This window comes from Solenopsis invicta, chromosome 1 (assembly GCF_016802725.1).
Source record: "Solenopsis invicta isolate M01_SB chromosome 1, UNIL_Sinv_3.0, whole genome shotgun sequence".
Lineage (NCBI taxonomy): Eukaryota > Metazoa > Arthropoda > Insecta > Hymenoptera > Formicidae > Solenopsis > Solenopsis invicta.
In genome coordinates this window covers 21,897,572-22,149,440 of record NC_052664.1, presented here as the reverse complement: position 1 = coordinate 22,149,440, position 251,869 = coordinate 21,897,572, and the positions used below count along the sequence as shown (strand labels likewise).

Here is a 251,869-nt window from a genome sequence, read left to right as displayed (position 1 = left end):
ATTTTGTGAAGAACTTTCCACTCTAACTTTGCTAGAGAATTTTTATAAGCTTGTTCATTTTTCTAACGAGAAGCCTGCTTTGGATCTACAGATCGCTCAATAAAGCAATGTACAAATACAGCTTTTTGTAAAACCACACGTGAAATTTATTTTGAAAAATTATTTCTCTTTTGTTATCGGATTTTGTTATTGCCACAATCTTTTATCGCTATTAATTTTATGTAATTATTAATCGAATTTGCGCAAATAAAATGACTTTGAAGTTAAAAGCACAAATATCTCGAGTAATCAAAAACAATTATTGCTAAATTGATTTACCAGAAAAATACCCGAATTAATGAACTTTAATTTTCTCTTTCACATTTGTGTTATTCTTGTTATGTAATAGATCGTAAATGTGTGCTCGAGATAAAAAGAGGATAGATGACATGTTTATAATATCACATTATATAAAATATATTGGTATACAATGTAAATGCGGAAGCCGATGACGTATAAACGGCCTAATTACTGAAGCATTAAGAGATTTTGTAATTTTGATTATATTCCCAGCAAACAAGATGACGTCAAATGATGACGTTTCAATGACGTATTCACTCTACAGACATAAAGAATATTATTAAGACGTCATTTGACGTTGCATTGTTTGCTGGGTTATTGCGCTCGTAATTCAAGCTTACTCTGACACTCGCACATTCTCGCAAGGGGAAAATAAAACGGACACTCGTAGAATTAAAGAACTCTCTTTAATGCTTAAACTGTGACAAACGTGAGTATACGGCGGAGCACGATCATACGGATTGACAGTTTGACGTTAAATCTAATGGCGACCGTTTGACAGACAAGAACATTCGTAGTCAAGGAAACTCGCTCCGTGACTACTTCAGAACGACAACTCAATTTAGCTTACTGACGGCTCAGCAATACTCAGGTCGAGCGCAACAATATATTTGGTTGATAAAACTTTAATAACTTTAGTTTATTAAAGATTCTGGTTTTTTTTTACTTTCTTGCAGTGTCGAGTTAACAAAAAAATTTAATTATTTCAAACAAAACTATTTTCTTTAATAAAAAATAAACTAATGTTTTCTCTGGCAATCAAATGACCGTATTGTTGATAGTTTTTATCCGATGGATATTAATCTAAATTAAAGTTAAACTAATAAAATAATTAACAAGAACAACTCGGTTAAAAATAAATTGCAAATGAATAGGCTATTTGATCTAATTAAATATGAGAAAAAATTAAATAAAATTAACCAAATTTTCCAACACATTTCTTGTGTATGTGACGTTTTAAAAAAAATGATTAATCGTAAACATGTATAATAATTAGATATTTATTTTATCTTTACTTTATATCACTTTTATGAAATATATAACGACGAAGTGGGTTGAAAGATAAGTGATTACAAACGAGCAGCGAAGAGGATTAAATCATGGAGGATTAAACCATGTCGATATTACGTCCATTTTTTAATTTATACAGTAAGTTTAAAAATGGGTCATAAGATATCTTAAAGATTCATTAAGATGTCTTATAACTCAATATATTGAACTTTGCGTTCTTTGAAAATATTACTGACAATATTAGATATAACAAAAACCGTGAACGTATCACTGACATCAATAATTATATCAATAATTATATTATAACTATACATAATTAACTCAATAGTTTACTTTTATTTCACTTATTTTCAAGTTCATGTTATTAAACGAGGTTATTAAATAAAACAGTTTTTGAATGATGACTCCTATTAATTTTAATTTAAATTTTCTCATTTCCGTAACTATCTTTTCTCGTAATTTTTACTAAAAATGAACGTCGGACGAAAACCGAGATTTTCAAAGTTCAAATATTTTTTTTTAATTAAAAAATTATGAAGTTTTACTTTTAATGAAATGAATTACTTTTAATTAGAATAAGTAGAAGACTCCTTAATAATTCAAGTAAAATTAAATACGAAATTCTGTATAATATAATTTATATATTCAAAAAAGCATTTAAGGCCGGTATTCATAGTCGATTCTTATTTCAAGATCGTCTTAAGTAACGTCTTAAGATACAGCTAATACGGCTCTCCGATTGGTTGATGGCATCTTAAGGTGATACTTAAGACGATCTTAAATATAAGAATCGACTATGAATACCGCCCTAAGATCGGGTTGTCAGAATTCGGAACACTGTCAGTAATTGTGTCAATTGCGGACCATTTGCGAGACGTGTTTTGGCGTGTTTCTTTTTATGAGACTTTCCTTGATTTTCTTTTACGTAGCTTAGAATAACAAATAGTCGTTTTGAGTCAAAAGATTGGCTCGTTTCAGTGGAGAATCGTAGATTTTATTTCATAATAAAGCTTTTCTCTCTCATAGGAATAATGTATAAACTCGCGGATCTCAAACGGACCCCTTTAACAAAGTTAAACCCATAGTCTTTAACCTTGTCATGTTAAAACTACTACAACTGTACGTACGTACGCTTGTACAATCACAGCTGTATTCTTATTTCCACTGAATAAATCTCACGACGACCAACAATGTACAGAGAGGGAAAAGAAAGTGAACATTTGAGAACCGTAGAGAACTTGAAACCTTCCGATTCGCTGTTTACACCGGTTACTCTTCCTTATCGAATGGTAATCGCACTTTGGAAATTTTCACGCGGTGATATATCGCTCGTGCCCGAAAGTTTAAACATCCCGCCCAGCAATAAATCCAAAGTGATTTCTCATTTCAAAAAATAAGAGCGGGGCGATAGTCTCTTGCGTAAGACGCTAGGAAAAATGCCAACAACAGGCCAGACGACACTGAACGAGTTCGCAGTAGCGTATTGATTTAAAAGCTATTGACAATTTCGAATACGCCGTTCTTGAGTACGTGTTGTTTACGACGTCCGACTGAACTTTTCTACTTTTCCCCTGTTCAATGTATATACAATCCAATTTTCACCGTCAGAAGTTGCTGCGTTTCGACGTAAATGGACTTGAAGTTTAACTTTTTAATATACAACTTCTTTTTTCTCAGGAAACTCATTAACGTAGTCAGCATCGCGTACTTAATCGGCGAAGGTTTACGGAAAATTAACATACGAATGTATGCTTTTAATCGTTTTTACATCCGTAAGTTTTAATAAGACCAGAAAGGATATTGCTTCACTCTTAATAAAGCAGCAACACTACAGAACAAGGGAACGAGAATAAACGGGAAATCTAAGGTAATAAGCCCAGCGAGACGGAGCGTGCGATGAAGTAATCAAGAATAACGAGCGATAATTTAAAGGCGATGCTTATTAATTTGCCAAAAGTGTGAAAATTCATTTTATAACTTTGCACTTATTAGTCCTATTTAAAATCGCAGGGGCAACGCGGGCTTACACCGAAAAGCCTTTCCCTTCGCGGATTAATAAATGATTTGTCGCATCGTTTTACACCACGCCGCTGCTCTGTATCTCTCGCGGCAAATCTAATTTTCGTCAACTCTTCTCCCCTCGCGGATGAATAAACCACCGCGGATAGAATAAACCGCCGTCCTATATCAATATTGCAAAGACTATCAAATTTCGGGAATAAAAGGAAGCTGAAGGCAGAGACAGTAAATCACTGATCACGCGTTGAATCGCACGGGTATCTCGGGATCTATATAGAAAGCCGACAGTCAAGCGGACAAAACGTGGGGACGTCTACCTCGCGTCCGGCGAGAACAAATAATTCACGCCCTTTGGTGCCCGGTAATATTAGGGATCCGCTGTAGGCGTGCTCGACACGCGCCGGAGACACGCGCGTGTATCTAACTTGCGACGCGCGTCCCGATAAATTTCCGCGCCGGCAATGACGCGTATCTCTATACTGTATACACGTTCGCGGAACAACGGATTTACGATGCGCAATACGCAATAACATGACAAACGAGCATTGTAGGAACGAGAGCGCCGTGTGCCTGAGAATTCTCTACCTCGTGCAAAAAAATATCCGGCTTTGCAATCTGACGAGGCTTGATAAAGAGAGAACGAAAGAGTGGGAGGGGGGGAGGGGAGATGCATTGTGCCGCTTATGCAGAAAATATTCTTTCAGCGTGCGATCACTCAACTAATTAATTTACATTAAAAGTGCTGCGCAGATTGTATGGCGTACACGTTGAAAGGAACTGAAGCGACACGTAGCCATCGTACTTTTACATATTTGATAAAATGCATTACGCGCGTCGGGCTTCGGGGAAAAGTTTTTGATTAAATTCATTCGTATTGTAATATTTATGTCCGCGTCTCTATCGATTCTTTGAACTAGAAGAAGATCAAGGATAAGTTTAAATCGAGATCAAAGTCAACCTATATCGGTGGAAATGGACATTAATCGATTAGTAGGAGTAATGTATTCAAGCCGCGAACGAATAACGCATTATAGCCGCGACCATACAAGACAATGATTGATAACGACAACTGATAATTGTTCGAGATTACAACTTCGTAAGAAGCGAGTACAAAACCGAAATAAATGAAGAAACGTGATGGACGAGCGATTAACGAGAGTGTGTCTTGACTCTAATTGCATCGGATAATGGATTAGCGACGATTTTCTAGATGTGTTCACGCGAATTCTCTGAAAGTAGTAGATAATATACGCTTCGATAAATCTCCGTCCGGTCAAGGTTCTGGATCCTTGATCTTTCATCTCATCTTCCGAAGACACCACTCTGATGTTTGTCATATAAATCACCTCGCGACTCCCGATATGTTGAGGTAGCAAATTTCTATTTCTATCATTTCACGTTCCAGTTCTGGTTCGACATCGCTCGATTTTTCATCTCTTCTTACGTAAAAAGCAAGCTACGTATATAATTGGCGGCATCTATCCGTTCGTGAAAAAAATTCAAGATCCCGTTATTCTCAGATTCTGCATTAAAAAAAAGAGATTTTAATTATTCGTTTATTAAGTCGTATACAATTTCCTGTCTGGAACACAAAACCCATTCAGTGATACTCGGATAATGCATTGTGCGAATTGCACAAGATTAAATTTTACGACATCCGTTTTAATGTTTTAAATTATATGCGCGTTTCAACGACGACAATTTTCTGCAGCCATATTTTTCGAGAAGTAAAATCACACTTTGAACTCTTTCAACTTCCTATCTTATCTCACATTTCTATTTTCGTCAATAGGTCTATTTTCTCAATTTTTTTCCTCAAGATAAAAACTTTTAAAAGGTTGAGGAGCGACATTTGATATTTTGCCGCGAGAAGAATCTAAATGAAGCCAAACGACAAAATTATACAAACATTATTACAGAAAACAAATATGTATTATAAATAAATATAGCGTGTAAATAATATTATGAAACTTCAATGATATATTAACATGCAAGCTCCAATTATATATTAAATTAATCGATCTGATGTACTGGCAATTATCACAACAATTGCTCCTTACAATTAAAACAGATTGCTAAAGCTCGAAATAATCTGGAATAACTTTTAATCACATGCGTTTGCTCCGTTTTAATTACTCGAGAAGTGCGATGGAGGCGTTATTGCAGAATAATAAAATCTTCGTGTAAATGAGAAAATCTCTCTCTGTCGAGATTATCGATTTTCTTATTTATTTCTTTAAAAGCACTATGTTTCTGTCTATGGAGAGCGAATTCAATTTCACGTTCAATTGACTCTCGGAAAAATGATGCATTTGATAACTCGTACATATATTTTTAATCTTGATTGAGAATGTATATTGTAAGTTACGTTGTTCTGTATAAATACTACAATATTGAAATCGAAATAGTCTATGAAAATGGTGTGCACCGAACAGAATAACCATTTAAATTACATTTTATAAATTTTTATTTCTCAACATACTTTGCACAATTTAATTAAAATTTAATTAAAAAAGTATTAAAATTAATTAAACCCTAAATTTATATCTTTCTTTTATTTAAAATAAAATATAACTAAATTCTTTTCTTTGTGCACAAAAATTAGTATTAAATCAACAATTATTGTTTCATTTAGAAGGAAAAATATAAAATATTCATTGAAAAAATTAATAATTTTAAGAAAACGTAACTTGTTTATCTAAAGAAATTTTGTATAGATTCATCCAGAAAAATATATTCATTTTTGTTCAAAAATAATTTTCATAGATTCAGAGAAAAAAAAGATTGGATGCAAATAACATCTTCAAACTAAGAATTAGAATTTTTTTATATTATTATTATTATTAAAACAATTATATTGTACTTTTTAGATGTGTATTATAATGAAATAAAAATATAATACTTGCTTTAATATTCTTAAAATTTTCAAAGAAGATTTTGTATTCTTTTTTTATAGATGAGGAAATGAATTTGATGCTAATTTTTCTTCTATGTGAAAATAACATATGTTTTTAGCAAGCACTTTTAAAAATAAAATAGGAAATAGGACTGTAGTTCTGGATGTGCAATTGAGTTCCTATCTCCATCAAATAATAAACGTATGTCAATATGTAGTTATAACCGATGTTCTTGTTAATTACTTTCAGTAGTATACATTCCGGCTACAAACATATATATACGTCTGCGAATTGCTGCTTCGCCACATATACTTTTTCAGTTGTGTACATTGACTCTGTAAACACATGATAGAACCCGGAAGTGCCGAATACGATTTAAAATTAGGATGGCAAAACATAGTGTTGCCGCTTTTCAACACTTGCGTAAAATAGCATCCGAATGCTGGCGGTGGAAATTCTGGAAATACCGAATGTATTCACTGTGAAATGAATTGAACTGCGCCTGTGTAATTCGTTTTACTTAATCTGTTTGATGTTATCTTCCGCATTCTACTGCAGTCAGTTTTATAAAACAAATAGAAATGCGATAAAATTCACACATTCAAAATTTCTTGTTTATAGAAGCGATTGGAAAAACGATCCGACCATATTCGCTCGAACTAAAACTCACTATAAATTCAATTAAATCGAGAAGATAATCTATTTGTTTATATGTGATACATTGTACTCAATTTTCTAACGCAGCAGCAAAAATAATTATTTTAAAAATAAAATTGGCAAAGTATAAGATAAAAAAAAAGTTTTTTTCCTGTTTTTATTGTATCGATAAACTGTAAAATAAAACAAATTTAATTATGAAAATAACAGCTTGAAGGCTGTAGTAAGCGCGCGCGGTACACAATGTGATAAAATCAATACCTACATATTAAATATATGTAACAGACGCTTTATAATTCAATGTATATAAGAATAAAGTTCTGTTTAATTTCTATCCGTTTCACTAAATCATATTTAGAGGTAGATTGCCAAACATCTGATCAAAAATTCACTAAATAAGTAATTATATAAATAACTTCTTGTTTAGCTGATGTTCTCGAGCGCGTACTTTACGAGAAATTCGTCTTCTCAACAACTTAATGATTCGTGTCATGTAGCTAGCAATTTGAGTTTGTTGAACGTGAAGACTACCGGAGCTGCATTAAATGTTAAACATTCGTCTTCCTCTGAGAAGTTGTAAAATATTGATATTTTCGAGACGCGTTTCAATCAAAGCAATATTGCCTTCATTGAAATTTATCCGTCTACTTTTTAATTTGTCGTATTAAATGATAGCAACATTATTTTAAATGATAAACTAATTGTTGTGTATTGATTTAATAATCTGGACAGATTTATTCGTATAATTAAGTTCGGTTCATGTTTGCGTATAAAATGTTTTAACATGGTTAATACATGTTTACATATCTAATTTAAATAAAATATTACTCTTTATATATGCATGAATTATTTCTTTTTATTTTATTTTTTTATTATATGTTTACGCAAACATGATGGAACATTTTGATTTTAATTATATTTTTTTTACAATAATAATGCATCTTTAAAAAAAAATTCTTTAATATACAGTAAATAACAATATTTGTTCAATGTGAATTTCAAATTATCGTTATCCACAGAGACAAAAATGTATAATATAATAGTGATATACAGCAGCAATGTTATTCCATGAATTTTCAAATTCGATGCATCCGTGAGCGCGTTTATGTTAAACCACGTGCGAGTAATCCCATTGCAGGCATTAGTTGCTGAAAGTTTAACCAATGGGAATGAGAACGCCACGTATGTTCATGGATTTTCATCAAAATTTCAGGGGAAAGGTATCGGGGCAATATTCCCTACTGGCGATAAAACTTGTCAAAACTTTCTTCCTGCTAGAGCTGGAGCATCTGATTCGATTCAAATATCTGTCTTACTCCGAGTTGTGCAAGTGTCTATGTCATACCGTGTAATAAGAGTCTCACAACTACATCCGATTCCTTCAAGGATTGGTAGTAGCTCCCTCGATGCAAATTTTTGCGTTCTCTTTTCTTTTGCTCGAATTTTTTATTTTTATTAATAAAAAATGATAAATCATGATAAATCATGATTCGTCGTTATTGGTTCGGATAAGCCGGACATAATACTGGAGTTTAGAAGAGGATGAGCGGGTGTTTGAAATTTTATGGCTGCAATTACCATATTTATTTCGTGAAGGAGACACGGGCGGATGAAGAAATTCACGGAGAATTGGAATCATTACGCTCGTACAGTGAAACTTTATGACCAGGATTAGCATACTTATACTACAGGGAATGCTTGTCCTAAAGTACGCGAGCGTGTCTATATCGTTGTTACCATGTTATCTTTATCACATATCTCTTTATTAATTTTACCAACAGCGACGAGTTGATTCGTGCAAATGTTAGAATGAAGAAACGCGTTGAAATTTTCCAATTTTATCTTTTCTTCGTATTCTTGTGGAGCTACACACAGGTGGAAACTAACAAGCAGCGAGAAGCCACTCCCACAAAGGCCAAAATACACTTCACAGTAGTGTGAAACAGAAATAGGACGACAGGATGGATAGTTCTTCTAACACGTTACTTGACCCTTATGTGAGCAAATGGTCAACTATGCCTGTAAGAAATTGTAGACGTCGCTTAGAATGAAATGGAAGTACACACGTGTACTTCCATTTTATTCTAAGCGACACGTACCTACCGCGGAAGGAGAAAGATTAGTATCTATTCTTTAATATTTGTCATCGCGCATCAACGTACGTAACTTTATAGCCGGTTTTGTCCATGTCGATAAATATAATTGTATGCTACGCGGATTTTGATTAACTTTTCAAAGGCTTAATTGAAGATTGTTGCGGTAAATAAATTGCAGTTCTCGGAAAGCATATTCGCAACTTATTTTGATTGGCTCCCCATTGATATATAATTCACCTAAATACAATTAGCTACACTTATTTGCATATAAATGAACGACGGCGTGACATTCAATGTATTTGATCGCGACTTGATCTACTCTTTGTTGATAAAATTTACGCGACGTAATTTAAGCATTATAGCACAACAAAATGGTTATAGCAATAGTCCGATACGTTTACATTTTACTGCGAATATCATACGAAATTGTATTAGATTCTACATTTGCACGAATTGCTCTCGGGCATGAAAGCGCATAGAGCTATATATAAAGGGGCGATGGTCGATGGTTTTAAAGTGCATTCCATTCGTCTGCTATTTCCGTGTTCGATGATAATAATTCTTCCACTGGCTTCTCGTCCGGCCGCGACAGTAACGTGAGATCAAATGTGAATCTGTAGCGGAGGGGGATGGTGGTGCGACGTGGAAGGAACCTGCGTTTAATCGGACGCGACAGAAGAGCTTCGGGAGCATGCGCATCCCCTTTACACCCCCATGAACCTCGATCGCTCTAGTATGGGTCGACGTCGACATCATTGTCGTGGCAGTCGTCGTGGTAGTTGCCGGCGCCGCGACGCCCACAGCTGGCCAGTGGTACGCCGCGTCTCACGCTCTCAGTACGCGTTCAACTGTCGTGACGACAGGTTTCTCCTCGCCGCCGTCTCGTTTTGTTCCCCAAGCTCAAGTTTCACGTTTCCTGCGTACGCGAGGAAACGTACGGCGCGTGTTATTTCCAGTCCCGCGGCACGTGTCCCTAGCGATTTCCGCCTGTCGCTCCATTTTCCCCCGGAAACGTTTCGGCGTTTCGGCGTTCCGTCGTCCTCATCGATGAACTGTCGTTCAAAGAGAAATGCGCCCGGCTAAATAGAACTCGAGGGAAATTATCCAAAATACCGATAGGCTGTCGTCGCGCGGATACTAAGGTAAAGAGCTGAACGATTGTGCAGTCCGCGTGCGGAGGAGAGCGTGTCTCGCGGATCTACCGCGAATCTTTTATAGAAAAATACTGCTGAACTTGAAAGAATTTGAAAAAAAAAAAAAAAAAAAACTGGAAATTGAAACTGAAAATTGGAACTGAAAGTGTACAATACTGGATTCGAATAGTTTTTCAATTATTTCCAATAGCTTTTTCCAATAGTTCAACAGTGTTCTTTCAAGGATATATAGTCTATTCAAAAATTTGATTTTTTTTTTTTTTTTACTGAAATCCCCACGATCCCTCTCGTCGCGCCGTTGAAATTTGGGTGCATTTTAAAGCAGGGATATTCTGTTTGCTTCCGAAGTGTTTTTCCGGATCAGTCGATATTACGGAATCGCTTGCCATCAAATGGATCATGCTGTCATGCAAGAAAATATGAAAAAATGCGAATACATATTTTGCTTATATCAAGACACGTGCACTGTGCGAGTAAAGCAGCAGATAATAAGTTAAAGATATTTTATTAAATTGGAAAGTTAATGTGAAAATATCATGTTAGAATAGTTGAGATTTAGCAACAATCAAAGTAATGACAAAGGTGTAATGCAAGCAAAGTCATTAATATTATTGCATTAAGCATTTAATTATTTAAAGACTTAGAACATGATCAATTAAGTGCTATCGAATTAAATAATTCAAGATAACAAAACTTTATTTTTATAACAATTTTACAGGAAAATTTGAGAAAGTTTTCTATAAAGTTTTATTATAAAAAAAAACAAATAGTAACATTATAATCACTTGCGGTCATGTGGGGTTTATGTGCGTTACTGTAGTTTGAAGAGATTATATAAATATATTCTCAAAAATATTTACTTATCTTTAAATTAAATTTTATTTTAATTTTAATGTGTCTGCACGGTTTGTTAGACGAATATTTTATTACATCCATGTTTACGTATCCATTGTTATGAAGAATATTGTGAAAAATAAAGATTAAATCTGAGCTCTGAAAATGAATATAAAAAGGTGAGAATGAATATAAACCTCTTATTTCAAGTAGGTGCGATTATCTGTGACTGTATAAATCAAATATTTCATGTAAAAATATTTCACGTAAAAATTTTATAAGATCAATACAGATCGATGCACATGAGACGGTGTTTGCGACTGAAATTACAAAAATAAAAGCTTTAAATTAATATTGACACTCAAGTATTTTTTTACATTTTATTGTATATTTTAATAAATAAAGATAAAAATATAAAAAAGTAGAGATCAGAAAGTTTAAAAATAGAAAACAAGAGTCATTATCAAAGTTGGATAAGTTAATATTTTTTAAACTAAATCAAGTTAAAGTTAATGTATTATAAAATTAATTTAGTTACGTTAAAAGTTGCGTGAATATAAAATTAGCTCAGTTAAAAGTTGTATTAAAATTAAATTACCTTAAACTAAATTAAAAGTTAATTATGAAAAGCTTTATTTATATTAAATTAGAATATTATATATATTTTTTTAATTAGATTATTCTAAAACAATATTTTTCAACCTTTTTCAATTACATATTAAATAACAAACTAAATTTATCAGCATTATTCTCTCTCTCTCTCTCGCTCTCTCTTTCTCTAACATTCCCTAATTGTCTATTATAATTATAGTTATCTTTTAGTAGATATCGCTAATATGACATTTAAAAATAGAAAGTAAAGTTTTTAATTTTATCATATATTGTAAAAATAATTTACTGATATCATTTTGGTTACAATGAGAATAAATTATTTTTACAATATATGATAAATACTTTATCATATATTGTAAAAATAATTTTACTGATATCATTTTGGTTACAATGAGAATAATCAAAATATAATTTAGATAATTTTTACAATTTTAAAATATATTTATACCTTGCACCTCATTTGCATTTTTACTTAGTTCTAAACTTTTTGCTTTTTACCGTCATTAAAATTTTCGTGACAAATTTCGAAAGTCTTTACAGCACACCATATATCTACCGCGGTATACCAGTTGAAAAATAACAAAATAATTACAATATGAATTATTAAGTAAATTTAATATTTTATATGTAAATAAAATGTATATGAAATAACGAGGAAATGTTGTTTTTTATACCATAATGCATGTTTTCTTTTATACATATATATATATAAATTATTTTTATTAATAAATGGGTTCGTACATAAAAACATTTACAAATAAATCTTTAAAACTTTTTATTTGTTTTTCTTGAGAAAGATTCGTGTAACGGAACCGGAAAAATCAAATTCTTTTTTTTGTATAATTTATTATTTTAATATTTCAAAAATGTATCCATAAGTTTTATAACAAAAGTTGAAAAATTAACGTAGCTGCAGACAGTTTTATTAACTAAGCGTCGAGCAAGTATAGAACGGCAAACGAGAGATGCGTTTCTCTTCTACTAATCCCTTAAATTAAGCCCCGAACAAAGTTATAGAATATTTCCGCCAGTATAAATTTATGTATGTCTTTATTCACGTATCTATATATTGTCGTGTCTTTGTATATAAACTCTATAGAGCTCATAGTTCGTTTGTCTTTACGTATAATAGCCGCTTGGGGAAATATATCTGCTTTTGAGGCAGATCTTGCTTCGAATCTAGACTTGCGAAAGTAATATAGCAGTGTGGTGATGCCTCCAAAAGTTAATAAAAAGACACTTTTTGCTTAAAAACTATGAAGAAAGATAATTATACCAAATAATATACAAATAATTACACAAAATTATATAGGGATAAAGAAATGTTATTTTCTACTAATTAAATTGTTGGTATTAATTACAGTGAAAAGTATTTGAATGGGATAAAACCTGCCTGTGCCAAATTCTGAGAGTAAAACACACGTGAAGACATCATCATTGTATCTTCCATCGTAAAATCACTGCGAGGCGTATCACGTAAGTAGTATGAGTTTCGATCTTTTCCTTTCTTTTTAACTGAGAAAGCAATTGTAAGAGTTTACGTGTCTTACGGGTAAGAAACGTTCAGCTTCTACTTTTACAACTAAAAGTTGAATTTTTTGATATGCCACTGGGAAATTTCATAATGGAAAATCCGAACATGGTGGGAAATGAGATTTTGTAGAGAATTGTAATTTAATCGTGTTTTACGAGAAGAAAACAATATCTTCATACAATGCAGTTTTCCCTTCAGATTTACGCGGAGTGCGAGTTACCATTTTTATTTTATATATTTTTATACGGTTTTACAAAATATTTAATAAAACATTTAATAACCGATCAAAGTGCTGCTTCACATAACGAAAGCTTTTCTGATAATGAATAATACTGAAATAACATTTTGCGTGCTCCGATATAGCTCCTTCCGTTGGAAAGCTTTCTTTGGGAGCTGCGGTCATACCTTTCTCTTCGTCGCGTTGCTTGGTTTCTCTTACAAAATGTGTATAATGCTTCATCATTGTGCATCTTTTTTTTTTCCTTCCTGCTTCTCATTTTCTGCGTCATTTGTTATTGTACTCCAAATAGTGCAACAGCGTATACGACGCCTTGTTGCACAATTTTTTTTCTTACTTCTCCCTCTTCTGTCAAAAGAAAAATCTCTCGTTGCTTTCTGGAAGTAAACTATATATTTGTTTTATAACTCAATGCGTAATGATATATTTATAAAACAATTTCTTTCTTGAACGAACATTTATTACTAATATGAATATATGGCATATATTTGTATTCTTTTATTACATAAAGAAAACACAATTTTTGAGCTATACAATATATACTAGAGAGAGATTTATTTTTATTTGCATTTGCAGTTACTTATTCAGCTGTTATTTCGTTAATTATTATTATTAAACAATGTTGAAAATTAATTAAACATGAATAATAATATTATTATTATGATTGCGTCGCGATATCGTAAATAAATGGAATGCTTTCTGCGCGTAAAGAGCTCAAGTATAAACGCAGCATCGCGTTCGAGTGTGTTTTAGTCTTAACGCTGCCTCGTATTCAATGTGAACAATTGAGGATCTTCTTTTATAGAATTCCTTAGTGTCGTTCGAGGAGAAGCAAACAGTAGTAGCACGTTCACGATGAGAGTGTGCAAGTGGAATCCGAAAGCACGATATTAAAATCTTAAATGGCATTTTATATATATATATATATATATATATATATATATATATATATATATATATATAAAATATCGTTATATATACATTTCTAATATATGTATATGCCCTACTTCTTTTTGCGGCCATTTATAACGCAGTGCTTAAAGCGCGAATGCCATTAGATCATATTTTATGCAAGAACTTCTGAAAGGATGCGCGAACAACTACAACACCCTTATGCACACAGGGAAAAGGCAAAGCAGAATTATGATAAAGGTATTTTGCAGCTTGAGCACGTATGATACTGAAGATGCTTAAAGTTGTGCACTATATCTCAGGTTATTATGCCTTATCGTTAGAAAACGCCGCGCGGAAAGAACACAAAGCGAAAATTGCATTCAAGCTCTGCGTAGCTTTTAATTTCCGGCGAGCTCACTTAAAAATTTCAGTCGTGCTTCTCAGAATTTAAAATTCATTTCGGTACTTTTTTTTCACTCTAACACTAATAACGTAGAATACTGGCAATGCTCGAAAACTGTTTAAAAACGTATTTAAAATTTGCATAAAGAACGAATTTGTATTGCAATAGTCTTACGTGGATTAAATGATAGGGCTCTTACATAACCATGCATTATGCAAAGGATTACCAGATATTCAAGAAACTTTAGAGCGGATTATTCGGGAGCGCAAAATCACTTAATATACGTACATTTGTGTGTGTTATATATTATTTTGGCAGATAATACATCGGTGTGTGCATGCGTGCGTGCGTGCGTGCGTGCGTATGTGTGTCGTTGCTCTTCAGAGAAAAGAAACATTTACTCCAACTTTCCGATGCGTAAAAACGAAATCCCTGTAGATTGAGATTTACGCGTTAAAGCTATTAAAAATGTTGCGTTGTCAGCGCATTCCGACCGGGCTCGCATATCAGAACACGAGACCCTTAATCCGCAGCAAATCCGCCGATCTCTCTCTCTCTCTCTCTCTCTTTCTCTCTCTCTTCTTTTTACGCGTTACAGTTCGACGCGCGTTAAGATTGAGAGAAGCCGACGGACTTGATAGGCGTAACATCGTCTGGCGTTCAAAGGGGCTTAGGTAAATTTGCATCAAGTTGTCTCGCACTTGTCGCGACCTGTGATCGATCGATGGTGCTCCGCATCAGCTGCAGCCCGCAGTAATGCCGTAATTATCGTCATAAATCTTGTCCGGCGTATCGCGGAAGTTAAAGCGCGAGATTCCCACGCGCTTCGTACCTATAATTCGTGCCTATAATTAGCGTGACCGTGCCGGGCTCATTTCGGCCGTGTGTTTCTCTCGCTTCCGAGAGATTCCGAGATTCCCTCTCATCGTTGCTAGGCGATGAACCTTAGCCTTATCTCGCCTCTACCTGTCCGCATTTCCACACCATCCGACGGCCATCCAAGGAATATAAACCGCGAATGTTCCCGATTATATGTCCGATCTTTTAATTTTGCTATTGCCTCTTTATAGCGGCTTTTATCGTAAACCGACTTTACAACCTGCCTTCGTTCGCAACATCGCGTCGCTGTCGTCGAGCTTCGTGATATTCGATGTCTCCGATCGCACGTAATCTCAGATCTTCGTTCTTCTGCGCGCGCGCTCGCGGTGAGATAAAGAAAGTTTTCAATTTAGAGATACGTGTGCGTTTCAAATGCTAAATAAAGTCGCGGCTGCTGATCGATCAATAGTATCTCCCGTGGCGGCTCAAATTTAAAATAGCTAATAATAAGACACGATGCAAGTATAATTCTGGTCTGTTGCTAAGATACGCGGCGACATTAGATCCGATTAACGTAGGAAGGTTGCGGGCCCGGGCATATTCCCCCGGGCGCGTTAAAAGTATATAAACACTAAGTGCGAATGGTTTGAACCTTGCGAATGGCCTTTGGTCCCAGGCTCAAGCGACGGTATTTTCATTTTATGGAAATGCGCACACGTATTTCGCCGGTCAAAAACGCTTTCCCGTGATATTGCGTACGAAAGTTTCTTTTATCGCCGTGACATTCCTTTGAAACATTGCTCGAAATAATGTTTCAGTTTTGCATGATGTTTTATAAGTGTAACTTTTGTACCTAAATAAGCCGGACGTGCTCTTTAGAGAAATAATCTTGGTCGGCAATAAGTATGACAAACTGTATAACGCTCGTGCAGAGAGGAGTCTTCCCTCACGCTGAATTTTCCAACGCGCGCGAATACGACCGAAGATTCTCTCGCACGCTTTTATATAATTTTACTCTCTATTATGCGCATTTACCTCGCACTTGTCGCATCGCGTTGAATATTTTTACGGAATTCCTTTTCACAGAATGCAAGATTCGTTCGGGAAACGAAAATAGAATGGTTCGTACGTGACTGAAATTGTGCTCCTGCGCATCCCCGTTGATATACCAGCGCTTTCCTTGTACCACCGTCTACCATCTATTCTCTTCATCCATAAAGCGTCTCTCACTCGTACATACGATAGCGCGATCCGGACATCCATCTCGGCCGCCCATCCCGTGCCATACCATTCGTAACTTTTCTCGATTACCTCCACTTACGCAAGCAAAATTCTATCGCGAGCAAAGTTCCGTCGCATTTTCAAGCTGGTAACCAAAATTTCATGTGTTTTCAAATGATATTTACGGAGAGAGAAAGAGAAAAGAACTGCCACGTCTGCGGAATTTCTTACATTTCCAATACCATTTCGCCCCTTGTTCAATGGATTGACTTTTTCTGTTATCGTTTACTCACTTTATATATTCGGCGTCCGTATCAACATGGGAAAACGCGTCATGTGGTGGATCCTCTCTGTCTTGTTAAACTTCTTTGTTGTTACTTATCATTGCTATTATTGATTTTATGCTATCTCGAACTTTTTAGGTCATAGCAAGATCCTTTTCACGACTATCTAAGTAATTTACACAAAGGTTACGTAAGATAAAAATTAAACACAATATATTTTATTAAAATTTTTGCAAATTTTTTTGTCGTATTTGAAATGCTTTTTGAAAATGCTATAATCAAATTTATAATTAGAGACGTCGAAGACCCTAATACATAGAGACAGATGAAAAAAATTTATTAATAAAGTATCCGAGCCAAAAGTTCATTTCATTTAATTTTCTTTTTTAATTCTTTTTATGAAGATATTAAAATAAACTGAAAGAATCAAATCTTTATATCAATTATTCACCAAATTAAGATACATAAAATACTTGTAATTAAACAAAAAATGTTTTAAACATTGGACCTTATTAATATACCAAAACCCGAATCAAAAATAAATTACAAATGACAATAAAACTAAACATTATTTTAAGTTAGTTTCAAAATGATTAATAAACACAAAAAGTAGAAGTGTGCGAATATTACAGATATTCGAGCCTCGAGTCGGATCGGAAATTTTTCTCAGGTCGGGACCCGAAAGTTTATAACGTTCGGGTAACATGAAACTTATGGGTACCCGAACATTACCCAAACTTTCGGGTCCCGACCCGATCCCGAGAAAAATTCCCGACCTGATCTGAACTCGAAATCTCCTGCACCTGCACCCTCCTAATATAAAAAATAAAAAAATTCTTTAGTTTATTCTATTCTTAAACATTACAATTATTTTTAATTTAGTCTTTAATTAATGTTTTAATTTTTGGAAATTTGAGTGCAATTTTAGTTTCTAAATGTTTAGCAGCATTATCCTTTGATAAACCTCATACATAACAATGATCATATAAGTGAGTCTTGTTTAATGCGTACATTTTTAGAAAAATCCAAAACTTATTCCAAAAAATTGATATACATATATATTTGTTATTTTCTGTAGTGAAAAATTTTTCTGCTATATTAAAATCTCAGAAATATCATTAAATAAAGAAGTAGAAAACTAAATCTAAAATTAATAGAATCTATTTTATTAGGAATTGTGCGCAATATTGAATCCGTCATTTTAAAATTCAAAATTTTCACAAATTAAATTTATTTCAAGGACTTTAAAAAATTTTTATATTTAAAAATTAAATTATCATCTAAATTAATACAGGAAAGTATTCTGTACATTTTGGAACTACATTAAATATTTAATCTCAATATAATCATTCATATTCTCGAAAAAATATAAGTACATATACATACGTATAATGTCGAAAATGTTGTAATACATTAAATTTATTTTATGGGGAAAAAATATTCTGGAGTTATTAGTCACAAAACTTTTTATTAAAGCTTTTTATTAATTAACCATTTTTTTATCTAATTAGCTGATAAAAATTTTTAATTAAATTTTTTATGGCCTGGAAATGTACCATATAAAAAAAACGGTAGAATATTTCATTTTGTCCCTTTCGATTTTTATACTTTTTGCAATTTTTATTTTTATTTATTTTTTAGCGGTAATGAAGAATCACGTTCAAAATATGAAAAAAATTTATAATTTACATAAAAGACGGTTTATTTATTTTATATAAAAATTTTATCTAAATTGTTTAAAATATATTTTTAAAAATACCATTTTACTATGTTAGATTTTTACAAGCAAATTTAAAAATTTCAATTTTAAATCTACGTACTCGTATCTCTTTACAGCTATTTAAAAGAATTCATTATCGCATTTCACAAAGTGCTTAAAAATTTTGTAACTTTTAAAACCGCCATTTGAAATTTATATTAAAAAATTTAAAAAATTTTATTAAAAATTAGAAATTCTTGATATATCTTTAAAAATCTCTAAAAAATCATTATCCGTTAATTTTAATATTTATGAGAAAGCGATTAATTCTATGACGTCTGTAAATGTCATTCGCATTCTAGGCCATCTATGATATCTATAGAGATCATTCACACTCAAAAATTTAAGTAAAAAGTTGATGAGATATTATTTAGGCAACGCTTTTAGCTACTGTCTTCTAAAATATTTGATTGTTCACGTGAACAAACATGTAAATAATAATACAAGGCAATCATGATGATTATCTCCGAATAATACTTTTAAATTTAAATTAAGAATTTTTACTTATGTATTTGAATATCGACCATGTAATTTAGGATAATTGATGTGCATTTAACTCTCACAGGTGCAATCGTACATATAACCTCACTTTTTTCTCTTCAATCTTTTTCTCCTCAATTTCCGCAATACTTCTTTGACATTTGAATGTACATTAAATGTACATATTAATATCATTTATATTTATAATTTGTAATTTGTTTCTGAAAATATAAACTGTTACGTTTTAATTATTGAAGCAATGTACTTTTAGTTATAAACAATTTAAAATGAAAAAAACGTAACATTTTCAAATTAATTGGATATACATAATGAAGTTGGCAGACTGTAAAAAGACCTAAAATAAGAAAGGCCTTATATTAAATTAAAAAATCATAATATGATTTTATTTTCATCAAGATGTTTTGCTTTTCATGAGATGCGAGAAAGCCGCAAGCGTTGTCCAAACTTATAGACTTTATATTTCAAATAATATTTCCTTCATCTTTATCAGTATTAATGTTATAAAAACAATAAATGTAAAGTGTTATAGAATAAATAGGTAGTAAATATAAAATTCTCGCAAGAATCAAATAAATCCATCCAGAGATTTTTTTACTTTTGTCTTTTAAATAGGTAAAAGCAAAATATTACTCAAAGCTTACAATTTTATTCCTATTATACGTCCGCAGAAAAATTATCATGTTTATACAGCAATTAGTTTGAAGATGAGTATTTACGTTTCCTGAAAATGGAACTTTTCGGACTTGTTTGGTTTTTGCAGGTCTCTTTTTTTGTAATTAAAATTAGAAAATATGTGAAAAAGACCTATTTTTATCAAGTATATTTTTGTATTATTTATCCTATTTGTACTTGATTTATTGCACTTTCAAAACGGCTTATAAAGCCGCTTACTAGACCCATAGTTTCAAAGAATCGCTAACAACTTGAGATCCGCTTAGAGAAACGCAATGAAACCTTTCAATAGGTTCCAAAATAGTCATAAGCGCTTTGCTTCAGACATCAAAGTGCGACGATACAAACTCTTAGGACAATATAATCCGAGATATTAAAATAATTACGAAAAGAATTATATCGCGTCGTAATAGCATCTCCAGTCACAAAAGTGGCATTAAAGGCCGAAGTTAAAGTAGTCATGGAAGCGCACGTAATATTCTATGAGGTCGTCTTTGGGGATTCCAAGCGTAATTAATCCGCGCATTGTCCTAATCTTACAATCGCGTGCGACGCACATAATCATAATCGTGCGATGAGATATTTTTAAATGCATGCATACTATGCGTCTGTTAATAAGCAGAATTTTTTTTAATATCTATGTAATCAAGACTGTGGAATAGTTTTTTTTTTCAAAATACTGTCACATACTTCATTTCATAAACATTGCATGCTTTTTACGCAAGTACCTATCTAAAATGTCCTATGCTAAAATATCCATTTAGTAATTGCCTTTCTAATAATACAGATATCATCCACAATATGAGAGCACGTTAGATTGCGTTCATATTTATTACACAAATGCTCATATTATTTGATTTAATCGTTTCGTCGATCGACGTACGTTCAAACAGTCATGAGTACGATTAATTAATATCTTATCTAATCCGTTTGCGTGACAGCGGGTCGACTGATGGAATTCGTTAGCGATTGAACGGACGTCAATCGTTTCATTTATCAAACATGGGGGATCCGCAATTGCGAAACTTGGCGAGGCCAATTTTGGCGTTTGAATTTTGGTGAAAGCTCGCGACGCAACGGTTCTCGATTCTAACGCGTTTACTTTCTAGTTCGCGTCCGTCGAGTTTCTGTTTGTCGAGCTTCGCGCTCGTACCTCGGACTCTCGCGCTATTGTTGTCGAGCTTCGCTCGAGGGATTCGAGGGCGGATTCGAATAATTGTATTCAACGCTCATTGACACCCGGGAAATACTCATTTCTGTGTTTATTTAAAAGGCGGATCAATACTAAGCTGCAATGGCAATAATGAACGTGAACGAACGTTTACGGGCGACATTGGTGGACGATTGTTTATTCGAAGCGCTTTTTTCCTTTGACGTGCCAAAAAGAGAGTGGAATTTTTATCGATGTAAATTCGGGGTCGTTTATACCCACAATGCCAGCCACGTACTCGCATTGAGGCGAGTATATTTGTGCTTTTCATTTGGAAGCTGCACGATCCAGCGCATAGATTTCGCATCACATAAACATCATGTGTTTCTGGATGAGAGATATCGATTTGCTTTGGGTTACCGGTATATTGTCATCTCCGCACATACAGATCGGATTATACCCGGGTGAAACTAATCGCGTTATCTCAAATGATCGCGGACCGTCAGATGGTAGACAAACTCGGCTCAATTATTACCATTCTCCGACGAACATCCGGCCGTCTCTCGTGACGCAGGAACTTGGTCGAATTAACCAGGAGAAAGAGAGAGAGTGGGAGGGGAGGGAAAGGGAGGAAGAGAAACGGCCGAGCATCCTGTGTTCGACCTATGAAGTTAGGGATAGCTCGTAAGGGTTGCTGCACTGCACGATATAGGGTGCCAGATTAGGATTCCGGTATGTTTGCACTCTGGCGATAGAGTCGATGAAACAGTCGAAGATAGACGGATAAATAAATAGATGGGCGAATGTTGTGACGCGGTTTATTGTGGACTGCATGACGCACGGGAATAATTGCGGTGCACTACGCAAACATATATCGTAAAAGATTTCGCATTAGTTCGGGCGCAATATATATACAATTACATCAATAGATTAATTAAAACGCGTATCTGTAATATTCATTGACGCAATGATAAAATGGCACTTATCGACAATCACATGCAGATACGCACGTAAAAGGTAAATTATATCAGTCCATATTAATGAGGGTTTAATTGGTAAATTAGTAAATAAAAGCTAGGAAAATTACACGAAATGCATCAGTAAAGTAATTTGTACATATTTATGAGGAAATAATAAGGATGTAGAACGGATACCTTCCCGTGTATTTAGCAAGATACACCGTACAACTTTCGAGCACCGAGGGGAGATTACGATATCGAGCGATGGAAAAGTAATAAGTAGAAAAAAAAAAGAGCGAAACTTTGCGGAAACTTCTTTATCACGAAAGTTTCCAAGGAGGGAGACGACTTTGTAACTCGAGGTAAAAGTCTCGTATAACTTTTACATACGTAGATTACTTATTAGGGACGATCATCGAGTGTCGTTCACGGTAGAGCGGAATTTTCGTCGCGAGCGCGGGAAGAGGTGGAACGGCTTCATCCAATTCGCTCGGACGAGAATGAGCGCGGGCTGGCGGCAATTAGGTGCAGCAGGAAAATACTGGATTGAATGGCAAAAGGATGGGTCCGCCCCTGTATCACGGTTTAGTCTTGGAGTTGCCACTGCCGCACCCTTGCCGGTCTGACATGCGCCATGACCCGTACATAGGTATCTATATAGGTACGTGCCGACGCTTCTCCACGCTTCTCTTACCGTACAACTGGCTCTTCGTCATGGGACCAATGCGCGTATGAATACGCACCCTGGACAGCGAGACTACCCCTTTCTCTCTCTCTCTCTCTCTCTCTCTCTCTCTCTCTCTCTTTCTTTCTCCTCATGCCGCCGTATATTTCCTCTTTACGCCGCGCGCTCGCGGACTCGTATTCAGCGCGCGAATGATGCTTTCGTCGAGCAGTCCACGTTGTGTTCCTCCTGAAAGAATTGATTCCGCCGACGTGTACGATTTCCATCGACGTGTGTACGGCACGTGTACGATTTCAAATGTGGAGATCCGAGATACGGGCATGTACTGTACACCGCGCTACGATCTCGACTCCGCGCGGTTCGCGAACTCAGTTCGGACTTGTAAATAGAATGACAATGTGGAAATCTCGATGCGCGCTATCTATCGCGCGTTGTACTCTCTGGTACTGTTTTCTGTACCACTTGTTACGCCTTTCCGTACACGAGTGCATGCACGAATAAAATAGGTCGAGTCTTAATTTGCGCTGTCACCATTGGATGCGAAAAAATTATTTCATCGGATTGTGTACTTATCGTTTACGATTGTGGGAATATATTATTCGCGTTTCTATTTCCTTCGTGTTATATTTTATAATTACACAAAAAAAAGAATGACCTTTTAATTATATTTGCGAGTCTTTAATTGTAATAATATATTTAATTTTGACGAAAAGTTTTGCGAAAAGTTTTGCGTCGGGAAAAATGACATTTTAAAAAGTTTTTAATTTAATATCGGTAATTGTGACATTTAAACTTCATCTCGTTTGTTTTTACAAAATATAAATTTTTATTTATTTGTTTGTTCTCAATATTAAAATTTTTTCCGGGACGAACGGAATTTAAACATTCCAGCATAAATAGGCGTGATTCGTTGTAATATCTATTTCAATTACGTTAAGTGCGATAGCACATTTGCGTGTATACTGCAAGCCTTTCCGTAAAAGCTTTACTTTCGTGCAATGCTGTCGAAATGCTCAAGAGAAATAACGTCGTCTGCAAATATTGGATTGTCGAGTCCTTTTAGAACAATTTGGTCGAATCCTCTCTTTGATTTTATTGCCTCTGGCCGAATCGCGATTATTATTGTATCGCTGAATCGCAATTTGAAAATAATGGAACTTTTTCTTTTATTTCCATGTGAATTTGGTTACATTAAAATGAGTATTTTTAAATTGAATTACATATCGGAAATAAAATTAGACATTTGCTTTCATAATATTCAGCTAATTGTCTACGTCCATAACCGAGAAGATACGTAAGCTATATTTATTTGTTTTTACACGTTACGTTTTTATTGTAAATTGAAATATTTTATATGCTCAATTAAAAAAGAAATAAGACAAAAAGTAATGAAAAAAAATTATTGACTAAATTTTTTAGCTCGATTAAATTTTTTCAGTTCAACTATCTATATATTTGTAAGATTTACATTACGTAACATTTAACCTAAATACATAAAATACTCGAACTACAGTTTAAACATTTATATATTTAATTTAACTACATATATATTTAATTTAATAACGTAAATGTTTGAACTAAAGAAATTCAATCAAGAATTTAAAAAAATTTTAGTCAAGTTAACAACTTTTTTCTCAGTGTACGAAACAAAACTTGGATATTGAAAAATGTCTGCAAAACGTCTTCGAAAAACGTAGCAGAATATTCATCATACCTTTATCACATGATTGGATCGTGAAATCTATTAGTGAGAATGAAATTCTGGTTAATGTTGCGCAAGACGTGCCTAAAGAATTTAGGTAGCTACAATTAACAAGCCCCTGAGCAGTTAATTTGGTTTGCTTAAATTACGTTACCAACACTGCTAACTTATCAAATGTCATATGCAAATGCGCAAACTACATATACTGGGCAATCCTCTCCAGTTTCCATAATCATGGATGAAGGCAGTGAAGCTTTAGAGCTTCAAGCCTCTGCCCTCCGTCATGACACAGAAACGCAGACTACACAGGATATGAAATTTGTTTGCGCAATGTTTACGTGTGTGGCGTTAAAGTTACCCTATCTCGGTAGCGCTGAAACAGTTTGATAGCATTACACACGAGTGATATCATTTTATACGCTTTTGCGCACGTCGCTTCTCGATTTAGTAATAAAATTTCTAAATACAAGAAAGGTGCTACGTATTTCTGTTCCTTATAGTTAAATATAATATCAAATCGAAAGCAAACGTAAGATTTAGAGCTTACAGAATTGTTCAACGACAAGTGAGCAATTTTTCAAAAATATTCTTGAAGAAATGTTCACGTTCCTTGATTATCGACTTTAAAAATCACCTAAGAACCTTTCCAATTATCTTGGTGTTGCATTTGTCCCTTTCGTTCAACTATTTTGTAACTATTACGTAACTATTTTACGTCGTGCATTGTTTTGCAGAACAATTCTTACTGACGTCAATATTACATGCTACGTAGGTATTAAAATCTACCGTTTAGCTACGATCACTCCAATCGATTAAACTATGAAGAAACGGGGCAATAAAGAGTACACTTAAACTATTTTGTAGCATTATCGATTGGAGAGTGATTACTGTAGTGCGTACGTTGCAGCCCCGCCATTGTAAAGGAGCGCAAAGAGGGATCAGCTTTATCGTATAGACGTTTCAGGTACATTTCACTATTTCGAAAATATTTGAGAATATACGGAATTGTTGCGATGAAAAGCCGTAGCCGCGATTGAACGGAAAGCGAGATGGGTGATCAGAGAGAGGCAGAAAAGTGACAATCGAGAGAGCTGGCATTTACCAAACATCTCTGCCAGACGGGGAGCACGATCGATAAAGAGTTAACGTGTATAGGCTTCGAGATAACGTCTTCCCCGCACGAGTGGCGTTCTCGCCCTTTCTTATCTCGCGATACGTTGCTTCTCATTCCTCCCCGTATCTATTAGCCGTTTCTGGTGAAGTCAGACAGACGCGTGGGCTATGTAATTCACTATGTATCATATATATTACAAGTAAGATACATGGGTGAATAAAATGATAAATACGAGCCGAAAGATACGTCCGTGCGATAAGATATTGCCCCTGATATTTTTCAATCGTCAGGGCCACGTGGTGCACATTCCCGTTTAATCTCCGTTCCGTGACCGAAAGGCACCCTTCGGTCTTCGGAATCGATTTCGCGATTGCTTTGTTAGCTCTTTCGTAACGTTAAGAGAGAATTTCTGAAATACAATTCAGTCACGTCGCCGTAAACGCGGTCTGCAGGTTTAAGGTAAAGGGCTTCACGTGGCTCAATGCCCTTCTATTACGCTCTAATAGTTTCTATTATTAAACGGATCTTTCGTGACGGCCTGAAAATGCGATTTCCGGTATATAAGGGTTCTTTCACGAATATATATGGTCGACGGAGTATCCATAATGAGGGCATTGTCTCATTTACCTAGATACAATTGTGGAGTAATTATTTGCGTTTGACGCAACATCTTGGAGACCCTTTTGCTCTTTTGTGCCTTGTTTCAGTCATATTTCTTACCGTGAGAATAAGCCAGCTGATTGTGATTAATCACGTAATATTTACACTTCGTGATACCTGGCTCTGACGAAGAACATGTTTCCCTTTGTTGAGAAAATTATCGCCATCCGTTGACACTGAGAGATTGATAACTTGTTACATCACAATAACTTACCGTAAATAAGAACGCGGTATCTTCTGCGCTGACTTTAAATCAGGTTGTACATAATGTAATACTGACATATATACGTTTAATTCCATTAAAATTCAGCTTCAACTTTCTTCCACAGGTAGTTACAAAGCTATTAAAATTCACGATGCAAGTTTAAAAAAGTGCTGCGCGTCTCAAATTTTGCTCGTATACTGCAAGTTTTTTGCCAAAATGCATTGCTGTGAATTCTGTGTGTGGCGAAATTTGTGCACTGTTGCGATGTTAACACTTTTATCTCGCGTGCTTCATTCTCTTGTGAGAGTTTAAAAACAGGATAACAACATATTTCATACAGCGGTAGTTATGAAGGATATTTAAATACTCTCTATGGGTTTACGTAACAGTAAGAATTCCTGTTACGTAATTACACCACATTATTCTTTTGGATAACAAGTAAAAAAGCAGAAAACATGTGAAATGTACATAGAAAAACTGTGTAATTACACGAAATTGTAATTACACAATGTTTTGTGTAATAATTCAAGGCCTGTATTTTAGCAAAGAATTTGGAGTTGTGTTACGATATTGCAGGCAAAAATGTAATTATTATAACAACGCGTTATTTATTGTTAGATCTGAATCGCTAAATTCGTATTATAATTAACTAATGGCATATTTTTTTAATGCGTCGACTCTAGAGAATTCAATACGTTTTGTTTACTTTATTTCATTCGTATACACAGAAAAATATCAATTCTATTGCAGTGAGAAAAGCGATTACTCACTTTACTTTTCTCTTTTTACGTAACAATTATTTTTAGCAACAAATATTTTTTTTCATAACAGTCTTAAAATATACTATAAATATCACAAATTTTATTAAAATTTATTATTATATGTACTCAAAAGAATGTATAATCTTTCAAAGATTATTGTAAAATTTTATCGAAGAAAAGTCAAAATAATAAGCCAATTAAATTTTTATTTTAATTTAATAATCTCAATTAAAGTGTCAAATTACTAGAATTTAGAATATATGTTTTGAATAAATTTGATGAACTTATGATAAATTTATGATAGTTTTGCGGATAATTGAAGTTATGAAATTTGAAATGAGTAATACGTATTTACTCGATTCAAATAATTTAAAAGAACAGTATGTATTTTTTGTACGTGTACAGTCCAGTAAAACTAGCAATAGTTATCATCAAATCGATCTGACGGTGAACCAATTGCATGGGCAAACTCGAAAAATCTGGGCAACTTAGGAAATCTGAGCGGAAGTCGTAGAGGAGTACGGGTCAGATACCACCGACTAGTCTCTCCGTTTTACAACGTGGAATGCAAAGAAAGAAAATGGCGGTCTGTAAAATGAGGGTAAAAGCTGGTGTGGAAGCTAGATGCGTAGCCAGCCAGGGGCAATTCAACCTGGATGGAAAAAAGGCAAAAAAACGGAATAAACCGTGGCAGTTTCCGTTTGCCCTCGCTGCACACGATTTTACTCTACTCCCGACCACGCATCTCCGGGTAATTCCCACGGCTGCTGTGGTCGAAAAACTATCCCGGCGAAAGGGCATCCTCTCTCGGCTTTTATCTGTCACTCTGTCTCGTATATCGCGACAATATTCCTCGCAAAGGACAGGTTAACTTCTTTTCGCACTCGAAACATATAGTACGGCTTCCTGTCAAAGTTTGATACATCTTTGTAATAAAATGTGCGCATTACGGAAGACGTGCTCTTCCCTCGCGCCGCGCTACTTGTCTTACGACGTTCTTAACCGCGTGCTGCGCGATTTGGGTTTTTTTTTCTTTTAAATTAAAAACCCTTCCGACGGGAATTTAGACCTCTGGAATCATTCCGTAGGATCTTTCTGATTTAAATGTAAATCTTGTTATTTCATTTAATCTCGTGCCGTACATCACCCAAATCTCGAATGCAATTCTCTGTAAGGTAAATAGGACACGTCTTATCGATACATTGCGTGGAGAGAGAGAGAGAGAGAGAGAGAGAGGGGTGGGAGGGGGAGGGAGAAAGATAGGAGAATAGATATCCGGAAATTATTCACGTGGCACGTCTAATCGAGATCGGTGTGCACTAACTTTCCGCTATTCGCGCGTTTCCGCTGATAGCACAACTTCGGCAGCGCGATTCTACGTCATCTCTCTCTCTCTCTCTCTTTCTCTTTCCTGGTAAAAGTTTCATCTACCCTGTACATACACCGCCGCTGCAAGAGCACGAGCTTGATACTGGCACAGATTGGTCGCACAGGCACGATATTTCAGGGCAGGTACATGCGTGCAACGCACCACCGTCAGGATATCCTTTTATTTCTTTTTTTTTTCCATTTGGAAGATTGACCAAAAATAGATCGCCGAAAGGAGATTATCGGTTAACGACCATAGTCGGGTTTCGATTTCCGCGTACGTGCACTCGTTCGATCGACCTTACGGTATTAAAACGTTTAGATTTACGATAGTCGCGAGATACTAAAGCTCTCACGAAAGCCGTAGCCAAGTAACAAAATACAGTAGACATATCTCTCATATCTCTCGCGGAACTTGAAGAGAACATATTCAATCTCATCCTTTGATACCGCACGATGAAATACCGCACGATGAATGAAAGTGGAAATATATCTTTCCTTTTGCTTTTCATACGAATGTCTCGTCTCTCTCTCTTATCGATACCTCACGTCGGTGGAATTTCACAGGTAACGTATGATAATAATGGTAATGTGGATAAAAGGAGAGATTTCTCTACGTATTTTCTATCTTGGAATTTCCACACCGCTTTCCAATCGATCGTTGTAAAATGAAAAATTTATGAGTGTAAAAAAATATTATAAATCGCAGCATCGGAGATATGTATATTTTGTCGATATACTTTGTCTGTCGTAAAATGGTCTGAAACGAACTACGTTTTAATACGTGACACGAAACTGCAACAACGATGCTCCATAAAATGATAAAACCACATATATATATGGACCCGTATAAATGTGGTTTATGTGTGTTTGCCGTAAGCACAAAGTATATATAAAACATGATTTGATATCGATGATAACTGACATTACGGGAAGAGAATAACAACGCGGATATATAAACGCCAATATTGTCGTAACTAAATTATCCGCAATTTTAGTAACGTCTAAATTTTGCCGCGCTTTCTGCAATTGTGCACCTCTACTTTTATCTTAAAACGTCTTTGCTTCCATTAATCCTCTTTTCTATCCACTTTTTTTTAGAACAATGGATTATTGAGTAATGATGCTATAAATCTTGATAATTTGGTGAACGGAGGAGCAGCAAGTGAGAGTTAATATTTCTCGCTTGACTTGTTGACAAGACTGGCTTGCACGGAGCGATTTCATCTGTTGGGGCCACGTTCTTTGGCAACAGTCCTTACCATCGCCACAGAACATTGACTTCTTGTCACGTCTGAGCGGAAAGATCGATACTTTGTGAGCTTCGAGAAAACCGGAACGCTCGTGCTTTCCTCTTTAAGCTGGTCGAAATATATTGCCGCAAGAAGCACGTTCCGTCGAGTTCCTCGGAATATTTGCAGACAATTTAAGTTTTACTGTTACCGAAGGATTTCATGACTAATCACTTCATGAAACAATAAGATCGTCGAGAGAGTTACATATTATTTTTGTTGTTTAACATTTCACAAAAAAAAAAAAACAATTCGAAACGAGCGATATCGCGTGAATCCAATTTACTCGCCTGATTAAATGTAGCTTGAATTCGTGACGTTCGTGGAAATTGCTAATCATACGTCAGGGTACATGTAACAAAAGCGAGATTCGTTAATACGAATGTGTAACAAGTGGGTTTATTATGATATTTATAATGTAACTCTGTCTACAAAATTGTGCAAGTTAATAAAATTAAATCTCTCGTGCACAATTATGATATACGGAAAGCAAGAAATAGAAACTAATATAGTTTAACAATTAACAGAATAAATTAAAACTCTGACGACACAAATCAATGAAATGTTAATACGAGCCAAACAAGTTCGTCGTATACATATATATATATAAAAAAAATAAAAAAATATTTTGTGTAATATATATATATTATATAAAATTTTTCTTTATTATTAATAATGAAGAGTGAAATGTTTCACAGATAACTTCTGTTTAGATCATCTCCAGTAACGATCGATCAAAAAGTTGTAGCAGATAATTATAGAAATATTTGATTAGTACCATTGCGATCAATCAAAATAACAAGCTTTGTCCGGTTGAGTTCGTCGTCCGATTGTCGTTCGTTAAAAACGTTAAAGCTAAGTCATTGCAGTAGAACTATATGAAGCAAAACATGTGAATAATATTCAATAGCGTATAAGAAAAAATATAAAAATCTTACATGGTTCAGGAAAGTCAGAGTTTTACATCCGCAATGTCGACGGTACAGTTTAATCAATTATAGATCACCAATTTTAGTTATTAAATTTAAAAATATTTGATTTCTAGAAATGAGATATTTTTTATGAAATACATTTGTTGTTAACGCAGTTTGTTGTATTCATCTTTGAAAGAATATATGACGAACAGCTTAAAAATTTTTTACACGTTAATTTTTCTGTGCATATACTTTGCATTTGCTGCATTATTTATAGTACATTAGGAAAATTCCGTGATATTTAACGTTAATACTGAGATAATGTATAATGGAAGTTATCTTCGTTTGCCAGACTTTAAGCTTCTAATACCTAATTTTCCGAGAGGTTGAACGCCATGTGCACATGAGCTCTTTGATGCTATTATAATTTAAGGCTGATTATAAAGTTTTACAACATAGATTATCTTATCAATGATACAAGCACTTCAACAATAGCAATTTGCAGCATATGAGAAATATTATAGGTGCTTTCAGGGGAATTTGAGTGCTTACAATCAAATAGATCGCCTAATTTATGTTTCCTCGATTAGTTATTCTCTTATTTTAATTGTTTCATTTCACAGATACAATTTTTTTTCTTCTTTATATTATTTTTCCAATATAACGCTTATTCGATATGTGAGGTAACTGTTGAAAAACGTCGACAACTGTCAACACCAATCAAGTGATGATTGGTCGAGAATGCTTGATGTATCGAGTTTGCCACAAATATTTCATGATATTACAAGAAGCTCCGAAATTGTACTCATAAATCTCTTTTCACATTAAATTGCGATTTTTCAATGTTACCTATTCCCAAAAGAGAAAGAGAGAAAGAGAGAAAGAGAGAGAAAGAGAGTTCGTGTCTTTAATTTGGAGACCTTATCTTCCTTAATTCATCTTTTAGCGTGAATATTGAAACTCAAGTTTCACAAATGATCATTTCAAATCATTTCCGCACATTGAAAAAAAGAGAGGCTTAAATGCGACCTAATTTGCAAGCTTTTAACCTAGCTTTTAACGGTCACTTTTATATAGCTTTTATTATAAAATTATTATGAATAAATGTGGTTATTAATGTCATAATAAATTTAAATGTAGACATAAAAACGTCAAAAATTATTTTTTGTCACGTCTTTCCCCATTTTTTTCTTTTCTCAAAGAGACATAACAAGAAAAATATTATATCTCTAAAAATATATACCTTGAGTATTATTAGAAGGCAGTTACGTTAAAAAATATTCATCACTTATCTAGGAGCGTAGTTACAGCAAAAATGTTGAATTAAAGTTTTGTTTGTAACAAAAAAACAAAACAAAAATCACGAACTATCGGCTATTCGGGCGAAAGACAAAAGAGAGGCAATTAAAGTGCTGAAACTTTTATGAGTAAAGGTACGTTTTTGTTTGTAATGCGGAAAATTTTGTTGTTTGTAACAAACAAACGCTTCAACGCATTTCTCATGCATTGGAAAAGCTATCTGATAACTAGTCGGTTGGTTATTGCTATCAATAATAAAGATAGAGGGGAGGAACCACACGAGCGATATCTTTCCTTCCTCCCACCGGAGCTGTTTTACTATTAATGTGGTATCAACTGTTCACAATATGATGGTGACTCGTCACGATGGTAACTGCACCTGATACTACTCTACGTTTTGTGAAGAAATATTCTCGCCCATTTTAGTAATCCCGCCCTTATTTTACTGTCTTTTAGCCCAACCATAAATCTACTTCGCCGTCTTCTCCAGGATATAGCAATTTTTCACAATAAAAAGAACGAGAACGCCATTTTATTCCTTTTGCTCATTTTTTTGTGTGCTCTCACTTCAATTTAAAATTATAACGTAGCAAAATCTACAGAAAATGTTTTGTACATTATCTGCGATTGTAATATTTTATGTGCACGCACGTACACAATCTTTAGTATGAGATCTTTAATAAAAATTATAATTGTGTCTCAGCTGTATTACTATCTAATTTTAGAAAAATTTTGAAAGGATGATTAATATGCAGAAAATAAAAGCATGAGAACTGAGTTGTAAAGAAGAAATTGTGACTTATATCTAAATTTATCTTCATAAAATATGACAAAATATAAAGCATTAATTTGCTCTTCTACAGTTGCTGCTTATTACGACGTCCTTTCAAAAAAAAAGAAGGAATATATTAAAATGCATGGCTTCGAATGAAAAAGAAATTATGTAAATAATTTTGTTAAAAAGTCTTTAAATGATTTTGTTAAAAACTTTTCATATAATTTCTTGTTCATTTGGAGTTGTGCCATATATTTTAATATATATCTCTTTTCTGGCATTAAAATTACAAAGACATTATGCGAACAACTTCGCGCTACAAGTATATTAAAACAGTAATATCTGCACATAATGATGTGCGTTACGTCGTATACGCATCGATTTTCTAACAGCGAGTTCATGTTTTGATTTTGTCAAATCCTAGAATCGTTAAATAGCAATTAGTGTAATGATGCGAATAATAGCGTTCTCGATATTGAGCGCTTTCGTGGCAGATGTATAGGTCGAACACCATAGTTGCTGATCGTGATAACGCAGAGGGTTAAAGGTGGTAACAATAACCATAAGCTCTGCGCGCGCGTGCGCGCGCGTGCTCGTAAATTAAGCTTCGGAAATTAAACCCCTTAATTCGTAACCCCTCGTGCCTTCCCGCTCGATGCCTATTCCGTCGTTTTTTTTTTTTTAACCCTATTCAATTGCTTGAAGCACTACGTGACGAGGAACAATTCGCGATGAGAAATTTCGTAGATGTAGAACGTATAATGTACCCTCAAATTCAAGATGTTTTTCATCCTCATCTATTTCTACTTCTCCACTTTCCACGATTCTCACTGTCGTTTTTTAGGTTTCTCCTTTTCTTTCCCCGACATAGCTTAAATTGAGATTCCCTGTTCCGCGAGTTAGATGATCTGGAAGCAATTTTCAGTAATGGCTGTTTAATGCTTTCCATAGTTATAAAATACAAATGAACCTCTGTGTGTCGAGAGGAGAGGAGTGTGTACGTGTGTGAAAGGCATATATTTAGAATCTTTATAAGAATCGAATTTATACTTCGAATTATAACTACAAATGTAGTTTCACAGTAATTATTAATTCTAGATATCCCGAATCAATAGAATGTAAAATGTTTGGAGAATGTGGAATTCAGATTTTTTCGCAGAGAGTCTGAAATTATTTGTCAAACATAAAGTTAGCAGGGCTGTGTGAGTCAGGTTCTTAGTGCTGAATAATAATTTTTAATTTTTACAATCTCAAATTCATTCAAACTGCGCGCCACATATTCGTCAATATTATTTTATTAGAGAGCAAATTTTTCTTTCCTCTTTTCCATTCTTTAATTAATATTCAATCGTTTTCAATGTTCATGTCTGTTCCACATCTAGAAAAGAGATGTAAAACTTTTTAGGTGCTGTGGTTATATAAATAATGTATTGTGCTGCTCAATAAAAAATTACGAATTTTAATTATCAAATAATATTCTTATAACGCGCGCGTTGTTTATTCGCAATCAGTCTCTTCAGTCAGAAAATATATGAAATTTCTACCTGGATGTTTAGTTTCTCTCTTTCTTTTTGTTATCTTTTCGTCCGTTTCTGTAGGGACTCATTAGTTAGCATAATAAATTGTATGGCTTGCCTTTATTCTTTTCTTCTGTCTCTCTTTTTTCGTATTTTTTTTGGTGTTTCTTCTCAACTGCTGCTTGTGTTACAATCCATTGAACAGAAAATAAAGTAAACAATTTATTTTCATTTGTCTCTGAGTTTTTATCCGATTGTAGGATAATTGAATAGCCGAAATTTTTGTCGTTTTAAGTTGAGCCGAATCTGATTCGAATCTAAATACTGAGAGTGTTTGAGTAATTCGATGATCGATTGTACGAAAGTGTTTGGGTTAACGCGCGCAACTTGGTGGGGACAATCAAACAATTCGGTTCAATTCAATTTCAATTTTATGAGCTACTATTTGCTAACTCCTATTTGAGAGTTCACACGTACATTGTACGTGCTGACTAAATAATTCACACGAAAACTAATTGATTAAATAACCGCATAAAATTAAATAATAAAAATAAGATAGTTTTTTAACGATATTTTTATCTTTTAAACATTTTTGAACATTTTCTTTTTATAATCCATTATAATGATAAAATAATTGATTTGAGTCCATATTAAATTAAAAGGTATTTCTTGTATGCTATTCAAGACGCACATCATTCAAGAAATAAAAAAGCCGTCTATAAATATATAACTTTGAGGTAGCGGTGAACCTTATGAGATGAACGTAGCTTGTGACCGTGCAAATATCCTCGAAGCTCACATAAATAGGACGTATCCGGCAACGCAATATTAAAACATATTTCTTTCACGTCGTGCAATATTCCTCAATTTTAAAACAGTGTTTCCTCGACGGTATTTATTAATTCACTCGACACCGAAAATGTAATAAAGATTCGAATACGAAATGTAGCTGCGATTCGAGATATTATTATAGAATATTGAAGCTTCCTATTTTATGAAACAAAAAAGTTATATATGTGGATTATGTACAATTTTTATGTGTAAGACAAGATTCTAGTCAAGTTCCTAATTGCTATATCGATAACAGCGCATAGCTCATTTTATACGACGCAACAAAGTTACACATCCCCAATGTCTTCGTAATGACTTGGCGTTACAAAGCAGTACCTCAGCAACAAGTGAGGGAAGTTTGCTGCAACAATTTGTCGCAACAAAAAGTATCTTGATTCAAGCTTGTTCACTTCAAAGACGCGCAACGCGTCCCTGTTTCGGAATAAACCAATTTTAACAATGTTATAGGTAGATAATTCTTGAAAGGCGCATTCAGGGCAATTCCTCAAAGGCCGGAAGACCAATAATAAAGGGAAAACGCTTTATGGAAAATGAAATGTCTTTGGATTTATCTTTATTCGGATAAATTCATGAGAAACAGAATATCGGAAACTCGATATAACTAATCTCGATATAATTCTTATTCATTAGTTTCAGTGCACGAAGCACATCTCCATTCGAAAATGAGTTACGAAGTTTGACAAATTGCTGATATTCGCCCTGACATTACGCCGTGGCTGTCAAAGCGACGAAAAACATGATTTTTTCATACGCTCTCCCTTCGAGATACTTTGATTTGCCACCTATTCCCCTACGTCATCTATGGGCAAAGTTTCCATATATATATATATGCTTATATATTTGTAGCGTATCAGATACAGGCACATTGAGTCAAACGTCTTTATGAGATGTATTCCAGTGATTCTGTTGAATTCAAGAGTTTACGTAATATATTTGATAGCGTGCATTTGCTTTTACGTTAGTGAAAAATCGCCTGTTTAAAGGGCAAATTTAATTTTATATCTGTTACCGTGTATTTCACGAATTTTAATATTGTAACGTTTAATGTATTGTCACTAGTACCATGTCAAAGGCACGATGAATACGTGTGTAGAAATTACAAGTTCACCTGGCGTGTGTCTGAGTGGAGTTAATAATTTTCTTGCGTGAATTTTTTATTAAAAAGTAAAATATATGTGAACATATACTTAACATTGTTGGTACTGTTGTTATTAAATACTAAAATATGAAATACTATTTCTCGGTGCAAAATTGTTACCCAGGATTCAATACTGGTTCAACGCATTCTATTCCCACTTGAATAGTATATATAATGTAGTTAATCTTAAAATAATAACGTTGATATACGTATATTGTATATATTATCATTTTTATTTGTAATTTTCACACTATGATAATAAACTTTAAATATAAATGAGACATTTAAATAGTATAGTTTGTTATTTATGTATTATAATAATCTGATTTTTTAATGTAACTTGAATATCATTTTTGAATATATAGTTGCGTTAACATTTAGCTTTGCGCAACTTTATTCAGAAGACGTGACGTCAATTTTTTCCCCTTTTCTGTTATAAGACAAATTGAAGAAAAGATCAATATGCCACACAAAAAGTTCAAAATTGAATTGCCAAGTTTCATTCCCCATAGATATTTCTCAATAATCAAATGTAATTTACTTGAAGATACTTGACCGTGCCAAACTTATTGTGAATATTCCGTTTATTAAACGAAACGATTTGCCTTTATCCGTTACATTACCGTTATCGATTATTTTATGATAGAACCCATTTCCACTCACCCGTACGAGAGAGTTCCGAACATTATAACCATGACAGGAAATGTTCGTTGCTGCAGAACGTACTTTTATTGCCATCCTGCGCGGCACAACAGCACTTCCAGATAAGAGAGTTTCAACGAGGTCGTTGTCGTCGACATAACGCGCGCGTATAGATAATATAAGAAAGTGCAGCGTTGTTTCTTTCTTGGTAATAACATCCTTAAAACAACTCGAGTCCGTTCTAGCTGTTCGCAAAGTGGCTAATGACATTCGCATAAATTGCGCTACCCTCGCAATATTGTCCGTTCCGTAGCCGTATTCTCCATAGCTAGCCGTGCTTTGCGCAGCAGCTAAAATCTGCAAATTAGAAATCCTTTATCCTCCCGTCTCTCTCAATAGAGAGATACATTTAAAACTTCAAAAGGGCGCAACGGATATTAATAATTTCTAACAGAAATAAGAAACTCGATTTGGGTTTTAAATTTTGAGAAAACTAGATAAAAATATAATTTTCTTAATTATATTTCAGAAGTAATTTGACTTGTTATCTCGTCGAATTCTCCAAATTATATATTAAATGCAATACTAGACGTAATTAACTTAATCTCTAAATGAATTGGATAATTGAGCCAGTTACGATGTAATGTAATGATCTAGCGCACGTGTTGTAAACTGTATTGGGTACCACTGCTAACAATAAGTGCTTTTCTTAAAGCCGTAAGCATATCCGATTAAAGCACAGGAAAAGGAAGCACGTTCGTAAAATGCTGTAAGAGGTCGCATCTTGCAATTCCTGCTTGTTCCCTATACGAAAGTACTACTTTGTTGTGCTATAAAATTGTATCTGTTACGCATATATAAAGTGAGTGTAAGAAATACCGAAGTCTCTTCAATGATATTCCTTTTTATTTCTCGAGATACGTTTCACGCTCTAACAATCGTTAGATTGTAGAATATATATCAGAATAACTGTATGCGGCACATATCATTTTTTTTCATATAAATTCCTTCGACTTGTACTTTTATTATTGTTTAATACTCACTTTTTTATTACAAGCGCAAATATAGTCTCTTTTAGAATCCAGCGTGTATTTGATATGTAACAATTTATTAATTTATTCCTTTTGTACTTCTGTACAATTTTTCAAATTTTGATGCACATTTAATTTCAACTGATATTCTAAATCACATAAATATTTGTGTGTGTGTGTTTGTGTGTGCGTGCTTGCGTGCGTGCGTGCGTGCGTGCGTGCGTGCGTGTGCGTGTGCGTGTGTGTGTGTGTGTGTGTGTGATAAACAGGGTTGAGAAGTAATGCGTTATTTATGAAGTAACACGTTCCCAACTCTGTCATTAATTATAATTTCATAATGTATATCTATATTAAATTTTCGTAACTAAATCTCAAATTTAATTTCCATTTAAACTTTCATAAACTCCATCTAAATTTGACTAAAGATTGTAACATAATCGAACATAATCGGCTCATTTAATTTTTAAATATCTGCTTTTCTTGTTTAATTGAAAAATCGTTGGTGTTGAAATTTCCTTAGAAGGAAACAATAAATGATAGTACATTTGAATACACAAAATTGAGCATATTTTCTAACGGTGGCATAAAAAATGTAACATTTTATAAAAAAAAAAAAAAATTAGCTTTAAAATCTCCGAAACGTCTTCATTTATAAAAAAAATGTATTCAATATGTAATGACTCCTTTGAAGTAATGCAACTTTTGTATATAACAATTCTTTGTACATCCTTATAGAAATAAATTGGCAAGTAATTTAAGTAATATATTACTTAAATATATTATTTAAATTACTTGCCAATTTATTACTATCAATATTAACATTTCTATAAGAAAACTTATAATCTGCAAGTTCTTCGAAGTTTATAAGTTAGGCCCTATATATATGTACATTATGTTTATCAGGGTTCATCTACCACGTTGACTTAATCTTGAGATTTTGATTAAGTCTATCTCTTCTCAGCCCTCTCTTGCCACGCGGCTGCGGTTTCTACTATTGCAGACGTGTTTGCGTTTACCTTACGCAATTTAGCCCCGTTGTGCCGCAGAGCCTTTGCGGTTTAACTCCTACAATAGCTAGACTTAATAACACTAATCTAGTATCTAATACGGTAAAGGAAAACGAACAAGATTTCTCGTGAAAACGCGCCGATGCAAAATGAAACGTTAACGATGAAAGACATTGATGTCATACAATTTTACATTGTTTTCGATAATAGATAAAGCAACCGCGTGATTGAATCTGTCAATTTCGCATTAGCTATTCCATTGCATATTTTAGCGAGCGGAAAACTTCACTTAAAAACTATTTTTAAATTTAAATAATTTTAAATTTATAATAAGCTCAACATATATATCCACGCGAACATGTTAGATGAAGTATATAATTAATACATCCCGAGATTGAGTTACCTAATTAATATTTCATGATAACGTTATATGATATGTAGCTGGTACTATCTCGATTTAGCTCATGAAAGACATATAGATTACTGAAATTCAACAATACGATTATAACGTTTTAATTGTTTAACTTTTATTGAATCACAAAAATAATTGCACTACTGCGCAAAGAACTTGACATGCAATATTAAGTTTCAAAAGTTTACATTGAAAATGCAATATCGCTATGCTGTCGTTTCGGAAATACTATCACTGTTATTTAACGATAAAAGTTTTCAAATTAGTAGTTCTAAAATTAATCTGAGTAAAAACTATAATTCTCTCTTTCAATTTAAGAAAAGATTTATTTTATTTACGTTGAACTGACCGCATTTGCCAGGTAAAAAAAAATTTCATGTATGTACATAGTTCATTTATTAGAAAGAAAAAAAAGAAAGAAACGCGAATAAAATAATCCGTCGACTTAAATTTCCAAGATAAAATGTGGCGAGGTTAAATCAATGAAGCGAAAAATTGTGCCGGCTTGTGTGTCATCGGTGGATAACGATTAAGGGATGCTTTCTCCACTTTCGCGCTATTCCGGGAAATAATTTCCTGTGCGCATTTGTGCAATATTCGCTCAGCCACTTACGAACGACGTAATGACATCAGGATCGAACCGCAACGCGGGACGAAGTCGTAGGTAGAATTAGCTACCGGCTAATAAAGCGAGTCTCCGCGTTAACACTTTGAAGCTGTGCTGACCGACTTTATGCCACGCTTCACATCAGTCGACGGAGCACGAGGAGTCGTCTATTAGTTTCGCTACTACGTTTCTCTCAATTTCTGTCCCGTCGTCCGGTAAATGTGCGTAACAGAAACACAAGCGCGTACAGCCCAAACATCCCTTTGAGGAATACTCATGTCAATTGTTTAAAAGCTTGCGAGTAAGGCCCTTTGAAGGCTTCATATACAGAGAAACGCTACTTCATATACAGAGAAATTGAACTTTTATTTGCATAAAGGTACTATAATCTAATTGTAGATGTTCTTTGTGATGTAAAGCTTTCTTTGATGCGATAAAAAATTTCATTATATTTTCTTTGTGTGTGGTTAAGCTTGATTGATTAAAGCCGACGTAAAATTGCCTCTGGCATTAAGGAAGTTTATAAGAAGACGTTTCTTAAGGAGTTTCTCAGCGTAATTAAAAATTTTTCAAAAAAAATTTAATGAAGAATTTAAAATAATAAACGTACATAATTCAAACATTTTCAGTCTTTTGATTTTCAGTTTTATGAAATGGACTTTTATTACGCGGAGCGTGTAATATAAAAAGTTGATATTATCTCCGATAAATTAAATTCCATATTTGATTGAATATTGATATAATTATGCAAGCTTTACATTTACAACCACAAACTGGGTTATTTCAATTTTGTGAAAATAATTTGAGGATTACTTGGAAATTGCTTTATTCATATTAGAATAATGTGTGTATCTACATTGGAATAATAAAAATTTTTTTGCAAATTAAAGGATTTTATGATGCGTACTAATGCATGCATATTTAACTGCCTTATGCATAAAAGTTAAATGTTTTAAAATTTTATTCAACAATATATTAAGTAGGCAAATATCACTCGCAGTTGTTTACACATTACACAGCTCTCATTTACGATAATATTTTGTATCAACAGCGTAAAGCTGTAACTTCGTGAATTCTATGGAGAATACCCTTTTTATTCAACGCCGTTATGTGTTACTATAGTTTAAAATATATATAACATATGAAATATACGCAGGACAATCCGACGAATGTTTTCGTTCATCGAGCAAATATTTATTCCATAACAAAACCTACTAGGATATTTTTCCATAAAAGGAGATATTTGTAAAAACTTTTATAAATACGACTTAAGTGTTCACTGCACGTGTTAAATGTCCAACTTACAACAAAGCTACTGAAATCAGTTATTAACTAACGTAATTTAAATTTCTCTCGTTGAAACTCTTTTAGAAACGCAAATACATCAATTTGCTAAAGGTTTAACTGATAATTTCTTCCACTATGCAGGGACATCGCGGAGAAATGGTGTTAATTGATTTTTAGTCACATCTTGCATCAGTAAATTTCTGCGGACTAGTTGGAAGATGTCAATCGCTTCGTTAGAGAGATGCTATAAATACAGGCAATGCAGTCTCTTTCGAGGGTCGGATCTCCAGTGATCATTGAGTGCAACTCTGGTTGCATTGTTGGATTCAGTCAGATACGCAACTCCGAACGCTACACCGCATTATTGACCCATTATACTGCTAAGCATTAGGCTAATATTTGCATATTACCCGCATTGGCTTACTGATGATGCATCAGTCTCTAATTTACCGTACAACGGTTCTACTACATCACATTGTTTTGTCAAGTAGCGCACCGTGGCAACATGTTTTGTTAATCCAAGTATGTTGTAAGTACGAATAAGTAGCTCATTCAAGCACTTTTAAGAAACAAATAACAAAATAGACGCTGCGGAAAGATAAATAGAAAGAAAATTCTAACTCACAAGACGTAAAACGCATATAATAACAACTAATATTATTAATAATAATGTTATTAATAATATATAATTGTCCAAGTGCGTTATTCGGATATATTGCAGCATGTATCATAAAAATTTTAAGAGATATGGAGTTTATAAAATGCACTTCAAATCGTTTTGATAGTAATGTGATGAACTTAGTAATGTGATGCAAACATTATTTAAAAAACGTGTAACTGTCATCATGATACTTTGGCATCGTAGTTAAAGCACATTATTAACATCATTATGCTGATTAGTAACGTCTGATCATGCACACGATTGCACGTTACTGCACGCATTGAGATAATTGGATCCTGATGTTCTGTACAATTGAAATTGCTCGTACGTAATACTCATGCAATAATGTAATTAATTGACAGAGACAGAGGAAAATCCGGAGCTGTGTGTTATAGATTTAAAAGGTGTGAGACTTTGTCATTTTGACTAGTCATTAGCAAGCACGTTTTGTCGTGGCAATAAATTATATATTTCGTTTCAATCCGATTTTGAGCGACATTTACTAAATTGTAAATGACGATTAACAAATGTTACCTAGCAACTGTATTTGTCCAAAATGATATGGAAAAAAGCGCGATATGTCAATTTTTGCTAATAAATGATAGGTTTCCGACTCGTAAATCCCTTTCATTGATATCGTTTTCAATTAGAACCACAAAGCCTTTAATACCCCATATCGATTATTGCGGAAAGTTTTCAGAAAGGTTTCAACCTTTCACGTTTCATGTGCAACAATTCTGACAGGATTCTGCAAAATGCCATATGAAATGTTACAACAGGAATGTTTACGGCAGAAGTGTATCTAAAATCTATCATATGCGGTAAATTTCAAAACATTTCCATGCAAAACAAAAAGTCATTATGATTAATCACGATTTATTTTTTATTATTTTAACGTTGTTGCGATTTGCTCTACTTGGGTACAACTTGTGATAATATCAAAGCTACAGATGGATACAATATTTAATAATGTACGTGTTTTATGTACCTGAAACTAAGGAACGGCAATAATCACATTGCTACGATTAATTATGGAAATCCATTTACCGTTGTCCCCTATACACGAAAGAAAGAACAGAAGATCAATCTCCATTATAACGCGCTGTTTTTTAAAAAAAACATGAGCAATTCCGCGCGATATTAGGAGAAGTTGTTCTAATGACTAGCGCGCTTGAAGCACTCTCAGTGTAACATAAAATACAATAAAATATGCACACAGTGTTACCCTTCTAAACAGAGTCGCTTATTTCACTCGGGAGACTTTCCGCGTGTGTGTTCGTGAACGAGAGAACAAATCCGCTGAACATGAGAATATTAACGGAGTGGGTTGTATGCATAGTAGTACGTTAAATAACAAATAGTATTTGCCGTTTTACTTCAACTTTACTTTGTTTGTAATTTAGAAAAGTTTATTTTGAGTCTTTCAAAAGAAAGTTAATGAATGTTATCCATATAAAAATTTTAAATTTTTATTTTGTGTAATAAGTAGTAAGATATAAATACTAGAACGCAAATAAAATCTCATTATCTTATACGCACATATATTACGCATTCGTTTTATTAAACTTATTTCAGAAATCATATTTACATTTATTATGTTAATCAAATTGCAAATCCTAATAAAAACGTATAATAAGTGGGATATTTAAAAGTTTTGTAAATATATGCATAGATAATGTTGAAGAGCAAAATTATTTGCATGATTTCATTGCGCCGTATTTTATATCAGCGGAGAAATTTTATTTCATTCTGACAAGGTGTTCTTTTTGGTAACAATAAGAATAAACTTTCGTTTGATATGTTTAAAAAAATGGAAAAATTAAAAAATCATACTGTCGTCAAATATCTTATAGAAAATGTATCATCGCCTATTTATATACTTATAAAAGAGAAAAGGAAGTACGGTCGTTCTTTCAAGGTAATGTGAAAAATTAAACATGGGGAAGAGCAGAATCAAATCCGGAACGTGGTATATTTTTTTGAAGCGGACGCTTCAGACACAAAACAATTATTAATCAATATGCAAAATAATAATTTCAAAGTATACTCGCATAAATAAAATTTCTCCGATGACATTGTAAGAGCTGACACAACAAAATCATGCAAAATAATTTCTTTTTCCAATTATCTACATAATCACATCCGCAAAATTTGTAAAAAGCTTTCGTAAAAACATTAAGTTTATTTTATATTTTTAACCTTTTTAAAATATTACCGAAAAGTTTTGGAAACAGCTTTTTAGCTGAAACCTTTTTGAAATATTGCTGACGTTAATCCTTCGAATGTAATAATGTTATAAATATCGTTTCTGATGTTTACTTTAAATTTATTAAAAAGTAAATTTAATTTATTTTACAAATGTTAAATTTATTATATTCGGAGGATTACCGACAGCAATATTTTAAAAAGATTTCATTCCCAAAATGCCATTTCCATAAATCTTCAATAATATTTTATAACGGTGGCAGATTTTTTTCAACCTCTCAGCAATTTTTCTATAAAATTTAAAATACAAGATTTGCAAACATTTCTTTTCCAGATCTGTCTTATAGTGAATTCGGTTTGAAGCACTAGTATGCATTGATGCGCATTAGAGTCGTCGCACACGAATCGACGTAAAGATGTGTGTTTAATATAAATATATAAACGGATTAAACCGCGAAATCCGCAATATACTTAATTATTCTGTTTGATAAAATATGTATTTTATCATTCAAAATATTTGCATTTTATTTTTCATTTAGATTAGATAAATGCACGATGGCTTTAATGTGCACCAGTGCGTACTATTGCAGTCCAATCGAATTCGCTATTAGTATTTCTCATTAAATTCATCAAATTTTACAGACAATCGACGATAATGGATCGCTGTTTCAATCTAGTTTGTAATTAATAACCCATTTGAATTACTGAAAACAGTAAAAATGAGAGCCAAAACATCTGTATATTTTATGTACATTTTATGATTTGTTATATTAATTAAAGGGATTACTGGTTTAAAAAAAACTGTGCACCAATTACAGCGACTTTTTTTTGTCTCTCTTTTGTTTTTTTTTTAATTGTCTTAAAAATGTTGCAAGCATATTACGTAACTATTATAAAATGTTTCATTTTTTATTTAAAACATTTCAGAGATATCTTAATCAATTTCAGTACTGTGTATGGGACATAACAGTAAGGAAAAATAATTCTATTCCTTCACTCTTACGCGCCATTGCCACTAAATAAACGCAACAAAGTTCTACTTTTCGTAATTAACAAACTACATGAAATAAAAGATGCAGACGAGATCTTTCACTTTTTTTAACAAAAGGATGTTCTTTTGACAAAAACCAGAGGCTTCCGTTCAATCAATGAATTTCTCAAAGTCGAGGCCCCAAGATTGAACTTCAAGATGAAAGTAAAATAAAATGAAATAGAACAGTACAATTTCGATTATTTCTAGTTAAAAATTAATTCAGGAATTTGATATTCAGATCTACAACGCATCACCTGCAACGTTATCAGAAACTTATGCCTCCCACAGTGAAATTACAGTTAATGGTTGCAACGCATGCTACCATAGCCATTCATTAAAGTATCTGCCATAGCTAATTTTTGTAACTTTTATTTATAACGTCAACAGCTAATTAAATTTAGTTACGATACTAAAGTTTTAGCTATTCATATGTTACAACTGAAATTTAGCTACTACGTACAGATTTATGCTGCTGCAACTAATCTTTTTTCCGTACATTTAATAAATAAATATATCTGGTTAGATCTGTTGTTCTTATGTTTGTTCAGCTCTAAACCAGATAAAGACACTTTGCAGATCTGGCCAGATCTAATGAACCAGATATGGTCATATCTTGGCTGATCTAATTCTTTTTCCCGGAAATATAGGCGCACCGAGTTACTTCATGTACTAAAATGCAAAGTGTGTCATGTAGCATTCACAAAGTACCGTTGGTTATAATTTCCAACACAACACGGAGGAGTGTAACGCTGCAACTTGATTAATACGTGGCATATTACCTGTCTTATATTGCGTTGGTGGAATTATAAAATATAACGCGGTGACGTATGCGTGCATCACGAGATGCCGTGAGCATAACGGAATTAAGAATAGATTGCCGCACAAATATTATTCGTCACACTGAAATCGTTTCTCTAAACGAACAGTGAAAATAACAAGGGGTAAATAATAAAGGGTGCCGTAAAGAAAATGGCCAAGTGTCACAACATTCTTTAAGCGCTTACCCCCCTTCTGTCGTACCACTCTCATGAAAATAACTATAAAGCTAGTTGATAAGCTCCTTTGAGTTTTACCAGATTTGCATTATCTCATCATGCTTTGTGCATAAAGTGGGGCATTATCGATGCTTTTTTTTCGCATCGCTGTTTCAAATCTGCATAATATAAATTTACATAATTGAAATTTGCATAAAGTGCCACCGAACTATGTACATATATAGCTCGGATTAAAACGGGTCATTTCGCGCGTATATAGATATATGCACTTCTACCATTTTCTTCATACGTCTGTGTGGGGAAGGTTAAAGAGGTCTGTAAGTATTTCATTAAACCTTAATATGTTAGCACGGATACGATAGTTGCAACTAATTTTTTTTCCTCTTTGCCCGCTTCAGGATGTAACATAATTCCTGCGAATTAAATTACAATTGGGAAGTTGTGCGAATAAAATTATAGTTTTATTTAATAGCATTTTTATAGTTTATCGAAGGGGTAATCACTCAGAAAATAGATGTACACTAGACTACGGACTTCAGTGGATTTTTATCGGAGTTCAATGGAATTCATTACGATTGCTACACTGAGAAAAAAAATTGGTTGAAAAACTAAAATATTTAGTCCGATACGCACGACTAAATATTGAGTTGATTTAATTAATTCTTAGTTAAAAAATTGGAATGATTAATATAAATAAACGATATCTTTTTTCGTGCAACTAAATAATTGTTGAATCAACCCAATTTTTAGTTGTGCGTATCGGACTAAATATTTTAGTTTTTTAACCAATTTTTTTTTTCAGTGTAAGAGACCTCCCTAAAAAAAGGTCATCAAAAATCCCTCTTTAATAACTGATTAACCGATTTCCATCAAATGTTCGTAATAAAAGCCACAAGTTCATGGTATAATACATAGAATTCATCAAATACCGGACTTCATCAGACTTCGAGAAATTCAATGGACTTCAAGGAATTTAACGGAATTCTAGCGGGTTGTGCACCGGAATTCCGGAATTCAAGAGTGGTTACCTCCTCGTAGTTTATCTGTCATTAAAAATTAAATTATTTTGAAAAATATCCGTTTTTTCTGTAAGTACTTTAAGTATTTAAGATGATTCGTGCAATTTTATTATGACTCTGAGCGTAGTTGTTTTGTAAATAAACAAATAAATTTTGTTTATTTTCAGAACCAATTTCTGCATCGCAATTAAACTTTACATAAAATATCTTAAATACTTAAAGTACTTATGCAAAAAATTCAGTTTTTCGTCATTATTTCTCAATTATATTTTCGTTAGAGCGCATTTTTCTACTTTTTATTGCAATATAAGTTTTTTTATTCAGGTAAAACATTGCCAGATTGTTTTATTACGTTCAAATGCAATGCAGAATAATCTTTTCGTGATTTTTTCGTAATTTTTTCGTTTTGAAAATATGTGCAAAACGTGCTTAAGCCAACGCGTGATAGAACGCGCATGCTCGCGCATAGTCCTCGGTAATCCGCGAAAACGGAGGCTCTTCATGTTACTTCCCCACAAAATCAACAGCTCGGATCCCTATCTAGTATATCATCCCGGAAGCGCCTCGGTAGCCGCACTGTTATCATTATACCTCGCCTCGCTGAGCGGCAAACGAGAGGCGTGAAAACAGAGTCGCATGCGTGCCAATCCGTAACCCATGTTTCCTTCCGCACTTTCGCCGATACGCACCTACACGTAGGCACATCTTTGCGAATGAATCGGGGCGAGATGTGTTCGTTCGAGCGTTGCTTTGGTACACGGGTATTCCGCGTTGCCATCGCGACGCCAACATGCATTTCCATCCCGCGAGTGTCGCGGCTCTTTAACGCCTTGGTAATCAACACTTCCAATCACGATTCGATTAACGTCGCACCAGAGCTCTCTGTGAATTCTCTCCTTCGATGGACATTACACTGTGTTTTTACTGATGACCTTTGCAAAATTAAAATGAGGAATCGCAATCCGTCAGAATATAATAATATTATACGAATGACTTCTGTCTGTTTTTCTTCTTATTAAACTTTTCCAGCAGCAGTAATATTTATAACATTAACCAGTTACCTGTCTACTACATGTTTCAAATCATTACGAAATATGAATAATATGTAGATGTATTTTTTTTCTCTACATACATACATATATGTGTGCGTGCGTACGCGTGAGTGTGTGTGTGTGTGTGTGTGTGTGTGTGTTTGTTTGTTTATTTTTGTGAGTATAAATATAAATATTTTCAAGATTTATATATCGAGACGATACGTTTAATTCGAAATAAATATAGCTTCTTTGTTCCTTTTTCATAAAAAAAATTCAATTTATGATTAACGTCGCCATGATAACGATATTTTAATTGGAATCGTTATCATTCAACGGAACCAGGACAATTCTAAAAATTGTTTCAGGTTCAGCTGTTTTTATCTCGCGATTTAAAATTGAGTCCGTCATGGTTGGATGCGATGCAGAATTAAAACATTATATTTGTAAAAGAAAAAAATATCAATTTACGCCGAAGCACATAAATGCAAAGAGAAAATAACAACGAACGCTGTCCACAATAAAGAAACGAATTTTCGATAAAAAAATTTTTTTTTTCACGGGGTGACGTTGCATACGCGCGTAGTTACCCGAGACGCGACATTTGCAGAAAATGAATGTCAATATATTTTTTTGTCCTAGTTATTTCAAGTAGAACTAAATAACAAATAATGACAAATATTCGAGTTAATAGATATTCACCGCATTCTTGTTACAAACGTATTATGATGGTAATAAACGACTACAATTAACTACAGTAATTAATACTCCGTTCTGTCTGCCCGTCGTATATCAAAATGCATTAATATGCGCCGCGTGAAAATTAGATTTACCGTAGGTATCTGATATGACTCCGTAATTATACTTACGTCGGCATTTAGCAACCTCACCCGCTAATAGCAATCGTAATTTACTTCTAATTATTTCCTAATAAATGCACTACTTGCGCATATTTATGCGTTATTAAAGATGCATTATTGGGATAGTTGTCCAATTTCCTATATATCCGTGAGAGACCTTATTCATTTTATTTTATAACAGTCTCATAAATTCTTTTTTCTTCCTTCTCTCTCTTCTTTATATAATCTGTTTTTATTATCTATAAGTGTCATATTATTCTCAGAGACTCTCTTATATCTCGCGTGACACCTGTATAAATTCCAGAGAACTATTAATGACATTTCCATTGGGAAAACAAGATGATAAATTTTGTTCATTGTTAGCGTTGGTACAACTAAAATTGGATCGCGGAGTTGTACCGTACGTTTATGAAATACCGTTATTTCATCCAGAGCAGAGACGGTCGAGAGATGAAAGCTGTTTCTCAATCTAATAAAACTTCATCGTCGCGCTTGAAACTGGCGAAAAGCCAAGCGATTTTCTCGATCGTATATTCGCTATTACCATCACACCTCTAACAGAAACTGTCCTTCCACTCTTCATACTACATACATTTTTCCAGTCTTTCTTCTTTCTTCTTTCATATAATGTCAATCACTTCCATGGCTCATTGTGTGGCGAAGTCGACACAATGTATGGGATGCGCCGGAAATTATCGCTTTCTGTGATTCTCGAGCTACACGTGTCGTGTGTATAGAAATGAAAATGACAATCTGATAAGTAGTTGAGTATAGAAATGAAAATATCAATCTAATTTACTCGATAAAATACGTAGTAATTTTAAACAGTTTATAAAATGGTAATTTAGAATATATTTTCAGAAATAAAAATATTTAATATAAATCTTAATTGGAACATATAATCTTTGCAATGAACGAAACATTTTACTTAACTTATATTTTCCATAAAATATTTAAATATTGCCTTGCGATAATTTATAATAATTAGGAAACTATGTATATACAATAGTAACTAGTGAAACTCTATATAAATATTTTTTTATTAGAATTTTTATAATAAAAATTGTGACAAGTGCAATACAGTCTTAATTTATATTTTCCATGTCATCACACCTCATAGACTTACAGCATTTTTATTTATTACCTTGTTGTTCGTTATTAGACTGTATGCAATATAATTAAAATTTTTAAAGATATAGAGAACAGAAAACAAATACATTTAAATTTGAATTCTATACCGTATACAAAAATAAACTTTCTGTAATTGGAATTATACTATGCAAGACTTTCTCTAACAAAAATATACTTTTATGTAATAAAACAAAAAAGTTATATTTTAAAATGTTAACAAATATTGCTAATATTTTTAGTCCGCATTGCTCTCTAATTATTGTTTATTATATAACATATCATCAGAGACAAAATCATCAACACAATTATTTTTGTTTGGTCTTTAATTAATTTTGTAATTATTTCAATGCAACATTAGCTTTTTAAAAGTTAGGAGCATTGAAAATCGTTATCCTGATGTGAGTCTTACACATAGAACGATGGCTATATAAATGGACAAATATATAACAATGGCTATATAAATGGACTTCATTTAATAGAGATACGTTGTTTCTAAAAAAATATTTTTATTCTAAATTAAATGGGGTTTATTTAATGGATATACGTTTTTTCTAAAAAAAATATTTTTATTTCAAACAAAGTTTATACACACACACGCACACATATGCATGTGTGTATATGTTATTATCTGTAGATAAAAAATTGAATAATATTATAATGAACCATAAAATAACATATAACTAATAACAATGCTTAACAAACTTTGGATCAAATTTCTATAAAAGCGGCTCATACTCTTACTTCTATCACAAGTTTCTGTTGCACTAATACCCAATTCCACCAATGTAGATTAACTTTGATCAAAGTTTACTCTTTATCCTTTTCCAATTCTTAGAACTAAAGAAAGATAAAGAGTAAGTTAAACTGAGATTAAAGTTAATCTGCGTTGATGAAAATAAGCACAAATAGACGCGTTACTGCTGGTTCTAATTCCTCAGCCCTTCTTTACCTACTTTCTATGACACATCTTTTAAGCACAATACTCTAGACGTAAAGCGCATTTTTAAACAATAAATTTAAAAGTGCGCCTTATTTAGTGCCTTATTGGAATTAGGTTATTTTTTTAATAACAAAAATGGCAATACGATGTCAACTATGTGGTGCATATTACAAAAAAATGTAACATTGTATGCTTCACCAGACATTGAGTCCACTGCGCTCGCGTTACAATGGTCTCATTCCAATAAAAAGCTAGAGCCAGAAGAATATACTTTTTTGCTCTATCAACTCAGTCCTCTGATTTTAGTTTTACTCACAAGGGATATCCGCATATATGTATAAGATTTATAACTTAGTAGGATTCAAATCTGGAACTTCTGAATATGAGTCTCTTGTGCCTTATACGAAGGTTATTCGGAAAGTAAGGTCCGATTTCTACATAGTTTCCATATTTACTTCCAGACCTTACTTTCCGAATAACCATCGTATGTCACGTCATGTCTTTTATTGTGTTCTTTTATTGATAAATATTACGCCGTTTATAAAATATATTTACTATAATTATTAATTATATACTAATACTACTCTTTACTATTAAATATAACTGTATATTTTAGTGAAAATATATTGTTAAATATATTTTATGTTTTACTATAATACAATATGTGTAGATATTAATAAATCAAAAAGTCACATAAAATTCTTCGAAATACTATAATGTTCTATGACTCTACATGTGTAAATTTTATGAAAAAATTCTCTTCGTAAATACGATGTGAAGGCGATTTGAAACCAAGAGTTGATGTGCCTAAGCTCTTTTTTTCGATTTATTTCTTCTAAAAGTGATCGTATTTAATATTTGCATAATATATACGCATAAAAGTCATAAAAAATTTAAATTTCACAAATATAAATTTAAATATGACATTTATACTGTGATAATTTATACGATATTTACTCAATATCAGAGTGAATTAAAAAATGCATTTTTTTACGCGGAAGCACGATGAAAGAATTAAAAGTAATAAAATATTTATGTTAAAAATGACGTGAAATGAGAAGCACTGTTTTTACGTTACGGGAATGCTGTCGAATCCGTGGTTGCCATGGACGTTACTCAATAAGTAGAAAAAAATCGATAACGCAGCTGACTTTAGTGTAACGCCCTCGAAAAAATAATCTTCTAAAAACACAAATCATTCGCGACAATGGCACTTCGAATTAATCAATTTTTCTCTGGGAAGATTAGCGCTAAAAATTTATTATACAAATTATGAATTAAACGGCACATTAATGAAGAATTCTCATCATTCGTGCTGTATTACTGTTAGTCTAATTTTATCGCATTTATACATATGTACATACATCAGATCTGCTTAATTAAGACATTTCTCTCTTTGCTCACAATTAAGATATTTTTTTTATCGGATATCAAACGCGGTTAATTTTGAACACATTAATCTGGTTGATCTTATTTTTTAACTTTTGTAATGATAAGGAAGAGTTTTTTGTCACAGAATTGATTTTATTTATACATGTTTTTTAAAAATATTTATACATGGATTTTAAAAATATTTTCTATTTTGTTTTTACAAAAGAAAATTTTTCAGTTTTTTTTTTTCAAACAAAACACCGAGACCAATTTGAAATGTCAAATCCAGTACTATGAGGATAGAATTTCCTATACATATCATACACATACAAACACTCTCTCCCTTTTCTGTTGTAAATGCATCTTCAAAGTAAATGTACTTTTGACCCTATTTTATATGCCTAATAAATCAAAATCGGGACATCTCATTTTAAACATTTAAATATAATATATAATGCATATTAAATGATTAACTGGATATTTAAATGTTAACTGGATACTTAAACATAATTTTATTATTAATCGTATCAAATGTAATTATGAATTATACTTTACATTCTTTACATTTGAACGATATTGTATAAATAGTCCTGTACTATTTACATTTCAAGACCATCATATAATTTGCATTTTGGTCATTTCTAGCCAAATGGCCATTCCTTTACGTTCATCCGCGTATTTCGACTTTAAGTTGCATTCGAAAGGATCAATCGTTCTGTACCGCAATCGGTATAAGAATTCATCTAAGGAGCGCGTCGAACAAACTGCTGAAAAGGTCATCCTAAATTGCTCTTCAACAAACACTCGCGCGGCATAGAAATGTATACTTCATCGACGCTCCCTGCGGAAAGTAATCTAGCTAGATATTTTTTTAACGAGGTTGAAGGTCTGCGCTGCTCAGAGCTCTTATTCGGAGAAAAATTCATGAATGGTTGCCTCTCTTTTTCCCTCAAAGTCGCGAAAATGTTATTGAATCGTGCGCATTAATTATGGATTGCATAGTGAGCACTATGTTCCTTTTTATTGTACAAGGGAGAGCTATACACGTAAAAGTTTTCAACATTTGCCACATATACATACGTATAGAAGGAGATAGCTAGAATTTCGTATATTAGCTGTACGATACCACGGTGCCAGCATCTGAAATATAATTTATTAAAGTTATTCACGTTTCTTTGCAACATTCTAGCTTTTTTCTTGGAATAAAAAATTGAATGGTAAAAGCGAGGTCGAGGATCGTCAAGATTTTCAATAAGAAGGCTGATTTGACTCACACGTCTTTGCTTTGTACCGAGCACGTTTTTAAAGAATTTCGATTTTTTTCTGATAGCAACAATTTGCATCTAAATACAAGCTATTGAAAATCATGTGCTCGTTCTTCAGTCAAGGATGACTATATGTTATGTAAAATTTATTATTTTTAAAATTGTCAAATTTCGAGCCGAGTAATTAAATTTAATATTATTCGCGTTTTCTTTTTAAATCTAAATGCTTATTTGTACAGTGATAAAATTTATGCAGTCATAACAGTTTGCTCTTTCCGTATTGCTTTTAATATTACTGAAAGAGTCCATGATGCATTCTTATTCGCATTTAAATATTTTATTTTGCTCATAACCTTACTGCTTTTTATAGATGCTCTAATTGCATACATTTCAGCGAGGCGAATATTTAATAATAGCAGCGGACGAGTGAATGCATGCTTTTTTTAATTAAGAGTGATCGTGAAAGTTACATCAGAAAAATATTGCAATAGTCACTTCATTATACGCCGTCATAATGGCATGATGTGTAATTTCATATTTTACATTCGTTATATTCACTAAATACTTAATCAATATCATCAATCCTTACCTACATATGTCACGATTTTTATTGCATGTGTTGTAATTGTCTATAAAAATCTATAAAATGCAAATAAATATCGAATAATCTTAATTAATTTAGTTAGGCAAACAAATATAATTCACAACATATAACTGTAGCACCTTTTGTTTTCGATCGAGCATGGGATTCATTATTCTTGTGGATTGAGAATTTTTTTAATGGAAAAAATTGATTGTATAAGATACCGAGTATAAAATTGGTATAAAATACCATTTCTAGTCAACCTATTTGTTCTTTTCAATACTAATTGAAATAGATTTTATTGTTTTCTTATTTTCAGTTATTAACGATATATCTGGATGTATGCCAGAAATACATATATTGTCGTACTTCTATTATATTTCTTATATTACTGTTCACACGTATGTTGTCGCATTTTATCGATTAGATGAAAGTTTATTGATGCGCGTTTATTTGCTCATTCTTCGTGTCTACTCTGACATGTCACTCATGGTTATCGTATTGCGTGCTTAATTAATTTTGAGCACCACCCTCTCGCATTATTCGTTAATGACTTTCGGCGCGCAGTAAAACTCTGTCAACTTCTTGTGCTCTGTCATATTTGCCATCCATTTGAAACTAAAGCGATAGCGAGGTAAGCAAACACAAACGCAAATCTCCCTGAAATTGAATTCCGACTCCTTCAGTGTCCCTTACTTGCCATGACATAAATACAGCTCCATGATCGAATGCTTACAAGTGTCTTTACTTTCTGGAAGAGATAATGCATCGCAATATTATTATACTTTTCTCAAATATTTTACATCAGCAAATATCGGGTGTATAGTTTATATATATGTATATATGCATTACCTCTTGTAACTTCGCTCTTTCATTCAATTCATATGAATTCAGACTGCTTTCAACTGTTATTTATCCATTAGAATTGTTCGTGTTGCTCAAAATTTCTACAAATTTTTGCACTTAAAATGAGATAAATGTAAGAGATAAATATTTGGACGTTAGAAAGAGAGAGAAAGAAAGCGAAAATTTTGAACGCAAAGTTGTGAGCAGCACGAACAGGCAGGCCTATTATTTATCTATTTTGCGGATGACAGTAATTTAATAAAAATTTAGGTATAATTAAACATTTACAAAGCCAAATTATTGATTGAAATATAAATTATGTTGTCAAAACACATCTATTTTTATATTTCAAATGGTACATGTAAATATTGATATTTCATTTTACGACTCTTACATTATGAATTAGGAAACATGTTTTCTTTATTAAAATATTTTGAAAGAATAGAAACGCACCCGTACACGCGTTACTGTTTCATATCATTTACATAATAATGCAATGTAATATTCATAAGTGTACATTTATAAGCTAATGCAATTTTGAATCGTAATCTTCCTGAATTAGCTTGTTATCGTTACATTTAATGTAACGTTGTACCATCCACTGTACAAAAGAAATAAATTGTGAAGAAATTGTACAGAATTCTCTAATTTATTACAGCCATATACAGCACCATATTATCCGTGCAAAAAGCAACAACAGCTTTCAAAATTTGTATAATTCTAACTTGTTTCATGTTGTACATTAACCGGCAAATGTTCGTTACTTATATTCCCCTCATAAATGTTCGATAGTGCTTCTAGCTTCTGGACAATTCTGGATAACTCGGTATCACGCGAAACGGAAAATTCTGTGGCACGTACATCAGAAACGATCATTGAGTAACTGCTGACATAGTATTATCCGTCTGCCATTCGCTTTAGTCTATGAGTTGATTAAACGATGTACACTATACTAATATTTGTAGTGGTTTGGGACGAAGGCTTATCACACAATAGTCGAGTAACAAGAGAGACGAATATTCAGTACACATTTTGTTGCAATATTTGATATATGTGTGTGTGTATGTGTGTGAACACATATAGATCAGATATATAAAATTACTGAATTTGGACGCAAATCATCATATCCGTGATATTAAATATTTATAAAAATCACGTGTTGACATAAAATCATAATAAATGAAAATATCTATATTAAATTAAATTCTAATTAAAAAGTCTAAATTTTAAGCAAAAAATATTTTTTGTATAACAAATATACAGTGACATTTTTATGCAAGTGACAAAAATTTATAATATATTATGAGATTTTAGACAAAAAAATATATCTATAACAACTGCCTCCGGTTATAGAAATAAATTCTCTTTTTTATAAAATTCTGTATATGTACAATTTTTTGTTACGTCAAAAACAAAATTTCACTGCTATCAATTAGTTTGTCGTACAAACAGTTGCGCGACCTATTACCTTATTGCAAGTATCGAAGTTTGCAATACGGTGTTGTAATAATTAAGAGACAGAATGCAATAGAGATAGATATGTTTATTCGGACAATATTGAATGTTTAATCTCTGGCGTATTTGAACAATAAAGAGCATTCTATACTCTATACTTGTAACATCTAGGTTAATTTTAGTACCTGTACACATGTTTCACGTATATTCATACAACTAACTGCGATCAAGCAACATTGTCATTACAAGAGCTTAGGTAAGCTCATGTTGTAACTAACGTTGTCGAATAGCAGGACGGGAATAGAAGGATGTTCCATTAACACATTCCTAATTGAATCCTAAAACAGGCGGCAACCCATTAATTAAAATTTCCTATTTCTTTATCTTATCGATAAAGTTTTACATTACACAACGAAAAATATAATATTATTGATCTAATCATCAAACTCATAAAACAATTAGCTATATGTAAAGTAATCTTTTGAGTGATGCGATTTTTTATTTATGTTCGATTACATCTTTCTGGTGAGTTTTAAAAAAATAATAATAATGATAATTATAAATTTATATACCAAAAGAAAAAATTCGTGAATAATATAAATAATTATTATCGAATAATATTAATAAAATATAATATTTACTTGCGGTATATAAATATTTATAAGAAAAACAAAAAAATATTTGAATTAAGTTAGTGATTCTTGTACTAAATAAATATATATTTATATTTATTAAATATTCATTAATACTATTCAAACAAATATTTATTAAAATTTAATAATTTTTCCCTCAGTGTACGGTAATACAGACAATTATACAAGTGATAAACATAAGTAAGACTAAGAATATAATATGGAATAGCGGAAATAAAAATACAACTAGCGTGCATACTAATTCAGGATAAGAATCACACAAACATAAATATACATTCGTATCACTCAAAGGATTAAAAAAACATTAATAACGTTTCTCCAGTAGAGAAGCAATATAATTTGAATCGAAGAGATAATAACGCATAAGCATAAGCGCGTTGTCTGTCTATAAAGAGAATAAGGAAAAAAATAATTAAACTAAAAAAAGAATACCAGGAAAATCCTACTTTAATCTCTTAAGAGATCAAATTTGCAGAAGCGATCTCTTCGTAACGCGAATAATGAATGTACATACATACTACTATATTCGTGGGTACGTGTAGATAATATATCCCAAGGGTGGCTGGTACACAAATCGCTTATTTATTGAACCGGCGTAATCTGATCGACAGCCACTGGCCGTAGAATAAAGGATAGCACATGAATTTGCGCAGAGAAAAGTCAGCGGCTGGACTCGTTATACAATACCGTGAGCAACGCATACAACACGATTGTTGCTACATAATAGTCGAGGGTTTGGCAATGGAGTCTAGTAATTAATTCGCGATATCGGGTAGATGAAGTTAAGCTCGACTTCTGAAACCAGATTAGTACGGCAAACAAGAGGGATTGTTAATCACTTCGTTATAATTGAGGCACTAATGAGATATTAAATCAATCGTGAAGATAGCTTGATTTGAAAAAAAATCTTTAAAATAAACGAGTTTTACATTAAATTCTCATTAAATCTCATTGTAACGGATTAACTTTTTTTTCATGTAAAATTTGAATGCAACACCATTTGTAGAATACGACGATATGAATCTATATTGGACTCTCACTACACTGCTCATCAAATTGCAATGAATGTTGTTTAAGTAATTTTGTACACATATAGGTTGTCCCAAAATTAACGGATGTCCTTATATTAAAAAGGAATTGTCTGGAATAGTCTAAGATAAAAATGTCCAATACAAAAATGTCAAGATCACAATAATTTTTAAATTATTACCAATTAAAAGTTCATGAATTGTGTAGAAGTGACATTTTCCGTGCTCAGGCATGATATTGACAAGTGGTAAAAATGATACCAAGAATCGGGCTTCTTTAATAACAGTGAGCTTTTCATGTAATGTGTGTGATATTTTTATTAAGAAATTATTTCTGCTTCTATAGGAAAACTATTTGTACGTTTCATATGCATAATTAATATCAGAATATCATAAAATATTAATAGCGAAATATCAGTAGCAAAATGTTACGATATGTATGAGCGGAATAAATATCACAAGCATGTTTATTTACCTCGTACAAAAAAAATATCAAAATTTCGAAATTTTAATAGATTTAGCAAATCTATTGAAAAAATCTGGCAAATTGTGATTTGATATGCCTGAGGCATAAATTGTATACTAAAAATTGTGTATAATATCATGTTTAATATTTGTTGGTTGTGTCTAATATCAGATTCAGCATAAACAAATAAATTCTTATAAACACTAAGTTTCATATGAATAAAAACAAAATTAAAAATTTTTACGATACATAATTGTATTAGATTTGCTATTTCAAATTTTATAGTTTTGACTTTAAATTTATAATCATTAACTTCAGAAATTCTCAAATATTGAATTTTATATGAATTTTATTATGTAGATTGAAAGAATATTTTATATTTATTATCAGAAAAAGAGAGAAAAAGAGAGAAATATTGTATGTAACGTGTAGCTTTCAAAAAGTTAAATTGTGTACAGTATCATGAATATAATGTTACAGTGAGTGTTACAGAAATTTAAGCAAAAAAAATGTATGAGTTTTTCAAAATAACAATTATTGTGCGTTTATTTATTCAATATCATGAGTCTTCATTTTTATTTAGAATAAAACGGTTAGTAAAAAATTCGCTGACTATATCGAAGTAAAGTTAAGATTGTTGAAAGGGATACGGTTATCAATAAGAGCAGCCTTAAGGGAAATAGAACACAGTATGACACGACAATTCAGTTAGGCTCATTTTATTTTCATCTATAATCGTTTTATATTTTACGAGGCTGTTCTTCATTTTTTGCGAAAAAATTACTGTCAAGTTTATTATTAAAAATTACTCATCATTATAAATAAAAATTAGGTCAATATTTAAAAAACAAAACTTTATACCATATTTATGTAAAATATTTATGACGTGTTTGTTAATAAAATTGCTTACAAAATACTAGTTTAGTACTAACTCAACATATTTCTTTTGTCAATTTCAGTACGGACATGGTACTAAAAATCTACCGGCCATATATTAGACAAGTAATACTATTTAATACTATCCACAGATTGGAGTACCATAACATTGTTATTTTTATGCTGAGCCAGTACAGTGCCAGTACTGAAATGTGAAATCCGTTTTTCGATACGAAATTGGTATCTTGCCAGGATTCAATACTGGTTTAATGTATTCTATTCCCACTTGAGAATATTCAATTTCAAGATACGGTTTTAAATTAAAAGATAAAATCTCAAGGATAATGCAAATTTTAATTTCCATCATGATTATTCTGGAGAAGTAAGTGAGATTAAATAATGGAAAATGGTTTTGTTACACAATAAGTATTTAATAGCATAAGTAACACGCGTATAGATATCAACAGTTTACCTACTAACTGTGATATTTCCTCGGATTGGAAAAACATATATGTCGTAGATTTTTTCCAATACTGAAAAAATATTGGAAAATATTGATCTAAATCAAACACGTCGTATTGTAGATAACGTAGTATTTTGCTCGTCGTTCAAATAAAACTTTTTTATAGTTATTAAAAAAAAGAAAAGAAATTACACAAGAAAAAAAAGTATATAAATAAAATGCGTAAAAAATTTACTTTTACATATATAAATCTGATATATGTGTTGAATGGAAAAACATCAAATCTGTTGCAAAATTTTATAACACACTAAAATTTCTGCATTAAATCCGTGTTGAACTCAAATGACTGACAGAAAAGGGGTAATATAATTATAACAATAAATTTAATCATGCTATTATACCAAATGAATTCCACATGTGATAAATTATAATCCATGCAGTCCATTATTTGATATTATAGTTATTTGCATTATGCGTCATTTACATTTTGAAAAAGTTACAAGTTTTTATGCTTTCATACGTATGTTTTGTACACAAAGAATACTGGGGATTACAATGTGATAGATATTTTATAAATTTATTTATATTATATTGTCATACAAATTTTTATGATCAAAATCAATTTATGCATGGAAATATTCGTCACGATATTATAAGCGGACATATATATATTTCATCATCCCCATATTGATTAATATTATTAAACCGTTAATTGTATTCATAAAACATTTTATGCGATCCAATAATTGTCACTGCTTTATTCGACAGCCGTAGATGTTTATCGATTCGGCAAACAGATCAGATAACCAAGTTATATTAACGATAGAATGACAGTAATATTATTTCTCTATTTTGGATGAGTGTCGTCTCTATCGTATAAAATTATTTATATCATACACATATGAATTGACAATAAGATACATTGCTGAATATACGCCATAATAATTATATATGCTCGCAGAAATGAAATAATTCACGATATTTAGACACAGGTACTCATTAAAAAAAAAAAAATAATAATAATAATAACTGGAGTTTAGTAGAACCTAATTTAATTAAAGAAAATATTCCAGTTGAAGTCCATAAATAAATGTGAAAAAGTCTGCAAGTGAAATAATTTTACATGGATCACTTTCCTTCAGTCAGCAGTTCCCTTTACCTTCATAATTGTAACAGATTTTTAGTTCATTTCATTAAACACACTGGAAATGTATTACGTGATACAAATTTTATAATTAAACAATTTATTTTTTTATATTGTCATATAAATTTTTATAATCAGATTCAATTTATGCATAGAAATATGCATCACACTTATTCATTGCGCTTTTGCACGTAGCACGCGATTAATACTTGAGATCGTTAATTAAATACACGCGCGCGTCGTTTCCATTGTCATCGTGTCGCCGCTTTATTTTATTGTATTTTTCTTTAGGAATATACGCACGAGCTGTTGTGCATTCGTAAATCAATTACCTACGAAGAATAGCTCGGATGCGATCTACCATATTCCCCGGCGCACGTGTGTATGCATCGATATGCTCGTAACAAAGAGGACGATACATACCGTGACAGGCACGGGCACAAACAAATGCGTAGTCGGGTAGAGTGAACCGAAGTATCGTCTCCGTTTTATTATTGTTCTCACGTGCACGCTCAGTCAAGTAATAACTTCTCGGTTATCAGTTACATCTGATGCTTTTTGACGGGGTCGCTGCTTTTCCGTTGTACCATCGCAGGAGACATTAGGGATTCGTCTCTTGGATTAGCAACTTTATGATCATATTTCCATCTCGGGTCGGAACGATCACTCCCCATAGTTTTTTTTTTCTTTCGTAATTTTATTCTCTGCCCCGTTGTTTTCCGGCAATCTTAAGACCCGCTTTTTTCGTAACGCAAAACGACGCGGCGACGTGATGCGTCGCGACGTCGAAGCGCCCTCATCATATGCTCCACCATCATCTCCTCACGCATCTTCGCCGTTGGCATTTTACGCCGCTCTTAGGGGGATAGCTTTCTTAAGTAGCACTTTTGTTGGATACTCAGCGGCAGAAGAACGCGTAAAGATTCTACGAGAGATTCTCGTTATGATAAAGGTCATAAGGCAATAATATATATTTCAGTATGTTCAAGCATCTACTGAAATATTCAAAATGCAATTAGCGAATGTCTGAACAATTTAATCGATTAAATGTAATATTCATGAAGAAGCGAATTAAAATTGTGTTTGGATTTATTCAAAATCTTATATCAATTGTATCTATTAAACTATTTTGAAGAAAAAGCAATAAAAGAGGCAACACTTGTTCTCTCTTTTTCTCTAGATTTTTGTGTTGTATCGGAAAGAGATAAAATCTCACAGCTCTGTTACGTAATCGAATAAATAAATCGCAAAATTCTAATAGCGTAATGTCGTGAATATTTTTATTCAATTAAAAAGACATTAATTGATTTTTAAACTATATCTGCGTTCTTATATAAACAAGCACATCGTCTCTCTCTCCTCATAAATTATGTAAGAAAAGTGCTTTTAATATCGGATGTCTAAGGTTTTTTTTTAAATTAGTAGAAATCAAAAGTGAACATAATTACTATTATTATTGTTTATAAATAGACATAGAAAAATTCTGTCGATACAACACTATCAACACCGTAATAAGTATAATCATAAGTAAATTTTAATTAAGACGTTATTTGATTCCGTGTTGATGCGATTTACAAGTGATAATTTTATTTGATTTTTACTTTAGTTTAAACCAATTATTACGCTTTTTGTTTTCTTTAACGTTTTCTCACTGACAGAAAGTGCTGCAGCATTATGATCGCGTCCGTTTAATCTGTGAGCCTGTAAGTCTGGTTTCCGGTTCTTTTCCTTTGGGAATATGACAAGACTGCGTGCGGACTTATTTTTCGCTCTGTAAATATAGAAGTTAAGAATGCGATCTTTTAGCGACACTCCGCGTTAGTATACTGTTAGTATTCTTCACTTTACCAAAAAAGTCTCCTGCAAAGAAACGATCAGAATTAACGTTTAATTCCGTGCATCATTTCTTGTATAATTGCCAAGTTAAGTTTCGATGCTTAAATACACTTTCGAGAAAATTTCTTTATAATAATAATAATAATAATTATTATTATTATTATTATTATTATTATAAAGAAATTTTCTCGAACATTTATCTTATATATATATATAATAATAATAATAATAATTATTATTATTATTATTATATATATAAGATAAATGTTATGTTATAGTTAATAAACGATCTTAAACAAAATGTATTTACATGTGTTTATTCTGGTAGAGATGTATTTGAAAAGTCACGAAATTGAAAATGTAGGTCAAAATTGCAAGCGCATGTTTGTAACTGCAAACATCCTTTCAATAAGTTCTTTTAATCTCTGGCGAGTTGCATTGCGTGTTTCTTTTTTTGGAACGCGAGTTTGGAAAGCAAAAAACAAAAAGAGAGAGAGAAAGAGAGAGAGAGAGAGAGAGAGAGAAATTATTTTTCTCATCTTTTTTGATCGTTTCTTTTTATACGTTGCTTGTAGTTTAACTATGGGAGAACCGATTGACATTCCTATTACGCATGAGAAATGTCTTGTATTATCGGAAGTATTCGAGCCGGGTGCCCAAACCACAGCAAATTGTTTTTTAAGAGATTCTGCCTGCATTTTCGAGATTTTCAAAGCTGTCGCGCATAAATTCCCCTGCTATAGTTGGCCGCAAGTCTTCATTTTGCGGCTTCCGTTTGATAAGGAATTTTAAATCGATCGTATTCCAGTCGTCGATGGAGGGGGCAAAATGGTAAAGCTGATGCTCTTCTCTTTCTCTCGACATGACTGTATAGGCCAGGGATAAATCGATTCCGTTGCGTTGCAGTTCCACGCAAAGTAATCCTGTATACGGAATCGTGTCGCGGAATATCGTTGCGCAATAGACTCGGACGCGTAAACAGCGGCGTGGAAAGATTTGCGTGCTAACTCATCTAGAATGGATATCGTCTATAAATCATCATTATAGGAAGCAAGAAATATGTGTTTTTTAACCCTTAAACGGGCGCGTGAGGGTCGAATTGACCTAGTCGAGCGAATAAATGAATGTTTTTCCGTCTCACTTTTGTTTGTAACTCAACTCTGCTCCGAGTATCTTTCTTTTACACCTTAGTCTTGACTTTAGCCAAATAGCGTCGATAACACTCGAATATTTTAGTCTTTTAGTCTGTGGGTCAATCCCCAGATGACAACGTACGTAACTTTCTGTGCAATTCGGCTTAAAAATTTATTTTTATTTCTCAGATCTTTTTAGTTTATTTTTACTTAAAATTTTTTTCAATTTTTTCGATATAAATATATATTTTAATAATATAATTAGTATATATTTTTCAATATAAATATATAATTTAACTAAAAAAATATTTAATTTGCTTTCGATTAACTGAAAGTAACAATTCTTATTTACATTACAGATATTATTGCGATTATATATACAAAGAAATTTTCATTATGTACTAGATATTTGTGCAATTGAAAGATATTTTCAATAAAAAGATAAAATTGTTTTCATAAAGATATTATTAAAACAAGAATGTTTTTTTTCTGTGCAATTTTACTAATTTTTCTCTTTTTTTGTTGTATGTTTCAGATTCTACCTTTAAAGCCGACAAACGCCTCAGCAGTGAAAAATTGGCATTCACCAAGTTAATGACTTTGAACCGGCCGAATAACACGTATGTTACCTCCTCGTAGCGGAACAAACTTTCGTTACATCTACATCATTATTCACCAAGATACTAAGAAGGTGCCTACAATCCCGTCTTAGTAGACTACGAGTAACCAATTAATGTTGCGGTTAATTGGATTAATAAAATTCCTGTGATATCGAGAAAATTATTCAAGACTTGTAACAGCGATTTCTATAATGGATGAAATGTATAACTTCACCAATTACAGCCTAATGTACAACGACACGTTCATGAATTGCGATACCAAGTTGCCGATTGTCGACGTCATCCATCAAATTCTTTACTCCATCGTCTTCGTCATTGGAATTCTCGGAAATTCCTTAGTTATTTATGTTGTTCTGCGCTTCTCGAATATGCAAACTGTTACGAATATGTACATTGTGAATTTGGCGATCGCGGACGAGTGCTTTTTACTCGGTATACCTTTCTTAGTGACAACTATTAGTTTGCGTAGCTGGATCTTCGGTAGGATCATGTGCAAAGCATATATGATTACGACAAGTATCAATCAGTTCACCAGCAGTATCTTCCTGCTTATTATGAGCGGCGATCGTTACGTCGCCGTGTGCCACCCGATTACATCCCCGAAGATGCGCACACCTTTAATCTCCAAGATAGTGTCGCTCACCGCCTGGACAACTAGCATTCTCCTAATGATACCGGTATTTCTTTATACGGACGCCATGGAATTTTCGGAAGGTGTCATCAGCTGCAACATTTATTGGCCTAATAATCACGGCGGCCACATAGCTTTCATCTTCTATACGTTTATCCTCAGCTTCGCTGTTCCTCTGCTATTTATAGTGATCTTCTACTGCCTGGTGATCAAAAAGTTGCGAACAGTCGGGCCGAAGAACAAATCAAATGACAAAAAACGGTCGCATCGAAAAGTCACTAGGTTAGTTTTAACAGTGATTGCTGTATATGTATTTTGTTGGTTGCCTTATTGGGTTACTCAATTGGCCTTGGTACACACCCCGCCGAAACAGTGTCAGTCTAAAATCAGTATCACAATCTTCCTCCTAGCCGGTTTCCTTAGTTACAGCAATAGTGCTATGAACCCAATTTTATATGCCTTTTTGAGTGATAATTTCAAAAAGAGTTTTATGAAGGCGTGCAATTGTGCGGTTGGCAGGGACACAAACGCGGCGAACATTGAGAACAGTGTATTTCCACGGAAGAAAGTTAACGCTGATAGACCGCATTCTAATCGGATGATCGCCTCTGAGCAGTCTAGAATGGACTTTGAAGACGAGGAGAGAGGGCTGCTTATCAGCAAGACATCCACCACTACGGTGACAATGACATCGCGATCAAACATCACAATCAGTAGTGAACCCAATCCGGTGCAAAGGGATGCAACAAAGAATGGTGCGCAATTAATCCTGTCGACGCAGGTTTAGAGCACAAAACCGTTGCAATTTCAGAGCGAAGAAAACTCTTCATCGTGAGAACGATAAGCTGAGAGAGCTGGCCTTTCAAGCTTATTCACTTGCCGGATCTTGTAATTAGACATTAGAATGACGATACCCAAATGAGCCTGTTAATAATTTCTCTGAATGTAACAATCGTTGTACCTGACTGTTATTCATTATAATGTTTATATATTATAATATTTCTCAAATATCAATACGACGAAGATCTCCGAATGAGAAAACATTGCTTTCAATTTTAATTACAACGATCGTCTGGCCAAAGTGTTTCTGCATGACAATGATGATAAACTTCAGTTCTTTGTTCAACAAACAAACGTTAATCACTGGATCGCCGAGCATAAAAGTTTGTGATAAATGACTTTCTCACTTTGATAAATATCTAAAAAATCGAGGTTACCGAAAGAGTTGGGATCAACATCCGCCTGAATATTGATTTGAATCTATGAATACATACGTGGAAAAAATATTTCTATTTGTGATTATTTATTAATATTTTTTTAAAACGATGTTGTGTACGAGTATGTGCGTGTGAGTGATAATAAAATTTGATCGTAAGTTAGGTAGTCAGAATTAAGTAAATATACTTTCCACATCGCCTTACTTTAATAACAACCCGACATTAACCTTCAAATTATATCTGAACGATCGATTTCTAATGGCCTGCGTTTAAATCCCTTTTTGTCCCGTATTCTAGCTCTTACATTCACCTAAACTTCCTATTGTTTCTTCCCATTTTATCAGAACTCTCACACGTTGACCCTCCTTGATCATTTAAGCATCACATCAAATGTAAAACTGTATACGCCTTCTTTTTTGTAAATTGCATACTCTTCGTCATATTCTTTCTGTTCTTCAGATTTCTCAGTTTCTCATCCTTTCCTTATTTGATTACATTGACACTGTCTATATATCAGCTTTAAACGCCTACTCATCGTCCATAGCGTATTCAAAGCTCGTGTTTACGCTTTGCCTATAGTATTAAAAGGATTGATCATATAACTCCACTTTTTTAGACTTTCGGCTGACTAAATATTCATCAAAGATTTATTCTGCGTTTAGTTTATAATGTTTTACAGTCTAACGCGTCTTAGGGAGACTTTGTCGCAACGGAAACAATTGCTCATTTATTTGCACGAGGCAGTTCTGTCGCGGCGTACATGCAACTGCCGACTCGTTCACACGAGACAATTCTGTCGCAATGTAAAAGTACTGACTTTGCGTTTCCGCCTCGACGAAGTCGCCCGTCTGTCTAAACCCTTATCTACGTAATTGTCTTCACTTTAATCATGAATTTCATTCCAACTTATCTACCAACACACGATTCCAATCCTTACTTTCCTTTTTCTTGCTCAACCAGGTTTCAGGCTGCGTTTTCCTATGCAATAAGACGCTTCAACTTTTTACTCGTCGATATTCGTTCCTCTTTCTCTTTCATTACATTTAAGTCTGTTGTTTCTCAATATACTGCGTTCAATTTTAAATGTTATATTTTTATCTTTCAACTTTATTTTAATTATACGTTTTTGAAACTTTTTATTTATTAGAAATGTATTTACACTTTTTCCGTTTTACTTGCAGATTCAGTTTGTGTACATCATTATAATTCGTCTTCTTTAGTGTATATCTTTTGCTTTATTATTTCCTAACGTTAAAACTTTCTGGTGTATTATTTGTGTATTATAACTTTATTGCTAATTTAGTATACCTTTTAATTGTACACTTTTTAACTTCAATGTTATTATGATATATTTTTTAGTTATTTCTGCGTATAATTTATACGTTACTTTTAAGTAATTTGTATATTAGGGTGGAGCCAAAAATTAAAAATTTTCGCTGCACATTAATTCAGAGAAGTTGCTAGAATGAATACAAATTCAGAGTAAAAAGATTTAAAATAAATATTTTTAGCTCGCGCATCGTACTCAAATTTTGTAAAATATTCATATTTATAATTTCTACTACCTTCTTTTATAAAGTAAACTAACTTTCAGTGCTTCAGTAATTTTTATTATTAAAGTTTATTTACTATATTTCTAGAGTCTGAAATACATTTTTTTTATTTACTGAACTAGATTAGACCCATTTTAACATTATTTCTCCAAGATGCAAACATAGTAATATTTTAGAGAAAATTAAGATTATATATTTCATTAAGATTATATATTTTGAAACCATCAAAGTCTCTCAAATCATTTATTTAGTAATTTTTTAAATAAAATGTTACATAGTGATATGATTCTCTATTAAATGTAAACGTACATTATCAACAGCTCGAAGCATATTTTCCATATAATTCAAACCTCTAAATATTTAAACCTCTCAAAACCTTTAACACTAATAGTTGATATCATTCAGCATAATGCTTTCTTTGTTCATTTACAAAATGTACTAAAATACATAAATGACAACACATAAGAAATTCGATAATACTGAGAATTCTTGAAATAAGAAAATTGAAATTTGCAGGTTTGAATGTACAAACCTCTTAATTTCGAAGGTACCGATTATAAATTTAATTGAATAATTCTCAGCTATATTTACAATATCGCCATTATTACAGCATATTTCGTTTCCAATTATTAAATCATTTATTCTGTCTAAAAATATACGTGGGTATATATCATGAAACTGTTAGAAATGAATTTCAATCGGGATTTAATCGTTTCTTAGATTTCTATTGTTTTCTAAGAAAAACGGAATAATTCTGATCAAAATCTATTCCGAGCAATTCTACAATACATGTCCACATTGGGAGCGTTCCATGACACGCAAACTTGAAAGTGTGTAAAATTAGTGCCAAAGGTATCAAGCATTAGTCTATCGATCTGATAGTAGAAATGGCTTTGTTAAATTTATTTTAAAATCGATATATCTAAATTTAATATAGAGTATTTTCTCTCTTATGATTAGTTAGTTGAAGAGGGTGGGTGGAACTCGCAGTACAGCTACCTTCACGTGGTGAGTTCTGAGCCGTTTTATTTAAAATAAACGGGCGAAAAGCTGTACATACATCCCGTAAGAAATAACTCGATATCGAATCGACATCGAAATCATCAAATCAACATCATTTCGATATCAATTCGATCATTTTTTTTGTTGCAACTTAATGCTGTACACTTGTTTTTTTTTTAAAATTTTGTACCTTGTTTATTTAATAAAACTTTATGGTTTTTTACACATAATACTATTTACTGTGTGATTCTTGGAGAAATAATATTAGGGTCTAGAAATATGTTACTTAAATTTTTATATGAAATATAAAACTTACTTGATGAACATTAAAGACAGTATCGAAAATTTTCAAAAATATCTCAAATATTTGAATTAAAAAGCGAAATATTTCATAAAAGTTACAAAATATGTCTGAAAAGTTCCTGAAATAGCTCTGGAATAGCGAAATGTTCGCCATTCTTGCATTTGAAATCTTGCAGTAAAGTTGCTGTGAGGTTACTAAAAGAAATCTGCAATCTTTCTGAAATATCACCAAAAAGTTACTGAAATGGCTAAAATTTTTTTGAAATATTGCTGACGTAATTCTTTGAATGTAATAAATTTAAATATCATTCTAAAATATTTTTGATCTTATTTCTTAATAAAATGTGTATGTTAAAAATTATATTTAAATTTATTATATTCAGATAACTGCAAATACTAAAAGAATGTAGTAAAAATTATATATAAAATATACTTATTGTTAGTGTTTTTAAGATTCTGATTAATATAATAAATGTGAATATAATTTCGGCAATATCTTCAATAAAAAAGAATATTATAATTTTATATTAATATATATAAAATATAATTTTATATTTATATATATATATATATATATATATATATATATATATATAATTATATATAAAATAATATTTTATATATAAAAGAATAAAAACATAATTTATAAAATTTTACATGCAATGCGCAAAAAGTATTAGCCGATTTAAAAATCTTTCTTCACCTTTGAATTCGTATTCATAAATAGCAACATTTTCACACTATTACGATGCGCAACGAGAAATTTTCCATTTTACGTCCTATTGTACATTTTATAAAGCTTATTTTGCCTTACACAGAATGTGATTTAATTCATCTATAAATTTCATAGAACGAAGAATCGAGATCAGTTAAGATGGAATTCTCGATATTAAGAAGTTCATGATGAAGAACCACAACGTGACGTGTTTCTCATATTCTGAAATATACCATATAATTTATGTCGAGTACGCGCATGATTTCACGGAACATTCAAAAGAATATTGAATGTATAAAAGTTATGGAAAACATTTTAAATAAACCGTTAATAATGTCAGAATATTTATAAAGTACATATAAACTACACTGCTGAATTTAATGATTTGATAAAATTATTAATTGATTTAGTAAAATAAATTTATGTATTCATTTCTCAATAATCTCAATATAATGTTGATTTTTTGCGTTTATTAATAAAATATATATTTTTTATTTTTTTATAATTTGAATGAATAAATTGAATTGGTTTGATCGTTTACATTTATACATTATCGCGGCTATGAAAATTTTTTTAAATTTTTGTAAATTTTTTTCCCTCATTCAGTTTTACTAATATTTTGAAGAAAATTTCACATATTTTTACTATATTCTATAAAAAAAACTAATAATTAATGAAACTTATAGATGCGTTTATTGCTTGTCGATTTTCGAATAAAATATTATCCCATGTATTAATCTTGAATTAATAAAAATAACTTTAGCGAAGATGCAATACTAAATTATTTACGCAATATAAAATAAAAAAAGTTGCATTCACACGTGACAGCTTCGGTTTATCATGACAAATAAATAAAAATATAAAAAAAGTAATTATATCAAAAACGTTATTAGGATATAGATTCTTGTATTAAATTATGTGTTTGAATGTGAACAAAAGTCATAAGAGTTCAGATTGTAGGTATATATGTGTATGTTACGTGTCTCTATGCTTACTCTTCAATCAGTAAAGCTTTTTACCTATTTTGTTTTTAAAACGTTAAAAAGTTTCATCTTTTTCAAAATTACATCCCATTCCATAGAAAATACAACAATTTTTAGTAGCGGATTTGTAGTATCATCTCAATTTAGTTACGTTCAAAACAACGTATAATTTACACATTTTGTTTATACTACATCAATAATTTTACAATATTGATATTTTGTAATATATCTAGTCAAATTAGTTGATTGAAATTGATAGCAATTAATTACTAATTAATTAATTAATTTTGAAGGTAACAGTTATTTTAATAAAATAATTTTAAAAATTGCCATAAAATATATCTTGACAAAAAATGAATCTTCCTTTTATTATTCTACTATAACAAAATGTACATTATAATGAGTTTAAATATCGATCATAACTTTTGTAGTAGTACAAGATGAAGACATATAAACTAAAACGACTTTCTCTGTCGCTCTATCAACAATTTATTTATTATTGACATTAAAGGATTGGGGGCGCTAGTATTCATTCTGCTACTGGAAAACTCGACAAAATAACTTGATAACCGAGAAAATTATCGAATCATTCTAGCTATCCATCCATCTTAGTGATTCATCGATAATCATCACTTTTCCTATCATTTTACACATTTGATAATCTTTCACGCATTTTCATCGAAACGATTTTATTCGCACTCTATTTTACACCTGCAGAAATTCTATTTCAATTTCGTTTTACAATCGTCTGACATCTCGAAAAGAAGTAGAGGACCAATGCAATTTAAATATTGAAGAATGGATACCTTTTCTCTTCTACTATTATATGTATTACAAAACAACTTAATTATTCGTGCTGTTTTAAGAAATTAAGTTAAAAAGTATTATATTTTATGTAATGTCTTTAAATGTTGCCAAAGAAATGATTTGTCGTTTGTATGTCTTAATATATACATATAAGCACAACAAAACGTATTATTATATTGTATTATAGAAATTGCTGTCAAATTTGACTTCTATTTTTAGAGAAAATAAGCATTTGCGTAAAAGCCAAAGCGTAAACAGTTTCTGAGTACACTCGCATTAGCAAATGAAAATTAATAAACTTTGAAAAATTAATTTTCATTTGCTTGTAGTGCGAGCATATTTCAGTGTACTTTGGAGGTGCGAATAGATAACAAAACTTTCTTTATTAATTAATCTTAAGCAAAGCTTACTTTAATGAGTTTAATGTGCACGAAAAGAATAATTTTTCTATGGTATTTAAAAATCTAGTTAAATACAAATTAGATACAAATTTGAAAATAATTTTATGTTAGACTATCAAAATAATTATATAAAACATTCGAGTATGTGATAATATTGCTGCAGAAATTTTTTTACATTAAGCTTGTCCAATATAATTTTTTTTAATAGTTTAATATAATTATTTTCAGATCTGTATTTCAACAAAATTGTTCTTTCCGTATAAAGTGTCAAGCTGTGAAGGTCGATACTCAACTAAATACTGTTATATAAAGTAGCTGAAAGAGTGATATTTAATTAAACTTTTGCCAAAAAAAAATAATCACCTCCAGATTTCACCGAAAAGCCAACAGTTAATAATAATGTATGAGAGCGAAATAATTTAATGTGTCAGCCATTAAGTTCAGAGATGAAATTGAGGTGAATTGAATCTGAGGTTCAGAGATGTAACCCGTGTTCTGTGTGTGATGTTGTGAGATCTTGTATGTATATGATCAACGAATATCAGAAGACTTTTAGAACATATAGAATATGTCGATCGATGTCACGTGTGCTCGTAAACTTTAAACAATAATCGAATTAGTGGTCCAGCTTTATCGTGTATGCACAAGAATTCTGTATTCCTATAAAACAATATTAAGTTTTTATTATTAGTTAATTATTAGTAAATAATTAACTATTAGAGTTAATTTCAATCATTGTTTTTGACTGAATAAAGAATCATTTTTTTGATAGCACAAATTGGGAGTATTTCTCCCTTTCTCGAACGCTGTCACCGGCAAGCCAGTCCGAACAGTCGGGAAAAGCAAATCATACCAGACTAAATGTAATATTATTAAAAATTGTTATTTTTCTAATTTACTAATATTTATTTTAAAAATGTGTACGTTTAATATATTTTAAACAGCGCCATAAAATATCGTATATAATTTTATACTTGTACTAAGACGTATAATATTATAAGCATTATTACCATTATTTTACCGCTATAAATTTTATTTTATTTTTTCATGCCAAAAATGCAAATGTAGTCCATTCTTCCGTCCACTCGACAGGCTGCGGACTGTCGGATATATTACATGAATTGTGCAAGTTAATTTAGTACCTCTTTTTCATAAAATTCCAAGTTTATTCACAAACAATCAAATGGATGTAATATTTAAAATAATTTCCATCATTTTCTCTGACTTACTTCATCTATCAAACAGCTGATGAATACTCTTGTGGAAAAAACTTGACGATTATGAGTCAATAAAATTTTCAAGGCCTTTTCGGATCTTTTCCACTTAAAATATATGTATCAAGCGATATTACTCGGTGCTGGTAGTAATCCGACGAGGCTATTTCTCGCGAAAAAAAGTCCGCGGAAACGAGAATTTCTTAGCCTAAAGCATAAATAACATCTCAGCGCAATATTCAGCTCTAACGTTTTCTTAGGGCTGAATATTGCGCTGCAAAATAAAATCTTCACTTCGAAATTTCTGATACCACTTTTGCGCATTTTATATTCATAAAATGTGTCATAAGAATCTTCATCTTGAGCAGAATAAATCATTTCCGTGGTTTCAACAACATCATTTTTTAATAAAATGTGAAAAAATGTAGTGCCTCAAATACTTTTTGAATGCTCAACGTATTCACTGCTGTTTTATGAAGTTATGCCGCCTGTTTCGTCAAGGTATATAATGTTTTAAGATTGTCGAGATCTACATATTTGTAAACAGCAAAGAAGTGGAAAAATATTTAATTTTAAAATTAGTTATAAAACCGAATGTAAAAGCACCGAATTAACTCGCACAATATTAAGTTACCATTTATAATAAAGTTTATAATACGAAGAAATTAAGAGTTGCCGTTTAAGTAAAATTAAAATTAATTGTATTTATTTGTGTGTATAACGTATGCATGTTTATTTCACCCAACTCCTCACTCACACACACATACACTTTTACTTTCTCTCTTAAAAATCGATAAATATAGCTACGCGTGCAGTTAATCGTGAAAATTTAATCGCAGGCTGATTTAATAAAATGTAATAAATGTTTTATATTTCTCCGAGCTGCTTTGGGTATTACACGAACATGAATATCTTTTTGATCTCATATGAATTTTCTGTGAATAAAGCGTATTTTTATACAAAATGTTGTTGAACCATTAATACGCATTTAAATACGCTACCTCCATGATGGTAAATTAACAGCCACTGATCTATTAAATAGTAATAACAGTAATGGAAACAGTTGGGACTATATCAATCCCTAGACGTCGTCGAGAGCTAAAGAGTTCCTCTGTGACTCCCGCTAAAACCTCTTTTTACTTAGGCTTAATACAGAGGATACTTGGTCTTTAAGCTTAGCATAGCCTCCAAGTTCTTAGGCTTACGTTTAAGCTGGACATAGTCAGTTCCAGGTTCTTAGGCTTACATAGCTCTAGTTTCTTAAGCCTCAATACAGCTTTAGTCCCTTGGGCCTGATTTATAGTTCCAAGTTTTCTTAATGTAGCCATCGAAAAATGCATGTAAGATGGTTTGGTAAAGGTACTCTCGGTGGTTCGTTATTGTTTTCCATCCGCAAGAAATGGTGATCAATTAAAGAATCTAATATGTTCTATATATTTAAGAAGATGCAATGGAATTGTGTTATTGTTACATTTTTGTTTCACATTGAAATATATATCACAGATAATTGAACATGCACAAGAACAACCTTCAAAGATAATTAAGGTACGAGCGATAATCTTTGTTACTATCTTCCTGTCACACCGAAGTTTCTCGACAAAGTTCATAAACCAACATCTTGACCGATATGTTTGCTATTGATCTCCCCCCTCACCCCTCTGTCTTTCTCTCTCTTTGGACTATATATAATATAAATAATGCAATTTTTAAATTTCTCACAAAGCTGAAATAGTTTAAAACATCCTTGTGCAACTAGTGCAACAGAATAGCATGATCACGAAAATGTCAATAAACTCTTAGACGTTTCTTTTTTAACGAGCTAATTCGTTTCTTTGCCGGATGACAAGACAACGATGTACGAAAAAAGATATTTTTGCTTTCACATTTCCATTTTCAAAGCATTAAACAATTTTTGAGCACTACAATCTTTCGCATCGATATCGATTAATTTAACTGACTGCCAATGAATATTCAATGCTTCGGAATGATTAACACAAGCCCCAAAGAAAAGTAGAACGGTACGTTAATTTTTTTTTTATGAAGTAACGCCTGCGGCATTCCTTTTTGTATAGTTTAAAAAAAGACTGCTCGGGGAAGAGAGAGATTTCAGTAAGCGATGCATGTGCGCTGTCGAATGCGATGCATGTGCTGTCGAGTGCGATGCACATACATAGAATTCAACATACCCTTGGGATACGAGCCCCAGAGTATCTTTTGAAAATTTCCTTCTCTGTCGAAAAAAAAGATAAATAAACGTTGCTACAACGATTTCATCCGATTTCCTAGAAGAACGGAGTTTATTCTCGTCTGCGTGGCTCACAATACCGGCTCGGACATGACGACGACGACGACATTAACTGATTAGAGTGTCGTAGAAATTTACACGGATGATTAGACGTTGACGCGCAATTTAATCTACTTGATGACCATCTATTGTCTTTGATAGTTGCAGTGGGAAAATATCGAGTGTGCTGAACGTTGTACAAATCATATCGATTAGCGATGCAAATAGTTCTTTTTTTTTCAATGAAGTGTATTGAACGACCGTACGACACGTCGCGAGCATAATTATAATTTTAATTAATTTACATTGTTCCTAATAATTGCGCGGCCAATTTTCCGCTAAACGTGTAAATATAAATGTAAATTTGGCGCAGTGTAATTATGCTAATGGGTTACGTACTCTTTGCAACTAACGCATTGTTAATGAGATTCAAGCGGTGTCTATATCATTTAATTAGAATTGGTATTTAATTAAGATCTTTTGCTCACAAAGACAATTTTACTGTTAACTTCTGGCGAATTTGTAATGAATTAACTGATAATGTCTCGTTATTTTAATAATCTGATAATTATTGGTTAATTATTGGTAATTGTCGCATATAATCGCATTTCACTTTATTAAATGTGAATAATTCTTATTATTTATAATTAACTAAAAAAAATTTATATAAAATAACTTTACCATCATTTTTCTCAAGCCACAAAAGTTGTAAACTTCATAAGAAAATTTTGTTTCACAATTTTTTCCTTACGTTATCAGTTTGCCCTAGGTTTATCTTCTTTCCATTGTTTTTTTGTTTCGCTCTTTGATGACCGTTGGAATTTCATTAGGTTCGACTGGTGACGAACGTCCACTGGAAATCAATCGCTTTCACGTGAATGAAACAAATGATTTACAGCACGTTTCACCGAACAGGGCTACCGAATGTCAATAGCGAATACCTAATGACCAACAGCCAATCTGGTCATAAAACTACTTTTACGATAGTTTTCTTTTCGATACGTGTTTTAAAAATAGATAAATAATTCTCTAAAAATCCTTTTCGCATCAATAACGTCTCTTTTATTTCATTCAGCATATATATTTCATATGATGATTAATTTAACTTAATCCAATATTAAGTCAACTCATATCTTGTATTTGATACACGGCCAATTTTTTGCGAAACAACGTTCCTTCTATGCTATATTCGAATTCGATATTACTTCAGCAGCAATATATGTATATTAGAAATCAATATAGATGACGACTATCGATGATAACAGAGTTAACGAGTTTGACGGAACACATAGTTTCGGATCCCAAATGTCCGATGCAATTAACAAATTAACAACTATACAATTTGAATACTGAACATCATCGTTTTGCAACTGTAATATATGATACGCTGCTGCATTCTCTGATTTTACAACCAACCGATCTGTAATTAAATTTTATATTGTAATATCGGTTAAAGTGTCGTGTGCAATATAGCGAAGATCATAAATGGAAATAATTGTCACAAACCGGAGTTGAACTTATTAATTTTATATTTTCTCTACAAATTATCAAAATGTTAGGGGACATGAAATTGAAACAAAGCTGCATTCTCAGCACAATTCGTGAAATTATGTCAAAATATAAACGAATAAATATGGACGTAAAACATAGGCATTTGTAGTTTGTTGGCTAATGCATACATTACTTTGCCCTTTAAAATATGCAACAAACAGCTTATATTTAAGCCCTTTTTAAAATCAATGAGCTTAAATTTATACATGCATTTGCATGTTTAAAACGTCCGACAGAATACATCATTGATGTAGGATACGCGTCATGCTTCTCGCTCAAATATTGCGCAATTTTCCTATACAAAGGGTTTCCACCAGTCAATGATCCGAATTGATATTGGTTTTAAGTGATTTACGGCGAAACGACAAGCTGATCAATAAGGGCGCAAACTGCGATTATGATAGTTTTGTGGCAGAGTTGTACACGTGATACTCTCTCGCTTGAGGGTAGCCGCGATCATCGACAGATCAAACGAATGGTCGTGTAGAATGAGCCTGCCGGCTGCAAGCAATCGTAGGACGTAATCGAGGCATAAATGCGCCGTCCAGCAATCAGCATGTATATTCTCCGATACTGACACGTTTAATAATTGGACGGTCTCGACATTCTCAAACCACGTAAACCGTGCGCGATAGCCGCCGTGAGTTTAATCGCTTCTGAGCAAATGTGTTCGATAAATGAGCGACATTAATAAATTGCCTATTCACAAATTATACATTATTTCAGGATTGGATAATGTATCCTTTTAACTAAATTAAGTTAATGTTAATGGCTTATCAAATTAATTTACGTTACGTTAAAAGTTTCATGAACAAAAACTAACTGTGTTAAAACTTACGTAAGATTAATCTCACTTAAGTTAAATTAAAATCAATTTTGAAAAGCTTTGTTTACATTAAAATTAGAAATCGTTATTTTGTAAAAGTAGTTTACTTTAAATAGCAAAACAATATGATTCGTTAAATATATATTTAATATTTAGTTCATTTAAATTTAAATAAATTTAAATTTATATGAAATATTATTTTTTATACAGGAATGTACTTTTACATTCAATTTTGTTTACTTAAGCAAATTTTTTATTTAGAACAAAAGGTAACAAATTAACTATAAAATTTATGTTTTAAAAATAATCGGTTAAAGTTCAAAACTAACTTATTTAAAATAAACTAGTTAAGTTAAAAATTAGACTTTTTATAACTTTATTATTTAACTTTGAACGTTTTAATTAGTTAATATCCAATCTTGAATATATTACTGTTTTTACATATAATGCTAAAAATCTCCGCAAAATTAATTTTCTAGTCAACTTTCACTTTTACATATAAGTCTATATCAATAAATTCGAGATTTATCTGAATATAGTTATACTTAAGAATTAAAAACAAAAGTGTATATAGCATTAATTAGTGAAATATAGTGCTTTTTACTACCAAAAAACTAGACGTCGAAAAAAGTAAGATTAAAAAAAAATTAATAGATTCCTCAAACACAAGATATTTTTTAATAAAACCAAAATATTTTTGAATAAAATCAGTCCAAAAAAAATTTTTTTAATTACAATAAGACGATGCAATCTCTAGAAGATGAGAGAGTACCACGAAGTTTGTTTTGTTACATGGTAGAGTCTTTCGATATAGATATGCATGAATTATAAACTTCGTTCAACTGATTTAACTGGTTCAGCTTTCATACGATTAATTAAATGTTTCACGATATGAACGGATATTAAAGTTAATTTTACTTTATCGATGGGAAAGATTATTCGTTTGTGTTGATTGAAGTTAGCTGTGTGCAATTTTAAATTAATATTTCATGAAATTAATTTTTGTTGCATACGGCTATTATAAATGGTCAGAAGTATATTTATATATTAAAAATACTTTTTCATAATATTCGCCATTCTTTCACCTCTTACATATACTATTTTTTTATTGCGGAAAGATATCATGCCGTTGATGCCACAGATAATAAATAACGTGATAGAGTCGACTGAAAAAGCAAAGATTGAGAGTTACTTAAATTTTTTCAAGTGGAAACTTCAGTGAGGACTTATAGTAAGTCATCTCAACAGGTCGTTACAACGTCGGGATCGTTTTTTAATTCCCTTGATCCAACGGTAAGCAAGTGACATTGAATTTTTCGAGTATATAATCGTGCTTTTCCGTTATATACTGCCATACACATAGAGTACATAGACCGTGCATTCAAGAAGTGGCGGAGTGAAAAACTAAAAAGAGATAACTTTGGAGCATGCCTTGGAGAAAAAAAGAGAAAACAAAAAAGACAAAAGAGAAAAAGATAAAATAGTGGTCCAAAGCGTGTTATCTCTTTTCAGTTTTTCACGCGTGAGTTCTACTCCCATTCCTCGAATGCTCGGTCTATGTACCCTATGTCTATGTATACCGCTCGTTGATCAACTACAATTCCAGTTTATACAATTCATATCGAGACTTTATTGTCATAGAAAGGTCATGCTTATTAATTATAAACGGATGTAGAATCGTTTAACTTTCATATGTGATAATTTCGCAAATAGCGCCACTCATAAATAGTCTTAAGCAGGAGCGTTGGTAGCGGGTTGACAAACGATGTTGGCAATCAGCGTACGTATTATGTGGCATTTGCGTATTTAATAATCGGGTTGATACTCACACACCGCGTTGAATAACTGGAATCGACGTCGTACGTGACGGCAATTATTAATTTTATTCGTAACGAACGAATGTACGTTGCGCGCGCGCGACCTCCTGGCAAATTTATCGTCCATTTTCGTTGTTACAACTTCAACTGTATACTGCGGAGTTACTGTCTTTTGTCTCGAAATGTACATACAATCGCAACGGGGACAAAGAAAATAAAGGATTTTCCGTTCAAATAATAAAGTTTGTAATTCTAGATCCAATGCTTAGAAAATGGGTAGGAAAAACGTATGTGAACTAATGGCGTATCGCCAAAGAAAAAGTGCTCAATAAATTCGCCCTCAAAACTAACGAAAGCAGTGCACATCGAATTCAATATTCCCTTGAGGTATGGACCCTGGTGGTCTTTGAAAGATCTTCTATCTTTTACCTCGCAAAAAATGTTCTCAAAAATTCACGCGTATGTGGTGCTTCACTTTTGTATGTATTGTTTTATTTACACGTGGCCATCGTAAAACAAAACCCCGTCACCATTTTTAATTTTTAAATGCTACACTTCCGGCACCAACCTTAAATACAGGAAGAGTCTAGGAGATCCATACAACTTTTATAAGTCGTAACTTTAGTTCCAATCAATATGTTTCAACAAATTTTTTTTTTTATGAAGTTCAACGTCTCAGAAGTGTGACTGAATAAATGGCATTATCAAAAAAACAATGTAAAATAATTGTAAAATTATTATATTAAAGAAAAACTATTAAGCAAAAATAAGAATTTGTAAAAATCCATTTTTTTTTTTTTTTTCAATTAAATCGCAACAAAAACTTTTAAAGGTTTTATAGCTAAAGCATAGAACTTTTAAGAAAAAATTATAGCATTGTCATTGATTTTAAAATTATAATTATGTAACAAAGGAAATATAACAAAAAAAAAACTTTACTTCCATGTCATTTGAATTCTACATAATTGAGCTGTCATTCAAAGTCATGATTGATAGTGAAGACTTCAAACTTTCTCTCCTCTTTAATACAAACTTCTATCTTGTTCCCTCTTCACACAGCAAGGGATCGAAACTTCATACAGGATCTCCAAGACCAAGTGCTGTGTTTAAGGGTTAAAATAATCATGTGCATATATGTTAAACTAAGAGCTGCAGGGGATCTATAAATTTACATTTCGGCAAACGACGTTTGCTGTTGAAAGCATGCAATTCCTCGATCGATAATTCGTATAACGCGCACACTCCTTGTGTCGCTTCAAAGGAGCGCTAATAATTATACGACAAAATGTTGGAGCGACCCACTACAGCTTGATTTCACGAGTTAATCAGCCTCAACGTTATCGTAATTAATACTTTCACATATAATAGCTTTTCGCGCGCATCATTTCCTTCTACATTCGTTGCGCAATGCTCTCTCAAGATTATTTTTCCGATGAATTCATATATGTAATGAGGAGAATTGGTTCTGTGCTGACAAAAAAAGCAATGAAGAACACAAAGGAAAATTTTGCAATTCTACGATTATTATCGTGAAATACGCAATGGTAGTCGATATCCAATACATTGCGAATCTAAACGAGAAATCTTCGCGACGGGAAAGGAAATATGGAAAAACAAAGTTGTTAAAAAAAGAAGGTTACATGTTTAACAATAAATAGTACTTATAAATATTATAGATATTGTATTGCCAATAATAATAATAAATGAATAGTTTTAATTAAATCATTATAAAATTCAATAAATATGAAGAATTAGTAGATATAATATATTCAGATAATGAAAGGACTCTCGATAATAAAGTTATCAAATTGCAGTTAAAAGTTTAAAATTGAAATGCATTATTGCATTATTGCATACAAAGTACCGTGTCGATATTTTCACTTGTCAATTCTAATTTTAAATTGTATATTTAAAATATAATTTATTTTTGTACGTAAAGAAAAATTATTTATTAATTACGGAATCTTGTTTTTAACATTTTATAAGCTTAAACCTTTATCTTTATTTTCAATTATTATTATTTTCAGCTATTATTATAATATTCATTTCTTGGAAAAGAAGTATAAAGTTATTCTAATAAATTTTGAGCACAATGTGTCTCGAAAGATTTCACTTGACAGAGAGAGAGAGAGAGAGGGAAGAGAAGTAGCAGTATTGTAGAAATTATCAGTTCATCCACCTTAGTTATTTCCAGAGTGCTTTCGTAATGTCTCCTGCATTTGCCCCAAAAAGATTATGGATCACGTGCGACGACGAGATTTATATCTCACGTTAGTACCAGTACGCTTCCGGTAATGCGTGAATCTGGTCATCCAGCGCATTAAAAGTGATGTAAATGTCGTCTGAAGAATATTACGTTCCGATTTTATTATCAGCGCGTTTCATCATTCGCGTCGTGAAAATAAACGGATTTTGTTGTCAGTGTCTTAAAAGGTTAATTTTGTGCACCGAGAAAAAAAGGATTTGTGACTATAACTGCAGAGTAAAATAATGGTTAAGAGCTCCAGTTTTATAGTTATTACTGCTATTATAATATTAACATAAATAATAACCTTATGTTTACTTCTAGTAACTATAACAAAATTTTACTATAAATTATGATAATTTTTAATATTATTATAATACAGCAAAATATCAAAATATAGTTAGTAAACATAAAATAAACATTTCTACGCAATCACAATTATCATAAATATAACTATTTTTTAACATTTATTTATTATTCACGTACTTCTAAATATCGTAAAGTGAAATATCACTCTAAAAAATTGAAAATCGAGCCTGTGCAATTTTTCGAGTATAATTTTTCACTCTCACGAAATTTAGAAAGTAGTAACAATAGCTAATAGCTATAATTTGCATAGTTCAAACAACTATAAATACAGTTAACACCGAAAATGACTATCAATTACAGTTAAATTATTATAATTATAACTTTCTTCTCTCAGTGTATAATGGAAAATATATTGTATAAAAAATATATTCTGAAACATATTCGTGAAACAACGATTTTCCTTCCCTCCCTCTCTCCCCCCCTCCCTCTTTCTCTGACTCTGCAATCAACTTTTTACATTAAAAACTGTTATTAACATTATATAGCACAAAAATATCAAAGCGTATTACTGATACTGACACTTCATTTAAAATAATATTTATAAACATTTGGATTGACTCGCAGGCAATTATTTTTGTAATACTTCCGGCATTATATAATAACCGAAGAAACTTGCTTGTTATTTAAAGTCGGCGTAAAGGTGGACTCGTTCTATTTTTAAATTATATTCCACCGTTTCTGAAAAAGATATGAAAGGAGTGGTCGTTAAGATATACACGAAGGAGGGAATCATGATGATGATGAGGAGGGAAACGTGGTTGTCAAGGGAAACGGACCAGGGGATGCGGAAATCGCCCACCTATGTTCCAATCCGTTAGCTGTCATTACCTGCGCGAAGCAATACCGTATCCAGAATTAACCGATTTGTCAATCTAGCGTGTCAACGATAGCTCTAAATCATGACGTAAATGCGAGCATTGCGGTGAATTTATAGCACATTAATCTTTATCAGTGCTTTTAGGAGAAATTGTTTTGTAAGTCGTAAACTTTCTTAACCATCTGTCCATCCCCTTTCCTTCATTTTTTCCCCTTCATCGTTTTTGTACAACTTTGGTACAAAGACACATTTTTGTTACGTAAAGTAAGGAAGAATCCCTTTGGGCGCGGTAAGGTTTACGGCTCACTCGGCAAGTTTAAGAAAGTCAATGTAGCAGCCGCAGAGAGGATTGATCCGCACAATCCTTCGGACCTAGCGAATATACAGACTCGAGCTACATTGCGGACTTACAGTTCCACATTACAAACACACACAAGCACACAATTTGTCCACAATATTGTCCTTGTATTTCATTTTACCTCTTTGTCATTTGCCATCGGGAAGAAGGATTGGCAAATGAAAATTTTGATACTGGCTAGGATCAACTGAGGTATTCCGAGACAGGATCAGTAAGAAAAAGAAGAAGTTAATTTTCTTCTTTTTCTTTTATTATACACACGAAAGTTCACAGCGCGATGCCAAGATAAAACGCAAGTTGTCCCGCAGATTGAGACTGAGATGCCGCTGTCGTACCGAGAAGTTTTACGCGAAGAATACCGAATTTATACGCTCGAACGCACTTGCTTCTCGCTCGAATTTTTATGTTTCGATTCCGCAATCCGGTTTTTCGTAACGACAAAGTTTCTCGTCCAATCAAAACAATGTCTGTTTAGTAACTGTAAAATCGCATGTGAGAAGAAGTCGATCAATTTTACTCACGGGCAATCTCATAAATATTGCAAGACGCATTTATACGTTAAAGTTCGTAAATATACGAGCACATATATAATGTCACATATTTATATTTTATATACATATGTATATAAAATTGATATTGCAATAAAATATTTAATGGTTAAGAAGATATCTCTGCGTAGATAAAATTTTTTTTCATAACTCAATTTTTACACGTAGCATTCGTCATTGCAGATATTTGTAATTTATAATATTTATAACGTTTAGTTATATTTAAATTAAAAAATTATTTATTACGCGTTGCGTATATTTATGTAAAATACGTAATGCATTTTCGGTATTTTCTGATTTATATGTAGAGTTCAATCAGCATTATTTCGTCTTAAAGAATCGAATCGCTTTCATAATAACACTAGAGGTTCTCAAAATTCATTGAAATGTGCTCATCTTCCGCAAAGTGCACTTGTTAAATTTTACAAACATATTTTAAAACATATTTTAATATTTTAAGAATTACTTAATTTTCTTAAAAGGCAATAGATTTGTGAAAGATATCATAATTATGACATTCTTATTTTCAATATAAATTTTTCATGTTTTGAATACGTAATAATCACAAAAATTTTATTTTATTAGTAATAATCGTAAAAGACTGTTACACATATGTAATATGATTTTTTTCACAAATTCATGACCTCTAAAAATTAAAATTACTTAAGACTCACCAGTCCGATGCGCAGCAGCGGAGTTATACTATAATATTGATCTGTAAAAATATAAATATATTCAAACATTAAAAGCATATTTCAAAAAATACTTTTTAAAAATACGGCAAAAACTTTATTTATTTTTAAAAAGGCATGTAAGCGTAATCTTAAAATATACAATATAACTCTGATATTGGGGCTTGGGCATACGAGTTACGCGGCAGATTTTGCAGGAACAGTAGGTTCAGTAGGTAATGACGGAATACAATTATACAGGTATTTTACCAATTATAAATCGGTAAAAATGCGCACGATTAATTCGACCAATCGATAACGTTACGTCGTTATTATCCATTGAGTCGCGCCTGCCCTCGTAAAATTCGCCGCTCAACCCGTTGTACTGCTACCAGTCATATTAATATGCATCCTGTACGGATAACTAACGCCAATATCCAAGCAAATAATGATTTTTCGCTCCACTTGAGGCATCTGCGAATCTGAGCGAAAGTCACACCGGTGATCTAACCCTCGACCTAACACTCACCTACGGTTGCTCCGCCGTTGTCCGACGCTGTAATCCCCGGACTTCAACCTCCTCTCAGTCCTCTCACGCTCCAGCGAGGGCGGCGGATTGCTCCTGATCACTCCTGATTCCTCACAAAATGCACTGACACACACACACAGACACACCCACACACATACACGACGGCAGGGTTAGTCGCTATCACTCATCAGACTATAGCTGCGGTCCATTTGATGCTACAAATACTTCGAAGCGTTTGATTAACCAATCGGGACAAAGAATTTTACAAATGGACCAATCAAAGAATGCTTCGAAACATTTGTAGCTTCATAGCCTTGTAATCACTCGCGGCACTCCATACGACACTGCATCTCGGCGACGTTGATCGTGCACGACCACTACGATCGCGATCGACAAACAGCTCTCGTCGAACCGCGGAAGACGGAAAGCTCGCTCGCATAAACGTAAACAACCGCACGACACTCCGCGGCCAGTAGCAACTAGCAACGTAACGGATAAACTCGCTGCCAACTTCGCGGCGATGCCGCACCTCTTGCTCCTGTCTTTTTCCCGCGTACTCACATCCTCGTCGTCCTGTGTACTCCGATTAATTGTCGTTGGCGGAACGCGTGATCGAGACGATATCAAGGGCACAAGCGAATGCGCGAGCTCGAACTAGAGGTCATACTTACTTCAATCGAAACGTATGCTAAACAATCAAGAAAATTCGCGAGATACGACGACGTAAGACGGCGTCCGTGCTCCCTCCTCCCCCCCTATTGCCCCACCATACATCGTCGTACGTTGCGAATTTTCGCGATGTTCTAGCATACGCTTTGATTTTCCCGTAAACACGACTCCTAGTTTGAGCTCGCGAATTCGCTTCGGTCTTTAATCTCGTTTCGATCTTGCGATTCACCGACTATCAATCGGAGTGCACAGAGTAGATGTGAGTACGCGGGAGCAACAGGTGCGACAACATCGCGAAGTTGGCGGCGCCGCGAAGTTAGCCGCGCGAGTTTGTCCGTTACGTTGATAGTTGCTACTGAGTCGCGAGTGTCGTGCGGGTGTTCACGCGAGCGAGTCCTTCGTCTTCGCGGTTCAACGAGATGCTCGTTGATCGCGATCGTAGCGGTCGTGCACGATTAACGTCGCGGTGCCGTGTGGAACGCCGCGAGTGATAGAGGGTGCGTGTCACTTGCCATCGTAAAGGTCGTGCGCGATCAACACTGCGGTGGTGTAGTGCCGTGTGGAGCGCCGCGAGTGATATTGGTTTGATGAGTGGTATATATTATTGTCTGATGAGTGATAGCGGCTAAGCCTGCCGTCGTGAAGTGTGTGTGTGAGAGTGCAGTGCATTCTGCGAGGAAATAGGAGCAATCCATCACCATCGCTGGAGCGAGAGAGGACTGAGAGGAGGCCCGGAGATTGGCATCGGGCAACGGCGGGGCAACCGTGGGTGAGTGTTAGATCAAGGGTTAAATCATCAGGTGTCATTTCCGCTGAGACTCGCGGATGCTGTACCTAAATGGAGTGAAAAGTCATTATTGCTCTGCTTGGATATTGGCGTTATTCGTACAGGATGCATATTGAAATGATGGACAGTACAACGGGTTGAGCGGCGAACTTTGCGAGGGAAAGCGCGGCTCAATGGGTAACAACGACATAACTTATCGATCGTACCGTCATAATGTATTGATCGGTCAAGTTGATCGCGCGCATTTTTACCGACCGATTTGTGATGTGTCGTTTTATTGAACCTACCTACAAAATCTGCCATACAACCCGTACTGCCCAAAATCAAAGTTGTGCTGTATATTTCAAAATTACATTACACGCCTTTTTAAAAACAAAGTTTCTGCAGTATTTTTTAAAAATATTTTTTGGAATGTGCTTTTAATGTTTGGATATATTTATATTTTTACAGATTAATATTATAACTCCGCTGCTGCGCATCAAGTCTGGTGAGTCTTAAATTATTTAAAATTTTTAGAAGGCATAGATTTGTGAAATAAACCATGTTACACATATGTCTTTTTCAATTATTAACAATTAATGAAGTTTCTGTGATTATTATGCATTTTAAAAATGAAATGTTTATATTGAAAATAAGAATGTCATAATTATATCTTTCACAAATCCATTGCCTTTTAAGTAAATTAAGTAATTTTTAAAATATGAAGTAAACTATTGTTGCATGAATTCTTTTAAAACTATTCTCGCAAGAACAGATTTAAATTGTAAAAACTAAAAATATATTAAAGAATGTTGTCACCTTCCTAATTAAGATCACTTTTTTAATTGCGACTGAATATAAACAATCTTCCAGTAAAATATATCATATTTATCGTGTCACGATTTTGACTTATATGCTCACTCATTTCCGAATTAATTTTTTATGATGTCTGATATTATTTACTAAATACTTTGCTGTTATGTGGTAAATGAATCAAATTTTCCCATATTTACATCATACACTAATTTAAATGTAATAATGTATTTTTAATAACTGCTGATCCTTTTCAACAGACAAAAAAATTAATTGTCAAAATTTTAGAAAATAATTACAAAAAGTAATGTGCTAAGTAAAAATATATAATAGATAAAAATATATAATATAGACTAGGCAATAAGTGATATAAGATATAGATAAATGAGCATTGAATACATATACAATCTTATTATGCAAGTGATGATTGCATTTCATAAGAAAATGGAATAATTTTAAATTTTGTTCTAAATTCTAAACTCATGATACAAACTTGTAAAATATTAAAATAAATTTACAAAAATGAATGTTTGTAGGTATTTTGAGACACAAATATTCATTTGTTTAAAATCGAAGTTGTTTCCTAAAACTGAAATCCTTGTATATTTACATATATATATGTACATAAGTTATTACAATCGTGTTTCTATAATGCTTCTCATGGACTAACAGAATAAAGTAAATTAATTATCCTGGCCACTGAGAAATTTTGACATAAAATCAGTTGGCTTCTTTTCCCATGTTTCCTTCCAATAATGCATAAGTCCTCCTTTAGTTTTCCACACATTAGCTACCTCTTGCAACTCCATTTGACCCTGTTAAATTATATGTTAACTTAATATGTTGTATTGAAAGTAAAATTTCATTATTAAATCAGTATGGACGCAATCGCTCTTATATTATATGTAACAAATTATATACATGCAACTTTTCTTTTGAATATATAAAATTCATATAAGTATATATAATTATTATATGTACAGATAACTAAAGTTACATTAATTATTAATATCCATTTATATAAAGATCTATATTCAAAACATTCTTATTCCTACCTTTACGATAAGCATGTCTATAATTCTTAAATCAGTCACATGAGCATGACGCCTAAACTCCTCTCGTATCTTTATCTTGCATTCTGCTTCAGTTTTAGGAATATCATAACTTAACACTACAAAAAGAAAGTAACTATTATGTATATGAGGATGCAAAATATGAAATAATAAGTTTACAGTAACTTTATGTAACAGATGAAAAATAAACGTATCTAACAAAGTGGCAAGTTCTACTGTAGAATTTAATATATCGTGATATAATATTATACATAATGTAAGCTAAGATAAGTATATTCGCGTGATATTTGAGTGATTAAAGGAGAAATAAATAAATAAATAAATAATGGTAAGATTATAGGTTAAGTAATGGAGGTGCAAAAGTTAGCAGTTTGTAATATACGACAATAAGAATTACATGAAGGTGCTACTTGACGGATCCATGCTTTGTATAATGTAAGCACTCTTCGACGTGCATCTTCTCGATTAACTGATAAAATTGGTTTCACCTGGCGAACAGCAGTCGAGGCTTGACTAGCCATTTTGCTCTACTAACCTATCTCGTTCTTGTATGACTTGACTGCCTCTATGACCATAAAATGCGGACATTGAACTACATAGCCAATATTTGTGAAATCCGATAGGTAATGTCCATGATTTTATGGTTCTTTTCCGTGCTAGGGCCAGGATCAGTTGTCATAAATTTTAAAATCACGTCTATAATATGAATTATTTACATATTATTTATATTTAAAGATGTGCAAATAGTTCGAATCAAATCCCAGTCGATTTGTTTCGATTCGATCACTTTTATTTTAATTGTTTCATTTACATCTCCTCTTGCATCAATGCTTATTAATTTTCGTGCCTGCCTTGTTAATTTTTAAAACTTTCTTTTCATTTCTAAATCTTATAAATTACGCAAAAATTTGTGTACACGACAGACAATCGTTTTTGTAAATTTATTTCAATATTTTAGAAATTTTTATCATGATTTTAGAATTTAGAAGAAAATTTAAAATTACTCTATTACATTTTTCTAATGAAGTGCAATCGTCACTTTGATAGTAACATTGTACATATGTATATTCAATACTCATTTATCAATATCTTCACATTTATTGTCTAATCTATTATAAATTTTTATCTGTTATACATTTGTACTTAGCACATTACTTTTTGTAATTATTTTCTAAAATTTTGGCGATTAATTTTCTGTTAAAAAAAATCTGCAACGTCATTAAAAACACTTTATTACATTTTAATTTGTATATGATGTAAATCTGAGAAAATATGATTCATACTTGAATGAAAGAAATTTTAATTTAATTTAACATGAAGCGAGAGTAACGTTAACGAAAACAGCCATTATTTTGAGAGGACTATTTAATTGTCTTTTATAGAAGGTAATAATTCTTTTAATTTACATTTTATCTTTACATTGATATATTATTATTTAATTATATATACATTTGACAACATGATATATTACTAAGCACCTTAAGTGTAATCTAGTTTACTTCTCACAGCCATACGGACAATTTACTTCCTTTCATGAACAAGTATGGACTTATAGATATCATAAATATACATGTGTGCTAATATACGTATTATATACACATGTCTTATAAACTCATGCTTTGTTTGATTGTATGCGCACATACATGTATAGTCGATATTGGAATGCTCGAAGAGTTTTTCGTTTATTAGGTAACTTTTACAAGTTGCTACATAAATTTCAGTATTATTTTTTTTCTTGATTCACATAAAAATAAAATTATAAAAAAGCTACCTATAAAATAAAAAGTATCATCTTAAACATTCTGACATCGACTGTACGCGGTACTGTCCTAATTCCTTTTTCTACTATTGAACAAAATGAATTGTCGAATGAATTAAGTGTGTACTTTGGTCATGATTTTTTTATAAAATAGTTTGCTGTTTTCATGTGTGTTACACATTCGAATTAAAAATCTTAACAAAGAGATAACAGGAGAAAAGTCCCGTATCATGTAAAAGTTGTTTTTACATCGCCCTGATGCACATGTTTTATATAATACAAGAGTTATAAAATACTTAAATATTAAAAATATATACATTGTAGTCGGTAACTTTCATATACATATAAATTGCACATATGTAAGTTAGAAAAAAAGATGGCAACAATAAATCATGCTTATGATTTGTAAATGTAATGCTTCATATAGTTTATGCGCATGATAGCGCAGTTTTTACACGTGATTCTGTATCTTGCTACTTAGTTCGTCACATAAAAAAAAAAAAAAAAGAATTTCTCGAATGCACATTAAACCACACTTTCGCGTTCATTTTGCTTATCGTACCCTGCTAATATTCCTCTTCTTAAAGAAACATTGCTGTTGCGTAATCCATTACCGTTAAACATCTGTATAATGGTTGAAACAGGTGGAATTTCTAACAACTTTCGCGCGGAAGACTTTTTATCAGGTACACTGTCCATGTTAGATGCAGATACCACTTGATCTAGCGAGCGTGAACGCTTCTCCCGTATTTCTCTCTTATCTGTACTATCGTCACTCAACAGTGGGTCTGCTTCATTCGGAGGACTATCGGTGTGAGACATCATTATCACATTGCCATTAGGATAATTATTATTCAGCATTTTCTCCGAAATGTCCGCTTTTAAATCGATCCTCGTGCATTCGTTCTCCTTCCAAAAATTTGGCGACTCGAATCGTTTGTTATATATATCAGTTGGAAGCGGGTCAAGTGAACGGGATCCGCGTATAATAGTCTGAGATGGATAATCGCTTGATGATGAAGATGCGATGGTAGATAATGCACGTGCGTTTTTCCTAAGTTTGGGTCCTGTGCTTATGAACAGATCATCGACTGACTTGGTATTTAAGCGCCTTTGTACTTCTTCCTGAATTGAAATATTATCTAGCGTAGTCTTCGAGACGCTTTCAGTCAAAGACAGGGGAGATCTCTCGACCTTGCGAATATGTAACGTTCGCGGAACTGGACTAGATCCACCATATTGTGAAGAAGAATCGTCTGCCATTGGATATGGTACATTTGATTGTCTGCGACTACCGGCACCTAATCCCTCTAGTAACGATGCGTATCGCGAGTCCGGATTTAACTTTGGACTTCTTCGCGGTCTGCAGAACAGCGGTGGAAGATTTTCATCCCCGTTAGAATTCTGAAAGAAATATAAAGATTCATTTCATTAAAGAAAAAGAATCATAATCGAGAATAATAATTAATATACTTGTTCTTAGAGATAACTTTAGTCTTACTTAGATTCAAAATTCAATTTAGGCTCGCTAATCAATTAATTTTTAAGAATATTTTAAAAAGCTTTAAAATAAGCAATGATTATATCTTTCAATTTAAAATAAATTTAATTAAAATTTCTCTTTTGTTTCTCTTGAAATTTAATTTTGACATTACTTTTTAAAAGTTTACTAAGACAAATTTTTAAAGAATCCTTATTACATTTTTACTACATCATTTATATAATCTCATATAAACAATCAAATTTTTGTTTACGAACCTCTGTACTTTTTCTGTGCGTCACAGTAGCTCCCGTGAGCCAATAAGTCATCACCGTCCCTTTTCCTTTCATTTCAATAAAGCCACGCTCTTCAATCTTATAACCTCCGATCTTATCTAACGCCTCTTTGCATTGTTTACTGATATGTATTCGTAATGGTTCTCCAGTAGATTCCATACGAGATGCGGTATTGACGGTGTCTCCGAATAAACAATATCTAGGCATCGTCAAACCAACAACACCTGCTACCACAGGACCTGTAATTTTATATTCATGTTATCACTGAGCAACATATCGATGTATATATACATGCATGTACACACATACATTGCATTGTTCTTAAATGTATCTTCTCTTACCAGTATGAATGCCGATACGTAACTTGAGAGTTTCTTGAGGTCGATGAGGTATCGTATGATGCTTAACAGCATTAAGTAATTCCAGCGACATTGATGCTATCTGCCCAGCATGCTGATCTCCATTTCTTATTGGAAGACCGGAAACCTAAACAGAATATTGAATAATGAGAAATGATTTTTTTTTAAACTTGTAATTAATCGCTCAAGTAAAAGTGCTACTTACGACCATATAAGCATCTCCGATCGTTTCCACTTTGTACACTTCATATCCTCTGATTATACGGTCGAACAATGTATACAGATCATTTAAAAAATTTACAACCTATAATCATAAAAATTATTAATTACATAAATAACAGTTTCGTTTTTACTAATTACAAGATGATATGAAAAAATATCTACCTGAAATGGTGTACTTTCTGCTGACATTGCAGTAAAACCAACAATATCACTAAAGTATATAGTAACCAAATCAAAAGCTTCTGGTTCTACTCCAATACCATTTGTTAAACAATTCGCGACTGGTCTAAAAACAAATACAAATATTTTGTAAATATATATGTATCATTTTAGTATTTTATAACACTATTTCCTATTGGCCGAATCTCAAAACATAGATACATGGATTGCCAGAAAGAAACCCGAGAGCGGCCGTCCCAAATCTTTTTCGTAGAACCGTTAAAATCTCCTATATACCACTGCCATTTTCAAAATCCGTTCTATGTAACTATACTTTACGGAGCTATACTCGTACATAGTTATACTCTTAATACATCAATGCGAAAACTTACTTAGGCAGCATTCTGTGAAGTAAATCTTCAGTTTTCTTTTTTTCATCCAAGAGAAGTCCCGTACGCTCGGTGACTAGATCTTCGAGGTTGCTTGCATATTTCTCCATCATATTCATCATTTGGTCCATTATATTTCGATGCCATCCAGCTTTCATTTTCTTCAATCTAGTCCTTATCGTTTTGAAGTCTGGCCTAAATTCTGGACTTTCCGCCCAACAATCCGTGATAGTACTAACGACATAATCGGCACAATTTGCTTTCGATTCGGAGAGTATGTTTAAGTTAGGTCTAAATGGCGGTTCACCATCTTCTGGGAATCTTTTCACTCGGTCTATAATTTCTGTTACAAATTATTCAATAATTATTAATTTTTTCAAGATCTTTAAATCAAATATCGATCAATGAATAATCGTTAGAATTTACAGTATCTTTTTATCACATTGTCCCTTGTAATTACCTTTAGGTTCTAAATTTATATTTCCATATGGTCCCTTGCGTCCAAGAATTTCATACAGAATAATGGCAAAAGAATAAATATCTCCTGCCTGAGTGCCTTTTATCGGAGCATGCGGGTTTCTTAACAGCTCGGGGGCTTTCCAAAATAAGCCTACAACGAAATAATTTCATCAAAGTAACAATTAAAGCAATACAAAATATAACTTGACAAAAATATCTACATACTTCGATAATACTGATGTTCACCGATGCTGTCAGATTCGGCGCAATGGCGCATATCATGAAGACCAAAATCGGAAACTTGAAGTACCCAACGTGAGGTTACGACACAATTGGAAGATTTTAGATTACCATGACAGACTAGTAGAGATGACTCGTGAATATACAGCATACCCTGTTGAATAAAATCGCATTAAAAATCGTTGTACAATAGAGTTCAATTTCTTTTGTTTTAATTTCAAGAACATCTACCTTAATGAGATCGTGAATTAATGATGCAATGAACATATCATCTAATTTTATATCTTCATTTTCAATGATATCCTGAAAAAAAAAATACATATTTATATAAGTATATATGTATATCCTCTTTCTTATTATCTTATTTTCAAAGGCAAATACATTTACATTACGTATACAACTTTTATTTATGCGTGATAATATATTGTTTTTGTACATAATATATACTATACTATACTATGAATAATAGCAGGATGTCACCGTGATTACGCTATGACGTACATAAAGACTTCCTTTGGCACAATAGTCGGTAATTAACAATATCCTCATCGGCTCCACGCACGCTCCGATGAAAGAGTTGAGATTACCATGTCTAATTTCACGGAGAATGCGCATCTCCTTCATAACGTCCCGTGAAATGTCTTTTTTCTTTGAGAATTTCAGCTCCTTTATCCGTACCATTACACCATGGTAATGTCCAGTTTGCGCAAACACTTGGCCGCCACATCTCGACTCATAGGACATTGCACTAACTAAACTTAACTGTAATCGAAAGATGTTTATTTCTTACATCACGCATTAAGAGGTCGACATACAAGTAAGCACTTCGCCATCTATCTCAATTACAATAATACACGCGCTATTCACCTTACTAGGAGAGGACATCATGTTATCAAGATGGGGATAACCGTGTATCTCATTCGGATCAATCATCCAAAGTAATCCTTCTATCTCTTGTTCTATCTTCCATCTTCGATATATGCTCATAGTCATTACTATGGCACAAAACAACAAAATAGCTAGTGCTCCGGCGACGATGATACTGCGGAAATGCGTGTCATCCTTCGGACAATGTTCGTTGAGAAAACCGCAACCAGGTTCTGCCTCCGGCTTATTTTTGCCGGGCCAATCCATAGCACCTGGCAAAGACTTGTATACCTATATCATACAATTATGTTGTATTGTTTACTCAACATCATTGCGCTTTGAATTTTTATGCTCCAAAGATTTAATTATGCTCTGTCTTGAGTTGCTGTAAAAATTTCTCGAACGCTAACGAAATAACTCACTCACTAGAGTATCACCCTGTTGAAATTGGCCTACAGGCAACATCTGATAGTCGCATGAGAAGTTGTGGACCTGGAACGGTTCTTTCTTCAGAGCAAGTACTGAAAAGTTTCCTTCTGAATCTCCAGATTTATCCAACTTAATGGTTGCTCCGCTTATACCTAGCAAAAAGAAAAAAATTTTAACAAATATAAATTTTAATAAAAATATAATATATCTATATTTAGATAAATTTTAATAAAAATATAATATATCTATATTTAGATAAATTTTAATGTTAACAAAAATAAAGAAGAGACCTATTTAGGAATTATATCGATTTCCATTAATCTTCAATTGCTTTCCTCTTGTTTACTATCGGTGTGTCAAGTGTTAGATCGTTGCGAGCCACTTGAGATTAATCCTATCGATACAGATTACATCTATCTGACTTTATTGTACGTACTTACTTTGATATGTATGATTCCTGATAATCGTCTCGACTATAAGAGTGCCGTTTTTAGCCAATTCCTCGATAGAGTGATCCGGGTGATCTCGTATCAACTGGTCTAAAGCTCTCGCGTACAGCTTTAGAGAATCGTAGAGATACGCCGCGTAAATGGACACGTACTGAAACGGGAACGGGAAATTAGACATGTAACGCAAAAGATTACCAGCACGGTACCAGCGTTTGTGATTGACCTAGAATTTAAAAATACCTTTTCATACTTTCTCAGAAGTTCTGGAACTAAGAAGTTGAAGGGCTCTATGCTGCTGTAATAACGGACTTTCTTGGTAAATTCCTCGTAATTCTGTGTCGGCGGTGTCGACACGACGACCATTAACGAACGTGCCCTCTTCAAAAAATTCTTCGGCTCGAGGCAATTCTTCAGCTGATTGAAGTGCTCCGGTTCTGTGCCAATAATAACAAATTATTATTGTTGTTTGTTTACGCTAGATATAACTGCTACGTAAGATTTTAGATAACAAAGTTTATTACTGTAGAAAAATGTATATGTACACATAGTAATTTTAGCTTCGAATTTACTAAGAGATTAGTTTCATAATATTATACTTGTACGTCATAAACAGTACAAGATTCCGAGGATTATGCAATTGGCTTATCGACGCTACTGTTCATGACATAGACGTTTGATAAGATTCGTTAGATTCACTCACTCCATAAATACTTCTGTGCTTCACGCTGCGAATACGTCATCATGTCCACATATATCACCATGTACTCCCCGTCATCCAGTAACCTTTGACCTTCCATCGAATTCATCATATCTATCAGTGACGGTGGTGTGCCCAAGAAGATGTAAACTGAAGTAAATACAAAGTAATAAATATAAATATCTCGCGTTGAAAACGAAAAAACAAGAAAAATTACGGTAATCGTTATGTAACTGTTATATAAATAAAATTAATTTTATCTTCGGCATCTTACACGTTTAAAAGAGACAAAAGAACTTCAATAAAAAATCTATCAACTAGATAACATGCACGCAAGCATGCGATACGAATACATGCGCACATATTCATATTATCTTGCCCACTCTTTGCACACTTTATATACTTAGAAAATATATACAACCTATATATTTTTTTTCTTCAAGCTGAAGACGACTCTTGCTTGTGTTTTTTATTTCGTTTTAATAAATTATTATGTTCCATAGGCGCATTCTAAGAGTCGTTTTCAAGAGTCACTTGAAATCGACGAAACCGGATCTCAAGAGACGATCGCCAAATCGCCAAGAGTCGAAATTAAGTTCAATTAAGATACTCAAATTTAATCACGGATCTTCGATTCGCCGCGATAAAAGGCTTTGGCGATCGCGCCTCGCGAGCCGGTGCATAAAATAAAGAAATGTGAACTGACTGCGGGTCATATTTTTCGTCTCCTGTATAAGTTGGAACCATACGCTGACTTGGCAGCACGACATCCTCTCCTCGCAGCACGTGTGCCGGTCCTCGACGAGCCTGTAATGGTTCACAGTGAGATTGTTCTTAGTCGCCTGTTGCTGAAGCGAACGGGCGACCGTCGACCAGGCGCGCTCGTGGACGATCGTGAATTTGTTCCATCCGTAGTGCAGTAGCAGGGCGATCACAGACTTAGTTACCTGCGTGTCCGGCGGCTCGGTCCTTATGAAGGTCTTCGCTTTCGAGGCCTTGTAATCCGAGCATTTCTGCAAGCAGAGCGATCGTGTACTCGCGCAACGTTACTCGACATATTTCCTCTCCTCCCCTTCACTCTCCTTCGCTGTTGCGATTCCGCGCCCCGCGAGCCTTATTTTTAATTGACCCATTTAGCCTTTCTCGTACGGAGATAAAAATCGGCTCAAATTCACGGGATAAGTAAATTTTCAAGTTTGAATTATTCCGCTTTAAATTCGGACATGTAAAAAAGTAAAAAAAAAAAAAAAAAAAACAATTCATGTCGAATAATCGAAATCGTATTCTGGAATGTTGGGAGAGTGTACCAGAATTTTTTCATATTTTTTTTTAGAGCTCAAAAACGCTTTCATAAACATTATTAGGCACTAGTGATTGGACTGAGAAAGCAGCGAAAAAAAAAAAAAAAACGTGCCACGAAGGATTAACTTGAAGCCACACTTTCGAATAACGAGATCGTAGATGAAATAATGCATTTTTATGATGCATAATCAATTAGATAATTGATTGCTGCGTCGTTCATCGGTTCCTATGATCCCAGGATTTCCACAAGGGCAACTGTAAGAGAAGACGCACGGCGGGAATCTGCCCTTTCCTTTGAAAGTGGACGAGCGTACGCCGTTGTACGTGGAACGCGTGCGTGATGCGTACCCACGGCAGGCTGCCCCGTTCCCCGTCGGCGCAACGAAAACGAGCGTAGCCGCGAAGGGGAAAAGGAAAAAGAAGAAAAAAAAAGAGGAAACGGACCGCCACGAAGGGGAAGAAAAAAGAAAAGAAACGGAGCGGGAGGAGGGTATGCCAAACTGAGGCAAGAGGAAGAGAAAGGGAGAGAAAGGGACGGAGATGCACTGGGAGTAACGCGGCAAAGTTGGCTGCGTCGGGTGCCATGGTGTGCGTATGTGTGTGGCGCGGTTAAATATAAACCCGGCGAAGGAGGAAAGTTGGAAGAAGAAGAGAAGAAAGGGGAAGAGGAGGTAAAAGGAGCAAGGGAGGAGGAGGAGGAGGAGATGAAGAAGGCGGAGGAGAAGGAGTGGAATGAACGGGGCGAGTCTCCTCACGCGCGGTTACGTACCCAGAGAAGAGGTGCATGAGGCGGCTGAAATGTGACATGCGCTCCTCATTAACATATAAATTAAACGTGACAGTCGTGGGGGTCAGTTCTTCTTTAGCGACCACCGCCGGCCGCGCCGCTCAGGGTCTCTCTTTCATCCTTCCTGACCGTGCGAGTGGACCGCCCGTCCTTCTTTATCCGGGAATCCGCGATGTAATAACGCCTTTCAGCGGCACGATCGCGGCGAATATAATGTAACACGTCCGCTCATCGTCGATTTTTCATTAACAATTAGTTTCTGGTAGCCCTTGGCCTAACTTTAAACGACGCACGAACAACATTATGTGAGTCAAGAGCGAGTCGAAAGAAAGAGAGGAGTGTCATCGAAAGCAAATATTTTATGTCACCGTAACTGATATGATCCAGTGGCAGTGGACTTTTATCAGATATTTTTCTCCTTATTACATTATTCTTTCTATTTTTATATATCATAATTAAACAATCGCCAACCATAAAATTCCTTGAACATTAGTTTCACTAAAGAAGTCGAATAAGCTGGATAGTGATTTTTGCTGTTACTATGTACATTGGACATACGATCTCCGCAAAGTAAATAAAATTTGGAAATGTATTTAATATTGACACTTCAAATTAATTGTATTTATATGAAAGTTGTGTGAATGAGATTATATTTTTATTTAATAACATTTTTTAGTTTCTTTACTGTATTTGTTAGTGAAAATTAAATTATTTTTTACAACATTAAGAATTAATTAAAATCTCAATTTTTGATGTATTTTAAATAAACAATGATTTATACAAAGTTTCATTGTGATTATCCGTTTAGTTATTTTGTAAATAAATAAGTAAATTTTGTTTATTTTACAAAATTGGTCTCTGCATCGCAATGAAACTTTACATAAATTATCTTAAACATTTAAAACACTTGAATAAAACAATTCGTATTTTTTTCATTATATCTATCTCATTAGTTCATTATAAATTACATTTTCGTTAGAGCACGTATCTATTTCTTAAAATAACTTTTTATCCGGATAAAATATCGCCGCTAAATTTTTTCTACTTTTTTCAAATGCAATATAAAACAATCTGTAATTTTTTCATAATTTCTTTTAATATTTTGAGAAATATCCTTATACATTTTTAACAATTCGTTAATACACACTGATTGTGACACAAATTTTGTAAAATATTTTCAAAGAATTTCTCCAAAATATTCATATCATTAAACAATGTTCTTTTTTTTATTGCTTCATTTTATTGAAATCAAAATTTTAGAGAATACAAAAGGTAAATTATGTAAATCGCAATATCAATAGATATTGGCAGAAGTTAGTATATTTCATATTTTAATCCTATTAATTTTTTTTATTCCGTATAGAGACTCGCACAATTTTTCATTAGCTTTTTTTCTTTGACATTCACGCATCGATCATCTCTAGACAGAGAAGCGCTTGTTTTTCAGTCAACTCTTGCACGAGCGTGATATATCGTAAAAAAAAAAAAAAAAAAATTAGCTTACGCAGACCCACGTGCCGCGATTACAAGCTAGTGACCAGTTTCTCAGCAATAGCTTCGTTGTCGACTGGTAGGAGAAACCGTGTACATATTTCTCGCGAGTTACGAATAGAAAAGAGAGCTGAAGCAGGTCAGGTTTGTTTATCAGAACCTGGACTTCCCGCTTTTTCCTCCTTCCCAGTGGGATTGGCATCTTCGATAGGCGAAATTGACTCGATACGCTCGAGTCGGTTAACCTAGTTCGTGGACGAGGCACTAATTTTAGAATTATGATTTCACATGGACTTTTCAAAGTGTATTGGAATGTTTCGTTACGGTAACATCTCAGGGCAATGGCCCGTATCTTCTCGCGCATTTCACGTACTAAACGTAACCGGTCTGCTTCTTTTGGCCGTATCGCAGAAAGAATATTTCAAGATATGTCGATGAACCATCTGAGAAACAACTATCTGGGACACTAAGGCCAGATTTTTCATCATCTTCTAGTTAACTTGCAATTAAACTTAAACTTTTATCCAGTAGATTTCACTCACGACGATGCCGTAAAAGTGAAATAACGGTGACGTTACTTCGATTAATCAATATTTGATTTTTATTGTTAGAGATAATCGATTATTTTTGTCGATTTTTATTTCGATTTAATCAATTGTTCGTTGTGCGTTGCATTTTCTACACCGACGTTAATAAAATAATAATTGATTACTTGATGATCGATTTTCTTTATGTCTTGCAAAAATAATCGATCATTTTTCTGTTGCGACAATCGATCGCGCATGATTAATTATTTCGGCATTCAATTATGTAACAATCAATTTTTTCCAACATTGTTATAGTGAAGCTCGTTAAGTTTAATCGTCAGTTAATGAAAAATCAGGCCTAAATAACAAATCTTAACATTGATTTCTGTATCATTTCCTGCGTTTTACTGACTCACTGTATCTTTTGCGTCTCTTCTCGACTCATTTATATTGAGTTTAAGCTTTTCCAATTTCACGGACCTGGATCTCTCGATTGCGATAATGATTTCGTTATTTCGATTCCAATACCGGGATTCCCGAGATACGAGTGCTCTCAAGAATTCGACGATCGTAATGACAAACGCTGTTATTTCTTTTCCGTAATTGCCGCGCAATTCTCATTCCAACGTTTCCTCCAGCTGAACGACGACGCGGCCGGTCGTGAGAGAATATATTTCGGATACACGTTATCTCACTCCTCTCATTATACGGGGCTGCCTCCGAACGGCCCTTCCGTTAAGTTTGTTTATCACCTTGTTTATCTTTTCGTTAGGTGAAAAGACGACGGTTCGGGACCGGCGAAACGAAACTGACCCGCCACTCGAGGCGGTTATCCTAGTTCGTGGACGAGACGCTGGCGAGGTGAGCTTTGGTCATTGCCGGCTCGGCGCAGTGTTATTCTGGGCTCCCACTCGGCTATATTTAGACGAGACCACCTTGAGGGAGCTTAAGACTCTCGCGCGAGTGCTCTTTCTCTCTTTCTCTCCGTAATCTCTCTCCGTGGCGCACAACGAGCTACGGTTTTATTTACTGGCCGATTGTGTCTGGTTGTGCAACGGCCGCACGAAAAATAGTCGAGGAAATCCTCTTTCGTCAGACGCGATCGCGAACGGCTTTGTGCTTTGCATCCTTCGTTACGGCGACGAGCGACGACGACGCGCGCGATCCCTCCGCGCATCGGCGATCCGTCGCTTATCGCTGCTCGCGCTAAATAATCGCTGGTTTAATGTTGCGCAACGCCCTCCGTAGCCTTCGCGACGAGTTTGCTCAACCTTTAAACGGCTAATTAACAACAATAACGGTGATTTTCCCCGCGAACGGGGCGCAGATTCGCTTTATGTTGCTAAAGAATCCCGACGTTTCCCCTTAATTTCCGCGACATGCGATCCCGAAGAGACTATCGAGTTCGCCGAAACGGTTCGCGTTTTCGTATTCTTTTTCAGTTGCATCTTACCAATGAGCATATCTCTCTTGTACGAACTTACGGCGACGAGAACCACTTGGCTCGATCTCACGGCATGTTTCTCGGAAAATAATTTCGGGTTTGTGTGTCAACGTCCTTCGATTATGCCGCCTATAGCCTCGTTCTAATTCCGCGGGTTTTTATCGTGAAATAATTTTTTTGAAATGGCTCGCAATGCTGGTTTCGCGTTGAGCACGATCGTTGTAGCACATCGCCGCCTTGGCGCTCGCATTTATAAAAAAAAAAAAAAGAAAAGAAAAAAGGAAAGAAACAATTGCGGAAGACCTCGTTCGCAGCGGCCGGCTGGTTTTAACGATCTCTCGATCTGCATCATAGATTTTTAACCGCGGCAAATAAGAACAATCGATCTCGTCGATCTTTCGAAACGGGCATTCATTGATGACAATACGCGATCTCTGGTGTTATAAATAACGCAATACGATGAGCTAATCCGTTATCTTCAGATACGTATCGAGTCATGCATAAAAATTACGCGGAACGATTGCAATTTCGTTTGTACACAACTCTTCGTCACGTCAATCGGTTTCAAGTATCACGCAAAAAACATTCCGAAATTCGATAGTGAACCCGTATCAATGCAATACGTCGATTAAAATGAAAAAACAAATGTCCGCTTCGAACGGATACACGAGGGGAAAGCGACGACGGTGCGAATTATTATTTGCGGCAAATTGTCGCTTGTATTTATAGCATCTCGCTTTCTGAGAAAATATTTTATCAGCTGCTGTCAAGATGTCACAAATCGTTATTTACAATCGTTATACTACCAGCCGTTATTGTCATAAGTATCCAAAATAATATCACAAGTTTACCCTAGATTGTCGGCGCGTGTATGTACGTAAGCATTTGCGTTGTTTAAACAAATATTTTATAAATCGATGAGAAATGGCATACTGCTTCTTAATTCAACTCGCACGCGTTTCACGTAAGCGACATGTGTTTAGTGATTATTTTTCTCCCTTTCATATGTATTCATATAATTGAAGAATTAATTGATTTTTATTAAAATAATGGGTACACTGAGAGAAAAAAATTACTAAATATTACTAAATATTTGTTTGAATAGTAACAATGAAATATTTACTAAATGTAAATAAAAATTTATTTAGTTCAAAAACCACTAATTTAACTATCATTTTTTAATGAAATAAATATTTATGAAGTAAATATTTCATTCCAACTCTTCAAATAAATATTTATTAAAATTTAGTCATTTTTTTTCTCAGTGTGTATAACGGCTTCCAATGTTCTCATAATTTTTTACAATAAGATTGTATATAAATTACATGTTAAAAGAATGTGTGTATATAATTCTTTTTTTTGATAAATACACATGCGCATGGTATTATTTAGAAACAACTTTATTTTACAAGGACTTTTATAACCGAAAGGAGTTATTTCGAACTCGAAGGATGCAGGCAGCAAGAAAATTGTTTCCTAGAATTCGTAAATATGAAAAGAATAGACTGATGATCGCATCCAGATAATAACGACCATTAACTCCTGGCTGCAGACGCCAAATAGGTGTCCCAATCTTATTAGATTATTCGTAAATGACACACTTTCTTCTCGACAAACACGGAATTTATTTTGCAAAATTTAATCGCAAAATCGCAACATAATGGTTACACGTTTTAAAAAATTACAACCTAAAAAATAAAACAAAATAAATCGATTATATCCGGCATTACGTTATATCATCCAGAAAAAAATTATATTTAAATTAATGAAATCGTTCCTTTAAGTTAATTTTTTTTAATTAAAATGAAAATATCTTTGAGAAAAATAAATGTTTATTTGATTTCGAGAAATTATTGAATTAAACAAATAATTTTTAATACAAAGAAATACTGACAAAAATAATTCAATTATTCTGGTTTTAAAAATATATTTCTTTCGTTTAAAAAGATTTGTGTTGTATATTCAAACCATTTCTGTAATTCTGTAATAAAAGGAACAATTTTTTTCAAATTAAAGAAACTTTTCTTTAACTACGTAGCAATATACAAACTTCTTTGACTCAAGTTTTTTTTACTTAAAGAAATTTTTCTCTGGGTGAACTCAATAAAATCTGTGTGAAACTTAGGTACAAGATCTCAAGCTTTTAGATTTAAATTATCAGTTCTGTATTAAGCAATTTCATAATAAACTAAATATATATTCTTGGTATATGTAAACACCTTACTAATAAATTTAGCTATCTGAATGGTGCAGACATAAATTCGTTTCTTTCGAGCATTACGACAAAAACTCCCAACGCGAATGATAAAATGTCGAAATAATATATTTGAATATTTTAAGTCAATATAATAAATTCCTTTATAAGCTGTGGATTTGTATTAACATCTATCATTCGGCGTTTTTTTCCATCGTTATTTACCCGGCCGGAAGAATAAATGATACAGCGGATCGTTTCGCTGGATAAATCGAGATATTAATACTCACTCGTGTAATTTATTTCAGTTCTATTATCGCCGAAAATGTTTCGTAAGTTCTCTGCGAAATCTTATTTCAGATTATAACATTTTCGCTAATTAACGCATATCGCGTAACCTTTGATAACGTAATAATATGAAATAGTTAAATATATTCGCCGTATCTATCTTGATGAATTCGATGATTTTAAAATAAAACGTTAAACGACGATTAACTAACTCGGCAAGCCGGCGACGATGACGACGAACGATTTTGCTTTTGCGGAATCGTCAGTTTCCTGCGTGGCAAGGGTCACGATCGACAGGCATGATGAACCGGGTCGTGACACGGTTTCGAGGTCACCGATGGAACATCTTTAGACCGTGCACAGTATCGTGTCGCGCTATTATAGAGAGGATGTAAAAACGATGCAGCGCGCACCACTGTAGTTTTCCTACGCTTAAAGGCGCAAAAAGACGAAGATATCAACCTCGGATAATAGGTGATTAAGCCGGAACAGTCACGTACAATTAGTATTTTATTGCGTAAGCACGATGACCTAGTATAATTTTTACATTTCAATTAAAAGTCATATCGTTAACTACATGTATTATATATTATTATTAATCCTCTATGGTTCAATCAGCAATTTGAAAATCTAGACGAGTTTTCAATTTTGAATTAGTCTGCCTCGAATACGGACACGTTCAAAAAAAAGTGAAAAACGTTTCGGGTCAAACAATTGTGAAAAATCGCATGAACTGTTGAAAAAGAATATAACAGAATTTTTTCAGTTTTGTTTTTTTACAGCTCAAAAACCTTTTCAAAAGCACTATCGGATATCAGTGATCCGATCGGATTAGGAAAATAGCGAAAAAACGTTGAAAGGTTAATAATTTTTCTCTACAATTCAGTAGTATTTGAAATCATGTATATAAATTTACTCAATTTAAAAAAAAAAAAGTTAAGAAACTACTATGACTGAGTTATTTTCTCGCTGTTAGAGTGTGAAAGTCTCAGATAACTGTTCTCAAATTAAACAAAGGATCAAAGAAATCAAAAATGCTAAGTCAAGAGTTTATAACTTGTAACTCTTTCTTCACAGTAAACCTCTATTTCCGATCCCTATGCCGGCAAGCTATTTTTTTCGCCTCTCGCGAAGGTGTCGACGGGCGCCGTGGATATTTAAAACTGTCGGAGCTATATTTAGATAGTGCCTATATTCATCGGAGGATGTGTCTATACATAGAATACCGGTATATTTGCTCACTCGCTGCAATGAGTCGTCTTATACATTTTCAAAATGTTAATCCGAAAGAAATCGCTTTCTTTCAACATCCTGATAATCTTTTATAATTTCTACACTTCAAGTATATGCAGGTGAATCGCTCGTTTAGGAACTGCAGTTCTCAAAACTTATTAGGTACAAGATCTCAAATTTCTTTAGATTTTTGAGATTTAAATTATCAGTTCTGCATGTTAAACAATTTTATAATAAAATAATATATATTCTTGCCACAAGTAAACATCTTACGGCCCAAACATTTCTTTAATAAATCTAATCATTCCGAATGACGCAGATAAATTTATTTACTGTCGAGCGTCACGACAAAATATCCAACGAATAATGAAATGCCCGAAAAAATATATTTGAATATCTTACGGAATTAGGAAACAATAAAAAGAACAAAAAATCCCGTGTCGCCTAAGTTAGCAGAAGCGCGAGTTTCTTCCAAATAGCACGTGATACAAAATGGTATGAAATGAATACTAACGCCCAATTTCTTCCCGACAGCTATCTACCAGATAAAGTATTTGTCAATTAACTTAAAAGTTCATTTGCTTCATTGAAATCTCCGGTTGCATATTTAATAACTATTCTTCATATTACTTTCGACACAACTTTCGACACAAAATGTACGATAATTTTAATAGAAATTATCATGTTCTCTGGGAGATAATCTTATGGATAAAATAATCTAGAGGGAGAAATCGAGCATATAAATACGATTTTACGTTCGGTCCCGTTGGCTTATCAGGTTTTCGTATCTTCACATTTCGACAGAGCGACTATTTTACGACATCCGTAATTCTCCATAATTCTCGCCGTGTCGTTCATTCCGATCAGGCGATGAAATATTATGAAATACGAAACGTTCGTTTTACGAACACGTGTCTCCCGTCAAGTATTACTATTCTCGTAAAAAGTCGACGGCAAGCGACATTTTTATCTAAAAATTAGAATATCGCGTGGCTTAATGTATTATTATTAAAAAATAATAGTACAATGATAGAGCAGTCTTTGTATCGTTGCAACTACGACGGACAGACACTGTTACGGTTTCGTATCGAATTTGCCGGTCAGGAGAATCAATACGGCCCTGGATCAGGGCCTAAGAATGGTAGGGAGAGGGGGACATGCAGTCTCCTCACACGTGCACACGGAGGAGGTAGCAGCAAATCGGCGCGCACGCAACGCGTAACCATGCCACGCACACACCACGAGGCCGATGCCTTCATTTCTTCATAAATCAACAGTGCCTCTATTTATAGCCTACGTCGGACAAATAGCGATAGTTCGCGCGCTGACGTTAGCCGCCTCGAACGGCAAAAGCGCCGCTGGAGGGAACGGTAACGTGGGAGACGAACGAAAAAATTCACAAGCGCGACGGATTATCCCCGATGACCGATATCTCGGCGGGAGCACGTGCGCGCGTAACTTTCGGAGACACGAGGAGGATTCCGCGCGTCAATACGTGGCTTCGCCACGGGGCCACGGTTTCCGAGGAAAGTGGACTCTAGAAAGTTCTGCGAGTTATTTGCGTCCCCAACGGGAGATTCGTTGGATAATTCTCCCGACGATAACAGGTGCGCGATCGTACGCGGAATCGAGCACATTCCCTTAGCAGTCTTTCTTTCAGCGCCGCGTATATTGGGTCGCTGAATTTACTTGCTTCAACATATATTTATTTTTACAGTATAAACGGAATCCTAATGTGGCCGGGAAGTGTATCGACGTTTAACATTTAAATAACGGGAATGGCTATGGCGGTCTCGAAACAGATTTTAATAATTTTCTAGGTAAATTTACAAACATTCATAAGATTTTTCCAAAAACAACTTTTAAGAAGAATCCAGACGAAAATAATAATTTTGATGCTCATAAGCATCTCTATGATCTCCTTTCTTTATTCCGAAAACTGTAAAGAATTTATTGCGAAAAATATTCTCTCGGGGCAGGATTTATTTTTATCTACTTTATCAATTAATGTAAAAGTTATTTATTTACGCATTTTCAAAACTATTCTTGATATTCCGAATTTTGTTAAAATAATTATCTTCACTCAAGAATTAAAAAGAAAAAAGAGCGAGGGGGAGTAGATACATATAATATTGATAATGTAGTCAATTACATTTCAATGTTGTAAGAAAACGTTTCCATTCTCTATATTTACTTTAGAATGTACTTCAAATTAACAGCGCGCGATTTTCGGGCTGCAGGAAAGAAAGGTAGAAAATCTCTGTTTTTCATGCCGCTGCAGCAGGCGACGAGCGACGCGACGGCGAGCGGGTCGCGATGCACCGCGACGGACGTCGGATCGTCGCGCGGCCGCGGCAGCCCAGCGACCAGCGCGACACGGTCCCGTGGAAGAACAGCGAGGGGACCGTACGGGATATCTCGTAGTATGGGACGGGATATACTTATACGCCATGGGAACGCGGCCGTAATGTTACGGGCTGGCTGCTGCTGATGCTGCTGCTGCCGCCGCACCGCGCCGCGGCTCTCGACTCGGTGTTCGGCTCGTTCACTCCGTTCGCTCGCTCGCTCGCTTGCTTGCTTGCTTGCTTGCTTACTCGCTCGCTCGTTTGGTCTGTCGCGCTCGGCGAAGTAATAGTCCGGGCTAAATATAGCCGACGATAAACACAGGCAGTTAGCGAGCCGCGTGCGCCGCGCGCCGTGTAGCGTCGCGACGATATCCTTGGATATACACGAACGAGACGACGGCGCACAAACCGAACAAACGCGAGGCGGCGACTTGTGTCTCGATACGCCGTGTGTACTTAATACTCCGGCTGGCCCGTTCGCCAATAATGCGCTCCTCCGGTGCGCATCTCTGGCACTTTCATGCGCTCGTGCGATGCATGTCTCTCGCTGGCATGTCTCACAGCGACATTGAACGTAATCTCCCGTCTAGCACAGCCGATCGAATCGGAAATTTTAATTTAATGAATTTTTTGTCTTATCGTTCACTTTTGTCTCTGGCTTAACAAAAAAAAATTGCAAAAAATTTTCTTCTCTATACTATTAAAATTAGAGGATCAAATTTAAACTAATTCCTTGAGTTGAATAACATTTTGTTATTTTTACCTTTTACGTATCGAAATTTTTTATTTTAATGTCAAATACATGTAGCTAAAAAAACAAACAACATTTAATCGATTTCTATGGTTGAACTACTGAATTTCGAAATAAACATCCAGTAAATAATAAACTAACTTTGTTAAGTTAAATTTAATATATTTCTTTTAGCTAAATTATTTGATTTAAATTAGACACAGAGAGAACTTTTCTTTTGGAGTTTACCCTTTCTCAAAATGTCGCATGACATATTTTAAAGAATTTTATGTCTGATTTTCTCTGATTTATTATCTACCGCAATAAAATAAAAAATATGTTCGATTAAATTTTACAATCTGCTTAGCAATTTTTATTATAACGTTTAAAATCTCTCTCTCTCTTTTGTATGCTTAAAAAATTTCTATTGTTACTGATAACATTTGCAATATTGCCGAGAGTTCTCCAAAGTTTCACCAAACATAATAAAATTTGCAACAAATTTTTCGGTAAAATGTAACAAAAAATTCTCACCATAAAAAAGCAATTAAAAAACAACTCAATTTGGGTAAAATTTAACATTACAAATTTAATAGTACAGAGTTAATTATATCCCATGTTTAAAAAAAAAAAAACACGAAAACTCAATTTTAAGAATAAACACGGTTCTAATATCTAGCGTAATCTGCATAATTTTTGTATGTGTAAAAATCTTACGTAACCAGTTAAACGACCAGAGACAAAAAGGAGATATGTAGCAATTACAAGTCAATCTACAAAAAGCATGTCGATTCCGATACATAAATTATGAATATGCAACATGGACTGTAATATCTAAAATATTTTGTATAATTAGCATGTGTTGCGCTTCAAAACGATGTCTCGAATTTCAAATTAAAATGCGATATCCCCCATATTTATTTTGAATTATCCAATTCCAATGATCACATCCGAACATTTTCCAAAATTTTTAACTGAAATTTTATTGGATATTATTCTTTCCATGAATTTTCAGCACTTATTTTGACATTTTTTTAAACTAACTTTAGTACAAAATTTTGTTAAAATATAATAGAGCTTTATTACAAATTTTTGTTATACTAGAGAACTTTATTCAAAATAAAGCTTTATTATCTGTTAGCTTCAAAATTTAACGTGAAAAAATTTTAAAGCCACTACTGACTCAAAAATTATTACAGTTCTAATACATGTATTAAAAGAACATCAAGTCTATATTAATCGAAATATTAAGCGTCCAAAACAGACATAATAAATTTAGAGCACTTTACTTCAACAACTCTGTATGCGCATTTATGCATTTTAAAAATTTTACTTCAAAGAGCGACGAATTTATGTTCTTTCATACAAAACTAACTTTCTGCATTTTCTAAGACACGCGTACAAATATGTCTAAAGTAATATCGTGAACGATAAGAGAATATATATTACAATAATTAATATTCGACAGTTTGTTTAACTTCGTGTAATCGATTACGAAGCCACAGGTTTACGCGTCTGAAAAAAAAAAATTAAATATTTATGTTGCATATCATTGCAGCCCAGATGATTTATCTATAATTAAAACGCAAGTATGGAAATGTTTAGCTGCCATCGCGCGATACGAGAGCGTTGCGATTCAGCAGCAACGATTTACGAAGCATCGAGCGAAACATTAATTGTAATTACGCCTTTGTTCACTACGGTACAGTCTATATCCGTATGTATCGATATTTCAACGAATCGAAGCGAAACGTTATTTATCGTACGGCACATAATGCTTTGCGGGCCGACGGACGACGCGACGCTCACTTCCTCGTTTTCCGTTAACAGAGACGTGCTTTACGACCGATCAAAAACGCGCGATAATATTATACGACGCGGAGTAACCGCGTTGATAAATTATCCGCGTTGTCGTCTATTAATTATATAAGCTAGCCAGTTATCAACGGCTCTTAAAATTATATTTAGAGCACTGGACGCGCCGCGATGGGACAAGCTCGACCGGCGACAAATTAAAGCAATTGCGAGCGAGCTGTCTCGACTCGTTAAAATCGCACGCACTTCGCGCACTGCAGCTCCGAAAGGCGTCTCGAGTTGCTCTGAAGATTTCATGAAACACTCGAGCGAGACATAATCAACTAATCAAGATCATCTCGCGAAATCAAGCGGAGCGCAAATCGTCACTTAACAATGGGTGTTTAGTTTTAGTGTGTCTCCTCGCTACATAGTGTACGGAAAGAAGAGCTTTGCTGAGGTATCTAAAAATTTAGCTGGAAGCGGATTCGAAAATAATCTTGTCAGGCCATCAAAGTCAGATTTGTATTTAGCTGAATGTTTAGACGCTTCAGCAAAATCGTCCTTTCCGCGTGTATTTTGCTCAAACCGTGATAAGAAAATAATTGTCCAGCCATTTATCATTGCGTACTATCATTAAAACGATTTTTTTTTTTCGTAGCACGTAACTTTTTTTGTGTTACAGTTGCGTAAAGATGCAATAATTTATATTCATCGGACACAGGTTAGGATCGATTTTGCAATGGACATTACGTAGATCGCGAACCGTTATCTATTCCTGGAACGAGACTACAGAATCGCTGTGAAAAGTATTTATCGCTTTCGTTTTCTCCGCTCGTCCGCAGCGGGTAACGAAGAAAATATTCGAAATTGATAGGGAGACAGTGCACTCATTGTAAAGAATAACGTGCTCGGCCGAAACTAGAGATGTGTGTTTCTCACAACTATTGTGGAACGCGATTTGGCGAGAATAAATTTGTAACCGTAATCAAGTTACTTGAGTTACCGAGTCGTACCCAAGTATCAAACACCGCGCACAGCAAATATTCTAAGCAAATAAAAGCAGTTTATTCTTAAAATGTCCACCAACGAACACCAAGTCGAGTTGCTAACTTGGCTTTGTTCGACGGGAAAGTCCCGTTTTTAACGCTCTTGTTACGAGGGAGCTGCGAGTGTTATTCCTGGCGAGAAATGTGACAGCTGGACATCTTATTATCGTGAACGCGGAAGCGATGATGTGACGATCAAGAATCCAGTTTAACCTTGCATCGGTTCTTCGAGAAACACGTCTGGGCATTCGTGTTCTAGCCAGCTATTCATTATGGTTTCGCCACAATAAAGTCGCCGATCGCGAAAAGGTACGCCGATGAATCAGCCGTTACGACATGTCACAAATTACAGCAGTTTCCATTTTTGATCGTGTGGACTCTGATCGGCTTTCTGCGTCTTATCTGCACGATTTCCAACACGATAATGTTCGAACACGGCGGAACATTTCTTGTACGAAGAGCAATCTGCATCAATCAGGCACGCGATAAAATTCGAGTAAGTTTCTAAATAGATAAATAAAAATTCAAAATTTATGTTTATAAATATTATGAAACACCAAGATTCAGTCTCGATTGTAAATGACGCGTTTCTACATATACGTGTAACATAAAAAGGTCTTATTTATGTATCAGACATACAATCTCGGCAAAGTAAATAAAATTTGGAAATGTGTTTAACATTAACATTTTAAATAAATTATATACATATGACAGTTGTGCGAACAAGATTATATTTTTACTTAATAATATATTTTTATAATTTATTTACTCTATTATTAAAAATAAAATTGTTTTTTTTACAACAATAAGAAAAGCCTCAATTGTTTGTGCATCAAGTACTTTAAGTATGCAAAATGATTTACACAAAGTTTTATTGTGATTGTCTGTTTAATTATTTTATAAATAAATAAATAAATAACTTTTGTTTATTTTGCAGAACCAATCTCTGCATCGCAATGAAACTTTACAAAAATCATCTTGAATATTTAAAGTATTTAAGTAAAAAAAAATTTAGATCTTTTATCACTCTTTATCTCATTAGTTCATTATAAATTATAAATTATATTCTCATTAAAACACGTGTCTTCTTCTTATTGAGATAATTTTTTATTCAAATAGAAAATTGTCGTCTTTTTCTATTACTTTCAAATGCAATATAAATCTGCAATTTTTCTCGATTTGTTCTGAGAAATATCCTATATATTCTTAACGTATTATTATGAAGACGAGAAGCGTAATGCGTCTACACACATTATACGACAATCAAAAGATATTTTATTCGAAAAATTCATTTATCTACGCGACACACTAATCACCGACGACGCTCCATAAAAAAACATCGTCGGCGGACCATACATTCTTGTTGACCAAATGAATACGCGTTCGCATGGGATCCGTAATTGGTACCGACCAATTAAGGGTTAATTGAGTATTTTAGCCTGAAACCGGGTGCATCGCCGTCACTTAAGGCAGCACCCACATTAAACTAAAGTCGAACCTCGTCCGAAGGCAACTAATACTGATGTTATAAGTACGCACACGCAGCGTTTCCTACAACTAGTTTTTCATCGCTTATCTCATCGTTAATTTGAAATGTATTTTGTCACGTCGGTGGTGCTTGTTAGAACCAGTCTGTACGTTTCTCTGTGTGACATTAATAACTAATGATGATAAATAGCAAAATAAATCAGAAATGAGGCGCGCTAGAGTTATCGCTATTATCAGAAATCATAACTACTATAGAGGCTAAAATTAGACGCGATTTTAACGAAATTAAAAATATTGTGATCATAATAACTTTTAAATAACAAACGATAAAGAAAAATGTCATAAACTTGGCGAATTATCATGTAAAAATACATAATCTAATCGCTGGATCATTTTTTTCATTGTTTATAAACATTAACTGAAATGTAAATCAAAATAAATATAATTAAAACCCAAAATGGAATAAAGATTTTGTATAGAGAAACAGAAACACAACTATTTGCAAACGCTTTGGAATCGACATTTTGCTATTGCTGTTTGAATGCATTCAAATGTTATCGCAGGCCACAATATTTTACATCTATCTGCAATTAAATGTCATCGATCAGATATCGCCTCGTCATTGTCCGTCGGTCGAGTCATTTGAGCGCGATTTCTCGCGAAGGAGTCGTTATTATTAAACTCGATTGTATTGCGCATAATCGAAACAATATGCAGATCGATAATGAAAGTCGGGCAATAAAAGAATGTGCTGCTATCCTCGTCTCGAATTTCCGAAACGCGAAAGATAACGCACGGGTTGACTGACCTCGGATACTACAATTTTTTTTTTTTTTTTTTTCATTATTATAACTCATTGTTGGCACAATAAATGTCGACGCGCCTCCTCCTACGAGCGACAATAAATTAATCGGGAATCGCAGTGGCGTTAATTAATAACGTTTTCAGCACGTTTTACCCACTCTCCCGAATCGAATCGCGACTTCGGCGCACAATTTTTGTCCCTCACCTCGCATGGCAATTGCACACCCGTGATTTCCCGACAAAAAGATAACGTACCGAGAAAACGACGCGCAAGTCACGAGGCTGATACTGGCTATAAATACATCGGATGAGTGTAAAAATAGTCGAGTACGGTATTAAAGATTCGGAATAGGAGCGCGTATCCTGGTGCGTGCCGCGGATGCTCGCCGAAGCGGAGCGCCGTCTAGCACCAGAACAAAATAGACCGATGACGCATTTATCTAACAGGTTCCCTCGTAACCGTTTGTTTGCCCCGTCCGATTTTTACTATTCTCGATACGGCGCGGCGGCGCGCTCTCGTTTGCTCGCTCGCCGGTGCAAGCATAAATATTAATTGATCCTGTTTGTGCAATGTTACGTTACACACGCCCGCTCATTTTTTTCCACGCAATATAAATATACGCGCGTGACGGCGATGATGATGATGATGATGATGATGATGAAGCAAACGCGGGGTCGGACTCTCGACTGCGCGCGAAACCAGTATTCTCACGCGCTGTGTTCGCTCGCTCGCTCGCTCGCTCGCTCATTCTTCCATTCCGCCGTTCTAAAAATAGCACATCTGTGCGCGCGAAAGCACGGCCAGTTTTCCGCTCGTAATGAATGGATTCCTCCGTCGCAGCACACGAAGCACCGCTGATTCGCGAATTTGCCGTAGAAAATTTAGCAATTCTTTTTGCTTACCTCGACGCAACTTCCCCTTCCGACTCGCGGCAAACGAAATGTTTAAATTATTTTGAAATATCGACTTACATTTTGTCCTGAATGCACATTAAAATAAAATTCTATAGCTTTTTCTCCAAATTATCCAATTTTTTTTTATTACCTCGTGTATTATCTATGTAGAACCTGTTTCGTATATTTTATTCAAAGTGTATACGACACACAAGTGCGTAATTAAATATTACGTATGCTCTTACTAAATTATTTTTAGAATCATTATCGCACGTGGAATAATGACTAGAGATTACGTCAAATTTTACAACGAATAGATAAAAAAAAATACGTACATGGTAGTTTAAAAAAAACTTGGTTAATTAAATTCTTTTGAATATACAATTTCTTTTCTTTAAAATAGTTTTACGATTACGCAACATTAAAAAACGAAAGGTACATTAAAGTTTTTTTCGTATTACAATTGAATTCTCACGACGTTCATGCGAGTATGTATAATAAAATTTTATATTTTATTAAATTTTAATGCAATTTAATTAGTTTCCTCTCTCAAGCCTAAAGTTTTTGATAGATATTTTCTTCAATACTTTAAAATAGGAATTAAAAATTCATAAAAAAATCGCATTAATCATGATAAAAGTACATAATAAATTGTTCGTCCAATTTTTCAATTACTTATCTCTTATTTATAGAAATTAGCTAAAACCAGAAACGAAATAAAATTTTTGTAGGGAAACAGAAACCCAACTATTCGCAAACGTAAAGCTCATTTTGTCCAAAGATCCAATAGGATCTATTATTAAAGATCGCGTAGCTTCTGCTAGGATATCTTGTGTAGAACTGAACGTTAACAGGAAATGAACAGGAATAGCTGTTGCGTCTATATATTTAGATACTCTTCGTCGCAGATGTCTCATTATCGAGATACTGGTCAAGAGCGATGATCTCTCGAGCGCGGAATACAAAATGGAGACGAGAGACGACGGCGAAAAAGACGATAGGAGGCAATTATCGCGCTCGTCTCCGCAGGCTCGCGCAATCGCGACCGGTTTTCCATCTGGCGAGACTGCCGTTCGGCCGATTGTCGGCGCGATGATTTTCACTCGCGCGGTTTTCCATGTGTATCGCAAAACTGTCACGAAACGCACGATCCAATTAAGCGGGCGACACATTTTATCAGCGTTTTGCAGGCTCGCGCGGTAAGCAGCATTCGAACACGGTCGTCTCGCTCGCGGTTCCCTCGCGTCTCCCTTAACATCGTGATATATTTAAACGGTAATAATACGACGAACGAATCCTATCGATTCCCGCGAAACCGGTACTCTCGCGCTTCGCTCGTTCGTCTACTGTGTATCAGCTGCTAAAGATAGCACTCGTTTTAATACCGCCAAGGGATGCTCAACGTGCCCGATCGCTCGCAACGTTTCAGAAAAATCGGTTAAATTGGTCAACACGCACGTTACAGTATCGTCATACAGTTTTATCCGAACGCGTAAAGCCGAATGTGTATGGCAGAGGCGTGACACCTTAACCCACGAGGAAAGAAATTTCTGCGTCTTTTATTTCTGTCCCGGTCCTATACGGAACGGGTCAAGATACGGATAAATTTATCAAGTATTATATTAAGTATTAATAGAACGTTGAAAGATTTTATTAAACACAGAATTCTTTAACGATCACGTTATTTGTATGGACAACATCTTTGTATATGGAACAAAATTCAAATTATTATCAAAGATAAGTGAATTATACAACAGCCTCTTTGATTTTGCGTTTGAATAAAATTCATAGAAATTGGCGATGACTCGCAATATTGACACTTTTTATTTGAATCATAATTAATGACAAACTTTGATATCCACGTAACATGTTCACGATAAACTTGTTTTTGAAGAACAATTCTCTTCATTAAAATTGTTAAGCATATATTCGAGCGGTCTTTTTATAAAATTACAAACTCCGCTTGATTTTATAAAAAGACAGCTCGAGTACGTGCGTGCTTTTACAATTTTAACAAAGAGAATTGTCCTTCGAGAACAAGAAGCTGTGTATGGGTATAGATCAAGATTTGTCACTAATTGTGATTCAAATAAAAAGTTTCAATATCGCGAGTCATCGCCAATCTTGATCGCGGCGGAGCGTTTTAACATTTCAAGGTTGCACTCCGAACGTTTGCTGAAACGGAAATTATCTCTCGCCAAGAAAGATACGTGACATTGTGGAGGTGGCAAGGGGGAAAAAGATTTGAAGCCGTAAATGCGCAACGCTCACGGCGACGAAGTTTGTTTAACGATCGGACGCGGTTAGGGGTATATTCGCGATAAGTTACAAACGCCATCGTACCGCTAATCGATGGGCGAAGTTCGATTTAGCAGCCGAAGAGTAATAGAATGTCGCGGCAGCCCCGCGGGCTGCGAAAGCAAGAAGCTAATGAACCGGTGGCGAAGACCGACGAAGAATCGTCGCCGCGCCGGTCATCCGACGCTCGGAGGTTATTAAATGAAACGAGCGATTAAGAAGATTTAACGATCGCCGGAGTGCGATGCTGGAACAGATGTTATGTCGACGTCGGTTGATTTTAAGTGGCGCTTAGTTTCTCCACGCACATATATCACCGACGCTGATACAGTTTTGAATTGAAAAAGAAAAAAAAAAACGCAAGTGACGATCGTAGTTGAAGATTCACTTCCATGCGTGGTGGTATTTACATTTAAATCCCACGAGTCCCCTTTCTTATCTGTTTTGATTCTTCTTTCCTCTTATCTCGTTTTCTAGCACATCTCTTTATTCTATTTCTTGACCTTCTTTTCGATGGTTCGTTGCACTGAGAACAAAAATTTGTTGAAGAACTATGCCAAGGGAAAAAATTCCTAAATTTTAATACTCATTCGAATAAATATGAATAACTAATGAAACATTTACTCACGATATAGAAATATTTACTCTATGAAAAAAAATAAATTTAAGTAAATTAGTAATTCTCATGTTGTAACAAAAACAATATATACGAGTACGTTTACATTTAATAAATATTTTATTAGTACTATTCGAATAAATATTTATTAATATTTAGTAATTTTGTTCTCCAGTGTGAAATGTTTAGTCAGATACAAGAATAAATATTAAGTTGATTTAATTAATTCTTGATTAAAAAATTTAAATAGTCGACATGAATGAACTATACCTTTTTTGTGCAACTAGATAATTGCTGAATCAAACTAATATTTAATTGCTCGTATCGGACTATAAATATTTTATAATTAGTTTTTTAACAAATTTTTTCCTCAGCGTAGAATTCTTAGTATAGAATCTCCTAGAAAAGTCGGTTCTTCCTAATTCACTGAACGTCATGTTATAATTACATGTTATAATTACGTTATTTATATTCATCTTCGTAATTATTTGCGTCTTAATCATTTTACGAAATGCATATACTTTCATTCTCTATAATAAAACTTCTCTACATTGACAAGCGTTTTCTCAAACTTTTAATATCAAATCTATTTCATCGTACAATTTAACAATTATCTAAAATTAAATCTATCCGTATGTTAAAATTGTATAATTACAAATACTACCAAGTTACAAGAAACAAAATCGAAAGAGAAAAAAAAATAGAGAAAATAACGCGAACAAGTGACTTGCTGCCGGAAACCGATATGCAGATTTCGTGACTCTGAGAATCGTTTCCGACAGCGTCTAACACGACAGTCAAAACAGGTAAAAAGATCTAACGACCGCTTAACCGGAGAAACACGGTGCTACAGGCTCCTCGACAAAGGCGAAAAGGACCGGAGCCGCGCGTGTCAGATCGGGGCAATGCCGACGCGACGCGATGCAGCGCGAGCCCAGGTAAGCGTCCGCACGAGTGCATCACGCAGCAGACTACGGCTATAAATAGACCGCGAAGGTCAGGGGAATCAGCAGTTTTCATGCAAATGCGCTGTCGATACAATAATGCGGCCCCTTTCAAGCTGGAAACCTTCCGATGACAGACCGCTCGCCAGCAGGACCTACACGATTCGCAACGAACGCCCTCGAGCGATATAATTTCTCACGAGGCTCGCTAAGAGACTTCGCCGTTTGTGTCGTTACATCGAGATGTCACTCGTTTCCTTTTTTCTTGAGCGGAGGAAGCTGAACACTTGGGCGACAGAGCACGAGATACAACGGCGTTACCGTAATCGTGTGAATAAACCCGATTCGCAGATCGTAGTCGCCTCGCGCGCGAGACTGCAATCAACAGGTGGTTGCACCGACGTCGCACGTGTGTATAAGCGCGCGTAGTTGCAAGTGCACACACATACACACACACGCGCGCACACACACACACACTCACGCGTGCACACAATCGCGTTTACTTGTCGAAAGTTCCCACCGGTCCGCGCGGTATCCCATACGCCTTATTACGAGAGATATTTGCTGCCGCATAGGCGGCCACTCTGGCACGCTCTCTGTCTACTTATCAGGCACATACTTAAATGGCTCGATGCAAACGCGGGATGACCCACACGATTGGATCACGTACTCGAAAGCCTCGACGGGTCACGTTATACATTATGAATCCGTAGAGCGTATTCAAGTTTCGATTCTACAAACGCGATTTCAATGTCTTCGGGTCTTTATCTACGGTATGACTGTTCATTTTTGTGCCTCGTGCGCGGGATTAAAAAATGACTAATCCTTTTCAAAGTAGCGTTGCGTGGAAAAAAAAATCGATGAGAATGCAATATTCAGCTACCTCTGTCTCGCTTTTCTTTTCGACGTGTGATCACACAGAAGGAGAGTACAGCGCGCGCGCACACATTCCGCACTAATAGTAGACTAGCGAGTTATGCTATACGGCAAACAATATTAAATACTTTACTTTTTCGTTATTTCCTCCGACAAATGTTTAAAATGTAAAATCTCCTTTATTAAAGTTGTTCGTACTAGTTACGAACGCATTATTCAATATTTTGTACTAATTTGAAAATATAAATACTACAGATTGTTATGTATGTACACTGCAAGATTCGTTCCACGAACCAAAGGACAATTGCAAAGAAACTTGCGTGCATATACAGATTACTTTCATTTTTTTTTATTCAAAAATTTCAAGTTTTATGTTGATTATTTTATAATCAAACTCCTTTTTAAAATGTTTCTCATTTCTTGTTGTTCAAGTTCGAAGTAGCAGTTCCGAGTGTTCAGCAAGAATCAGGAAAACTAGATAAACCAGAAAGCATATCTTTTGGCATTCCTTCTTTAGAAGTGTGAAGGTAGAATATGGAAGTACAATTCCATCGTACATAAAACGCGTCGTAAACGCGTGCGGCCAAACAAAAATGGATATTCCTAACGCTTTTGATAGAGGTTGCCGCGTCCGTATTTTACGCGTCTACGTTCCGCATCTTATGTAGAATCAGGCCTTAAGAATCTGGACGATTGCGGCGGCAGAAGAGAGAGAAAACGATGTGCCGGAAGCGGAGACACGCGCGACAAACATTCGAACGGCGGAATGCGCCGCGGTAAAGAAAGAGCGAAAGAGCGAAAGAGCGAAAGAGCGCGTCGTCGCCCGGGCGATCTTATGCGTGCCACGAGGAGAAGGCCTCTCCGATTCGAAAGAATCCGTACAAATTTGCGGCGCGACGTTCTGCAGCAGGCGACGAGTGAAACTAGGTGAAAGTAAGCATAGTGGTAGCTCTATATGCTTATGTCCGCTCTCTTGTCCCTCACGTGCCAAGAGAAGGGCCACCTACATTCCCGTTCGATCGCCGCCGATCCTCTCTTTCTCCGCGTCGTCCTACCGAAAGAATCGGTGCTATCGAAACGTGAGACTCACACGCGTGTCCGTTCGTGATAAACTCAACATTTATATCCTACGCGAACTTTTGTAATGCTCTTGCTGCGTTAATATATCTGGAAAGTAGAACAGAAAATCAGACCACGACATACGCTCGATTTTTTGTTTTTTTTTACCCTGTTTTCCCGTCGCGATCGCTTACGTACTCGTTTCTTTCTCTCACTACTGCAAATTAACATAAATTAGTCTGGAGGTCTCTCGACGTTCAAGTACCACTTTCCCATGCGTTCGTCCGGAGTGTATCTGCAAGCGGAGCGGGCGTCCTTTAAGTCGCGATCGGGGTCCCTTCTCGCGTGTCGTAATCCGATCGACTCAGCCGGTGGCTTCGAATTAATCGCGGAAAGGATTTATATCGACGGGTCGTCCCATCGAAGACGGTGGCCGGAATCTCATGAAACTTTCCATAACGATATATAACCGCAAAGTGGACACGATAGTTTTCCGTCACGAAGCGACTCGCCGTTTCGTTTCACGGGGGACCTCTGGCATCGCGGTGACTTTCACGAAAACATAAAATGTCGCGGGAGATGTCGTTTGGCATGATACTCCGACTTCACGCCAATTACGAATAAATACCCAACGTGAATTAAAAGCTGCGCGCGACGATTCCGCGCTCTTTTCCGCATTTCGAATCGAGGGAGACGATATATCAGTTAAAGGATGTATCAGACAGTTCCTGCAAAGTAAATAAAATTTAAAAATGTGTTTAATATTAACACTTCAAATAAATTATATACATGTGAAAATTGTGTAAATAAGATTATATTTTTAATTAATAACAAATTTTTATAGTTTATATTCTATATGTTATTAAAAATTAAATTGTTTTTTACAACATTAAAAAAATCCAATTTTTTTTGTGTAAGTAGTTTAAGTATTCAAGATGATTTATACAAAGTTTGTGATTGTCTGTTTAGTTATTTTGTAAATAAATATATTTTGTTTCAAGTACTTAAAATTTTTCAGATTTTTTTCATTATAAAAAATTCAGATTTTTAAAATTATTTCTTATCTCATTATTTCATTATTAATTATATCTTCATTAAAGTACGTGTCTTATTAAAATAACTTTTCATTAAAAAAATCGCCGCTTTTTTCTACTACTTTCAAATGCAATATGAAACAATCTGTAACTTTTCCATAATTTTTTAAATGTTTTAAGAAATGTCCTATGTAACTTTAATGTATGCAAATGTTTATCAAACTGTCTACTGCTTCTTTTTAAGATATATAAATTGCAAGTTATTAATTGTTATTAATTATCATAAGAGAGAAATATATTAAGGATGTGTCATCAAAGTATTTCCAAATAAAGTCAAATTTAAATATAATTTTCTTAAAAATTCTTTTTATTTGCTCTTGACTTATATAAAATTGCGATTTATAGTGCTCATTTGCAAGTTGAATGAAGAAATAGCATTACAAATTAAATGAAATTTTTTATATATGCTAATAAAACGTTATGTCGGACTAATAAAATTAAAACACGAGACAAGAAAGCCTATGTCAATCATAGCGATTCTTGGTGCCGAATAATAATTTTGCGCGCAGTTCGAGTTGGAAATTGTAAAAATTAAAAATAAAAAAATTATTATTCGGCACCAAAAACCGTTATGATTAACGGTACACAGGTTTTTTAGTATATTAAATTATAATAAATTATATTAAATTATAATAAATTATATTAAATTATAATAAATTATAATAAAACTATAATTAAATTATAATAAAACTCAAATAAATTCGTGCGAAAGTTTATTTGGATCCACTGACTTGTTTAAACGTTAGTTGGCTAAAACTACCATACAAAATATAGGTTCGCTGCATTATAAACTATTTTTGTTTTTTTTTTTCTTTGCAATTGGTTTTAGGACCAAAATTTGGGTATCAAAATTTTTCAACTACGTGTTGATTAAAAAAAAAAAAAGGCCTTTAGGCCGGTATGCATAGTCGGTTCTTATATTGAAGACTGTCTCAAGTACCATCTTCAGATGTCATCAATTAGAGAGTCATAATACCATCTTAAGACATTACTTAAGACAGATTTGAAATAAGAATATAAACAGCGGCCAATTTTTTAAATTTCGATAACTTTTAGATGGCATTGTAGAATCTAAACATCCTGAAATACGCTCCTTCAATACGAACAGCGAAGACATCTGTGTCCAACATTGTAACGCGACATACGATATATTGTATTCAAATGTTACTTTGAACGATATTTCGTAATGCAAATTGCGTTGTCGAGGCAACAACGTGGCTCGAATGCAGTGCCAATCCGTCTCGCTCCGGGAGATTACTTTATATAGGTTTACGTTCGAGAACGCCAATAACTTTAATCGTCGCGCGACAAGAAAGGAAGGAGGAAACGCAAAGAAGCGGCGGCGTCAAAGCAAAATTCACGGGCACGCGTGTGTGCGTATACGAGCTGCAGGTGGTGCGACTATATGATCGGCATTACCGGAATGTTGTTAAGTAGCTGGATTCGTGACTTTGCGGCGAGCACGGTCGCGCATCGCTGAAGAGCCGAGGCTAATTTCCCGTGGCTCAACGTGCTTGGGTTTCTTGACTTTCCGGCTCCGCGCGCGAATCCTTTTTCTTTAGAATAAATCAGAGGCAGGCTGTCACTGCCGCAAATACGAATGCGCGAACAGATGAGGCTTATAATGTCATTTCGTCGGTGTAAATTTGTAAACGCGGTAGTTACATCGTGATAATTTCTATGTATTACAGTGCGTACATTTACGTAACGATATGTGGAAGTTAAAGGAAATTACGTTAATTGTAAAAAATATCCTGATTCTTTAAATACGCCTCGCTATTGAATCATGTATAATCATGTTCCCTAGAGCATAACACTCGCAAAACGCTCTCATCAGTTTCATAGACAGTATTAAATAAGTTGTTGCGGAAGATTATTAGAATGTGCTGTCGAAATCTCATTAAAAAATATCAATTTTATAAAAATAATTTAGCAAGCTTTGAGCTGTACAATCATATCAGTTGCGCGTCAATTCGTTTCTCAAAATTAAACTGTCATTCTGCGTAACTTGCATACAAGTTTCCGGCAGTCTATAGATTCAGCTTAGTCATATCAATTAAAGTTATATAAGTTTAATACGAAGAGCCAGTGGCGAAGAAATCTAATTTGTTATAAAATTTTCTTCTTTAGAATTGTGCCATTTTATCTCAACACTTAAAAGCTGTTTCTACATTTAATGTTACGTAACATATAAGAGAGTTGGTATATGTATACAAAGTAATTTTAATGTACATATATACGTATATTTTTATTGCCAAAAGAACATAATTTTGAACTTAAATAATTTACATAAAGGCGATTTAGATTACTTCACTTATCTCATTCACATGTGTGTGTGTTTGCGCGTCATTTTTTTTTTAAGATATACTCATATATGGTACTACATGCAATATAAAAAAATATAAAGAGCAAAAAAGAGCACAATCTTTATTCTAATAAGAGATTTAATTGATTTTAAAAAATCACATGTGTGTGTTAGTTTTTTTAGAAGAGATATACCTATATACTACATATAATATAAAACATGAGGAAGAGAACAACACGATCTTCATTCTAATTACAGCTTTAATTGATTTTGAAAAATATGATTAGCGCGATCGCACAAATTTGTATGACGCATATACCGACGATTGAATTAAATTAGTCAGATTGTTGCGCACTTAGTATATATAAAAAAAAAAATACATTTCAATTTTGCATTCTGATTGTGCAAACATTTTCTGTACTATACAAACCTGCAGATCTCACAGATTCCGGATACATAGATCCATTTCTCAGAAGAAAATTTATCAAGAAAATTATTTAAAAAATTACAGATTGTTTTATGTTGCACTTGAAAGTAGCAGAAAAAAAATTGGCGGCGACTTTTACCTAGATAAAAAATTATTTCAATGAGAATCAGACATGTGCTGAACTGAAGATATAATTAATAATGAAATAAGAAATAATGAAAAAAATCTGAATTGTTTTATTTAAGTACTTTAAATGTTCAAGATAATTTATGTAAAATTTCATTGCGAGGCCAAAATTAGTTCTGTAAAATAAAAAAATTATTTGTTTACAAAATACCTAAACAAACAATCACAATAAAGTTTTGTACAAATCATTTGGAATACTAAAAATACTTACACAAAAAAAATTGAGATTTTTTTCTTAATATTGTGAAGCATAATTTAATTTGTAATAATAAATAAAATAAACAAAAGCTATAAAAATATAATCTTATTCGCACAATTTTCATATGTGTATACTCGTATATATATAGTTAATTTGGAGTATTAATATTAAACGCGTTTCCAAATTTTATTTACTTTCATTTACTTCCCTGTACGTCCGATACATCCTTAAAGGCCATCGAAATTGGACTTAACGAACTAGTGGGCACCGCATCCTTTTCTCTTTCTCTTTTATTTACCGGCAATATCAAATCGCGCGCGGCGCGAATCGGGACCACATTGCGTGCACCGCCGTGACGTAGCACGCATATCGTACCAGCGCGCACGCACGCCCCAGAGCACACGGCCCGTAATTATATTGTCACGCCGCGGGTGTTCAATTTGTCGGGCGCACCTCCGCCGCCCTCAACCACCTTCGTTAGGCACCGCCGTTCTCTCCGGCGCGCCGCGCTGCGCCGGTCGTCTCGACTTCACCTTGTCAGTGCCCTACAACCCCGCCGTTCTCACGCTGGCGGAAACCGTTTTAAACCAGCCTCTTCTTCGTTCGAGCCCAGTTCGAGCCCGCACGAAACGGCCGCGATAACGATGCACCACGAAATTTCGACGGTCTGTTCACTCCGCTCCTCCCCCTACCTCTCGCGCCTTCTACTTCTTCGCGATAAATAATTGAAAATTCTTCCCCTCCCTCCCTCCCTCTCTCACACACACACACACACACACACACACACACACTCTCTCTCTCTCTTTCTCTCTCTTTTTCTCTGTTGAGTTTTAATTAATAATTATTATACTATTAACTTTTTCAGTATAATTGGTTTTAACTTGTATGAGTATAAAAAGAATTAGCAATTGACATTTTCAGTTTTATTCTAATTTTAATTAAAAAATTAGAAACTTTGAATAAAAAATAAATCTGTGAAAATATCAAATAAAAAGATATTAAAATTACATAAGCGACAAGCACGCGAATTATAATCGAAACACATTTATAATGGAAATATATAATGCACGCATGTGGCATAATCTAATTATGACGCAATTTACGATTAATTTACATATAATAAATTTCCATTATAAATAAATTATAATAGTTTGCCTTTCATACCTGTCGATCATGCAGTTCTACATATTTCATTTTTTGCAGCACGTGTCGCGAAATAAGAATAATTCATTATGCAAGGTCACTAATCACGTGTCCATGTCATACTATTAATAATTATGTCCATAATAGGATGCTCATTAACGAAGCAAATGATACGCGGCATATGCATGTACGCGGTAAATCGATTCACGAGGATCCGTTTAAAAAATTAAAATCGATAAAAACTTGCGATTCACACTTACGTAACTGAACATCGGTATATTGCGAGATTCAGAAACTATAGCCTCGACGTGGCAGGAACCTTCCGGTCCGAAGAAGGCCACGACCCCGTCGCAAATCATGTCGACCATTGCTCTGGTAGCTTCGGTGGTCTCTCCCCTCGTGTCGGTCCATCGCATCACCAGCTTCACATTCGGCAAAATGTTCGGGTTGTTGTTGACCTGAAATAATTTCATAACAGTCATTCCGTCGGCTCCGCGTAAGAAGAAACGCGCTATCAAAAGGAGGGGGGGGGGGGACAATTTTTCATCTCGATAAAAGATAGCCGATATTAATCCGGGAACGATCACTTGTCGCGCTTTTTCGTTGTTTTATTGATATCTCTCAATTTATCATGGTATTATCGTGTTCCTTCTTTCAAGTACATTTTCTTTAATATATGTATTTCTTCGTATACTACAACGGAGAAATAGACAGCACGATGAAATTTGATATAATTTACTTTGCAATTACGCGAGAAAAATTGACTGCAGCCGATTCTCCGCGAAGAAGTCAATCGGTCCGCGCTACAATAAACGCGCGTGAATCGGCCGCGATGCGTACACGGCGCCGACCGCGCTGTAACATATCGTATAACGGCCGAACATGTCGGCGCATCGCTAACGACATTCCCCGTCTTATTTCCCGATGCTCATTCGTACGGCTCACTCGGTATATCCGGCTCGCGTCCGCATCATGCGCTCGCGGTGTCGTTATGCAAATCTGAATTCCAGCGAACAATAGTTTTCCGAGTAGAGTCACTTCGCCGGCGTGCCAATTTACATGCCTGGCAATGCGAGCTAAAATTATAACCGTCGGCGGCGGTCGGCCGTTGAAAAGTTCGCACGTGCAATAAATCCTTTTGCGGGCCGCCGCGCGCCGCGGTTGCATTGTGGCACGATCGTTCGGGCGAGATCTGTGTGATCGGGCTGTTCTCGCGTAGTCGGCGGAATAAATATCGCGCTCGAATGTGTCTACGTCGCGGCGCACATGTGCGGACGTAGCCGACGTAGCCGACGTAGCCAGGTCGCGATACACATGACGGCGTATGAAAGTTACCGATTAATGTTAACGGAACTCAGCCGGCAGAGTTCGAGTTGCGCGGTTTCGCGAAGAAAGTATTCCGCTCATTCACGATGGAGACGCGGAGATATCTCCCCGGTTGCACGAACGGGCCCCTCTCGGACAGTTTTACGACACAATCTGAGCACGCTGTAAATATACAGCGCGAGAAAACGAGGTGTCGATTGTTACATAGTATTATCGTAAAACGATATTTATGCGGGTAATATTTTCGAAACGTGAAACGATCTTTAAGATTTTTTTTTTTTTTTTTGTAAAAACGCTTTTCAACTCGATGAAAATCTAAAAAATCTTTCAACGTATGAAAAACGACTTACTATTTCGCCGGAAAGCGACAAGTTTAATAATTGTATTACTTTTTCGCCGATTTGATGTATTATTTGCTTACTAGCCGAGTACGATGGCACGTGATAATTTACAAGATAGAATTCGTACCTAATAATTATATCAACGCCATGAATCGAGATTAGACATTCCGAAAGGCGCATTATAAAATTACATGCTATTATGTATTCATAGTTTTTCCTGTACAATTTATTACCGCTATATCCAAAGCGGGAAGATTGCCAGTAGGAAGGTTCGTGATATCTTGTAATTATCTTGTACGATAAACTTACACGTTCTAAAGCACACGCGTGCTTAGCAGAAATTTCTTAATAGAGAGAAAGGGGATGAATGATAGTATTAAACGCATGGGCGCGAAAGAATTTGACGGCTTCATCATAGTCATTCGCGTGAAAATTAAGTGTTTGCGGAAGGAATCGCCGATATGAAGCAATCAATTAGATCGCATCAGGTAAGGTGACGCAGAATAAGTAACCCGTAAAACGATTAACGGAATAGATTGTTAAGTACAATGTGTCTATGATAAAATGATAGTCGCTATGTCACTCGGTGCAATTTATCTCGGTGATCAAGACTTTTGCGATGTAACGCGACGAAAATTTCATTGACGACGAGAGGGCATTTAATATTTAGTTTTTACATTCATGATTAAACATCGACGCCGTTCATGGCGTACGATAGCGTCGCGTGAGCGCACGAATTTGTGCAACTTCAATTGTCAAAGCACCGTTAAAGCAATTTCAAAGAAGTGCCATAAAAATATCATGGCCCTTCCCGTTGAATGCTTCGCATTCTTGCTTTTTTTTCCGCAGCCGGCATCTGCATCCAATAATTAAATTTGCGCGCGATTTGCATGCCAACGTATTCGCGCGGTGTTATTCGCGGGTCGTTGTGTTATTTGACCGTCATTCTTCACATTTTTCAAGCTCGTAATGGTCGCGCCGTTTACATTTTTGCTGAGAATATTTGCGGTAAAAACGTTTGATGCGCGTAATCAAAACAAAACGCATGCGATCCCTCTAAAATAAATTCGTTCTAAAAGACGTAAAAAAGGAAGATTAATAGTGAGGCAGTCTCGTTGCTGCACGTAAGTCACTTCCCTCGTTTACACTGCGTTATATGAATTTTAGACCACAATCCGAACGAAATATGTTCAATAGAATTTTCGTCGCTAAAAATGAACCTGATAATAAAATTGCTCTGTCGCGTCGCATTTCAGAAATCGATACTTTTGAGCTAAAATAGCTCGAAAGTGTAAAGTGAGAGAACAATTTCACTTACGGATTCATTTTCAGTGATCTAAAAAAATCTCTAAAATTCACGCATATTTTACCCATTTTTTGCAACTTCAAGTCCAATTTTCTCAAATATTTATGTGATACAGTTTTAATGTTATCAGCCGATTAACCAATTCGTCCTGTTTTAACGCGATCTCGTTAAGAAATTCCGCAGCCGGGCGAAAAGGTCTATTCTCCCGTATCCCGGTACAGTGAAAGTCCGACGTCCTTCCTTAATCCAGGGTAGGAGGGGGCTAGTTAAATCAACTTCCTTTATCAAGGAAGCCGGGTCAACAGTAGCGACATTGCACGCCGGTGCGCTTTATTAATAGAAAAGGCGCGCAGAATTAACATGCCATACGCGAACATGCATTGGCCGTACACGAGTGAATAATTATGAATGCGATTTGCGCGCTTAAAGAGTCGAGCGCGCCGCGCCCATTATAACGCGGTTCAGGCTCCCTCGCGTCGATTATGCGAGATCGCCTATTAACGCTATTTACTAATATACCAAACCGAGAGTGGAGCTAATTTACATCGTGGGAGTGCGTACGGCGAGCGCGAATTCCACGATTTTTATTTATCCTTTTTTTTTTACTACGCGTACCTGCGGGCGAAACTTGGGCGCAAGGTGGTGCTGTTGCACCTGCATCAGCATTGCACTTGCGATCACGGTGAGCGAACCGGACATTAAGCAAGGCTCACACACGCTTGATCTGCGTCGCGCATTTTGTTCGGATTGAAATGAAGAAAGTAACTGGACGGTGCATGCTATAACGGTACAAGAAATTTTAATTTCTTTAAAGGACGACGTTTGCGGATCCTTGGCGCTCCGATAAAGAACGCGGATGCATCACATGTACGTTGAATTTTATTTAATAAAAAAAAAAAAAAAAAGTCCCGTTTAAAACCGATTTTACTTCTAAATGCGTAACATTTTGAAATTGTTGCAATCGTAAAGAAATATCTCGAAAATGTCTTCTGGTAACAGAATCAAATGTTCATTCACGCGAAATATTCGTATTCGCCGGCATACAGTCAACTTGTCATAATAACGTTCGGAGCAAGTTGACCAGGTTTTAAATATCATCAGTTTCGTGGAGCAATAATTTGCATCATTAACCGCTGATAAGCGATAATACGGTATGGCTAAAATAAGCTCTATGACGCGTGGTAACGTGCGACGCGGTTACTTGTTAAACGAGACGTCGTGCCGCGCCGCGCCGGAGGATGTATCGTCCCGCTGTGTAATGCACATAGACACACCGTGTGACCGCGAACGCTTGTGAATCAAGCTTTATTCTAGCTGCGAACAGAGACCGACATTGCGCGATCACGATGCTTACTCTTGCGTGGCATATCGGAGGATATAAATAAACGGCCGCAAAGCTCGGCTCGTTTCCTGCACCTTTCGACTCGCTGAATGCGCGGGCATACTTCGTCGCGTAGAGAGCGTCATTATGCGTTGCAACTGCGCACGGTGCGTCGAACCGCCGAAAGAGAAATTTTGTCGCAGCAACGAATATTGCTCGAATTAATCCATCGTTTTTGTCTTATCTTTTTCTTCGGGAAACGAAAAATTAAGTGTTTTAAACGTGTGCGTGTTCCACGTGCGATTGTCAAAATTGTGAAATCACAGTTATAAGGCTCTGTAAACACTGTTAGAAATGCCATGACGTTCAATATATTTTTAAGTTTGCACCTTGAATTTAATGTATTTACAACTAAAAAGCATGCGCATGAAATTTAGTTCACTTTTGACAACATTAAATTCACATTAAATGTTTTTAATATACCTGCTTGAAATTTGCTTCCGTTACATTACATCAATTTCCGATTTTCATTACATTCAAGATATTGTGATCTATTGACACTTAAAGATTAATACAATACTTATATTAAATACATTTGTACATATTGCGGAAGTTGTCAGTAATTTTCTCTACAGAGTTCTTTAACTTTACCTTTTATGAAAGATTACATTTACAAACAATAGGCGAGTAACTGCCTCTCGAAAAACTTTAAAAACTTCAATTATACTCAATGGCAAATGAGAGTTATAAACGCAGATATTTTTTGCGTAAATTCTTTAACAATTTAATTTAATGAAAATACATTCGTACGTTTCAGCCTCCGTCAAGCCATCTTCAGCGAATTCAATCAAGATACATAGTTATTTTCTCCGTTTTAATTTAGTTTCTTGTTCCGCATTCTATGACCACTTCTAATTGTCCAATTACAAGGAATCCACAAGTTTCGGATGCGAAACACAAGTCCGCACATGTTCGTAGTTTGATACAACAATCACAAAGTTACGACTATCCACAATTAAATATAATCAATGAACTAATAATTCTATCAACGTCAACTTTACTCTTCGAGTGCCAAATTTAAACCGTTAAAGAAGCAGTTTAAATTTGACAGCTGAAGAGTAAAGTTGACGTTGATAGAATTATAGTTCGTTGATTACATTAAATTATGGATAGTCGTACCTTTCTGATTAGGAGCGGTCTCACCGAATGCGGAACAAGGAACTAAGTAAGCGGAGGAAATAATTATATGTTGATTAAATTTCACTGAAGATGGCCTGAAGGAGGCTCAAATGTACGAATGTATGTTTATTAAATCAATGCAGTAATTCAAGAATGCAAAATTGTCAGAGAATTTATGCAAAAAAAATGTCTACATTTATGACTCTCATTTTCCACTGACAAAGAGCATAATTAATGTTATTAGGTTTATAGAAAAATATTTTATAATTTTTTTAATAAGCTCTCGAAATGGAGAAGGCAGCAAGCAAATAAACGCTCGTTTTTCCCTCGATGCGATGAAGGATCGAAACGCGAGGAGTCCAACGGGAAAATGGATTCGCTCGATTCTTTCCGCACCCGGAGGCCCGATCAATATTACTCGCCGCTTTCGATCTTACACTCCTCCGGTGCTATCGACGCGGCAATTAATCTCCAAACGTAACACCGCGCAGCCTTATTTTCATACCCGGATATCGCGCATCGTGATAAGATCGACGATAGACTCATTTCGACGATTCGCACGGGTTCTCCATCTCTCCCTTCCTCTCTTCTCGTACTCCCTTTTCTCACTCCCGAAACCTCTCGATCCTTCACATGTGGTCGCAGGTTGCAGGAGTGCAGGCAGGTTTGAGAAAGAAAAAGAACGATGAGGACAAGGGAGGGATGCCGGGACGGGAGAGGAGAGGCTGGCCAGGGGAAAGAGGGAGGAGAACGGGATGAGGGAAGAGGCAGCGGCGGCGGCGGGTACGTGTTCCCGAACCCCGCGAGCGAATTCTTCTCACGGTTCGCGAGAGACCGCCGTTTCTGCCGGCACGCGTGGGCGGACCGGCGAATAACGCCGGTCTTGTATTTTTAAACCCTCGCGGAGGCATCGGCGCGTCTCTTCCCCGACCCTGACCGGTCCGTCCGGCGGCGCTCGTTCGGTCATCGAATCGCCAGATCAGTTCTGCTCTCGCGGCGACGACGACGACGACGACGACGACGACGACGACGACGAAGACGACGACGACGGCGGCGGCGGCGGCGGCGGCAGCAGCGAGCGGGAGCCACGTACCTTTCTCTTTTACTTCCTCTTTATCCGGCATGCAGCACGCCCGGGCGAAAACGGTCTCACGGTCCCCCGTGGATGCGCGGGGGGGGCAGGGGGCCGACGGAGGGGAGGGAGATCTGTCGAATGAATTATCGAGGCTTCTGAAGCGGGAAGGAGGGGGCAGCAAACGATCGAGCCTTACGGCAGGATCAAGGAAAAAGAAACGCAAGGTATTGTTGGTCGTTGTTGGGTAATCGAGGAAGCTTCCCGCAATGGCTCCCAAGAGGGTCGGGGAATCATCGACTGGACCGAAGCTCTCCGCCGCGGGAATCGGAAGATGCGGCCATGAAGTAAATACGCGCGGAGGCTTTTTAGCGCGGCGATTTACCTTTTTCTGACGCACTCCGACGATGAAAACAATCTACGTGCACTTTCTTATCACAAGATACCGATTTACCTGAGATTTCGTTATTGCGCGCTTATCAGGTCGCTGTGCAAACGATGTAAACATTCTAAAAAAAAAAAACATCAGTCTGTAAAAAGTTTCCTCGTGAAGATTCAAAGAGATCCAGAGTTTCAAGTACCAAGACGAACGAACTCTGAAAAACGTTTAATCGCGCGAAAAAAAAGAGAAATCGCGCGCATAAGTACACTTTAATTGTGCACATATTTAATTAAACACAAGTTAAGTCGATAAAGTACGATCGTTCCCACGATCCAATTTTCTTCCGGTTTCACGCTGTCAAGATGAGAGATCCCATCTAATTGTGAGTCTCGGCTCTCCTTAAAAAGACTCACCGGAATCTATAATTTGAAGCACGTCTTATCAACGTGTTTCCACGCGTCGAAACGCGTGGACGACCTTCTCCGATTAGAGCAGTCGATGGCAGATAGAGAGTGTTAGAGAGCGTGAGATGCTATTACCATTCGCGGCAACGTATGACGTTTCAATCCGCGCTTAATGGAAAGAGTTCAGCATCTCGACGAGATAACTAGTTTCCATCTTAACACACACGTTATAATTTCGCAGTAATTGTCCGCGTGTAACACGAGCAGGAAGTGGGATGTGTCTCGGAGGGGGGAAAAAAGGAACGAGGTTGCGGAATCCAGATTGCGTCAAACGAAAATGAAATTTTCGAGGGAGTGGCCGGTCGGTCTCCTCAGACTCGGCTTCGCCCGATTCTAACTGGATCCGGATCATCGGGTTACCAGCCAGCAATTGTCGATGTACCGTACAAGCTAATAGCATCAATGACCATTACCAGTCGCGCGCACAATAATAATACTGTAATCTTGCACGAAACTCGGCAATCGAGCGTCAAAGCTGCATCTTTAACATTTTTCTGAAATATCTTTCACAAAAGTGGGATGATCGGTTGTACATTCATGCAAACGCGCGTCACGTATATCACGATAAGCGAGTAGGATTCCGTGCAGCAAAGCAGATGGGTTTCTTTTATCCCGAGAGACGTCTTATTGATTACAATACGCGATAAATCGTCAGAAATCGTTTTAATGAAGAAGATAACGGATTTCGTTTCCTAGGTCAGCGTATACACGCTTGAAATCGGATTCGTTCCTCTAATCCGATCTATTTCGAGGTTTTTTTTTTGTCAAGGCAGCTGAAACTCGCACGACACTAAGAACACGGAAAGCTATAAATAAATCTCACCTCGTCGAGGGCTATGGTCATGGCGCCGGAAATGGCCAGGCCCTGACGGTCCTTGAGAGCACCCTTAACGGCCGTAAGATAGCCGATGGTCAAGTTCAATGGTTGGATAGCCGTGTCGTTGCTTCCCGACCACAAATTCCTGTGCGAGGTGGAGGCCTGCTGGCATTGGGTCGTCGGAGCCGCCAGAGCCGCCGGTGATTCCGGCGGCTCGGCCTGAGCCAGGACCAGAGGGTTGCTGGCCAGTAGCAGCAGCACCACCAGGAGGGCACGTGAACCGTGGCTATGTAACCACGGTAGCAAGCGCAATCGACGACGCTCCTGCTGCTGCTGCTGCTGTCGGTTGCGTTCCCGATGGAGCTGCTGCTGGTGCGTATGCTGGCGACGGGGAGGCCTGCGGCGGCTCGGCTGGATTGGCGGGCCGGAGCGCATGGCCGCCACCGCCACCGGTCAGCAGCGCCTCCCTCCCGCTCACCTGGAAAATCCAACGAATGTTTTCCCATTGAGAAAGTGCAAAGCGAAAGAAATGACGGTTGAATGTGATGAAAACGCAGTCGGAAAAATTAATCGCTAACAATTACGCATGATCAATCTCCGAATAAAAAAAATTCTATGAGAAAAATATTTAAATAAACTAACGATGGTTGTTTACTATTCGTCTAACTAGATTTTCAGTACAGTTCCAAGAAGCTATACTAGAAATGTAATTAGTAAAAATTTCACGAATCTATTAGGTAACAACTCAAAAGATTGGAATGGATGTTGTACACCAACATCTAGCGCTGATATTAAACCAAAATCTCGTTATTATTAGTCATATTTATTGATTGAAAAATTGATTTATTTGGAATTCCATTCCAAATAAATTTGTTTGGACATATACAATAAAATTTATCAAGTCCAAAGTAATCGTTTCCTCTGTGCGAATAAGGAAGTTAACATTCGAAAATACTATCTACATCTTTCGAAGAGCTGTTGAACGTAGCCCTGTCCGTCTAGGTACATGCGTACTGAACGCACGCATATAACAAATGTTACAATTTTCGCGTTACAATCGCAAGCTGGCAATCGAAACCGGCCGTGCTTGGTACTGCGGTTGTGACAATAAAACGCGTCTTCCTGCTTGACTGCATTTATCGCGAGGACGCATTTATTCGCGTGAATCATCGTAACGTGCCATCTGTGTGCTTAGCTAATAATAGCCCTTTATAATATATCGCGACGCGGCGCGCATACACCGAACTGATTTACGCGTATACATTTTTTTCTAAGACAAGTTTTATTTCGTTCTCGCTTACGCGTCGATAGAGGCAATCCTCCATAAAGGTGAGTTTATATCGCGTAAACCGGATGCCACGATCTTCAAAGGAACTTAACATCAGTGACAGCTATTGTTGCAGTAGGCAAATACGATGGTCGCGAATGTTGCGAATAAAACGTATTGCGATCACGCGCGTAAAACGACTGCAACTTCCCTTCGCCGTCCCGTAAATCAATCGAATTTATTTTCTCTCTCAGCGGAATCAGCGAACTTAACGACTCGCGCTCGCTGACGATGAGAATTTTTATGCTCCTGTAAGAGTTCCGGTCAATTCGCGTCACGTATCATCCACTATCTTCATCATATCGCGCGCGTTCCGTGTCTCGTCGATTTATTTTGAAAAACTTTACGATTCATGCGAAATAGTCTAAAAAGTTGTGTCGTTGTTACATGACAAACGTTTACACGAGCAATTCACATCGGAAAGAGATTTATGCAGCGTGACGCGACCCAATTTTCGGTGGGAACAATTCCGAGAGGAAAATTACGAAGAGTTATCTATAAATTCCAACATTTACCGTATACGATAACCGATAAGGAAACATCTGTACGAATGCGCGTCGGCTCACTTTAGCAATTCATCACCACGGAGACCGTCAGGAAACTCTCGACGCCATTGAGCACGGTCGCCCGTTAAATCGCCCCACGAATCGCATACGGTTGGAACACGTGGCCGCAAAAGGCGAGATGAAAGGAGAAAGAAAAAGAGAAAGAGAGAAAGAGACACCTGTTGCGATTACGTAATCCCTTAGGTGAGTCGGGCTAGCCCGTAACGGCTTCAGCGACAATAAAGACGTCCGCCTGTCGTGACGCATGGTGTCATTCACCAAGGGAGGAAGCGCGCCTTTCGACTCGCCCAGTCGCTGTCCGTGCCGACTTCCGACTCGCGGAGGCTTTAATTATCACGAAGAGAATCACGAAGCCCGGATTTATCTGACACCCGTCGCCCAGGTTGACAAAGGGGACGTTGAAGGGACGGTATCCCCTCTCTCGTCCCGCCCCGTCCCGTCGTGTCTTGTCGTCGCGCCATACCATATCGTGCCACTCCATACTTGACCCCTCAACGTAATCCACCGTTACGTCATCGGTCGTTCGTCATACCTGTGTATGGTGGGCCGTACATACGTCGCGCGGATGACGTACGAGTGGGCGCGCATCTCTCGCTCGACGACTGCATTTCTTATCTTTCGCGCTTTCGCCACCGCTAGCGTCATCGCTGTACCGTTGTCCCATAAAAAAAAAAAATTAAGCTACGAGAAGTAGCCTTTTTTAGTAAAATAGTCATCAAGTAACTAGTGCGAAACCAAAAATTACTTTTACTTCCTCCGATTCTTTGGATAGCAAATTCTTTTCATAACGTACTTTAAGAGTTTAAGAACAGAGGCTTGAGCAGTAAAATTACAAAAAGAAATTAGAAATAAAATGAATTTGAATAGAGAGAATAGCTTTATACCGATCGAAAGCAGATCTTAATGCCAAATAATAAATTTCCTAGGTGAATTTACAAACATTTACAAATTAAATAAAGTTAACTTAAAGTTCACTTAAAGATAAAATGAATGCAAGTAGCAAAAGTACCAATTAACATTTTAACGAGCAATTGAGGACCACGTCTTCGAGCTGGTTACAAAAGACCAAGTACAAATATTTCTTTGTATGTTTAATTAAATTGTTTTCATCTTTGCATTTTTTTTCTATGACAGCGAGATAGATTTTATATCAACCGCGTCACTTATCTGGCACTCGATTCGCAAAGTAATCAAACGCTGAGACACCGGACGAGTATCCAGCGAGCAAGTAGCAATTATTATAAGACCAGGCACAAAAATATAGATTTATAGATTTATATTTTACAAAATTTCGTCAGCTCAGGAAAAAAGTGACTATAGCGACTCATTTCGGACGATAGTGATTTTTTAATGTGACTTGTAAAAAAAAAGGGTGTCAAAAAGTAACTCAAGTGACTGGCAATGATATTATACAAAATTGGAATAATTTTCTTTTACGGAAGCTGCATTGTTTTACTGTCTTTGACTTGCTTTTTACTTTATTAAGCCTCGTTCTAAACGAATAACACGCGATTTAGCAAAGCAGATTTAATCGTGTAAAGTCAACATATCACTCGATACGTAATCGGAGCGAGTTTTTTTTTGTAAGAAACAATGTTCGTCGTAACTAACAAACAGAAATTCTCGATAGAGAAGCACGTCTTTGCGAAGACATTATGTTTTTGTTAATAAAAATAACACGCCAATGAATCTTAACGGTATAGCTTTCATTGAGCAACTTTGCGATTTTTATTGAGCAAATTGACAGATTGCTCGTTAAATATATTATATGACCTCTCTTTAATTTATAAACGACTAACTTGTATTTGCAACTGTAAATGAAATAGCATCATTTTAATCCTTTGTTGCACATTGTCCTTTGCAAAGAATACCTCTCGCCAAAGTTTTTGTACGTTTTTACATTGTATTTGGTAGGTATTAAATTATGTATTTGATATCCTAAGACTTGTATGTATACATGAATAACAAACATATGTAATTAACTATATATTAAAATCAGTCAAAATTAGCATTTTTTTACAAAAAAAAATTCATGTTGAAATGAAAAAGATAATAAGCATACTTTCAAAAGCTTTGCATTAATGTTTTTGAGTTCACTGATTTCAAATCTGCATACGTAATTGGCGAATTTTAAATAGCTGCCAAAATAAACTATTAAATGTTGAATTAATTAATTTTGATTTTCATTTTATAATCAGCGACCACAAAAATCCCTATCTATTAAATCTATCAAGCAAGAGAGAAAAATTTGCGCAACAAAAAGTTAATATGTAAAAAGTTGAATTAAAACTTTTTCTTTACTTTTAAAATGTCCATTAATAACGATTATAACCTACACACTGCCCGTTTATTATACATTTTTAATTAAGGTTGTCCAAGCAATTGTATCACAATGTAAACTAATGCGAGTATAAAAAGCAGAGAAATTTTTCTTCCGAGAAATTCGAGAGAACGATGTAAGAGAATATATCGTTGGAACGTTGGACAATCCGCGCGAATGAAACGTGTTAATATCCAGTTATTTGCATAATATATTGTTGGTTAATGTAATTAGGATGTTTAGCGGTAGATTTACTATGCGTAGAATGCCTCGTGACACATGTTCCCCGAAGGAAATCACTCGTCGAGCATGTCACACGCGTTTATAAAAAGTATTCTGCCATACTCCTAGAAAAATTCGAATCTTATCTTAATCTTATCAATCGTGGCAGTCCTTGTGCAAAATTCGTGCGCAATGAGGAACAACAATTACAACAAATATCGCAATGAACGGGATATTTGCCGAGTTAATAAGCCGTAAAAATCCCTATTGGCTTTGAAACTTGCGCGAAGAGGAGATACTATCTCGATCCGAGATCTACGAATGAGCGAATTAAAGCCTGTGATTAATGTGCCCCGTGATCGAGAGGACACCGCACGTAAACGGTGTCACGCCTATGTTTGCGAGTGGGGAGAGAGAGATCGTATATCTCAAAACGATCGCATCGACGAACCACGTAGGCGGGCTCGCGCATATACTCATTTTATCACGATAATGCCGGCAACTAATGCGGGGCACGCATATTACGTTCTAAAAATAGCCGCGGAATATTATGCGGTCTTCGGACGTACGAGGAGTAAAGCAAACGCGTTGGTTGGACGAAGGTCGCGCCTGCCCGTTTCTTCCCGTTTGTCGCCATTATAATTCGTAAGATTGATATATTTCCCTATTTACTTGCGCGACTCGAACAATCCTTATCGCGCCGCTTATTATTAAGATAAACGAATATTTTTAGATATTTTTATCATCAGTCACCTTTCTCATTGCCCGCACGTGCCAGCCGCGTCGTAAAAGCAATTTATGCCGTTGCAAGAATCCTGCGGTGTGAGATTTTTTTTTAACATCGATTCATCGATACATCGTAGCGGTGAAGGCTTCATGACGAACAAACGCATAACATAAAAAATAAAAAAATAAAAAAGAAAAAAGAAACTTTTCTATTAATAACGACGCAAGTTAAACAAGTTTTTCGCAAAAGACGTAACTGATATGTAAAGCAAATATAAGCCGATAAAAGGCTAAGAATAGCGTTGTTTGTTGAGGCATACACGCACTATTTGTCCGTTACATTCGCCTGGCAGTTTAGGCTAAATTATTTCTGAATGATGAGGTAAGACCGTTTAGATTGTGCGGTAAAGTTAAACAAGCCACAAAGTTGCGTTTGTACGCCGAAATCATTTGCTAGCGAATATTATTCGTCGTACAGAAAATTATTACTTACAAGCCAGCAACACAAACGCAAATCGAACACACCGCAATGTGATAACAGGTAGAACAAAATTGAATAAATATTAAAAAGGACATTTACGTAATACATCTGCATTGTTTGGAGCTAACGTGTGTAACGTGAATATTTTTGAATAAATGTCGCTCGTACAAACAGTTCGCGTCATAAATTGCGTTTCTATGCAACATTTTTTTACATTTACGTCACTTAAACAGGTTTGTTTGTCTAAAAAAAAAAAAAAAAAGACAGGATTTTCTAATAATATATTTTGTTCCTGTTAATACCATTAATTTTACCGTTGCTTTAAAATTCTTTCGCATATTAAACGTCGGACGTTGAAAATTTTGTTAAAAATAAATTTCTCTGACATAGAACGAATTTTTCTGCCAGTTAATCCCGCTTCTTTGCATCGCGAATGTCCCGTTTTATTCCATTGTAAACACGAATGTGTTTTCGTCCTCTGACACTATATTCACTTTCGCTGGAAAAGAATCAACATAGAAAATTGAATTACGGAGAGGCTGTGGCACGCGCCTGGCACGCCTTTACGCAATCCAGGGTCAATACTCGGAGTGCGTATCGTTTAGATAAATAATGATAAATCTCCTATTCCGCCTCTCTCATTCTCTTTAAAATTCTCTTTTACTGGACCACCAAACTCGATCGGAAATGCAAATTTTAAATCAACTGAATAAAAAAAGCGACGCAAAAAAAACATTTTATGCCACGCTAATTTGCGTTTAATAATAACGATAAAAGAAAAATTTCCTCTGCTATTCGGGTTTTGAAATGTACGATTAAGTTTGTTTTCTATTCTCGCACGAAACCTCTTCTCTTTTCGCTCTTTCGCTTAATTTCAAAAATATAACTATTCCACTTTAAGTACAAAGTGTATGTTAATTTAATTATAAAATGCAGACCTTTTAATTTGTTTCGCGCAGATTTAACGAAGTGCGCGATCTCAAGATACACTCGGATCTCTAACGGCGTGTTTTGTACACGTGATATGTATAAACATCACATACTCAAGCGGCGGTATGGATTACGTTACAAGGAAATAATTACAGAACGATGGGTATGTAGTACAAGATGCGCGCACGTGTATCTCGTCATTATCTCGACTGCTCCTTTGTCGGTGTGTTTTGTGGCCAATACAATATCTCGCGTTACTACGAATCCGGGTGTGGTTACAATTGGTCACTGTGTGACATCTAAATGCCATTCCACTTTGTCTACATCCGCCAATTACGACGACTCGTGCACGTTTGAATTCGACATCGACGATTTGAAATGCATTACAAATCGTAAAACAGATTTATCATTTATACGTTCGTGAATCAATTTATTCATTTCGATTTGAATTCGTTTGTTATCGAATCGCGCGCGTGAAGATTGCTGAATAAATTTTCATAAAATTTTGTAAATCTCGACGTTTTTCGACGGAATATTTTCGCTATCTGCATGAAAAGATAGTTCAACAGAGACTGATGTATATTGCATACAAAGTTTATTTACGTCATATATAATTTTTTTTTCTTTTATAAAACTGCCTACTCTTTAATATTTTATTATATAAGAAATAAAAAAAATTATACTTAATATTTTTTGATCGACACGTATCATTTTAATATTTTTAGATTAAAATAATTAAAAATATTTATAATAGCATGCCGATAATTTACACAAAAAAGCAAAAAGGTATTGAAAATGAATGCATCCTTTATTAAATTTATTTATTGCTATTATAACTATTTCCCGGTCGTTTACGATTAGTATTTTACTCGCTTCACGAGAAAAGCTAACGCCATTAGCTATTTCAGATGCGGGTATATCAGTAATTTATATTTTGTAAAAGTGGGAACTCTGAAAAATTTCTACGTAATTCAAAGATTGTTGTATAATAATTAACCTACGATCTGAGAGGTGCGACGTGCGTATGCGTGTGCGTTCGCGCGCGCGTGTAATCATAACTTCGTTCCGTTATCGCTTTACGCAGTCAATCTCTCTCCTTTCTTTTATCACACATATCAATAAAATTTACATTTAATATCTACGCCGGCCTGTCGTCGCAACGCGCGTTTTGGTTCCTTTTCAGTTAACCCGACGATAATTTCTACCGTCAGCGTAGCGATAATTTTACAATCACTTTTCTGCATATCCCGAGAGTTGGAATCCAATAATCATAAAATTATATGTGTGCGCGCGTATTAGCGGCATACGCGATGAAAATTACGCTTAGCCTACAGGCATACGTATCCAGAATAAAAGCGACACCGCGTGCAAATTACAGGAGACACTCGCAACTTCGCGCCTCAATAGTCGTTCATAGGTCGATTTAATTAAAGCTTTGGAGCAATATTGATATTGATATCCCGCGTCTTGGCGTACCTACGGCGCTAATTAATGACTTTAGATGTCGTATTAATTTGTCTCACCGCATAATAACACGTGTTCTACGTTGTGTATATAATCGATTTTTTGACGTATCTTTATCTAAATAGTAATTCTATCATTAATTTTCATGGCGAACAAGTAAGTAGTGAGCGATGCATCCCATAACATTGGTTTAACCTTACAATTAGTATTCAAACACGAGTCGTTCTTTCATCATTTCTCTATAAGTTAATGAAACAAGGTATATCTAATTTTGCAAAAAAAACCTTTATAATTAAATATACACTAAAGAAAATATTTTCAAGGTAACTTTAAATTTATAATAAAGTCAAGTAGATGCGTCTCAGATCGAATCAAATTACTGCACATAGAAAAATATCATTTTGCTGCTGAGAAAAGCGATTATTCAATTTTTAATTTTCTCCCTTTAAACAACGGTCGTCTTCGCAAAGAATATTTTCTTAACAATAATCTTAAAATACATTTACTTAAAATAAATTTCTGTGTATACGTACCAAAAAATTATATATATTTGAATTTATAGAGTAAATATTACTTATTTTTAATATTTTGTAACTTTATACATACATCCGCAAACCTATCCACAAGTTCATCGTAAGCGCTAAATTTATTAAAAATATATTCTAGATCTTAGTTTAATCAAGAATATTAAGTAAACGCAAAAATTTAATTTGTTTATTACTTGAAATTTTTTTTTTATAATATTCTTCCAAAAAATATAAATTCTTTTATTCAATGGATGACGAGAAATTTTTTTAAAACTTGTGGTAAGTATTTTGAAACAATTATCAATAAAATATTCTTTATTAAAGATAATCGTTACTTATACGAGAAAAAAAGTAACTTGAGTAAACTCTCATCTTAAAAATAGAATTGAGATTTTTCTGTATGGGTATGGATTACTATTCGTTACATTAAATTACTATTCGAAATAATTTCGAAAAATTTTTATCACTCATTTAAACCCAAAAAGAGTTTCGGCTATTCGAAATGCTGAAGTCAAATATATATTTCACGTTCAATGTCACTAGTGCGCGCTCCGAGAGACAAAATTATTCCCATTCATTTATATTTTTCCCCCCTCACGCTTTTACGTTCTTGTCGACTTCTTAACGAGTTTCTAGTGATAGAAACGGCGTGTCAACGTACTTGACACTCGTTGAGAGAAGCGATCAACGGAGAAAGATGGGGTGTCATAAAGGACTCAGTCAGTAAACGAACGCCGTGTGCAAGTACAATGTAGAATTAATCAATTATCGTACGGACGTGCGTTAAGCTCCCTTTCACGTAAAATGCCGAGACACTGCGGATACATTCTCATTGTCTCGTCTCCATCCTAACGTCACGTTACTACAACGTATTGCCAGTCGCTGAACACACATTACGTTTGAATGGCAATTGTATTTCGTGTGAAAGAAATTTTATATGCCTGTGTTCAATTATTGTACAGGCGCACAGGCACGCGTATTACAAGCGTCGAAAGGTTGAGTGTGAAAAAATGGCGTTGTAAGAAGATGAAATTATAAGTTTAATAACATTGAAACGTTATACACATTTCAACAATTAATTTGACCAGCGACAAATTCGTATGCCCTCGTGCCTGTTTCAAGGTATACGACTTGGCAAATGCGAAAGACCTTAGAGTTTGTGTTTTCAGAAAACGGTTGGCGGCTCGCCAGTGGAAGCAACAGCCTCGATCGCTGTGTTTTCTTAATTTCACTTATAATTGAGCGTGTACGTACGATTCACTTACAAATTTCGGGATGCTCACACGAATCAACATTCCTATCACGCCTATCCGAACGTACAGTTTCCTTTGAACATCTGGCAGAAATCCAAGGTTTACGCACGGGTGCAACAATCATAAACTTTCTTAGATTCAATAATCGAAAATTATATATATATATATACTCATTGCGACATAATACCAATGTTTATTCGGCTATATATTCCGGTCATCCATTACTAGCAATAGCCAATAAACGAGGAAAAATAAAGCTTTGAGAAATATTAGGTGCCATAAAGTTATAATGCCTCTCCCATTAAAATTCGAAAAAAAAATCTAATAAACGGTGCAACCGCGACGAAGTTGATTTGTGACAATAAAAAAAAGAATGCACCACCATTATGCGTAAAAAAAACTACATCTCATGCATGAACAAGAGAAAACCGCGAAATAAATTTAGTTATTTTATCAACTGTTTTTAGCGCGACAACTTTTCTCCATGTTGATTTATATCGTCAAATTAATCGCTCGTCTCTCGAGAAGTTTGACACGAAAGTGCGCATTGTTCCCAATTATCCAAAAGGATACATTGAACATTTGATACTAAATAATATATGTATAAATAAGTGTTTTCGATAATCTTTCACTCGATAGATATTCCAATAAATCGGACGACCTTTCATAATCGCTGTCGATGCTTTTGCAATCGCGTACACACGAATGCGCGAACGGAAGACACGCGCGAACAGATATCGTGTGTTTTCGTTGCGTTACAATCTCCGCAATTTGTCTTATCGCCCTGAGGCCCTTTCGGCACAGCCACGCAGAGCAACGAGTATGTTGGGCGCAATTATCACGAGCGAGAGTGCATGTACGCAGTTGCAGCGAAAACTGCATGTATATCTGAATATTACGTACGCCTCCCTCTCTTGCTCTTTAATGCGTGTTTCAAGCGCCTTTTGTTACGCGCGGCAAAAGCAGCGATACTCTTTCCTCGCTATATGACGCTTTAGTTTACTGCGCCACGGGCAGTTCGTAAATAGCGGCACGAAAGCACATATATTATCGCGCCGAGCGTGAGAAAACATTTTTATATGCAGTCCAACAAAAACGCTCGAAGTTTAAAAGTAGAATTGATGCGCCCCCGCTAAAAATAGCGTATGCCATTTGCATTTATACGCACAAAATAATATTAACCATTTTAGTAGAGAGACACCAACAAAACGGTTTCTATTTTCAATAGAAAACAAAAGAGATTCTCTCATAAGATAAGAATTAAATTAGAATTATTTAAAGAACAGAAAACTTTTTATGCGACTTATTCGCGAATATCTTTTTTTATAACACTCATAAATTTTCAAGAAGATCTCACAATTAGAAATGTAGAAATCGTCATTACACCTTTAGCCAAAAACTTAATATAATTCGAGAATCCTTTATACGCGTGCAGAAACATCAACGCTCGATTTTATTGTTATGTAACATTATATATTTATCACGTAAAATATTTATTAATAATGGTACGTGATTTCTCGTAATGCGGAACGTGGATCACAACGCAACAGGTGTGCACCTACATCCCGCAATTCTTCCCGCGAAATACGTACGTATTTTTGTACGTTTGAAATAGGAAATGCATCTCTGCCCCGATGCATCTGCAGTTCGCTGAACAGACGCGCAGAAATCGTGCGCGGGAGCCGGAGCAAACGGGCGTGTTTGCGGTTCCGTGGCGGACGTGGACGGAGATAACGCATTAAAATAGTACGCCGGCGTACGCGATAACACATACTTATAATATCTGCTGCGAGACGTCGTTCTCCTCTCGACGATATTAAATCGCATTAAATGCAGCAGTGCTGAGCAGTGGCGCCCTTCGTCGACACCTCCCAGAGATGCCCGCGATCGGAATTTAACCAACGAGATTTGTCTCCTCGCTTTGCGATCAAATAAATCGATGAATCATATATAACGTATTCCTCCGCGTTAATTTATGAATAAAAATAATTTATCAATAAAAAATTTTATGCATGTGCCCATATGGCACAGAACATTTTAAAAATGTTACGCGGCAAACTTTGCAATGTTTCTGCAATGTCGTTGAAATGTTACAATGTTGCTGCAATATTGCTGAAATGTATAGTCTGTGCTGTGCGAGTATAATATATACACTTTTACGCTTTTGCGTTTCTCGTGATTCGTTAAGCGTGATGTTATATCAATTTTATTTAAAATTAGATATAAATGGTTTATATCAATTTGAAAATCGACTAAGCTCCGATTCAAGTTTTAACGCGACACAAGTGCGCACGATTGTCTACTTTTGTTTCAATGATAGCGACTATTAAGAGGCACAATTTGCATAAACCTCGCAAGAAAGACCAAAATATGAGTTTCTACTCGCTGATGCAAAGAAGTATTGTGACATTCATAGAGAAATGAATATTGCGAAAATAATATTTTGTTTCGTTTGTTTACTTCTTATCACACTTCACTTTTGATTGCACACAATAAATAACTAATAAAATAATTTAAAGTTCTTAATATGATAGAGTAAAAAATTATCGCGCAATGTTATGTTCATAAAAAATGAAATTATTGCTATCGTTAAAATAAAATTAAAAAAATTATTTACTCAGTAGGTAAATAACAGCTTATTTATTTGCAGTCAAGTTAAAAAATTTTAATTAAAATATTTTTGTAAATAAAATAAAATAATTTTTAATCAAGTAATTTTTTCTTGCAATTTAGAAAATATGTACTGTTAGACTGTTTTTATATTCAAAATAATAAACTTTTTTTTAATCAAAGAAGACGATTTAAGTAGGTAAGCTTAATAATATTATTAGCTCATTTGTAAAATTGTTTAAATGTAAAAAAATGTTAAAATAGAAAGTTATATACTCAAGGTAATATGTCTATTTACTTAAAAGTAAACACTTTTACTTAAACTGAACAAACAAATGTTTGCATCAAAATAGGTTTACGGTTTTCAGAAAATTAATTTTTTTCTCATTAAAATAAACTGAGAAAAAAATTTGTCTAAATCAATGCACAGAAAGCGCGATAATAGCAGCTAATAAATTATAAACTTACCTAAACAACATTGCAAAGCGACTCAGGAAAAAGATGATCGAAGTTTTAATGCTACGTTGTAAGCATACTGCTGCAAATCTATTCCCTTCGCGGTTTCAGCCTGGACGTCGAGCCACCTGTAAGATATAATAATATATCAGCGCAATCGGATAATAATCGCACGAACGTCACATGATAACGAAACACACATTACAAGAGCGATTAAAGATGCAAATAAAAACGCGCGAGCAAAAAATGATGATATGAGAGATATTTGCATCTTTTACTACGTCACCGGTCGCAAAGTGTGTTAACAAGAGGACAAACTTTGGCTCGCATTTATTCTTTATCTTCGAATCTATATTTATGGACTACATTGTTTCATTTATTATAAAGCTACACAAAAAAGTATACATGTATATAACGTACACAGTTATCGCTTGCTTATACATATTTAAAAACATGCTAAAAATATAGCTTGTTTTTTAACTATTTCGTTAGAGATAGATTTTTATTATTTTAAAACAAAGGACAATATAAAATAAATGTTTTTGAAGCTTGATATTATTAAAAAATTAACCGCATTGCAAATAATAAATAACATTTGCCATGACTTCTCGCTTAGTTCAACTGAGCAATTTAAACTATCCATGTCACAAAAGCGGAATGAAGCCGCGCCCAATAAGAGATTCGTCCACAAGATGCGCATGATGCCGCAGGAAAAAACAAATCGATTGCAGGCACAGCTCGATCCGCGTTGCCGGGAGAATCGTTCGATCCTAAGAAAAAACATACCGCAGAAGATCGTCGCGTCCGCGACACGGCAATCCGTTACGATCGATAATCGGCCAACAGGCTTGCTCGAGATGCCGCGCCCGAGATGTTGTGTAGAAATAACGGATGCGTAATCTCCGTACGCTTCATTTAAACGCTCGGATTAAATACACCTGTTTGGCGCGTGTTGCGTCAATCAACACGTTACACCTAGTCCCAGACTCGTAAACATAGGCGACACTCGTGGATTCCTAATCATGCTAATCATGAGAACCGAACTTGCAATTTTTCAGATTGAAATGCGTAAAACTTCAAACATTCATGTTATGTACACTCAAGGACTTTGATTCTGTCCATGGGGAAATTTTCCAAACTGAGAAGTCGCTATCTTTCTACATACTTACAGTTCGTGATTAACGTAACAACCAATAAGCTGTAGTCGTTTCATTAATCATGAATTGCGAGTATGTAGAAAGTGATGACTTCTCAGTTTGGAAAATTTCCCCATGGACAGAATCAAAGTCCTTGGGTGTACATACATACAATAACAGCCTCATTGTGCACTGAAAGAGTTCGGTAATAATAATTAAACCTAGACGATAAGTATCAAGCTTTGGTGAAACGATTTCAAATTTTCAGTTAATATGATCAAATATTTAGTAATATTTAGTGATCATAACCGATTAGTTTATGTTTTACTATTATTATATTTGTTTAATATTAATATAATTAATAAATATTAATGAATATTTGGTCATATTGATCGAATATTTAATTAAAATTATTTTACCACAGTTTATTATTACCAAAATCTTTTTTTCAGCGTCTGCATGTGATAATGTTCTTTTTCTCGCACTTTTTTTTAAGTTAATCATGTTTTGGTTTAATAGAAAAAAAAATTTCTTTGAATTGTAATCTATTTTATAACAACAAATATTTTGGTAAATGCTCGAGGATGCAGATGGACAAATGGAAGATTATTCTTCGATGGGATGTGTCTCGTATCTCAAAATAGTATCAAAAATATAAAAATTTCAGAATCTCGTATTCTGGTATTACATTTGAATATGTGTAAAATTTGAGCGCAATTTACTCTTATTGGTTTAAAAGTTCATTTAATTTTTTGTTTACTATAATAAATTATTATGTACAATTGCGTTTTGCAGTACTTATTTGTAAATTTGATGGAGAAAAAGTAGCATTACCAAATAAATAAAAAATTTTATATATAAAACTCTAATAAATATTCTTGCCAAAATTCATTTAGATCCACTTATTTATTTAAAAGTTACGTATTTAAACTGTTGCAAAATTTAGTAATTTTTGCTGCAAAATCCATTATAAATCAAATTTATTTGTTTCTTCGCAACTAATTCAGGATCGAAATTCGGGCAATCGCGATTAAAATTTTTTGTTGATTAGAAAAGAAAGAATAAACTTAGAGAAGTCTCCAGTTTTTAAATTTCGATAACTTTTAGCTCGTATTGTATAGCCAAAACATCCTTAAACTTAGATTTTATTTAACGAAAAATCTTAAAATAAAGCGCAGTTACCAAGATATTTAACTCTTCGAAATACGCAAAGTAACGTGGCACCTTAATTAAATTGTATTGAGAAAAATCATTCCAGTTTTCAACGAGAAATATCGTCACCACACGCGCCTATTACCGCACACTCCATGTAATGTAATTTAAATGATTGCATTCACGTTAGCGAGTAATGTCACGGGCTGTTGCCGTCACGGCATTCATTCTTGAAAAAACATTCGACGTGACCGTACCTGCTCAGGTCGGTTTACGATATGCAGACATATTTATTTTGTCCCGCGATAAATGATCCATAGAGATTATATAAGATAACGTAATATATAACTCGAAACGATTGTGCACATAAATATTTACAGTAGCAGCTAAATATATAATAATGCACAGCGTGCAATGTTCAGTTTGACTTTGAGTTCAACCACATCCTTACTTTTCCCTTAAAAACTCTTTTTTAAAAAATAAAAAAAAACTGCAAAAAGATAGCGCGAAATAAAAAAAATGTTTCAAAAAATTCTTATCGATAGAAAAATATTTAAAAAAATATCTCAATATTTAATTTTCAATACTTTTGCAGATATAATTATCAATTATGATAAATTATAGTTACTGTAAATATAATTAATTATGATAAATTGGAATTATAACGGATAGAAGAAATAAAATATTCTATGATTAAATCTGATCCTTATTATCTATGTATAAGGCAAAAAAATACAAGTTTAACAAAAACATTGCGGAAAAAACAAACTTGATATCTTAGCATTATACATATTTGTTGCATCATGTAACTTGAGACGTTGACTAAAACTGTAAAAACTCTTCTACGATTTTCATCCGCCGTATATTTCCTGACACTGCTCACTGTGCATTTGCAATGTTAGACGACACTCTTAGATCATTTGATAATTCGAGTTTATATAATTTTCGAATCAGAGCAATGATTCAGTGAAAACTTTAACAACGGAGAAATGGAAAAGTGGGAAACAGTTACTTCACGCTACTATACGTATACTTCGTCAATAGGAAAAATTTACTTAAACGGAACGAAGCATTTTTCAAAACAAAATGCATCTTAAACATTGGTAACACCTAAGGGATCAACACGGGACCTTCGCGAAGAGAATCGCCTTTTTAGCCGCGTGGGAGACGTCAGTCGAAGATGCAAAAAAGACGCAGGGGATTCCATTATTCTGGTGCACACGGTGCATCAGATAAAAGAGTTAGAAAGAAAGAAAGGGGGGGAAAAAAGAGAAAGACGAGGCTGGAGTTCAGATATAGACTGGTTACAGGTAATAGTTTGGTAGGTAGTAGTGGTAGCGAGCGGTAGGACCGGTAGGTTTGGTTTACTTCAGGTTCGTTGCGGCCAGCCGGTTAGCCACTCTTCTTCTTCGTCTTCTTCTTCTCCTCCTCCTCCTCTATCTTCTTCCTCTATCTTTTTTTCTTCCGCCGCCACCGCGTCGTCGCTGCCACCACCGCCTCCGCCACCATCGTGTCCTCCTCGTTCATAATTTTCTCCCCTCTATACTTTTTTGCGACGCTTCTTACCCCGGTGCTTATTTTAACGCCGAAGGGGAGATGTAACAAAGTGCATTCACGAAAGTGACCGCATCGGCGCGTTCGCCGAATGTGTTTGCGGCTGACGCAAAATATAGCGTGCCTTTATCTCTTCTTCCTTTTTCCTTATCTGGTTATATTCAGGTGATAACGTCCGCAATGTCGTATCAATGGTCGCTTTCCAAATTTATTGGCTCTTTCCTGTTCGCGACTTCGTTTTACATCGTTTTTTAAGTCGTCGGGAACGGTGGGATTAGACGACGACGCGCCGACGACTTTTCTCGAAAGTCTCTTTGTACGCCGACGGAGACGTCTGTGTCGACAGACTGCCATTAGGACCAGTAAGTATATCTTTCTGCAATTCAGATGCAACGTAATCCCCGCGAATCGAGTTGACTTTTTAACGTTTTACCGTGCGGTTTGACCAACTTCAGCGAATTTCGGTAACACGTTCACAAAGTTCGCCCAACGTTATACCTAATCCCCAGACTCGACGGCTCCGCAAACATTAACTCTGCATTAATGTAATGTAATTATGGCTCGTTAATGTAATTATGACTTAGCAGTAACACAAAATTACATGTACGACTGACCATGCTCGTATTAAAAATATGAGATATATACTATAGTATTTTATAATTTATATATTTGTCTCTGATTTTTTGGATAATGCATCACTAAATGTCTGCAGCAACTTTAAATATTTGTCTGCTTCTTTTTTTTGCATTTCACCTTAAAAAGATAATTATTTAGACTTTTATTCAGACTTTTTGTACCGAATCAAATATTTTATGCCAAATTTCCGCTCTTGTATCTACGTTCACAACTATATTATTTTATTTAAGTTACACATTCGGCAGTTTATAGAACTAAACAAATATATTCGATACAAAAAGAACGGTTTTGCTAAAGAATTTAAAATTTACTTGTATACAGATCTAAAAATAATTTTATTAGGCTAAAAAAATAATTGTGTACACAGAGAAAAAGTTGCGCGGAAAGGGAAATTTTTGTTAAAATACAAATCTAAAAATAATTATGTTAAATCATTGAAAAAAAGTAGCATTAGTCGTTAAAGCTAGTTACTAGAAAGTCAAAATTTTTTGGAACAGTATCATCATGCTGGAACAACGTGTTAATTTAATAGTCCAACATAAAATTATTTTCTGATCTAGCTAAATTTTCAGATACCACAATAAATTGTTCTTTCCGTGTTAACTAAATTTTTAAATAAAAATTTAAATTAAAGAATAAACTTCAGTTTAAACATTTATATATCTAACTTGAACACACCAATATTTGAACTGAAAAATTTAATCAAGTTAACAACTTTTTTCTCTAGTGCAAAATATTCAAGCTGGTTGCTAGAATGTCGAATTTTTTTGTAGCATTGCTCATCTCGAACCTCTTTCATAATTATTTTGACGGTTTAACAAAATTTTTATTTAGCTAAATTTTTACAAAATCCTTTTTTACATGTGCAAATTTTCTCTGATTATGCACCTCGTAGAAAATTGTACCACCTGTTGAATTAAAAGTGAAGGCAAACATAAGAAATATGTTTGCTATCACTTTTAATTCAACAGGTGGTACATGATGTCCAGCGATATCTGGCTGGCCATTTCAAGGATATTTCCAAGAAATTCCAGGATAAAAATCCTTGTTTTTCCAAGTCGATTAATTTTCATTATGTCTTTTTTCTTATTTTTTAAATCTTTCACAAGTTTATCGCGTTTTTTTTTTAGTCTTCAGTAACACGTAATTCTTTCGCTTTGTTCTTTTTCTTTTGCCATCGCTTCTTATACCAGGTATATGCATTGCGAACAAAATGGATGATAGATTGGATTTCTTTTAGAATGAAAAAAAAAAAAAAATAACAAAAATTCTAGATTAGTCCTAAAATTTCAGGATTTTTTCCAGTTTTCCGGAATACATTTAAATTTCAGGATAATTCCAGAGTCCAAGAAAATCCAAGGATCGCTAAATACCATGTATATAGCACGAATAAAATACGAACAATATTAAATACTTAAACAATAAATTGGATTATATAAAACGCGACTAATAACACATAGTGAACTGTGAACTGCGTCTCAAGTAAGCGAATATAGCTCGTCATTCATACTTCTAGGAATGATCAATCGCTCGCGAATCGAGAGTAAAGGCGCTGCCGCATTACTCGCGGAGTTTGTCATCGCTCATTGAGGCGAACAAACTGGGAGACGACGGATCGCCGCGCCGGCAACAATCCCCGCGCGAACGTTCAATTACGTACAGCCGTTTCGCCGATGTAGCAAGAAATTCTATATCCGTCGGAATCTCCATCGTCAAGGCGCACGTTATCCATTATTATATTACGCCATTGCGTAATCAGCGTTTAAACGCTTTTTATAAGGCTCGCCTCATATTCGCGAGAAGTCAACCCGCGCGCACGTTGCGATCTCGAGAGCTGAGTCTCTCTCTCTCTCTCTCTCTTTCTCTCTGTCTCTCTCTTGGTCAGGTCTCGATCTCGGAGTGGCTCGGCCGATTTCGCAAGTGCTCGGATTCCGCTCGTTGCACTGGCAGACATGCTGGCAGCGGCGGGCCTTCACCGTAGTGGTGCAAATCGGATCGCGTGCGTGAAAGGCAAACCGCATGCGAGCGTGTGCGTGGAGAGCGCGCGAGCGCACGCGCGTACCGGTCGCACAGCGGAATTGTATCGGTGCCAGATGTCGGCTGTGACAGCACCAAACTATGTGCCAAAACGCTCGCGATAGCGCTCCGATTTCGCAATTTCAGTGACCCTCGCGCACCGTATTTTCCCATCCTTACGCAAGTTCGCGCGAAACATCGAGATACATCGCAAATAACTTTGTACTTTGCTTGAATCGCAATGCACAGATTTTTTTTTTTTTATCAGCGGAATTCGATCAAACTTTATTTTCGCGTGGTCTCGCAACGGGGACCAGGTCCCGTTGCGTCGAACAAAGATGCGACACGAGGCAGCCGCATTTTTGGCACTTAATACGGCTAAATATAGAAGCGACGTTCGTTGACATCTTATTAAATCATCGAAAAATGCTTGGGATAAATGCAGATCAACGTTTGTTAATGTAATACAGAATATCGCTAATGAAAGTACCGTGATAAGTTGACTCGATATCTCCTGCAAACTCAAAAAAATATTTTACCGATGTAGATAGATTTGTGGGTGTCACAAGGATTTATCGCTATTTTCTTTTGCACCTGCTAAAATATTGTTCGTCGCATATAGAATTTATAGCGGCAACATTTAGCAACGCCTTCTAGAAAATTCAGACCTCATTGCCAATTATACAGTTAAATATAACAAGTACACGGAAAGAACGATTTTATTACAGCACCCAATTTAGCTGCAAGCAGATCAGAAAATAATTTTATGTTGGGCCATCAAAATAATTATGTAGAATACTCAAGCATATGATAATTGCTTCAAACGTTCTAGCAATCCAGTTAAACATTTGATGTAATTTTTTAAATGGTCCAACATAATCATTTTCAGATCTATATCGCAGCAAAATTCTTCTTTCCATGTACGATTGACCTCAATATGAATAGTGCGGACAAATTTTCTTTCCAAATTTCACGAACAGTTCAGATATAAATTCTGTTTCTTTTTAGATCGATCAAGTACCAAACATACGACATTTGCAAATCATTTATCCACCTTAATTCTTTTGCGGCCGAAAAATCGTAGCTTGCAAGACCATTTTTCTGAGCGCACTAAGTATTTAAATCGTTCTCACGAGTACCGTTTAATTACATTCTTCCTTTCTGAATTTCGTTAAAACAAGCAAGACCGTCGAGAGAGCTCTTATTTCCCGTATACGGTATCTAGACGTGGCATTCATTCGTCAGCGTGCACTCGCATGGTCGAAGGAGCGCCTCGTGACGTTTCATCTCCGCGCGTTTCCCGGCGAGAAAAATCCACACGCCGCGCCGCCGCGCCGCCGCGCCGGTGCGATCCGCGGCGAAGAGCCCGGGCCTCGGGAGAGTGAGGACGACGGGCTCGTCCGCTGCCCGGAAAACTGGTTCTAACGGAGTTTTATACCGAACGAACGTACGGTGGACCAGTTCTGCCACCGTCAATGAAGCGCACTGTACGTGTCGCGCAAATGCACCGCGTTTGAGAAGGGGTCTCGGGGCACGCACCAGTCGAGAGCGAAGAGCCAGTCATTGGCCGGATGGCCAATCGCGTCACGAACCGAGAGGAGACGATCGCTGATCACGGTTTGCCGTATAGTCGGTCGGAATATATGATTGTATCGCTCTCTCTCTCTCTCTCTCTCCTTCCGTTTCCGTTACTATATGACTAGTTGGTATCCCCCCTCCCTTTTTCTGTTTTTCTCTGCGGCCACTTAGTGTTGTTAAACATTACTGGAGAGATAAGGGATTCGTTGAATATTCAAGTATGTCAGAACAAAAAGTAATAAAAATAAAACTCAAAATAATAAAAATAAAGTAATGAGAATGAAACAAAAAATAATTTGTGTGTAAAATTTTATAAATTTAATGTTATATATTTTGTAATAATGTATATAAATAATATATGTGTGTATAAATATACATATATGCAGGGTTGGGTGATAATTAGTTAAAAAATCAAATAATAAAGTTAAAAAACTAACAGCTTTTTACTTATCTTAGTTAATTTTTAATGATTTAACTTTTAACTTCAACTAATTATTTTTGAAACGCATAAACTTTAATTTATTAATTCTTTCTCTAAATTAAAAATTTAACAAGTAATTAAAGTGCAGAAATAGGCTCTATAGAATTCAATTAAAATGTACAGTGATCATGTCACGTTTCGGTCTACGTTTATTTCTGAATAATTACATGTTTTTATACACAAGAACAACTAGTGCCGGCTGTACATTTTAATTAAAAATTTATTTATACAAAAGAAATTATAAAAGAAAAAAACCATGTCGACATAAAAAACAATATTTCTTTATTATTTTATATAAATTTAATTTACAATTAACATATTAAATTTAATGATCTATAATTATTTTGAGTAATCTAGCTTTAAAAAAGATTACAAATTTCTAATTTAATATAAATAACATTTTTCCAAATTAACTTGTAATTTAACTTAATTTAATCTTAATATAACTTTTAGTTGAGTTGATTTTTTTGTTTACCTAATCTTTAATATAACTGAATAATTTCAAAGTCCCTCATTAACTTTAATTTAATTTCAGAAAAAAAAATATTAACTCAACCTTGCATATCTAATATCACACTTCCTACTTTCCCTTTGTATTTTTACTTTTTGTTACTTAAAAGTATACGTTTATTTCGATTTTATTTCTCATGCATATCCAATCATTTATAATTACAGGTAATAATAAAACAATAGAGATTCTTCATTCTACCGTGCTCTTCGACACGTCATGTCAAAGAGCAAGATACATTTTCAAATAATAATTTCTAGACTTACACATGCGTACGTACACGTGTTTTCGCAATTATCTCCGTGTTTCCTCAACTACATATTCCAAACAGGTCACGCGGTACATTCCGAAATATAAACAAACCGCTTACACGTACGTACATACACACGCCTAATGTAAGAGATCTCACATCGCTCTCCTCTCCGCGAGTCTCTTCGCGCGTATTTCCCTTCCACTCGCATCGGTCCCTCCCCCTTCTTCTATTTCTCTCTCACTCTTTCTTTCCATTGGTCTCTCTTCATCGCAAAGTGCCGTAATATTCTCCTGTCGGAGTTATTTTCGTCGCGCTCACCCGACCAGCTCTCCCGAGGCGGCATTGCACGGGTTGTTCTCTGCGCATTGTCTAAAAGCCCCCTCTTGCTCGCTTGCCGGATCGAGTAACTGGATTTCCAGGCTAGCAAGGCGATCGCGGGACGATCCCTCACGCTTTCCCCAATTCTCGCTTCCGTCGCCAATCTCGCGTCACGTAGTGGGTGATATTGAACAAAAACCCGAAAAGAGACTCTTTACTTAATTATAAGTGAACGATTACTACTTGTCGTTACTAAATCGTGTACTTTAGTAAATTTACCTAAGGATTTAGTCATAAAGAACTACCACTAGTCGATCTACTACTAGTAGATTTATTAAATCGTGTAATGCCCATTTTCACCAATGTAGATTAACTTTGATCTCAGTTTAACTTACTCCTTATCTTTTTCCAATTCTTAGAACTAAAGAAAGATAAAGAGTAAGTTAAACTGAGATCAAAGTTAATCTGCGTTGGTGGAAATAGGCATAAATCGTTCAGATCTGATAGTCTCTTCTAGGATTTAATTTTATAATTTTATTAAAATTATTCGGGATGGGAAGATCTCATAAATGCTTATTAGCATAAATATCATTAAATTATCAATTTAATATTGTGATGTCTGTGATTCAATTTAATTAAGAACTGCGGCCAAAAGTAACGGCGTGCAATTCGAAGAACTAAAAAAAGTAGATATAGAAAATTACATACGCTGAGAGAAAAAAAATGACAAAAAAAATTTTAATATTTATTTGAATACTTACAATGAAATATTTGCCGAATGTAAATAAATATTCATTTAGTATAAGAATCACTAATTTAACAATCAATTTTTTTATTGAGTGAATATATTTGCAAATATTTATTAAAATTTCTTTTTAGTAATTTTTTTCTCAGTGTACGAAATATTATTGAGCATTAAAATCCCTTTTTAATTGTGTTATACACCTTACGGTTTTAAATATATATATTAATTATTGTTTAACAAAAATACTTGTGCAACGCACAAGAATATACGATTATATTATTGATATTATAAATAATATGATTTAAGCAATTTGTGTAGTTTTTGTAATATAGAATAGAAATTTAGCGGATAAATTTTAAATTCGAGAAAATCATGTTTATGCACTTTTACCCACTGACATCTTGCGAAACATATGCGTCTGTCTCTTCGATGTCTCTTTTCGTTTTTCACGTATGTATTTTTGACTGTCTTGTTGTCTCGATTAACATCCAAGGCTACTCCTTTTTATTCAAACAAGCGAGACACCGTCAGGTTCATCTTCACGCGGCTAGAAACGTGATGTATTATGAGAAGAACGAATCGTATAACGCGATTTCAAAACATAATTTTGAAATCTGAATTATGTATTAAAAGAAATGCAACATCTTAATTCAAATTTGAATAATGAATTCGAATATACATGTTGGTGATTATTTAAATTCTTTAGTCTTGTGTCTTTAGCATTACAATTTGTGATTGTAAACTTCTATTATCACCAATTGTTTCCATTTTACAGTGCTGTAAAAGGAAGATGTAACCGTTGCGACGGAGATCAGATCGAGTTACATCATTTTTATGACTAAAAAAAATGGGGTTTACTTTGGGGTAGAATTGGGAAAGTGTCGGCAGGAAAATTCCAAGTTTAATGGCGAGAACTTAAAAGTCCGTACGCGCGAAAATACCTTTCACATCCGTAAAGTGTAACTGCTCGTGACCTACGTCTCATATGCAACATCGATTGCAGCGACCATAAACGATCAGTGAAAATGCGCAACACTCACGATGGAAAAACCTGCCATGAAAAAAATAAAAATAAATAAAAAACGGCGATATCTCACGGCGTTTTATATTCTCTCGTATCTCATCGATCCCACGGACGGACAGTGGGTAATTATGTAATTATAACGTAAATCAGAAAAGAGAAAGAATATTTATTACCGATAAAGCATATATTCATTCGATACTCCTGATCACACGGAGGGTGGATCATACGAAAAGCGTAGAAAATACTAAAAAATAAAAAAAAGGAATAAAAAGAATTCGTTTAAAACTCGTTAACATCTATATTACAAAATTTTATATCGATATTAAATCCAATTATGTATATATAACATTCTTGACAAAGTAAAAATAAAGTATGAATATACACTGAGAAAAGAATTTTCTTAAAACAAGTAAATGCATTTTTCTTTTTTACAAGAATAATCGAGAAATCGCTGAAGCTAAATAATTATTACTTTAATGATGATTAAATAGAATAAAATGAATAAAGTACTAAAGTAGTAGAAAATCCATCATTTTTATTAGCACATACATAATACATAAGAATATAAACTACAGTTTTAAATTATAAACCTAAAGAGAACGAAAATTTCTTAGACAGCATTAGAAAATATATATTTCATAATTTTCAAAAGCGCGCTTCGATTATGCGAATTAAAACATTTATTAATTTGAAAATATATCACTGAGCCACACAAAACCAAATTGTCATTTCTTTTTTATAACATTTATTTTATCACTGTTTTAGTATGTATATTCTTTTCAGACCATATGCTAATAAAAACGATGAATGTCCTTCTACTTCTCTGTATGTGTATTACATCTGGTATATCCAGAAGTCACTCCGGTTTGTAAAGAAACGGAGAGAGTTAAATCTGCAGCTCTTTAATCGGTGACCTGAATGAAAGGAACATCATGATCAGCCGAGACACCCGTATTCGTAATCACGCTCACGGTAAGTACATCGTCAAGTGCGCATGAGTGGCACTCGTTACTTAATGCTTGCTTATATGGCATTATTCACTCGTCAGTCATTATTCAACCGCCCTTACGATTATTACGTAGGGCGGCAGCTTTGAGCCTACGAAGCATCGGGCAAGGTTCAATACGTTATTATATTTTTTTTTGCTCACAAAATGTGGCGAGTAATTCGTTTGAATATTTACTTGGATTTATTTCTGATATCACTTATTCATTTATTCGCGGCACAGAAAGATTATGCAAATGTAAATCTCATCAATCTAATTGTTTATTAATCATTTCTGCGAAAATATTTATGCACGAGCAAACATTTTTAATAACCGATTGAGATGTTATTTTTCGCAATAAATTATCACAATTTTTTAAGAAAGAAAGACTTTTTATTGGCATCATTGTCACCACATTAGATGTTTAATAGCATCATTTATTACTAAATTGTTTATTACTCTAATAACGCGATTGAATTACTATTTCTTGTTCAACTCATAACTACGTTTCAAAATCAAAAATTTATTCGCGCAGTTTGGTAAACTCAAAAAAATATATATAAAATTACACAAGAAATATCAGCACTCAAATCTGACTATGACTGGCTATTAGGATTCCCCCCGATTGTTTCACAAATTTTTTGTGTCCGTGCGATTTTATCGTTCCGGCGCGGCACACTCGCAACGGATGTAAATGCCAGAAAAGTTAGATGCAAATAAGCTCTGACGTAGAAAAAAAAAACCTGTTGTTTCGGCACGCGTTCACGTGACACAAACGCGTCGTTATGACGTTGGATATACATATCGTAGAAATGTCGACTACGAACGCTAAACGTCGATAATTTTGCGTAACGCGTAACGATAAAGAAGGAGGTGTTATGAATAACGTGAATAATGCGGCTACCCTTATTATCTTCGTTATTAGAAGACGAATTCTAACAGTTGCTTATGGAATTATTCGTTTAGTAGCCCGCCGTTTTTAGTGGCGCTAATGTACCAATAGCTGACAATTGTCATATTTTTACTTTTAATTCTACTTCAAAACTTTGTCAAGGTGCATTTTAGCACTTAATTACACATATTTTCTCATTAGTTTTAAAGTGAAGCGTATCACGCGAATGTATGTATACTCGAGTGTTTCTCTGCTATTTAACTTTTTATTCGGCTGTACACACTTCGAGTCATGCAGAATTAAACAATAACATGGGATTTTGTTAATATGGCTTTTTAAGCAAAATTTTCATATCGAAATATTTCTTCGATAATCATCAATCGTCACACTCTATAGGGCTGTGTTCAAAGACATTAGATACTTTATGCTTGTTAAACAAAAATAAAATATCTCTAATATCTATGAACGCTAGAACATTTAAAATGAGGAAAATTCTAAATCACAATTAAAAATATATAAATTTTGTAACAAAATATTGTGTTCTTTTAAGTTACACTAAATCTTTAAATTTATTTTTAGGCTAACCATATTATTATCATCACTTTTCTTTCTGCATCGACTATGCAGCAGTGCGTCACATTTTCATAAATCCTAAATGATAAATATTTCATCGTTTTAAGTCTGGAATCTATTAAACTTTGACGAATATAATCGGTCAAGTTTCAATATAAAATATTAATTACTAATAAAAGTATTTAATAAAATGGAAATAGATGCCATATTATCCCCCCTCTTCTTTACTATTGTATTTTAAAAATGCTATCAAAATCCTATTTTTTTATTTCTTTCTTTCATAGCACATTTTTAAAATAACTCACTACTGATATACTTTAACGCTGCACGCGTAAGGGAATAAAGATATATTTGTCCATTCCACATACGTGCGCTACGTTCGGTGAATAAATTTCGTCTTCAAAGCTGGCGCCCGACTCACCAATGCACAGTCCAAACATTCCGACATGCGCGCTGTACATAATACTAAAAAAAAAAGAAAAGAAAAAGATACGACTTCTACGAATTCTTTCGGTTGTCCACGCAAATCTGTGAATCCGAATTTTCGTGCGTGTCACGCACGTAATTCAAAAGTCGATAAGTGTTATTATAGCGCTATTAGCAGGTTTAAAATTTTGCTATTATACTGCTTACAAAAATACTACAATCATGCATGACTTATTCGAGTTGAAATTTCGATTTGACAGGCGAACACTTTTGCACTAAAAGAAAAATCATTTTTAAATTGATGAAATTGTTTCTTTAACCTGCTTCTTTTTTAGGTTGAAATAAAAATAATACCTTTAAAAAAAAATAAAAATTTATTTAATTTCAAGAAATGTCATTATTAGCTTTTTAAAATAAATAGTTTGTTCAAATTATTTGTTTAATTTAAATAAATGATTTTTTAATTCAGTGAAAACACTGACAGAAGTGTAAGAAATAATTTAGTTGTTCTGGTTTTAAATATATATTTCTTTCATTTTTAAGAAAATATTTGCGTTGCACAATCTATTTGTTTAATTTCAATAAGAGAAACAAGCAAAAAATTTCTTCAAACGAAAGAAACTTGTGTTTAACCGTATAGCAGTGCAAAAATTTTTTCATTCAAATATTTTTGGATTCGAAGAAAATTTTCTCTGAATGTGTTTACATCGCTTTATTGTTCACACGTTGAGGTTGAGAAGCACTGTTTGTGGTCATGCGATATGCGCATGATTTATCCCGCTCGACACAGATATTTGTAATAATTGAGGACTGGAATATATTCGCTAAATTTCTCTGATACCGGTGAATAACGTTATTAGTAGTCCGTTCGGAGTTATACTCGCAACATTTACCATGAGTAAAATTTAATTCTTTTAAAATAGAATTTCTTGAAGAGAGCGAGTGAACGAGCGAAAGAAACTGTAGAATTGTAGAAAGAATCTTTATATCTTTTTTCTTCCTGCGAAATTTCTTTTGTTCGTCAGAAGTCTGAAAAATGCATAAAATACCGCAATTTCGCAACGCGTACGTAATCTAAATCTTTTAAAAAGAAATTTAGAAAGTGAGCTGACGAAAAGTTATACAATGAATCTCTGCATACTTTGGTTGTAAAAAAGATCGACGCGAGATTTCTTAAAGATTCGACTCCTGTGATCAGCTCGAATTAATTCGAAGGTATAAAACTTATCATATTTTCACTTAGAGAAATATCAATCAAACGTTTAGTTGAATAGTAACCAAATGAATTTCGTACTTACTGGTGCCACAAACTTAATCACATTTAACAAACCGTTTGGTTATGGTTAAAACAAGCACACATTTAATAATTATAATTATAAAATTCAGTTGATCACTGTTCAATTAAACGTTCGATCTACTTCACCGAATATTTCTCTCAGTGATGTTTACATAATATTAGCGGATAGTAGGATCAGTAGAGCGAGAGGCGCTGTTTTGCCGATTACGGGATCACGCGATCAAGATAATACGGGAGAGGCGCGTGATTTTATTCCAGTTGAATATTAAACCATCGAGAATCGTATCTGAAGAATTTAATTTGCACAGACTAGCGTAATTCGACTCTGAATGAGCACACCAGCGGATTCCGTACTTCGTTGGTGGCTGCATGGGAATAACACAGGTTAATCGGATAATTTCAACGTTCGGGCTACGCATGCGGCTAATTATGGCCGTTAACCATTTAACTTGATTGATTAATTAGAAAGCACGTTTTTTTTCTCGGTCATGCGTCATGCTCGGTGAGATTGATCGCCGCTTGCGCGTTTTCAACTCCGCACAACTGATTACATTGTTACGTATAGATCTTATTTATAACAAAGTCCTGTAGGTTTGTGTACATACAATTTCTGCGCGACTAAAAAATCGCCTAGTGACCTAACATCGCTAATATTCAATAAAATTGATAAAATAACTTGTCACACGCTTACACCGTGTACATTCGTATTTAAATTGATTTATCGAGATGAGGGAAGGACAGAGATGCTTGTAAGCATCAAAAGTTATTAAATTGATTCCTAGCAAATTAAATTTTCGTGACATTACATTTCTGGATTCTTCTTAAAAAAAAAAAAGTTGTGTTTTAAGTTCGGCAAGTACGCGGCGCGCAGTTTGAGGAATTTTGTAAATGTTTGTAAATTCGCAGAAAATTATTGATCAATAAGATCGAGCTTTCGACCAGAGTGGGCGGTCTCATTATTCAAATGTGTTAAATTGAAATGAAAATTTTCCGTGCCTTCATTTAAGAGTAATAAAAAAGAAATCTATATATAAGAAATGTACGCCTTGACTGGAATGCCCGAAGAGAACGCTATTGTCGCGAGGTATACGTTACGAAAATTCCGGAATACTTGTCGTGACTGAATTTCACACCTTCCTGAAATACGTGCCCTCCTCTCGTTGATGTTTTCATCGCTGTCACATTTCGTATCACGCCGAAATCGCTGACGAAAGAGGAAAGAGTCGCCGCACGGCGCGCGCGCAAATAAAGCATGCGCGAACACGAGACGTGTGTTTACCGCAATAAAAATCGACGATATAATCGCCGCGATCGAGGCAATCGGTCTGGTTAAACAACCTTCCGCCATTCTCGCATATTCGCCATTCCCCTCTGCCGAGGACGGTTTTTTAAAAATAGTACACAACAGAAAACTATTGTCTGACCGACGCCACGACCGGCGGAGAATATTTATCGTAGCAACCTTTGATCCGCGTCGCGAGAGCAAAATTGATTTCCTCGACTCGCGCTCGTTTTCTCGGTAAACCAGAATTTTCATCTCGCTCAGGAGCTACGAGCAGGATCGTTCTAAGAGGAAAAAAAAATTCGCGAACTCGCGGGTAAACTCACTGACGGTGTACCTTGCGTCGGCCAGATGACTCGAATTAAGAGTATATGGATTGTGTGTCGAAATATTACAAAGAATATAAAAATTTCATAAAATTTTCTAGTATTACGTTTGAGTATCCATGTGAAACTTGAACACAATTCGCTTATTGGTTTAAGAGAGTTATTTAAGTTATTGCTTACTCTGGATTCTTATATAAAGTTGCATTTTGTAGTACTTATACTTATTTGCAAATTTGATGGGAAAGTTGACATTGCCAATTAATTAAAACTTTTACATATATGTACCAATAAAACTCTAATAAACATTCGCGCAAAAATTCATTTAGATCCATTTAATCGGTTAAAAATTATTGATTTGAAACTGCAGCGGAATATAGTAATTTCGCAGCAAACACCATTATAAATCAAAGTTTTCATTGTTTTCTTCTTTGCAGCTAGTTTCAGGACCAAAATTCGGGCATTCACAACCGAAACTTTGTGTTGTTGATTAGGAAAAAAAAAAATGAATAAATCTAGAGAAGCCTTCAGTTTTCGAACGATAACTTTCGTTCGTATTGCGTAACAGTAACCAAAACATCTTTAACACGCGAAAGATTGAAACAATCTAGGAATTGATTAGCCGGACGTGGAGGTAATAGCAGTCACGACGGTATATATTTGTCGTAATCCTAGGGTACGTAGCGCGCGACTAAATGAAGCGGCTAAAGCCTCAACGTATCCCACGCGAATAGCGAAGACGGTGACTGAAAACGGGGAATAAACAGACGCGCGTTTATAATCGCAGTCGGGTGTAAATAACAGGCGGCGGGGACACAATACGCGAGGTTTATCGCACGGCGCGTATTAATGAGTTTGTTTTCAAGCGCGACACTAGCCGGGCATCGCCGGGCATCGCCGGGCCCGCCGATTCGACCCTTTCTTTTTATTCATTTATTTCTTTTTTTCTTCTTGCGACGTCCGTTACGCGCGCAGGAATTTATTAACGTACACGGAAGAATTTATGCGCGGTCGTTTCGCTGGCGAGTGGCGATGCGACGGACGCGGTGCGCAGCGCGCTGTCGCCCGTTGCCGCCGTTTGCGAGAAGCGTACGGACGTTAATGAAGTTCCGCGGTGTTTCCTTCAATGCGCGTCCCTCTTCCTTGCTCCCTCCTTTTTGCGAAAAATAAGGCTGTGACTCACACGGAGATCAGCATAACCGACTGCGTATGCGTGTCGCGACCACGTGTATATGGTTCCGAGAAAAGTCGATCCTTCGCAAGTCCGTCCGTGGCCGCGGCGGAAAACAAAGAGCGTGGCGGTATCTGTACCTCGAAGCGCATGTGAAGGAGGCAATTCGCGCTTCTATATGTACATCGCTCATTTACTATAGAATTGACACTTTTAAATTACTTGGAAAAAAAAAAAGAAATTGATGAGAATTCAATACGCTGAATAAAGAATTACTTGCGAATGATATATTTATCTCTTTACAATCAGCTAATTAGCTAATACATCAAAAACTCGAAGTAAAAACATCACAAAATTTGAATAATTCAAAACTGAAAAGTTTTGATTTTTTTTTAGTCCGGCATTTTAATGTCCTATTTCCACCAAGATTAACTTGGATCACGGTTTAATTTACTCTAAATCCTTTTCTAGTTTTGAAAATTAGAAAAAGATGAAAAGTAAATTAAAGTGACGTGAAGTTAATCCGCATTGGTTGTTGGAAATGAACGTAAGTCCGGCAAATATGCGGAACTTGTAAATATGTACATATAAACTCATTTATTATTTAAAATTATTATTGAGCACTGAGATCCGCTTTCGACCATCATGGCCAATTTCTTAATTTAAATGTGTTGATACACTTTGCGGTCGTAGTAGGATAACGATTATTTCGTTTTTACATTTTTTTCGTTGCAGCAAATGAGCAATACATAATCAATACATTCGGATATTTTTTACACGATTCGCAGTTACGATTTTTTTTTAACATGTTTTATTCACAGTTATACGATTTTTTTAACACGTTTTATTCGCAGTTACACGATTTTTTTAACATGTTTTATTCACATTTTTTTGCACGTTTTTTTTCATACGATAAATAAAAAAATCAATATTTTTAAATATTTGGTTTACTCTCCTCAACACATTAACTTTTATTTAATAATTGTTTTCAGTGAATGCATTTCTATATTTTAAATTGCTTTTTATATAGTTTACTTTAACACGAGTTTTATACTTTCCTGCAAATCAATTTTTAAACAACTTTTTTTGTACTATTTTTTGCACAGTTACACATTTATCGTGTAAAGAAAAGAGACCCAAGTGTATACAAAGACTCTGGACACTTTGCAAGAAGCGAGATACTTTGTGCAGAAAGTCAACGTACAAAGGTTCGCGCAAACGGTATGTCGAGGGTGTCTCGAAAAGCCCGCACATTCCTCATTATCCTTATTCGGATACTTCGATCGTGTTAAGTTACAGATTCGTCAGCCCGTTTTTATATCATTCTTGCGCACAGTTCGGCCTGCTGTTCTACGCTACGCGAGGAAATCCCGTTACGATTTGAAGATTAAAAAAAAAAAGCTATCGAAGCTCTGCGACAAGAAACGTTGATAAATAAAATTTATAAAGAGCCGCGCAAAACTGAAAGAACGAAAAATATATGTACGAAATGTGCAGGCATTAAAATAAAGTTCAAGTGCAATCTAATTTTTTGCCCGATCATCATCGCAATCTTAATCAAGAGCGATTAGTTCGATTGAGCAACAAAGTGTCATTTAATCGGAGACGGAACGTTGACCGTGTTCTCAATACCTAATTGTTGCAACTAAACAGACGGCTCGGATTGTTTCTCATAAGCTTCAACATCGCGCATGAATCACGTGATTAGACAACTCTCATCCTGCTCCCTACCTCTTCTGCCCCGCTGTCCCGCGGACGCGGATGTTATACGTGGTAATATCTCTCTCTCCCATACAACAAACTTTGAATTGAGCTTATTGTACTGGAAGGTCATTATACTACGACATCTAGCTGTTTGAATGCTGGCGAACAATACTATATAGGGTGTTAAAGAAAGAGCGCTCGATATGCGGACAAGTGTTCATTGAATTGAAGAACAAAAAGGTGCTTAATTAATTGTTAAACTTAAGATTTAAAAATTAATCTTACTAGAGTTAGATACTTACTGGAGTACTTGTGACTTATAGGAAAAATTTACGAATTTTTTCTCAACGTATAAGTATCTTGCTAGTTTTTATTCAGCACATGCCGTGCGTAAACAAATGATTATCTTATCATCGTGCTTCGGTATGTAAATATCGTGTATTATTAAGCAGTATTTAAAACAGGCTCTTAATGAAAAATGAATAGGATGTCTGGTGAATCGTCTGGTCGCCCCTGTTCCCTTTCCCCCTTCACATCTACCATCTTTAATTCATTGTAAACTCTAATTGTCATAAAAAATGATGTATAAGAGGTATAACGAGTAGCGAATGTCTACAGAGTAGCACAGATAAAGTCAAAAATTTCCGACAGAGTTATGCGACAAAAATAATGAAATGTGAGAATGGAAGGCACTTGGAATATCTTTTAAACGTCAAAGTCAAAAATTTGATAAGATAACTTATTGTTTATACACCTTTGTTTATGTGTGTAATAAATAGAAATGAGTCATCTACATTTTATGTATACAGGGTGTCTGATAATTATTAACAATACTCCTGCCCGTCGCAAAACGATGTTTGATAATTATTAAGAACTCGTAGCTAGAGAGAGGTGCATAATCCTAACATTTCGATTACTTCTTTCTTATACTTATGGAGCGTTGTATTAACAATTATCATTTTACGATTTTCACTATCTCTTTCTCTCTCTAATAGGTCCTTCATACATATTAAAAATGTTATGAAATTCAATATGTGTTTTTAAGTTAAACATTATACGTGTATGTAAATTTAAAATACATTAAATTTAACGTATTTGTAACTAAAATCTATCAAAGCATGTGCATAAAATTTAGTGCATTTTTTTACAACATTAATGCCTATTTCCACCAACGCAGATTAACTTTCATCTCAGTTCAACTTACTCTTTATCTTTCTTTAGTTCTAATAATTGGAAAAAGATAAGAAGTAAGTTAAACTGAGATCAAAGTTAATCTACATTGGTAGAAATGGGCATAAATGTTTTTAATGTACCTGCTTGAAGGTTACTTCCGTTACGTTACATGAAATTCTGCTGCCCATTTTTATCAGTGCACGACTGAAGAGCGAGACCTCAAGTTGTGATCTTACGATTACTTATTGATAATTTGATTGTAGTGTCGTCACCACCCTCCATTTGATGCATGCTCATGAATGCTCCATCGTGACTGTCTTGGCAATGGTACTCTCGGTGGTTTACTACTACCTCCCTTACTACTACCTCCCGAGAGGTGATGATAAATTAAAAATCTAAAGCCGGGTACACATCTACGAAGGAACATTCGAGTTCGCGGTCAGATTCGGTGGTCACTGTATGTAGTAATTCCCGATTTTTACCGCTTGTACCATACTCGTACATAAAAAGAAAGAGAAATTTTTTGGCTAATATTCAGATAGGCAACAATTAGAATTGTGCGTTTGGAGATAAATTGTTACACAATAATTCGTAACCTTTATAACTTATTATTAATTTTCAAGTTCTCTCCTCAGTTCACTCCATTGTACTATGCAATTGTTAAAAAGTCAACGAAATCGGCATAATGCTCTTATGAATATGATTACGATGCGATTACGGTAGAAAATCCAGTGAGCGGAATATCTAAAATCGACAATTTTAAGATATTTTGCAGAACCCTTAAAGATTGCTTAAAGTTGTCTTGTGAGTCGATCTTGGACAATATTGCTGTCTTGGAAGGCTATGATGGAAAGCTAACAATAGCGAATACATCGCGCACGAACTATTTTTGATGTAGCGCCTCACGAGGGAATTGACCGAACGGGAATTGACCGAACGACGCGAATCGAATGTTCTATTCGTATTCGCTTCGGCGTACATACACATCCACCAAATGATAACAATGAACGCTTGTGTTTGCTGTTCGTTCGTTAAGTGTGTATACTCAGCTTAATGTTCTGGATGGATTTGAACCCGGATCTTTGGCACAGAGTACAGACGCGCGACTCTTATGCCACGATCATCACACCGAAGTTTCATTTTCACAATAGGTGGCAAGAAATTAATTGATAAAGATCTGCGGACAAGCGTGTGTTCGCGACAAGAGACAGTCCAGCTGTACAGTTTTTGTTATATAGATGAGCGAGTGGAAGAAACGCTCTGTAAACAACAATATTCAATTCGCGCGTAGCTATGTTATTTATAAAGCGTTCTTCTCATTGTCTCGCAATCGCGCGCTATAAAACCGCGCTAAAAAAAATGGTCTCCTGACGTCAATTCACGTGGACGCACGGTCGTGGGATTTTTTTTTGTGATCGCTCGGTATTTACAAATGACTTTAAACAAAGATCAAAAAAGATCAAAGACAAAATTAAATTTTTGTACAGTTAAAGAAGTAATGGATGCATATATTTGAAACACCAAAGTGCCTAAATGTTTTCAGTTCAAAGCAAAAAATTCGTAAAAGTGCATTTAAAATGATCCTCCGAACCGAAATACCTTATCAAAGAAAATTATTTGCAATTATAAACTTATCTAAATAGCTGGTAATTTATACCGAAGAAGCACTTTTGCTTTTTCTAATATTATAAATAACGTGTATGCGAGAGTTACTGTATGTAAATTGAAATATACATATGTATTACGGCGATTGAAAAAAGAAGCAATGTCGTTTCCCAGTTTTTCCTTAATATTTAAATAGCGCTATATTTATTCTCTGAACCAAGACGAGTTTTTATCAGACACGTTTTTGCCAACATCAATGTCACGCGGCAGCCTGCATGTTGACACGTGCGATTCTACCCGCGTCCTTTTCGCGAGCTTAGAAAAATACGACGTTATTCGGTATTCCGTGCACAAACCAAAGGAAATATTTAAAATAGAAAAAAAAAAAAATGCAAGACACTCCAACAACCCGTTCCCGAATGTTTACATAAGTACCTCGCCGAGTTCTCGCGTAGATCTCCGCAATATTATCGTAGCGTTACGGAAGCACGTGCAAACGTTAAAATAAACAAATGTAAGCCCAGCACGCGTACAACACGCTTCCTCGCGTGTTCGCGGCATACATATGAATAATATAGGTCGCCCACGCGATTACGTCGCGATATTTGTGTCTTGACTCTAGGCGCGATATTGCGCCCGAAACCGCGATATCGCGTTCTCCGTTACAGTGCCTTACACGATCAACAATTCCGTCAATATCAACAAATGCTGACAACACTATTGATCGTGTACGATTAATACTGACGGACTGATGTAGAATATTGACAGTGATCCAAACTCGATTCTCGAGCGTCGGTATCGTCGCAGTGGTAGGGATGATATTGATACTCTTTAAATCTCGTAGAGCGAAAAATTGCACAGGCTCAATTTTCATTCTACGCGAGTGAACTTTTACTCTTGTTACAATGACAAATCAGCCGAAAAATTAACAGGCTCAATTTTCATCGCACGGGAATTAGGTTTTTACTCTTGTTACAGCGACAAGTCACTCGAGAAATTGCACAGGCTCAATTTTCACTCTACAGAAGCGAATTTTTTATTCTTCTTAGAGTGACAAGTCGCTCGAAAAATTAACAAGCTCAATTTTCACTCTACGGGAGCGAGTTTTTACTTTTTATTAAAGTGACAAATCACTCGAAAAATTGCAAACTCAAATTTCACTCTTTCAGAGTAACGTTTCACTCTACGAGACTTTGGAGAGCGGTAATACTGGCCGTGAGAAGAGGACGTGTCAGTATTTTCATCAGCACAGTTCCACATCTTTACGTAATCGCAGAAGTGATCTTGGGTTGTAAAATATTGTCGCGCACCATCGATACTATCGATTCAATTATTACTGATCGTGTATTAAGGTTCCCGTTAGCCACTGCTAAATAGCGCCAAGCAACCGACCGGGGCCCCGCGAAACGCTCTCGCGGAAGATTTCGGTGTTTATTTCCCGTTTCTTCCCCCCCGATGGCTCCAATTAAAAGAATCTCACGCGATAAGATAAGTCGAGTACGCGTTTCCGATATTGAAATAGGAACGGTCCGCGCGCTTATCGTTCCGTCCGAGTCGTCGTGTGAAGGGGGTCGAAAAAGCGCCTATCGCGAGAGAATTTTAGCGGCTTGCGCCCCGATCGCGGACCGAGCGAGCGCCTCGCACGCTCGCCGTCGGGATTCGATTCGATTCGATTCGCGTTTCCGTCGCGGGACGGTCGGATCGTAAAGCGTTGTCTACAATGCAGTTGTTACGACGTTACGCCTCTGCGACGGACCAATCAAAGAAGAAAAAAATCATATATTAACATCGTAACGACTGTTTGTAGACGACGCTTAAAAGGGGGCCGAAATATATCGACAGGACGAGGAGGGCATCGCGATCCCGCAGCGCGCGGCGGCAGCAGCGCGATGCACCGACGAACGGCGAGACGCGCTACACGCCGCAGTGACACGCGCGCGAGGGAATATTCCTCTCGAGAATTTCCGCATATCTGCGGCTGGCGTTCGTCCAATCGGCGACGGTCTTTCGCGCTCGCGTCCGAGAACGCGAACTTCCCTCGCGTTTGTACAACACGCAGCGAGCGTTCCTGCGCGCGTCGCTTTGGACTCGCGCGATTCGGCGAGAAAGAGACGGCGTAGTATGACAAGCGAGAGCGACAGAGAAAGAGAGAAAGAGAGAAAGAGAGAGAGAGAACAAGGTGGCGACGAAAATCGTGGCGAGGAAAGGTTTTTGCGTGGTATATGTCTTTACCTGCGACTCGTGGCCGTGTCCAGCATGGTAATCCAATCCCGCGTGGTTGAACGGGGCGGGCTGGCGGGCAGCGGGGGTGGGGGGAGGGGAAGAGAGAGAAGACTATCTCAACATCCCCGATTCTCAGGTGATTCTCGATGTTGTTGGATTCCCGGTGAAAAAGTCGAACAACTTCCGGACTTTTCCGACACTGTCCCTCTCCCCTTTCGCCGAGCGGGGTCTCGCGAAACCGCGGCGGGACCGATCGAGGGACGAAAATTAAATTCACACCACTGCTACGGTAATCGCCGGCCACAATCCGAGGGGCGCGCGCGTGCGCGCGCGCGCGCAAAGTGGACAACGCGGAAGACGCTCGGAGCTGGCGCGAAAGGCCGACGGGAGAGCAAACAACGGCAGCCAGCGGCGTCGGGAGGAGAGGGAGCGCGAGAGTGCGTCTCTCGCGCCTTTTCCGTTTTCCAGATCCGCGGAACTCGCTCGCGAGACGCGCGCCTGCGATCGCGTGTCGCTCCGCGACGCTCCGGTGGCCTCGGGAATACGCGAGGGCCGATAAACCGATCGCGATCGACTGATCGACGATGACAACGTGCAGCGAGCGATCGGCTGCCACAGTTTTCCTCCTGTCGTTATTAGTTTAACTCGAATTCTCTATGCTGACGCGCGCGCGCGCGCGTGCTCTCTCCTTCTCTCTCTCTCTCTCTCTCTCTCGCCACGGTTCTCGATTCGACTCGATCGCTCGGCACTCGAATCACTCCCGCGCGACACAACCGCACGTAAGCAAGGGCCGCAACATACTGAGCAAACACATGATTCCGGCGAGGCCTAGTGTTGATATTCGCTGCGCAGAGGGCGCCACCGCGACGGTGCCGCGGATCGGTGTCGCGATTCGCGATCGCCGAGCCGTTCGCCGTTCGTAACGAAGCCACACTCTGGGGGGAGACACTTGGGGATCAAAAACGATAATTAAAAATAAAGAAACGATCGTCTGCAGGCGCGCGACGCGCTTCGAAAAGTGATCTGTTGCGATCGCGACCGATCGCGAGCTTCGCTTTCTCGAACGCGCGTTAATTAATTAATTGCCCAGCAAACGAATTGAAATGAATAGAAATAAATTCATTTCGGCATTTTCGAATTCGCGCTTCAGATTTTTCGAACCCACTTGTATTAAAAAATAATATAATGGCTGAAGTTCCGTAAGCGCATGATGCGTATAATGTATCCCTATAAGCATACAATATTCCTAGAATATAATAAGAATATTATTAAAAATTAAAATAATATTACTATCAATATTCCAAAAGAAATTATTCAATATTTTTAAATATTTTTTAATATTGAAAATGTTGTGGTTATATGTTTTTATATAATATTCGTAGTATATTACTTCAATATCCAGTGATGTTTTACGAATATTATTGCGGTCAGAAATTAATATAAATTATTATGCATGAAGCTATTTTATTCATAAACTTTATAATTATTATTATTACATTAAAAAATTATGATTTCTCGGTAATCTATAATATTGAAATAAATAATTATTTACTTTTTTGTAATAATATTATCAAGAGTGGATATATAATTTTTATTAATATTTTTATTAATATTTCAGGAATATTATTTAATATTAAATAATATTACGCACTTAGGGATCATTTTACCTTTGTGTACCGTTAGTAATTAACAGGGATGAAATGATACATCATTACAATCGGAACTCGACTAATATGGATAAGATTATATCAAGATTCAAGGTGATAAATATTTAGCTCATTTCGCATTTCAATTCATTTAAATACAGAAGTAATGGGAACATGAATTCATCCGAATTCAAAATTAATAGTTTATTTTGTATTTTATCTGAATCCAAAAATAATATAACGGGAACATGAAACTATCTAAGTTCCATATGTAATTTATATGAATTGCAAATTTTAATTGATTTAAATTTATTTTCGTTTGCTGAACAATCACATTCTTGAGCTTAACAAAAATAAAATTCAAACTGTGTTGATATGTAATCACGTGCTGCAAAAACTCGATCTACGATAAACTATTTCGAACGGGCGCATGAGAAGCAAGAAAAATTGATTGCTTATTTATTAATCAGCCGAGACTGCTGAAATACTTTTAGTATTTCGTAATCGCAGATATCGACGTAATCGCAGATGTCGGCGCGGCATCAGAATAATTTTTTTTAATCTCGCAACATTTTTATGCAAATACAAAATGCGTGAACAGGTCCGAGAATAGCTTGGTCCGATTTATTATCTGTAATTGTTATTAATTAATAGAATTTGAAGATTAATAAAAATTTATGTTTCGTATTGATTAATAGAATGTTAGTTGTTATAAAAAAATACTATTAAAAAAAGGACTCTTGAAAAAATTATTGGAAACTCAATAAATTTTTAATAATAGAAATTATTGGATGCGAATAGTTCCCAATAATATTTTTTTTTAAATAAGGAGAACCATGTGCACAATCGAGGAATATCAGATATTAAGAACTAGAATTTTAGAATCAGATTTCTCAATTAACTGTATAGATGGATAATAAATTACGTTATGTCTTGCACGATACATTTATGTCTCAAATTTTATTCATATTTCCTGTGCATTACGTTTAACATTAATTAAGGAAACTGATTCTGAAATTTTAATTCTTATTCCTAATATATAATGTTCCTCTATTGTGCGCAGGACCTGACAATAGAACGCGAGATAAGTGGAATTCTATTAGGTTGGCAGAAAGGTCATGTCGTTTTATTTTCTATGGAAATGAAAGGTTTTCCTTTGTATGTAAAAAAAATGCCTTTCATTTACATAGAGGAAGAACGACATGGCTTTTTTGCCAACTTACTAGATTAGTCAAAGATCTAGCCCTGCAACGACACGAGATAATCACTAATTAACCTTAATGTGATTTTACGCGTAATTCCGAAAAATTTCACAGTCGGTACGAAGAGGAAATTAACTGCGGAGCGACCATTAATCATTATTCCAGGGAATACATTCATCCTTGTGCATCACGCTCAAAATGCACCGAGTGCAGTTAGAATTGACCCACAGAGCCTTGTTTAGCAATTTCCTGTAACATTTATCGCTAGCATGTTTTCGTACCTTGAACAGCCTGAGATACACTTTTCATTGCGTCGCCGGCAACGATTCTTGTCTCAGTCTCACTCTAATTAGATTTACCTTCGTAAAGTAGATGTAGAGATTAACTTTGTGTGCGCGGGTCAATCAAGTTTGCACGATAAATCTCGCTCGCGTTCACGAGAAGTGAATTCGATCACGTAAGCAGAGGGATCGTTTGACGGGCATCGTTTCAAAAGATTCGATAAGAATATTTCAGGCGCGATATTAAATGTAAATAACGTTCGAAGCCTCCGTTTTTATTTTTCTTTTTTTTCTTTAACATGAATTAATGCGCCCGATTATTTGCCGTGAGTGTCGCAATTCAGACAAATTCAATGATTAACTTGACCGATTTATATTTATCAGCGTTACAGTCGCGAATTTACATATACAAATTAAACAGGCTCTCTGTAACTTAGACCCTTCATATTAAGAGTCCTCTTATCTAATAATGTATATAAATAATGTGTTTTTAAATTAAATATTCTAAGTTTGCTATCACTTAATGCGAACGAAGATCTCCGTTCATGTTATAATTTAACAATGTTGCCGTTATCTATAGTGACATGAGTTTATTTCAGTTGCAAACGCATTAAACTCTTTTTAATTTACGCGCAGTCATTTAACACATTTCACATCAACCATCAATTTCCTTATCACTTTCCGTCGTATCGTTAAGATAATTATTTGACGCAACTCGCAAAATTAAAATATTGTACCGGATCGGACATACACGTTCTGGTTCATTAATCACGCTTATAAAAATCAAAATATAATATATAATATTATATTACATAAATACTAGATTGCAAGCTTTCCCTAGAAACGACAGAGATATGCCTCAACGTAAGAAAAACTTTCACGAGCAGCGTAATAAAAATTCAAAGACGCTCAATTTTGCAATTATAATAAAATTTTATTACACTTTCCCTTGAAAAAAGTAGGTTGACTAAAAATCTACACAAAAAAGAAGAACATTCTTGTTTTGAGAATATTATCGATATGTTAAAGATTGGAAAGGGCTTATATAGAGACATCATTTACATACATGAACAAATTTTGTATAGTTTCGTAAAAAAATGTATTTTTATTATTTGATAATAATTTTCATTTGATAATAATTTTCACAAATTGAGAGGAAAAAGTATCGGATAGAAAATAATATCTTCAAACCAAGAAAAAGACTTTTTTTCATATATTATATATTATTATCATATTATGCTCTTTAGAACTATTATAATATTAAAATAAAAACATTTTACTTAAAACAAATTTAAGGTTAATTTGAATTTTAATTTAAAATAAAATTTATTTTTTTTTTAGCAAATTAAATAATATATAATATAAGCAGGAATATCATTATTTCATATAGAAGCAAAAATAGAATATCTTGTTTATATATAATACAATGATTGTTTGAGAGAATATATATATTATTTGAAACTGATTTTTTTGTGCACATATGCGAAGAAACTTATTGTCAGACAGAAATATATCGAAGATATTTCGAGAAAAAGAAATTTCTCATAAAGCAGCGTGAGCACAAATTGTAAAAATTAGGGAGTTTATATATCGGAATATTGTATTAGGCATTGTTTATTAAAATCAAATTAATTGTTTACGAAGGGGACTTTTAGAAAGTTTGTAAACGCGGAGTAAAAGTTTTCAAACCTTGCGATAAAAGTTAACAATGCTCGCGGAAGAAGAATTCATCTTTCGTACATCCACGAATGGAGAAATGTCTTTCGGTAACGAAACAAATTTATATCACAGATGCGGCCTCTTATGACGACACGCGCAACATACGAAACATTTCATAACACGGTCTTGCCTGCTGCCACGCGGTCATATCGCGATATTTTTAGAGAGCCAAAACCACACGCTTATCTCTCCTCGCGGTGGTATTTATCATCGTTCCTGCGCTTTTCGGTATTTCTTTTTTCATCGCGATTCAGAAATTTTCTTGACATTCTGGCCTCTGTTCGTTCACACGTATCAAAATTATGTGCGTAAACAGTGCGTGTCCAAAAAATTATCTTTGCTGCTCGCAACACGCATGCTCTTCTGGTACCGATTGAATCAATAAATAAAAGTCGACTGTGACCGTCGGCACTTCTTTTATCTTGCGATTAGCAGAAAGAAGCATGACCTTCGCGGTTTCAAACTTTAATGATTTTTGGCTTTTTTCCTATTAATCTTTTGCAAGTCACATGGAGTTTGCCAGGTCACAGATGTAATTTCAAACGCAAAATCTTTTCAAGAAAAAAGCAGCGATAAATAATAAAAGATTGTGAATAATAAAAAAAGAAGAAATAGTATTGCACTTATACTGAATTTGAAGAATTTTTATTTCAGAATCTACGTGGACTCTCAACATTGAGAGAAAAAATTACTAAATTTTAATAAATATTTGTTTAAACACTTGCAATGAAATATTTACTTAACGTCAATAATTATAACTTAATCGTCATTTAATTTAATTATCATTTTTCTATTCAATAAATATTTTCGTACCGTAAGTAAATATTTTATTGCAACTACTCAAACATATATTTATTAAAATTTAATAATTCTTTGTCTCTCAGTGCACGTGGTTGAACTTGTGACTTTTATTCACGTGTCTTGCGAAATCTTAAAAAAATCTTAAAAAAGGTTTTCTATATATCATTTATGATTGCTGAAAGAACTTTTTCATTTAATGAATCAATCAATCAATTTCTTTGACAAAAGGCAGAAAGGAGAGACAATACGTGAAAGACGTTCGGTAATAACGATATCTTCAACCGGTTGTTGATCCGCCATATTTCTGCGCGAGCGAGAATAATCTGCGAATATCGCGCGACATATTCGACACGTACGCCGTCGAGAGGCGCGCGCTCGTTTACACCATAATTGTTTGCAAATTCGTACTCTTCTGAATATAATCTTATTTACGAGTAGAAGTTAAGCAGCCTAGCGCTATTTGCTCAGTTCCGCCGCGAGCACGAGACATTACTTCGCTTCCCGGGCACGTATGCGTTAAGAACGATTGCCGGTCGTGAGCACGGCCTTTGATGACACGACGTCGTTATATATGTAGAAAAAGATTGTTGATGTTTCACGTGTCACGTGATCGTTCGCCGAAATTAGAAGCGATTAGAAGATGGAGTTATTTGCAATTAGAAAAAATCCAAAGTCACTTTTACGAGGAAACGTTTAAACATTTAGACTTTACATTTCGTTTCGCATGTCTTTTCAATTTCGCATGCTCGCACATTTGTCGCGAGCGTGTAATGTGGCGTTAAACACAGAGTCGGAACCGGCTAAATAAAGTATATGTAAATTATCGCAAATTTGGCTGCAGCCCGGCTACGAGACGCATAACATCGCGATTGCACGTGTTCGTGAAACAGCGCTGGTAAATAATGAGATGCGATAATACGAAGCGTCACGTTTCGAAGAAAGTAATCTCGGCGCGGCAGCTTCGCGTAGTCGCAGCATCATCGCAATTAAATTTGTCTTCGCGATTAAAGGGAACGGAGATCGATTTCATCTTTCTCCTCGCGATTATCGACGACTTGAGAAATCTCGGAGTACATGAGGAAAGAAATGACCAAAGTGGCGGAAATATCGGTCGGTTATATCGGGACTGCTGAACGTCTGTGCGGCATTAACGCGAAAATCAATCTTCTGGAAACCTGTTGACTTCCACGCGGCCAGGAAACGGGATCCCCGTGTTCTTCCACGTTGCGTGACGCGTACTCGGAAAAAAAGGCGGCTCTGCTGTCTTCGCCGATTAATTTCGCTCGCGCCCTCATTTGTACCTCTCCGCGATTCATTATCTCCGTATAAATTTTCCGACGTTCGTGCATCCTCTCCTATCTCTCGCGCTGAGTATTTCGAGGAAATACTTGGCTTTGCAGTCGCGGCGATGGATTCCGAGCTGAGTGACGTTCACGATTTGTCGATGGTACGCGACAATGATTTTCGAAAGGAAGATTTTACAACTATTGAGAAGAAATAATAAAATATTAATAATATAGATTTGCTGTCACGTATACACACACACACACACACACACACACACACACACACACACACACACACACACACACACACACACACACACACACAACACACACACACACACACACACACACACACAACACACACACACACGAACACACACGCGCGCACACGCACACGCACACACACGTGTCACAGTTAGCAACAGTGACGTATAGTATATGGCAACGCGCAGAAACGCCGATCGGGTGCTAACAGCTGTTATCTTATCTTTTTTTTCTGTGAATGTCAACATTCGGCGTTTGTCATGTATGGTATACAATAGTACTCGCATCGGATATTATTGCGTTACGATCTTTCCCGCGTTTTTTTTCTTTTCTTTTTTTGCGAGCGACGCTCTATTAAAAGTTTTAATCACACACACAAATTTCGTCATACACAAAAATTGAGTCAGTGTGATAAAGAAAAGAGACTTTAACTATTACAAATACATATTAAGAATTTATGGATCATATCTCAACACGTCAAAAGAATAAAATATTTCATGGAATATTCTAGGATTACGTTTTGCATTTGTGAAAAAAAGCATTCCTCATTGATTAAAACCGGTATTTATAGTCGCAAAAAATTTTCAATCTTTGATCGAAAGCATAATTAATTACAGATTCATTCATAAATTCATTCATTTTTTTTTCAATCAAAGATTGAAAATTATTTATGACTATAAATAACCGGCCTAAAAGTTATTTAATTTTCTCTCTGCTCTTGATTCTTGATGTAAAATCACGTTTTGCTGTACTTATTTGCAAATGTAATAAGCAAGTACCAATTAAATCAAATTTTTTACACATACTAATAAAACTCTAATAAATATTCGTGCAGTTTATTTGGATCCACTTACTCGCTTAAAAGTTATTTATTTAAAACTACAGCAAAATATAGTAATTTATTTTAATCGCCACAAAAACAATTATAAATTAAATTTTTTATTGTTTCAATTTTTCATTGTGGAGGAAAAAAAAAGAATAAACCTATAGAAGCCTTCAGTTTTTAAATTTTGATAACTTTTAACCCGTATTGTATAGTCAAAACATCTTTAAACAATACGAAAATTATATATACGTATGCTACACCTTCGATAATTTGTACTTAAATTTTTAACGGGGTAGCGAATCTGACTCGGTTAACTGGAATAATTTATCGTAACGACCGTTTCAAAGGGATAATCGAATCACGATACGCAATCCTCGAAGCAATTTTGCGAGTCTGATTGGAGTCGTCACGTTCACTAAGGCGAGCAGATCCGAACGTGGAACGTGACTTGCTCGAAGCAGCCGAGTTCGCTCACCGGCCAAGCAAACCGTGCCGATGGAAATCAGGCTAAATGACAACGATGTCGGTCGTCGCGATCGAACGTGTCGAATCGCAGCGACGAGTTTATTTTGAGCTCCCGGCCTAAGCGCGCATATCGTATGTAAAGTAACCACATGTGTGCGGACAACAACTCGTTTTTGCCGCAGGTGTTAGCGAGCAGCGGGCATCACGGGGCGATAGAAATCGCGTCTCGTTAAGCTGTCGTCTCGGCATCCTAGCGGAAGAAATTTCCGAGGAAATTTCCAAACTGCATAGCGGACACAATGCAATTTTACGAACGAAGACTTCCTCGTGGAGTTTTCCACTCCTAGAACTCCCGTAAGTGTGGAATTCCACCCGGGAATTCAAAGTATTTGAAGACAATATTTTATTTCTTATTAAAAGTATTTCAATTAAAATTATTTTTGATTAAAAATACTTAAATTTTTCGCAAATTTTAAGAAATTTTAAGTGATGATGTTGACAACAAATAAATATTTACTAGAGTGCACGTTGCACTCTACGACACGTACAATAAAAGAGATAAAATATTTGTGTTGTGTCGCCCGAATGAGACATTTCAAATTCAGAAAAGATGAAGTCTCCGTTCGTTTATGCAGTTCGCTTCTTTTCTCAGACTTCGCTCTAATCATCTGTGCAAACCGCGAAAAATCATCAATCGCTATGCTCGTTAACGAGCGAATCCCGTTCTCCACGAGCGCGCGACGCATCGCGTGTTACATCGCGTCAATCGTGGCGAAACATTGTCATTTGTCCCGCATAACATTTTCTCTGATTTTTTTTTCACCGTCATATTGTTTCCACAACGGATGAAGATAATTCCGTGTTTATAAATAGACACGGTTGGCCGAAGGAGAGCCTAATAAAAGCATCACTCTAAAGGCCGTACGCGCTCAAGCGTGAAGTCGAACTAGCGTTCAGCCGGCGACGATTAATATTAATACATTGAGACTTGGTCTATTAGTCATCTTGTTCTAAAAATATAAATTTTAAACGGTTATAGAAATAATTTCTTTCTCGCAATACACACGCATAGTATAGCGCTTAGTAAAAACGAATCTTTATTTGCGTAATATTATATAAAATTTAATATTTGTAAATTTTCAAGACTACCAAACTTAAATATATAATGCCAAAATATATTAATATCTAGAACAACGGATAAAATCGGCGAAATTAAAAATAAAACAATTTTATATAACAATTTTAATTGTAATGTGTCTTTCAAACATTTATGTTTAATAATAAAAAAAATTAATATAAATTGTTAAGGGCTAATTAACAATTACACATTGTTAATGAAAGCTAGGTTACAGTGCTATTATAAACAAATAGTATTTTATACGTTTTGCCTCTAAATATAATATATGATCATCCTCAATGAAAAAAGGTAGTGTTATATATATAACAGAAACGTATATAAAATTATATAAGAGTTCTCTTGCAATTTGTTCGTATATTATCGCGGTCACAGATTAAAACGCTGTGGTTGTACATCTTTAAAATGAATAGATTTTAGGAACTTTTTTGATCTCCAAAATACAGAAGATTAACGCTATAATTTTATGTATATTTTTGGATCAAGCTGTGTCTTAAATGTGACATCTTTTTTTTCTGTTTAATCAATATTTCAAGTCGTGCTCTTATTTCGACATAAATTCTAACCTTTTGTCTGATATTGGGAAGCAGATCAAGAAGTAGTGAGTATACTTTGTGTAAACAAATATTTTAATTTAAAAAAACGTTAAAAATAATTTTTTTGATACAGTGCAAATATAAAATATACACACTAGCCAGTCAGAAATGGTAATGAACATTGTTGAATAGACATCGATTCAACAATGATATCATTAAACATCGAATCGACGTTAATTTCATTATCATTTTTGGACTAGGTATTTCTCGATCTGCTTTTGCTCAATATCAGTCAAAAGGTCAGTCAAAAGTCAGAATTTTACGTCAAGATAAACGTACGAAATGAAATAGCATTGATTAAACAAAAAAAAGATCTCATATCCTAAAGCATAGTTTGATCTAAAAATATATCTAGTTTATTAATTAATTTGTATTCTGCTGAGAATCCTAAGATTCATTCATTTTAAAGAAATACCACAGCGTTTTAATCACTAATCGTCGTAATATACAAACTATTATATATACGTTTCGATTACTTATAAATAGTACCATAAGGATATCCGAATTTAGGATTAAAACATTTGAAACACTATTTGTTTATTAAAATTTGTTTGTAATAGCACTATGACCTAGTTTGCTCATTAGCTCTTGATAGATTATATCCATTTTAAATCCTCAGATCATGTACATGAGTATTTCTTAAATTTATTTTTAAAAAGTTAATTTTAAGATTTGAATTGCAAGATTCGTTCCAAGTTTTGCTGAACAACTTGATTGATAATCTATATAATCTTACTCCAAGAGTATCGTACTCTGCTGTGCCAAAAAATTATTCAAAGACATTTCCATTTTTCTTCCGATTAAAATTCATTACGGCAAATTATGTCGCGCGGATGCTTCTTCTTTTTCTTTTTCTTTTTTTTTTTTTAATGTAAACATGTCAAACTTTCGTTCATGAACGCGTGCAAAGAGTTTTGCAACAATGAAACGACGTTTTAGCAGTATCGTTCTCAGAGAGACAAATATACCATTTGAAAATTACGGCGCCGCTTGCAACCTGTACAAACAAACGGCCATTACGTACCGTTATACGATAATCGTGCTTGACGTCAAATATTAAATGATTTCGCTGCGTGAATCCGGGCTGTTTAAATTGTTCGGCTTGATTGAATGATGGCCACCGCTCTAAGTTGGCCGACAACCACTTCAACGTAAATAAGATGGTACCCTATTCTGTACATAAGAGTCGCCTCGTTATACAGGGTGTCCGCTTGCTCGTGGCGAAGTCTTGTGTTTTTGTTGTCCGTTTGTATACGTGTACGCTTGTGTATGTGTACGTGAGTGTGTTTTGCGCTGGATTTCATAACGCTGCGCGACCAAAACGGTCAAATATTGACATTTTAGACAAACTGTCCGGTTGTTATTATCGTCTACATTCTATTCAGTTTTCTCCTTGAATCGGGGCCATTCAGGCTTATCGACTCATTCTATTATTTTCCAGTCAAATTATTTGTTAGATGGATATGTTCAAATTCCCGCTCGCTGAAAACGCGCGTTCCGCGTGCCTTTATCGTGGCACCGTCCTAAGTATCGATCTCGATCGTTTCGATCAAATTCGAGCTTGTCGCGACCGTCTGTAAACGCGCTCGCGGTAATTCATGTAATAAATTTCGGAGTCAGTTTTGTATTTGCGTGGCTCGTTTGCGAGTAGGCAAAGCAAAGGCGGGACATAGCGTCGCCGGTTTTGTCGTCACGCGGCGTTCCCGCGACGTAACGAACCATGTAAACTGAAGTCAATATTTTCGGTTCGGCATTCCGTGATTGAATTCTCAAATTTATACAACGTGTTACCATGAACAACGTGTTACCATGAAGCGGGTCAGTACCATCGAGGCGTAGAAAGACATTTATCCACCCGCGACTTGCTTAATAGATTAATCGATGAAAATACGATTTTATTCATGCTGTATTTGCGATGTGTACACTGAAAAAAAAATTGCTCAAGTAAATTTCTGTTATTTCTGTTAACATTATTTTCTTGATTAAAAAAAGAAATATTTCCAAAGTTTAAAAATTATTTTATACTAGCTAATGTTTACTTAAATCATGGAAATAATGTTAAAATAAATATATTTATTTAAAAGTAAAATCTTTTTTTTAGTGTAAGCAAACGTTATATTTCTTCCATGAATTTAAAGGAATTTTAATAAAATGCAATTTTTTTGTGGATTACAAAAAGAAACTTCAAAATTATTGTTTTACATAATTTTCTTATTAAGATTTTTTTATAGAAATCATCGAGGGCTATTCAAAACTTTCAACAAAACTTCCAGATTTGTTAAAAATGTTTCACGATGTCGACCTTGTAGTTTTGCAGAGGTGCAAAATAATTTGTTCAGAGTTCTGTTTGAAAGTTTTGAATAGTCTCTGATGAATTCTATCAAAACTCATAATGACAAAAACCTATAGGATCGAATAATACAGAACTACGATTTTGTGCTATAGGTGTGCCAACTTCACGTACCTAAAAGATAGACATCATGACATTGAGTGTATTATTATCTGTTTGATCTATCGTTACATCCATTTTCTTTTATAAAATTTTAATAGAAATGGCCTTTAAAATGTTTAGACATCAATGTATAAAAAAGTAGATATAAATGTGCAGTGTGAAAGAAAAGTATATATGACCCCTGAAAAACGACATCTCGACGTACGTTCCTGTAAATGACACAGCATTTCAAGTACATTCCATACGTAACACTTTTATAAATATCCATCAATTTACAAGTAAAAATTAATTCAATGGAAATCTTAGGAAATAATTCAGAAAGTTCGTGAGTAACGAAGTAAAGCGGATGAGATATAGATCCACTAATAAAAAATATAATAATCTTGTATTCATATAGAAGATGTCTTGTCTATTGTATACATACTTAATGCTAAAAAATTGACTATTGGAGACAGAAATTCTCTTCTTAACACTCTAATTGCATCTATTCGCTTCTATCACATTTAATTTTTTAAAAGAAAGTATTGTATAATATATTAGAAAGATTACAGAAGATTTACAAAAACCGTGCAACAAAACTTGGAATCATTGATTTAATCGAATAGTTGTTTATTTTCTGATATTATTGAAATCTTTTAATATGTACAGAGCTACGTCGAGTACCAGGAATAAAAATGAAAATTTGTCCTTTCTAAAAATATTTTTTAAAATTATATAAAAGATGTTTAATTTATAAAAAAGGTTGATGAACAAAAATATTAACAGGGACAATAAAATTCCTTTTGCATAAAGGTGCCTTATATGTAAGCAATGGCCCTGAATATAATGATAGATTGTCCCTGAATATAATGACAGAAATAACGAGAGAATGGATTTGAATATGTTCCACATAGCTCCCACATTTATCCTTTCAACATCGAGCAAATGTTTACTTGAATGATCTCATACTAGAAAGCTTGAAATGATCAAAGATTCATGGGGATAGCGCATTACACTGCGTGAAAGTAACATCATTGCTTTACGTTATCGCTTTTCGCGTTGATATTTGCTTTAAAAAAGTAGCGCAATAAAAACATAAACGCTTTTACTCTCGGACTGACGTTGGAACTTTCCAAATTCTCAATGATTTCAAGAATTATCTTTCATTTATTTTTGAATTTGTGTTGAGACTAGTCATATTCTCAATTTAGTAAAGAGGATTTCTTTTGCTTCAATTATACTTAAGAATGTGCCACAAAATTTATTCCTCTTTTCAACCGGTTTCGAGAATGACTTCGGTAAATAAACTCGAACCACGATTACTACGTTTCAAATGGCATTAGTCAGTAGATTTTCGTTTACTCATTCTCAAATAGATCGATTTTGCGCACTTTTAGTTAAAAAGCTTATTGTTAAAATCTTTTTAATTCAAATGTGCAAACGAAAAATCAATATATTCGGAGACGTACAAATGAAAATCTATCGATTAATACAATTTTAAATACAGTATCTATGTTTTAAGCTTATCGAAGTCGACTGTTCTCGAAACTTTAATTGTTAATATTGAATTTTTATTCAAATTCTTGCGCAAATTTTATATAGACATTTAATCATGCTAAAAAAATTAAAATTCAGAAAAAATTGAATAATTTTAAAAATTTATAAGAGGACACATTACTAATCAACAATTTTATCGTTGCACGTGGTGCAAACATATTTTAAAAATAAGCTAATTCGAACGTTATATCTTATACTTATATTCTATCTAATTCTTGTTAATATTGTTATTTTTATTTTTATTTTTTTTAATTATTTAATGTGTAAATATTTATTATCTAATCAAAAAGTATTTGAGGGATATATTTATGTACGTACGTATTTATTAATACATTTATCTGTATAAAATACTAATAAAATATTTCTACTGAAAAATATGTTTTTTTTTTACTTCTAAAACTTGACGTACATCCTATCGATAATATTTTCTAATGTTTCAACGCAAACAGATTTCGTAAGAATGATTATTCTAATACAGGTAGAAATATTCGAGGAAGTTAAAATATTTTTGCTTTGAAATTATTGGAAAATGACAAACAATTTGGAGTCATACCAACGATTTTATCTTTTTTTTTCTTTTTTTTCTTAGCGCGACTGCTGTCGTCCTTCACACAACTGTTTTTTTATTTGACTCGTTCGTTGCAACTTTTGTTTGCTTTTTAAAATCGTCGACTAACTAACAGCCAGTTGGTGCGTATGGACGATAAAAAAAAAATAGAAATATAGAAATGTGTATTACATATGCATAATATCACGCCGACTCGCGTCGATCAGATTTAATTAATTTCCTCAATAATAATAACGTAATGGATCTCTCTGCGTTATCGCCACCACTCTATCACGCATCGTTCGCGTGTGCCGGATTACGTTTGAAGCCAATGCACTTACGTATGACGTCTGTACAAACTAACAATAAGAGTCGGGTATTGTTAATATGTACACAGTGACGGCTGAATTCAAAGATGGATGAGGTACATTAGAAGGTATTTTTTTCTATTTTCTGTATATTTATCACACAAAACTTATAAAAATAATTATTTAAAAATGAAAAAAGAAAAAGAGACCGGAATAAAAAAATAAAATATAAAAATAAAGTATTATTTTGTATCATGTCTTAATATGTGAGTAGGTAATACGGAAATTAAAGATATATGTATGTTAATGGATTTTGCTAAAATAAAATATAGTAATACTTTCTATCACTTGTATTTTTTACAAATATGCACTTTTAATATTCTTGACATCCTTATTTATTACACGTCCTAAAGAGAAGTATACAGAAATGTAAATTGTGTGTATGTAATGTATGTATATATATATATATATATATATATATATATATATATATATATATAGATATAAATATATTTATAACAAAAAAACAAATTTCTCCCTGAAAATAAATGTAGCATTTATTAAACAATATCGAATCTATATTCTATATAATATAAATTATAACTCTGTCATATCTAAAGAACATTTAGAAATAATGATAATATTTTTGACTTCTTAGTCTTAACAATTGGCTGGATTTTTTTATATAATATTAGGAGAATTAATCTTCTTTTCTAATGTTTGGCAGTTATATGAAAGTATTAAGAGACAAATATGATATCTAAAGTAGCATTGACTAGACATTTATTTAAGAAGCACGAGCCTTTTACGATTGTCTGTATTAAAGTAAGAAATATATTGTCGTTTTGCGTTAAAAGAGAAGGAATAGATATATCATTGTCTCTGTTTTAGCTATAAATAATACGCTGATATCTGTATATGTAAAGTTTGTACGTACAATACGCTTTGGTACATCGTGTACTGTAAGCGAGAAATCTCGTTAAAAAATATACTGACACAAAGTTACGATTGGCAGCTTATGGATTAAAATACGATATATATCGTTTGCAGGATTCTTGATTGTTAGCTCTACAGATATATATGTGTAATATGAATTAATCTTTATAAATTTTGCTGCCACGCTTGATGTTGTTAGCCGCGATCTTAAGATTAAATCTTTGAATTCAAGCGACCATCCGTATAAGAGATCAGTGGCGTCATCGCGTCCCACCCATCAATTTCTTCGTTGGATTGTGCCGCTCTCTTTTGAGCGTTCAGCATCACTGTGCTGTGCTTGGGGCTGCTAGGTGCCGATTTGCATGTAATCTGGAGTATCCCAGGTGTGCCGAAACAAAAACTTTTGGTTCCAGGTCGCAGAATACACGACTCGTTGCCAAAAATTAGATTAGTTTGAAGCAACGGCACGTTCTTGATGTCCAACGGCAATTCGTGCTCTATCAATTGCGGTTGAATCTCCTGATCGCAGAGCTGTTCGACACAGGGACACGAGTTGCTGGAAGATCTCCAGCTCTCCATGCAGGACGATCTTAACAGGCATGAAACCTTTGTTTTGCATGGGCTATTGTCGACTATCGATTCCAGTTGGCTCATCCTGGAGCCCTTTTGATCAAGCTGATCTGAGCTAGCAAATCGTAAACGCTTCGGGGATTCACTAGAACACCTCGTGAAAGTTGATCTCACAAGGGGCTTGTTCTTCAAAGAACTTCGAGGAACTAAAGAATCTGTTACGCTGGTCCTCTTGCTATCGTCGCTTCGTTTACTCGCTCTTTCCTTGTTACGCTTGCTACGTAATATCGGATCTTCTCCGATAAGCCAATACGTCAGACGCTCACCTTTACCTTTCATAGAAACCACTCCGCGTTCGACGAGGCTGAATCCTTTTAGCTGGTCCAGCAGTTGTTTCGTCTCACTGCTGCAGTGAATTTTCAGTGCTGCAAAGATGTAAGATCAGATTTATGACACAACGTGTTTTAATTAATTATCCCTATACCATTTAGAATATATAAAAATTGAAGTTGGAGTTTTATAGTTATTCGTGACCACTCGTACATTTACATTCACTCAATGTTTTATTTAATACTTACGATTATACACACTAAGAAATAATTTTCAATAATACTAACGTAATCCAGTGGACTCCATTCGACTGGCAGTGTTTACTGTATCTCCGAACAGGCAATATCGTGGCATTTTCAGTCCAACGACTCCAGCGCATACTGGACCTATTAAAACATTATTATTATTTATCACCTCTTATTAAAATTGTTTTCTGTTTTAAAATGTACCGGAATGTATTCCTATACGAAGTTGAAGTTTATCATGCGGCCTGTGACGAATAGTAAACTGTTTAATAGCGTCTAGAAGACACAGTGACATGCTTGCTATTTCACCAGCATGTTGAATACCGTTCCTTATTGGTAGACCGCTCACCTAGGAAATAAAATTTGATTAGATAAGGTAAAATGACAGAATTATTCTTTTATTACTGTCTTTTTATAACAATTTTGTAATTTATTTGTTCACTATAAAGTAACATTTCAAATTGTTGATTTTATGATGAACAGTTTCGTAATACTTACCACCATATAAGCATCTCCTATTGTCTCGACTTTGTAAACGTCATAGTTTTCAATTGTCGAATCAAAACATGTGTAGAGATCATTTAGAAAATCAACCACCTGGGACGAAGCAGTAGCTATATTATGCGGGATGTCTATAAAGTCTATTCGCGAAATATGTATTCAATCATTTCGAGGAGTTCTTGTAAGAGAATTAAAAAGATAGAGTAGCCTCTCGAAATGATCAAACACGTATTTTACAGTTTTTTATTATTTTGAACTGTTTTTGAAATATAAGAGGTGAGAACAAACTTTATAGACACTTTGTCTATGCTAATATATAGTTATTCTTAGTGAGAAAAACAAATATAATTTATAGCAGCAATTAATAATAAATTAATCTTATTATATAAGAATGCAACTTCTCACTTGCAACGGCGTACTTTCCGCAGACATGGACGTGAAACCAACTATGTCGCTAAAATAAATGGTAACACAATCGAAGCTTTCAGCCTCCACTTTGCCTCTTTGACCTTTTTTCAGTTGTTCAGCCACGTAACGCGGTAACATTTCGTGTAATAGTGCGTCTGAAAGAAAATACAGTCATCATGATTATGCTTGTAAGTCGTTCTTTCCTTGGGCAACAATGATACAGTAGAATGGTAGTTTAACTTTTTCTTAATTAACTGACCTGTTTTCTTTTTTTCTTCAGTTAATTGATCCGTCCGTTCGTCAACAAGTGCTTCGAGATTATTTGCATACTTTTCCATCATCGCCATCATGTTGTCGAAGATATTTGCTTTCCTGTAATATAAAAATCATGTGTTTATTATTATGCAAAAAATTAGGATTTAAAATTTTTGATAACATTGCATTCGCTTTCGATGAAGATTAATTACATATGTTTAACAAATAAAATATTATTTTGTATATAATATTACGGAAAAAACTCACATGCCCTTTCGCAAAAATCTTAGTTTATTTCTTATCATTTTGAAATCTGGACGTAACTCTGGACTTTCAGCCCAGCATTCCAGTAAACAATCACGAACAAAATCAAATTTATTCTCTAGTTGATCCAACGGTGGTCTGTCATTATTTCGTAAAAAAATTTTTAAATACTTTTTTAAAATTATATTCTCTTCTAATTAAATTACTTACCTAAACGGTGCTATTCCAGATTCTCTTACAATTATTTTCTTCAGTATTTCCGCTGCTGATAATTCTGTAATACCGAATGGTCCGTGTCGTCCTTGAAGTTCATACAATACTATGGCAAACGAATACACGTCCCCTCTTTGAAAATCACGAGCAGTTGGCTCTCCGAAACGAGTAGAGCGTAATAATTCAGGCGCTTTATATAATAATGCTATGAAAATTTATTATATTTATGTAGACTTATATCTCCGTGATTATTACAGCGAACATTGATAAATTTACCGAGAAAAAATAGATTTGCTAAAGTATCTAAAAATTTAACTATGTACAGATCTGAAAATAATTTTAATAAATCATTAAAATAGTTTGTGAGACGCTCAAAAATAGGTTGCTAGAAAATAGGTTGCTAGAATGCTAAAATTGTTTGCAGTATTGCTTATTATATTTGAGTATTTTGCATATTTATAATGCAATAAAATTATTTTCAAATTTATATTTAGCTAACTGTATCAATACTTTAGTATAATTGTGTGTGTGTGTGTGTGTGTGTATATATAATATTTTGCAATTCAAACCAAAAGATTATGAGACGAAAGATTTAGCACTATTAAAGTTATGAAGATACGAAAATATGATATAGAGTCAGCTAAAAAAAGATCACTATTTCTTCGAGCTTACCGTGGTATTTTTTTATGACTTCGGAAGGATCACATTCAGCATCTCGCTTGAATTCGTGAAGACCGAAATCTGCCAATTTTACGACCCATCGTGAATCAACGAGGCAATTTGATGTGCTGAGCGATCCGTGGTATTTTATGACTGATTCGTGGAGATAAATCATCCCCTAAAAAGACAGCGCAAAATTTAATAAATTTCTTGGAGACGCATCAATAAAGTAGAGTCTGCACTCGACAAATATCGTTATCCCGTTTGCACTACCTCGGCAGTTTGCAGATATATCGAAAAATTCGCTCATCGAGAATCGCGCACATTTGTCATTATTATCGAGTCGATTCAGAATTTCTCACTTTTTTTCATTTTCACAGCCTATTTTTCTTCGTAAATCGTAAGTTAGAGTATTTACAGTCTTTTCTCAAAACAATTTCTCTCACGAAAATTTGCTCAAAACCTTCTTAAAAACGATGAAAAAAAAATATAGGTTTTATCTCGCATTTTATAACAAATATATAGGACCACTACTTTGGAAAATATTAAACCGCAACTCATCAAATGAGATCGTAAAGTTTCCATTTTATGAAAGCCGATGCATTTCCCTACCCGCAATTTTGATGTCACCGGATGCGATCGTCTTAAATAACATCACTTGCAACTAGATACGCTCAATATAAATGTACAGAATTGGATAACATGAGAAAAAAGTTTAATAAGTTAAGATTCATGTATTATAAAAATAAATTCATGTATTAAATTTAAAAATTAACTTATTTAAAATTAATCAAGTTAAATTAAAACTTATTATTAATGTTTTAACTTCATTATTTAAATTTCAACTTTTCAACTATTTACTGTCCCTGTAAATGTAATATCGCAATACTTGAAACAGATTTATATCCTAATAACGACTCTGAACTTGTTCGCGTAAATTTCATATCATTAGGCGGTGTAATTTGATGATGTAATGTGATACAACTATTCGCTTCCTACTTCGCAATTCTGAAGCCTTCAACAATGGTATATCCCGGATGTCATCTAATGATAATCTTGAATAGAAAGATTCCTATCATCGGATGTCGTTATCGTATGTACCTTCACCGTGTATGGTACAACCCTTCGTTCCTTTTTCCGCATTATTGAATCTCTCAGCAACATGTTCCGATATCAAACTACCTTGAAGATTCTTATCCAAATTTACTGTCATTGAAAGTATCTTCACCGGATATAGTACACACTCTTCCGCCTCTTCCCCGCGCCATTGAACCCCTCAGTAATATAAAGTGACCAGGATATTCCCTTCTCCCTCAATTTCCGCGCTCATCACTTATCGAGTACTCTCTCCCCCGCTTCTCCTTTCTTTGTTGTCCCACGAATTAAATACGATTATTATATTAACTACTTATATTTTATACCTGTGTAAGATTTTTTTTTTTTAATCAAAGATAGAAAATTAAAGAAAGTTAAGTGAAAAGTGATGATCTCGTAAAGATGTTGGCCATTATTACAGAACTATGAAAGTTTCAAACAACATGATCTTATTCGGAGTTTAGAAGTGAAACGGACTTCGGAGTTTTACGAACGGGAAAAAAGTGGACAAGTTTCAAAATTGCTTTTCTTATGTTACGGATATTTCATCTAGCAATCTGATGTTGCACAAAAGTCCAATACTATTTTTTTTTAATGAAAGCAGTATTTTTTATAGAACGAACTTTGAGAGTAAAATAATGTAAATTTAATATGTAAAACAAAATTTAGCGAAACTTACTCTAATGATGTCGCCGACGAGAGATGCCATGAACATATTATCGAGTTTAATATCTTCATTCTCCAATATATCCTGAAAGAAACCATATAACATTCGTATATAAAATATTAATTATGTAAATCTTAAAAATTACCAACCTTGAGACTACCACGTGCACAATATTCGACGATGACACATATATTTGGCGGATCGGTGCATGCACCGATAAACGAATTCAAATTATCGTGTCGTAAATCACGCATCATTTTTAGTTCTTTCTTCATTTTTCTCGTAATCTCAATTGATTTCTTCCTGACTTTCTTCACGGCAAAAATTCGTCCTTTATATACTCCGATTTGCGTGTAAATCGTGGAATATCGGAAGTCTGCGTCTGGATTAGAACTGAGCGACACTTGACTAGTTCGCACTATTGGTTGCGTTGTTGAAGACTTTATGAGAAAAAAAATACATACATGTTACGTTCGCGTTTTATGTAGTTGTGATTAAAAATATTGTTCGTAAAATAAAAGATTTATTCCAATATGACTTTGTATAATAAAAAACTTATATTTGAAAACTCATGATGGGTTCGTATTTAAAAATTTGATAAAATTTGCAAATAAAATAGATTTATTATTTTAAAAGATTTATACAATATTAGGCGATTAAATCTTGTAGATTTATCTCGCGCAAATGCAAGCGATTTTGATTACGCATCAAATCCAATCAAAGAAAATAATGCAAGTAAGTATATAAAAAAAAGTAAAATAACAAATATGAAAGAAACGAAGATTCCTTCGAAAATAGCGATAGTGATTACCTTAACAATAATTACCTTAGAATTGCATTTAGCAGTTTCATCGGTTCCCATCGTTTCTTTCTGCTCTTTAATCTGAATATCCTTGTAATTAACTTTCCATAATAAACTGTCTAGCTCTTGCTCATACTTCCAATTTCTGTAAAGAATCAGAACAACCGCTGCAATAATGAACAGCAATGCGCCGGCGATGCCTCCAATAATTTCGCCAGTATGAGCTGCAAATATAGATACCAACTCGTATTATTAAGAAAAATATCTACATAGTCTGCGCTAATTCAATGTTGCATTAAATTGTTTTTTAAAATTATTATGTAAACATTATTAATATTACTTCAAAAATATAAATATAATATATTTAATAATATTTTTATATAAAAAGATAAAATGTAGATATTAATAGAAAATAATTATGCTTGTTAATTTTTTTATAAATGTACAAATGCGTCAGTTTTATAATGATAATACTTTTCAGGATATCATTATGCAATCGTATATTTATAAAAGAATTAATAAGTCAATAATTAAGTAGACATTTGCATGTAACGATAGCTAAATAAATTTATACATAGCTTACTCACAATTACATTTTTCACCGTGATATCCACAATAAGGTTCTGCAACAGGTGGTCCGTTCCCAATCCATGATATTTCTTTAGTTAATCGAAGTTTCTAAACATTATTATTGAAAAAGAAATTAATTATATGTAATTCAAATTGGTGTTATTAATACTGGACAATACAAAAAATGAAATTTTTAGAAAAAAAAAATGATAGTACATATACATTTTTTTTTGTTTTCAAGTTATAAATTGAAAATTGTACAACACATTTATCATTTAATTACGAAGAGAAATATATCTTAAAATGTAATGGATACCCAGATAGTCAAATGCAGTGAACTGGCTACTGTTATGTTGCCAACAATCGTGAAGTAACTAATTTCGATAAACTCTGGCCAACGTGAGACAGCATTATGCCTGTCGAGTTGCAGGTAAATTTCAATTCTAACAACGCCAAATAAATGGCAACGTGTTAGCATCAATTTGTTACTCGCAAAGAGCCTGTCATATTGCTGTCATGTTGCTAACAACATAACATATCAGTATTGTTTGCCTTTGAAATTTCATCAACTAATTGTATGTATAAGCAATCACGTTGTTGCATTTGTAATATCTCTATGTCGATATCAGCAAATGTATAACAACATTGCAATGCATTAATAATGCAAATTACTTGTTGTAATATGCTATGTCATACTTGATTATATAGGATACTTCATATATTTAATAATGCTTGTAGCAGCATAATTAGTTGATATAATATCAACATAATAAACATTTCTCTGTTTTAAACACAAGATAATATGGCAGGTTGTTACGGCAAGAATGATAATCTACTGACTGGTAAATTTGTTTTTTGTTCTTTTCCAACGAAGTAACCAATCGGATAGAGTCCATAGCCTCTCGTAGGTCGATGGTCCAATGCAATCAACGTGTAATTGCCCTCGGCATCCCCATTCTCATCCATGTATACCATGTATCTATAGAAGTAATTGCGCACGTAATATACAAATTCCGTTATGCTCATTTATGCGTGATTCAGTTGATTAGATAGAATAGCTATGAATTACAAGAGAATTGTGATATTTATTTGCTATGTGTACCATTAAGGAAATTAATGACAGGTTAACGACTTGATTTTATTTTATTATGAAATATGCGAAAATATTATTGATAATACTAACTTGTTTAATATTTATTTTAAACACTTTTTGTAAATAACTTTTGTTTATAATAAAAGAAATAAGTAACTTCTTTATGCTGCTTTGATATTGATTTATGTACATACACAAAGAATCTGGGATACGCAACAGTTTTATTCAAATGCCTATAACAAAGAGCCCGATGCAAATGAGGTCCGTTGAGAATGCGATTGAAACGTCTCTCGGAACGATTTTATCTCGTCTTCATAAAGAGCGGAACATTCGTTTTTAATCGTTGGACGAATCTTTTTCTGGCCACGCGGTCCGTCTGTTAAGCCAGACGCATAATAATTCCGCCTTAATCACCGAACCACAAATCTTAGCGCAGCGATCGCGGGTGATAAATCGCTTAGGTTCTGACTTCGATGACCTCGTTACGGTATGCAAACGGTAATTACTTCGCCGAAAATACACCGCGGGAGCACGCGTACGCATGTAAGATCTCTCTCTCTCTCTCTATCTATCTATCTCTCTATCTATCTATCTCTCTATCTATCTATCTATCTATCTATCTATCTATCTTTTGGTCGGTTCTTTAGTGAGAAATTACTTAGTGAGAAATTACTGGGTGACGTTCTCCTCGCGAGTTATCCGATTTGCATGTCGTAAAATGTTACGATGTACAACAAACGATCGCGCTCACGCCTTTGTTTTATATTTCCTCACGTACGTACCCCATAGCACTTTGATAATGAACACCGTGTAACGCCGACACCATCTCTCGACCATTTCGGGGGTCTCGGTTCTCGTCGAGAGCACGCAGCAACAATCTTTCGTAAAGGTGCACCGCGTCGTACAGGTACGCTGTCTCCGGCACGATCTGCCTTATAACATGAAGTAACAATTATGCTTCGGAATTGGGGATGATTGCGGCGGAAAAGTAGCCTGTACGATTCGTACAAAAGATATTCGCGGTCCAGATTATATGAATTGACGAGCTATCACAAAGAAAGGATAAATAATAATTTTGAAGAAGTTTGCGGCCGATTCATGTACATAGAACAGCTGTTATTTATAATTCTGTTCTAAAACACAAATTGATGGTATGAACTATTCTGCATAATTGATTACACTATGCGATTTAATTTCATCACGACGTTTATGATGGTATAAAATGTTTTGATATCAATGAAATTTTTATGTTTAAAAAATTCAAAAAAAATTTTTTTTTAATAATAAAAAGTATTGACATACAATATTCTGCTAAGAAGGAAAAACTTGAAAACAGGATAAATGATTCCAAATAGCTTCTCGAGATATTACGATAAGAGAAGTCTCTAAGTTAAAATGCAAGTTTTATATTGCGGTATCTTCAAAGTAAAAAAAAAAACACAATATGTTCCTGAAATTTTCATCATCTCTAGTAGTCACCTGAACTATTCCTCCGACGTTTGCCAACGGATTCGGAAAATTGAACGGCGGTTTCTGTCTGTACTCGTTAACGAGTCGGGTGAAATTTATGAGATTGGTCGGGGCGGACGCAACGATACTGAAGTAACTGCGGTACACGTCAATTGACAGATCCGTCTCCTTTTGCCACAACCCGCGGAGATACTTGTTTGGATGTTTCTCATCGTATTGCTCGATGTCAACACCGATAACCCAATATTCGCCTGCGACGTAAAAACAGCTGGATTAGCTCATTTAAGGAAAATTAATGATACGCATAGGTTTAAAAAACAGAAACGGTTGTAAAGTTGTAAAATATATTATATAAAATTATATAAAATTAATATAATTATATAAAAAATTATACATACACCTATGCAATATATATGTAAAAATATAAGATACATTTCGTGTCATTTAAATATATCCATTTAAAAGCTCATAATGTGTTAGTAATTAAAAGCAATAAAAATAAATTAAAAGAAAATACAACACATTTCTGGGTTATTTTCTTTTCATTTAACTGGATTAATTTAATGAAAGGCTTAAATACAAGAAAAGTAAATTAGATTTTCGTATTGGGATATTATCGTGCATTATGTCTTTAAAGTTAAAGCTGTAGCTAATGACAGTCACTCTTCAATATATGTACCTGATTATTCTACAGCAAATTTATACCTTTTTCTAAGAGGTTCATTTCATCCAGAGCCATCAAGAGACCCATGTGTTCGTCATATTGACCCAGTACAACGTAAACTGAAAAATATGTGCATTATTTACGTTATAAAAATCGCATTACGTAGTCAAAACTCCTTTATCCGGTTTTTAGCCTATCTCACTCCCGTATCAGCTTTATCGAATCGTGATTGCTAAACCGGTCACGTTTAGACATTTATTTTTAGAACTCTAATCTAAATAGATGCGTGACTAATGAGACGAGTAGTGTACAGTATAATCTATTCACATGTCCGGGACACTTGTTCCTGTAGTATGCGGGTTGTTTCTTATGCAGGTTTCATTCCATCGTACCGCGACATAAATCAAGGTACTGAAATGCGGGTAGTCTATTTTGGATCGCATGCAAGCAAGTTGATTGGGAAAACACACATTGCCGATAGAACTGAACTTTCGAATTAGAAACGAAGATCTGCGAAAGGGGATTAATGTTAGAAGCCGCCCTAAATACTTCAAAATAAATTGTTGGCGATAGAAGATGCGTTGCACGAGTTGAAGTTACAATTTGTTTTCGATAAATATAATAATAATGTATAAGAAATTATTGTTTGGAAATAAATATGCTCATTACTCACTTCGCGTGTCTCGATACGTGTCCCGCACATGTTTGTGAAAAGGATTTTTCATGTGCGTCGCATGAAAATAAGGTTCGCTCCACATACAACGATGATTTACAGTAATTCCAGCCGCTTCGAAAGACGCTAGAATCGTTGTCGCAATCGTGGACATTTTGTTGAACTGGAACGTTGTTGCGTTCATATGCATAAAAGTTACCTAAACAAAGATATATATCAAATAGATTTTCTTTATATAATGTCTAATTTTACATTAATATCTCGTTGGTATTAAACATATCGGAGTGAATTACAAAATACTTACTTTGGTCCAGTTGAATGCCAAAAGCACTGAAACAACGGATTTTGAGATCTGCGTGTCGGGTGGTCGCGTTCTCGCAAATGTCGGAAATTCCTTCTTATTCGATGTTTCATTATGTGTGCAAAACTAGAAAATACAATAAAAATATAATTAAAAAGTAAAAAAGTACGACATTCAGCGAAAACTTGTTATCTCAACTTTATTCAATTATACGTGCTGTCGATGCAAGCGCAGTACCGCATGTTCTTATTGTGAGTATATGTAGAATTTATTTTGTCGTATTGGTTGGTCTGTTCCAAATGTGTGCGATACACAGTAGCAAATCACTTCGAAGCAAATGAGAAACGATCGCGAAGAATATTAGAGACTATTTGCGTCGTGATACGTGCGGTGCCACTTTTCAATTTAAGTAGAACACCGCTGCAATAATTCGACAAATATATCTTACAGCTTCCCCTAAAGATTTTATCATGTCGAGACATGGTAGCACGGATCACGATATATACATATATATAGAACACTTTATACTTATTTATGTTCATGAAGATATTTTATATATTTGGCAATTATTTATAAAATAATTCTTGTATAATAAAAATGCTGAAATATTTAGCTTTATAGAGCGTATCAGATCATCCACTAGTATAAGGACGTTTGATGACGCACCCTAATCAACAAAAGCATGTTAAAGAAAAATGCAATTTTATGTTTAAAATAAATTTCAGCAACATTTTTGCCACGTTTTTTTTCGATGCTTTAATTATAATCTGACATTTTCTTATTTTTCTCGAAAATCGTAAGTGATATACTTATGTATACATAAAGCTTAAGCAAAAGTTTGTTTTTAAAGACCTATCCAATGATGTCTTACTCGATCTATTTATTCTCATTTAAAACTTAAAATTTGGCTCAGGTTTTGAAATTTTGACTCTCCTCCCAGTAGTGTCTGAAAAACCGAAACGCAATCATTAGATAGAAATTGAGATAGACTTTAGTAATGAAAATTATTTTTCCAACTTTCGATGACCATTTGTTGATGAGAACAAGATATATGGTCTGATACAACTTGTACGTTATCATTTATTTACTCTGCGCGAAATGTTTTCCGCGAAATAAGACTTTTATTTTAATTTAGACAAATAATTAATTAATATGATAAATTTATTAAATAGAGCTGTTAGATTTTAATATTAGTTATTAAAATTTAAATGTTTAGGAAAAATAATGAGATTTCTCAAAAACATTTATAAGACAGTTAATTAACTAATAAACCGAATTAATATATTTCTTATTTTTTCAATGTTTATTTAAATTGGCTAATAAATAAAAAAATTGCTTTTTTATTCTTGTTTCGTTAAGTTTCTTATTTCATGAAAATTCATCTACAATACAAAGACAAATTGCATAATAACAAGAGCTTGAAATGAGAACAGTGCTCTGTTTATAAATACTTCTTTAGAATTTCTGTAATCGGATTACAGTATTACGTTATGTGAAACGCAAGAAGAAAGAAATGGAAGAAATTTTATTATAAGAAAAGAAATCAAAATCTCCTCTCAATTTCAAATCCTGCATGTCAATCCACGTAACGTTGATTAATTTCACAACAAACGTTAAAATTTGCGAGTAAAAATTATTTACATATGATATCATAGGAATGTTAAATGCAGCCGCCATTCTGCCTTCATGAATGCATGTCTCCTGAGGTCCAACGTACGCGCTAATGTTTTTTCTCCACAAATCCGCTGTCATCAGGATGCTGGTTTCCTCCTCGCCATAAGTCTCGGCAATGAGAAAGTCCAAATTGTGCCCTCGTCTACCAAGCTCGCCGGCATTCACCTGCGTTTCAAGCAAATTATTTTCAAAGACAATATTTTGGAGAGAGAGAGATTGAGAATATTAGAAAATAATAAATTTTATTTACTAATATTTTATAAAAATATAATCTACGTGACTCATTTCTCAAAATTGTCTTTCTTAAGTCTCAAAAGTCTTTTTTCATGTCTAACATGTTTTAATTGTGCAAAGGTATCGATATAGTTTACAAAAACAATGAATTAGAAACGTTATTTCGCAACGATCGCAACTCGTCCAGTTTTGCGTAATGGGACATTTAATCGGATAATCATGTTTGCACGATTGAAATTGAATAAATTTAATTATCTGTTTCTGCAACACTAATCGTGGTTGCTGTTAATGCATTACAGCGAGGAGAGATAAGTGGGGAAGATTATACTCGCCTCTTCCACGGCCAGAGTGATAGCGCCAGAAATCCGAAAACCGGGACGCTGATAATCGTAATCGTTATAACGTCGTTTCGAGCCGGTGATGTACCCCAAAGTGAAAGTCTCGGCATCGACACCCTTATCATCGAGCAAAACGTGGATCACCGTCAGAAGCAGACACGTCCTTTCCACATTTGCCAGTAGCATGCCCAGCTATGCACAGCTTTGACGTAGAAAATATGACAGCATTATCACCATACAACTCAAATTCAAACTTACAGTCTATTTGATCTATTTTAATTTTAATACTGTTATTATAATATTGAATATAAAAACGTTCTTGTCATAAAATGTTTATTTGAGATCTCTATGCAAGTATATACCATATCAAAGGGTATACATATATCGAGATGGTTACTCAAGATTCCTGTAAGCGGATTAAGAGATGACGAGAGACCAGATTTCAATCAAATGTATCTTTACGTTTACTCAATATGACGCCATGCTGCATTTATAAGTAATCTTGAACATATAATATTTTTAAACAAATCATCAGCAAAATATTGATACTGTATTAATTTTTATTTTATTTTAAAAGAACAACATTGTTTTTATTTCAATACATTAATCATGATATGTTACTATTTGCATAATATTCTATATAATATATAAATAACATTGCAATCTATATATATTGCAATATTATTGCAAGAAATATTTGTTACATATAGGTATATTTTTTGTATTATAAAATGCAAAAAATATACATGTAACAATTTCCCGTGATAACAATATGTATATGTAAGATTAGTGTACTATCAAATCTGTGTTAAGGTATCATAATTTTAAGATTAAGTTTTCTCATCTTTGAGCCGATAATTAATTTGTGAAACATTAAAGTGCTTGCAGTATTATATGCAGAATAAACTATATAGAGATGACTGTTTTTCATCGTCTAGATTTATCGGTAAGAGCATGAGTTTGCAGATGGATGCCTGTAATGTGCGTAATGGAGGAAACTAGTAAGCTCCGCGGGATCACAATAAACTCCATCAATCTCCCATGGTGTACCTAACTTCCTCTTCGTCGATATTTTCCCTGCACTTTTATCCAAGAATACGAACCTTTCTCCTTGGTGATGCCATTCGTGTATATGACAGATCAATTTTGTAAAAACCAAGTCGTTCGCTCTTACAAACGTAATTATGTTTTTCATTCACATTTCACAATATTTTAAATTATAATAAATTGAACTGTTAAAACCTTTCGTTTTATTCCGGAGAAAAAATATTACGGACGATAACTTTTATAAATTTGACGTGTATTTCTTAGCAGTAATAAATACGGCCATTCCCTAATTCCCGACACGTAATCGCTTTCTTTAAAACGGCGAGGAAAAACCGTAACGAACGAAGTACTCCAAAGTTTATTGCCGGTCACGGAGGCTCATAAACGTCCCTGAAAAAATTATGTCCCGTACTCAGCGGCAAGACACGTGACGATATATCACGGTACGTGCGAGCACGGGGATCCAGCTTCAGACGGACCGTCGACATTGGCGCGGCGCGGCGGCGCTACGATATCCACCACAAGAAAGATCGACTTTCGCCAGCTCACGGAAGTCCGTACACAACGACTACACGCTCTCCGGCTCATCATATTAATAGCGATCTATTTTAATAATACACCAAAACCGCAGGGTCGTTAGACAAAGCGCTCTAGGTGGTCCACGCGAAGTGTTGCGTAACGGCGTCAAAGCCGTCGCACAAAAAAAAAGTCAAAGGATTCACAAGGTCCGTGTTAATTGCAAAAAAAAAAAAATAAATAAATAAAACAAGCATGTCTCAAACATTGAGTCATGCCGATTTATGACCCTTTGGCGCGGTCCCCAGCGTCCGCAACACATGAATTTTCTGCGACGGGATCGTGGGAATTGTCACAACTGTGATCGCGATCGTGTGTGCGTTATGTACACAGCTCCCCATGGAATTCGCACTTCGCCGATTCGCCAGATTCGGTGTTTCCTGCCGGGGACCAGCGAAGAAACACACAAAACATGGGCAAACGTCACGCGAGGTGAAACATAATTAGAGAGAAGAGTGCATGTCGCGACACAAGGTATTGCACGCGGCCACACGTTTGTCCAAAGGCAGCGAACCAATTAACCCCGACGGACTGACCGTTCGTTTTTTAAATTGCCCATTGCGTCGCTTTCACTGTTTACGAGTGCCTGTATATTCGCGAGAGCTATAAATTTCCTTATATATCCTTCTATAGTGCAGAAAGAAGCATAATTGCCCGCTTATCTGGGCCACGTATCACATTTTTGATAAACGATTGCTAATAATGAAAAATAATTGATATAGAATCGCAAATTGCACACATATATGGATTTAGTATGTAAAACTTCTTACATGTATTACATAAAATGTAACTAAAACATGTAGCCAAAATTTGAAAGCACATTTTTCGCACTTAGAGAACAAAAATAGATTATTTAAAAAAAAGCTTAAAAAGGAATTTTGACAAAGAAATAAACCGTTTCTAAACGGTTCTAATCTATAATTATATTTTCATTCTCTAGATATGAGAAATATACCCGCAAAATTTGACTGTATTTAATTTACAGTCGGTGCCGGTCATCTTGCCGGTAATTAAATAGCGATAAAAATAGAAAAATTCTAAATAGATTTGTATGTTTTTCTCTTGAAGCTTGTTTATTTATAATTTTATACCTTTCGACATACATACTTCGCAAATCTTTTAATTGATCTTTGGATCCTGATCATACTGGTTCATATAGCTGGATACATTTTTTCAGCACCTTTTTCGCAGAAAAACGTTTCGTGGGATTTTAAAGCGTATACTTTACGACCTCGATTGCTTACCTTCACGGGTGACAAACTGCGGATCTGTCATCGTTTAATCTTAAGACCTGCCGACTTTTGACAGTCAATTCTCGTTCACATCAAAACGTAGCGCGGCCAACAGCGTACCCGATTGCGACGAATTAACAAGTTGACGCGGCTGTTGAATTAATACGGTTAACGGAGCGTGGATACCACTTTTTTTCGAGTTTAATCGATAAAGCTATGCAACCAAAAGGGATTTATTTATTATTCATCTTATTTGCAACGGTCACACAATTTTTACAATTGACACGTAAATATTTTTACGTTAAATAATTATACTGCAGTATCATTCAGATGAAAGATTAATAATACATTTAACACTTTATTCTATATAATTAATTCATTTTGATCCAAGTTGATCAAATAACATTATATTAAATATATTCATTTTGTACAATTATTTTTAATATTTTAGATTTAAAAATAGAAATAATATAATACAAAATTAATCAAATAAAAATGCACTTTTTAGCACATAAAACAAAGTTTTACTTTCAACACAGTAGTAAACTTCAATAAAGTTTGTTTAGTAAATAGATTATCTAGTTTCAAGAAGTATGAAAGAATCAATATTTTTGACAGTCGATTTTCATTTGTTGTGTCTATAATAATATAAAATTTTTTGTGATTTATTTGATTACATCAATAGATCAGTTGAACACGATGTGATCATGTGTGATTCATAGTGTAACTCACTTAAATAAACTCGCTGCATCATCGCGGAGATATTAATATCGCGTCAGTAAGCATTGCGATTATTGTTTAGTCAATGAAGTAAATCAAATATGCGCATTCGATTGTCGATTGCTGATTATTGCAATATCCAATTCCTTGTTGTAATTAACATATTTACGGGTGCATTCAATCTGTTGATATCATGATTCACGTTATATTAATTTTAGTTCTCGACACGTGCTGAATGTTATTTTATATTACATTTAAAGTTACATTGTTAATTGTTTCGATGACATTCGATTTTGTCGCCTCTGTTGTCACGTGTATTCATAATTAATGAGGTACGTATACCGATCCAGAAAGCATAAAATCTACTTAATAATCAATGAATAAACTTTAACCATGACCTGCAGATAATGTTTCTAAAACATTTCAACAATGTTTCACATTATATATCAAGTAATCTTTTTGAAATGTTTGTACAATATTATTTAAACATTTTTTTAAATACACATAAAATTAACATTTCTAAATATTACTTTAATGTTTCTTGCATATAATACTGAGGTCAAATTTTGAGACTCATTAAAATGTATTTTATTGCATTATGGCAAGTGAATTATCTCATTACGTGTCATATCAATGAGCCATCGAGCATAAGATACGGGCGTTAAATTTGGATTAAGTGTTATATTCTGGAGTGCTCACGGAAGTACGAGACAACTTTTTAAGAGAGAGCGACGCAGTGGCTCTATTTATCTTTATTATATTTATCTATGTAAAAAGAGTAAAATCTATTTTGATTTAGCACTCTTCATGAGGTAAAATAAGTTGTCCACGTGTAGGTAGTAGCCTGTGCGCGTATTTACGCATCGAGTCACGAGTGAGCTCCAGGGTTAAGCTGGTGGAACAGAGAAACTTGCCCGGAGGTGACCACGCGGTGAGAGAATTTCAACTTCGATTTACATTTTCTTACGAAACCGGGGGGCGACGCAACGATTCGTTAGCGATCGCGCCTGGGTGTCCCCCCGGGCTGACGTTTTGACAGCGAGCCCAACAGCGCGCGAAACTCGTGACGCTAATTACGGTTGACTAATCTGATCCACAAACGTTCTTTTTTCATTCTGCTTTGATGCACATATTGTCCAGAGAGAGAGAGAGAGAGAGAGAGAAGCTCTGATTGCAAGCGCGATTGATTCATTTTCATACAAATCGTTTGTTTCAGATTTGTCGTTTGTGATTTATAATCGTAACTTTTCATCGTTGGCGGTTGATAAATTTATGGACTTTTTTTGTGGTAGAGTGTGTAACAGCACGACAGACTATTCGTGTCAAAATTGGTTTCGTCAAGTGACATTTGAAAGATTGATGGAAGCAAATGTCTACGAAGATATTTAGAAAGCTCAATTTTGCAACTCAGAGAAGATAAATTATGTGCGCATGTTCAAAATTATTTCTCATAACTATTTATAGCCAATAATTATAACAACGTATAATTTGCATTACAATAAATCTATTATTTTTTTAGCTTTTTGTTTAATGCATTGTAACAACAGTTTTGTTAATGCCTCCGTTTATATAATCTTTTTGTTTTTTTCTTTTCCATGTAAATCTTTATACATTCAATAAATTATTATTAAATATTATATTATTTTGTGACGTTGTGTCGTTTCAACACAATTCATTGATATTCTATTATTTAAGAGAATAATTATATTATCGCCTGCAGAACGTAGAAAAGCAGTTTTACCGCCCGTATTAATATAGTAAAGTAGCAAGGTATGAATGAAAAAATAAAATAAACATTTTTCTATACAGTAAATGCACAATTATAATAAAAAAAAATAAATTTTTAACATAAAATTACTATTTACGTAATAACAATTATAGTTTTCACGGTTAGAATTATAAATATATAATTAATACCGACCATAAATTATATTTAAATTATGATAATTGCAATAATTTTTTTTCTCTCACAATCAGTGCAATCTGCTTTGTCTGCTAAACGTAAGTTATAATGAGAATATTTCAGTGCATCTATAAACATTTTTTTAAGTATTAGCACAAGATCTTTTTTGTAACAATAAATAAATATGATTAAGTGTGTATCATACTAATTCATTCGACGTTTATTTTTATCGATTATACGAAGGAAATTGTGAAAGGCGTATCGAGATCGAGGTCGTAAAGAATATTAAAATGCTCAAAAGAGTATATTTATTACGTCACCGAACAATCGCCGGTCCCATTCATCTTGTTCATTCGACGACGCATTAAGCAGAGCTAATTTTCGTGGATTCGCAAGTGATCTGCACGCTATGTCCGCAATTTAAGACCGCCTTGTGGCTAATGAACCGCTCATTAGAGTGGAAACGAGCGATCAAGTTGCCGAAAAGGTGCGCGAGAAAGATGACAGACGAAACGTTGAGATTTACAACTTTTTACTGGCAAAATGCCACAAACTTCTTGTGCAATGGAAAGAAGCTATTTTTTAATAATAGCAAAAGATGAAAATTGTACAATTATGGAATATTATTTATGTTATTTATAAATAATTTGAAGCAAATCATTAAAGTTTGAAGAAATTAATTAAACAATTAATTAAAAAACTAATTAAAAATGAATTAAAAAATCAATTAAATTAAATTAAAGTAAGCGTAGAACCAATTTGTAATAGGTACATGTAACAAGTGCGATATTCTAATCGACCATTTCCGCTTGGCCTAAATAAATTTTCTGCGATTATTTTATGCCACAGAATTGCAAATAAACGTTCTTCCTGTTTCTGAGCTTATCAGAAACGTTTTTTGCTAATAAATATATAATAGGTTATACTATTATTTTATTTATACTTGAACATCTTTTATCGCAATTTTATTTTATTGATATAGAGACAACAGAGATGCATAAATTTTTCGAGATTTAATTAAAAGTATTTTAATTCATAATGTCGCATAATAAATATTTTTTTAAACAGCGGCTTTCGGATCTGTGCGAGATTTTTATTTCATATTGTTACTAACAATAAGCAAAAATCGTTAACCTGCCCTTAGGCAATCAATAATATTGTACAATATTCCTTTAGTTAAATTAAAACAAACTCAAAATATTCTCCAGACGATTAATAATAATTGTGCAATAATATTGAGAGTCCCTAGAAACCGCTTTAGATAAATGCTTTTAAAAACTGTAATCAGGGCACTAACTGTATATCAAAGTCGAGAGAGAAAGCAATGTAGCATACTCTGTGTTTTTATTTCTAGTTCTTCCGTGGGTCGAACGCCTCAGGTCATTTACGTTACAATTCGCCAGGGGCACTCACGCACGGTACACCACACATGCGTACGTACCCTCTCTATTATATATGTGGAACGCATGCAGAATGCACTATTGACACTATATTTAGCTAGGAAAGGAAAGGAAAAGTTATATAGAAGAAATCGAGTGTGAGATGCATCACAATTTTTTCTATCAGGCACGATTGTTAATAATCGGCAATAATTATTCCTTAGACGGCCGATTTCTTCTTCATTGCCTCCCTTGGGTTTGGTTAACTATTCACCCAAATAAAAACGCTAATTGTTTATTATAGGCGAAATGGAAAAGCATGCGTGCTATTCCGTTTAAAAAAGGAGATACGCAAAAGAACACTTGGCTTAAGCAACGTTAAACGTTATGTCACAACGCCGATTTGCATTTAAAGCGTGCTTAGACATGTAATGTACGCTTAACATGCGTTTGCACGATAAAAATTTACGGCCTTTGCGGGAAAAGTCGCGGGATGCAGAGAGAAACTTGCGCAACCCTAGCTATTAGCTGCGTGTACTAGATCTTATCACATTGCATCGGGAGGAATGTGATAGATTTCATTGAAGAAAAACGAGACGCTTCTTTTCTCTCGGGTGCCTTTCAGTTATATTCGGACTGAAAGTCGTGCGACAGAATTCGTCAGAATAAGACTCGCTCTTCTCTCTGCAATAGAAAGTCTGTTGCGAATAGCTTTATCAAACTCTTCGTTCAATTGTGTCTTGCGCAAGACAATAAAGTCACTCCCTCACAATACAAATATTGAGAAGTTTACGAAGGCCATAATGTAGAAATGCGTATCAACAAGAGCACATTATGCTCCGTATACGATATTTGCTCCGTATATTTTGTCTAACTTTTGTAGTAAAATATCAGCAATCTATCTGTTTCACGCGACTGCAACGAGTGACGCAACAACTTCGAAGAAAAAGAAGAAAAGAAATGGAAGAAAAATTCTCTTCTACAGTTTCGCATGAACGCACGATGCCGATTCCCTATAAGCACGTAATATTATTTTTACATTAAATAATATTTCTGAAATATTGCTAAGAAGTGGTTATACGTCCGCTTCTAATAATATATACTAACATATGAATATTAATATATAAAGAAGTAGATAATATTATTTAATATTTTAGTATTTTAATATTTTAAATTATCGGGCATATTATAACTTTTGAATGTAATAATTATAAGTTTGTGAATTTTATGCGTAATAATTAACTTTCGATCAGAATAATATTTATAGAACATTTTTAAATATTCCACAAATATTAAAGTAATATACCACGAATATTATGTAAATACGGACATATAACATTAATACAATATTTCCAATTAATTAATATTAAAATAACATTAAAAATATTGAATAATATTCTCGGAATACTATTTTAATATTATTTCAATTTTTAATAACATTTGCATAATATGTTAGAAACATTGTGTGCTTATAGGGTTGTTATAGGAAACGAATGATCGTTCTCGATATAGGTGATGCGTGACTCACCACGACCATGACTATTGGCTTTCAAGAAAGGTGATCTCGAATCTGTGTCACATAAAATGTTACATAGAGGATTTTAGGCACGCCTCTACACGTTGCGTCAACGTCGCATACGTTCACCGGACCTATGCCTTCAATCTCAACTTGACGTTCAGATTTTCTAATCAGTCTTCTCCGATCTATCCCGCCGAACGGCAGTGACAAATTAATGTCGGCATTGTTAGCGATATCGCGGCAAATCGCCGCGGGAATAACTCGCTTAGACAATGCGCGGCAATTGTCGCAAACGCGCAAATGACTCATTGTTTTCGGAAACGTGCGTATCTTGCCTATTTACGCTACATAATAGTTATATCACGTAGATACTTAAGGCAGTGGTTTTACGTGACCAGTAACGCGACAATTATTGTCTGTAAATGGTTGTACGCTTACTAGCCGTGAAGATTAATATTATGTACATATATCGTTAATCCGTTCATGATTATTTACATGAAAAGAAGAACTATCGAAATAAAATTATAGCAAATACACATATGCAACTAAAGCAATCACTTAGTGTGTGATTATTTTGACAATAATTAAGTTTCTTAATGTACAATAATAAAATAATGAAAAATATAATTTTTTGTTTATTCTGAAAACTATTTACTTAGTCAATAAAAATACTTGAATAAAAATAATTCAAGCAATCGAATCAAAAATTGAATTTGGGAGCAATTAATATCTGGAAGATGTTTAAAAATCTGGGTCTACACTCAGAGAAAATTGTCATACTAGCAACTAAAAATTCAAGGATAAAAAGCGCCTTTATACGTTATAAAGTTTTTTAATAAAAATAATAAATAAATTATATCAACTAAAATAATATAGTAATCCCATTCGTTGGATAAATACAGAAAAATAGTTGCACAAATATAGGTGACAGAAAAAATGAGCAAACTGAAATTCAAACTCAGGATCCTTCGTTCTTATTCCTAGCACTTAGGATACTACATCATGACTGCTTCACTGCTCTTATAATTATTCTGGTCGTACATGAAAATTTAATAGGCCTTATCGACCTATATATCTGCACAAAATAGTCTCAACGAGAAATATATGATTAATGCAAAAAGTATACCATAGTAAAAGATTAATTAATTATTATGGCATTTTCTCTTTTCATTAAAAAAAAAATATATATTTGTGTAAACTAGAAAAATGTAATTGCCATATCTTGTTTGTATAAAGTTTATATAATTGCATAATGTAATTGAGTCGCTATTTCACTATTAATTAATAATGCACATAAATTATTACAGTGACCATATCTTTTTAATATTTAGTATTACTTTGATTCTTCTTATTTTGTAAAACTAATGGCAAAAGTATTTAAATTTCAGAGTTGTCAAATTATATAGTCGTCAGAACTATTTTCACTGAGTGTGCAGATGCCCGTTTGCTTTTGCAAAATTCATTGGTCATTCTGCGAATACTCTTCATCACGTTGTAGTCTGCCGAGTAATTGGACCATATTACGCGACTCATCTTTCGCGTTCATCTCTAACTTGGTTAACGGGTGAATTAAACATTCGCTCGTTTGCTCGGTTTTCAGCCAATATGAATGTATTATGGAACTATTTGAATGTCGGATTACAATTATTTCGAAGAAAACAATAGAAATCTGGAAAATAATTGAACAATTCTGATCAAAACCTTGAATAATTCAATAGTACAGGCCCTAAATTCACGCTTCATGGAAAATTTATCACATGCCTCGCACTTCATTAACGCGGAATACATTAGTTCGACGATAGATTCCCAAACTCTCATGGATGATTAGTAAATTTGAATACAACCCTTCTCGCATCTAACATTCATGAATCTGAATATTCGCTTGTACCAGAGAATCTTAATCGCGAATACTAATGGGAAATTGAGCTGTTATCTATCCTGCATACAAAAGATAAGAGGTGTATGTTTCATATCTATCTATATATCAATAACATTAAAAAGGAAAATAATGTATTGTAAATACTTATTATAAAGAGCTTTGCCAACTAAATCTTTTTACATGTAAACTTTTGCTTACATATAAAATTTGCGTTTTTCTGTACGCTATTATAGTCTCGTTAATCTGCTGTCTGTTTCGCGCACGTGAGGACCCAGGATCGTGATTTATTGGTTTGCCTTTCCGTTGGGCACGTGACACAACTACACTCTGAGAATCATTCACGAGGCTCCCGAGTACCTTGCACCGTTTAATCTCGTACGTCACGTGCGATCCCCGATCTCTTTCTTGGCATCATTCGCCAGACTGATCGTCGTTTATCTATCGTCTAGTTCTCGGTCTCGCGCACCGTCAAACCGCGACGCTGGTCCTCGCGCTTTTATATATTCGAAACTATTTTAACGTTTCTAGGCGGATCGTAAAATGTATTCCCAGCTTTTCCGTGGAAGTGGACTAGGAAAACATGAATGGCTGCATTTTACTTCGTTCACAGCCAACGAGATCGACAGTTTCGTTCCGTTTTCAAAAATTGTTTTACAAGATCAAAATTTTTATCAGCGATATAATTATCAATTTAGCGTAAGAATTAAAAATATGAAAATAGAAATAAATCTTATTTATTTGATAAATGAAAAGGAACATGACTTTTTATTGTTATGCATTACATAGACGAAAGGATTTATTTATTGCTCCTTAATTAAACTTTTCTTAAAATCCTTAATTAGTATAATTAACAGATGTACTTACCTCTTACGTCGTATTCTTTCGCGATCAAATTCGCGAGAGCACAGAAATTTTCAAAGCGCCTTTACTTCGGAATTACTCGCTTCGAAGCACGTTCTTCGTTTCATTTGCTCTGACAGCTTTTAACGGCGAGCAGGTGGTTGAAATAACAATGAGATTCGGGGGACGGAATTTTTCTATTGCGCTCAGATTTGACGATTACCATGTAATTCGCCAGTCGCGAGTCGTTTATTTCCCTTCTTTTTCATCCAAGGCTTGATTATCGTAATATACGGTGTACGATCGATTCGTTCAGCAGCACGGTGCTCGGAACCGCGTCTTAGCCATCAAGAACAACGGTCGACAGTGATCGCAGACGCGCGCGGCCAGACTGAGTCCTCTTAGTTTGTCCTCTTTCCCTCGCGCCTCGCACGTTGACGTTGCTGTCGCCGCCGCCGCCACCACCGCCGTCGTCGTTGTCGTCGTCGTCGTCGTCGTTGTCGTCGTCGTCGTTCCATTCACACTCTTCCGACGTTTCAAAATCGCTCCCAAGGCGCATGAGCGCGATTCACGAACGATCTAGGAAGGGAGTTCGTGGGATTACCCTGCTCCGATTTAGGCTGTAACATACGGCGCCTCTTTTTGCGGCAAAGGAGCGCGTTCGCACGTGAACAGAATGATATGGGCCAATAAGATAACGTGGTAACTTATCTTTCAGCTGCACCGTGCCGACGTGAGCATATTCCGCGCGATACTAGAGAGTGGCTTCAGAAAGGGATGCGAAGAAATCGAGAATCGAAAGTATAATTCAATTATATCGCATTGATATTTAAATACTTATAATAACAGTAATTAATAATAATAATAGTAATTTACACGAAGGGAAAAATGTTACGATATAATGTTTGCCAAGTTAATAGACCTACTTGTGAGAAAGAATATTTGGGGTGCGGATGACTTTCCATCGAGTAATAAAACTATGCTATCCCGCGGCGATGTAACAGACTTCCCCCGACAAAATCTACCATCTTTGTCGAAACATAAACGATCGAATATACGTGACAGCAAAGTCCAAGAACGGACTGAATCGAGCGTGACGTGACGTCTCCGTGAGCAGCCAATCCGAAAGAAAAGCCACCCCTTGCTGACACAGATGTAACATTACCGCACACTCGAGCTTGAATCGCACCCTTCATATTTCGTATCACGGAATTGACGATAGAAAATCCCGAACGCATACAAAACGTCGCATATAAACCGTAATAGGGGGACCGGAAAAATTCACTTAGGTAAAGGCTGCCGTCAGCAGCCCCTTTCTTCGAAATAAACTCTCGCATGTATATTGGATTATTTTTCGTAGATAAATCAGAAGCGGAATATAAATCATTGTATAAACGAACAAAAGTTCTCAACTTGATTTTTCTTTTTAAAATATATCCACCGCGGTTATCTTGATCTAATTGACCCAATTGCTCTAACAGATTGCTTTATATCAGACTATACTTCAATTAGTGATTTATCGACCTATTTGAATGTTAGATATCTTACAAAAAAGAAGTACGATAAGAAGAAAGAAAAAGGATCGGTATAATATTGTTGCCTTCGTGAAGTTTCGTTGCGTTTCCCTCTATACGATGAGCTAGACCGATGTTCACCCTCTTTATTACCCTGGTCACAATATTTCATTATATATGTGTTCTACTTTAGTATATTCAAATTTTTATTGTAAAATATCACGTATTGCATATATAGAAATGCATCGCGTATCAGTAGTTTCCAGAAGGGAGATTTTTCTTAGGCGGTTGTGAAAAATGGAGAATTAACGTGCCTGTTTTATAAAGGAGGAAGCATGCAAAATTTCCGGCCAGAGGCTATTTGTCATGCGACATTTCGTGCTAAAATGACCGAAACAAACTTGAAATCACGAACGGATCGCGATGCATTCTTCACATCGACGAGTTGACGTGCAACGCCGTGATCGTGTAGCCCTCTTTTTCCCACAACGCCGGACGATTAAACGTTACGCAAGTCCGTAAGAACGCGTGGAACTCGCACGTGACTTGCTTTGGAGAACAACGTATGGGGACAAATCGAAAGGTTACGTCTCTCCACGAATTCACTTCGACGATTCTTTGAGATTGACATTATCCTTCAAAGGAGGATAATACGGCGCAAATAATTGATAAGTACAGTTAACATATAATCTGTTCTTGTTCTAATCAAAAAGAAAGAAAGAGAAAACAGAAATTTTCATTAAATGTTTTAAAAAATTCGAAAGAAAGTAATTTAATTAATTTGCAAAAATTGATATAAAAAAAACAAGTATGAAATATTATAATAATATACTTTTTTTGAAGAAAGAGTTTGATTGTATGTCACGAAGTCTTGTTCTTTGATTGTCTATGTTAATTTTATTTGAAATTAAATTAAAAATTAAACAGACTTCATTATTAGTATTTAGTATCAAAGTAAGTTCGAAATTTTAAGTAGCAAAAATTTTTATTTTAACGTACCTGTATCTTTGAAATTATTAACGCTTCAACGTTTTTGCAAAATTACTTTGAAACTTAAAGAACAATTTTTATTCCGATGTTAACCATCTTTACGATTCTTAATGAAGATAAATAAGACAATTAAAAAGTTGTGAGCATCCGTTTTATGGATCAGACGGATGAGAACGGTCAGAAAAACGCGACTGATTTTTTTGTGTCTGAGCAATTCGTTGTTCACGTTGCATTTAATTTTATAGCTTTAAAGTTTTCAACAGTTTTTCATTCCCCCTATCTAAAAAAATGCATTGCATCAATAATCGAAATCTCGAAGTTTATTGTTGTCCAATGTGCTGACTGATCTCATTCAGCGCTTGCTTTGTGAACGGCTATTATCGCGGAGATCGCGTATTTTGGCTAGGTGTATTAAGGGATTAATAATGTAATATTTGTAATGTGTATGAAATTATGTAATATTAGAAGCTTTGTAGCACGTGTCTATTTTGTCTGGTAAAAATAAGAATTATACATAAAAAACCAAAGAAATTTAGCATAAAGAAGCATTTTATATCACTACAAGCATCTTCTTCGTGGCATATGTAAGAGACATTGCTTGTTACACTTGATTCACGAAATAACGATTTAGCAGTTCGGACGCAATGGATACGGGATCGATAGCGAGCTCGTTGCGAATGAACCTGCCACTTTTTGTCACGTTTAACGCACGTTTAATGTCGACTAATTATAAGTCTTCTTAACCACGATTAATATACGACACTTGTATCTTACAAGCCATAGTCACACGGCATACAAGTCGCTTAAAGGAGACGCACTTTCTGGGGTGTTTTTGTCAACCCGCGGCCTGCGCAAAAATCGTGGTTAAATCCAGCTGATTAGCTGGTTAGACGCTAAGCCTAATGAGACATGTTCTCCTCATTCAACCGATAACGTGATGAGAAATCAGATGCACATTACAACGGTCTCTAATACCGTTTCGTATACCGTAATTGTACATGTATGTATTTGAGCGCAAAAATTGTTTGTGACAAATTGCAATGTCTTTTACACTTATCACGAAAAGCTGAAATCTATATTATTATTGTCTGAAAAAGTGTATTGTATCGATACTTGAAAGCTCGAAGTTTATTGTTGTCGCTTTTCCGATGTGTTGATTAATTTCATTCAGCGCTTGCTTCGTGAATGGCTGTCATCGCGTATTTTGACGTGTGTGTTGAGGGATTAATAATATAATATTCAATTTGTAATTTGTATGAAATTATATAATATTAGAAGCTTTGTAGCGCGCGCCTGTTTTGTCTAGTATAATTAAATTCCGAGCACGCATTCTGCTCAAATTATGTCGAGATGTTGCTCATTAATTTAATTTCTTTCATTTTGCATGGAAATATACACAGTTTTTAATTGCACGGAACAAAAATTGGATAATTTATTTTGAAAAGAATGTTAAAGCGTAACATGATCACTCATCATTGCAATTCACTGATCGTTGTGGAGAAACGATCTTGATTACGTTGATGTAGTAATAATGCCATTAACTTCATCATTACTTCATTGTTTCGACATTGATAAAATCATAAAATTATTTGATACACGATCATTGTCTTTCTCTTTCTCTCTCTGTTCCCGCTATCACCGATACCAATCTCTCGCCGAAAGATCATTACCGTGCGACCTAGTTTTCTCCACGCGAGTAATTAATTTTTTTTTAGTGGTGCACCTATAGGCGGAGCATCGAACCGCACCAGTTTTGACCACACATTAAACGCTCGTGCACTATGCCGAGAATGTCACTCATTGACTCGAAGACGTAAAAGAAAGAACAAGAAGAAAATAAAGAAAAAAAAAGGAAAGGTGAAGAAACCACAAATAACTGGTAGCGCGCAGCTGACCCACGTTGATTATCGTTATTCAACGGCAACGTGATCATCTTCGGAAAACGTACGACCGCAAGAACGAGTTTCATGTATATTAATATCTGGACCGCGTATTAATTTTAGGGAATCGTATCTTCTCTTTTTGGCGACTGCTGCACGTGTGAGCTTTGTGCGTATGCTTGATTATGATTTTCAACTTCGTACCGTTGCACCGTAGAAAGTATTTGCATTTACGTAATTACGCCCTGACGAGACACAGCGCATCGTGTGCGCATAGCGATTTTGTGTTCTTATTTTATAAATGGAAATGAGGGAGAAATACAGGTCGCAAAGAATTAAACATCTTGTCTCCGCTTAGTGTCAAGATACCCCTTCCAAAAAAAATGTTTAAAGTAAGAAATTAGTGCAAATAACAAATATAAAGACGTTTTGTTCTCATATGTATCGAATAATAAATAAGGAAAAAAAATATATAGTGTGTTTCAGGAAAATTATAAAGAAAGAAAAATGTCGCTTTTTTAAAGAGAGAAAAGAAATTAAAATAAATTTATATATTAAAGTAATATTAACATAGAAATGTAATAAGAAATACCGTTAAAGTGACTACCTTTCGTTTGATGACTTTTTTCTCCAATATAAATTACTTCTCAAGCAAAATGAATCACGTGAAAGAAAAGACTTTCCTAGAAAATGCAGTTCATTTTTTTCTTATTGCACTGATTACACTGCACGCGTCATAGTGATTGCGTGTAAGTTTTCTCGATTAAAGCAAATACGATGTTCTCTCTTTATTCTTAACGATTACGAAATAGATGTAACTCTGTTTATTGAGGTTTCTGAAAGTGCGATTATAAATGTACGCGCGATTACCGTATTCAGTGTACACGCGGTAATGCTCGGTTCATACGAACCGCCGTGTTTTTTGATGACTCGTAATTACAGCGATTACCCACGTCGATCGCATGCTTCATGATACTTCAGACATAAATTATGCGAGATTTCAAATATGTCCCCGTAAATACCGGGCGAGAAATAAAATTACGTGTCTACTACATGAACATATTGTAAAAGAAAATTTATAGATTTGTAAGTCCCGGTCTGCAATTACTGTTGTAAGCCTTAAGCTGTAAGAAATTCATCAATCATGATCGATTATTCTCCTCATATTCAACTATGATAGGTCAATTTTTTTAAGGCTTAAGGCTTACTACATTTATTGAAGACCGGGACTTATCCTATTATAAAAAATTAGTCACTCACAGTTCCGATGCGCAACGACCGGAGTTATTCAGCCACGAAGCTGCGATGATACTGTAACACAAACACATAAGAGATAATTAAAACTGTGCTCAAAATAATTAATATTTCAAGTTAATTTTTATACTCATATCAAACATTTAAAATTCGACTTTCAATAAAGAAAAAAATTATTTTTACCCGAAGGTTGCTCCGCTGGTGCTCGATGCCTCCCCCAGATCTCCACTTCTTCCCAGAACGTTTAAGTTGCCGGTTTGTCACGTAATTACAATGATTCTATAACCTAGAAACATAAAATTCAAATTGAAGTATCACTTAAAAGAATTAGTGATTCATAATTTTTATGCGGGCAGAATTTTTTAGTCGATTTTCAATTAAATATCTATTAAAATAGTTATGCGATTTTCAAGATTTAACAAAAATAAAATTTTTTAAAAAGATTTTAACAATATTTTGAAAAGATTTTCACCAATTATGTCTAGAATATTTTCTTTTCACAGAAACTAGCGGACATAGAAATATTTTTAAAATAATTTGTGAACTATTTAAAAAATATCTAAATCTTTGAATAAAATATTTTAAAAATATTTTTAAGATATTTTATGCTGTATGGGTACATGCAATCTGATACCATAATAGTCACATTGTCAATTGTTTGCGCAATAAATCTTCGATCGATTAATTATTGCGAAATACGCGTTTATGGATTGTCGATATGTGAACATCATCTATTACACAATTTTAGTTTCTCTTACCCATTAAACAAGCTGCGGCGCCATTCCCGCTCCGTCGATCTGCATCGCTTTCTGCAATGAAACGAAAATGCGAATCAAAATGGCTAGTTAGCTTCGTTTCCGCGCGGTCGACTTTACGCGTCAAGATCGATGCCGCGCTCGTGCCGCAATCGTGCTTCATGTGCGGCCATCGAATCTGCATTACGCGACGATCGAATTGGCAGTAAATATCAATTCACTCACCTGTTAAACGAGCCGCGATGACGAAGCCGATCCGCCCCGCGTTCACCGCGTTCCGTAAGTAAGACGTGAAGATGCAGCGAGAAGCGGCTTCGTCTCCCGCCGCGCAGTTAACTTCACGCGTCAAGATCGACACTACATATTCCGCTCTTTGCGTTCATTCATTTTTCAAATTACGATGCAAATTATTGTTACTTCGTGTTTTATGAAAACACGTCTCAGATTAAAATAATTTTTAAATAAAAAAATATATATATGAGAGAGAGAGAGAGAGAGAAAGAGTAAAATAAAATAAAATGAGTCCCCCACGACATCGATCGATATCGATTTGATTGATCATTTTTGGGCGCTACTATATCACATCGTACTATGAAATAGTATCGAAGAAGGTGCATGTTATTTATTGAAAATATACATGGATGTATTATAGCTATGCTATCTCTATCATATTATTTTAGCATAGTCTCGAACCACATTCATTTTTCGATTTACCGATTTCATCGACAATGTTACCAAATGGTTGTGCTATGTAGTACACTAATTTTAAACTGGCGGTAGTGTACAGGGTTTCGATTGTCCTATGGAAAAGGAACGGCCACTCTCAGGTATCTCTCCGCTAACACTTAACATTTACGCATTCTTTTTCTCTTCCACCTTTTCCTTTTCTGTTTTTTTTCTCTCTTTCACAAGTGGACAAGGTTGTCTTATAGCTAGACTCTGATTGTAGGCTGTTGCATATTATTGTTAATTATTGCCTATTATTATAGAGCAGCTCGGAGCAGTCGAAAGCTGTCAAAAGACCGGTTGTATTGTAACGAATATTTCAGAGGAATTGTTGAATATTTGTGTAAGTATTGGGTTACGTGCACATCGAGAGTGATGTCAATATTGTCAAAACACTTGCTTTTAATTTGTGAGATTAATTTGTTTCTTTTTAAATATGATCGCATCAGACATAACCTCAAATATAAGAGGTTATAGTTTATAAACATTGATTTTATTTTATTTTTAAAATATGTAATTATATTTTATCTATTTTATCTGTATATATTCTTTATCTCTTTATTTATTACATCTTATACATTACATGCAATCTTATTTTCTTATATTTTAGAAAAATGGTTGTAAGACAATATCAAGATGAACTTAAATATTTGGAAAAAATTAATGAATATTCTTGGAGAATCAAAAAAGGCTTTCAACCTAACATGAAGGTAATCTTTTTTTTTTATTACACAAATATAAAAATGGGTATTAGCTATGCTTTAATATACTTTACACAATATGCTTCAACATGCATTACCCATAACAAAAATCTGCAGTTTATGTTGCATCCCAAACAGCACCATGTCTAAAATCAGCATATTAGATGTCTTAAAAATAATTTAAAGATGTTTTTATGTTGTCTTATGTTCTAATTTTGAACTTTTATGCTATTTAGGATATATTATAGATTTTTAGTACTATTAATACATAGCTAAAACACAATCTAATTGTCATTTTAATCAACTTTAATGAATTACAGTTGAGTTTTAACCATTGATTAAAATTAATTGGAATTGTTTATAATAGTCTTAAGAAACATATAGGGATATGAATGCAATTCAAGAATTTTAAAGCTCATTACTGTTGTTTATATGTTTATCTTATTGTATAAACAAATTGTGCTTTAAGGTTGAAGGAGTTTTTTATGTGAACAACACATTGGAGCGTTTGATGTTTGATGAGTTGCGCAATGCGTGTCGGCCAGGTGCAATTGGTGGTTTTCTTCCTGGAATGAAACAGATTGCTAACGTTGCAGCACTACCTGGTATTGTATGGAGATCCGTTGGATTACCAGATGTACACTCTGGATATGGTTTTGCTATTGGTACAATATATTATTTTTAGTTTTCTTGTAGTTTACAAATATGTAGAATCCAAAATAATTTGTGATAATTAACTGGTAATAAATATCAAATAAATGAAACAACAATCAAAATAATGAACAAATTATATTTAGGTAATATGGCAGCATTTGACATGGACGATCCAAAATCAATTGTATCACCTGGTGGTGTAGGCTTTGATATTAATTGTGGTGTTCGTCTTTTACGAACAAATTTATACGAGAGTGATGTTTTACCTGTAAAGGTAATTAATATTTCTTTTTAATAATAAATGAAATTTAAACTGATATGACAGATATGAACAATACAAGAATAAGGAAATGTTATTTTTAATCACAGTGGATCTTTATGCTGAATAATATTTCTATATCAATTTTTTTATTTTTATGTGTTTTATAAATTACATGTCTTAATAGATTATCAGTCTTGAAATGCAATTATAAATTCAAGTTAGAAATTACATCACAAATTAAATTAATTATTAATTTTACTAATGATACTACAAGAATCATTAATAAATGTAATTTATAGAATTAAACAATATTTAAAAATTTATATAGCTATATTTTTCAGCATTAAAGTTTACTGTGATTAAAAATAGCATTTTCTTCTATACAAACATTTATTTTTATTATTTTATATATTGTCTAATTTATATATATATATATATATATATATATATATATATGTATGTATATCCACTGCATATATAATTATATAAATTGTTTCTCTTTTTAGGAGCAACTTGCACAAAGTATGTTTGATCATATTCCAGTTGGTGTTGGATCTAAAGGAATTATACCAATGAATGCACGGGATTTGGAAGAAGCGTTAGAAATGGGAATGGATTGGTCTTTGAGGGAAGGTGAGATAAAGGAATGTTATGATAAGTATGTATCGATAAAATCATAATGTTTATACAAAATGAATTTAGGTTATATTTGGGCTGAGGATAAAGAACATTGTGAAGAATATGGAAGAATGCTTAATGCTGATCCATCAAAAGTATCAATGAGGGCTAAGAAACGTGGACTTCCGCAAGTATGACATAATAATTCTCTAAAATATTATATTGTACTTCCGCAAGTATGACATAATAATTCTCTAAAATATTATATTGTTTAAGTATATATATATATATATAAACAAAAAAATATATACATTACAAATATATTTTATATTAGTTAGGTACGTTAGGAGCTGGAAACCATTATGCAGAGATTCAAGTCGTAGATGAGATATATGATAAATGGGCTGCATATAAAATGGGTATTGAAGAAAAAGGACAAATTTGCGTTATGATTCATTCGGGAAGTAGAGGATTTGGTCATCAAGTTGCTACAGGTTAAAAATTACATATTGCATATATTTATATACAAGGTGTCCCTTGTGTGATACAATAATAACTTTCTATTAGATTTAATGAATTTTTTAACAAAACTTTGATGAAATTATCGATCAAAATGTTTTAAACAAAATTCAATAAAACATCATCGAAATTTCATCAAAATTTTATTAAAATTTTTCCACCAAGGAGAAGTTTTTGTGAAAATTATATCATATTTTGTACGAAATATTTCAGATGCACTTGTGCAAATGGAAAAAGCTATGAAACGTGATAACATTGAAACCAATGATAGGCAGCTTGCATGTGCTCATATTCAATCTCAAGAAGGCCAAGATTATTTAAAAGCGATGGCAGCTGCTGCCAATTTTGCATGGGTTAATAGGAGTTCTATGACATTCCTCAGCCGCCAGGTACCTTGAAAAAATATATATATATAAATATTAATTAATAGAAATACAAAATAATAATACGAATTATACAATATGCTTCTTAATAGGCATTTGCAAAACAATTCAACTCGTCCCCCGATGACTTAGATATGCATGTTATTTATGATGTCTCTCATAATATTGCCAAAATAGAAGAGCACATAGTTGAGGGAAAACAGAAGACACTTTTAGTTCACAGAAAGGTAAGAGTGTTTATGAGACATACATGTATATTATATATGTACATTATTTAAATAATAATTTAATTTTGATACTGATGTAAATAGACATAAGAAAACATATGTTTTGCTTGAAGGGATCAACAAGAGCCTTTCCACCACATCATCCTTTGATACCTGTAGATTATCAGTTGACAGGCCAACCAGTTTTAATCGGTGGTACAATGGGTACATGCAGTTATGTTCTAACTGGTACAGAACAGGGTATGAAAGAAACATTTGGATCAACATGTCATGGTGCTGTAAGTACACAAATTGCATCAATTTTTCATATATTTATATTAATTCTATGCAAATAATATAAATTTACATTTAATCTTAGTAGAAAGTTTTAATAAATTTTAATTTTGATAAAATTTCAATTATGTGTAACGAAATTTTAATTATATTGTATTTAAAAGATTACTTTCTGTTAAGTTTTTGCGAAAAACAGATAATTTAATGAGAATAAAATAGATAATTTTAACGAGAATTTAATAAAAACGTAATAAAATTTTAACTAAAAATTATTAATACTCTAATGAAAAAATAAGGAAATTACAATGAATTTTCATCAAATAACAACGAAAATTTGCAAATATTTTGTAATGACAACCCGATGATATTTTATTGAAACTATCATGCATTTTTATGAAATTGCAATGAAAAAAGGGAAACATATTAATGATATATTATTAAATTTGCAACAAAAAATGGCAGGTACTTTATAATGACAAATTAATAATTTTATTGAAACTAATTAATTTTTCATAGAATTTTAATGAAATTACTGGTCAAAATGTTCCAAAATTTCATCAAAGTTTTATTAAAATTTCATTAAAATTTTTCCACTAAAGAAGTAACGATAAAGTATGGAAAGTGTTTATTAATGGTTGTCTCCACGTTTTATCATAAAAGATGATTTATCGACTGCACTTGTAAGGACCATATAAATTACATACATGACAGTCCTTACAAGTACAGTCGGTGAGTCATCTTTTATGGTAAAACGTGGAGATAAGAATTATTGAACACCCTGTATACAAAAAATATATATCTTTACAGGGTCGTGCTCTTTCAAGAGCAAAGTCACGTAGGAACTTGGATTATACGCAAGTTTTAGAAAAGTTAGAAGAGTTAGGCATATCTATTCGGGTTGCTTCGCCAAAATTAGTTATGGAAGAAGCACCAGAATCTTATAAAAATGTAACAGATGTTGTTAATACTTGTCACGCAGCTGGCATTTCCAAAAAATGCATTAAACTGCGACCGATTGCAGTTATTAAAGGATAACTTGGACAACAATATCTTGATTTTTCTCTTTATAATGGTGTATATACGCATTTACTTCGCAAATATATTTGTGAAATGATATTAAAATTAAAATATCAGGCAATAAAGCTCAATTGTGTATAAAGCTATTTATTAAAGGTGTGCGAATCAAACATTTGCGCAAAAAATAATATGCTAAGTATAAAAATGCATAATAGATACCATAGATAATAAATGTATTGTGCCGTTAAATGTTGAATACATATTGTACAAATTATAATGTTACTATCAAAATGATAGTACTTTAGAGCATTTTTTTGGAAAATATGAAACAGTTTCAAATTTTGTTCTAAATCCTATGAAATCATAATACAAACCCATAAAATGTTGAAACAAATTTACAACGACGATTATATACACGTATTTTTAAATAGTTAATAAGAAACGTTTCAAAAGTTTTGGAAATTGATAAACAATCAGGTATAAGAATTGGTATGCACTAATATAAGATTAATCGTAAGAGATATAAATGAATCAAACAAAATAGGCGATTGATTCGAAATCGATCATTGACAACTCGAAATTTTCTAACCATTTGACTTTTAACTATTCGCACACCTATATTATTTATATAACATTTTATAAATTGTATAAAATGTGTTTCACATATGAATTTCAATATAATGTAAAATTATATAAATATTGATATTAAATTAGCTTTCTACTTAATATAATTTTTATTATGTGTAAGTTGTAATTATTCTTTGGTAATAAATAAGTCCGACTAATTTTAGTAATTCATCAAATAATTGAGGAGGCAATCTAAAATTATCAATATATTTTTCTTCAGCTTGAGCTTGCATTTCCTTCGCAGGATTTGCACTTGCTCCTTGCAATAATCTTTTTTTTTTGCGTTGAAAACTCGGGATATAAGGCAGCGGAGAAGATACAAAACATGATTAAACGTGACACAATTTCGCACAATACATCGCATCCGACTGACGACGAATGTTGAGACAAACGCTCGACAATTTACTTTACTTCCGACACTCCACGAAACTCTCGAAACACTCGCTCGCGTCAAAAACTCGGGATATAAGGCAGCGGAGAAGATACAAAACATGATTAAACGCGACACAACTTCGCACAATACATTCGCATCCGACTGACGACGAATGTTGGGACGAACGCTCGACAATTTACTTTACTTCCGACACTCCACGAAACTCTCGAAACACTCGCTCGCGTCAAAAACTCGTACGGGACGACGAAGATGCCAGTTGAATTGCTCCGCGACGTGCCACGACCTTACCACCTAACCGACTGCTGGCACTGCGGCCACTGCGTACTATGTGCGTAGCGGCGGCGATAGCGGCGCGCAGGCGCGTGACGTGGCCACGCGCCAGTCACGCTGCTACGCAGTGCCAGCAGTCGGTTGGTTAGGGAGCACGGCGGAAGGTCGCGGTGCGTCGCAGCGCATTTCAACTCGTATCCTCGTCATCCCGTAGGAGTGTTTGATGCGAGCGAGTGTTTCGAGAGTGTCGTGGACTGCCGAAAGTGAAGTGTCCGCCTTTGTACCGACATCCGTCGTGTGCACGGTACGAAGTCGTGTCGCGTTCAATCGTGTTTCGCAGCTTCTCCGTTGCCTCTTATTCCGAGTTTCTGACACGCGTGAGCACCAGGAGGGTTTCGAGAGTTCGGAAAACGAAGGCTCGCGCGTTCGTGCCAAGTATGAATCAAGACGAATCGTCGTGAGGAGAATCTTGGATCCTTCGTGTCGCTCAGACGACAATAATCGGTCGCGATGGCACGAAGTCGCGTCGCGCGTTCAATCGCGTTTTCTCATCCGTTGCCCCGTAACCTCGTATTTCGAGTTTTCGACGGGTGTGAGTATCGGGGGTGCCGAAAACAAACCAAGTGTCGCGCGTTTGTGCCAAGTACGAATTGAGAGGAGGAGAAGCTTGGATCTTCGAAAGCAGCGGCTGAGACTACGAGCCGGAGCTGGACGGAGCGATCAGCGAACGGTGAGTCAATTTATTTGTACGAGTACAAACTGTTTATTTGTCCCCACATTTCAGTATTTGTGTCTCGTCTTCATTGCGCTCGTATAAATTGCGACTCAATGAATAGCGCGTAAGCCGTTAGGATGGGAAAAATTTAAAATCGTGTACGCGCGCTTAGCACTCATCCCTTCGCCAGGTGTGCCAACAGACGTGATTGACGTGCTTTCCGAAGTATTAACCGACTGTACGTATATACATTGGCATCATAGTGTATGTTCACGTTGTAGAGAGGGCGTATGGCGTCTCGAAAAATCATCAGCTAAATCGTGGAGATGGCCATTCACAGGCTTTTTCTTCTCTTCTTCCTTTCGATTTTCTCGTAAAATCTATCCTATCTAAGTTTTTTTTTATGCCTACTTTTATTCTACAAAAGGATTGCGATTTTCTTTTTTTTTGTAATTGTATACAGAATATACAATTTTGCAATCTTCTGATGCAGTCTTCGTTGATCAAATGCACTATGATTTTGTTTTAATTTTTTTAAAAGCCCGCAAATAACAATAAATAATTTATCAGATTTCATTGCTGCAAGAGGGGGTGAGGAGATAAGATGAAATATCCTTTGATTTGAATGCAGGAATTGAGTATACGCGTTAGATGTGGTTGTTGAAAATTATCCATTGATCGTTGAAAATTCTTCACGAGCTAGCGAAGTAGGCAGCTGCTTATTGAGTTAAACTACAATTTATATTTTTTTTTACCACTTTCTTATGATTTTATCTTATTTTTTCACTCGTAACATTTGTATTAAATTATAGTATTTCCTTTGTGAATGCATATATTTCTGAGACAAAATTTAATAAGTTGTAAGATAAGAATGTGATTTTTTATTTTTGTATTTCAATGCCTTTTTTTCATTTTTCTTATATAAAGTTTATATCTTTAAAAAATTTTTTCAATAGTAATTATATTGAAAGATAAATATTTCAAGAGTGTTGTACAAGTAAAGATGATTCGATATATCGAATCATCTTTACTTGTACAACACTCTTGGGATATTTATCTTTCAATATAATTACCATTGAAAAAATTTTTTATATAATTATGACCTAGCTTATAATCACTATCAAATCTTAATTATCCTGTCTTACGCCACTCTCCCCTAAATACATAGCAATTAATCATCTTACATGTCTATGACACATACAGTATTATCAATTTATATGTTCAATATTTCATTGTGTTAATTGCTGTAATTAGATATCTTCGAGGGGAAATTCACAGCCGGCATTGGTGTACAAAATTTCGGCAGTGGACTGCCGAAAAAAGTAAGCAGTGATCTATAATATTGACGGCATTGTCGTCAGTGGTTGGGGAGTGGTGAACTCACTTCAGAGTCGGTTTTTCGATCATGGGGTTGAGCACAAAAATTTTTGAATACTTCGGGAAAGCTTTAGAATTCTTGTGCAGGCATTGGCGTATGATAATGGGCACGCGGTAGTGTTCATAATTGCATGGCATTGCCTTAATTTTAATATAGGATTGACGGCATTGTAGGCATTGACTAACAATAAGCATTGTCGGCAGTGTACAAAAATGTCGGCAGTGTTTTACAGCAATGCCAAAAATCGGCATTGGTGTACAAAATTTTGGGTTGTGAATTCCCCCTCGGATATCTTACAAATAAATATGTGTTTCAGTACTTATCTCTATTACTATCTCTATTCTCTAGTAATTAAATAATACACATATATAATTAATAAAATAACGAATTAAATTATTTTCACAGTTTAATGCATGTGCAGAGATAATATACAATGAATAGAAATAAATAAATATCATTACATATTTGTTAGATGCTTTTCATGAATCTACAACTTTTATTCTCCTATAAAATGATTCAGCTTTGTTCAATCAAAGTGAAAATATTTCATTGTGTTTGCAATTTGTTAGATTATTATTGGTACCGCAGCATTACTCAGCACCGACGGACGTATCATGAAAATACTCTTGTAATAAATGTAAGAAATCAAGTTATAATTTTGCTACGAGGTTCCTGTAGATCCTATAAATATATTAATGATTATCAGGATCATCAATGTAGTCGAGCTTAACATTTCGGTTCAGATTTTCCAATCAATTTTTCTTGAATCTGCTGCAACGACTTGCCCTTAGTCTCAGGCATGCAGAAATAGGTGTACGGTACAGCGGTTACCAATAGCAAAGCGTATAAGTAGAATAAATATTTTTCCGTGATCAAATCGATTAGAGGCTCATATGTTGAGGTAGAGATGAAGGAAAATATCCCACCGATGACGCTCGCGAAACAGCCGGCTACGCACTTAACATGTGGCGGAAAGATCTCGCCCAATACTATGTTGGGTATCGAAGCGATGCCAAAGTATAAAGATATCTGAAAGAGCAACACCGCAAAAATGACTAGAGCCTGAAGATTGGCGGGATTATATCCTGCGTCGAGAAGCTCATATTGTGTACCCAGGCAGATTAGCGAGATTGTGATAGCTAAGCTGGAGATGATCATCAGTATCCGTCTGCCGAACTTATCGATCAGGAATATGGAGAGCATGGAGCCAACAATTCCGATAGCGGTGACAATGATTACGATCACCGACGGGTCTATGATGATTTCTTTGGCGTTTCGCAGGATGGTTTCCAAATAGAATAGCACATTGTTGATGCCGCACAACTGAAGATATATGAACAGCATGGACACGAGCAGTAGCGCTTTCCAAATGTACGGAATTTTGAATTCTTTTATAACGTCCGTGAATGGTAAATTTCTGTTCTTTTCGATGAAGTCTTTTAGCGCTTGCAACTCCGAATCCACGTCGCAATCACGGTGATACCAGAGTATCGATGCTCGTGCTTTATTTTCCTCTTTAATCTTGACAAAATGGTGCGGCGATTCGGGTAACCAAATGAAAATGACTATCAGTATGAAGCATAGGACGAAGCATATGATAGCGCTCATCGTCATACTTAAATATGCACCCATGATGCTCATTATTAGGTTGCCTACTGATAATCCACTTACAGCTGTAAAAAAGACATTAATTCTTATTAATATTTATGTATATAATTATTTTTCATTAATGCGACCGTTACGCTTAACGTTTTACAGTTTTTTTTTCTTTCTTTTTCCTGTCATATCTTATTTAATAAATTAAAAAGAATAATTATACACTTTAACATAATCGTTTTCAGATCTGTATTTTAGCAAAATTGTTCTTTCCATGAATTATATACGTAATTATGTATTATATTACACTTAATTACTGTTTAACAACAAAATTTGTTTGAAATGCTAATTTTATTTCTCGAATATAATTTTGTTAATTGTTAAAATTATTTTAATGTAACAAGAAAGTATACTGTTGACTTGAAATATATTTCAATGTTTTGCTTTGGTAGCAATTTAAATTTGTTTTTCAGCACTGATTTTTATTTGAATATATTTGCTCGATTTTTTAATAATAGATTTTCTTATAATATCTAACTGATTATTAAGTTTGACTGTTTTCATGCCAATTATTTGATATTGTATCATCCGTTTTACTGTGATAAATCTTTTTTTTTGTATTTATCCTGCATCATTGTAAATGCTATTTAATATCTGTTAACAAATTTCCAAAGAAATGGGTTGCGTTATGACGCAGTTATCTAAAAATTAAATGAATGAAATTATTGATTAGTCATCTTTTCAAAATATCTCGATATTAATCACTCTTGTACTTTTAGAATGCTACATTTATTTAAGAAAATTTGCACGTACGTATGAACATGAGTAGCGCATACCTAAGACACCTAGAGCTCCGCGAATGGTAGGATCCGCGATCTCGCCCAGGTAAAGCGGGATGCAGTTGTACATTTTTCCTATACTGATGCCAGCTAGTAACCTGGCTGCGTAGAGCCATTCCACTCGATTAGCCACAATTATAAAGAGCCAACATATAGTTATTGGTAAACTCGTCACGAAGACCGTTGTTTTAGTACCGAGATAGTTGATTGCAACAGGACCAGAAACGGCGCCAATTAGCCTGCCTAAGTTTAATAGAGAAACTACCCAGGAGGCCTCGTCTATTGTCATAGGGATGTGAGATTCAGGGGAAGTCAGATACGCAATATACGGTGAACTCCAAACCTCTATCAATCCCATTTGCAGCTGAAGAAGATTAACTAAAAATGAGGAAATAATTATTTGTTGTTTAATATTTGTTTTAGTTTTAATGAATAATACATTTCTTTATGTGTAAATGTAATTAGATATTTCTTTATATAAATATAAATATAGTTAAAAACCACATTAAACTCTTTCAGTTGATATATTTAAATAATATATTTGATTGATATTAATATAAACAATATATCTCTAGATACGGGATATACGTACCTCCGATAGCAGCAATCCATTGAGGCCATTGTATTTTTTTACTTTTTTTCTTTTGTATCCTGTACTTCATCGTAATGTGTCTAATGACTGTTTGTGACTGAGACTTCTTGACAAAATACTGCGTTGTACTTCACTATAAAAAAGCAAAATATCGTAAAAGTCGTTTCATGTCTTTGAGATAAAAAATTTAAATATCTTTTAATATTTAATGGGCTATTAATGTATTACCCACGGAAGAATGATAGAATAAATAGCTTTTTACAATATTTATCAACATTATTTATAAAATTAAAATTAATTTGTGAATATAATTTTTTTTTTTTATGATGAAGCCGAAGTTTGTCTTAAAGCTGTTTCTTAAAATGTTTTCTATAAAATGTCCCAATTGTTACAAACTTTGCATTTTTAAAGTATGGCGAATAGATAAAAAATGATCATACATTAATTAAAAAGGAGCGTTTTAGGCAATCCCATTGACATACCGTGCTTACTGAGTTACTGATATCGAGTTTAATGTGTGTAGATAGTAAAATATTGGAATTTTCTTTGAATATGTCATTGCACAATAATATTTACGTAAGTTACGTTTATCAGCAAATGTTTTGCGTACAGAAGTTAAAAATAGCGCAATCACATACCACCACTATTTGTTATAGTGGTACATTAAAACTTGTAATTTTTTGCATTTTATTTTGCTGAAAACATTTGGAATGCAAGCATTTTTCCATGATTACAATTACGCATTGATATAAAAAAAAATGTGACTTTATTTACAGTGTTCATATTTTAATTGTTTGCATACAGAATCTGTAACATCAATGAGTACAAAACAATGATGGGTAATTGATTGCTTAGATGCCCGTATAAAGAAAGCAGTGTCAAAATGTAAAATATTAAAATTAAAATTAACGATAGATAAAGGCTCTGATGACGTAAATCAAAGGAGAGATAAAATACCAATAAGAGCCGACACTGGATGTTAGTGTGTAATTACAAAGTATATTGACAATTAGTCGTTAACAAATACATACAAACGTTTCGATCGATCCGCAATTTAGATCATCTTCAGTACACCAAGTTAGCACGCGGAGATTGAATAAATGTAACGCAGATGCAAATGCTTTAGCGTGTCCAGATGCGAAAATGCCACATGACAAATACGGTTTGTATCAATATAAGGCAAAGACTTTGAAATTACTAAAAATTATAAACAAGGTTTACCGTTATATAAAACGATATTTATATATAAAGAATAAGTGAAACGAAGGAGTATCATAAATAATAAAAGATAAAAACGTGGATTGACTTACGTGAAAATACAAGTTGTTTACAAGTAAAAGCTGCGAATAGCAATATGCGTACAGTAAGACTGATTTTAGAGAACTGAGCGGTATATTGGTGCTGACACGATGTATAATAACAGAGAAAAAGATTAACGTTTAAAAAACAAAAGAAACAAATTTGAAATAGTATGAATATTATTAAAAAAAGTGCTTAACAGACTAATTTCATAGATTGTATGCAAGAAGATAGAGATAAAGGTGAAGACAAAAATTGAAAAAAAAAATTGATACTGATCTCAAATCAATAACAAAATTGGGACGATTTAAGTGATGAACCAAAGAAAAGATAAAAACTAACGTATTTAAATGCATGTCCGCAATGGATTATCCAATCGCATAAAACAACAATTATATCCTACGTTCTTAAAAAATGGCAGTTTGTGCAATAGTGTGTGTATTAATAATAAATGTATAGCAGTTAAAGTGAGAAAGAAACTTGTGCATTCGATGCACTTGTGCAATTAATTATGCATGCATGTAGTAAGGAACCTACAAAGACAAATTGCAAGACATTCGAATAAACATTTATTCGTGCAGTTATTTCTAAGCATTTTGAAGCGTGAAAAAATTGTTCACGCCGATTATACGTGCACCACTATTATACATGCACTTCTATTAATAGACATAAATGTATCTACGTTTTAGACATGTAGAATTTTTAAATGCTAATTTCAATATGAATCATTTGATAGACATTGTTTTCATAAATATAATGCTAAGCATTATATGTAACCATTTTTGTCACCAATGATTATTTTATGAAACTAAATTTTGCATTATTAATACACTGTTAACTGAAGATTTTAGAAAAATATAAGAAGTAATTAATGAAGAAGTATTTAAACAAATAAATAATTTTTGTTCTAAATGTAATTGTATTTTAATAGAAATATAGGAATGCAGTATAATATTAGACACATTAATAATAACAAATTGAAATTATAAAATTGAACGCAAATTATCAAACTTGTAAGATGATATAATAAAAATAATAACAGTTGATGAAAGTAATTATATATTATGTGGCGTTATTAATTATATATTATATGATCGTACCGAATCAACTGCAAGCCATCAGAGAATTATGGAATTTTAATTTCAGAATGACATTAAACACACACGTAAGAGATAGATTCAGACCAAGCAAAGAGCACAAATACAATTGAATGATTTGCTTTAATGAGTACGATTAATGTTACGAATATAAACAACAAATATGTATTGATGAATTGTGTGTATTCCATATTTCATCGGTTCTATTAAACAATCACTATGTTTATCCATATTCATTATGTTTATTTGTGCGATCATTTATTCTTACTAACAGAACATTCTAAATTCATCTTGGGAATTTTAGATATCGATCTGCATATAGATAAGTCAAGTTTTCTAGGATAATTATAGTGAACTATAGTTTTACTCAAGATAGCTAAAAATTAGAAAGTAAAAATAATATTTATAATTTATTGATAAAATATAAACATTCTGTGAAGTAACTTTTATTTTATTATATGTGAAATATTTATAGGCTTTACATGTTTTTTATCCGTAACCAAGCAAATATATTGTAATTGCAATATTATATTGTATATTAAAGTTTTAACGTTTCAATTGAATGGAACTCAGAAGCTTTAGAAAGCACTATCTGTTAAAAAAATAAATAACGTAAAATTTTTATAAATTATTTCTCATATGCATATATATACATAGCATTCTAATGTTATCACTAATTGTAAATTTACTATGAAATTAATGTGAAATTAATGCGAATTACTACACTTTAGACAAGAAAAAAAATATTTCACAACTAAAGTAAATGCTTTTAGTTAATATGAAATCAGTAGCAATTGATTATTATTTTTATTATCATTATTATTCTTATTGAAAGGAGATAAAAATATAAAAGTGGTTAATTTTTGCCCGGAAAGGAAAATTTGTATATATTTTTATAGTTTGTAAGTTGCAAAATCACGTCGTGTTTTTCATGAATATAATGGAAACATGTAAAAATACGAAAGAAGCGAGTAAATAAGCGTGTGCTTATAAAATAAACCATAAAAATGAGATACAAGATTTTTATTGCATAAAGTTTCACTCCTTGAAAATCATTAAATGCATAACATTTTGTTGTAATAGAGTTGAAATAGAAAAAAATGTTTTAAACTTATTTATTATTACGTAAGCAAGCATGCACATAGACACACATACTCAATAACAACGTGCAAAATCCTATCGCGGAATCTCTCCGTGGCGTACATCGCGTAACACTGATGCCGACGATATTAGTGGAATCGACATTAAGGATTAATTTTAATGTTACTAAAATGAAAAATAAATTGTCATTAAGGGTCCGGCATTTATGAGTCTAGAGCTCAAACGTGTTAAGATTTAAGGGTCTGAAGCATAAGAGTCTAAAGTTTAGAAAGTCATGATTTAGCTTTGAAGTTTAAGAATCTCGAGTTTCACGTTTAAGGATATGGGCGAGGGGGAATTCACAACCCAAAATTTTGTACACCAATGCCGATTTTTGGCATTGCTGTAAAACACTGCCGACATTTTTGTACACTGCCGACAATGCTTATTGTTAGTCAATGCCTACAATGCCGTCAATCCTATATTAAAATTAAGGCAATGCCATGCAATTATGAACACTACCGCGTGCCCATTATCATACGCCAATGCCTGCACAAGAATTCTAAAGCTTTCCCGAAGTATTCAAAAATTTTTGTGCTCAACCCCATGATCGAAAAACCGACTCTGAAGTGAGCTCACCACTCCCCAACCACTGACGACAATGCCGTCAATATTATAGGTCACTGCTTACTTTTTTCGGCAGTCCACTGCCGAAATTTTGTACACCAATGCCGGCTGTGAATTTCCCCTCGGATATGGGGCTTAAAAGTCTGAGGATTAACCGTTTTTGGGTTTTTAAGGGTCTGGAGTTTAAGAATCTAAGTGTTTAAGAGCTGAAAATTACGTGCCAAGCGCGTGTATTTGACTCTCGTCTTACATTCTTTCGAATTTTTATTACGTTTATTTCTTTTTATATTCGAACTCTATCACAATATGTCTTATTTGATGATTTTCAAGAATACTCCATAAAACGATCATTATATATTATCTTATTGTTATAGTATATCTGTGTTTATTTCATTCACTTTGTTCACATTTTTATATATTTTCCCATCATTTTCATGGAAAACTAATTGTGCACCACATAATTCTGCAGCTTAAAGATTATAAAAAAACATACAAATTTTACTGTCCAGGTTGGGGGCACAAATTGACCACTTTTACACATCCTCCTTAAGTTACGGATTTATAAAGGATAAAACAAACTTGCCATAAAAACGAGGAACAGTCGATGCCAAGCATGCAAGATATAAATTGAATAGCGCAATATGCATTAAATAACTTGCGATACTTGCGTCAGAGAGAATGTAACAATGCACTTTGTGCGATAAAAAGTAACGCAATAGCTAATCAATTTCTCACGTTCAAGGAATAGTAGACAATTTAAGAGACACTTGGATACTGTGTCGTCTTTTATCTCGTAGAACGTGTTATACAAATTACACATGTCATACATGGATATAAGAATCATTTTATAAGTCATGAGGAAATGTAGTCTAAAGAAAAAAAAGGGGAGAATGCATGAGAATAGAAAAAAACTGTAGACTAACAGAATCGACAATTTGCGTATACTATATAACACCGAAAAAAATTCAAAATGATATAATAGATTTGGTTATATCTATAATTTTGATATTTATAAATTTTTGATGCGGTTCATGGTTTTGGTTTGGTAAATTGGTAAATGAATTTCTTGATTTTCGATTTAAATTCCTGATTGAAAGTATATTTAAATTTAGGCGATGAATAAAATAAAAATATTTTTAGATTATACACAAAATGTTATTTGTTTATTATATATACATATAATATATGCACAATTATGTACACAACAAAGAATAATGAAGTTACCTGAAAAATAAAGTAGTAAAAAAAGAACGACACCTTTTTAATAAAGTTTGATTTTTTACGTAAACCTTATGTTTGAATTTCTTCAATAAGAAAGAAAAAACTTTTTGTTGAACTCGGTAATATCTATTTTATTTCAATAACAGCGCACAATTTTTTCTTAACTTAATTACTTCAGTATATTTTCTATATTGTATATCTCTTATAATTACAGTAAAAATAATTATTATTCTAAATTCTGAAAGAGTTTTAGATAATTTATTGTATTTGAATATTATCCAGTTTCAACGCTTGACTGTTGAGTGATCCTTGACTGTTGTGATCTTCTTGCGATCATCAGATCTTGAATTTCCTATTAACATTAGCAATGTTTATAGCAATAACATGCAATATTTTATCCGCCGAATTCAGAATAAAACTCTTTCTCGTAATGATATGCAATATGTGATCGTGTTACCTGTAGCGTTTTTCCTTTTGTCTCTGGTACTACGATGAGCGAATATATCAAGCTGATCAACATGATCACTGCGTAGATCCAAAAGACGTATTTCTCTGTGATGATATCTACCAACGATTGATACGTCTTCGAGGCGACAAATGCAAATATTGCTGACGAGATGCTCCCAACGAATCCAGCTATACTTTTCAGATCGGACGGAAATAATTCGCTCAACATTGCATTAGGCGCCAATATGAGTCCGAACATCATTGTTGTTAATATCAGGAATGATAGGATGATCAACCATTCGAGATTGCTGGGATCGTAGTCGTAGTCCAACAGGAAGAAGTATAAACCTAACAATATCATACCGGTCATCACGCCAAACGATGATATCGCTAACAGAATTCTGCGACCGCAACGATCGATGGCAACTACTCCCATCCACCCGACAATTACATCTGCAAAATAATTCGACAAAATGATTTAATCCTCGCGACTTTGGCAGAAGTATTAACAGAATTTAAGGTTCGTCATAATTAAAACAGATGTAAACAATTAAGGTATAAAACAGTTCTATCAATATAAGATAATACAAAATCAAGATATTAATTAATATTTGTATCAAAAGTCAAACATACTGATTGCACTGATGATAATTACTAACGTCGAAGGCGTAATCAATGTGACCATTGCCTTTCTCGCGATAATCTCCATGTAAAATAGAATAGTGTTTAGTCCACTGAGTTGCATAAACATGTATAATAGTATTATCATTATCAAAGAGTGACGATTTTCGGGTTTTTTTATTTGCTCTAATCGTTCTTTTATGCTCTTCGCACTTGTAGACTTGACGAAATGTTCCACAGCTTCTATTTCACTTTTTACATCAGGTTTTCGATAATACCATTGAATGGCTTGTTCTGCTCTGGAATTATAAAACAATTATATTCGAATAGAATTGTCAAAATTCATATATAGAAAATATACAAGGTATTCCTTAATTATATGTATTATCTTAATCATACTGCGATCGTTGATTGATGATTTTATTTTTTATATATTTACAATGCACAATTATACTTTTTTTTGTTATAACTCTTAAATATCTCTATTGTATTTTTTAAATGTAAATTATGCTTCAGAACTATACATATATGCTTAACAAATAAATGTGTGTAGATGTGACACGCATTTTATTTAAATCGATACAGATTTATAAAAAAATATGAAATATTTTTAAATATTATTAAATATTATTAACGCAAATATTTTTTAAAATAAATAATAGAATTTAATATATTGAAATCTATCTCATATCTACTACGAATAATAAATACGATTTTTTAAAAAGAAAATTATTAGAATTGCATTTTTGTAAAATTGGTTGGTAATATTTGTTTGTGCCGCATAATACAACAATTTTTTAAATATTATATCTTATTCACATCGAAAACTATTTTAGATTTTAGATATTAATGATTTTTAAAAATAATTGTAATTATACTATATAGTAAATCTAAAATGCGTTTAATGATTAACTCATTTATTTTGTGAAATCTGTTAGTTATTTGCTTATTTTTCCGTGTTGGTTAACTATTTGATTTAATTATCAAATAGAGCAATTGATAGAAAATTAAATACAGCTGTGTTTTTCAATCTACAGGAATCAATTCATTCCTAATGTACATACAAACATTTTTTATCGGAAAATCTGACCTTAATATGTTAGAAACATTTGTATACATACTTGATGTAAAATATTTAATTGTTTAAGACCTACTTAAATTTTTATGTATATATAATGTAAAAAAAATTAATTTGTATACAATTATATGATTTTATTTAAGAAAATGTCTATAATAACAAAAATTTAAAAAATATAAACTTGGAGAAAAATAAGTTTTTCGAAAAAGAATGAACAACTTTTTGGAACAAATTTTTCTTTTGAAGTTTCTCTTTTCTTTAAAAACATTAAAAATATTCATAATGATTATGATAAATGGGACATAATTTAATACTTAATAAATTATGTTTATTTCCCTAAATTATGTAATGCGTGAAGTTTATTCTTTAAATCAATCAAGAAATTTGTATGACATACCATGCTATTATCGAACGCTAAAATTATCGATCTATTGAATTCATTAAACAAAACCTGTTTTAAACAATATTTATCATCCTTTCTTTTGTCACATTATATCTCTTATTATTAGATGAGGGAAAACTTACTATTTGAGGCAAAATCAATCATAACTTGTTAAATAAAGCTAACAGTCGGATATAACTTCACTAATATCTATTTTGTGAAGCAATTGTACAAATAAAAAAAATCGTTTTTACCTCTTAATGTTATTGTGTTGCACGTAATAATGCGGCGTCTGCGGCAGGAATGGAAAAATAGCCATGTAGCCTAGCGTTACTATCAAACTAATGATACCGAAATACATCATTGACATATTGGGACCCATTATACTAGCAAAAAGTATGCCTATGAGCAATCCATTGATAATTACACACACCAAGGCGCCACGAATCGATGGTGCGGAAATTTCACCGATGTAAATTGGGTAGCAGCTGAATACCATTCCCATTGACATACCTAAACAAAATAATATCATTAGTGACAGATGTAGAATTATATACATATACATTAGAATCTGGAATAAGTTTAACAATAAAAAAATTCTGTAAAGTGGGGACATGAAATTGAAAGCGATTGTTTAGACATTAGTGTAGAAGACAATAAAGGGAAAGGATTTATTAATTTAGAAAATTAATGAATAGAATATATTAAGGTACATTAAGAAAAATTAAAAAAAGAGTAAAAGATTAGCATTATGAAAGACGCGACATGATTAATGAATCAATGTATCCTGTCTGTCAGACAGTTATCGTTACCTGAAAATATTCTCGCGACGTACAACCATATAGGGGAATTGACACATATTATGCAAATCCAACTGAAAATCATCGGCACTCCCGTTAATAGAACAGACATCTTGCTGCCGAAATATTCTAAAAGGAGAGATCCAATGACGGCGCCTAAGAGGCGTCCGAGGTGTAATAGAGAGGCTATCCAGGACCCTTCTTCGGACGTTACGCGAAACGGCGGATTCTCACTGGTTAGTTGCGCTAAATAAGGCGATGTCCAACCGCTTGCGAGACCAATACTGATGTTCAATAGACATACTGTAGCACAATATTTTGTTATATATTGTATTGCAAAATTGATGCGCATTTATTTTACTTGCGTTTATTTATTAAACTACAAGTCTTGTCTTAAATTGGACTAAATTTCATCAATTAACTAACCTAGCAGAGTTGCATAGCATTGAGGCCACAATTGAAGTACAGCTTCGAATATTTTTGCCATTTTTATTTTAAATTCATCACAGCGTTATACGCGTATCTGTGATAGAAACAGGACCGATAAAAAACAAATATTACGTTGTTTTATATAAATAAGGCACTTGTATTAATGTGCATTAGATATTGAATGTGAAGAAAATATGGATGGAATGAAAATGCGTATAAGTATTAAAGGCAATGTGTACTTCTAATTCAGAAGCACACATTGCCTTTAACCCTTAAACACGTAAGTGGGTCTGAGAGACTCCATATGAAGTTTTGAACGCTTGCTATGTGAAGACGGAATGAAATAGGAGGTTCGGACCAAGACGTAAAAAAGTTTGAAATCTCTTCTTTTGATTGATATGGTTGATCAACTTTTTTGGTCAACTAGAATTTGAACGGCACAGCAGCAAAGTTTTGTTAGGGTCAATGCGACCCATATAGTGTGAAAGTGAAACTTTTTTTGTGAGTATCTTACATAAAAATCTGGACAAAATACCTTCGAAGAGGTCGGTTTGCGGATGTTACTTGCATATACTCTGTCTAAAGTTTTAATACTATAAAATGCTGTAGAAAAGAGAGTTTTTCCGAAATATATTATGAAACACATCAATTTTCAATTTTAGACACAATTTAATAAAAAATACCTCATATTCGCCTTATTACATAAGTACATTTTTTAATAGAAATAACAATGATATAATTTTTTTTTAAGTATGAATCTTTAGCTTTAAAACGTCGTTTTGTAAAGTTTTTCACAGTTTTTTGTTGCAAAGAAATGATTTTTTTTAAGTGAATTTTTAGATAAATGTACCTCATATTCTCCATGTTATATAATTATACTTTTTAAAAGGAATGACTTTGCCAAATTTTATTTTGAAAGTGTGAATCTTTAGCTTTAAAACGCCGTATTTGAAAGTCCTTGAAAGTTTTTTGTTGCGAAGATATGATTTTTTGAAGGAAAAGTCTATTTTTAACCAATTTCTCATTTTTGCTTAATGGTTTTTCTTTTATAACTTCACAATAAATTATTTTTTGGCAATGCCAATTGTGCAGTCACATTCCTGAGATTTTGAACTTTCGTTTTGAAAAAAAAATCGTAGAAAAATATTGATTGTAATCAAAGTTATAGCTTCTCAAAGTTGAAAAAGTCTTCCAGACCCAAAAATGTGTTACTGTATTTTACAGGATCGGTGTGTTTAAGGGTTAATATTTAAAATTACATTGACTACTTTACTCTGCAAGATTTTTTTGATTTGCACGTACACATTAAATTTAAATACATTGTGTTGTCACTTTCTTTACTTATATTTATAATTTGAGTAGAATTAAATTTAGTCGACCTGATTCAAAGTTTAATATGATGTACCTGGCTGCGTATACAGCCACCACTTTTGGATTTGTCAGCAGATTCAGATTAAAGTTGTTTCATTTCATAAAAAATTTATTTAGCAACTGAAAATCTATAATATACGTAATATGATTATAGATTTGTGTAACTATAGATTTTCTATACTAATAGTGCATATCGAAACACAATCTTTGTGTACCGGAATAAATAACAAGTTACAAAAAAAGATGATATAAATAATCCAGATCGGATAATTATGGGTACGGTCAAGATGATGCTGCAAACATTTGGAATGCAGACATTCTTCCATGGGATGTTACAATCACGTATTGATATAAAAAAAATGTGACTTTATTTACAGTGTTCATATTTTAATTGTTTGCATACAGAATCTGTAACATCAATGAGTACAAAAGAATGAGTAATTGATTGCCTAGATGCTCGTATAAAGAAAGCAGTGTCAAAATGTAAAACATAAAAATTAAAATTAACGATAGATAAAGGCTTTGATGACAAATCAAAGGAGAGATAAAATACCAATAAGAGCCGACACTGGATGTTAGTGTGTAATTACAAATTATATTGACAATGAGTCGTTAACGAATACATACAAACGTTTCGTTCGATCCGCAATTTAGATCATCTTTAGTACACCAAGTTAGCACGCGGAGATTGAATAAATGTAACGCAGATGCAAATGTTTTAGCGTGTCCAGATGCGAAAATGCCACATGATAAATATGGTTTGTATCAATATAAGGCAAAGACTTTGAAACTACTAAAAATTATAAACAAGGTTTACCGTTATATAAAACAATGTATATAAAGAATAAGTGAAACGAAGGAGTATCATAAATAATGAAAGATAAAAACATAAATTGACTTACGTGAAAATACAAGTTGTTTACAAGTAAAAGCTGCAAATAGCAATATGCATACAGTAAGACTGATTTTAGAGAACTGAGCGGTATATTGGTGCTGACACGATGTATAATAACAGAGAAAAAGATTAATGTTTAAAAAACGAAAGAAACAAATTTGAAATAATATGAATATTATTAAAAAAAGTGCTTAACAGACTAATTTCATAGATTGTATGCTGGTAGATAGAGATAAAGATGAAGACAAAAATTGAAAAAAAAATTGACACTGATCTTAAATTAATAACAAAATTGGGACGATTTAAGTAACGAACCGAAGAAAAGATAAAAACCAACGTATTTAAATGCATGTCCGGAATGGATTATTCAATCGCATAAAACAACAATTATATCCTACGTTCTTAAAGAATGACAGTTTGTGCAATAGTGTGTGTATTAATAATAAATGTATAGCAGTTAAAGTGAGAAAGAAACTTGTGCATTCCATGCACTTGTGCAATTAATTATGCATGCATATGGTAAGGAACCTACAAAATTGCAATCTATTCGAATAAACATTTATTCGTGCAGGTATTTCTAAGCATTTTTAAGCGTGAAAAAATTGTTTACGCCGATTATCCGTGCACCACTATTATACATGCACTTCTATTAATAGACACAAATATATTAATGTTTTAGACATGTAGAACTTTTAAACGCTAATTGCAATGTGAATCATTTGATAGACATTGTTTTCATAAAAATAATGCTAAGCATTGCATGTAACAATTTTTATCACCAATGATTATTTTATGAAACAAAATTTTGCATTATTAATACACTGTTAACTGAAGATTTTAGAAAAATATAAGAAGTAATTAATGAAGACATATTTAAAAAAATAAATAATTTCTGTTCTAAATGTAATTGTATTTTAATAGAAATATAGGAATGCAGTATAATATTAGACACATTAATAATAACAAATCGAAATTATAAAACTGAACGCAAATTATCAAACTTGTTAGATGATACAATAAAAATAATAACAGTTGACGAAAGAAATTATATATTATGTGGCGTTATTAATTATATATTATATGATCATACTGAATCAATTGCAAGCCAAAAAAAAGGTCATTATACGGCATATACTCACATAAGTATGCACTGGTACGAGTACAACAATCTTCAAAAACACGAAGCGTTATGTTGCCCGCGAAAATAATGTCGTAATATATAATTAAGTATGTTATACAATCATGAAAACGTATTCAATTACACTCACTGAAATTCAAGGAATTATAAGTGTGCTTCTTATACATTACATCATTTACGTTACATAATTTTACTGTATATTGAAATATCACCAAACGTTACATATCTTACATCTCTTTTTTATGTGACTTTATTAGATACTATTATATATATATATATATATATATATATATAACGTTACATATTTGATATGTACAAGGCATATTTAAATCGTGCAATACATTTTATTTTATACTCTTTATTATTTTTTTAGCTATCAGGTTTATATCACTTTATAAAGATCAAAATTTTTTGAAATTTCGAGTAGTTCTGATTAGACTTCTGGACAATACTCAATGAGAGTTCTTATGATTTAATATGATCGGATTGTTACATAACGAGATACATTTTATTTATTTTTTTTTTTTGGAAACTTTGTTATAAGTCAGAATTTTTTAATTTTTGGATCTAAGTTTTTTTTAATCATCGAAAACATATAAAAAGAAATAAAATCATTGAAATACTATAAAACTATTGTGAAAGTTAATTTTTCAAAAATTTTTTATTTAATTTTTATATATAAAAAAATTTTATATATTTAAATATTTGCAAAATAAAGTTATTAAGCCGCTCGGAACTATTTGAACTTTAATTTTGATAAGAAGTTTGCTCTCCATTTTTAAAATTTAAATTCAAGGACGTTATTGAGCAAAACTTTTATTATGAATTATAGGGAACTCTTAAATCTTTTGAAAATAAAGCGGGAATTTTAATTAGAGAATTATCGAATTTTAATGTCAATATGACATTAAACACACACGTAAGATAGATTTAGACCAAGCAAAAAGCACAAATACAATTGAATGATTTGCTTTAATGAGTACGATTAATGTTATGAACAACAAATATATATTGATGAATTGTGTGTACTCCATATTTTATCGGTTCTATTAAACAATCACTATGTTTATCCATATTCGTTATGTTTATTTGTGCGATCATTTATTCTTACTAACAGAACATTCTAAATTCATCTTGGGAATTTTAGATATCGATTTGCATATAAATAAGTCAAGTTTTCTAGGATAATTATAGCGAACTATAGTTTTACTCAAGATAGCTAAAAATTAGAAAGTAAAAATAATATTTATAATTTATCGATAAAATATAAACATATTGTGAAATAACTTTTATTTTATTATATGTGAAATATTTATAGGCTTTACATGTTTTCTATCCGTAACCAAGCAAATATATTGTAATTGCAATATATTGTATATTAAAGTTTTAACGTTTCAATTGAATGGAATGAATGGAACTCAGAAGCTTTAGAAAGCACTATCTGTTAAAAAAATAAATAACGTAAAATTTTTATAAATTATTTCTCATATGCACATTTATACATAGCATTCTAATGTTATCACTAATTGTAAATTTACTATGAAATTGATGTGAAATTAATGCAAATTACTACACTTTAGACAAGAAGGAAAATATTTCACAACTAAAGTAAATGCTTTTAGTTAATATGAAATTAGTAGCAATTGATTATTATTTTTATTATCATTATTATTCTTATTGAAAGGAGATAAAAATATAAAAGTTGTTAATTTTTGCCCGGAAAGCAAAATTTGTATGTATTTTTATAGTTTTTAAGCTGCAAAATCACGTCGTGTTTTTTATGAACATAATGGAAACATGTAAAAATACGAAAGAAGCGAGTAAATAAGCACGTGTATTTATAAAATAAACCATACAAATGAGATACAAGATTTTTATTACGTAAAGTTTCACTCTTTGAAAACCATTAAATGGATAACATTTTGTTGTAATAGAGTTGAAAAAAAAAAATGTTTTAAACTTATTTATTATTACGTAAGCAAGCATGCACATAGACACACATACGCAGAAACGACGTGCAAAATCCTATCGCGGAATCTCTCCGTGGCGTACATCCAAGGACTTTGATTCTGTCCATGGGGAAATTTTCCAAACTGAGAAGTCACCACTTTCTACATACTTGCAGTTCATGATTAATGAAACGACTAGAGCTTATTGGTTGTTACGTTAATCATAAACTGTAAGTATGTAGAAAGATAGCGACTTTTCAGTTTGAAAAATTTCCCCATGGACAGAATCAAAGTCCTTGGGTGTACATCGCGTAACATTGATGCCGACGGTATTAGTGAAACTGACATTAAGGATTACTTTTAATGTTACTAAACTGAAAATTAAATTGTCATTAAGAGTTCGGCATTTATGTGTCTAGAGCTTAAACGTGTTAAGATTTAAGGGTCTGAAGCTTAAGAGTCTAAAGTTTAGAAAGTCATGATTTAGCTCTGAAGTTTAAGAATCTCGAGTTTGACGTTTAAGGATACGGGGCTTAAAAGTCTGAGGATTAACCGTTTTGGGGTTTTTAAGGGTCTGGAGTTTAAGAATCTAAGTGTTTAAGAGCTGGAGATGACGTGCGAAGCGCGTGTATTTGACTCGTCTTACATTCTTCCAAATTTTTATTAGGTTTATTTCTTTTTATATTCGAACTCTATCACAACATGTCTTATTTGATGATTTTCAAGAATACTCCATAAAACGATCATTATATATTATCTTATTTTTATAGTATACATGTATCTCTGTTTATTTCATTCACTTCGTTCACATTTTTATATACTTTCCCACCACCTTCATGGAAAACTAATTGTACACCACGTTATTCTGCAGCTTAAAGATTATAAAAAAACATATAAATTTTACTGTCCAGGTTGGAGGCAAAAATTGACCACTTTTACACATCCTCCCTAAGTTACGTATTTATAAAGGATAAAACGAAAAACGCCGTAAAAACGATGAACAGTCGATGCCAAACATGCAAGATATAAATTGAATAGCGCAATATGCATTAAATAACTTGCGATACTTGCGTCAGAGAGAATGTAACAATGCACTTCGCGCGATAAAAAGTAACGCAATAGCTAATCAATCCCTCCCGTTCAAGGAATAATAGACAATTTAAAAGACACTTGGATACTGTGTCGTCTCTTATCTCGCAGAACGTGTTATACAAGTTACACATGTCATACATGGATATAAGGATCATTTTATAAGTCATGAGGAAATGTAGTCTAAAGAAAAAAAAAGGGAGGGAATGCATGAAAATAGAAAAAAACTGACTAATAAAATCGATAATTTGCGTGTACTATATAAAACCGAAAAAATTTTAAATGATATAATAGATTTGGTTATATCTATAATTTTGATATATATAAATTTTTGATGCGGTTTATGGTTTTGGTTTGGTAAATTGGTAAATTAATTTCTTGATTTTCGATTTAAATTCCTGATTGAAAGTATATCTAAATTTAGGCGATGAATAAAATAAAAATATTTTTAGATTATATACAAAATGTTATTTGTTTATTATATATACATATAATATATGCACAATTATGTACACAACAAAGAATAATAAAGTTACCTGAAAGATGATAAAGTAGTAAAAAAAGAACGATACCTCTTTAATAAAGTTTGATTTTATACATAAACCTTATGTTTGAATTTCTTCAATAAGAAAGAGAAAACTTTTTGTTGAACTCGGTAATATCTAATTTATTTTAATAATAGCGCACAATTTTTTCTTAACTTAATAACTTCAATATATTTTCTATATTGTAAATCTCTTATAATTACAGTAAAAATAATTATTATTCTAAATTCTGAAAGAGTTTTATATAATATAATTATCTAAAACTCTTTCAGAATTTAGACTAATAATTATTTTTACTGTAATTATATTATATTTGAATAATATCCAGTTTCAACGCGTGATTGTTGAGTGATCCTTGAGTGTTGTGATCTTCCTGCGGTCATCATATCTTGAATTTCCTATTAACATTAGCAATGATTAACATGCAATATTTTATCCGCCGAATTCAGAATAAAACTCTTTCTCGTAATGATATGCAATATGTGATCGTATTACCTGTAGCGTTTTTCCTTTTGTCTCTGGTACTACGATGAGCGAGTATATCAAGCTGATCAGCGTGATCACTGCGTAGATCCAAAAGACGTATTTCTCTGTGATGATATCTACCAACGATTGATACGTCTTTGAGGCGACAAATGAAAATATTGCTGACGAGATGCTTCCAACGAATCCAGCTATACTTTTCAGATCGGACGGAAATAATTCGCTCAACATTGCGCTAGGCACCAGTGTTAATCCGAACATCATTGTTGTTAACATCAGGAATGATAGGATGATCAACCATTCGAGATTACTCGGATCGTAGTCGTAGTCCATCAGGAAGAAGTATAAACCTAACAATATCATACCGGTCATCACGCCAAACGATGATATCGCTAACAGAATTCTGCGACCGCAACGATCGATGGCGACTACCCCCATCCACCCGACAACTATATCTGCAAAATAATTAGACAAAATAATTTAATCCTCGCGACTTTGACAGAAGTATTAACAGAATTTAAGGTTCGTCATAATTAAAACAGATGTAAACAATTAAGGTATAAAACAGTTCTATCAATATAAGATAATACAAAATCAAGATATTAATTAATATTTGTATCAAAAGTCAAACATACTGATTGCACTGATGATAATTACTAACGTCGAAGGCGTAATCAATGTGACCATTGCCTTTCTCGCGATAATCTCCATGTAAAATAGAATAGTGTTTAGTCCACTGAGTTGCATAAACATGTATAATAGTATTATCATTATCAAAGAGTGACGATTTTCGGGTTTTTTTATTTGCTCTAATCGTTCTTTTATGCTCTTCGCACTTGTAGACTTGACGAAATGTTCCACAGCTTCTATTTCACTTTTTACATCAGGTTTTCGATAATACCATTGAATGGCTTGTTCTGCTCTGGAATTATAAAACAATTATATTCGATTAGAATTGTCAAAATTCATATATAGAAAATATACAAGGTATTCCTTAATTATATGTATTATCTTAATCATACTACGATCGTTGATTGATGATTTTATTTTTATATATTTGCAATGCACAATTATACTTTTTTTTGTTATAACTCTTAAATATCTCTATTGTATTTTTTAAATGTAAATTATGCTTCAGAACTATACGTATACGCTTAACAAATGAATGTGTGTAGATGTGACACGCATTTTATTTAAATCGATACAGATTTATAAAAAAATATGAAATATTTTTAAATATGATTAAATATTATTAATGTAAATATTTTTTAAAATAAATAATAGAATTTAATATATTGAAATCTATCTCATATCTACTACGAATAATAAATACGATTTTTTAAAAACAAAATTATTAGAATTGCATTTTTGTAAAATTGGTTGTTAATATTTGTTTGTGCCGCATAATACAACGACAATTTTTTAAATATTATATCTTATTCACATCAAAAACTATTTAAGATTTTAGATATTAATGATTTTTAAAAATAATTGTGTAATTATACTATATAGTAAATCTAAAATGCGTTTAATGATTAGCTCATTTATTTTGTGAAATCTTTTAGCTATTTAGCTATTTGCTTATTTTTCCGTGTTGGTTAATTATTTGATTTAATTATTAAAAAGAGCAATTGATAGAAAATTAAATACAGCTGTGTTTTTCAATCTACAGGAATCAATTCATTCCTAATGTATGTACATACAAACATTTTTTATCGGAAAATCTGTCCTTAATATGTAGAAACATTTGTATACATACTTGATGTAAAATATTTAATTGTTTAAGACCTACTTAAATTTTTATGTATATATAATGTAGAAAAAATTAATTTGTATACAATTATATGATTTTATTTAAGAAAATGTCTATAATAACAAAAATTGAAAAAATATAAACTTGCAGAAAAATAAGTTATTCGAAAAAGAATGAACAAACTTTTTGGAACAAATTTTTCTTTTGATGTTCCTCTTTTCTTTAAAAACATTAAAAATATTCATAATGATTATGATAAATGGGACATAGTTTAATACTTAATAAAATATGTTTATTTCCCTAAATTATGTAACGCGCAAAGTTTATTCTTTAAATCGATCGAGAAATTTGTATGACATACGATGCTATTATCGAACGCTAAAATTATCGAAATATTGAATTCATTAAACAAAACTTGTTTTAAACAATGTTTATCATCCTTTTTTTGTCATATTATATCACTTATTATTAGATGAGAAAAAACTTGCTATTTGAGGCAAAATCAATCATAACTTGTTAAATAAAGCTAACAGTCGGATATAACTTCACAAATATCTATTTTGTGAAGCAATTGTACAAATAAAAAAAATCGTTTTTACCTTTTAATGTTATTGTGTTGCACGTAATAATGCGGCGTCTGCGGCAGGAATGGAAAAATAGCCATGTAGCATAGCGTTACTATTAAACTAATGATACCGAAATACATCATTGACATATTGGGACCCATTATACTAGCAAAAAGTATGCCTATGAGCAATCCATTGATAATTACACACACCAAGGCGCCACGAATCGATGGTGCGGAAATTTCACCGATATAAATCGGGTAGCAGCTGAATACCATTCCCATTGACATACCTAGTCAAAATAATATAATTAGTGACAGATGTAGAATTATATACATATACATTAGAATCTGGACTAAGTTTAACAATAAAAAAATTCTGTAAAGTGGGGACATGATATTGAAAGCGATTGTTTAGACACTAGAGTAGAAGACAATAAAGGGAAAGGATTTATTAATTTAGAAAATTAATGAATAAAATATATTAAGGTACATTAAGAAAAATTAAAGAAAGAGTAAAAGATTAGCATTATGAAAGACGCGACATGATTAATGAATCAATGTATCCTGTCTGTCAGACAGTTATCGTTACCTGAAAATATTCTTGCGACGTACAACCATATAGGGGAATTGGCACATATTATGCAAATCCAACTGAAAACCATCGGCACACCCGTTAATAGAACAGACATCTTGCTGCCGTATATTCTAAAAGGAGTGATCCAATGACGGCACCTAAGAGGCATCCGAGTTTTGACAGAGAGGCTATCCAGGATCCTTCTTCGATCCGTCGAAACGACGGATTCTCACCGGTTAGTTGTGCTAAATAAGGCGATGTCCAACCGCTTGCGAGACCAATACTGATGTTCAATAGACATACTGTAGCACAATATTTTGTTATATATTATATTGCAAAATCGATGCGCATTTATTTTACTTGCGTACATTCATTAAAATACAAATCTTGTCTTAAATTGGACTAAATTTCATCAATTAACTAACCTAGCAGAGTTGCATAGCATTGAGGCCACAATTGGAGTACAGCTTCGAATATTTTTGCCATTTTTATTTTAAGTTTATCACAGCGTTACACTCTATCTGTAATAGAAACAGGACCGATAAAAAACAAATATTACGTTATTTTATTTAAATAAGGCACTTGTATTAATGTGGATTAGATATTGAATTTGCAGAAAATATGGATGGAATGAAAATGCGTATAACTATTTAAGGCAATGTGTACTTCTAATTCAGAAGCACACATTGCCTTTAATATTTAAAATTACATCGACTGCTTTACTCTGCAAGATTTTTTTGATTTGCACGTATAGTCGTGAACTAAAAGGTTGCAACACATTTTCTTCGATTGTTTTTGAAATATAGATTTGTTCATCAAACGGTGAACGTCATTGGTTCTTACCTGTGGATCCAACCAATTAAGCTTCGAACCATCTAACCATTGATTTATTCTTTGTTTATTAGTGATTATTGTGTTTAAATTTTACATTAATAAAAAAAATACTTAATTCCCGCGTTATGGCAGGTCGTTTACGTTTGGCGACTTCCGAAATAAAATAAGAATAATCAATTTTTCTGCTCTATCGTATGCACTCGTCAGATAAATCTTCGATAAATCTATAGCTTCGAATTAATGAATTATCGATCACCCGCGTAAATTCAAATACGTTGCTGTTTACTTTCCGGCACAAAATCACAGTTAAATACAGTATTATTAATAACAAATTGGTTGTTATTTATCAGCGGTATTAACCACAATTTGAAAGGTCTAAATGGCCTTTGTCCGTAGCTCTCGTCTTCTCTCTGTATTAATATCGTTTCTCGGAAAGCAAACACACGGGCCAGACAGACTCGTCAAAAACACCTTCTTTCAAAGAGAACGCTTCTGTTACCCTCAACAATACTGACTGCTCTCTCGGCTATGCCTGCTTTTATATTTAGCGATAACACGTTTATTTGGTCAGAAAACCACTCCTTAAAAAAGAATACAACTTAAATGTAGAAGAATGTTGCTAATAGTTCTTCCTGATTATATTTACAGATTTGTGGCGATCATCCTGTTATTGATTGGAAATGATTATGTAAATTTAACCATGATGATGAAGTACATCT

General features: G+C 34.1%; 7 protein-coding genes and 1 pseudogene across 13 annotated transcripts; 2 read left to right on the top strand and 6 right to left on the bottom strand.

Annotated features, from left to right (window-relative positions):
- Positions 1-9,658: 9,658 nt before the first annotated feature.
- Positions 9,659-68,346, top strand: LOC105203747 (somatostatin receptor type 2). Its single transcript, XM_026131354.2, has 3 exons — positions 9,659-10,161; positions 12,983-13,095; positions 64,851-68,346. The coding sequence occupies exon 3, from the start codon at positions 65,127-65,129 to the stop codon at positions 66,351-66,353; it is 1,227 nt and encodes a 408-aa protein (XP_025987139.1). The 5' UTR covers positions 9,659-10,161; positions 12,983-13,095; positions 64,851-65,126; the 3' UTR covers positions 66,354-68,346.
- Positions 68,347-88,598: 20,252 nt separating this feature from the next.
- LOC105203748 (NADH dehydrogenase [ubiquinone] 1 alpha subcomplex subunit 6) lies at positions 88,599-89,661 on the bottom strand. Its single transcript, XM_011172635.3, has 3 exons — positions 89,495-89,661; positions 89,080-89,195; positions 88,599-88,839 (listed from the first exon to the last, which is right to left on the bottom strand). Exons 1-3 carry the CDS (start codon positions 89,616-89,618, stop codon positions 88,708-88,710), a joined length of 372 nt encoding a protein of 123 aa, XP_011170937.1. The 5' UTR covers positions 89,619-89,661; the 3' UTR covers positions 88,599-88,707.
- An 815-nt stretch (positions 89,662-90,476) lies between these two features.
- LOC105203750 (receptor-type guanylate cyclase Gyc76C) lies at positions 90,477-172,762 on the bottom strand. Its single transcript, XM_011172638.3, has 20 exons — positions 172,574-172,762; positions 147,522-147,637; positions 134,634-135,105; positions 126,680-126,877; positions 97,609-97,915; positions 96,906-97,052; positions 96,446-96,639; positions 96,197-96,356; positions 95,754-95,908; positions 95,328-95,618; positions 94,962-95,222; positions 94,692-94,763; positions 94,446-94,614; positions 94,222-94,371; positions 93,765-94,104; positions 93,376-93,499; positions 93,197-93,295; positions 92,974-93,118; positions 92,615-92,871; positions 90,477-92,260 (listed from the first exon to the last, which is right to left on the bottom strand). Exons 3-20 carry the CDS (start codon positions 135,060-135,062, stop codon positions 91,382-91,384), a joined length of 4,377 nt encoding a protein of 1,458 aa, XP_011170940.1. The 5' UTR covers positions 135,063-135,105; positions 147,522-147,637; positions 172,574-172,762; the 3' UTR covers positions 90,477-91,381.
- Positions 172,763-188,146: 15,384 nt separating this feature from the next.
- Positions 188,147-219,417, bottom strand: LOC105203761 (guanylate cyclase 32E). 3 transcript variants are annotated; one of them, XM_039447313.1, is made up of 25 exons: positions 219,305-219,417; positions 219,083-219,133; positions 218,508-218,610; positions 218,331-218,381; positions 201,586-201,793; positions 200,987-201,184; positions 199,349-199,471; positions 199,045-199,243; positions 198,413-198,490; positions 197,717-197,958; positions 197,020-197,165; positions 195,985-196,123; positions 195,162-195,252; positions 194,599-194,798; positions 193,922-194,212; positions 193,785-193,856; positions 192,023-192,188; positions 191,348-191,555; positions 191,141-191,275; positions 190,878-190,990; positions 190,616-190,773; positions 190,208-190,306; positions 189,914-190,058; positions 189,752-189,850; positions 188,147-189,559 (listed from the first exon to the last, which is right to left on the bottom strand). In XM_039447313.1, the coding sequence occupies exons 5-25, from the start codon at positions 201,775-201,777 to the stop codon at positions 188,778-188,780; spliced, it is 3,876 nt and encodes a 1,291-aa protein (XP_039303247.1). In that variant the 5' UTR covers positions 201,778-201,793; positions 218,331-218,381; positions 218,508-218,610; positions 219,083-219,133; positions 219,305-219,417; the 3' UTR covers positions 188,147-188,777. The 3 variants fall into 3 exon arrangements, with proteins under 3 accessions (XP_039303247.1, XP_039303251.1, XP_025987101.2); XM_039447317.1 differs by lacking the exon at positions 219,305-219,417 and having other exon boundaries at positions 219,083-219,151; XM_026131316.2 differs by lacking the exons at positions 218,331-218,381; positions 218,508-218,610; positions 219,083-219,133; positions 219,305-219,417 and adding an exon at positions 212,711-213,075.
- A 471-nt stretch (positions 219,418-219,888) lies between these two features.
- Positions 219,889-225,244, top strand: LOC105203762 (RNA-splicing ligase RtcB homolog). Of its 4 annotated transcripts, none has more exons than XM_026131319.2 (12): positions 219,889-219,906; positions 220,069-220,148; positions 220,416-220,515; positions 220,976-221,171; positions 221,304-221,434; positions 221,929-222,055; positions 222,125-222,231; positions 222,375-222,534; positions 222,773-222,948; positions 223,035-223,169; positions 223,283-223,447; positions 224,250-225,244. In XM_026131319.2, the coding sequence occupies exons 3-12, from the start codon at positions 220,420-220,422 to the stop codon at positions 224,475-224,477; spliced, it is 1,521 nt and encodes a 506-aa protein (XP_025987104.2). In that variant the 5' UTR covers positions 219,889-219,906; positions 220,069-220,148; positions 220,416-220,419; the 3' UTR covers positions 224,478-225,244. The 4 variants fall into 4 exon arrangements, with proteins under 4 accessions (XP_025987104.2, XP_025987103.2, XP_025987102.2 ...); XM_026131318.2 differs by having other exon boundaries at positions 219,895-219,999; XM_039447333.1 differs by lacking the exon at positions 219,889-219,906 and adding an exon at positions 219,981-219,999 and having other exon boundaries at positions 220,074-220,148.
- Positions 225,245-228,072: 2,828 nt separating this feature from the next.
- On the bottom strand, positions 228,073-232,245 carry LOC105203763 (facilitated trehalose transporter Tret1). 2 transcript variants are annotated; one of them, XM_039447336.1, is made up of 4 exons: positions 232,181-232,245; positions 230,871-231,003; positions 230,276-230,656; positions 228,073-229,516 (listed from the first exon to the last, which is right to left on the bottom strand). In XM_039447336.1, exons 2-4 carry the CDS (start codon positions 230,938-230,940, stop codon positions 228,570-228,572), a joined length of 1,398 nt encoding a protein of 465 aa, XP_039303270.1. In that variant the 5' UTR covers positions 230,941-231,003; positions 232,181-232,245; the 3' UTR covers positions 228,073-228,569. The 2 variants fall into 2 exon arrangements, with proteins under 2 accessions (XP_039303270.1, XP_011170953.1); XM_011172651.3 differs by lacking the exon at positions 232,181-232,245 and adding an exon at positions 231,902-232,101.
- A 3,962-nt stretch (positions 232,246-236,207) lies between these two features.
- Positions 236,208-240,023, bottom strand: LOC105203764 (facilitated trehalose transporter Tret1). Its single transcript, XM_039447306.1, has 6 exons — positions 239,949-240,023; positions 239,535-239,825; positions 238,977-239,235; positions 237,275-237,561; positions 236,652-237,094; positions 236,208-236,546 (listed from the first exon to the last, which is right to left on the bottom strand). The coding sequence occupies exons 1-6, from the start codon at positions 240,007-240,009 to the stop codon at positions 236,469-236,471; spliced, it is 1,419 nt and encodes a 472-aa protein (XP_039303240.1). The 5' UTR covers positions 240,010-240,023; the 3' UTR covers positions 236,208-236,468.
- A 7,246-nt stretch (positions 240,024-247,269) lies between these two features.
- LOC105204337 lies at positions 247,270-251,650 on the bottom strand (annotated as a pseudogene).
- Between the last annotated feature and the right edge of the window lie 219 nt (positions 251,651-251,869).

What these genes read in the sequence shown, in the direction of transcription:
- LOC105203763 (XM_039447336.1), bottom strand. Translation starts at nt 230,940, where the DNA reads ATGAAGTACAGGATACAAAAGAAAAAAAGTAAAAAAATACAATGGCCT. An exon ending in ATGGATTGCTGCTATCGGAG is followed by an intron (nt 230,657 to 230,870) that starts GTACGTATATCC and finishes CCTCATTTTTAG; the next exon opens with TTAATCTTCTTCAGCTGCAA. An exon ending in CGGAGCTCTAGGTGTCTTAG is followed by an intron (nt 229,517 to 230,275) that starts GTATGCGCTACT and finishes TCTTTTTTACAG; the next exon opens with CTGTAAGTGGATTATCAGTA.
- LOC105203748 (XM_011172635.3), bottom strand. Translation starts at nt 89,618, where the DNA reads ATGGCTAGTCAAGCCTCGACTGCTGTTCGCCAGGTGAAACCAATTTTA. An exon ending in CCGTCAAGTAGCACCTTCAT is followed by an intron (nt 89,196 to 89,494) that starts GTAATTCTTATT and finishes TTCTTTTTGTAG; the next exon opens with TGTTAAGTTATGATATTCCT. An exon ending in TAGACATGCTTATCGTAAAG is followed by an intron (nt 88,840 to 89,079) that starts GTAGGAATAAGA and finishes ATAATTTAACAG; the next exon opens with GGTCAAATGGAGTTGCAAGA.
- LOC105203762 (XM_026131319.2), top strand. Translation starts at nt 220,420, where the DNA reads ATGGTTGTAAGACAATATCAAGATGAACTTAAATATTTGGAAAAAATT. An exon ending in AGAAACGTGGACTTCCGCAA is followed by an intron (nt 222,232 to 222,374) that starts GTATGACATAAT and finishes ATTTTATATTAG; the next exon opens with TTAGGTACGTTAGGAGCTGG. An exon ending in TGACATTCCTCAGCCGCCAG is followed by an intron (nt 222,949 to 223,034) that starts GTACCTTGAAAA and finishes GCTTCTTAATAG; the next exon opens with GCATTTGCAAAACAATTCAA.
- LOC105203764 (XM_039447306.1), bottom strand. Translation starts at nt 240,009, where the DNA reads ATGGCAAAAATATTCGAAGCTGTACTTCAATTGTGGCCTCAATGCTAT. An exon ending in ATGCTATGCAACTCTGCTAG is followed by an intron (nt 239,826 to 239,948) that starts GTTAGTTAATTG and finishes ATTGTGCTACAG; the next exon opens with TATGTCTATTGAACATCAGT. An exon ending in CAACACAATAACATTAAGAG is followed by an intron (nt 237,562 to 238,976) that starts GTAAAAACGATT and finishes TTATAATTCCAG; the next exon opens with AGCAGAACAAGCCATTCAAT.
- LOC105203747 (XM_026131354.2), top strand. Translation starts at nt 65,127, where the DNA reads ATGGATGAAATGTATAACTTCACCAATTACAGCCTAATGTACAACGAC.
- LOC105203750 (XM_011172638.3), bottom strand. Translation starts at nt 135,062, where the DNA reads ATGCGCTCCGGCCCGCCAATCCAGCCGAGCCGCCGCAGGCCTCCCCGT. An exon ending in ATATACCGATGTTCAGTTAC is followed by an intron (nt 97,916 to 126,679) that starts GTAAGTGTGAAT and finishes CTCTGCTTGCAG; the next exon opens with AAATGCTCGGATTACAAGGC. An exon ending in AGCACAGAAGTATTTATGGA is followed by an intron (nt 96,640 to 96,905) that starts GTGAGTGAATCT and finishes TTATTGGCACAG; the next exon opens with AACCGGAGCACTTCAATCAG.
- LOC105203761 (XM_039447313.1), bottom strand. Translation starts at nt 201,777, where the DNA reads ATGCTACTGGCAAATGTGGAAAGGACGTGTCTGCTTCTGACGGTGATC. An exon ending in CACGTATCGAGACACGCGAA is followed by an intron (nt 198,491 to 199,044) that starts GTGAGTAATGAG and finishes CATATTTTTCAG; the next exon opens with TTTACGTTGTACTGGGTCAA. An exon ending in TCTGGAATAGCACCGTTTAG is followed by an intron (nt 191,276 to 191,347) that starts GTAAGTAATTTA and finishes AAATAATGACAG; the next exon opens with ACCACCGTTGGATCAACTAG.